Source organism: Xylocopa sonorina, chromosome 15 (genome assembly GCF_050948175.1).
Source record: "Xylocopa sonorina isolate GNS202 chromosome 15, iyXylSono1_principal, whole genome shotgun sequence".
NCBI classification, from domain to species: domain Eukaryota; kingdom Metazoa; phylum Arthropoda; class Insecta; order Hymenoptera; family Apidae; genus Xylocopa; species Xylocopa sonorina.
In genome coordinates, this window is record NC_135207.1 from 1,555,902 (window position 1) to 1,844,259 (window position 288,358).

The 288,358-nt window shown below is 34.2% G+C and overlaps 1 long non-coding RNA gene across 1 annotated transcript; it reads left to right on the forward strand.

Annotated features, from left to right (window-relative positions):
* The first annotated feature begins 45,094 nt into the window (after nucleotides 1-45,094).
* On the forward strand, nucleotides 45,095-242,337 carry LOC143430610 (uncharacterized). The gene is made up of 3 exons (XR_013102639.1): nucleotides 45,095-45,411; nucleotides 238,938-239,012; nucleotides 242,319-242,337. It is a non-coding gene; the product is annotated as an uncharacterized LOC143430610 (long non-coding RNA).
* Nucleotides 242,338-288,358: the final 46,021 nt, after the last annotated feature.

The following is a 288,358-nucleotide window of genomic DNA, read 5'->3' on the forward strand; positions in this document are numbered from 1 at the left end:
TTATGCTTAATTTAGTGTAAACTTTTAGCTTATAACTGCTGTTAATATTTAATGTCTTAAAAAATGTCAATGCCTTGTTCAATTTAAAATTGGCCAATAAAAGAAATTGCGTAACCACTGTTTATTAAAGTGGTGTAAGTCCAATTCCTATTACCTCATATACCTCCTGTGCATCATAAATATTTCAGAAACAGTGCCACGTGAAGAGCATAAATAATTAATAATACCAATATCTTTTGTTAAGTTTAACAATATATAAATATAATTAACGTTCATAATAAAAAACGCTAATACTATTTTATTTCTTGTTATTATTTATAAATATATTTTAAGTGATATTTGTTATTTCAGAATTGAAATTAAATGATATTTACAATTGACTAATTATGAAAGTGGTCTAAGTCCATTTGCAGCCTGGAAATTGTCAATTATTTTATTTAAATTCGCCTAAAAGAAATTTATGTAATCAAATTACATATTGATAAAGTAGTACAAACATTCCCAGACTTCACATAATTAGCCTATATTTTTTAATTGTCAAATCTGCTAACATTAAGTTTCCTCGAAGCAAAAGAAAATGGACTTGCACCACTTTCAAAATAAACGGTCCATATAAAAAACGAACGAGAATGTTTAATGGAAATCTGAAAACAGACACACGAAAGCCGTCTACATTATCCTCCGTCGAATGGTCCTAATGCTTAGTTACATAGCTCGACGAGACACGAAAATTGTGCCTGTCACGTTTCTCAGGAATCATCGTTCTTGCATAAGAGGATTCCCCGTGTTTCACTTTACGTCCCGTCGGCTACCTTCGCCGCTCTTTCACTTTTTGCGTATTTCCCGGGAATTACGCTGGGGACGGGAATTGTAAGAAAGGACCAGGTGGATTACACGGATTTCACCGTTGAACCGAGTACAGAGAAAATGGATTTGCTTATACCTCCGCGAGGCGTGACCGTGTAATCGTCTGGTCTTTTATTCGACGGCGTCGCGAGTCTCTCTGTGTGTTCAAAAAATATTGACCATTCGCGCGGCTCTTCCCGTCCTCGCCGACTGGAAGGAAGACAGACGCGCGAGAGCGTCGTCTGAGACGACGTCGGAGGAAATTGTCCGTGTGTTTCCTTAGTTTCCGTCGTGGTCGTCTCTTCTAAGTTTTTAGCGGTGAGTCGTGAGCTTGGTACGATACTTTTAGTGGGAAAATCGAGGCACATTCTTTTGTCTTTTGATGTTGATACAGTGCTATTGGAGACAGTCGATGAACTGTATTGATTTTTGTTTCTGACTTTATTCCAACATCTTTTAATTTAATATTACATTTACCAAGAGTAGTTAGGATATGACTTTATTTTTTAAATATTTTATTTTCTGAACTCGTTCTTTTCTAATTAATGGGAAATCGTTGAAGAGATGAGATAAAAATATTTATTTAATTTGAAGCTATGAAGCTTGAATAGTCTGAGATGATCGATACTGCGTGATATGAAATCAAATAAATTTTATTTTAACATTCATTTGACATCATAATACGATATTTTACAATTGATGATACTAATGAGTAAGTCACTAAATTAATCTCATCATTAGTAGATATTGGATATGTCAAATTTTTTAATGTTTCCATAGCTGTAAAAGAATTTCCTTTAACAAAATAAAATTCATTTACAATTATACGGGGATTAATTTTTCAGGGCCAAAGCATAGAACATATAAAACAGAATAGTAGAAATTTGTTCTAAATTATTTCCACATCGTTCGTACCAATTTAATTGCAAAATCACTGCTCCTGATAACCGAGATATGGTTTAAATGCGATCTCACGGTAAAATCACTGTGCAAAGTTCCATAAAAAAAAAAAAAACGGAAGAAGAAAAGCAGCTGCTCGATGCGAAAATCTATTTCGCGAAAAGGAGACGATAAACTTCCCCTTCGCTATTATTACCCAACACCGTTGTACACTATAGTCTGGAGACGTTTGCCAAATGCAGAAGCGCTTATCCGCGCGTCGCGGAGGGCCCGGAAATTCCGACGAACGAGTTGACAAAGAGCGACAGCCGGGACGAAAACGCGGAAAATCGTGTGTAAAGCGCAGAAGAGGAGAAAGGACGCGAACCAAGCGGCGAAATACATATTTTCTTTCCCGATATCACTCTTTTCCCCTTTTCGCGTGCCGCCATTCATCTCGCACCCCCCTTTGTCGCTCGTCCCGCGGCTGATTGAAAGACGGGCGAGGGAAATTTGTAAAGAGAAATCGGGCGTAGACCTTAAGTCGCGCGCGTCGCCAGCCTTTTCGACAAAACATTCGACGAGCTTGGCTTTCCGGTGGAACCCAAGTTCGATGTGTACCAGCGCATCCGAATCGATTCAAACCCAACCCCTGAGCACGATATGGCCGTTGTTCCGCTGCAAGGAACGACACACGGGACTCTCGTTTCATGTGTCCACGGAATAGAATATTTCTACTGGATAATCGATGAAATTTTGGAAAGTTTCCACATTCGATTTTCTTGATCTCGACACATGTTATCAAGGACACCCTCCTGAGTAGCATTCAACAGGTTTAAGTCGTAGATTATTGTTGCATTCAACCCTCTGCCAATATTGACAACACAATATAAACTCTTCCAACACATTACTTAACCAGTTAACTGTGGAATTTAGTTTCAATAGATCAGCACAGGGTGCGGAATTAAAAACAAGCAACGACGTGTATACACGTCGAACGCAGGGCAAGTGGTACTACTATACATTTTACGAAAAACGAGGAAGGATTACATTTTTATTCGTCGAAAAAACTAACAATTCGTTTCTGAATATGTTATTCTTACTAAAAGCTGGAAAATTGTCAAAAAATAATAAAATACATAAACAAGAAAAATTGAAGGTAGCAAGAATAAACAAGAAAAATGAGAAAATAGTTTACAAAATTTCAAGCTATGTATATAAAGGGAACATGTCATTAAATAATATTCTTATTACATTTTATTGAGATTTCGAGTTTTTATAGTGAATGGTAATTTTTTATTTTACACGACGAGCATACACGTCAAACGCACTTAACTGGTTAATCATAATTCCCAAATTCTCATCTTGTTCTCAGAGGTGTCCTGTTCTTCTTTAGAACAGCAGAATCATATTGAAAGATAAGAGAAAATGACGTAATTATTCAGGTTCTACTGTGACGTATAACATTTTAGCAAAATATTTGAAATAAACTGAACGTGATATAATACTTAAAAGATTTAGCAAACTTCCATTTAAGTTTTCATTTATATATTTTTTTCAGACACTATTTTACACATTTTGCAGACACTATTTATTGTGTCATTTAAATAAGTCTGAAATAGAGTTGAAAATTGTGCAAATATTTGTGCAAGAGGAATGTTAATTAAAGCACGTTTAGGTTTCGAGGCTTGACTCTTGTTAACCGAAGCAACATTTTCCTTTACCTTTCATCGATATGCACCGTACCGTGTTTCTTATTACGTGCTCTGATTATTTTTCAATTCTACGTCCCGAACTCGTTTCCTTTTCTCCTCCCGCGTCCCCAGCTCGCTGCTTTTCCACCCCTTAATGTTACCTCTGTTCACCGTTCTCCTTATTTTTGTCACGATCTCGGTACTTTTGTTCGAGCCGCATTCTTCCTCTGCCGCTTGATTCTTATCCCCTCGATTCTTTTTACATGCACTCTACGCTCGCCTCTATAACAGAGGATCGAGCGGGAATTGCGTGTTACCGTATCCATTTGCTGAAATAACCTACTACTTTCCAGTTTACTCGAAGACGCAGAGGGGCTGATACGATTATTTCACCTGCGGAAACGTGCTGCAACTATTTGCGTTCGAAGTTCTCGGAATTATGCTTTATCTCTGTACCTGAAACATCGACAAGCGACATTCTGTGACTGGTTCTGGAATTAAACGGCGAGCGTTTTTAAGAAAATTGGAAAACTCTTCATTGATTATTTAACAGCAGCAGGAAGCATTTGAATGAAGAATGTAGATAGTCCTATTTAGATCCATCTCTTCGTGAGACGGAAATGTTAAAAATTAACACTAATGGTTTTTCAATTTTCCATGTATTCATGACTATAATATTGATAATCTTTTACAGAGAACGACGAACTGCATCGATTGATATATTAGAATATGTATGGTTCCATTAAAAAGATAACGTATACATTACCAACTGGCAACGAATTGTAAAAGGAGCGTAAATACAGTAATTATGTCTGCAGTTTTCCAACGTTTACTCTTCTCGTCACGAACACAACATAAAATTAAACTGTAATCAGTAAGGCAGGCTCTCGACCACTCTGCATTTAAAACGAGATCGTGTAATGTACTAATCGTGCACAAATAGATGACCCACTAAAATCCAATCTTCGGTTGACAAAGTAATAGTCTTCCATATCGACGCGAAACAACGATCTAAAAATGAACTAAAATTACTACCAGAATTATTTCGAGGAAGAACCGTTGTCTACATTATCTCGCAGTAAGTTTGTCATAGCATATTAACCATGCAAACGAGCCCAGCAACTCCGTCCTCAGCCCTAAAAAATGCCAACGTAAAAACATGTCCCCCAAACCTGCCAAATCTCTCCTAGCACGAGTGCTGCGAGCAAAAAAACAAGATACGAAACTCGGCCATGCACCGTGACACGCTCTATCAGATTACACGGACTCTCTCTGGAGCACGCGCGACAAATTCGTTGGAAATTCAGATGCCTAAAGCCAGGTTTCCGCGTGCAAAAATTCTTCGATTGCATCGTTCGATTAATTCGATTAATCCTGTATGGAAATATTATTTAATGATCCAGTTAAATAAAGAATTATGTGACCCTTCTTATCAACTCGAATTGGTATGCAAGGGTGCACATGAAAGCTGGGCTTAAATTTAATACTACTCTATGTTATCTATCGTACAGCACTTTAATTTCATGCCACGCGCATTTAATAACGAATGCTTCTCAATCGCATAGTACTGTTAAACGTCTCATAAGCGAAGCATCGTTTTGCAGTGAAATTTTTATGTGCAACTTTATTACTAAGCTAAGTTTCGGCATGAAAGAATTGATACTGTTACTCGACTAGCTTTAAAATTGTGAATTCAACTCCCAATTCTTTATTAGAGTGGAGTGAACAGTTGCGCTTTTCCGCGTTAATACTTTTTATAAAGTCGATGTAAAATTGACATTGAGAATATGTCAATTTAAAGCTACATCTGCCTTTGTTTCGATGACATTTCTATCAATAGAACCAGTCGAAAATTGACTACATTTCCGTAAATAATAAAGTATTGTTAGTTAAATGGCAGCAATTGTGATAAAATTGTCATCGAGAATATATCAATTTAAAGCTGCATCTGCCTTTGTTTCAATGTCAATAATTTCAATTTCTATCAATAGAACCAGTCGAAAATTGACTACATTTCCGTAAATAATAAAGTGTCGTTAGTTAAATGGCAGCAATTGATGTAAAATTGACATCAAGAATGTGTTAATTTGAAATTGCATCTGCGTTTGTTTCGATATCGTTATTATTAATAGAACCAGTCGAACATTGACTACATTTCCGTAAATAACTAAAGTATCGTTAGTTAAATGGCAGCAATTGGTGTAAAATTGATATCAAGAATATGTTATTTTAAAATTACATCTGTTTTTGTTTCGATGATGTTACTATCGATAGAACCAGTCGAAAATTGACTACGTTTCCGTGAATAATTAAAGTGTCCTTAGTCAAATGGCAGTAATTGATCTAAAATTAATATTAAGAATATGGTAATTTAAAGCTGCATCTTCTTTTGTTTCGATGACATTGCTATCGATAGAATCAGTCGCAAAATTGACTACGTTTCCGTGAATAATTAAAGTGTCGTTAATCAAATGGCAGAAATTGGTGTGAAATTGGCATCAAGAAGTTTCGTCAGTTTCGATGACATTGCTATCGATAGAACTAGTCGAAAATAGACTACATTTCCGTAAATAATTAGTGTCGTCAGCCAAATCAAGGCAATTTTGGTAAAATTGACATCAAGAATATATAAATTTAAAGCTATATCTGCTTCTGTTTCGATGACATTGCTATCGATAGAACCAGTCGAAAATTCACTACATTTTCGTAAATAATTAAAGTGTTGTCAGTCAAATGGCAACAATTGGTGTACAATTGACATCAAGAATATGTTAATTTAAAACTACATCTGTTTTTGTTTCGATGACGTTATTATTAATAGAACCAGTCGAAAATAGACTACATTTCCGTAAATAATTAAAAAGTGTCCTCAGTCAAATAGCAGTAATTCTCGGTTGTACGAATCGGGCTTAATCCTCGCGTCCACGGCTCCGCAGGCAGAGCCCTCTGGGCGAAATGTCCGCTCGTAATATAGGGATACGCGAAGCGTGCAAAACGTCGGGAACCATCAATATGCATAACCCGGAGTACGAGCAGACACACACGAGGATATCGATGGTCCCGTCTGACTGGCTCCAAAGGGACCAAGGCGAAGGAAAGGGGTGAACAACGTCGTTCGTTGCGGAGGTAACGCGTTTTACATTCCCTTTGACCCCTAAAATTTGGCATCGCGCAACTTCGCGACGCGGTCGAAAGTGTTCCACGTGCCACTCGCTGCTTTCCTAGGGAATTCTGCTCGTTCCTCCGCGTCGAACCCTTTGGCTGCCGTTCCTTTGCCGGATCCTTCAGTTTTTTCCATCGAATAAAGGAGGAATTACGGGCTTCTGATCACCCTGAGCTGGCGTTCCTCGAACGAAGGCCTTGAGGAGCCTTTCTTCCGTGTTCGACTCGTGAAATTCGAATTTAAGGGTCCAGGAAGGCGGGTGCCGTTTTGAAGCAGAAAATCGGCCTTTGCTACGCGATTAGTTCGGATTCTGCGGAGGTTCGTTCAATTTTGTACGTGGAAATTGTTTCTCAAGTATATTCGCATTTTCTTATTTTACATTTCGTATAATTTTAAGTTTAGATTGACTAACGAGTTACTCTTTGGAAAATTACAAGAGGACTGTAATGGTAGTAAGTAGGAAGCAATTGTGTTTCAAAAATAGCAAAGGAAGGGTATAGTTAATTGATTACTTATTTTCCAATTTATTTGTTAGTATGAATTCTAAAATGTATTAAGTTCTTTACATTTTTTAATTAACAGAGGTAATAAGGTGGTTTTGATAGGTCACTGGAGGTTGGTAATAACGGTGGCAAAGTTTCTGCATTCATAGTTATTGGACATACTGGTAAAGTTCTTTGATTGTTCGATTAAGTGATTGGAAAGTTCGAACTGGTTTCTTAGAGTGCAACGAAAGACGAAACTTTCTATTTCTTAATTCTCAAATTGCAATGGATTCACACAACTTCATCGCACAATACTATCAAAATAAATGATCTCTAACTAAACCAAAACAATTACTTATTTAAATAATGCCTCTGGTAATAGAAACATGTCACTGTTTCAACAATAAAAGAGACCTACATCGACTTTATTCTCACTGACTAATTATCGAATTAAAAGTTGATTAAAGTATATAAATACGGGAGAAATGTAATTAGAAAATTGCGAACGCTCCCAAAGAGGAATTCAATAATTGATGAATTCAAATAACTGAAACGCGTGTAATGAATTCTCCCGTTGGTCGCGTACGAACGCGCGCAGCGTAAATTGTGCATAAATTACACGACTCTTAGGGCAACGATAACTCCAGAATGCATTTATTCGCGGATGACAGTCCAGCGTAATTGCATCGACGCCCTTAGGTGGATTTTAGCCGTGCTTTCCTCAAGGGTGCTTTTCATTAATCACGCCGTTCCCTTATCTTCGTTCCCGGTTCTGTATGTATGTTAAAAGCGTTCGCCCGATAATTTCATTCCGTCGCAATTACGTATCCACCGGTTCGTGTGGATAATATGTAACCGTGTTCGAACACGAAAAACCTCGACGCCGCCTTCGGCGTACCCATGGTTTTCATCATCCGAACACGTTCAACCCTTTTTGCTGGGCACCAGTGTAGATCAATTTCCAGTTTCCGCGCGAAACTAAATTCTACGGTTCCGAATAACGAATTTTAATGTTGTTAATGCAATCTTTGTTGGAGTTGGCTGTTTGCGATTTATTATTAATACTTTGTTATTCGAGTGTAAATCAATTTCCAGTTTTTGCGCGAAACTAAATTCCACGGTTCCGAATAAAGAATTTTAATTTTATCAATGCATATTTTTTGTTCGAGTTGGCGGTTTTCGATTTATTATTAATACTTTGGTATCCGAGCCAATACGAGTGTAGATCAATTTCCAGTTTCCGCGCGAAACTAAATTCCACGGTTCCGAATACCAAATTTTAATGTTGTTAATGCAATCTTTGTTGGAGTTGGCTGTTTGCGATTTATTATTAATACTTTGTTATTCGAGTGTAAATCAATTTCCAGTTTTCGCGCGAAACTAAATTCCACGGTTCCGAATACCGAATTTTAATATTATTTATGCAAGCATTTGTTGAAATTGGCTGTTTTCCATTTATTATTAATACTTTGGTATTCGAACCACTACAAGTGTAGATCAATTTCCAGTTTCCGCGCGAAACTAAATTCCACGGTTCCCAATACCAAATTTTAATGTTATCAATGCAATCTTTGTTGGAGTTGACTGTTTTCGATTTATTATTAATACTTTGTTAGTCGAGCCACTAAATCACCTGTCAAAGAGACAGGCTTGTATACATACTTGAAATTTTGAATTACTAGAATTTTTGTTATTTGAATTCTGGAATTTTGAATTACTAGGATTTTTGTTAGTTGAATTCTGAAATTTTGAAGTACTAGAATTTTTATTATTTGAATTCTGAAACTCTGAATTACTGGAATTTTTGCTAGTTGAATTCTGAAATTTTGAATTACTAGAATTTTTATTATTTGAATTCTGAAATTTTTAACGTGTGCAAGTTGTAAACATTTGGAATATTTGAATTCATATTTAAGTTATTCGATTTTGGAATATTTGTATTACGGGAGGATTGAATATCGGACTTTTTAGATTTGAATATTTCAGTTTATAAAATTTTGGATTTGAATATTTCAATTTGTAAAGTTTTGAATTAATATTTCACTTTTAGAAATTCTGGTATATTTGGCGATATTTTGGTAAATTTTCTTTTTTGGTCGATCTTTTTTTGTTCTACATATAAATAAAATTGAAAACATCGAAAATAACTCGTATTGAGATTAAAGACCGCTAACTTAAATATTTAGGGGGAAGCTTTGAACGTTTTTTAAATTTCTATTGCTTTTTTTCCACTTTTTACAATTTAAAACTCCTCAATATCCGATTAATAAAATTTCATATATTTCAGTTTTTGAATTTACAAATGACCAACACAAATCTTAATCTCAATTCATACTATTTTAATTGTTCCTTCTATATAATTAACATTTACATACTTTCTTCTTCTTCTGTTGGTAGTAATTTCAGGAAACACAGGCGAAATATAAAAGAATTTATTCTCTACTGCAAGACACGACTTTAAGTTTGTCCTAATTAAAGGAATTACTTCAATACAACAGTGGAAACGCGCAGAAGCACTCTCGGACCTTTTTCTATGCTTTTTCTCCTGCGATAAAAATTGGTGTCGACTCATTGGAATAAGTTAATTCCTTTACTCGTTACTGTTAAGTGAAAGGCTCTTTTCGTTTTTCAGTGGAAAAAATTCAATGAAGCACTTGAAAATTAATAGCCAATGTGTATATATAGCGCGTTATGCTTGTTATTAATGATTAAGTAGTTAACTACTTGCAAACTGATAATTAACATAAAAATTTGTCGTTTTATAAATACTCTTTGCTTTCTTGCTAGAATTTCTGTGGTAATATTATAATTTAAGGACTTTCTATCGCTTTTTACAAGGAAGCACAATTTCAAAATGCCTAGAATTTGATTAAAGAAGAATTTAATGAAAAAAGAAGCTTTTAAGAATTTTGTTATGCTTTTTGAAGTTAAAAGAAGCTAATATTTATTCTATTTTGGAATTAGGGAACGAATTATGAACTATGATTGTAATTGTTGTTTTCGACACTCGAATTCCATTCATTCCATCTCAAATGTTCTTAATATTCCAACGACTTTATTTCAAGCGACTGCTTACACGATATTTCAATCTAGCTTTCACAATTTTATTCTAATGATTTTATCGTCGTATATGAATGGAATCTTATCAAACATCAGTCAAATTATTAAGCGATGAAAATATTTTTTACTGATGTAGAAAATATTATAGAACCCTGTAATATCTATTTTTACATATATTTTGACCTAATTAAGTGATTTTGGTTCCAGTATTAATCGAAACCTATCCAAATCCACGATAATATTTAAATATTTAAAAACATTCACTTTCATATGATCATTCAGCATTAAATATTACACTTTAATTCAATCTTAATAATTTTCAATACATTTCTAATACGTTCCATGCCACGTGTGACATTATTGACACACAGTAAATTTCATTTTCCAAATAAATGATATTTCACTCATATGTTACATCAGTAACCACATAAAAATCCAAATAAAAACTTATTATTTCAAATCCACTACATTAGTTATTACACATGTATAATTTCATTGAACACTACTAAATACAAACTTAATCTATCAGTATTTATCATCATAATTTGATACGAAAATCATCGTTGATCAAAAAAAAAATAAAAAAAATCGAGAAAAATGTAGTTCCATAATTAGATATATCTTGTCCAAAAATCGGTTAACCGGTTTGCGAGCTCTACTGTACAGCCATGTAAGATGCTGTATGTAACTGAGAAATAAAGAAAAAGAGGATGAACTCGAGTTGGTTCGACAAACATTCATTTTCATATGATCATTCAGCATTAAATATTACACTTTAATTTAATCTTAATAATGTTCAATACATTTCTAATACGTTCCATGCCACGTGTGACATTTTTGACATATAGTAAATTTCATTTTCCAAATAAATATTTCACTCATATGTTACATCAGTAACTACATAACAATCCAAATAAAAACCTATTATTTCAAATTCACCACTGTACAACCATAATCTATCAGTATTTATCATCGTAATTTGCTACAGAAATTATCGCTGATAATGAAAATCTAGAAAAGTTGAATTCCATAGTTAGATATATCTTGTCCAAAAATCGGTTAACCGGTTTGCGAGCTCTACAGTGCAGCCATGTAAGATGCTGTATGTAACTGAGAAATAAAGAAAAAGAGGATGAACTCGAGTTGGTCCAGCAAACATTCACTTTCATATGATCATTCATATATTACACTTTAATTTAACCTTAATAATGTTCATTACATTTTTAATACCTTCCATGCCACGTGTAACATTATTTACACACAGTAAATTTCATTATCCAAATAAATAATATTTGACTCATATGTTACATCAGTAATCACATAAAAATCCAAATAAAAACTTATTATTTCAAATTCACCACTGTCATTATGCACGTATAATCTTATTGAACACTATTACAAACACTACTGAATACAAACTTAATCTATCAATAATTTATCATCGCCATTTGCTAAGGATATTATCATCGATCAAAAAAAAATGTAGAAAAGTCCTAATTCTATAGTTAGAATAGATATCTTGTCCAAAAATGCGTTTGCGAGAGGTTTGCGAGCTCTACAGTGCAGCCATGTAAGATGCTGTATGTAACTGAGAGATAAAGAAAAAAAAGACGTGAACTCGTGTTGGTCTAGCTTCGAGGAACAGCGTTATTCCCCGAGCAAATTCGCGAAACAACGAACGTCGTGGCGGCACCGTGCCCAATTCCCATCTCAGCGATCGAGAGACTCTTCCGGCTCGGTCTGGATGATTGAAAGATCGAGGGGGCCAGCGCGGATAGAGAGCCGGACGAGATCAATGGTCCACGGATAGGAAAATGGCGTGGCGGGAAGTAACGATCTCTCGAATCCATTCTCGTTACAGCGTGAAACGAGGCTGACGTGCCGTCGTCCGGGCGCGTTTCGCCCGGAAGAAGCGCCCCTTTGGGAGCAGCTATTTCGTCGAACCCAATCGGGCTGTCTCCTTGCGTGAAGCTTCACGATCCATAGCGCCATTTTTCTGGCAGCCAGCGCCCTCCCCGTTCGAGTACATCTCATTCGTCTTTGAATAATCGGCAAATTAAGTACTGCCCCCTGATGAACTCTTCGCGATTGAATAATTGAAGTGACAAGCGATAAATGGACTGTTTATTTTGGAAGTGGTGTAAGTCCTTTTTGAAAAAATGAGATGTGACGTAATTTATGCTTAATTTAGTGTGAACTTTTTGTTTGTAACTGGTTTGTATTTAATATCTTAAGAAATGCCAATGCTTTGTTTAATTTAAATGTTGTATTATGATGCCAAGCCTATCAAATTCGAAAAATATGAGGATATAAGGATATTCGTACGCCGTTAATCGATTAAAGCTTTGCAATGTGGCGACCACCGTAGTTGCCTTTGCAACCCATGGCACAGGTCGAACGAGAATACTTAATCCTCGAAGCAAAAAGACTGGAGACATTAAACATATGTTTGACTTCAAACTTTCTCTTCTTCTCCAAAGGTTAAGAAGGATGTTTTACGCGAATGTGCCCCCTCCTTGACACCAAAAGGAGGCGAGAATAGACGTAATGCGAGGGAAAGGAGCCTTCAACAAGTCAGTTAAGATTTAAGTGGTATAATGTCCAGACTTAGCCCTTTTAGTGCTGAATATATCGTCGATATATCGTTGTTTGGTACACTTGCGAAAAGTGCCAACGGCAATATATCGTTACGCATGCTTTGGCGTCTTATTATAGGCACCACGAGTGATATATACCTTAATGTAATTTTATAAAACGTTAAAATGGTTCAAATTCGATGCAATACAATTAAGAAGGATGTTTATTAGATTTAACTTTTTGTTATATCTTATGTTGATTAGTGCCAAGACGCTGTATATGTTAGAGCAATAAAGTAGAAACTAGACACGGGATTACTTGGGACCGTAATCGCAGTCTCTTTGTTTATGATAGTTATCAAACAGCACAAATGACGTCGTCGTACATCGACACGGTGGAACTAAAATCTTTCTTTCAGTCTTTCTTGATCCGTCTAATTACCTACATAAAATTGACCAAACGATGATTAGTGAAAATAGTGTTTGTAAAAGAAAAGCTTGTTTTTATGATTTTGATCATTCTTTATATTGTTGTGCAAATATTGTAATATAATTGGCATTACATTACTCTTGCATTCTTCTCCAATGAATTTTTTAATTATCATTCTTAGCTTAGTTTTTATGAGCTTTCTCCGAAACCATAGCAAATTCCACAAATTAATTCTGTTATCTTCGCATAGGCATCGGTTTTCGTTCAGCACTAAAAGAACTAGATCGAGCATAGAATTTAAATTTATTTGTTAAAATAAATTATTTGTTTTGTTATTCCATCATTCTTTATATTGTTATCATTCATATGATTTTCAATAAGTATTGTAATATAATTGGCGTTACATTAATCTCCCATTCTTCCCCAGTATGCTGCTATTTAAATTTTCTAATTATCATTCTTAGCTTAGTTTTTATGAGCTTTCTCCAAAACCATAGCAAATTCCACAAATTAATTCTGATATGTTCGCATAGGTATCGATTTTCATTCAGCACTAAAAGGACTATATCGAGCACAAAATTTAAGTTTGTTACCTGTTAAAATAAATGATTTATTTTGTTATTCCAAAACAATCATACTTCAACCTCACCCACGTAGGTTTCCTCAGAAAAGTAGTTCCTCAGAAAATTTCTTTACACTGCGAAGGAAGAGCAGATACGCAGGAATATTGAACAAAGTTGTTATCAATCGCAGAGAGTAAAAGTAGAACAAAAGAATGCTAGAAATTGTGTGGGGCGCGTGCACAAAGGGAAGGAGAGGGCGCGCGGATCGTCGAAGTGCGTGGTATGCTCGTATTTTATGGTGGGCGTAAACGCATTCCTCCGTCCGTTGCATCTACGACGTAATTCGAACGAGCCGGGAGATACACGCGGGAAATTGCTCGGTCGATGGTTTACGGGTGGCCACCCTGCCTGCGGATGACTATGGGGAATTAAATGGGCGACAGCTGCAGATGGAAAAGATCGCTGGACGAACGTACGCGGGACGATGGCGACCAGTTTCAGGAGTTTAAGATAATAGGAGTTTAGGTATGTCGGGTATCCTGCGCTGGAACGTTTTCAGAAATAACAGCGAATGAGAAATGTGGATTAACGTAACTGTACTGGATTGCTTTCGCTGTGTATACGTTACGTCGAACGGGGTCACGAATAATTTTCTTTCGATATCGTCGAATCTTCGAATTCTCAGATCTACGTCATTTTTATCTTTCAATTTCCATCCCCTATTTTACAAATTTTTTGATCTTCAATTTCTTTTAAGTTCTCAGATTTTCAAATCTTTTGATCGTTCAGATTTGTCGTGTCTGCAATCCTTTTAACTTCCAGGACTTTTCCTTCGAATCATCCAATTTTTTCAAATTTTCAACAATAGAAATCGCATTAATATTCAAGAATTACAAATTCTCAGAGTTTCACAATTTTGATCTTTCAATTTCCATCCCTCATTTTCTAAATTTTCAGATCTTCAACTTCTCTTACATACTCACATTTTCAAATCTTTTGATCATTCAAATCTGTCGTGTCTGCCATTTTTTTAACTTCCAGAACTTTTCCTTTGAATCATCCAATTTTTTCAAATTTTCAACAATAGAAATCGCATTAATATTCAAGAATCTCAAATTCTCAGAGTTTCATAATTTTTATCCTTCAATTTCTATCCCCTATTTTCTAAATTTTCAGATCCCCAACTTTTCTTAAATTCTCAGATTTTAAAATCTTTTGATCGTTCAAATCTGTCGTGTCTGCAATTCTTTTGACTTTCAGAACTTTTCCTTCGAATCATCCAATTTTCCCAAATTTTCAGCAATAGAAATCGGTATAAATATTCAAGAATCTCAATTTCTTGAACTTCAAATTTTCAGAATTTCACAATTTTTATCTTCTAATTTCCACCCTCTATTTTCTAAATTTTCAGATCTTCAACTTTTTCTCAAATTCTCAGATTTTGAAATCTTTTGATCGTTCAAATCTGTCGTGTTTGCGATTCTTTCCACTTCCAAAACTTTTCCTTCGAATCGTCCAATTCATCAAAATTTTCAACAATAGAAATCGCATAAATATTTAAGAATCTGAAATTCTCGAACATCAAATTCTCAGTTTCACGATTTTTATCTTTCAATTTCCATTTCCTATTTTTAAAATTTTCAGATCTTCAACATCTTTTAAGTTCTCAGGTTTTCAAATCTTTTGATCGTTTAAATCTATCGTGTTTGCAATTCTTTTGACTTTCAGAACTTTTCCTTCGAATCATCCAATTTTTCCAAATTTTCGACAATAGAAATCACACAAATATTCCAGAATCTCAAATTCTCGAACTTCAAATTTCACGATTTATAGATTATGGTTCTTTCTTCGATAAGCACATATCTCGCAGATTAATTCCACTTCACCAGCACTGTAAGTACCTCGTGTCACCCTTGGAAAAAGCATAATTGCTCGTAATATATTCATATTCGCAGACATGCACGTTCATCGTCTCCGCCATGATCGTTTTTCCTCGTAGACCAGATCGTGTAATTCGAGTAATTAGTGATGGAACAACCAATATCGACTGAAACGAATTGACTCGCTGACAATTTTACCCAGGAAGAATACTAAACTGCAGGATATCCTGCGTTAGCAAAAATGGAAGGGAAACTAGCAAAAGAAGAGGAAAAAGAAGTGGTGGACGTAAAGGCAGGGGAGGGAAGCTAAGTCGAAGTGTCATTAACTGGGTTGAAGTTGTTTCGGTTAATGAGGTACACCTGACACGGCCAAACGAACGTGTAAGCTGCTTCTTGTTTTCTTACGTTGCACGAATATGTGTGTGTACGTTGTCATTGGGTAGATCGAGTTTCTTTTCTCTAGTTTTGCGTGGAATTTTTCATTTAATTTAGTATGGCGATCTTTGTAAACTAAGAAAAGTTTAAAGTTTTTAGAAACTCAGGCAAAAATAAATTAACGTGTGAGTAATGTCTTGTTGCTTAAAAATATAAATTTATACTAAGAATATGGATAAAATTGTAGAATATTTTTAGAAAGTTTCAAGTCTACAACCTTCAGTCATTAAATTAGAACCATATTCTTGATTTTCAATAATTTTAGTGTATTTGATATATGGATTTGATATGGATAAAATTGTAGAATATTTCAAGCAAGTTTTAAAGTCTACAACCTTCAGTCATTAAATTAGAACCATATTCTTGATTTTCAATAATTTTAGTACATTTGATATATTTGCACATTTTGTAGAAATATATTAGTTAAAATGTAAATCAATTCATAATTTGATGTAACAGTGGATAATATTATAATTTAAACAGTACTATTCCTTTATCCTTACATAGTAATAAATAAATCTTCTTTTCTCTTGTTAAATCCTATTTTAAGATTTGATAATTAATGATATAAGATAATTAATATTTGCATCGCTCAAGTTGTTTTACGATCCATAACCGTAATAATTCAGGAGAATTTGTAATATAACCAATCGTGAACGAAGGGTAGTCCTAGCCTTTTATTACCCCAAATAGCGAGATCTTCTCGTTCTGTAACTGCTATCGAAGAGTGTTCAGAGGCGTTTCAAAATTTAGAATATTATATTTCTTATATAATTAGATTATCTCTTATATAATTTTGATATCTTCGATATCTAAATATATTCAAGATATTCAAAATATATCAAAGATATTCAAAAGATATTATCTTATCTTATATAATTAGATAATTATATATAGAACGTGTATCAAGGAACTTTGACCCAGACGTTCCAATCAAGAAATTATCCTGAAGAATTTTCAAATTTACTTTACATTAGTTGCATTGGAGAGAGTAATCTACAATAGTATTAATTCAGTTACTTTAACTTAATTAACTTTACTTTAACTTAATATATTTTATATAACGACTTAATTATACATTTTAACAGTTATTTTAACAGAATTAATCTTCTTCGTCCATTATTACGCGTAATTCACGTCTGAACAGAAGAACTGACACTTTTCTTGATCGGTAACCTAATTTGGCTTTTGATAAGGCGATCAAATCACGTTTGATATATACGAGATCCTGATACCCAGACCTCGAATGATGACATCGTTTAGATGCACGAAAACGTGTGGCTCTCATTCGGATGGTATTTGGTGGTCCATTAGTCGTTGGAATGCGGTGGATGCGTTCGTCAGTTTGAAGGGCATTCGTACAAATTGGAACAGAACTTGTCTGAATGGGTAACGGACTGACTCGCATTTCTATCGTTATTCGTAAGTAAACCTGGCCCACGTCCAACTTCGAAATATTACGCGCCATACGTGGATAGTTTAGAATTCGATTTAAATCAGACGATTTATAATTAATATTTCTCTCACAGCTACTGAGCCCAATAAGCATGGAACGCGACAAAGAAATTACTTCTAGTGAAAATGAGATCAATTTTTTGGCAATAACGAACAAAATTACATCTCTACGTAGACAAAATTATTTTAAGTTAACTGTAAGGAACTCATGAAATACAGTGGAGGACCTCGAGCGTAAAGGTTTAATCAGTTAAGTGCGTTCGACGTGTATACTCGTTGTGTAAAATAAACAATTACCATTCACTATAAAAATTTGAAATCTCAATAAAATGTAATAAGAACATTATTTGGTGATATGTTCCCTTCATATACGTAGCCTGAAATTTTATAAACTATTTTCTTATATTTCTTGTTTATTCTTGCTATTTTCAATTTTCCTTGTTTATGCATTTTATTATTTTTTGTAAGCTTTTAGTAAGAACAACGTATTCAGAAACGAATTGTTAGTTTTTTTGACGAATAAAAATGTAATCCTTTCTCGTTTTTCGTAAAATGTATAATAGTACCATTTGCCCTGCGTTCGACGTGTATACACGTCGTTGCATGTTTTTAATTCCGCACCCTGTGCTGATCTTTTCAAACTAAATGTCACAGTTAACTGGTTAATAGAGCCTTCAAAGCCTGTTGACGTTCCATTCAAGCCTTATAAATAAAGTTATATAAGTATAAACAACATTGGACAGTTTTTCATTTATTATTACCTATTTCCAATATTATCAATTTCAACTTAGACAATTCATAAAAGGTACAAGAATATTGGTACAAGGACACACTTTGGTGATCTTTTGAAACTAAATGTCACAGTTAACTGGTTAATAGAGCCTTCAAAGCGTGCGGACGTTCCATTCAAGCCTTACAAATAAAGTTATATAAGTATAAACAACATTAGACAGTTTTTCAATTATCATTACCCATTTTCAATATTATCAATTCCAACTTAGACAATTTATAAAAGGTACAAGGATATTGGTGGACGAGGAGTGATCTTGGGTGTGCGCGATGCGATGGTCTCCAATATTCGCTACCAGTGGGACAGCAATCTTAACTCTTTGACGCATAGTGGTCGTAAAAGTGTCCTATCTTCTTGATAAATGCATGACGGGATATTTTTTCTATTACCTTCAAATATTACCAGTATTACTTGCGCAAAGGTTTCACTCTACCTTAAATTATTTTCTTTCTCTGTTCATAAAAGAAAACCAACGTTGTTCAATTTGAAAGAAGTAAAATTTCTTCTTAACAGATCTTTTTATTCTTGAAAATCCTGTACTTCAGAGTGTTAACACAGATAATACAGTGAAGTACGTCGCTTCAGTAGCTATGGATACGCGAGAGAAGGGATAGGAATAAAAAAAGAGGGAAAAACGTTTCGTCGTAGGTCTGCTAGTGAACTCAGTAAGGCTACTAAAATGACAGTCGCGCCATAGTGCGGAGATATTAGGAACAGAGGTCGTTGATAAATTCTATTACATAGAAATGAAGATGAATTTTGGTGTCCAACTAATGGCGAGTGTTGAAGGGCCACCGTAACAATTTTCTGAAAATACTCATTTCCACTTCTCTTTTCAAGTAGTAGAATTTTTGACATAACCTTAACATACTCGTGTCCATAGTGCGACTTTATTATTTTAGTAGCCTTACTGATGAGTCCACTTGCAGGTCCAGGACGAAACATTCTTCCTTCTCTTTTTCTTCTCACCTTCTTTAAACGTACACTGTTCCACTTGAAGTAACAGACTTCAGTAGAATACTGAGTTGAATTTTGCTGTCCATCTAGTAGCAGGTATTGAAGAACCGTCATAATAGTTTTCTGAAAATACTCATTTCTATTTCTCTTTTCAAGTAATAGAATTTTCGACATAACCTTAACATACTCCTGTCCATAGTGTGACTTTATTATTTTAGTAGCTTTACTGATGTGTCCACTTGTAGCAGGCCCATAACGAAACGTTCTCTCCTCTATTTTCCTTCTCACCTTCCTTAAAATGTATACAGTTCCACTTGAAGTAACAGACTTCAGTGGAATACAATAGGATCAACTCGGTGGTAGCTAAGGATAATAGAGAATTTGGCTTTTATTATCCATTAATGGTTTTTATTATTTTGGTTTTATTAATTAATTTAACAATGTAGTGTGACGTCTCTGTTGTGAGAAGTTGTTAACCTCAAATAGTACAAGAGCAGCTTTCCATCAGAACGATGCGTACTGTTAAGAGAAAGGATATAAGCTCATGTGTGTGGTTAAGAATTGCAATTCTTAATTTCGTGGGTGTAAATCTTTTTCTGTAAAAATTGCATAACAATTTACTCAATTATTTATTCAACGAACAAATAATAAAGATGAACTATCGACGATTACAATGAATAAACGTTCTTACGATATTGGCATTTTAAGTTCAATCTTTTGAAAATCAAATTCATCTGCTTAGAAATCGAATTCAGCCTTTCGCTAATCGAATTCATTCTTTTGCAAATCGAATTCACCCCTTTGAAAAAATACATATTTAATTATTTTAATTACTCTACAAGTATACTAAGTTTCGATAAAATCGGTGAGTAACACAAAAGTAGATTTACTTGTCAGAGAAAGGTTTTCGATAACTGTAACTTCTGAATGTATTATCTTTATACGTAATAAATAAATAAAGAAAGAAAGCTCGCAGAAAATAATGCATTCAAGGATCATCAAAATTGGTTAGACGGGATCACTTTTATATAATTACCAACGATTCACTTTTATAATTGCAAATTATACGAAACAACCCATTAGTGTCGCAATGTTATAACAATTAATATTCGATATGCCATCGTTGGTACAAGTAATTACTTGTTAAATATAATTAATAATGATTCCATTAGATCGAGACATACGAGATGTCTGTCTCCTGCAATTTAAATAAATATCCATTGTCAATTGCTACGTCTTTGTCAATTAAAAAAAAATATATATATATCAAGATATTTTGGAAATGTGACGTGGTGTACAAAGGATACTGTCATCCAACAACGAATAATTTAAACAGTAGTGTTCCTTCATTCTTGCAAAGTAATAAATAAATCTTCCTTTCCATTCTTATATCCTATTTTAAGATTTGATAATTAATATTTGCATTTCCATTCTTCCCTATTTTAAAATTTGGTAATTCTTAATATAAAATAATTAATATTTGCATCACTCAGATTGTTTTACGATCCCCAACCGTCATGATTCGAGAGAAGTTGTAATGTAGCCAATCGTGAACGAATTGAAAGAGTCTAAGCCTTTTATTACTGCAAATAGCGGGATCTCCTCGCTCTGTAATGGCTATAAAAGAGTGTTCAGAGGCGTTTCACAATTTAGATTATTATATCTCGTATACAGAACGTGTACGATTATATGTACGATTTAATTACAGAAAGAAACACAATTAATAACAAGTATGTTACATTACCAAACACAAGCTACAGATTCTATCGTTGCTCGTTTCCAACTGTGTAAAAACTAACTCGTCTCGCTTCGCTCAAGCCCGCCTCCCCTTTTTCCTTTGTTCTTTTCGTTTGAAAACTTCCTCGTGTCGACTCCGTCCCCTTTGTCCAAGATTACAGATCTTTGTCATCCCCACGTGTAAATATATTTAATAAATAAAATGTAAAAACAAGACCAATGTAGATGTAACTGCAAAATGTAGATCTGTGAAAGTTGGATAAAAATTGTTCTTTTACCTATCACGGTGACGCTTTAAGCTCGATGATGAAAAGGAGGGGAAAATTAATTAAGTTTCGATAAAATCGTAAAGATTACAAGCGTCTGTTTTGAACCTCGAAGACGAAGAGAAAGTTCAGAGTACAAAACAGATGCTTATTGTCGTCTGACTCTTCGCTTTCAGGGTCAAATGCTTCAGATTATTGTCTGCGTCACGAAGTGTAACAAGTATGGCGATCATCATAGTATTAAAGGTCTACGTTTTACAAAAACGGTAAATATAAATTTCTGATGCTTCTAAGTAAACTTTTGATAGGATAATAAAAAGACAAGGCTAATCGTACTGTTCCAAGTCTTCACATTCTCAATAATCTCTCAATATTGCTTAAATATCAGATTACGACGAAAATATTTCGATATACACTTGCCAATTCTTTTATTCTCAAGCTATGACTTAGTTTCATTTCCTAAACGAAACAACAGAAAAGTTTTAATTGCATAAATCGAGATAGTTAAGGATTTGCGTTTGAATAAATTTAAAAATATTGGTTACTATTAAAATGTATAGTATAGTGATTTTGTGTTTCTAAGGGTGTACAATATATAAACCCAACTAACATTATTACCATTGTCAAAAAAGTAACATATTTTCGATGACTAAAAAAAACTTTTCCAGTTCTTAAAAAAGCACAAGTCTATGGAAAAAATAAACTTCTTGAAACGAAAAGAAATATATACAATTTTATGTTGCACAATTAAAAAACATTTAACTTTTATTCGCTATCAAAGAAATGTTACATTAAAATTAATAATATTTCACAACTAATTAATCATTCTTCCCCAAATTACGTATGCGGGAGAGATTTAAATTAATTATCGCGTGCAGAAGGTACGTAACGTATAATAGTAAATCGATCTACTGGTAGATATACTCATGTAGCATTAAATAAATAAATAAATATTAAACTAACTATCTTACTTTATTCGAAAAATGGACTTAAGTCACTATCAAAACAAACGTTTCGTATATAGAAATTGTTTGAATTTGAAGATACGCAAAGAAGCATGTACGGCCAGAGGAACTAGTTTTCTATAGTTTGGTATGTAGCGTAATAAATTGGTCTACTGGTAGGTATACTCATGTAGCATTAAATAAATAAATAAATATTAAACTAACTATCTTAATTTAATCGAAAAATGGACTTATGTCACTATTGAAACAAACGTTTCGTATATACAAATTGTTTGAATTTGAAGATACGCAAAGAAGCATGTAGGGCCAGAGGAACTAGTTTTCTATAGTTTGGTATGTAGCGTAATAAATTGGTCTACTGGTAGGTATACTCGTGTAGCATTAAATAAATAAATAAATATTAAAATAACTATTTTAATTTATTCGAAAAATGGACTTAAATCACTATCAAAACAAACGTTTCGTATACAGGAATTGTCTGAATTTGAAAATATATGCAAAGAAGCATATACGACCAGAGGAACTAGTTTTCTATAGTTTGGTATGTAGCGTAATAAATTGGTCGACTGGTAGGTATACTCATGTAGCATTAAATAAATAAATAAATATTAAACTAACTGTCTTAATTTAATCGAAAAATGGACTTATGTCACTATCAAACCAAACGTTTCGTATATAGAAATTGTTTGAATTTGAAGATACGCAAAGAAGCATGTACGGCCAGAGGAACTAGTTTTCTATAGTTTGGTATGTAGCGTAATAAATTGGTCTACTGGTAGGTATACTCGTGTAGCATTAAATAAATAAATAAATATTAAAATAACTATTTTAATTTATTCGAAAAATGGACTTAAATCACTATCAAAACAAACGTTTCGTATACAGGAATTGTCTGAATTTGAAAATATATGCAAAGAAGCATATACGACCAGAGGAACTAGTTTTCTAAATAAATATTAAACTATCTTAATTTATTCGAAAAATGGACTTAAGTCACTGTCAACATAAGAGTTTCGTATATACGAATTGTCTGAATTTGAAGATACGCAAAGAAGCATGTACGGCCAGAGGAACTAGTTTTCTATAGTTCGTCTGAGCGCAACAAGTGACCTTTTTCGCGGCGCCTCGCAAGATCGTTACCTACGAGCCCTGATCGTTATCCAGAGAATTAATCAACCACATCTGGCGTGCAGGGACGGGCTCGTGGTAACCCTAGAACCTAACGAGGCGAAACTTCGTTGGCCTTAAAGCGCGAGCCTCGAGATTCGCAATGTTCCTTCTGTCTCTTCCGAGCTGTGCTAACGACACCGCCTCGTTAAATCGCAGCTCGTGAACGGTCGATGAAACTGTTCCTATTCTGGATTTGCGACCGCCTGATACGATCGTTCGTTTCGTGCGAAAAGAGTGAACGGCGTATACAATATTCCATTTCGTATGGAATTGTAGACATTTGATTTTTTCATGTCGCATATTACGTCAATTGTGGAATGTTAATACCCATTATTGGTGGGTGACAAACGTGAGCTGAACTTGTACGTCTGAAGAGGCTGAAATTAATAGAATACGGAAAACAAATCATATCTTCGCAACTAATTATAGGATATTTAAAAAATATGGATCAAGTTTTTGAACTCGTATGTCTGGAGGGGAGGAAATTAATAAAATAAGAAAAACAAATCATATCTTCGCAACTAATTATAGGATTTCAATGAAATTTGGCAGATGGATGGTATATACTACTTAAAAAGTATGGATCAAGTTTTCAAAAAATGACACTTTTAATTTAATTTTCTATTACTTCATTTAATGTATAAGATGAAGCAAAAATAATTATTAATTTTCAAAAGTTTCAAGGGCTCAGCTAGTAAACGAAAAGCGTAATAAAGTTTAGAAATATTTCATTATCCAGTTTTTTACACAGCTATTTTGTCTACTCTAATATTTTTTAAACGTATGACATTTTTAATTTAGTTTTCTATTACTTCTTTTAATGTAATAGGATAGAGCAAAAAATAATTATGAATTTTTTAAAGTTACAAGAGTTCAGTTAGTAAAAAAAAAGCGTAATAAAGTATAGGAATATTTCATTATCCAGTTTTCTACGTAGCTATTTTGTCTACTCTAATATTTTTTAAACGTATGACATTATTGAAAACACTTAACCCAATGAAGGGAAATCTGACAAAACTTACACATATAAGAAATCAAACTTTCCTTTTTATTACTTACAAAGAGTGAGATAGAACAAAATATTAATTGAATAAGGAAAAAAGCATTGATAAGCGAGTTACTAACATTTAGAAACACGTTGCATAAGAGGTATTAATATCCAACCCGTCGGTCAGCGCCATTCTGCACAAAAGGTATTAATATCCGACCCACAGATCAGCGTCGTTCCGCATAAAAGGTATTTATACTCTACCCGCATATAGTGTGTTAAACTAAGGTTTAGATTATTTCTGGGTATAGATTATCGTGAGAGTAGACAGGACGAAGTCCTTTGACTGCAGAGTCGAAAGGAAGAGTCAATAGTCGAAGATCGGTTCGCGTTGGAGGAAGTTAGAGCCAGTCGCAGAGAGTACGTAATGCGAACGTTATTATATAATTCTTTTATCTTTGATAAATAACGTTTAGATTCCACATAATTATCGAAAGCTATAGATTTTCTACATTTTTCTGCTTCTTACATTTTTATTTTTGTATCAAGCTCTCTTACTACTTAGATAATTTCCTGAACTAGTTAGATAATTTCCGGAATAACGAGTTTTTTTGGAAAAGAATTTATTTTTTGTGAGCATCAAGAGCTTTGAATGTACAATTTTCAACTGATCGTTCGTTTGATTCAGATCTCAAATTAAAATCTAAGTTTAAGCAAATGTTTAATTATAATTGGCTGGCACTTTAAAAAAGATATCGTTCCTTTAGTTAAACAAAGAATTTACTGATAAATATAATTATATAGTATCGAAGTTTGAAATAAAAATAACGTATAACGTGTGATTGATTTTACTGAGTGTAACTTAGTATGCGTGAAAGTTTAAGATGTAATAGTAAAATTAGAAATATTCTCGAATAATCAGTATTCGGGACTATTCCTAAGAGTATGTGTGTACGTGTCTCAAATAATCAATATATCCAAGAATTTTCTTAAGAATATGTATGTGTGTAAATGTGAATATTTGAAAATAAGAAAATGCATAATTTCGAGAATATTCGATGAGTGAATTTATATAAATAATGTGTGTATGAAGAGAGGGTCAGTCTTTAAGAGAAAAGCAATGATGTATTAGATTATTAAAAATAAACTTATATCATTTTTACTATAATTGGAAATATGAATAAATGTATCTGCAACTCTGTAATAATTATAATACACTATTATTATAAATATGAATAAACGTATTTGTAACTGTCCAATAATTATAATATATTATAATTATAAATATAAATAAACGTATTTGTAACTGTATAATTATGAATAAGCGTATCTGTAACTGTATAATTATGAATAACTGTAACCGTTTTTGTAACTGTACAATAATTATAATATACTATAATTATAAATATGAATAAACATATCTGTAACTGTATAATTATGAATAAGCGTATCTGTAACTGTATGATTACGAATAAACGTATTTGTAACTGTGCAATAATTATAATATGCTATAATTATAAATATGGATAAACGTATCTATAACTGTTAAGTGAATCCAGTATTTAAATCGAAGTAAATATCTACTGTTTGTTTAATAACTAAGATCGCTGCGTGTAGTTGTGGAGATCGTGCGAGCTTCATCGAAGAAACACTGTATCGCTATGAAAATTTCTGTACATTTTATGTGTCAAGACTAAGGCTGTCATGAAACAACCGACATAATGAAAATTAATAAATACAAAGATAAGATAAGATAAGAGAATAGACAAAGATAAGATTTAGTTCTTTATGCTCTATTCCCTGTGATTCTATGTATGCATTTGTACCTAACTAAATAAACATTTTGTTTTATTGAAATTAATTACTTTGTTGTAATTTACAAATCTTGCATCGTGCTAAATTTCTCTTGCACATAGGCGTCTGTTTATGTATATTATGTTTATGCAACAGTTTGTTTCAATTAAAATTGATTCTATCGACCAATATTGAATTAATCTTAATAAAATAATATTTCTTATATGAAACAAATTTCTTTTGTTTTCTCTAATCCATAGTAGAGTTTGTACTGTACAAAACGGGATTGAAATACAAAACAGGGTATATAACAAGGGTAATACAAAGTTTTTCTTAAACCACTAAAAGAAATTGAAAAAGGGTGAGACAAATTGGAAGGATGACTACAATTTTAGACTTTAAAGATTAAAAACATTTATTTGAAATTTTTGTTGGAATCTTTGTTAAATCAAGTAAATGGATAAAGATAATTATCTATATATTTTTCTACAGAAAGTTTTAGATCTTAAAATATATTGAAATTTTACACGTTTACTGTAATGTTTTCTAGATTTCGTATTATGACTCTAATTTTCACCTAGACAAATTCAATATCATAGCGGTTTAATAATTCCATACGCTAGTTAGGAATTTATTTTTCTTCTGCTATCGATAATCACTGAACAGTTATTAATTTGATTACCACACGAAACCCGAGAGAGGGAAGACGAGATTGTTATTCCGCATTAATAGCAAAGGAAATTTAGACGGCGAGCCCGACTACAGGTTAATGAGAATACTTTGGAGTAATCAGATCTTCATAATCGATTCTACAGCGACGAGTTTAATCGATCGCGAACTGTGTAACTCATGATTGCGTGGCCTAATGAGCCGAAACTTCATTAACCTTGTTGCATCGAAGTCCACGTCTAAGGACCTGTAATTTCGCATAAACTGCTCGACGATAATGAACTTGCTCTTGAATTACGTAATGCCAGTAACGGTAAGGTATAAATCATTTGTATTCCATTTAAGCGGTGCTATTAAAAAATTGCTCAATTTCACTTTGAAGTCTTCGTACAATGATTGATGAATGCTAAAATAGAACATATGAGAATTAGAGAAAAACATAAGTTTCATAAATATAAATTACAACTAAGTTCGAGAGTTATATTTAAAATAATTAGTAAATAAAATTACTTACAAGAAACAGTCGAGGAACTATCCTTCGAAGTAAATTTCAAATGACACACTTTAAATAGCAAAGAATAGTTAGCAACAAAATTGAAAAATAATTCAGAGCATTCAAGAGGTTAAACAAACGCTGCATTTGCTGTAAGCGTAATATTTTGATAAAGATATCTACGATAATGAACTTGCTCTTGAATTACGTAATGCCAGTAACGGTAAGGTATAAATCATTCGTATTCCATTTAAGCATTACTATTAAAAAGTTGCTCGATCTGAGTTTGAAGTCTTCGTTTCTTGAAACAAATTTCGAAAATCGTACGATAAAAGACGAATGCTAAAATGGAACATATGAGAATTGGAGAAAAACACAAGTTTCATAAATATAAATTACAACAAAGTTCGAAGGTTTCATTTAAATAATTTAAGTTGCTCGATCTGACTTTGAAGTCTTTGTTTCGTGAAACAAATTTCGAAAATCGTACGATAAAAGACGAATGCTAAAATGGAACATATGAGAATTGGAGAAAAACACAAGTTTCATAAATATAAATTACAACAAAGTTCGAGGGTTACATTTAAAATAATTTAAGTTGCTCGATCTGACTTTGAAGTCTTTGTTTTGTGAAACAAATTTCGAAAATCGTACAATAAAAGACGAATGCTAAAATGGAACATATAAGAATTAGAGAAAAACATAAGTTTCATAAATATAAATCACAACAAAGTTCGAGGGTTGCATTTAAAATAATTTAAGTTGCTTGATCTGACTTTGAAGTCTTTGTTTCGTGAAACAAATTTCGAAAATCGTACAATAAAAGACGAATGCTAAAATGGAACATATAAGAATTAGAAAAAATCACAACAAAGTTCGAGATTTATATTTAAAATAATTAGTAAATAAAATTACTTACAAGCTACAGTCGAAGAACTATCCTTCGAAATGAAACACTTCAAAAAGCAAGGAATTGTTATCAACAAAAGTGAAAAATAATTCAGAGCGCAAGATGTTAAACAAACGTTGCATTTGTTATCTCTATCGAAACACGTAACTTTGCGGATAACAAGTATGTACACCGGAAATTTCGTCAAGCGTAATATTTCGATAAAGATATCTAGGATGAGCCTGTTAGACAGAATGTCGATCGAAGCAGAACGAGAAGATATTTTGATGAGATTCCTCTCAAAGCGTCGTATCTTTAACCCTTGCCGTTTTCAGGCCCGTCAAAGTGGAGTGTAATAATTCGCGTGCATAGAACAGCTGCATACAGGTTACACGCTTCGCGATATGCATGATGTATACTGCGAACGCCTGTGTATACGCGTATTACTGATGCGGACCACCGATGTACATTAACCCTTAAACGCACGATTAACCTCTTCGAGCGCGCCAGTAAAGTGCCCGGTGCCATTTTCTTTCGCGCGGAACTTAAATCGTCAGACGCGTTACACGTGAATGAATTAGTTAAGCTGCACAAGGGTGGTTTTATTTTAGTAAATATTTATTATTAACATAAATATTTATTATATTTATTATTAATAAATAATAAATATTTATTATTATCGTCTATTTGAGCCGTTTATTTTGAAAGTGACCTAACTCCATTTTTCAACTTTTTGACGGTTACCATGGTTACATGTACAACTTTATGTTATATATCAGTGAAGCATTTCAGGTTGCTTATATTCAAAGCAAATACAATAAATTTTTCACACATAAGTTTTCGGAGTTAATTAGATAACTGAGCCGTGTAGTTTGAAAGTGGCCCAACTCCATTTATACGTCTTACTTCAACATATTTACTATTGATAATGTCGGAAAGCAGGAAGATTTTGTATCAACAAAATTATTAGAAGACGCAATTTTTAAAAGGGTAAAGAATTCTGATGGAGAATCAGTAAACTGGCTAAGAATATGTTGGATGCGTTTTGTCAGAAATGAACCATAGAAAATTTTCTATAAGACATCAATGAATGAGAATGAAAATTTCAAAGTCCTGAATTTATTACCACGTCGGGGTAGACCAAGAAAGTTCGCAAATATTGTATTGACACCACTGTATAAAAATATTAGACAAATTACAACAGCAAAATTTAAGGACATAATTGACCTATTACGATACATATCACCAGAGCATCATGATTTCTTCAAATCCCTTTCACACGCACAAAATGTAGACGAATAGTAAATTGTTTTGTAATAAATTTATGTTTGTAATTTTCTGTGTTCTGTAATAAATTAAAAAATGTTTTGAATCGCATAAATTATGTTTCCGAAGTGTTTTCAACATATATAAAACAAATTCGGTATTGTCTTTTTTTCAATTTGAAACATCTTAAATTATGTTGAATGGACTTGGGCACCTTGAAATTTTATAATGAATCTGGCTGTTAATTTGAAAGTGGCCCAACTCCATTGTTGATAAGAAAACGCACGTTATTTACTTAATAATTGCCACTATTTTAACAGGAACTTTAAATTTAACATCTTTAGATACGCTTAAGCAGTATAAATCATTAGTATCCTATACGTATATTTTTAAATTCATTGAAACGCAAAACTTTAAATATCTCAATTTGAAGATAAATGGAGTTAGGCCACTTTCAAAATAAGCGGCTCATTTATCGAAACCTAACACTACATATAATGTTATATTATTTAAATTAAAAGTAGTACGAAATTTTGTTGCAAAATCAACTTGCCTTACGCTTCATATTTTCAGATAAATTTATCATTTAAAACAAAAATTCGAAAGTAAAATTTTAGATTTGGGTTCTATAACTTTTGCTCTCTTATCTTGTCAAATTTCATATCAGATATATGACAGATTCTATTATAAAGTTTACCAGTACCTTTTCGATAATTGTGCTAAATGGTAGCGATCTATTCTTTATTAAATAAGTTGCAATAACCTTCTTTACCCCTCTTTTCTATACGCACCTTTTCATTTACCTCGTTTTTCTTTTTCTTGTTGAAGCAGTTTTCTAATAATAATAACAACAATTCTCGTGCCCGGTCAGACGCGTTACACGTGAATGAATTAGTTAAGCTGCACAAGGGTGGTTTTATTTTAGTAATAAAGAGCGTTGATCGTGGAGCGAAAGGTTCATTGGGATCGAAGCGTTTATTTTTGTCTCTCGAAAGCATTCAGGGAAACGATGAAACGTATTGAAATTATTTAGACGAAATTTGCCAGGTTTGGGAAAGTTTTTCTTTCTTTAAGTCATGATAATAATAATAATAAATGTGTTTCTGTTTCTAATTGTGTCCTTATGTCTGTGTAAAATTATGTCATAATTGTATGCAATTTTCTTCGCATTGAAAGTGTATCATAATTGAAGGATAATGAAATTATACCTTTTAATCGTAATCCCAGTCGATCGCAACCCTTTAAAAAAAATAAACATCGTTAACCAGTATCTTAATTGTAAATAAAAAATTTTTCGATTTTCTTGAAGGAGTCTTAATTTAATTAATATCGTATATTTGTAGAATATTTTAATCCTAAATTCAGATTAAATCCTAAATTATTTGGACGAGATTTGCCAAATTTGGGAAAGTTTCTCTTCCTTTAAGTCATGATAATAATAATAATAAATGTGTTTCTGTTTCTAATTGTGTCCTTATGTCTGTGTAAAATTATGTCATAATTGTATGCAATTTTCTTCGCATTGAAAGTGTATCATAATTGAAGGATAATGAAATTATACCTTTTAATCGTAATCCCAGTCGATCGCAACCCTTTAAAAAAAATAAACATCGTTAACCAGTATCTTAATTGTAAATAAAAAATTTTTCGATTTTCTTGAAGGAGTCTTAATTTAATTAATATCGTATATTTGTCGAATATTTAAATTCTAAATTCAGATAAATGTTAGTAGAAAGTGGAGAAATTAATATAAACTTGAAGTTACTGAGTGAAAATTAATATTGAAGAACGCTGTATCATAAAATGGTCCTTTTCAGTGACATTGAAAAATTTAAAACCTTTTGTTGTACAAGTAATTAATCTCCTTTGTTGTACACAGCTTTCGAAACTACCCCAAGTCTTTCGTTATCGCATAAACAGTTATCGCGTGATGTTTAATAAAGTTCTTGTTTATTGCTTTCAATCTGTGACCACATCTTGTTACTTTATACTTAAAAAGAAAGTCTTTTTTTTCAGACATCGCACATTAAAGCTCACGCGTGAACACTTGAATAAAAAAGTGTTAAAACGAATGTTACCAGGTAAAATGAAAAGAATCTGTAGCAAGCTTATATATTACGGTACTAAAGATTAGGAACACTTGTCTGGAGCGCGTACACGTGCAGTAGGTAGCGACAAAGGGTGCAAAAAATAGATGGCGCTCTTATTGGGGTGTAAAACTACCAAACCGATGCAAATGCTGGCTGCGTATAATTCTGTCGGCGCGAACTAGCAACAAATCGCGAGCAAAGCTCACGTATTTTCTACGAAACGTGAAATTATTTGTGCTGGCCAGCGGAAGTTACACGTTTCGACCTCGATAGCGCGGTACCAGACATTACGACGATATTACGAACGCGACTTCCTGTAAATCTCCATGGGTCAGTAAATTAAAACGCAAGAACATAAATTTCTTATCACGTAAAATCGAAAAATATTAAAGAGGAATTCATTCGTTCAGGATATTGACATACAAATTGCTAAGAAAATTACAAATCGATTGTCGTTGTTTGAATAATTTCAATTTGAAGTACATACAATTACGATCAATTCGCGATAAGAAAAAGGAAATGAAAATTTGATAACCAGAAAATATTCTGAATAATCAATAATCAGTATCAATGTGACACTCATCATTAAATGGACAACTTCTCACAGTTTCTCGCGACTCTTCACTTCCGTTTCCGTCACGTTTAAGCCATGTGTCCGCTATGTAACCATCTCGATGCATTTAATAGGTCAATGCCAGTCCAGAACGAAACGTTCGTATATCCTTCTTACTTCACTTCCTCTTCCTACACAACAAACGTGCACTCTTCATCTTGACAAAGCCAACTGTAATGCTAACGAAACGTTGGGAATCTACAACTTTTATGGAACACAGTTAACATCCGGAAGTTTCAATCTCTCGCAAGAATCCAGTACGTGAAAGCTTGGAGAATCTTACATTTATTTTTTACTTATAAATTTCTGATACTTAAAAAAAATTTACTTTTTACTTACAAAATTTCGATTACTTATAAATGCAGCTGTAATATTTATGACTATTTTAAAAGACATTGCGAATATATGTACCTTGTGACAGAGTGGAAAGAAGGAAGTTAAAAATTGATTAGATTAACGAGTTAATAAAATAAAGCTTTCAACGAATATAAAGGTAAGTGATAACAGCTGAAGAAACACACGATAATATTATTTGATGAAACAATTGTGCGGATTGCTCTTTTTTTATGAATAATACGACAATGATTCATACGTGTAAGAACGTAAAATATTTTTCGACTTCGCAATAATCGTCTGCTGGCAGAAACTACTTGGCATTGGCCAGCAAACTCGAGTTTAAACAGTTTTTATAGAGTCACGATCGTGTAGGACCTACACTTGGTTCAATGCTCGCGCAAACACGAGCGGTAGAGCGTTTACACGGTCGCTGCCAATGCTCCTAGAGCTCCATCTATTCATTCTTAACTCGAGTTTAAATCATATCTATCTATACTAGCGTGGCAAGTGTAATATGTTGAAGCAGGGGTCGGCAAACTGCGGCTCGCGAGCCACATGCAGCTGTTTGGCCTTCTTGAGTGCGGTTCTGCCATCAATGACGATCGTCATCATTTCATTTTATGGATACCTTATTTACTATTTAACCAGCTAAGTGCGTTCGAGTCGTGTAAAATAAAAAATTACCATTCACTATAAAAACTCGAAATCTTAATAAAATGTAATAAGAATATTATTTGCTGGTATGTTCCCTTTATGTTACCAATACGACCGCTATTTTTAAATTTTCTAAACTATTTTCTTATTTTTCTTGTTCATTCTTGCTATCTTCAATTTTTCTTGTTTATGTATTTTAGTATTTTTTGACAATTTTCAAGCTTTTAGCAAGAACAACGTATTCAGAAACGAATTGCTAGTCTTTGTGACGAATAAAAACGTAATCCTTCCTCGTTTTTTGCAAAATGTATAATAGTACCATTTGCTCTGCGTTCGACGTGTATACACGTCGTTGCTTGTTTTTAATTCCGCACCCTGTGGTGATCTTTTCAAATTAAATTCCACAGTTAACTGGTTAATTTATACAACTAAATAATATCATTATTAAGCGTAAAGTTTTGTACGATTTTACTTATAATTCAATTAAGACTTAAAACAAAATCGATTAAGTTAAAAAAAATGTACCTTCCTATATAGTCTAAGTTTTAAAAATTTGGTTTTAAAAGTAAGTCTTAATCGTTGTACTGTTGATACTTGGTTCTGTTGACTAATAAGTTCGTCGAACACAGTATTAAAGACCCCCATTTTCTTACTTGCCACTTATCTTACTCTGTTTTTCGAAACCTATCAGATAAATCACGTGTACTTCGCTAAATCCTCGATATTTGTCGATCATTCGCACGTTTACTGTCACAAGCTGATAATTATTTAGAAAACAGACTTCATCTTTGATTTAAAATATTTTTGAATGTGTTATGGGAATCAACATTTTGAACTTTTTGCTATAGATGGCAGGATCGTGTAACATTAGAAATTCAAAGATCCATCTGGTAAATAGTAAAAAACGTTTAATAGAATAAATTTGAAACAAATTTAGAAAATATAAAGGAACAACGAGGTCGAAAAGGAAACAGACACGTTCTTTACGATTTTACTTTTTCAACTGCCTGTTCGTCCGATTCCTCCCTCCATTCTCCTTTGTCTCACGCACACATAAACTTCCATAGTACAATGCATTCATCTTTCATATAAATAATAATATGCTCTCGCATTTAACTTTTGAGATAAAAATTGTTAACGCTGCGATAAATTTTTCCTAACTTAAACTATCAAGCGTGTATTCATTTGCAAATTAATCAGTTTTTGTGTTAGTCACTTCTTAGTTGATGGATATTAAATAATTTAGCTTGTTCTATTTTTTCTTTCTGTTTGTTTTCGTATCATCTGCTTTAACGTTCTGTATATGTTTATTTGTGTATCTCGCTATTGAATATTTATTGTATTTATAAATAATTCTCTGCTTTTCAATTGTAATTTGTGATATTATTTTTTTGGGTTGGATTTAATTTGAATATATATAAGAATGTTTGTGATTTTACTTATCTCTAATAATTTAATTTTGTTAAATAAGCTTTCTATTAGGATTATATAGCGCGAATATTCTGACTAGCTGAACATTCGCGTCTCTTAAGAGGGCAACGAGCGTCGATGCGTTTTTATTGGGGATCTTCGTGGCGACAGTTTCGCAAAACAGAGGCAGACGAAAAGACGTAAACACGAGAGAGATAAGTTCTAGAGTTCATGTTCAGTTTTCCTTATATCGAGTCATAATTTATGTCTATATTTAGTTTTGTTCTTATTAGCATTAATAAATAGCATATAAGATCAGAAGATCTTACAACTATTCAATTAACAATTTCAAATATGATCTGAACAATAACAAAAATTAATTTTCTTGCGACAAAAATCCACATAAAAAAGTGCTTTAAAATAAAATCGAAATCCTTAAGAAATTTCTGTTCATATTTCCCCTAAAAACTTACTTTTCTGATACATCGCAAAAATATGCTCACCGCACAGTCTCTGTCTAACAAAGTTTCGCTGCTTCATCAATTGAGCCACTTTAACCCACTGTTTACTCCCAAGAAAAGAATCATTCGTCTAGAAATGTAGCGTACAAAGTGACAAAACGTACTTTCGTCAAGCCATCTCCTCTCGAAAAAAGAAGCTTCCGTCCATTTCGATGGTACGGTCTCCTCTCAGTTGCTCATCGTGTTCGTCGATTTGTGATCTCGCGGTAATTCGCATCGTGGGCCCTCGAGCGCCCTCGTCTTCCGGTTTGTTAACGCGTAAAGACACCCGACACATCGATGCATGCGTAAGAATTACGAGCACAATGGAAAGTTTGGAGTAATAACTCTGCTCGCGAAGTTCTTCCCCTGCGCAGCAGTCTGCAAGATGCGTCGACCATGCTCTTTAGAGCGAGATTACACGTGGTTGCTGGTAATTTTGCGTTAAGCTGGGATTTGTTGCATTCGTTGAACGCAAACCTTCGTTGCTTTCGATCAAACGTAGCGTTTGTGTACGAATGTGCGACTGGACACGTTTTATATACTAAATAATCTTGCAGGTTAGTTAGATGGACGTTCATGGCGACAGTTTTGCAAAACAAAGGCGAACAACAAGAGGTAAAGACGAAAGAGGCGATAAGTTTTAGAGTTTACGTTCAGTTTTCCTTATATCGAGTCATAGTTTATGTTTATACTTAGTCTTGTTCTCATTATCATTAATGAATAGCGTGTAAGATCAGAAGACTCGATTGAAAATATTCTTACGATTATTGTCACCTATCGAACGAGAAGTTTTTTGCACGAAGAGCCCAAAATTAGATTTGCAAATGTCAACAGACTTACTTTTTCTGTTATTGAGAGATATGTTAATGATGATAAGGACATTCAGTAATTATTTATAAAGCAGAGGACTTCACTCATTCTTATGACCTTGCAGTATTAAGATCAACGTTCTGAATAACTTCTAAAATCAATTGGCGAAAATAATTACGGTCGAGGGCTACGCTGTATATCGCGTACGCAGCTGTGCAGAGGGGTTTTATTCAAAGAATCCATTGTGTACCCGACCGACAACCAGTGCTGACGTATACACTCTCATGGACGCATACTTATAGGTAGACTACATTTATAGTGGCAACGATCATTTTTTGCAAATATCTCCAAAACTAATAAAAATCGTCTGTCCTCTATGTAGAGAAAATAATTATTCGGAATGTTCATTTCTTTGGCGTACTCAGAAATCATTGAAATCGGTACTGAGGATCTTTTTCACGATAATCATCAATAACTCTTTATGACTATAAAACTGGTAAACTTATTACGGTAATTATTATCGTTATTATTATAATTTTTTTAAATTGTAAACGAATCTTTATCGTAATTTAGGGGTTAGAGTCTCCGTGTGTTTACAGCTGAAAAGAAATTGCGACAAGAGTGAAGTCAGGAGGGACGCTGTGGATACGGGCAGAGGATCTTGGCTTGCTGATCGGACGAGCCTGAGTTCGATCCCCGCTGTTGGTGCTGGTTTCTCTTCGCTTTCTCTCGGTACAAAACGTGGTGGATCGTCGTCAGTGCTGAAAACCTCCTTCCTTTCACCCCTGTGACATATCCGGGGGGCTGGGAGTCGTCTAACCACGCCGCCTTTGTAGAGAAACTCCATGGGACGGAAAAGGAGAGGCCAACGAACGACGAAAAAAAGTTTAAACAATACTTTGAAGAAGAATCTCCTCCAGAAGAACACTTCATCCGCCGTGGCTGGCTGGAAGGTAGCGCGCCCCCAGATGGTGGGGGGGCTTATAAGTCGCTTGTTACGTTCAACGGAGAGAGAAAAATTGTTTAACAATCTCTGTTACCTTGAGAGAAAATGCTGAAGGTCCCACAACTCTCAATTGGAGATGATGGTGGGGTGGCGTCCGATTTGGCTTGTGGTTCGAGCTTGGCTTTTCCGGCTAGCAAGATCAAGATTTCCAATTCTCGGTAGTGCGTTTCCCTCTTAATTTTGTTCTCAGTTTTTATATCATTATCATATTCTTAGTAAAGCAAGGTAACATACGTTCTAAGCGGAGAAATAGTTGTTTTTTTCATTATTTGGAATGACTGTGACGAATGTCAAAATGAAGAGAACATTCGATTTTTTCTTCGAAAAGGATGATACTCAGAATATAAGGTATTACTTCATTCGTGTTATATATTAGTAACAAAGAATACAAACAACGATAATTCTACAGAAACATCAACAGATTCATAGAAATACGAACCAAGGCCTTACATAATTAATTCTTCAAAAAAGGACCATGATTTGCACTAATAAATGAAGAAAAATGGAATTATTGCATTATTTGATAGAAAGAAACACAGGAAGACAACAAAATTGGGAAAAATTAAAGCATAGCAATAAAAGAGTCGGACACGATTTATGATTTTAACAAGTATAACAATAGCGGTGAAAACGTTTAAGCCAAACTCGATGTGCCAAACATTCTTAACGAACTAGAAGTGAGACTGTGAAAGCGGAAATTAGAATCATTCTTACTGAACTACATTATTAGAAAATTTTTTGCACGAAGAAAGTTTATACAAAGAAGAAAAAGAACTTATATGGCGTAGTTCAGGTTACATGTCGGATCAGACGATGACCAACGCACAGAAAAGGCAAAGAATGATTGAAGACGCGATCAAACAAGATGGATGCAGTTGAGAAAGAAACGTCCAAGGTAAATCCCTTTTTTACATAACGAATTTGTGTTTCCCTACAATTATTCTAAACTTATATTATAATTGGTGGTTCCTAATTACTCAACTAAATATTTATTATTAATAAAATAGCGATCGTCTATTTATCGATACCTAACACTACATACAATGTTATATTATTTAAATTAAAAGTAGTACGAAATTTTGTTGCAAAATCAACTTGTCTTACGCTTCGTATTTTCAGATAAATTTATCATTTAAAAAAAAAATTCCCAAGTAAAATTTTACTCTTTTCTTCTGATTCTATTATAAAGTTTATCAGTACCTTTTCAATAATCGTGCTAAATGGTAGCAATCTATTCTTTATTAAATAAGTTGCAATAACCTTCTTTACTCCTCTTTTCTATACGCACCTTTTCATTTACCTCGTTTTCCTTTTTCTTGTTGAAGCAGTTTTCTAATAACAGTAACAACAATTCCCGCGTCATCTATTTTGAAACATTTCTTATTGGACGCAGTGGATTTCTTATTGGACAGCTTATTGGACGCACCAGTTGTCTCGCCTGCTAGACAACAATATAAACGGATACGTTTATCTGATATCGTACGTCGAATTGCACTTGTCCGAGGCTTATAGAAAATCCCATTCGCGTGACGAACGTTGCGCCTGGTTGGCAAGTGACACGGACAATGGTCACGTATAGGAAATTCTCCGTTCAAACAGATCGATCCGGCACAGTTAACGGGACAATCTCTGTTGCGATATCTCGGCTGCGGGTACGTCGGAACTTCCTCCCCAGCGTTCACGTAATCGAAACAATTGAAAGAGCATAAACATCCACGGAACTTTTCCGTCGCGCAAGACAATTCGCCTACATTATTTTGATTCAACGTAACGAGGTTAATAGCTGGTAGACTTTACGGGATACCAGGGGCTTCCTCCCGATATTATCTCGGTCTACCTGCTGCGGTCCCATTGTACAACTTCTGCTCTCATTAAACGCGAGTACTTTCCTCGTTCTATTTAAGAGACACGGGCTACTTCCTTTGTAGAATCCCAATTTGAAAAGTTTCCTCGTAAAACTTCCGGATTTTGATTTAATTCGCCGAGTTCCCGCGGACGGGACACCGAAATCGAGCAACTTCCGCCGTTATTCCGGCGATAATTTCTATATGAAACGTCGATACGACGACGCTCGACGACGCTCTCTTGTTTCGGTGATAAACAGACGGAGTAGCAGCGAGGAACGCTGGCAAGCTGGGCCAAGGACATTTTATAGGACGAGTGCAACGGACGGTGTCAACGGAAGTATGCGGGTGAAATCAGATCTTCTGTAGAAAGAGGCAGGTATGCGAGGCGCGCTTCTGCTTGGCAATATACGACGCGCGAAATATGGACGTTCTTTGAAACAGTATCATCAGTTATTTCGTAATTTCCAGGGTGGAAACGCAGGTTTTCTATCGAGAGGTCCTTTCACGCGAATATATTAGATACAGGTAGCCCTTATACAACACGGTTTCGCTGTAACACGATTCGTAAATTGCGAGAACCCTCCTACAACATGGCATCCGATTAAATTAAAGATTCTGAAAAAATGGCTCCGTTGGTACAGCGACACGATAATCACGTCGGTACCGTTTTTCATCTCGCATTGTCAGTGATTACGCTGGACTGATTTTATTCACTGCACGATGAAATTAAGTTATATAAAGAGAGTTTCTTATTAGAAATTTAATAGCGTGCCATAAAATTCGTTGACGAAAGTGTCAGAAAATATTGTATACTCTGTGTACCTATTCCATACGTAATAGTCACCTCTTGTTGGACCCATTTTATTCACTATACAGGTATATAAAATATGACAAGGTATTTTCTCTGAACATGGGTACTGTATACATAGAAGCATGAATTCTTATTTAATTAAATTGTACAAGAAGGCTAATAATTTAAGGCGTAACAAATTTGAAACAGAGTCTTTTGCTTAAAGAGAAGTCATCCATTTTTAATATTTTTAATTTTATTCATTATATAGGTACAGGTAGCCCTCATACAACACGGTTTCGCTATAACACGATAAGAAAACTGCAAAAACCTTTGTACAACACTGTGCTTCTACAGCCGCGGCAAGGCTTGTTGCCCTAAAGATTGTGCTGTTAATAATTTGGCATTAAAAAAATTGCAAGAAGGCCTAAGCTTAGCTGAAAATCTCGAGTCATTTTTCTCGAATACAAACCCTTCCACTGAAAGAAGTCGAAAATTCAAAAGGGAGCTGCAAAACTGTCTACCTCCATACCGAGAAATTTACAATTACCTGGTAAGAACCAGCAAGCAAAGTATAATTATAGATTTTTTTAAGAGAGGAGAAGATACAAAAACTTTAAATAAAGAAAAAAGTTCTGAAAGTGAAGGCGATATCATTCGAAGAAATTCATTAAATTGGAGTTGCATTAGATTAAAATAATATTTTTTGTTTCTTTTTCGCTTTGTGTTATACATACATTTATATTCTTGATAAAAATTAAGTTGTTTATGTAAAATTAGAGAAAGCTATTTATTTTTAATAAGTTTTTGAAACGTAACCCCCATTTGTATTAGCTCTGGGTCTCATACAACACGGTTTCACACAACACGGCATTTTCTAGGAACTTAACTACCGTGTTATAGGAAGGTTACCTGTAATTCGTGATGAAGACACGCTGATCGTGATTGTTCTAATAGTTTTTTACTATAAATTATAGAATAGAATGGAAATCTAATTTTTTTTGTTCTTTTTAAGGTCATCGAGGATAATAAAAGAGGTACGCGTCGTTAAAAAATGTATACGCGGAAGGTTAGATAGGTGGAGCTTTCAAGAGTATCAGCTTGCTTTGGAGAATTGTATGTTGCGATCAGGCGATCCGTGACGTAACTACGGTTATCGTAAATGGATGACGACCATAAAGCTTGGACCAGTATCGGTGTCATCCTTAGATCCCTGATCAAGCTCCCTGCGGTACTTGCATAGTATCCATTCCGTTAAAGGAGAACCGTTTAGTTTGAAACAGTGCCGCTACGTATTGATCTCTTGTTCAACTATTGAATATTTTAGATGCAGGATAGAATTGTTAGAATGACTTCAGTACCATTTACAAGTCTCGAATAAACGATGGAAAATTAATATGTTTATGCAGAGGCAGTTTGGATCACTTTTTCACCAAGGAGATTTTTTTGACAAGTTGGTGCTTCAAATTTAATGGAACGTTCTTTATCAAAGCATTAAGTATGTTCGTGCAAACAATTAATTTTGTATCTCATAAGTTTTCACATTATTCTCTCTCTACAATGTACAACTCTACAATAATGTAGAGTTTGTGCAACGAAAAAATTTCGCAAGGAGACTCGATATTACTGTCCGATTTGTCCTGATAAACATCCATTATGTATTGGACTTTGTTACAAATCCTATCATGAGGATAAATAATTATATGTGAGTATGTTGCTATAAAATTTTGTTATAAATACACGATGAAGTTGATTTTCGCTTAATTTAAATCTGTGAAAGATTATGCTCTTTAACTAATAATTGATCTATAATTTTTGTAATAAATTTTATTTGTAATATTTTTTTCAAGTTTTATACATTTGTATATTTATGTTTGTGGGCACAATAAATTTTTTAATTCAAAAGCCAGTATATTATAATATATTGAAAGTAGGACGAGTATACTCGTCTTTGCAACGAATGGGTTAATCTGACGTGTCTGAAACAATAGCGCTGTGAATAAGTCAATTACGATGTTTATTAATTAGACTCCAAAATGTGAAAGTTGGATTTTCGAATATCTTTTTAGTTATTTAATTGTAAAGTAAAAGATAGAAAGAAGGAGATAAAACATATGCAACACTGAAAAGGTACATTTATGGAATTTCTTATTACTAAAGCGTTGGCGAACTAAATTTTGCAGAAAATTGCCGTTCTCATAAATAATTAAGGCGGTTTTAAGATGTAACGTGTAAGAAAGAAAGTGGAAGCAGAATGAGACCATATACTTAATAAGAAACTGCATGTGAGAATGCTCGTGTGAGACTAAAGCTCGTTACACATACATGTATACGTATACACGTTCTGACCACTTTGATAAAGGTTAGGTCTAGCTTGAAAATGTAGGTCCCACTTTGGAAAATACGAGTCCTCCTTACGAAATATGTGAGCTTGTCTCGCACAATGCCGCGACTCACAGAAAATACGTGTCCACCATAGAAAATATGGATCCACCCTACAAAATATTTATTTGTCTTCCACCCGCGCAATCTGTCCCTTCTCTGAAAAGTTGTCAACGTTCAAAATTCTGCAACTTCGCTAACATTTATCTGAAATTGATGGAGAAAAATAAATCGAAGTCTGAATCTTCTACTTTTCAATTATCCTTCGCTGTCCAAGGCGTGAAATCTATCCTTATCGAGTAGACCATAGTTCACATTTGATAAACGTCGTAATAAATGAAGCAACGTTCCCCTAATTTCGATGCAGAAAGGACTTTTCAGTGCTCGTGACAATTAACATTTGATCAAAAGCCAAGTGTATTACGTGTGACAGAAGATTGCGCTATATTTTCGTGATGAGACATTTTTTTTATCTGCGCAGACAGTAGCGTGCAGACAGAAGAGGACGTCCGCAGCTTGACCTTAGGATTGCCAGTTCCCAGCAAGATTTGAACTCAGCTGGAAGATACCACCGGATTAGCGCGACTAGAACGCGTGCACGGTTCGCGTGTGCGCCTCTCCCGTATAGTCATGTGAAGTAGCTACGTGAATTTTGCAAGCTAGGGACTTAAAGTGGCACGTGCGAAACACGAGAATGCTCCGAAGTTCTTGAGTGGACTCGTCTTGGATTCACAGCAGGCTGCGTGACAAGTCAGCTGATTTGCCCGGGTAAGTGAAACTTGTTCACCCTGCTCGCAGCTTTCGCGTGATTCGAGTGACACTATTTTTTTTTAATGCGTGCGAGGGACGAAAAGGGTCGAAACATGACATAAAAAAATATTTGATCACTTCTGTTAATATATCAAGTGACTTATAGCGACTATAATTGTAGATGTCATTATCCCCCATTCGAACGTGGGAAGTTTGGTAATATATCGTCTGGCATCAGAGTGGAATCATAATTAACGTACTTAGCGAAGTACTTAGCGGGGATTGAAACTTTTTGACGTAACGCTTGAAACGTGTTAACATTTACGCTTCAGGGTGGTAACGGCAAGTATTTCCAGAAACAATGTCCGACAAACCTTTCGATCCAACTAAATCGTACCCGCTATTAATTAGAAAAAATAATAATCACAATCCTCCTTTGTACGATCGTATTCATAACTATGCAAAGAAGGCTTAAACGGTATGCAAATAAGATCGCACAAACGAAACCGCCATCGTCAGCCAAACAACCGTATCCCTGCCCCCCTCTCCATCCCCGTTTCAGCAGTACCTTCGCATCCGCCGAATAACCCATCCCTTTCCGACTTCTCCGCGCGTAACTCGCGAGCCAGGCTGCGTCGAAGCGCGTGTAAGCGCGAGCATAAGCCGCGTTGTCGGCGCGTGTACGAGCGAACCTACAGACGAACCTCGGATCGATCCGTAGGCAGAGGGGTAGCGACATGGGGGGTGGGTAGCTGGCGCGTTCAAGGGGTGTAGCGGGTGGCAAGAGGCGAGAGAGGGGCGAGAGGACGGTGAAGAAGGACGGAGATCCTTGGAGCCGGTGCGCCGTCGCAGCTGCAGGACCGTCGTCGTTGGGACCAGGGTGAAACCGTCTAAGTGGGGGCACCACTGGCTCCGTCTCGTTTCCCCTCCGCACCCTGGACGACTGTGTTCCCGTGTCGCGTAGAGCACAGTCAGTTCATTCTTCCCCGTGTTCTCACCCCTCCACGTGCACCTGTTCGCCGTTGTCTCTGTTCATCCTGGATCCTGGCCTCGACTCCCTCCTCGTTAGCCACCCCTACTCTCCCATTTCCCCTTTGGTCCCTTCAAACTCTCCGTCGTTCACCACCAGGTCGACTGTTTCTCGTTGCCTCTGTTCCTCGCTTACGTTCATCCCTGTTGCACTCTTGCGTACTCTGTCCTCTGTTCGTTTAGTTGTCTTTCTCTCTCTCTCTCTCTGTCTCTCCGCAAAATCGTCTCTCCCTACGTATCCTTGTTCCTCGCCGATAGTTACCTCCGTTCCACCCTCGAGCGTCGATCTCGGCTCGTTTCACGTGTCCCCTTGCCCTCTCTCTCCGTTTGCGATTCCCCCACCGACGAGGTCTCGCTCCCGCGCCGCTGACAGCCCTGCAAAAACAAGCATACGGCGATCCCCAGTAGCACCCTGGTACACGGACCAGGCCAGAACGTCACACCGGGTGGCCCTGCCAGCAGGTGTAACGTGGTCATTATCCAACGCGTCACACACGCGGCAACGCCGTGTCACGTGCTACGTCGAACGTCACACGCTACGTCATCGACCAGGACTTTTCGAGGTGACACTTCGCGGCTGTTCCAAGAAGATGACCGCGGCCAGTGTCCTTCTCGTTCAGGATCCGTTGGACGGACGTCTGCTCGCCTTGGTCTAACGTCTCCGTTTCGCTGATCCTTTCGTATTTCTCGTCTTAACGTCTATCTCGTGCGACGAGCTGTGTCGCAGCACGAACTGGGTGTAGTTCGTTGGTTTGCTGGGTTTTGTGTCATCGAGGTTTCCATGCAAGTGGTTGGTCCGTCGGGTTTTCTTTGGGACTGTAAATCGAGGTGTCAGTGGTGAGCGATCAGTTGAGAAGACTCGAAGAAACAGACGTTTTTCGATGACGCTGGAAAGTCTGCTTTTTACTATTCGTTGATTTTCGGTGGTAACCGGAAACGGGAACGATGCCTCCTGTTTTTGAGAGACAAGAACATTCTCTGTGCGTCAAAAGTGGAGACAGTCTGCGTTTGTCAGGCAGTAAAGTACCCTTTGCTGCTCAAAGGTAAAAGTACACTATGTTTAGCGAGAATGGTCTCTGTGCACCGGAAATGGAAACGTTCCGCGTTCATCAGAAGCAAACAATCACGATTAAACGTAGCTCACCGCCTGCAACGGCTGATGCGTCCAATCTCCAATAACAAACTCACTTAATCGCGTGATCCAAACAGCGGGACTTGTCGATCCACGTTGCCAACATTTATCAACTAAGACACGTTCCAACGAATCGTATCGTCTGCGATCAGGTGAAACTCGTCAGTGTTCCCAGTTTTAAGATACCACCTCGTTTTACCAATTCGCGTCGCGAGCTCGTGCACACGTGTTCTCGAAGCGGGTACGCGCGTGTGGATACTAACGGCGTCGTTTTCGAGTTGATCGACCCGATTGGGTGATATTTTCGCGAGGTACGCAGGTCAGGGAGAACTAAGTGGCGAACGAACGTGTCGGTGAGGTGTTCAGTTGGTCGGGGAACGTCGCGAGCCACGTTTCTCGCTGAAAGCCACGGGACACAGGGGCGAAAGAGAGAGGATAGTGTGTGTGCATGTGCGTGCTGGTGCGATTTGTTTACTCGGAGACCAGTGTCGACGGGAAGTGGCGGTGTTTGTCACGTATCTGGAAGTGAATGGGTACCAGCACCCGGTCTCGTTTTGGACGGCAGATTATTGCGTGCGTGAGGAACGGATACAGCGATACTCCAGATAGGTAAGTCTGCTCTTTCGATAATTAATTACTCATTTCGACGGGAGTCACGGAGAAGTGACTAACTTGTTGCTGTAAATAATCGAGAAACTTGATTTCCCCGTGTTTTTTCTTTTTATGAGAATTTTAGACTTGAATCGAGAGACGATCGTCATATGCGAGATTATTATTTATTGGTTTAGAGGATTTGTACAGAATGTACTCTTTCTTTGATATTTGAAGTGACGTTTGAATAATTTTAGAATTTGTGAATGTGGAATTTAACGAAAGGAGAAGGGACGCTCCGTTTTTCTTCACTTTTCAGATAGATTAATTCAGTAATTTTAAGATTGAATTTGTTGATGTATCAAGCAGCAGTCGGAGAATTGTAGCATTGGTGAATATAAAATTTAATTCAGCAGATGATGTTATAAAAGAGTAACTGGAATTTATTATTAAGGATACTGAATTTTAGTAATTTAAATACAATAGATTTTCGTATAACGCGAGTTCGTACAACACGAATTTTTATAACGCAGAAGAGATACTACTTATTTCCGTAACACAATTTCTCGTACAACATGGCAAATAATAAGAGAAGCAACATAATGTTAGATTAGAATAGATTTAAATTTTTATTATTTGTCACGTTCAATCATAATTGACTGCTTCTATTTCTTAATTGTTTTTTTCACACGATCACTGTTAACCTCTTGCGCTGGAAAGACGTGCCATCCACGTTGTTTATCTGCTTCCAAAATAGGAATTACGTGCCATGCACGTCTACTAAATTTGCCGTTTACAAACCTTGAAACCAGTAGCGTTGTTGCACGGAATTGCGTTCGTTATCGTGCAAAATTTCATTTGTTTTATCGGGGTACATCAAATTACAACCAAGTCAGAGTGATACCAGTGTTGGTTCCGAGTTGCTTTGGACGAATCACTCAAGGGTTTCGGAGCCAATTAATTTCCAGTGGAAAAGTGTTTATACGTGAGCTTTTTCCTGATAAACTCTCAGATAACGATAGGTAAATTTATAGGCAATAATATTAAAAATACTGTCCTCGAATTTGTTGAACAATCAGGAATATCATATTGGTCAATGTGCAAGCTTAATTTGCATTTTGTTTCTTATCGTAATGGACGAATTTGAAAACGAGATTTATAACGAATTATCCAATGTTTCAAGTGATTGTGAAAGTATAGAGGACATGATATTGTTTCGAGTAAAAGAGGGTGTAAACGTATATTTTATTTGAAACAGATAGCGACAATAATTCTGAATCAGAAATTGATATCGGATCAGAAAACAATATGTATGGAAATTCTGTGAAGTAACGTTACAAAGGAAGCTGTTTCACCAATTTTCATCTTAAACAACGATGCTAACACTACTGAACTGAAAATTTCAATAAAACATATTAATTAGAAAAATAATTATTGCAGTTTTGATACACATACGTTGAAATATCTTCAGATCACTGAAATATCATTATTTACATGAAAAGTTTGTGACAAATAGCCCAATGCGAATCTGTTAATGTAGTAGAACACAATTATCTATAATACGAATCCATATAATACTTGACATAGTTATTTATACTGTAATATGTTGCTTATCAATTGTTTTCACGGACTTTAAATACCACGAATGTTAAATAATTCCGTCCAATATAAGTAAGTAACGATTTCTTCGATTACTAAATTATTCGACGAATATTTATTACAAGAGCATGATTGTCCGAAACGTAATGAGTTTCCACGGATTGGAGTCCAATCAGGAGAAATTCCAGCGAAAACAAATGACCGTGTCCCGGTAAATATTAAAATCCTTTCATCTGCGCGCGGACGGGGACAGTTTTAATTAATTCTAAATTAACTGTTGCAAATAATTTACACTAATTTTACGTGCGCGAGACGCATTAACGGTCGTAATTAGTATTATTAAAATGATCACTGTTTCTATCCATCCCACGGGAATTAATCATTTAAAGGTTGCTCAGCGACACGACTTGTTTCGTTCACCTCAATTATTTAAAATTAGTCAGTATCAAAACTCCAGCGTGTTCGAACAACTCCTAGCTCCCAATTACATCGATATTCATGAACGCGCGTGTCGCAGAGGACACGCTGAGTTCCTGCGAATTTTACGGCTCGCAAACAGGTAAATACGTGTGCTTGATACACCTATGTCCTATTACACATGGTTTTAATTCAGAAGCATGAGAGCGAAATGGAGAATATATTCGTCTGCAAATTTTCTACAAGGTTTGCATCTATGATTTTGTCAATAATTTAATTAGAAATTAATGGATTTCTTTTTTATTTTATCGAACAGAGAAAGATTATGCATTTTGCATCTATGATTTTATCAAATAATTTATTTAGAAAGTAATGCATTTCTTTTTATTTTATCGAACAGAGAAAGATTATGCATTTTGCACCTATGATTTTATCAAATAATTTATTTAGAAATTAATGGATTTTTTTTAATTTTATCGAACAGAAAAAGATTATACATTTTGCATCTATGATTTTATCAAATAATTTATTTAGAAATTAATGGATTTCTTTTTTATTTTATTGAACAGAAAAAGACTATGCATTTTGTATCTATGATTTTATCAAATAATTTATTTAGAAATTAATAGATTTCTTTTTATTTTATCGAACAAAAAAAAATTTTGCATTTTGCATCTATGATTTTATCAAATAATTTATTTAGAAATTAATGGATTTCTTTTTTATTTTATTGATCAGAAAAAGATTATGCATTTTGTATCTATGATTTTATCAAATAATTTGATTAGAAACTAATGGATTTCTTTTTCATTTTGTCGAACAGAAAAAGATTATGCATTTGTGATAATTTTGAGTAAATTAAAAAGTTAAAAACGTTATTTAATGCTGTACGTTTCTCAACGCTTAACCGCCAGGCTCTTTCAGAGCAAAGTTAAAGTGTAAACACATTAGTTTTGAACAAAATGTTCAGGGATTGCGAAGAAACCATTAAACCTACAGAATGTATGGTATTCGTGAAGAAAAAAAATGATTTCGATACATTAATTATTGTACGAAATATAAATATATTCTTAAATTAATTTGTTATTTGAAAACTTTAGCGACACGAAGTTAATCAAATTTTTAATGTTTCTTAGTGTGATATAATTCGAAATAAGCTTCTTAATGGAGAGATACAGGACTTGAATATTCTGCAACAAATGAAGTGTATGTTTGCTATCGTTTTAAATGCATAACATTCCATTATTTCCTTGCCTATCTTGGATAAACGAACATTTCATTATATTTATTTACAATAAGAAAACATTGAATAGGATTAAGAAACCATTACGTTGTTTCTATTTACACAAATGTCGAAAAACACGTTAATACAATCGAGTATTAATTATAATATAAATTTCAATGTATCTTCATGACTTTCTTTAAAAATGAAAAGAAAGCTGGTATCTATTTAAATTTTTATAAAGAGATATTTTCATGATCGATCATTCCACTATCTTAATTTATCAATCCATAAAAATACATTTCTACAAATCATAATAATTTCCTTTAATAATGCAATTACAAAATGAATTCCATATAAACTGATTCATTCGCAAGACGAACGAAGAAATATTTATTCATACTCCCACAGAAATATAATGCACACCAAAAATCGAAATTTCTAACTAATCTTAATTACACCACAACACCAGCTTAGTTTACACCACTTGTTTTCGCAATCAAATAAGCGCAATTACATCTCTCCATTTCCCACGCGAACATTTAAATCCACCATAGATTCATACGCAATCCGGTGCGATTTTCATTTCACGCTGATAGAGTTGTCAAACAGAATCGTTATCGCAGGCCCAGTCGAGACGAAAGAGTTAATAACGAAATTCCCCGGAACCAACAACCACGTGGAAACTGGAAGCGGAAATAGAGATGGCAATCTTGTTTACCATCGAAGTCGTCTGCACGCGCCCTTTCCAATATCCTCGAATACTTTTCCACTGTCTTCAATTTTCCCCTCCATTTCCATTGCCTCCGTCCCGAAGTTCCACGGCCCCGCGATTGATCAGTGGGCTTCGAGTGCTTTTCACCGTAGCGACGTTAAAGGGAGCCCGCATTTCTCTATTATTCTTTCAACGTGGACGAGTGCCCAGCACCGTATCGACTAATCGAAGGAGAACGTCTTGCGAGATATCTGCGCGTATGGCACGCGTACCATATAATATAACGACAGATTCGACGAGAGTTTGCAATCGAGAGGATTGAATTGAATCTGAAAACTGGGCGACAATTTTTGCGTTGCGGAGTAGTTGTAGATCTTCTTATTCTTTCTGTGTTTGGTAATTCGTATATTCGTATTATGCTCTGCACTTGTTGCGTTATTGCAGGTTAGTTGGGTCGATGTCTCGTTATTGTAGGGTGAAGGTGTATCTTAGTACTGCTTGTGTTTTTAATGGCGTCATTGGTTACGTCTTGTGAAGTGAACATTGAAATTTGAAATTTCATTGAGATTGAGTAAAATTTAGAATTGGTTGCGAAACGAGTTAGGGTATCTAAGAAATGTTGTAAATTAATATTGCAAAAGTTTATTGAATTGTGACTATTTTTTGTTACTTTTGGAGATAAGAGTGTGAAAGTTTGGTGAATGTATGAGTAGCTACTAGAAGTATCTAATTGGCGATGTATGAAGAAATATCTGTATCTAAGGAAACATTTTTCTTTTTAGTAAAAATAACGGTGTTCTTTTGTCAATATTCGTGTTTCTAGTAAGTCGTCTGGCCTTAATCTTTCTAATCTTTCTAATTTCACCATGTTTGTTATAAATGCTATCGCGAACCGAAATTAACTTCATTTACACTACATGTACATTCGAATGTAAGAAATATATTTAAAATATTTTATGTTTAATGCAATGCTTAAAACATTTTGTTTTTCTAATAAGAAGAATTCTGAAATCCACTTCTAATGAAGTAGATTGGCGAATATGTACAAATTAATCAATATTTCATGAATAAGTGACATTAAATGGGGAAATCTGAGACTGAAAATTGTGATTTTTAGTTATTGACTGATTTGATATATTGAAATCAGTTTTCATAAAGTTTCATTTTTATTTGCAATTGCTTAGCCCATCGTGAAAGTAGTCATTACTATATTAGAGTAAGATTTTACTAAGAAATAGATACTGTTTTTCAGTCAGATACTTCTAAGCATAAAAATTTATAAGTAAATACTTCTAACTTATGCTACGTGAAATTCAAATGATTTCTCTTTGAGACAAATTCAATTCAAAAGTATCGGTTATTATTTTAATTAGTAATAATGTAACTTTTGTTGAATAGTATTATGGTATTTTGACTTTATGCGATATATGTCTCTGAAATAAATAAATTAGAGTGCTGACGAATTTTATGTTCTAAAGTAAGAAATAGTATCAGTATTATCAGTAAGAAATATTAACCAGTTAACTGAGGAATTTAGTTTGTAAAGATCAGCACAGGGTGCGGAATTAAAAACAAGCAACGACGTGTATACACGTCGAACGCAAGGCAAACGGTATTATTGTACATTTTACGAATGTATTTAGTTAGGTTACATGTGTAATTAGTTTTGATACGCGAATCTTTCTTCATATGAAATACGTAGCGGTCGTATTGGTAATACAAAGGAGCCATACCACCAAATAATATTCTTATTACATTTTATTGAGATTTTGAGTTTTTATAGTGAATGGTAATTTTTTATTTTACACGACGAGTATACACATCAAACGCACTTAACTGGTTAAATAGATTATTATCAGTAAGAAATATGTATTGGGTTGTAATTATTTTGAAAAATTTCTGTTAGTGTTAGGATTTTTCCCTTTTGACATTTAACATCAGACGCATTTAGGATTAGTCACATTCGATCAAATGCAATTGATTAAGGTTCATTCTTTTTATATAAAAAATCAGTTATACTCCACACAACAAAACCAAAAATACTTTCTTGGCAATCCAATACATTCTAATTAATGCACAAAATCGTATATCGAGTTATTAAAATGTATTCAACTGCTTTTTAAATAGCACCGAGGACAAAATCAACTATTTTGTAAAACATTTTGCAAAATCATTATGCATTTTGTACTACGCAAACTATTTACAAAAACAGGACGAATTTCAAAGTCAAAGTTAGTTAAACAAAACTCGGACATAAAAAGTTAGACGCAAGTCCGTTCGAAGCAAAAACTTGGTCGACTGCCTTTGTTTAAATCGATACGATCGGTCGATCGGAAAAACTGGCTGACCAGCTAAGTTCGTTGGTTCGTTCGCATCGGCTCTGAGAAATCGAGCGGCTCAATTTCCGTGGCTGCTTATCGATTACGCGTATTCACCCCCTTTTATTCCGCTTGGCGCGCGGACAGTAACAGTGCCTCTGTAGTTCCTCGTCGTGTATGCTCTTTGGAATTATCGCGGCTTAAAACAAGAGAGTTCTTAATGAATCTGCTTGAGATACGTTTACCATCGCACGTGTTAAGCGGATCGAGAATGTTGAGAAGGTCGAGCGTGAACCATTTTATATTCTGTAGCTACCTGTTTGTTTACTTTTTATTTATTTTTTTGTATAAATTACGCGATAGCCTCCATTGTATAGAAAAATGTAATTTTATCAGACTGAAACGTAAAGTAGCTGAAAATATTTTTTTATTATATTGGTCCTTTTCCAAAGAATTTTCTTTTGGTAATTTATTTTTTGCGAGCGTTTGGTTTTTGTGAAGTTTTACTTCAGTTCTATATATTGCAGAAACTTACGTGAGTTCTTATAATTAAAGTATTGCTCGAATAAGTTAGATTTAGAGTGATTTGAATACTTCAAGTAACGACGATTGTTATTCATTTTTTATGGCTGTGACCCCATTTACCACGCTCGAAACGCAATCTTTCAGTTTGTTCGAAATTCACGTTCTGTAGTACAGTTCAGAGTCTTCTAAATGCACTTCGAATCAAGCAAGAATTGGAAAAATCTCAACTAAGAATGGTCAACTTCTGAAGCGTTTTTAAATACATTTTTCAAACTTGTACAACTGAACTTTTCTTAAAAAGTAGTCTTGTACTCTCTCGCCATTCAATAACAGAGTAAGCGGTTACCATTGTTCCCGTGAAAGATTCTTAACTGATCAACTACTGGTACCATCATTATAATTGTAATTATTTTCAACTTTGAAAAAATCTGAATAAATTCTGAGACACTTAATATAAAAATCTTTTGACAATAAGAAATACAACTTTCTCCAAATCAAATAATATAAATTTCCAACTGTATAATGCAACTGTATATTCCAATTCCAATTTAATATTCCAATATCCAACTGTATAATTCCAGTTGTAATGCAACTGTATAACCCACAATCAGGGGTTTGATTTATCAAAATCGAAGCAACTTAACAAATAACCGTCAAAAATTAAACAATCCGTTTCCAACTCGAATAAATAATAATTACCTATTAATAAAGTTTCAAATTCCTTGAATCGAACAGACCTCAACCCACAATTCACCTACTTCGAGCAAAGTTGAACCCTCAAAGCAGACGATTCATCACCCTCGAATCACAAAAATGATTTACCATATCTCCCAGCGATAATTGCTCGCGCAGAGTCAAAACAGACTTCAACCCACAATTCACGTACTTCGAGCAAAGTTGAAGCCTCAAAGCAGACGATACATCACCCTCGAACCACAAAAATAATTTACCATATTTCCCAGCGATAATTCGCAATCATGCTCGCGCAGAATCACAACTCTGTCGATCAGAAACACGCGTGATTACGGTGGTTCCTTGGAACGTGTACGAGATTCTTGGCCTCGTCGAAAAGGCTCGCTCTCGAATAAATAATAATTACCTATTAACAAACTTCCAAATTCCTTGAATCGAACAGACTTCGACCCACAATTCACTTACTTCGAGCAAAATTGAAGCCTCAAAGCAGACGATACATCACCCTCGAACCACAAAAATAATTTACCATATTTCCCAGTGATAATTCGCAATCATGCTCGCGCAGAGTCACAACTCTGTCGATCAGAAACACCCGTGATTACGGTGGTTTCTTGGAACGTTTACAAGATACTTGGCCCCATCGAAAAGGCTCGCCTGGAATAAATAATAATTATCTATTAACAAACTTCCAAATTCCTTGAATCAAACAGACTTCGACCCACAATTCACTTACTTCGAGCAAAGTTGAAGCCTCAAAGCAAACAAAACATCACCCACAGAACTTCAAACCACAAAAATAATTTACCATATTTCCCAACGATAATTTGCAATTATGCTCGCGCAGATTATAACTGTCGATCAGAAACAAAAAATGCAACTTCTACCAAATCAAATAATACAAATTTTCCATGCAACTGTATAACCCCCAATATACCATCATCTACTTCGAGCAGGGTTGAGCCTCAAATCACAAAAATGATTTACCATATTTCTCAGCGATAATTCGCATTTATGCTCGCGCAGAGTCATAACTTTGTCGATCAGAAATACGCGTGATTACGGTGGTTCCTTGGAACGTGTACGAGATTCTTGGCCCCGTCGAAAAGGCTCGCCTCGAACGGGGTTAAACGGCGACGTTTGTTCAGGACGCTCGCAGCCACGTGGCAAGCTCGGTTGACGTCGAAGAAGGGGGCGCGCGCGCGGTATCAGGCTGGCTTAATTAGGGAACACTCGATCCCACGGTGAAGCGCTTGACGTCTGTGCGACGATAATGAAAAGCTGACTGGTTGCCAGCGTGTTATCAGGGCTATGTTCAAGCCTCGCTGAGATCGCAGCCCAGCTCTGCGAGGCGGCATGGATCGCCGGGAAATTGGCCACAAACTTCACGCTGGAGCTCGTTGAACTTTCCCTTTGTCGATCGATGACACCTGCCAGCCTCTACCTCTGCTTTGCGAGTCCCTGTTTCGCGGGATAGACCGGCATTTTTCTCGGAATATTCTTGTCGAGCGGAAGGTGTTGTCGCGTGTACGTCCAGACTGGATCTATTTTGTATACTTTCTAATATTGCAATCATTTTTTTTTATTTTCGTTGATTTACTTTATGCTTTATTGTATTTTCTAATATTTCAATTATTTTTGTATTTTCATTGCTTTACTTTATGCTTTATTGTATTTTCTAATATTGCAATCATTTTTTTATTTTCATTGCTTTATTTACTTTGTGCTTTATTGTATTTTCTAATATTGCAACCATTTTTTTAATTTCACTGCTTTACTTTATGCTTTATTATATTTTCTAATTGCAATCATTTTTGTATTTTCATTGCTTTACTTTATGCTTTACTCTTATTATATTTTCTAATTGCAATCATTTTTTTTAATTTCACTGCTTTACTTTATGCTTTATTATATTTTCTAATATTACAACCATTTTTTTAATTTCACTGCTTTACTTTATGCTTTATTATATTTTCTAATTGCAATCATTTTTGTATTTTCATTGCTTTACTTTATGCTTTACTCTTATTATATTTTCTAATTGCAATCATTTTTTTTAATTTCACTGCTTTACTTTATGCTTTATTATATTTTCTAATATTGCAATCATTTCTTTATTTTCATTGCTTTACTTTATGCTTTATTGTATTTTCTAATATTGCAATTATTTTTGTATTTTCATTGCTTTACTTTATGCTTTACTCTTATTATATTTTCTAATTCCAATCATTTTTTTAATTTCACTGCTTTACTTTATGCTTTATTATATTTTCTAATTGCAATCATTTTGTTATTTTCATTGATTTATTTACCTAATGCATTATTATATTTTCAGTTTGATTTTTCCCTGTTTTACTGTGGTATTTTAATATTGCATCTGTACAGTTTCGGCTACAGTAATTGTTAGAGCTGCAAATGGGTTCGAGAAATGAAAGCTCGATAGAATTGCTTAGAAACAAATAGTCTTTATTAATTAGGCTTAGAAGGACGTCTATAATTTATGGAAGCTATACGAACAGTGCGAACATTCGCATAAAGAAAATGACGATGCAAAGTCTACACTGTTTTTCTTTCAGACCCTTAGGTATGAATAGTTGGAAGTTTTTTAAATCAATTCTGACAATGTACGTTCTGTTAAGCCATCAACGCCATAAGAAAGTAAAATATGTTAAAATTGACTGTAAACTAACAGCTGTAAACAAAATTACACGGACTTCATTTCTATAATAATTTAAAAGTATTAACTACCAACTTTCGAAAGAAAAAAAATTATAACAGTGAGAGAAAAAGAATAAAACGAACATAACTCTTCACTTGTGCAACCTGAAATAATTACATTCTTGCCAACCCAATATATTGTAATAAATGTAAAATCAATTAATTACAATTGATTGCAGAATTTTTTTTATAGCTAACATTACGTTTTTCATATTGTATATCTAAAGAGAAATCATAACATAATTATTTACGTAAATCTTTAGCTACTTATAGGATCTTTCACATAAATAAAAATACAAATGTAACAATAATTTTATAATACAACTTAATGTATTAACTTGTTTCTTTCTCATTTGTTTTGCATGAAAGTTTACGAAACCAAAATTAAGCAAAAATATTTATTTAATAAAACAGTTAAATACTCAGTCGAATGTAATTGTTAGCATTGTTCAATAATACACAATGATATTTAAATGTTGCGTCCCTAGCTTCGCCTTGCTTAATGGTTGGTTAGAATACCAAGGACGACATTTTTGATTGGTTTTAATATTTCAGATAAGGATGATAAGTTGGGTGAATTAGTCATTCGTAGTGCTTGGTTGAGTTGGTCTATTTTACATATTTTACAACTCATATATGAACTGTGTTTTAGCGATCAGCCAATTAGCTTGCTACCTCTCCATTGCTATGTTATGTCACATCATTAGCTATTGAGTTAAGGCATTAAAGGTGCGAATCGTTAACAATTCCAAAGCAACCTTTAAGGCGCTAATCCTGCTACTTAGGAAAATTAAAGTAATAAAAAAAGATAAGAAATATTTGGAAATCCTCAAAAATAGCTAACTGATTGCGTCAGTACCATAAACTTGGTTTTAATTAAGAGTAAGTGCGTAAATTAAATTTACGTTCTAATCTTCGAACAAGGTTTAAGCTTTAAATGAACACCAATGGCGAAGAAGAGAAACATGTACTTATACGTGCGCTGTATTGTCCGTCAATGTATACGTTTATGCGGTTGAATCGCGCATACGTTATAACGATTTAACGGAGAATAATGAACCATAGGTACGTGATTTAAATTCCATGATTGCCAAACTGATTATACTGAATAAAGGTGTATTGTTTACGAATTAGTCCTTTTGTCCACGGATAATATAAATTAGCGAATAAATTATACAGAAACATGCGCTGTTATTGTTCTTCGCTGAAATGTATCAATTTTAATTTATATCCATTTGCGCCTTCGATCTCCTGTTCGTTTCATCGACATTCTCATCAGTTTGATTTGAGATTCTAACGAACGTCTTTTCATTTTGCGATCGATTATTTAAAGATGACAATCAGTGATTGTTTTGCACAAAATATTTTATCTCAAACGTTTACTTTTGTTATTAAAAATAGTCGTTTTGTATATTTTAAATGAATGCAGTGATATTAAGTTGAGATAACTATTATTTTCCATTTTATATTTATTTATATTTATATATAAATTTATATCTACTCTTTAATTATGTACTTATATCTATTTTTCTATCGATTTTTATAATTACTTTGATAATATATAAAAAAAAATCTTTTAAAGAAATATTTTTAAAAAATCTATAGTGAAGTTACTTGTACGAATATCTAAAAAATTATGACACATTTAAGTTGAAGATATATAACGCTATCGATAAATGAAAATTCTAAAATATTACACCTTAATAATATGCAAAACGTTCCATTCCAGTGATACATGGAGATTTAAATATTGAAGCACGGTAACTCATAAAAATTGCCAAAATAAATTCCAAGAAATATTTTACTTGACTAAAATCCTGAAATATTCTACTTGAATGTTGCAGAAATTTTCACTTTTCGACAAAAACCATTCAAAGATTAAAAATATTCCAGTCTAAAATAATTTATGAAATATTCGATTACAAATGAGCAGCGTACAAAAATTTCGAAATATTCCCAGCCAATGAATTACAAAAAAATACCATTCTGTATCTGACAGTTAAATAGAACTTAAACAAAGCATTGAACCGAATTTCAACTCTAATGTTATAAAAAATCCATTTCGATATTTTCTACCTCAATAATTTACAAAGATTCTAAACTATACTGTTCGATAATTTAATCCTAAATAATTTATCTCAATGATTAAGGGATTTCGAATATACGTACAAATTCCATCCCAGTACAATCTAAAAATATCGACGAATAATACGCAAAAGCTAGTCAAAAACTTTCGTTGCGATGTCGAATAAAAATTTCAGGAACCACGGGTCTATCCAGCACCTCGCGTTCTCTATATCCAATATCCCCCAAATCCCCAATCGCCATCAAGTTCTCCCCAAAAAGACCATAGAAACCTCCTGTTTGCCACGCACAGTCGCATAATCCTTTTTATAGAAGCAAATTATGGCTATAGACGATCAGCAATTTTTGGCAAACTTTGTTAGAAAAAAAAATAATTTTATTCTGTACTGTGCGAGGACTTAATACCTCAAATATCTTTGAAACTATAAGTTTCACAGAGATTTTTGCTGACATAAAATTGCACAGTACAAAGGGGCCCATCCGTTGACGAAAATACTTTGTTCGTAAGCGGAGGTATGTTGGACATTTGCAGGTGACCCTCATTTTTTTAAATAGAATGGTGTTTTTTCTTCCGTAATACGATAGACCATCTTAAAACGAGTTCAACGATCTGTAACATGAAGCCATTAAAGGTCATAGAAAGTAAAGAAAGGCGATAATACTTACGGTTTGGTAGTAAATGAAACATACGTATTGTAAACAATAAAAAAATGTGTAATGTTTACCGTTTACTTTAGTGTGAATAAACACTATTCGAAGGATAATAGTTAATAGTTTGCAGGATATTTTTGCAATAATTTTAATAGTTTGCAGGATAAGTTAAACATGATAAGATTAGTATCGTAATAAACGTGGAGTCTTCGAATTTGATTTGAATGGAAACGACCTCGAGTTCAAAGGGTTAACCTTTTTAAGGGGTCCAAATAATACCACGCGAAGAGCTTTCCTCGCAGCTCATAAATTTCGAGTTTAGCCACTGAGTCGAATTGAAAAATCGACAAATAATTATTTCCCTTTCACGAGGAGAAGAAATATAGAATTGCCCCAAAATGCACGAAAGAAGACAAAAAGTAGCTTCTCCAAAATTCTATTAGCATGAAATGTTCATGGAACTGCTCAAGAATCAACTAATTAAAAGAATTTGCCTTTGTCGTCTCGCATCGGAGTCAGAGCGAGCGTCGACGCGTTAGAAACTGCGAAACGAGTTCGTGGAATTCAGCGGATGTCGGTCAGGGAGCGAAAAAACTGATCCACCCGGTGTAGTCGAGCTTGTTCGTAGCGCGATCAAAATGGATCAAGACACGGATAAACGGCGGGGAAACGGTCGGCTGGAAAACATCAGGCGCGAAGTTTATGCGAGATAATTTCCACGGAGTGCGCATTCGTCAGTGTCAACCGGCGACAAAAGAAGCTTTGTAATAGGCGGAAAAAGGCGCTGGTCGCGCGAACGAGCGACGACCCCTGATCCTCGTCGGTTCGACGGAAACTCGTCGTTTCTCTGACGGGGGGGTGGGATTCCTGGGGACGTCATTTTTCATCCGACGTCGTTCTTCGAATTTTACGCGAATCTCGTTTATAGTTTATGAAATTTGGGATAATTCATTTTTTATCGAATCTGAAACGCTAATTTATATTGTAAAATTTGGTATTTTTTTTCTGTAAATTATTTATTTGTACTTGGTTCTATTATTACAAATCTGACATCAAGTTTTTGTAAGCATCAGGTATAAAAATATTCCATTGTCGAAATTAATATCAAACTTTTATGGTATTATATTATTATATACACTCATGAGAAACTATAATAAATCGACTTAATCATTAAGTACGCATATAAAGTAAATTTTTTAAAAAATGGTGCAGCCAATGGATGAAGAACATATTAGTTTTTAATGATTAGGTATTTAGCTTTAAATTCATACCAACATCACAAAAATTGGTCCGCTATTTTTTAAATTATGTAACCTGAAATCCATATGAACAAAAAAGCTAAAATATCTTTTAAGTTAGGGGGGCAATATCGAGTATTGAAATTGAATAAATTAAATAAATTATCAATGTTAAATAAAAATTTTTCGTTTTAATTTAATAAAGAACATCGTTTCCAAATAAAAACAGAATATTTTAACTTCCTTTGTCCATTAGAATTGAGGTTACATAATTTAAAAAATAGTTGACCAATTTTTACGATATTGGTATCAATTTAAAGCTAAATACCTAATAATTCAAAACTAATTATGTTTTTCACCCACAGACTACGACAATTCTTGAAAAAATTTACTTTGCGTGCGTATTTGAAAGTTGAGTCGACTTAGTCGCTCGCAAGTATATTATATTATTTATGGCATCATATTAATACAATCGTCTGGTCCTTTTTTCATTTAAATACCACCAGAGTTATCAGAATATCTAACGCGAGAAGTTTCGCTGCACTCGACGCCTAAAATATTCCATCGAACTCGTCGCCCAACTCCCGTAACATACGAATTCCATCGAACTTCCGTCGAGCCTCCGATCCTGGAATGGTCGAGCGATCCAATTTCCTTATCGTTCGAGCGCGAGAATCATTATTAAAACGCACAAAACCCGCGACAGGCCGATATCCACCCTGGTCGAGCGTTCCGCAACCTTTTTTCCACCGCGCGCTGCTTTCGGTCAGCGCTCGACGAGGGGGTGAGAAAAATGGGGATTACAAATTGCAGCGAACACTCGGACGATGGGCTTGCCGTATTCCCAGAGATAGAGGGGAAATTGATTTTTTATCGCTGAGCGAATAGCCGCGTTTTCCACGGGATTCTGGTGTTGTCGGTTTTGCGAAATAGAGAATAGGTATTGTTACCCTTTTTTCCATGGACCGTGTGGGGACGCCAGTTGCTCGGGTACGAAGGAAATTGCGTTAGGCGATATTTTCGAAACGCGCGCGGCTATTAAACCGGGATCTATCAGGTTATGGTGCACGGTGAAATATTTATAGTCTACTTCGCTGACTTAACTCGAATCTCCAGACGTGCCTTCTATTTTGCTTTTCTTGCCTTCTCTGCGTATCTATATTTTTATCACTGGTTTTTTTCGTTACGTGTGGATACGATCATTTTTGAAAACAGAAACGTGTATCCATTCAATTTAGTTTTTATTTTTTAGTATATTTTTGGTTGGTTGTAAGTTGAGGAATTGTATGGAATTGTTGAATAGAAGTTTTTCAAAAGCTTCATGCGCAGTTTGAAAGAGACTAGTTGCAATAATACTTTTGTAATAGGTATTTCTTATTATTTTGTCTGCTCTTTGGGAATCAGAGTATGTAAAAATGATAAAGATTTTAAAAAATGCATGGAATCTCTAGAATCTACTAATATTTAAATAACAGTGGAAGTTAACAGGCAATAGAAAGTTGTTACTTGAAAAAATTGTAATTTTTGTTACCAGAAATGAAATCTATTGTAAAGAATTTCTGAGCAACAATGTTCTGGCATGAGCAAGAATATTATTTAACGTTTAAAAGAAGCTTTCACTGTTTATGCTCCACTCGAATTAACGACCAGTGAATATTGTGCATAATAATTGCAAGTATATCTAATAATTTAATTTATTATAACAACAAGAGCAGCGAATGTATATGTGATGTAGAAAGTCTTGTATTATCGTGCAGCTGATGATTTCTGAAGGTTCTGTACGATTAGATATACATATAAGGAGCATCTGGGGTTGGTTGTTGCACAGAGAAGACCAAAAAATCATAAAACATTAAGCCACATATTAATGTGTCTATAATAATGGCTGAATAAATTGTAATACCTCAAGAACATCAGTATTTTTAATTTAATAATCATACGAGTGCAGTTCTTTATGTTATAGGGTATTAAAGGTACGACTTACATTAACAAGGGGTCATTTTAACCCCTCTGAGAAAACTTTTCGTTAATTGTGTTCAAAAGAATTATTGCTGTATTTTACAAAAATATTTTAGTTAATTTTTACTTACATCTATAAGACATATAATCGCAAATCTAATCTCTAATCTAATTAAAATATTCTCATAAAATACGGCAATAATTTTCTTGAAGAAAATTAACAAAAAGTTTTCTCAGAGGGATCAAAGTGACCCCTTCGTGAACTTAGTGTTAAAAGAAAAGATCACTTCAAAATAATCGAATGTAGCTACAAAACATGCAATTGTACACATCTGACAAACTGTGTTTTCCAAGAAGTGGTGCAATTTATCTTTAACTGTATTCACTTGCTTATCCTCTGTATTATACTGTTTTCTACAGACATACCACTATATAAAAATCAATTCGAGTATACATGAAAAGACGCGTTGAATCACACCGAGAGCACACAAAATTCCAATTATAACGTCGTGAAGAAAATATTTCCTCATCGTCAGAATAAACAAAACAGCCGCGTAAAATCCTCGCTTGAACGTACCCAACAGACAAAATCCTCGGCTTAATCCGCGCCATCCAGCAGGACTAAGTTTTGCTCGTAAATTGCACTTTGCAAACATCCCCGTCCCGGCGAGAGAATGAACGACAAAAAGCATTCGCAGGGCTTCAAATTAACGTGAATCCCCTCGTGACTATAAAAGACGAATTACAACGTATATTTCGAGGGTGCCTCGTCCACGAAGAAAATCCTGTCGGCCGCTAAACATCGCGTGGACGGCTCGAAATCGACGTTTCGACAGACGGGTCTTGCGCGCTCGTTAAACGAGATTTTTCCCGCGTTTTTCCTAGCTTTAATTAAGGTCACGGTTCCACGCGATGGCCAAAGCTCAGTCCCGTGTTCCATCCCTGAGGAAAGCAAGGGAGAAAGGCTTGGAACCTCTGGTCGTTGCTGAGAGAAATTTTTGGCTGTCTTTTTAGAAGCCAGAATGTGATATTCAGGAGAAATGAAATTACGTTTGAGATTTCTTTTCTGAAGAAAATTAGTTTAAGAATTCAGTGGTTTCAGTGATGATCGTGTTATGTGGGATTTTATCACGTGTCGTCTTGTTTTATAGGCTTTCTTTAATATTACAAGCGTATTTAACAAATTTTTAAAGTCGTCTTTTTCGAAATCGAAAATTTAAACTCGTCTTTATTATTATTGATTTTTATTTTATTTTAATCGTATGATCGCATGCATTCGTATTAATTGCTGTAATAATTAGTAACATTAATGGCCAAAGCTCAGTCCCGTGTTCCATCCCTGAGGAAAGCAAGGGAGAAAGGCTTGGAATCTCTGGTCGTTGCTGAGAGAAATTTTTGGCTGTCTTTTTAGAAGCCAGAATGTGATATTCAGGAGAAATGAAATTACGTTTGAGACTTCTTTTCTGAAGAAAATTAGTTTAAGAATTCAGTGGTTTCAGTGATGATCGTGTTATGGTGGATTTCATCACGTGACGTGTTGTTTTATATGTTTTCATTAATGTCACAGGCGAATTTAAGAAATTTTTAAAGTCGTCTTTTTATTAAATCGAAAATTTCAGCTCCTCTTTATTATTTATTTTAATCATATGATTGCATGCATAAAAAACAGAAATAAATAAAAGAAGAACGAAAGAGCCACGATTTTATTATGCATATTTGTATATTCTGATTTATTAATTTTATTTTTGTATTAATTGATTGCTGTAATAATTAGTAATATTAAATGTGCGTAATCAAAGACAACAAAAATGATCGCAAGTTCACATATTTTTAAATGAGACACAAAACTAATTTGTTACAATTATAAAAGACGTTGCAATTTTAATTGGACACAAAAACTAATTTGTTGCAATTACAAGAGACGTTGCAATTTAAATGAGACACAAAAACTAATTTGTTGCAATTATAAAAGACGTTGCAATTTAAATAAGACACAAAAACTAATTTGCAATTATAAAAGTCTATACATATGCATTTTAGTATAATCGTAAAAATGGTAAACCTTTTTACGTATTTAACAAAAAATTCATGAATGAACATTTTTAAAATTCTTCTGGGTTGTTTTTTACGCGACATGTATCAGCTGTAGTTACTGCAAGGACTCTAAATAAAAATTCAGCGATTACAGACGCGCAGGCTCACGAACGACTGCATAGAATTATACGTCGCGTTCATTCGTCGAAGTCTGCTACAAAAAGAAAGGTAACTTGGCACTGTCGAGAAATAGCTCACGAACGACTGAAAGTATTTTATAATGATAACTTGAGGTTGCGTGCTGCAATATTCAAGCAGCAATTCCTGTAAGAGCACCGGTACACGATATCGCGTTACTTCGTGATAGCGATCGCGTTCGCTCAGCCTGGCTGATGGTGTTTCATTATCAAGTTTCAGAGAGAGTTTCAGATATTTCAAGGATATTATGACCATAAATTAAGACTGCTCTTCTAGCGACCGGAAATTTTTCTGTCTCGTGGAATTAAAAAATATCCTTCCTATAAAACGCGTTCTCTGTATCAGTGTTTACGTTTTTCGCGTGGAAGAGGGCAGAGATCTCATTCATTTTGTACATAAATCTGAAAATGGGAGGACCTTCGTTTTCACAAACGAGTGGAACACAGTTGTTCTATACGTACAACAATTTTTAACAGTTCCCATCAATTTAATACTTAATCGAGCACGTTTTAATATTGTAGATCTTTTACACTTTTGTATATATTTATTTAATCAGTCTTTAGTGTCCATTAAAATCATACAAAAAGTGTCTAAAACTTTAGACAGTTTGTAACAGTCGAGAAAAATAAAGAATTTCAAACACAAGCACATTAAACACTACACACTGTCAATACACACGTGCTTATATAAATAATAGAACTAGTTAATCATCATAAAAAAAAAGAAGAAAGCAAAATGTCAAAGTCATGCTCTACAGAAGCATCACAAAGCATAAAAGCGAAGACCAAAAGAGAGAGATAGCAATCAATCCCTAACAAAAACAGTCCAATACCCAACAAACACATTAAACACCATACACTGTTAATACACACGTGCGACTAAATAACACAACTAATTAATCATCATAAAAAAAAAAGCAGAATGTCAAAGTCATATTCCACAGAAGCATCACAAAGCATAAAAGTGAAGATCAGAAGAGAGAGAGAGCAATTGGTCCCCAACAAAAATAATCCAACACATTGAACACCACACACTGTTAATACACACATGTGACCAAATTTTAATAATACAACTAATTAATCATCATAAAAAAAAAGAAGAACGCAAAATGTCAAAGTCATACTCCACAAAGGCATGAAAACGAAGACCAAAAGAGAGAGATAGCAATCAATCCCCAACAAAAACAGCCCAATACGGAACAAACACATTAAACACCACACACTGTTAATACAAACGTACGACTAAATTTTAATAATACAACTAATTAATCATCATAAAAAAAAGAAGAAAGCAAAATGTCAAAGTCATACTCCACAAAGGCATAAAAACGAAGACCAAAAGAAAGAGATAGCAATTAATCCCCAACAAAAACAGCCCAATACTGAACAAACACATTAAACACCACACACTGTTAGTACACACGTACGACTAAATTTTAATAATACAACTAATTAATCATCATAAAAAAAAAAGAAGAAAGCAAAATGTCAAAGTCATACTCCACAGAAGCATCACAAAGCATAAAAACGAAGATCAGAAGAGTTAGTACACACGTGCGACTAAATTTTAATAATACAACTAATTAATCATCATAAAAAAAAAGAAGAAAGCAAAATGTCAAAGTCATACTCCACAGAAGCATCCCAAAGCATAAAAGCGAAGATCAGAAGAGAGAGAGAGCAATCGATCCCCAACAAAAACATCCCAATACCGATAACGACTCTAAACTCGCGGGATCGTGAAAGATGCCTCCTCGGAGAGGTGTCTTTCGGGGCGCGTAAAACCCTCAGCAGCGAGTTACGAAGATAGCATCGGTGCGGGGAATATAATTGAACGCCAGCGCAAAGGGGTATCGCGTTTCCAAAGGGAAGACGACGATGGCGGAGAAAAGTAGAGAGAAGAGCCGTAGAGCGACAGAGAGCCGAAAGATGGCAGGGGCGGCGGTGGAATTCCTTTTTAAAACGGGCACGAAAACGATGTCTCGTTGCTCTCGAAAAAGCTTAGCGAGTGGCAACCTCGACGTCGACGATAATGATTTATTAATAAGGCTGAGATGGCCGGGACAAGTATAAGATCTCAAAGGGGATAAAAAGCCTGTCTACCCTCTCTCTCTCCCTCTCTGCGTCTCGTTGCATCCCTCCTCGAGGGGTAAAGTTGTCTTTGTACCAGGTCGCTGGCACGTTCCCTTCCTTTTTGCCAGAGCGGCGATGCACTAGGTCGATGGAACAGGATGGCGACGAGACGAAAGAGGACAAGGGACTTCTGCCGCCCTCAGGCTTCCGGGATCCCACAGACGTATGGTCGCGTCTTGCACGGCCACGACGCGACGCCGGTTCGCTTCATGTTTGTTGACGACACGGACGGATAATGCGAAGTCGTCTCTGCTGCGACCACCGATCCCACGGGAATGCTCGCTGGGATCAACGGGGTTTTTAGATTCCTGATTGTGTCGCTGAGACGGACTCCACTGGATCCGCTCGGTTTTGCTGCGTAGGGATTGGATCTTCGACTACCCCGCTTCAGGGGATTCTCTTCTCGTCTCACCCGACACTCCACTGAATTATTGTCGCGTGGGAGAAATTGATCGTTAGTGGAAAAAGATGGGCTATTCTGGATTGCTTTGTGGGAAGGCACTTTCGATTCTTTGCGTTCGACGCGGATTGGAAACGTTGTTTTGAGAGACTTTGGGAACTGTTTCTGAGGAAATCTTTCATTGTTTTTAAATATTATTAATATAGATACTAGAAAGTTGCGTTGATTATTGTGTGATTTTGTGGTATTAATAATTGCAGTTTTAAGAGTGGGAAAGAAGAAAAATGTCTAGCTAAATGTTACCTTTGTTAATGGTAGTATAATAGGTCATTGGAGACTTAAGAAAATGTTTTTCGATTTGTATCAGACATTACAAATGCAATATTTCAATACAAAACGCTCATATGGTGTTTAGAACTGAAAAAATAATTGGAAAATGTTATTTCGTAAGAAATACACTTTTATCTCTTCCTTTTTGAATTATTTATATTATTTGGGATCTTCCTGTTGGCTAAAATGCTAATTCGCTATTTTATGAACCATAGCTATCATTACTATTCTTTGTAAATACTAATTCATCTCAAATAGACATATACCTTAATTATTACTCATCCCTTGTATCATTTTGAACTTATCTTTGGCCTTTGACTACTCCCTCTAATTTATAAAACTATCTCTTTCCAAGTTATTTACTTAATTTCTTAAATGCCAAACCTGAAAAGCCAAAGCAGTTTTCGAATTAATAATTCAGAATTGAACATATCTTGTGAATAAAAAACATTTTTTTGGAATTTAGAAAGTATTGTACTCGATTCCTTTGACTCTGTTCAATCCAGAATTCAACATTTCTTCTAAGGCTACAATATAATTGTAAACCTTGAAGCATGGTGATTAGCTTTTATCAATGAAAAGATTTATTTATACTATTTTTCTTTCAATTCTTGCAATTTAGATTAGGTTACCTCTGCAAAGGAGTATTAATCATTAACAACGAGAACCAAACAGTACATTTTTGAACTCTACTAATGATAATGTAGCTATTAATAATAACCCTTGGACATTCTTGCGAGAACAATTCTGGAGGCAAAAACAGACGCTATTAAACCTGCTGCTGACTACCAGAACTTGAGTACCGCGTCTCTCTTGGGGTAGATGAATGTTATTTTTGAAAAGTAGAATAAGAGCACGTAGGCTGAGACACTCGTTGCACAAGAGAGACTAATTATTAACCAGATCGGTGCAGCTTTTAGTGACTCTTGACGCGGGAAGAGCTCAATTTTTAGGAATTGTTGACTCACTTTCTGGGATTCAGACACTCGGTTATTGTCCTCGAACGAGTGGGCCCCTCCAGATGTTACTGATCCATCAAAATTAAGCACCCTTCCGGTCGAGACGGCGAAATTCACATCTAGAACTTTACAACGCGAAAACAAATAAACACGCAGGTCTCCCTTTAAAAGTTCTCTCGAATATTCAGTTAAATAGAGAGGCATGAATTACAATTACTCTTCGAACATAATTTAGATGCCCCGTGTTACGTGTCTGGGGAGATATCGATCACTAAAAGCTGAATTTTCTGCTCCGTGGCGTGTCTAAATTTAGCTTTTTAAGCTCGAACAACGAACACAGAGGCCACGTTACCCCTGCACTCAGCTAACTAATTATTATATTTCACGAAATAAACATAATTAATTTATAATCGTTTTTAATCAATAGGCATTTCGTGTTGATCAACAGTGAATGTTTTCCAATAAATTTTGGACTAATGGAGAAACAAAAATTAATAAAAAATATATCAAGCATAAGAATTACTTTTGGTTATGCTTTCAACATTAATAATTATAATTTTTTACAGCTCGATGTTGGAATTAATAGGAATTTTATGTTCAATGATAAATTTCAAACTATTTTACTGATTAATTTTTTATAGATTTTATATACTTTAATGATTGTTAAAAATTAGACAAATTTTTGGAATATTATCAGTTGATTTAAATTTTCTATTTAATGTAAAAGAGAATAAGTTGTTGCAATTAGAAGATGCTTAGAAAAAGTGTAATATTTATATACTATATATTTCAGTTAAGTGTTAAATTTATACACTAATTATACTAACAAAAGCGACAGTAAAACACAAAGATGAGTAAAAAAATAGTTACAGATAACACGCGTCACGCGACCTTTGGTTTCCACGAATTAATTATATATTTTAGCTAAGTGTTAAATTTGTACACTAATTATACTAACAAAAGCGACAGTAAAGCACAAAGATGAGTAAAAAAAATAGTTACAGTTAACACGCGTCACACAATCTCGTGTTTCCACGAATTAATTATATATTTTAGTTAAGTGTTAAATTTATACACTAATTATATTAACAAAAGCGACAGTAAAACACAAAGATGAGTAAAAAAATAGCTACAGTTAATACGCGTCACGCGACCTTTCGTTTCCACGAATTAATTATATATTTTAGTTAAGTGTTAAATTTGTACACTAATTATACTAACAAAAGCGACAGTAAAGCAAAAGGATGAGTAAAAAAATAGCTACAGTTAATACGCGTCACGCGACCTTTCGTTTCCGCGAATTAATATTGTCATCTCAACATGTAGTTCACCACTCGCCATGCCCTTTCACCATTGCGTTTCAAAGAGAATGCAGGGGCGCAAAACAGCAAAAGACAAATTTCAATCAACGATCCCAGGAGAAAATCATTTTCTGCTACACTTTCGACAATCGTAATTATCATCCTATTCAAGGCTTTGTCGGTGCGCGTTGAACGCAGAAACGGCGTTTAATTCGAGAGGGGCTGGCTGCGCGGCGGTGTTTACGGCGAATAACGGGGACTGAATCGGGGTAATTAAAAGCAAAGTGGCGCGAGTCAATTAGTTGTGAAAAACGAGGCTGCCGTGACAAAAGAGAACACGGAGCCCACTTCTGACGTGTGCCGCTTTATTAAAACTCTTTGTTGGTCCAGACCTGAACTAAAAACTGAACAACCTGCCAGCCGTCCAATAAGTCCGCTGCCTCCATCGTTTTTAATGCACGTCCAACCATCGAACGCCAACAGTGCAAGATGGTGCGTATATTTTTTTATTAAAAAAAAACACGAAAACTATTGCAGTAGAGTCTGGAATATTAACAGTAATGCGTACTGATTTGTTTTAACTTCTTACTTTAACCACTACATCGGAAACAGCTGCAAATGTGTAGGAAATTTATTAATTAATGACAATTACAAGATTATTAGATAGTTCTTTTAAATTGAGATATTACTTGAAAGACTGCTAATGAACAACTAACTGATCGTTTTAAAATTCGCTCTCGCTCGCATTCTAGACTATTCCACGCGCATAACATTTGAAACTTGAATTATTGATTAATTTTTAGGTTAAGATAATTTCATTATCCTACAGATGTAAAATCTTTTGTTTAGAAGATCTTTCATTCCCTGTCATATCTTTTTAAAAAAGATGCTTGATCGTAAAAATATATTAAGAAGTATTAAGAAATATAGAATAATATTAGTAAGAAACAAATATTATAATATTAGTAAGAATAATATAATATATTTGTTGTGTCGTTAATTTCTCCTTGCTTGCTTGCTCGGGTGGAATATCTCGAACGACTTTTTGCTGGTAGATTTTTGACTACTGCTGGTTGATGAGTGCTAAAAAAAGGAAGAATTTTTAATAAATCCAACTCGATATGTTTAGTTGCCTTAGTTGACCTTTGTATAATTTGACACTGCTTTAATTTAGGAAATTTACATTTATATACAGTCTCAGAGTTCAGCAGTGAGCCAAACCGCAAGCTGCTTTGATTCCAAGATGGTGGTGGTTGCTACCTTTCGATAGGAGTAGAGACCCTTGATTGGATATTTTTTGGGTTTATGATACGTGAATAGCTATTGAAGTAAAACATTAAGAGGTAGACTAAGTTTTCTAGCAACCTTTTAATGCCTTAATCCCTTCTGGTTAAGAAGTTAATCAGAAAAAGTAATAAACCGAAATTGGGACTCTTCAAAAATAACTAATTATAAGCGACTGTAGCATAAACTTGGTTTGACGTAACAATATTATAATATTAATAAGAATAATATTAGTAAGGATATATTAAGAAATATAAAATAATATTAGTAAGAAACGTAAGAATATATTAAGATCGATATAGAGATTGTTGTTAGAAAAATACCATTGGTTTCCTCTGGAAATAAAAGTTCTATAACAACTGGCTCGAGGTGGTTCGTTACAACACTCTCGCCAGAAGGGATTCTTCCATGTCTTCTCCGCTGCGATCAGATTCCCCAGGGATGGTATCTTTATTTATTCGAAGAATGCAACGAATTGGACCGCTTGACATCTCTGAATTCTTTTACGACTTGTCAGAAGCAACTGTGGCAATTTTATTTTCTGCTTCAATTGAGATTTACTTTGATAATAAAGCTCTCTTCTCAACCCACCTGTACCTTGATAGTTTAAACTTCAGTTTACTTAAACCTTTAAGCAGCCCTGCTTTCTCATATTTCGCCAGTTTTTATCTCGTCACGCGCATCTCATAAGAGCTTTAAAAGGATAGAGTATTGTTTCCACGAAACGTTGGTCTCCAATTACCTTGATCCACGTGTTACCCTAAAACCAACAGTTGCATCTCTTTTAAAACAGCCTACAGTTTACATTCTCATGTTTACTTCTTTTACGACTAAAGTTTTCTAAAATTATGACACTATAAAGCATATAATGCTAGTAGTCATTGATTTGTCGCTAATAGCTATCCTTTTATGCACACTCGTTACACATCGAGTCATCAAATAAAATTCTCCGCCATTTGCAACGCTGTTTAATATTACAATGCGCCATCAAGTGGCTAAGAACGTGCTCGGAGAGTTAAACGTAGTATTTATACTTTAATGAGTATGGTTCTGCGGGTGTCCAACGTTTTTACGTAATGACTTCGACCATTCGAATCGTCGATAATCATTCTGTAATTATTGCCGGCTGGTTAAAACGTTCTCAGTGAATTCTTTAATATTATTTACATTGTTGGTGGGTTTGTGGAATGTTCATGATAATCTAAGAAATGATTCATCCAATTCGAGCATCTTTAGAAGATCATTGATAAATTATTTGGTGTACGAAAAACTAAAAATATAAAATACTACACTATAACTAAATATTTGCATTTAGAATGAAGTTTCACACATTTTGTAATTCGACAGAGAATTTAAAATATTTTTATCACAATGGTGGATGATTTTTTTGCTTGTTTAAACATAAAAAGTTCGTTGAGTCGGTTACAAAATTTTTAGAAAGCGCTTAGAAATATTTAATTTTTTTTTATGTCCAATTTGGTTTCAAAGTTATACAGAAAAATGAAGAAACATCTGTCTACCTTTAAGGTATTTCCTTTAAGGTATTTCCACCTTGAAGAATCGAATTTTGAGTGAATAAAGATTGTTCCATACTTCTCTTAGCAATTTTCCTTCAAACTCACAAAGTTTCAAAAGTTGGACGTTTTAGAACCATCGAAGAATCTTTATCACCAAAAATTATTATATATTAGTACAAGATATATATTCATAATTATCAGAAATAAGACATCTCTACATTCGAACACCGTTAAGAAAGAAAAATCAGTCATGTCATGTCAGAAGCGGAAGTGAGATCAACCGTATCATTGTCCAATACAATAAATTATTTAAAATCGTTTGTTTACACAAATAATTCAACAACAAAAAAATGAATCATTATCAAAGTTGGATCATTATTGTATCCAATAAACGACATTTACAAATTACTAATAAGATTCGACGAATAGATAAAATAAAGTAATATAACCAAGCATCTTCACTTCGATATTTCGAATTGACAAACAGATTCGCGGGACTCTAACGTTGCGAGCGTTCGTGGAATTCAGAGAAAGTTGTCGTTCACGAGATGACGCCATGTAGACATTGTTCTTTCAAAAGTCCTCCGCGGCTTCATCTTATTCCGCTTCCATTTCGTGCAACTTACACGTCGAGTCGATTTCTTCCGATTCTCACCGATCAAATTCCATCTGGGACGAGTATTGAGACACGATCAGGAAGTCGCAGACATTTTCTGCGATTTTTCGACTATGGAGAGATATGCTTCTGTTTGCAGCGCCATCGAACTTTTTGGAATGCAAGTAATTGGAAGCAGTTGCATGCAATGCAAAGTATTAGATTCGTAAATTTCTAACATTTTTTATGTTTCAGCTATTTGTTACAAAGTAACAAGAATTGTTAACCAACATTTATGCCAAACGAATTATATACGACGATAATAAAATTATCGAAACTAATTTTTATTGTATTTTATTAACAGCAAGCCAATGGTTACGAGTTTCATAAATGGAACACTTTATATTTTTTTTTTTATGATATAAATGCATTAATGCATTAATAGTTAAGAAAATAAAAAAATTACTATAAGTCATAAGTTATATACAGGGTGTCCTGAAAAAATGTATACACTGTTTGAACGACTATAACTTCAGTTTTCATCTACATATAATTAATATTTAAATTGAAAAGTATCTACATAAAATGTACAACTTTTGCATCTACTGCAAATATGCAAAATTATCATTGTTCTGGTCAATACACTGCTGATAAACGATGGGCTATTGATTGAAAAACTTTTAACAAACACTTCATTTGGTATTGTGGCGAACTCTTGCTCAATTACGGCTTTTAATTCTTCCAGTGTCGTTAGTTTTCAAACATAGATTTTAACTTTAAGGCAGAGACGACAAATAGGATTTTATTAAAGTGCCATAATTGAAGTAAATTGAAGTGAACATTTGTTCGAGTGCCAATACCTTATGTTTTTATACATAGTACCTGTATAACTCTTTTATTTCTAATATATAATAAATAAAACAGAGATAGAGTACAATATTTATTCATTATAAAAAAATGCCATAAAAAATGATTAAATAATGATTATAATTGAAACAAACTATTCTAGTGATTTGTTAGAAGTTTTTTGCTTTATGTTACTTACAAGATTTTTAATATCAGGTTGGTATATTGTCGACCGCAAAATAATACTTACTGTCGAGTCTTCCTCTGTCAAAAACGTCTTTCTAATTATTTTATTTATTTCTTACTTATTTTTATTGATACTTTCAATTTGTTAGGCTGGCCAGGAAAATTTTCTGACGTATTAAGTGTTTTTTTTACGTAATTGCCAGCCGTGGTTTAAGGTATCCCCATAAGAAAAAGTCCAATGATGTCAGATCTGGGGAACAGAAAGAGAACTGGGTGGATCTTCTACATTTTCATACTTCGAATAGCATCTTGAAATAGATTTTCTTTCTTCAGAAGTTAATTTTGGTCCACTTGTTGTCTTCAATTCATCACACTCTAAAAAGAAAGAGCAATTAGAAAGTTGTGGCTTGTTAAACATTTTTACTTTTTTTTTGGAACACTCTGTATATGTGTTATACGAATAATCACTGTATTGCAGATTAGTAGGTTTTTACTAACTTCACTCAGTGGCTAGCTATTTTTTATATTCCACTCTAAACGACAACAGCGAAAGTACGAGAATTCTCACGATTAAAAAAAGAAAACAAGCTCGAGAAAAAAGAAAGCACGAGGATTATTGTGATCCGTGTGTTAAATAAATATTTGAGACGCAATGAATCTGAAACGAACATTAATTAAGATATTTTCAACAAAGCTTTACTTTGAAAAGTTCCAATTATAGACCTTTACTACTGACTACAAAACGAGTATATTTAATCATTTCACAAGTAACATACGTATACACCTCTTCAATATTCTGACACCCGCAAAATCGCATCTTAAAAAATAAGAATAGCTTCAAGACGATAATCATCATATTTTTCAATATTCAAATTAACATTCTTTCTGCTTAAACATCAAAAAATATCGATTACAAAAAATTTAGAGGGTATCTGCCTTTTTCTAAAAATAAATAATAAATATTGCAATTCGTAGACGATTCAAAGAAATAACCTTTCTATTATTTGAAGCCGTTTAAAAATCATGAATATCGTTACGCGGTACGTATTGTAGATTCCGTGGAAGCATTACAGGTATACCTGGCAACAGAAGAAGGCACGTATTGCCTGAAGCCATAGTTCAGATAACAGAATGTATGGATATTGGAGTATTCGGGTAACGTGTGTACTGAATATCGAATTTATTTCCGAAAATTTTTTCGGTCTTCCGCTCCTAAACATCGTCGACTGCGATGAATGCACTCAGACGGGGGGGATAAAAGGAAGAAAATCGTGCGGTTGGAATAATGGAATGCTACTTTAATATGCGTTGCTGGGAGAAGGAAGGGGACGCAGTGAATAAAAGCACGGTGTTTTTAGAACAAACGAAAATTAATTAGCAAAAATACCGGGCGAGTGCGCTGTGGTTAGGGATAGGAAATGAACAGAGCTGCAGGACCACGATAACGACCTTCTGATTGATACGCCATCAAATCATGATGCACACAAATAAATTCATCGATCCATATTAGCAATGGTCCCTAATTAACTGTGCTAGCCAATGGAAAAATAGTCGACCTTGCATTTCTGAGGAATATAATTTTTTTCTTTAGTTTTAATTTTTTTCTTTAATTATAATTTTTTTCATTAATAAAATCGTTAAATAAAAATATAATTTTTGTTGGTGCTATTTAATACGAATGAATTACTTGTGTATAATTGATTTTTTCGTTTTACATTAATTATTTGGGGTTGTTAGGAAGTTTTAGTTGTTAGGATATAATGGCTGCAGAGTGGCGTAATGATTATAATAGTATAACAGTCAATAATCACCGATAGCGAGGTAGTCAACTAAGTTATAATGATTTAAGTTGTAGCTTAGAGTGTAGCAACGGTTACGTGAGATTATCATGAGAAAGATACAAGCTTTCTGTAATGTAGAGATCAAAATTTGTTTAACAAGGGAAATTCCTTCAATACAAAATCGCAGCGCTTTTATTAAAGATTCATAAGGCCTATTTCTTGTGCTGAAATTCGTATTTAAAAAATGACAATGTATGTATGTGACTCTAACATTCATGTTATACTTCTATCTATATATCTCATTTATATTAGCGAATAAAAATAATTCTTGATTATACACCTTTTGGGCGATACAATAAAAATGACCATCTGAAATAATAATTCATAAAATCTTAAATATTCTACATTCTGATTTGAATTATAATTAATAAAAGTTGCTTATTGATTTCATTAAAAGAAATTTTTATTCAGATTCATTGTATCTGTTCTATCCGTAATGGGACGCTTTAGGGGATCAGGACTCACTTTGTTCCTGGATCAGTTGGCACTGATCGACGATCTTCGCTTGGCCCCCCCTTTTTCTCTCTCTCTCTCTCTCTCTCTCTCTCTCGTTATGCTTTCATAATCTCACACAGTGCTGATCGCTCGCGTGGTCGCTAGCTATATCGCTCGCTAAATGATCGAAACCGTGGTCCTGCGGCTTCCTCGATTCTCCTGGGGGTTCTTGGCAAGGTGGATTGTGCGTTTCGATATTGTTCGAGGCATCGATCAGTGAATCTCGATTGTTTCCTCTCTGTGACGACTGATGGCACTCTAATCTTCCTAATTGTTCTTTTTCAACACGCTTTTCGCACTCTGTGCGCGTTCCACAGCTCTGCAGAACTGCTGGACTGCTGGACTGCTGGAGTCACTCTTCTTTAGGGATTTAGAGGGGATTTATGATCCTTCCGCACCCTATGGAATATATAAATACTCCTGACTACTGTCAAGAACGGTAGGGTAACGGTTGTGGTCACTGCATGACCTTTACTGATCATCAGTCGACCAGGGTTATGGTTGTCTTCCTTCTTTGATCGAACTTCACTGGACGAGGCTGTTATGAGACTAATCTCTCGAGGTTTTCGGGTGATAGGGATGATCTGGACTCCAAATCGCTGTTCCTCCACTTCTGTCCATCGTCGAGTCTCCTTTTACTGCTTTGACGCACAACCCTGACGAAGGTGGGTCTTCTTTCATCCTCTTCCAGTTGTCTTCTTGTGTCTTCTCACTTATATTAAGATAGGGAAAGGGAACAGAGAAGGGGACTCTTTATAGGGTTCCTAATGTTACAATACTATGGTTTAACCTATCATGGTTACCGCAGAGCCTGAGTGGCAGGAGCTTTGTGATGTTATTTCAATAATTGCCACATATTGTAACAATTAATCAAATTGATTAATACAACGATTATTAATGGATTATAGAGAACTAATCGGAGTTTATTGCTAATGTAACGTTGAATGATTGTAAATTTTGTATAATAGTAATTTTACTGAAGCAAATCATTCGAATTAGGGATTGATTTAAGCTGAACAGAACTGTTTCGAGCCTGCGTTGGAATCCTCAAAATTTGATTTAGTCATTTTTGTGTAATTGTTAATAAGATGCATCGATTGGTGCGTTAGAAAATATAGGATACTATTTGAAAGAAGTCAGATTGTCTTTAAAGTTACTTATGCGTCCACGTATAAAATATTACTCACATCACTATATATTGTGTCCATTTTGTCTAAAACAGTTTTACTATTATTAGTTTATTTACTTTTAAGTTCATTTTTTAACATTAGTAATTCTTATTTACAAAAATCTTGCTTTGTTTGATACAACAAACTTTGCTCGAATAAATATCTGTTAATTAAATGGGATATTTTAAAATTCGAATCAACGTTTTCAACTGAACAAAATTAATATCAATTTGAAGAATTATTTTCCTAATTCTAGTAAATTGTCCTTAACGGGACAAAATTTTTATTTCAAAAAATTAGTTAAAAAAAACAATTTATTTGAATTAAGGAAATAATTTTTCAAATTGACCGGACAAAGTTAAAATTAATTCAAGTAAATATAATCCAAATTATATATTAAGAATATATACTTTATATGTTCAAGTAATATAATCCAAATTAATTGAAACAAATTTTAAAAAATTATAACTTCGTTCAGTTAAAAGCAATTTATTTGAATGAAGAAAATAACTGTTGAAAATCTGCAAAAAATATATTTATCCGAGTAAATTAAATTTCCGTTCTTTAACCTTTGTTGGCGTTTAAAAAGAGAAAACTGTGAAATGAAGCCGCTTAGACATAGTGGAAAACCGGAGATACCTGCCGGTGATTTTGGTGGACGTGGGAGCCGGGTGAGGTTCGGATAAGTGAGATTAATTTATGGCTGGGATCGCGGGATTAAGCGGCGGAAATATCGACACGCGTTACCGGTGAAAAGCACGCGGGGGTATATCATGCAAGACACGACCCCCTATTATACGTCTACGCTGGCTTTGTGTGACACCCGGTAATTCGAGTGTCCATTCTCTGTGAAATCCCAGCCGCATTGTTCGGGACATCGAGCGGAAATGAGCTTATAATGCCGACTGATCACTTTTTCTCACCTCCACTAGTATTATAAATTCTCGTGTACAAACACAATTCATTGTTTGTCGCAATAGTTTGTATAGTATTTAAAATAATTAGTTTTTAGAAATTTGTTTCAGTTCTATTGTACTCTCACTGGTAATGTTTATTTTTTTGCTTATAATGCCGACTGATCACTTTTTCTCACCTCCACCAGTATAATAAATTCTCGTGTACAAACACAATTCATTGTTTGTCAGAGTAGGTTGTTTAATATTAAAAATATTTTGTTTTTACAAATCTGTTGAAAAATTTGTTTCAGTTCTATTGTACTCTCACTGGTAATGTTTATTTTTTTGTTTATAATGTCGACTGATCACTTTTTCTCACCTCCACTAGCATAATAAACGGTTGTTTAGTATTTAAACTGTTTAGTTTTTAGAAATTTGTTAAACAATTTGTTTCAGTTCTATTATACTCTCACTGGTAATATTTATTTTTTTGCTTATAATGCCGACTGATCACTTTTTCTCACCTCCACCAGTATAATAAATTCTCGTGTACAAACACAATTCATTGTTTGTCAGAGTAGGTTGTTTTTTAACAAATTTCTAAAAACTAAATATTTTGTACATTAAACAACCTACTCTCACAAACAATGAATTGTGTTTGTACACGAGAATTTATTATGCTAGTAGAGGTGAGAAAAAGTGATCAGTCGGCATTATAAGCAAAACAATAAACATTACCAGTGAGAGTACAATAGAACTGAAACAAATTTTTTAACAAATTTCTAACAAGTAAATATTTTGAATATTAAATTTGTTTCAGTTCTATTTTATTCCTATTGGTAATGTTTCTTTTTTTGCTTATAATGCCAACTGATCACTTTTTCTCACCTCTGCTAGTATAATAAATTCTCGTATACAAACACAATTCATTGTTTGTCAGAGTAGGTTGTTTAATATTCTAAATATTTAGTTTTTAGAAATTTGTTTCAGTTCTATTGTACTCTCACTGGTAATGTTTATTTTTTTGCAAAATGGATTTTACGTATTCGCATATACGTAGTCAGAGAGTCTGCCATTTTGTTTTTTAAGAATTAAATTAGAATAGAATTATTTATTAAATTTTTCATCGCAAGTTAGAGAAATATAATTACTTTTTATATTTAAAAAAATTTTATTATTGCAATTAATTTCTCACTTCTAACAACAAACTAACGCATAAAATATTCAATAATAATCGCAATAATACTATTTCTACAGTTAGTATCAAATATAAATACAAAATTGAAACGAAGCTTCGAAAGAAGACATTCTATTTCACCCGAACGGATCTCATCGCAATAAAAAAGCCTTCAAGTAGAAAAACGAATTTCATGGCCAACTCGGGAGCAGCTGATCCTCCGGTTAATTGCAATTAGCATAATAAACGACGCGTAGAATAAAAGTGAGCCATGGCCAACGACTGGTCCCGTGATTAGGACAACAAAGCTTGAAAGAGAGGACTTATCCAGCCTGCGAAACGTCAATTAACGCAGAGTCAGTGGAAAAATGGTTGGCTTCGTGGAGAGGGGGGAGGGTTTGAAGCGTCGAGCAACGAAGTAGCTGGTTTCCGTGCCAGGAAGCTTCGAACTCGCGCCACGTCCCGCTTTTTTACGAACGTTCGTTAGCCGCTGGCTGCCTCGACTCGCTTCGAGGGTCGAACCTCTCCTCTCTCCTCTCCCTCGAGTCTTTTTTTCCCGCAGCCCCTGTCGCTTTTTTCAAACCGCTCGAAATTAGCTTAACTTCGTTCGAGTCGGCAAGTTTGACGGACGGGAACGGCTAAGTTTATTTGAAGAACTGGGTCGCGTACTGCGGGGACGTCGCGACCGGAAATACTTGGCAGATTTTAAAAGGGGTTGCAAAGAAGGAGGGACTCTGGCGGTGGTATCCTGAAAGAGTGATAAATCGGATGGAGACGAAATTCTGGGGATTGCGGTAAACGCAATCTACCGGAATTAATGGAATGATTGTTGAGGCGTGTACGCGGGGGGGTGGTTAATGGTTATAACTAGGATTGTGTTTGCTTTTGTCCGCTTCGTAGAAGAAGAAAATTGCGGCTGGTTATCCGGATCTGGAAATTTAGAACGCGTATATGGCGCCACGGTATAATGTTACGATAGCGCTGTGATATCATAACAAATTATATTGTCTGCTATGTATATAGTAGCAGTATAATGTATATAGTAGATACATCGCTTTATGTGTTCATTTTAACGTATAAGTTCGTAGAAATTATATCTATGTATAGGAAATTTATTAATTAATGACAATTGCAAGATTATTAGATAGTTCTTTTAAATCGAGATATTACTTGAAAGACTGCTAATGAACAACTAACTGATCGTTTTAAAACATTTAGACGAAAAAATCATTTACTCCACGCATAAAATTTGAAACTTGAATTATAAATTAATTTTTTAAATTAAGATAATTTCATTATCCTATATATGCATATTTAATTTTTTTATCATTTAATACTATTTTCGTGTGCCAATATATGTATATATGTATGACTACTTCTTGCAGTGATATAATAATTATTCTTATCCGTCATAAAAAATAATAGAAAAATTTCATCAACACTTTCTAATAATAACATATTAATACAAATAAGTAAAATTAATTAAAAAACTCTTTGTAAACAATTTTGCTCAATCACGGTAAAATATTACATTTGTTTCTAAAAATTTCTGTCTTTGTATTGCAATTTTTATTCTAAGGACGTTAACCAACATTTTCTATTTTCTAAAATTTTAACGTTAATTCGAGAAAAGATGGACGAACGGTAATTGTTTAATGAAAAGTTTTAGGGCGTGCAAGTGTGGCACTCTAAATGGATTTAGCTTGACTTAAGGCAGCGATGTTCGAGTTAAGCTCCAGGAGATTAAGAGGATTACTCAGTCTTGTTTATCTTACCTTAATACATAAAGTTAACAATATTCGCGTTAAGAAATATGAGTTATTTCTCTGGGAACAATGGCAGGGATTTTCGCGCGAAATGAAGCCACGTTCAAAGGGCGATACACATAATTGATGCGCTTCATCAATTATAGTACTCATTTAGCTGAAACTGCGTGGACTGTACCTTTCACTCCATTGCCGCGTCTCCTTGATGTGGCGGCAGCCCTTCGAGTCACCACCAAAGGACTCCCATTTCAAATTCCTAGTATAGTTCACTGTCAGACTGAAGAGTAATTGATTCCTTTCTATGCAGAGAGTACTTCGTTTTATTCAATAAATTATTAAATCCTGCAATACGAATGGTAACAATATGAATGATAGAAAGATACGTAATGGCTCTCTTCAGCAATTCCATGAATCTTTATAAGTGAAATATTGCAAAAAAAAAACACACGTTATAATAGTATACAGGAAATTGCAAATAACAAATATTTCACTCCCAATTTTATCCAAAATATTCAAAACTTTGAGTCTTCATAAATAAAATATTGCAAAAAAAAACATTGTAATAGTATACAGGAAATTGCAAATAACAAATATTTCACCCTCAATTTTATCCAAAATATTCAAAACTTTGAGTCTTCATAAATAAAATATTGCAAAAAAACACACCTATTATAATAGTATACAGGAAATTGCCAACAAAAGATATTTCACTCCCAATTTTGTCCAAAATACTCAAAACTTTGAGTCTTCATAAATAAAATATTACAAAAGAAAAACACACTTATTATAATAGTATACAGGAAATTGCAAATAAAAAATATTTCACTCCCAATTTTGTCCAAAATACTCAAACCTTTGAATCTTCATAAATAAAATATTGCAAAAAAAACATATTACAATAGTACACAGGAAATTACAAATAAAAAATATTTAATTCTCAATTTTGTCCAAAATACTCAAAACTTTGAGTCTTCATAAATAAAATATTGCAAAAAAATGCACATTGTAATAGTATACAGGAAATTGCAAATAAAAAATATTTCACTCCCAATTTGGTCCAAAATACTCAAAACTTTGAGTCCTCATAAATAAAATATTGCAAAAAAACGCACGTATTATAATAGTATACAGGAAATTACAAATAAAAAATATTTCACTCCCAATTTTGCTCAAAATACTTGTCAAAACTTTGAGTCTTCATAAATAAAATATTGCAAAAAAAAGCACGATTATAATAGTACACAGGAAATAGCAAATAAAAAATATTTCACTCTCAATTTTGTCCAAAATACTCAAAACTTTCGCTAATATCGTGTTTAAAATTACCTGAAAATATTCTTAATCCTACCAAAAATCTTTCACACAGTCGGATTTTCCGTCATTTTGTTTCAGACTACTTTATACCGCGAATTCGTCCACTTCGCATATTGCTACAGCGATTACACGAACCCAACTCAACTTAAAATACTGGTTCTTGCATTTGCGATCGTGTTGCAAGTGAACCATTCACTATGCCAAGAGAAATGCTCCATGGCAAGAAAATTCAAATTAATTTCCTCGTTTCCTGGTAACAACGAGGTTAGCGGCGCGGCGTTCGCACAGTTCCCAGCGCAATAAAATTATTTCAATTGCAAATACGCGACGCGGACCCGTCGTATGATATTTAAATGGGACAATTAACCCACACGTTACGCTCTCCTTTTTCTTTACGGTACAGGAACGCTCCTTTTCGCTCTGGAGAACGCATTCCCGAACGAACACGCTGGCATTAATTATGCATATCAGTTACACAGCCGAGAATAACGCTCTTCCTTTTCCTTCAGCCCGTTCTTTTTTTTTTTGCCTTGTGTCTCCATTTTCCCTGACATATTCTTTAGTAGAGGTTGTTTCTCGAATGCAAGTTTTAATAACGATGATGGCTAGGCAAACGATCTTTGCGGTATCAAATTGGTAAATAAAAATCCTGCTGGATGCTGGAACTTTCTTTGTGAGAAAATTTATATTTTCAGTTCGTTGTTGTAAGTGTGTCTACCAAATAATATAAATAGCTTGAATAGTACCAAAATTTAGTGATAGAAAATCAAATTTAAATTACAAATAAAGGTAATGCTGGATGCTGGAATTTTCTTTGTGAGAAAATTTATATTTTCAGTTCGTTGTTGTAAGTGTGTCTACCAAATAATATAAATAGCTTGAATAGTACCAAAATTTAGTGATAGAAAATCAAATTTAAATTACAAATAAAGGTAATACTGGATGCTAGAATTTTCTTTGTGAAAAAATTTATATTTTCAATTCATTGTTGTAAATGTGTCTACCAAATAATATAAATAGCTTCTATAGTACCAAAATTTAATGATAGGAAATCAAATTTAAATTGTAAATAAAGTAAAATTAAATATACTAAATATAACTTCTAAGTCGTATAGTGTTGAACAGAGATAAAAAAATACGGTATTAATAAAAACAAAATTGTAAATAAAGTAAAATTAAATATACTAAATATAACTTCTAAGTCGTATAGTGTTGAACAGAGATAAAAAAATACGGTATTAATAAAAACCGTGAAAAATATACACACATGTGTACATATGGTTGGAGTTTAATAGCGAGATCTAGCGTTATTGGAATCCTAAAAATTTGCATTAAATTCGAGGAAAGTCGATGATATTAAGTTTGCAGAAGCTTCGCGGCAGAGTATACGGAACGATCGCTTGACGTGAAAAATATGAGACACGTTAAAGGCGAGTCCACGAACCACGCGAACGTCCATCGACTCCTAATTGCACGGTTCAAAGACTCTCCTTCTAATTTCGAGCTACTTACGTCTGGAAAACGCTCGGTATGGAAGCAATAAGGAGCTTACGGTTCCACAAGTCTGCGGCTACAGAAGCCGTATCGATCAAACGGAGGGAAAATGTCGAATGGTCCGTCTCGTTCTTGGAACTGATTCAATTCTGAACGGCCTCTATCCGTGTCCTTCATCTTGAAAGAAAATATGTAGTCGTCGATACGAGAAACGAACAAATTTCGTGAAAAACGTATAAATTGGAAATTGTCAAAAGTCATATTTCGTATAAAATGGAGAAATAGTGAAAAAAATGTTTGCTAAGGACCAATCTGATAAGTTATTTGATATTTTTTTAATAAAAAGGACTCTGATGGCGTTATTTTATTTACTGACGTTTAAAGCATTAAGAACTGACTAGATTAGAAAAATATTGATGGAGAAGAGATATTTTAGATTCGACTGTGCAGAATCATTACTAAACTTGACCTTGAACTTAAGATCGAGAGTCCTGTCGCCCAAACATGCACCCCTTTCTTCCTTAGTAGGGAAAAAGTAAAAGAGAACGATAACTTCAACGTTCTCCCTGCAACAACACACACACAGAAGCCAAACAAAACTTGGTTCGTAGCACAAATCACGGGAACTCAGCAGCGATAAATAAGAAACAAAAACAGAGACGGGTCCATTCATCGCCAAGAGCAGGTGTCCCGTTGAATTCCAGTTGAAAGTTGACCGTTTCGCCCCTTTAAGATGGAAAGGACTGCTTTGATCGCGAGAGCACCTCTGTTTCTTATCGTTTTTGCGTTTACCAGCTGCTGGAACTTTTCTCGAGGATCGTTTCTCAGCCGTTTCTTCGGCTACCCTCCTTTAAGGCGCTTTCGCCGCTGCGAAAGAAGACACCCTGCCCTCGCGCACCCTTACCAGCTTCCCAACCTGGGACAAAGTCATTTTTCTCTCTGTTGAAACGGCCCGCCCTAAAAACTAGCATCGCCCACGGCTGCCTTTCGCGGGCCACCCCCTCTAATTGACCCAGTTCGCTGGATAAGTATCTTGGTGTACAGTCGACACGAAAAGTTCACTTTTCGAGCTCCTCCTCCTGTTTTGGGATGACGAAACGGGGATTGAATGGTTTTTTTGGGGGGATGTGAGGGACGAGAGGAGCAGATTTCATTCGCAGCAGGGAAAGTGGATGAAGCTCTGGGAAATGAATGACTTTTAAGTTGACTTTTCGAGCTCCTCCTCTATTTTGGGATGACAAAACGCGTGGAGGACGAGAGGAGCAGATTTCATTCGCAGCAGGAAAAGTGGATGAAGTTCTGAGAAATAGATGACTTTTCGAGTTCCTCCTGTTTTGAGGATGACGAAACGGGGATTGAATTGTTTTTTTTGGAGATATGGGATGTGGGATGTGGAATGTGGGGAGACGAGAACTGGAGATTTTATTCGCAGCAGGGAAAGTGGATGAAGTTCTGGGAAATAGATGACTTTTAAGTTAACTTTTCGAGCTCCTCCTCTGTTTTGGGATGACGAAACGGGGATTGAATGGTTTTTTTGGGGGGATGTGGGAGACGAGAGGAGCAGATTTCATTCGCAGCAGGGAAAGTGGATGAAGCTCTGGGAAATGAATGACTTTTAAGTTGACTTTTTGTGCTCCTCCTCTGTTTTGGGATGACGAAACTCGGATTGTATTGTTTTTTGGGGGGGATGTGGGATGTGTAACACGTGGAGACGAGAGGAGGAGATTTCATTCGTAGCAGGGAAAGTGGATGAAGTTCTGGGAAATGAATGACTTTTAAGTTGACTTTTCGAGCTCCTCCTCTGTTTTGGGATGACGAAACTCGGATTGAATTGTTTTTTGGGGGGGGATGTGGGATGTGTAACACGTGGAGACGAGAGGAGGAGATTTCATTCGTAGCAGGGAAAGTGGATGAAGTTCTGGAAAATGGATGACTTTTCTTTTGGTTGGTTTTTGTGATTTTCGGGGACACTGGCGATAACAGGCTTGGTTTTTGCTCGTGTTATTTCTTGCGATATTTTTCTGGTCAAGATTACTGTTGGTTTCGTTGTTCTTTTAGCAGTTTTTTATGAAACCAATTACTTTTCATGTTTGTAATATTTTTTAGTGGACGCGAGGTGTAATTGTTTAGGTCTTGAAATGATTACTTTGTGTTGATTATTATTTAGTAATTCGGTTATAAATGTGTTTGCATAAGTTTTAAGTAATATGTGCATACATCTGAAATGTACATAGTTATTTGTTAGTTATTTATTCTGCAAACAGCAAAGATTCTCTGACAAGTTTCTAATTCTGTCTAATTAGAAATTGAAAGTGAAATTGAATGTTTTATTTTTCTAATTCCTGTTTAGAATATTTTTCTATTGAAATATCCAAGTAGTTTTTATATTTGTAATTATTTAAAACCTTCTGCTTGGTTCTCTAATTTATTGTTTATAATTTTCTGAGACATACTTTTTATCGTATTTGCAATTAGAATTCTTTATGAAATAATAGTAACAGAGAGGAATGTACCTATTCTTGTAATTTTGTGGAGAACATTTTATCCTATGATTTAAAATGAAATATTAAGAGCTTTTACAAACTAATGAAATTGAATTGCCTTTTGATCAAAATTCGCAACGATAATCTTCCACAGTTCAACAATTTTGTGGACTATCCTCAGCAGTTCGCGTCTTGGTACTTCCAAAATGGACGACTCAAAGAGCAACCTAACCAAATGTAAGCGGCCAAGCTGATAAATACACAGATTCACTCGCGCAAAATGTACATAACGACAGTCTGAGGTAGCCAGTTCAGTCTAGCCAAGTCAACTCTAGTTCCATCAGAGTCAACCATAGTTCAAGTTACTTTAGTTAGTCTCAGTTAATCGGGGTTATTCGACCCTCCTTTCCCACCCTTCGTCCCTCAATTTCAAATGATTAATTGTAGTAGACGAAATTCAATCATTTGCAAATATTAAGCTCGCCATATTCGAGCAATAAAGTGTGTTAGCGGAATAAAATTTGTTCATTTTGTATAAACAAAAAATATAACTTTTCATACAAATTATATATAAATACGAACTATTTTACACAGTAATTAACGTTATATTTTTATCATTTAAATTATCTATTTATTGGTCAACCATATAAATTTATATACAATAATCAACGTATTTCTGAAAAAAAAGAGAAAGAAGAGAGTAAAAAAATTAAGTTATAGAATAAAATACAAAATTTTACAATTCTGATCAAAACTTAACAAACATGTATATGTAATTACTATGTATATAATGTCAAATTCGCGCAGATTTACTGTTAAATCGTAAATCATTAAGAGGAAGGTCCATCGATGTCTGCTAATGTCACAGCAGGTAGACATCAACCGAGACTCTTCCTTTCCACGTTATTTTTGTCTAAATTCATTCACATTTGTCAGTCAGCTGTTCATAGCAGCAATAACATTCAAAAAGCTATCACTTAAAATCAAATCAACGTTTAGTTTATTCTTTCTAACATGTGCCCACTAAAGGTTTCCCATTTTATTTTCGTTTCATTTGTTTCGTCGTTTTATTGTTCAAATCAAGGTGCTTCTTTGGTTATCTGCAGTTGATTGAAACCTTAGCTATGGTCCACACTATTTTTATCTATCAATTTGCATCGATATCCACTTCCCTTACCAATTTTTGTAAAGTCACAGTAGACGAAAGCACTTGTTCTAACAAATATAGAGCACACCCAATAGACCTTTCCAAGTTGTAGCATCCAAGTTCATTCCAAGACAGTTCTTAGCAATCTCTAGCAATTAAACGCACAGTTTCACAAATAGTCGTCGAGAAGTGCAGTAGTTAGTTCGATAGAATAGAAACTTAGATATTATATGTAGAACAAATTTCACAATCCCAGATGAGCTCTCAAAATTGTAGGAAAATCTCAATCCGGGTGTTCAGAAGAAAAATGAATTTTTGCTGTTGTTAATAAATAAGTGTGCACTTTGTTAACCACAGTCTTAGTTACTAAATGCCTTGCACTCCTTAACTCTAATTCGATCACTACTCGCTCTAAATTCTCTGATCTCTATACTGTCGCTGCTCGTTAAACACTGACTCTTTTGTTCCTCAGGTTCACCCTGTTCCCCACCCATTCCTCATGCATCCATTCCTCAGACGCTCGTGGTCACGTCCACATCAGCCTTATCTTATTATTAGTTACACGATCCTGTCGCCAGCTGCCATTTCTCGGTTTCAAACACTTTTCTTTCGCATCTTAGCCTCTCGAACCCAATCGCACGCAATCATTTCACTTATTTCCTTCCAAGCACTCTTCTTTCGCGCCTCTGCCTTTCGAACCCAGCTGCACGCAGCCACTTTACTCATTTCCTTCTAAATATTTTGTCGTCCATGCATATCCATTTGCACACACTTTTCTCATGTAGAATGTGCCGTGTATTTTAAATTCTTGGTCATTCCTTTCAGAAAGAGAGGCGAAAATGTTACGTCACCCTTGTGGCGTTTTATATAAATCTCCAACATGTTCAACATTCACCATTAGTGCATGGTGAATGTCAACATATACCGGTATAAGTCAGAAATAAGGGTATTTAGCAAATATTTCGGACATACACCAAGCGACTATGTGAATGTTGAATGATTCACCGGTGAAAGTCGACATTCTCCAGATTTCGGTGTTTCACTGTACATATACACGCATAGAATCAGTGGCAGCCCTCCAACACTCACCACAAGAGGAACATCGACACTTACAGTTTCCCAAAAGTGCACATTTCCTTCTCCATTTCAATATATACCACTTCGTGACCTGTTCCTAACATCCCCACGTCTAAGGCTGCAACTAGGTTTTATATAAATTTTTAAAAAAACTTTTCCTAGACACCCACATAAACGCGAGCAAATAAGACCTAGAAAGTTTGAAGTAACAACGTAAGATATCTCCAGTTAGGGAACGCGAGACTAGCAATTAAACAACTCTGTAGCGATAAAAAATTGTATACTCTGTAAATATCCATGACAACAAATAAAGAAAATGTCAAATGTCAAATGCATCTGAGGCAGGACCTGCTAAGTAGCCTTACTGATGACTCAACTAGCAAATCCAGGACCAAACGTTCTTCCTTCTCCTTTTTTTCCATCTCTCCTCTTTCATTCGCAGCAAAACCAAAGCAACGCGTTTCAAATCAACAAAATACAGTCCACTAACTATCGCATTAGCATCGTGTCACTTATTCGTCACCAACTAAACGTTCGACGCCATGACACAATGGTCATTTGCAACAATGGCGAGGGTCTGATCATTGGAGGACGGTTAATTCGCTCGCTTTCGAAAGCTGCGCGGCTTTTCCTCGTGGCTCGATGTTAACGAAGGGTTAAGTAAAGTAATAACCGGGTAAGCGTTTAAACCGCGGCGGTGTGCGTGCGAGGAAGGGCGAGGGGGATTACTCCTCGTCACGTCTCAACTTCTATTTTATTCGCGGAGGAAACGCGAGTCTAACGAGGTGAATTGCGTTACGCAAATTAGGATGCGAATAAACGCGGACGTACGAGCGGGAATTTAAATCTACTTTTCTGGGACACCCTTTGTGGAGCATTATTGTTGGTATTCCGTGTAACGCAGTTACGAACCCGCTCTGGGAATGATTCAATTGAGGCGGTTGCCGCCACGCGGCGCGGATGAGGCAACGTTGCATTCCCAGATTTCCGAATATCGAGGACGTTTATTAGTCTCATTAGGTTAAATGGATTTATGATGATTGGACGAACTGCTTCGATCGTTTCCACGTATATCTTTAAACCTTGCATACGCGTTGCAACTGATTGAATCGCGATGATCAGAAATAATTAAGCGTACGTGAGAATTTTTTGGAAGTGTTGGTATACTGGTGAATCGTATTTTGTTACGTTTGTGTTTGCGTTTACGTAGATGACCAATGTATTACTTTATTAAACTTAATATTTTTAGTACTAGTGTTGCAGATGTGTACAGCAAAGACACATTAAAACATTTTTTTAAACGCATACTGCGCGTTGCAACTGATTGAATTGCGATGATCAGAAATAATTAAGCGTACGTGAGAATTTTTTGGAAGTGTTGGTATACTGGTGAATCGTATTTTGTTACGTTTGTGTTTGCGTTTACGTAGATGACCAATGTATTACTTTATTAAACTTCATATTTTTAGTACTAGTGTTGCAGATGTGTACAGCAAAGACACATTAAAACATTTTTTTAAACGCATACTGCGCGTTGCAACTGATTGAATTGCGATGATCAGAAATAATTAAGCGTACGTGAGAATTTTTTGGAAGTGCTGGTATACTGGTGAATCGTATTTTGTTACGTTTGTGTTTGCGTTTACGTAGATGACCAATGTATTACTTTATTAAACTTAATATTTTTAGTACTGGTGTTGCAGATGTGTACAGCAAAGATTAGTTTTGTTATCAATAGAATTAAATTTAATATATATATTTTTTTCAAATGCATACTCCCTAATTTTATTTGTTATATTATAAAACGTTAATAGATAAAGTTTTAGGACAGTTGGATTAGGTTAACTCGTACTGACTTGCATTGAAACTTGTTAGTGGTGCTCCCCTACAGCTATTTTTACTCTACCTTTTATTTAATTTCATTTCTTTGTTTCGTTTTTGTGGTATCGTACTTTTAGAGGACTCTAGTTGCGAGAGAAGAAGATATAGAACTGCAAATTGTACGTAGTTTTAAGAAGGCAATAAAAAGGAAAAGAATCGGCGACGGGCAAAAACGAGACGCAACTTGTGTGCTTCTCAACAGAGCGCTATTACTTTTCTCTTGCCGCCATCATATTTATGAGCTGGTTCTAAAAAGTGTCTTTGAAACAAAAATCCATCGAGTTACTAACAGTCCCGATATTTGGCTATTCAAAAAATTTCAAGACTCTTGAAAAAAAATAAATTCTACAAACATACACAAATTATACGAACGACTATTTAGATGATGCAGAGATATATTACTTATTAACTGTTTATATGATTGAACTACGTGAATCTATCGTAAGAAACGATTACTGTGGACTAATCGAGTTATGTTTTATAAAACGCGTTGCTAAGATTTTACTGTGAATGAAAGAGGAAAGATGGAAGGAAAGAGAGAGAAAAATGTTTCGTCCTAGGCTTGCTAGTGGACCCGTTAGTGCTTTTTTTTGTTTTATATATCATTATTTCATTTTGATACAAGATACAGAATATATGCAATAACAATAACAATAATAATAAAGAATGTAATGTTTGCTATGTACATATTTTGTACTGTGCTCATTCCATCTCTTGTAGTCCCTATCTACGATAACTATCTACTTTTTCAGTCCTTTTGGTGACCCTGATAAATATTGCTGGCTAGGTCAATATTATTCCTAGGTCTTATACATACTGTGGTAGTCTTCATTTACATAGGTACGATATTACTTATATTCTAATTTGTACTGTTTGTAGGAAAACATAGCTTAAAAAACCTACTTCTAGAAGTTGGACTCATCAGTGCAGCTATTTTTATTTTTTTTTTTAAATACATTTGTTGTTTATGCCAAGGATTACATTTTTATGAATTATATAAACGCTTAATCTAACTTTCTATGTTCTAATTGTCTAGGTCGTATGGCTATTAATAGCACTCGTCGACTTTTTTGGTTTGCGTGTGTTATTTGTTGCTTTGTTTTTTTTTTCTTAGATAGTATGATCTATTTTAATCCTTTGTGATTTATCTTAGGCGCCCAAAATTTAAATGTACGGCGAGGGGTGTAAAACAGCGCAATATCAGTGCAGCTATTTAGCAAACCTTGTCTTAGATGTTAGGGACAAATCAAGAAGTGGTATATATTGAAATAGATAGGAAACCGCGTGCCTTGGGGAAATTGTGGGTACTGTTGTCCCTCTAGTGGCGAGTGTCGAAGGACCGCCACAGTTATATAAATTCAGGCCTATTGGTCCAATGCTCCAAAGAAAGATAGATGGTTAAAGCTGTTTTACTCTTTGAAAATATGTTTGCTGCAGTCTCGATTCAAAATGAGCGATAAAGACAAATGAGCATTGGAACACATTCGCTTAATAATTGTGACAATCTATGTAAAGCTCTGGTGTGGTTGTGAAAAGTTGCTAACACTTGTGGTATTTATCTGAGAAAGAAACGAAATGACAACGACGATGATATCCAACTTCGAAGTATCAAGTACTTTGTATCGTGTTTGTAAATAGCAAACACTTATTTTCTTGATTGAAAAAAATTGAAACTAGTTTTTTCCAGAAAGTCTTTTTTCTTGGGAAGGAAATGTTACTTTTCTGAAAGCTAAAAAAAATATTCTTTGTTTAAAGGCGATAAACGATACTATTTAAAGAGTTCTCACACTAATGCAAAATTACCTTGGATTAATTACCGTAGATAAAGAACCAGAAACAGTTTGTCTTACGCTTTATCCAAAAACATAAAAAACTGCATACGAACTATAAAAAAAGGCCTTGAAAACAAAAATATTAAATATAATTTTCGTCTTTTTTATATTTTGGTAAATCTAAATATTATTCATAATCGCTATCCTTCATTTAATATTCTTATTATTTAATATTACACTGAGGAGGCCGCATCTTTGAAAATGATGTCATTCATTAGTTAATTTTGTATTTCAGAAAAGGTATAAATTGTACCATAAAAATCAATAAGTATAAATTAAATAAATTCATTGGTTCATGCTTTCACTAAAGTTGGAAATTTACACATTCACTGTTGCAAAGACAAAATTTTTCTGATTGTCTGCGAAACAATGCTCCAAACAAGAGAGTTGAACTCTGCTGACTTTGATATTGAGTGTGAGTAGTCGTTCATTGAGAGTTACGTCGCTCTGTTTAGTTCGAGAACAAGACTCCTTACAAAATTCTGATTCCAACTTTGGTGTAATCACAGTTTACTGATTAAATCGTGGTTTAGAACGTGAATAGACTTTAATTTAGATTGTGATTGGATCTTGGTTTAATCCAGGGATGGTAAGTAGAATCTGATCAGTGCAAAATTTAGTGTAATTCCTTTCTCGTGTCAGAGTTAATGCACAAATAACTGTACATGTACGTATATATATTATGTATACAATTGTGCAAAGTACAGATCATTAATTACACATGCAACCAAAAATTTAACGCATCGCTATAACCAATATTTATATTTGCAGCAAGTATTTACAATATCCAATTTAATATTTTCAATTTCTCCACCAAATTTTTCACATTTAAGTAGGCATTTATTTTCTTCGTATTCTCTTTTAGAGTTCCACAAATTTAATTTATACATAAATTCCCCATAACAACTCAAAACTTCTCAACTTCGTTAGTATCTAAACCAACCCATCGTAATCCACAAACGACCCATCAAACTCTCACTGAAACCCAAAATCTTCGCAAGAGCAAGTTTCACTCTTCTATCCTTCCACCATTAACAAAACCTTGACCGAATCTTCTTAACCTTAATAGCAAGATTTAGTCGCAAAACGAACCCACGAAACTCTCATCGTGGATCCCAAAATCTTGTGTAGAGTAGTTGTGTGGCAAGACCATAAACAAGCTTTCTTGGTCCTAAGTACAAAACACGATCGTAAAACAGGTTCACTAAATTCTCCGTAGATCTCTCCTCGTAACGTATCCTCCGTAAAAGTTCGATTCTCCTGACGGTAGAGATTAAAACACCCCAGAAATTCTACTCTCTCAGGCAACGATTGGGTCGACGAGACGTGTAGCTCGTCTTTAAGCTCGTTCACGCCGAATCCTCAGGACTTTTTTCTTTGGAAGACAAAAGGTGGACGAGGTCTCTTACTTACAGGGTGTCTCTTTTAGCTGGATACTGAAGGATAATGGAATCGGGTCAGAATAATATCTTGCACTGTGACTGAGCTTATTTTAACCATCTTGCAATTTTATCGTTGAAAATTATTCATTAATTTTTCTATAATAGATACATGTTTCACTGTTTCCATCAATTATCAAACTTTTATGAATTTTTTGTAATTGAAACTATTTTGACCTCAGTCATTGTACTATAATGATAGAAATGTTATTTAAGAAAGTGTTGGTCACATGAAAATTTAAAAAATACGATTTTTATAAAAATTGTTTGAATACCGTTTTTACTTATTCGAAGCAAGTAATAATTTTCTTTGGCTATTGTTTAATCTTCGATAAATATTTAAAATAAGAAGACTCTGTACAAAAGTTATAGGACTTATTAAAGAACTGTTCTCATACGATTCCTGTACCAAAATGAAATGCTTTAAAATAAATAATCTTCCTGTAGAAAAAACAAAATTATTCGATCATTCAATAATTAAATCATAACAAATATCATTGGTTCAGATACTGAAATTTGTATTGCCTTCCAAATATTTATTTATTTATTTATTAGCCATCATAATAGAATTGTATGAACCAATTTACTAACTCGAATACTATTTTCAGTACTTCTTATAGCGTGATAAGTATTATGCACTGACAAGTCTTCCTTAATCATCAATTACATTAAATCTACTAACCACGCAACAAAAATAACATTTCTATCTGTACTCCATCGCGTATTCTCACGTACAAATTACTATGAAACGAACAAACCCAACATCCTGAATTTACATCGTATCATTTGAACTTTTTACAAATTTCTTCGAAATTTAGAGCGCTTCTCGTGTCGAAACAAACACCCTGTACATCGATCGACAGAGAACTCCGACGTGGAAAATTCTAAGCTGACCCTGATCGATACGCGACCGTCTCTCTTCGTGAGTATATACGGCGTTTATTCCAGCGCCAGATTTATCCCACCCTCCCGCTTCATTCTCCGCTTCTGCGAGCAAACCAGCCAGCTTTCTTTTCCCCTTTTTTTTTTCTTTTCTCCTTCTTTTTTTTTCTCTTCGCAACGCGACAAAGCAGCCACCGTTGCCGTAGGATTACGCGTGATCCTTCGAGATTAGACCGTCGCGGATTTATTGAGATGTTTCGTAAGTTCGCCACCGGCTGCTTTGTTAGGGGAGTTAAATTGGATCCTTTTTTTGCCGGATGAACTTGTTCGTACTGATTGTGGACAGATTTTGTATGAAGTATTTAGTGAGCATGGTACGATTTAAAGAAGGATTACCTGCTGGCTCAGGTGACATCGGCTCGCGTGACGTGCACAGAGTTTCTGGAAGTTTAACGAGCGAATTTTTTTACGTAGCATTGCGTGCTTGTCATTGTCAGTATTTGGACCGTTTATTTTGAAAGTGGTGCAAGTCCATTTTCTTTTGTTTCGAGAGAATTGGATGTTAGCAGATCTGACAATTAAAATATATAGGCTAATTATGTGAAGTCTGGGAATGTTTGTACTAATTTATTAATATGTAATTTGATTATATAAATTTCTTTTAAATGAATTTAACTAAAATAATTGACTATTTCCAGGATGCAAATGAACTTACACCACTTTAATAATTAGTCAATTATCAAGTCAATTGTCAATTAAATATGAAGCATCATTTAATTTCAATTTTGAAATAACAAATATCACTGAAAATATATCTCATGTTAATCCAACTGTGTTTATAAATAATAAGAAATAAAATAGGATTAGCATTTTTTATTATAAACGTTAATTATATTTATATAGTGGTAAACTTAACACAAGATATTGGTATTATTAATTATTTATGCTCTTTATGTGGCAATGTTTTGAAATATTCATGATGCACAGGGGGGTATATAAGGTAATAGTTGCATATTCTTACATTTTTCGAATGTAATAGGCTTTGCAATCGTGATAGAACATTTAAATTGGACAAAGCATTGTCATCTTTTAAGATATTAAATACTATCTAGTTATAAACAAAAATTTTGCACTAAATTAAGCATAAATTACATAATATCTCATTTTTTTTTATAAAAGGACTTACATCACTTTCAAAATAAACGGTCCATTTAATATGTGAAATATTACTATATCAAGTTATTTCAGATTATGGATTATTAAATGCACTTTCAGCCTGTGTTTCATAAAGTTGTTCGCTACGATACTTAAGGTTTAATAAAATTGATTTTTATAGTATTTTTTACCAATCGTCGTTTGTATAATGTGCACTGAGTTTTTGGAAGTCTAACAAATGAATTTTTTTACGCGAAATTGCATGCTTGTTATTATCAATATTTAATAGATGAAATATTATTATATCAAGTTATTCCAGATTATGGATTATTAAATGCACTTTCAGCCTGTGCTTCTTGAAGTTGCTAGTTAAAATACTTTAGGTTTAATAAAATTGATTTGTACAGTATTTTTTACCAATCGTCGTTCGCGTAATGTGCACTGAGTTTTTTGAACTGTAACAAGTGTTTTTTTTACGTCGGATTGCATGCTTGTTATTATCAATATTTAATAGGTGATTTATTAATATTTTTTTACTTGAATATCACTATATCAAGTTATTTCAGATTATGTATTATTAAATGCATCTTAGTTATTTTTGTTTGTATCACTTTCAGCCTGTGCTTCTTGCAGTTGCTCGCTAAAATACTTAAGGTTTAATAAAATTGATTTGTACAGTATTTTTTACCAATCGTCGTTCGCGTAATGTGCACTGAGTTTTTTGAAGTGTAACAAGTGTTTTTTTTTACGTCGGATTGCATGCTTGTTATTATCAATATTTAATAGGTGATATATTAATATTTTTTACTTGAATATCACTATATCAAGTTATTCCAGATTATGTATTATTAAATGCATCTTAGTTATTTTTGTTTGTATCACTTTCAGCCTGTGCTTCTTGCAGTTGCTCCTTAAAATACTTAAAGTTTAATAAAATTAATATTAACAATATTTCTCACCAATCGTCGATTGCGTGCGAAAAATTCTCCAACAATCTCTTACCCCCCCAAGGAAATCGAAAAAGGGGACAGGATAAAAGCGGAATAAAAACAGGGCAGAGGGAATTCAGTTGTAAAGTAGATAAAATTCCCGGAGTCGCGATTGATTAATACGAATGGAAGTTTTATCAAACGCGAGGACATACATTGCCGCGTACCACCGCCATCCCTTCTAATTTAGCGAAATTAATAGCGTGCGCCGTTATCTAAACGGTGGCCCTCGGATAAAAGCTCGCGAAAACTGGTAGCAGCGCAGGGGTCGCGAGCGGCCACAATTCAGGTTCTTGGCCCAATAAAAGAAACGCTCGGAGGTACGTTCTTTATGTGCGCGTCAGATAAGTCGTGCTCGCGCGACGGAAGGTTAACAAAACAAAGCGCGATGGTACAGAGGGGGAGAGTGAAACTCTGGCGACGTTCACTCGTTTAGGAAATAGAGTAAGTTCGCTACGAGCATCGCGACATCTGATATATCTGTCGATTTTTCTCTTTCAACGTTGACCCCGCACAAATGACGGCCATCTTCTTGCGAACCCCTCCAAGATAAATTTATATCACGCTTGTTCTGCCTTTTGATTAAAAGACGTTCCATGAAATATCGTCTTCGATATCGATGTGCTTTGAATTACAACGTAATATCAATTCTAATCACGTTTGCTGTGACTTACTTTAATAGAGAACAATTGTGCCCATAATTATGAAAGTGGTCTAAGTCATACATTTCTTGTTTCGAGATATTTAGTGAATTGCATTTGAATAAATTACAAAATATTTTTGCATTATGCGACCTTTTCATTTAGAATTTTATTAGTCTTGATTAATGGAAATTTATTATGAATATGAAATTTTGCGTGAATTTCATACGAAAATGTTGTTTTCAAAGTTTGAATTGACTTAGGCCATTTTTAAAATTAACTGAATGTCCTATAAATGACTTAAAGCAATAAAAAACTATGAGCTTTATTATTTGAAACAATAATTTTAATGAAATAATTCATGAACATTTATTGATTATTTAAAAAAAGTAATTTTTATCATTTCGAGTTTTTAAGATTCTTAAAATGTTCCTGAAAATCTTGAGGGATGTATGGTAGTAAACACATAATACCTTCATGTTTTTCTTTCGTTATTGATCTAGTGGTGGTGTATAATGGAAGTAGCTCAATATTTCCGTATATTTTTGGTCTTCCTCTTTTAGGTGAAAGATCCAAAACGTGGAATTCAGAATCATCTAAAGAAGTTTTATAGAACATTTTGTAAGATTTATTTTTCAGCCAAGAGACAGATTCTACCGCGGTATTTTTTACTCTTCTAGTGATTTCGTTGAAATAAAATCCGGCTACAACATTCGTTTTATCAAAAATGTATCATTTATCGGTTTATTATGTAGTTCAGAAACGCGTCAAAGAGGGCCACGCGCCCTTTTCAAGTTATCTTTATGTAATGTCTTTAAATTTTTTACTTAGACCACTTTCATAATTATGGGCACAATTAGCATTGGAAATAACTCGATATTTATATGGCAGTCGTTGAGATTGGTTCAAATTTTTTGTTATACTCGTTTTTGTACATCAGAATTTTGAAATGGAATCCGTTTGGTGAAAAGAAGAGAACATTAGAACAGTTTTCGATGTTCGATTATATCGTATGATTGGTTGCTACGCGAGATATGAACATGTCTAAGGCTCGACTAAGGTGAACCACTTTAGAACCGCAACAGAACCACAAAATGGTGGTTGAACTGTACTTGTGGGGTGCGACACGCTGACCACTCATTGACTACACGTTGACTACTCGCGACCACCCTCGCAAGTTTGCATTGATACTGAACTCGTGTTCTCCACGTGGACTTCTCAGCGAACATTGAACAGTGTTCAACTATTTACAGTCCAACAATAAAACAATAGATGTGTTCCAGTAAACATAATTTACTGGACGTATTACTCTCCTTTTTTCGTATATATTAATAGAAGTATAGCAGGATATACATATACTTAAAATATTAATAAAAAATTGATATAACATTCTATTTGTAATAGTAAAAAAATTTTAAGTAAATATGCGTTCAATTTAATGCAGTCTTTTTTTTTATTCTGACTATTTTATTGGGGTTGTATTTTATAAATTCTTCATTTTATTGTTGAAACGAGAACTCAATTGGAGGAGGTCAAAAAATAATACGATTCTTGACACTAATAAACAAATAAAAACGTAATATTCTGTTAGCTCATATGGAAAGTTCAGCATCTAAACGTATGGACGGAGGTGCGACGAAGTCCTGCACCCACACCTCATAAAGCACAGCCTAACCCAATTACCTTACTGACGTAAGATGTAGGATAGTTAAGTTTAGGTGAGTTAACTTGTGCTGTGCAGATATATTAGGATAGTTAGGTTAGATTATACCCTATGGGATTTGGGGTGCGAAAGGTGGAGCAGAGCACCCTCCCCTGTTCACGTATTCCATTATTATTTACCATAATTTGTATCCGAATTGTACGTGGAATACTTAAAATATGTGAAATGCATGATATTTTGAGGAGATAAGAAAAATTCTATCTAATTTTACTTTATCTTCAAGAAACAACAAAAAGTATATTAATTTAACGAGGTCCTCCACTTCTTCGTGCGTCATTTTACAAAATGTGATGATCTTAATTTTTTAAGAATCAGACTAATCATAAACTTTTCTGTGTTCAAACATTGATTGAAACTGGCATAATCTATATCTATAATTCCCAGAGTGGAATTTCTTTCAAAGCTGTATTTTTTTGAAAATATTCGTGCGAGTGGAATTTCTTTCAAAGCTGTAGTTTTTTCAAAATATTCGTCTTTCACGTCTGTGGAAATAAAGATTCGTTAATTTCATCGAGGATTGCCGGAGTTGAAAATATTCGACACGATTTCAGATCGGTTTGATGTTACATCGTTGAAGTCATTAGAACTCGAAAACGGAGAGGATTTTTATACTTTGCATAATTCGCGGAGGATCTTTTGGATGTAATCCGTTTGAAATAATTTCCTAACGGTTTATTTTAATCCTGCTCGTTGACTTGGCGCGCAAGTTCAAAAAGGGAGCCGTTCGTTTGGATTATCCGGCGAATTAATCCTAAAAGTCAAAATGAATTCAACGAGAATATTACAACGTATCCCGTAATGGATAGATTTTCCGTTTAATTCGCGGATTTATTGCAACGGTCTTCCATTGGGCAATTTTTAAATCGTACCATTCGCTTTACGGGACAGACTGTAATATATAATATTTGTATTTCATGTAAATGCAGGGTTTCAATTCCCTGCTATTATTCTTCTTTATTGCTCAATTTCAGCCTCCATTTATAACCAGAAAAAACTGTCCATCGTAATGAAAAAATATGCATTCGTTATATAAAGGGTAATTAAAACGTTTCGTGCCAATTAAAAAGGTTTTCAGAAAGATTCTAGAAAAGTCGTTATACAATTTCGTTCGCCTGTATTTTCTTCATATCCTGCCACTATATTATTTATAGAATTTCAGACTTTTGAATTTTAAGGAATTTCGTTGTCGCTAATATCGTCGCACCAGCGACCACAACCTATAAACGATCGAAAACGAGGGAAGAATAATTTGCAGCACACCCTTTATATAGTTTTAATACGGAATAGCCAAGGTCCTAGCATATTCTGCTACTAGATTATTTATAGAATTTCAGAGTTTTGAATTTTAGAGAATTTCATTGTCGTTAATATGGTCGCATCAGCGACCATAACATATAAACGATCGAAAATGAGAAAAATAGAAACGAGAGAAGAATAATTTGCAGCATATCCTTTATGTAATTTTAATACGGAATAGCCAAGGTCCTAGCATATTCTGCTACTATATTATTTATAGAATTTCAGAGAATTTCACTGTTACACCAATGATCATAACCTATAAACGATCGAAGATATGAGAAATAGAAACGAGAGAAGAATAATTTGCAGTACACTAGTACTTGCAGTACTAGCATATCTTGCCACTATATTATTTATAGAATTTCAGAGAATTTCATTGACGCTAATATGGTCACACCAGCGACCACAACCTATAAACGATCGAAAACGAGGGAAGAATAATTTGCAGCACACCCTTTATATAGTTTTAATACGGAATAGCCAAGGTCCTAGCATATTCTGCTACTAGATTATTTATAGAATTTCAGAGAATTTCATTGTCGCTAATATGGTCGCACCAGTGACCATAACCGATCGAAAACGTGAGAAATAGAAACGATATAAGAATAATTTGCAGCACACCCTTTATATAGTTTTAATACGGGATAGCCAAGATCCTAGCATATTCTGCTACTAGATTATTTATAGAATTTCAGAGAATTTCATTGACGCTAATATGGTCACACCAGCGACCACAACCTATAAACGATCGAAAACGAGGGAAGAATAATTTGCAGCACACCCTTTATATAGTTTTAATACGGAATAGCCAAGGTCCTAGCATATCTTGCTACTAAATTATTTATAGAATTTCAGAGTTTTGAATTTCAGAGAATTTCATTGTCGCTAATATGGTCGCATCAACGACCATAACCTATAAACGATCGAAAATAAAAAAAATAAAAACGAGATAAGAATAATTTGCAGCATACCCTTTATGTAGTTTTAATACAGAATAGCCAAGGTACTAGCGTATTCTGCTACTTATTTATACAATTTCAGAGTTTTGAATTTTAGAGAATTTCATTGTCGTTAACATAGTCGCATCAACGACCATAATCTATAAACGATCGAAGTTGTGAGAAATTAGAAACGAGAAAAGAATAATTTCCAGCACACCCTTTATACAATTTTAATACGGAATAGCCAAGTTTCCTAGCTATCGATTATTCTGTTCGAACACGGACGAACCTTCAATTACATCGATCGAACGTAATTTCCTCTTTCCTTAGGTTCAACGAGTGAAAGTTTCAGGCGCATCTACTCACTTAATCAGACACAATTTCCTGCCTTCGTCTTTCCATCGCCGTTACCCTGGCCCGTTAGCTGCAATGTTCACCTCGTGATTGTCCATCGCCGCGCCATTCTCGGTTTTCGTGCGATTAGAATTGAAATTCCGGTTATACACTTGACGATCGCCGCGGTTTAGGGAATTGGCAATCGATCGACGGACAATGCCGCGTTCCCGGGACACTCCACAAATTACTCGACCGGGACGCCGCCATTGGCGAAAGGTTTAATGTCACGGGATACGCGCGACAATTTTATTGCGGCGCAGAGCTAATTGATAATTACTAGTTTCACGAGGGATGGAATAATAGAATTGATCGCGCGTGGGAAATGAGAATTTATGAACGAGTGTGTTTCTCTTTTGGGATTTGTTGCACTTGTTTTCGTGTGAACTTGAGCTTTCTAGCTGACTTAAGGTGCGCGACAATTTTATCGCGGCGCAGAGCTAATTGATAATTACTAGTTTCACGAGGGATGGAATAATAGAATTGATCGCGCGTGGGAAATGAGAATTTATGAACGAGTGTGTTTCTCTTTTGGGATTTGTTGCACTTGTTTTCGTGTGAACTTGAGCTTTCTAGCTGACTTAAGGTGCGCGACAATTTTATCGCGGCGCAGAGCTAATTGATAATTACTAGTTTCACGAGGAATGGAATAATAGAATTGATCGCGCGTGGGAAATGAGAATTTATGAACGAGTGTGTTTCTCTTTTGGGATTTGTTGCACTTGTTTTCGCGTGAACTTGAGCTTTCTAGCTGACTTAAGGTGCGCGACAATTTTATCGCGGCGCAGAGCTAATTGATAATTACTAGTTTCACGAGGGATGGAATAATAGAATTGATCGCGCGTGGGAAATGAGAATTTATGAACGAGTGTGTTTCTCTTTTGGGATTTGTTGCACTTGTTTTCGTGTGAACTTGAGCTTTCTAGCTGACTTAAGGTGCGCGACAATTTTATCGCGGCGCAGAGCTAATTGATAATTACTAGTTTCACGAGGGATGGAATAATAGAATTGATCGCGCGTGGGAAATGAGAATTTATGAACGAGTGTGTTTCTCTTTTGAGATTTGTTGCACTTGTTTTCTTGTGAACTTGAGCTTTCTAGCTGACTTAAGGTGCGCGACAATTTTATTGCGGCGCAGAGCTAATTGATAATTACTAGTTTCACGAGGGATGGAATAATAGAATTGATCGCGCGTGGGAAATGAGAATTTATGAACGAGTGTGTTTCTCTTTTGGGATTTGTTGCACTTGTTTTCGTGTGAACTTGAGCTTTCTAGCTGACTTAAGGTAAAGAAAGTTTATTCTTTTTGTTTTTGTAATTTTTCTATGAAGCTGCTGTATATGTTGTAAAGTGATAGCGGCTTGATTTATAATTTTGAGTGAAGTGACACTTCAGTTTTATATAATTTACATTTGGGTAATTTGTTATTACGATATCTTAATAATAATGCATTTAAAATAGAGAATATTTAGGTTCGTAAGATTTAAAGTATACAGAAGTGTTATAAATTATTTGTTCTGTATAATTTAATTAACCGTAATTTCAAAATATGCTTTTTGGTCTATTAAAATGTTAGAAATTTTATTTTTTGTTATAATAATTAAAGTATACAAAAGTATTATAAATTATTTGTTCTGAATAATTCAATTAACCGTAATTTCAAAATATACTTTTTGGTCTATTAAAATGTTAGAAATCTTGGTTTTTTTTGTTAGAATGGAAAATAATTGGAAGTAGTGAAGTTTGATATTACAGCATTAATTAATAATCTAGCAACATTTCTATATTTATTACTATTCTTCCAGAAATAATAAATTTGAGAATAATAATGATTTTCCTTATCTTGATAAATTTCTCAACTACTTGTAACTTTTTCCAATGTATCATAATTCCAAGTGCTTCATTTTAAGAATTCTTAAATTCCTTACAATATATAATTATACCAAATTTTCAGCTGATAATATAACAATATAATTATACTAAATAAATATGAATCTTATCTACCATTTTCTGTGCTTATCTTATTCTTCAAACAAAAATGCGCTCAGGTTACTTTTCTCATCTACTGAGGTTCTAAAACATTATCCTAGACACAATTCTAACAACAATTTAGACATAATCTTAACAAATTTTAAATATTATTTCATTACACTCAGAACAATTTAAATGCACGCTTGTAAATTTGTAGGAAGATAAAAAAACAACCTCAAAGACACCTCTAAGAGACATTCACGAATCATCGAAAACAAAAAAGAACGAAACTCGATATAAAAAAAGAAAAAAATAGAAACGCGTAAAACTCAAGGTATCTAGGAAGGAAAACAAGGTTTCCCCTGCAGAAAGGTAGACGGAATAAAAGCAAAGAGGATAGAAAGGTGGACAGTTTACGGTGGGCTCGCGGAACGATCGATCGCATATTCCTCTCTGGTGACGAGAAATACCTGAATTAATGTTCGAAGCCCCCGTCCTTTGGCTCGCACCGTCCCGTTTCATAGCCGGCCGTCGAGCTCTCACGTGTCGCGGTGACAAAGGCTCGTGGGTGGTGCCGTTCTTCTCTTGCAGTCGAGCTTTCAATTACCCGGCAATTCCCGACGACGTCCGTTTAATTTCTCCACTCTTCTGCTTTCTCCACGCTGCCCCCTCGCCCGTCGCCAGTTGTCTTCGTTCATCTCGAGGACCAGCCCCGTTTAGTTCCGCCGCGCTGCGCCGTGTACAATGTTGAACGATAAATTTTCAAACATCGGAGCCTCGAGCCTGTCCTCCTTGTCCTCAATGGAATTTCGCCCCCGAGTTTTTCACATTTTTCTAGGTGGAACCACGTATGCGATCGTTCTCTTCCATCGTTGCTGTTCGTAGAAAATATAAGCAGTTGCTGGGACTTTATATATTGATATTGTTATTATTTATTCGTAGAAAGTCTTCTGAAATTGAACGAGTTAATAACAGGAGCGAGTATAAGTCGAGAAAATTGGTTCCTTCATTTTTTGTAAGAGTTTTTAAACTTTACACAAGGTATTGGTATTATTAATTATTTATGTTATGTTATAGTCAAATAGCAGATAAATTTTCAAACATCGGAGCCTCGAACCTGTCCTCCTTGTCCTCAATGGAATTTCGCCCCCGAGTTTTTCACATTTTTCTAGGTGGAACCACGTACGCGATCGTTCTCTTCTATCGTCGCTGTTCGTTGAAAATATAAGCAGTTGCTGGGAGTTTGTTTATTGATATTGTTATTATTTATTCGTAGAAAGTCTTCTGAAATTGAACGAGTTAATAACAGGAGCGAGTATAAGTCGGGAAAATTAGTTCCTTCATTTTTCGTAAGGGTTGTCAAATTTAACACAAGATATTGGTATTATTAATTATTTATGTTATAGTCAATTGTAAATATCATTTAATTTCAATTTTGAATTAACAAATATCACTGAAAATATATCTCATATTAATCCAATTTTTTTTATAAATAATAACAAGAAATAAAATAGGATTGGCATTTTTTATTACAAACGTTAATTATATTTATATATTGTTAAACTTAACACAAGATATTGATGCATATCCTTATATTTTTCGAATGTAGTAGGCTTGACATCGTGATACAACATTTAAATTAAGATATTAAATACTAACTAGTTATAAACAAAAAGTTTGCACTAAATTAAGCATAAATTCGTCATATCTCATTTTTTTAAAAAAAGGACTTACACCACTTTCAAAATAAACGGTCCATTTAATAGTTGAAATATTACTTTATCAAGTTGTTTCAGATTATAGATTATTAAATGCACTTTCAGCCTGTGTTTCTTGAAGTTGTTCGCTAAGATACTTAAGGTTTAATAAAATTGATTTTTACAGTATTTCTTATCAATCGTCGTTTGCGTGATGTGCACTGAGTTTCTTTAAATCTAACAGGTCAATTTTTTTAACGATATATTTTCAAATATCGGAGCCTCGAGCCTGTCCCCCTTGTCCTCAATGGAATTTCGCCCCCGAGTTTTTCACATTTTTCTAGGTGGAACCACGTACGCGATCGTTCTCTTCTATCGTCGCTGTTCGTTGAAAATATAAGCAGTTGCTGGGACTTTATATATTGGTATTGTTATTATTTATTCGTAGAAAGTCTTCTGAAATTGAACGAGTTAATAACAGGAGCGAGTATAAGCCGAGAAAATTGGTCCCTTCATTTTTCGTAAGGGTTGTAGAATTTTAATCTGCGTAAAGGGTTATAAGATATATTTTTGGAAATTATAGGTAATGTTGACTAATACTAACTTTTCTGTGATGACTACAAAGGGGAGCAAAAGAACCAAACTAATTTGTTTTAGTTGGAATGTGATATTAATTTTTGTCTGTTAAAAATAAAAGATGAATAATATTTGCTTGAAGTGTTTTTCGTTATTGTATAAAATCAATGCAAAATAATTAATGCATATATTGCATTCGTAATAGTATTAAAATTCGTATTGTACAATGACAAAAATAGCAAAGCTTTGTAGTTGCATACAAGTATTGCCAAATGATAGGAAATTGAATATACCTTCATTTAACTAATTAATTAATAGACTACTTTGTAGTCAATATAGACATTGTATCATTTCATGTTTTCTGGATTTGTCATAACATTAATATTCTCTGAATTGTCCAACATCGATATTGAAAGACTGAAAACAAGCCTCAAAACTAAAAGTAATGAACATATTTGAATTAATCAACAACGAGTTCCTGCTATCATAAATAGAGTTACAATATTCAATAATTTAAATAAGCCACGTACCTTAAAAATTTACATCAAAATATTTTATTAAATTTTCTGATAAAAGAATTATTTTTATACAAAAATGTAGACAATACACTCAAACATAAAGCACAGAAAAAAGCAATATTATAATTTTCTACAAATAGATTGAAGGGTATTTTGAAATCTCTCTTGCTTTTCATAGATTCTACACTAAAAGTGTATCAATCGCAACTCAAGTAATATATTTTTAATATCTTTATAATAAATACTTTCACAGTAATTTACAAAAACGAATATCCTTTCATACGTTAAAATTATAACACCTTCGAGCTATTTAACATTAACGCTTCGAATGTCTATCCGTAAATTACGACGAGCCACCGCGAAAATGCTCACGGTGCACGATAATTACAAGCATACGTGACGTGCCAGGGTTCGCGGGGGGGACGCGAAAACATGAACGACAGTGAAACGAAGCCAACGGCGCAGTAGAAATGGATCCCGCATAGTCAGACGTGGAAGTTGCCAGGACCTTGGCCACATTGGTTATGTATGAAGCACACGGTGACCGTATAACGTCTACCAGCGAAATATCAATCTAAAGTTTGCCAATAAACGTCGGTTTACATCCCGGTGTTGCCTCGAATTTGTTGGAAAATAAATTTATCGGGAACGCGCGCCGCGAATTTATACCCTGCGTTTGTTGCGCCCGATGCGCGACTGCGAACGCCGTGACTGCTCAAAACAAACTATCGGCGCGCGGAATATCGATACGTTTTTCTATTTATACACTCACGGAAAGTGCAATTCTGATGTGTTTTTTATGGTTTATTACAATTTTTACGTTTATCGCGTGACTTATTAGTAGAACAGTTCGATATCAGTGCAGTTCAACGTCATCTGACACTTCTTAGCTGACATATCTTAGCTGGCAAGTTAGTATTACGTCATTGAAATTGTAATTGAATGTAACAAACACTTGCAATATCACAGAACTGTTTTTCCTAGCTAATGAGAGATTTTTTTAAAAGTGCAATACTGATGTATTTTTTATGGTTGATAACAATTTTTACATTTATCGCGTGAGTTATTAGTAGAACAGTTCGATATCAGTGCAGTTCAATGTCATTTGACACTTCTTAGCTGACATATCTTAGCTGGCAAGTTAGTATTACGTCATTGAAATTGTAATTGAATGTAACAAACACTTGCAATATCACAGAAATGTTTTTCCTAGCTAATGAGAGATTTTTTTAAAAGTGCAATACTGATGTATTTTTTATGGTTGATAACAATTTTTACATTTATCGCGTGACTTATTAGTAGAACAGTTCGATATCAGTGCAATTCAACGTTATTTGACATTTTTTAGCTGGCAAGTTAGTATTACGTCATTGAAATTGTAATTGAATGTAACAAAATGGTTGTATGGTATTATTTTCTTTATATACAGAGTAATCGATAAGTAATGGTACAATTGAAAGGGGAGTGATTCTACATGAAAAAATAAATCGAAGATGTAGAATGACAATTTTTCATTTGAGGCTTTGTTTTAGAGAATATCGATTTTGAATTTTTGTCGGGCATGGGTGACCTTGATTACGTTTCGATATAACGGATCTTATTGTACATCATTGTCTCGACTGAGGTTATGTTGATGAACACTTGCAATATCACAGAAATGTTTTTCCTAGCAATGAGAGATCTTTTTAAAAGTGCAATGATGATGTATTTTGTATGGTTTATTAAAATTTTTACATTTATCGCGTGACTTATTAATAGAAAAGTTCGATATCAGTATAGTCCAACGTCATTTGCGATTTTCTTAGTTGAATACTGGCAAGATAGTCCTACGTCATTGAAATTGTAATTGAATGTAACAAAATGGTTGCATGGTATTCTTTTCTTTATATACAGAGTAACTGATAGTACAATCGAAAGGGGAGTGATTCTACATGAAAAAATAAGTCAAAAATATAGAATAACAATTTTTCATTTGAAGCTTTGTTTTCGAGAAAATCGATTTTGAATTTTCATTAAGGTATGGATAACCTTCATCACGTCTCGATATAGTGGATCACATTACAAACCATTGTTTCGATTGAAGTTATGTTGATAAACATTTTCAATATCACAGAAATTTTTTTCTTAGCTGTGAGAGATTTCTGTAAACCAACATTACCAAGGCTGGCACCACGCTTTCCTAACTTAACTTCGCTTAACTTGTACTTATGAATTTACATCATTACAAGTGAAAATTGTTTTATTAAAAAAATCTTATTAAACGACTGATGGAAGAAACTTCGACAATACTTTTATAAGAAATTTGTAGAAAAGAAAATTAACATGCCTATGCATTTGAAGATAGAACAAATAATAATTTTAATTGCAATTTTAATTGCGATTTTACTTATGGAGTTATATTAAATCAATAGTGTATCCTGAAGAAATCACAAATAGTGAATAATTAAAAGAAACAATTATTGTAGTACATTAAAACAGCCAAATACCTTAGAAAGCGTTCATAGAAATTTAATTAAAAGAGCAGAATTATATTTTCGGCAGGATGGCCAACATTTTCAGCAATTTCTGTAATAATCAAATTTGTTACAAACTTCAAACTTTGTTTCAAACATTCCATATCATTATCTGTTCGTAATTTACGTGTCAAGTGCACTCAAATCCAAAGTCGATTTTCTCGAAAACAAAATCTCAAATGAAAAATTGTTATTCTACATTTTCAACTTATTTTTTCATGTAGAATCACTTCTCTTTCGTTTGTACCATCAGTTACCAATCACTCTGTATATATTCATATACATTTAAATAGCAAAATTATTCAACAACATATTCTCGTTCAACAATTGCTGGAGATAAATGGAAGCTAATATTGTCGAAATTAGCAGGTTTCGACCATAACTTAACTTGACAGAAGTTTTCGCTGGTTAATACCAAACCTTCAATAAACTGAACTCCGCGAAATATCAAGTTCTCTAGTCTCTAATCTTAAGTTTGCTTTCGAACAACAAACATGCAGGAAGCAATCAAACTGCAGCCACTTAGCCGACACTCTGTAAGCACGTAAGCTTCCAACACAGTCCTTAATCACCAGAACGTTATAGTTCGCAGGTGAAAACCACCAAGATTTCTTTGCCCCTTACGCTGTGCAACTTTACCGCTTATCTTAACTTTATTTTAAAAAACCAGATATCACAAAAATCGTTAAACGTAAATTGGCGTATGATAACCACTAAATTATATATATTTATAGTCATTTTATAATACTTTACTCAAATAATTGTATAACTCTCTATTCGGGTTAGATTATAGTAACAACCTGCTTGAATATCGCCCTTACGTGTTGATAACGGCTTCTATTTCCTTATTACCTTTTGCATTATGTGCTACTTTAGTTAATTAAAATATGTAAATCATTTTTCATACATTTATTTGAATAATGTTGAACCCTGTACTTGAGCTGCAACTGATAAGTCTGCACTTAAATGCTGATAACACGTTCAATTTCCTCGTTCTTTTACACTATTTTTTGAGCTAACAGTAAATAAGAACTTCTGCTATTTTTGGGACATTAAATTCTTCAAGTGAAAATTCCTTTACTAAAAAAATTGTATCAAACAACTGATTAAAGGAACTTAAAAAATACTTTTATAAGAAATTTGTAAAAAAGAAAATCAACGTGCCTATATATTTGGAGATAGAAAAAATAATAATTTTCATTGCATTTTGTGTAATTATTTTACCTCTCGATCTCTAAATATAATTCCAACCGCAATGGAAACGCAGAGAGAATTCAGGTGGCACGGTTTCTCATCTCGAAAACAGAGGACCCGGCTGGTATCGTAAACTCGGTTTAGTTTGGCGTGTCCTCGACAAAAAACGTCGTCTGCGAGAGTGTGACGTCGAGTAATAAAACAGCCCGTCTCCGAACGTACCCGCGTACCTAAAATAATTCAGAGATACGAGACGAAAGGTGGGGGAAAATATATATACATATATATATATTCCTCAAGCATGCGAGTATATATATAGAGAGAGATAGGGGTAATACATTCGTAAATAAGGGAGTAGCAGAGGTTTAACCGTACGTCCATAAATATTTTCTTTCGCGTGTGCCACCGTGTATACTAAAATTCGTAACTACCACCGTGCGAATGAAATATCCGCCATTTTTGCTTTTTCTTCGTCGTGGAACGTTTTACTTGGATAAAACGCGAGATTACGTTACTAATTGTGGATCCTTGCATAAAGGCCAGCTTTGGAAAGCTGTTTCAAGTAAAATAATTCAATTTGTTTATATAGAAAATACTTTCACTGATACGTACTTGCAAACATTTTTTACGTCCCTATTTTAATTAATTTTGCATATTCTTATGTGTGTATATATTAATGTGTATTATAAAGTATTGATATTAAATCTATATTTGATTGTTTAAAATTGCATTGAAAAAAAATTACAGAAATGTAATGTGTTTTAGAATATCGTAATTAACCCTTTGAATGCTATGAACGCAATTTGGAATATGATGCGTACACGGGTTTTCACACAACCATTCATCTACATGGATTCTTACAAAACTATTCAATCTCAAAACCTTAAAATGTGTTATCGATTTGAAAAATTCCTTTGCGATTATTTGTCACTGAATTATAATACGAACATCGATACATAAAATCTATTAACACTTCGCTGACCAGTGACGAGTTAACTCATCTTTTCATACTCAAACGTTGCTGGCCGATGACGAGTTAATTCGTCATTGCACTTGCATTATCTATTTCAATTTATGACACCCAGGGCGATATAAAATATTGCAAAAACTTGACGTATCGTGTTTAGTCGTGTCCGCTTTATAACAAAAAAATTACTTTTTTTGGTATTTAGGTTTTCATCAGAATTTTAGTATAAGTCCAAAATTTTCAACCATGACGAAACGTATCGACGAAGAACTTTTCAATGAATTAGACGCGGATTCAGTATAAATAAAATTTATTGGAGTTTATTTAGAACGTTTTACTTCCATATTCAATTACAAAATAATAGCCAGTGACATGACATAGTTTCTGCGTAAAATTCGCGGTCAACAAAGTGTTAAGTGTAAATGTAGCTAATTTTACAATTAGAAATTAGTTAATTTGAATGTAACATACGTCACTGTTCAAATGCTTTACTAAATTTTAGTTTTACCAAATTCTCTGACACACGCACACAGATAACACAATTTTTAAACGTTATACGCCATTTTGACCCTTATAGACCAATACTGAACGTTCTAAATTAGGTGGTTTCGATTTCTGGGGATCAACAATACCTTTGTGCAGAATTTCTGCTCGCCCAAATGGAAAGACAAACAAAAAGAGCTCCGCGTTTAACGCGTGAAATATATATGCTAAAATTAATTAAAAGCACGAATGTAAAAATCGTTACTAGTACGTAGAATGAAATGTATTTTCGTTAGTAACAACGAACTGCAGTATGCTAGACGAGAGATATCAGCGAGTTGCTCATAACCGTATAACAGTCACGCTCTTGCTGCTCATTTCCATTATCAAACCGCTGGCTCAGCCATTTCAATGAAATATTTATCCTGACATTCGGGAACTCCATTTCCCATTGAATTCTCGAAATTGCGTTAAACCTAAAACAAGAACAGAACGAGAATCGTTACACGTTTACTCGTTTCATTTGTTTCGAGTCATGAAAATTAAATCAACGAACTCTTATCCAATTATAATCGCATTTTTCCAACCAATTCGATCAATTCATGCGAAACGAAAATAGTTCATCTACAGTTACAACTCGCAGCTATGAAACAACCTGCAAAAGTCAAACACAAAATAACTAAAATCAAACCAATATGGCGTACAATTACGCACAAGCAAATCCAAACGAAAGAAACTCGTCGCAAATGAAAGTAGTAAAGTATTCGAAGTAAAATTACACGCATGAATCACTCACGAAAATAAAGCTGTCGCTAGAACAGCTCGAGAATTGACAAGTAAATTCAAGCGACCGCACAGTCGTTCCTCGATGGCTGTCGTCACGGTTGAAATTCGACGAGTTCGAGACGAAGCGTGGCGAAGAAGGAGAGAAGACATAAAAAGAGGATGGGCATTGGACGAACGGAACGCCACCATCCTCGCCTTTGGCACAGTTTCAGCGATTCCGGATGAGATAAACGGAACGGCGAAGTGAGAGCAAAAGTGCTGGGGGATAGAACGAGTGACGGGTCGTGAGATCGATAGTTTAGGGTGGTGCGTGCGGAGGGTCGAGCAGTCGTAAAAGCGAATTTATTTTGAATGTCCCTGTCTCGTTCGCTGCCACTTTCTGGCTGTTGTTTCCGGCTGATACGACCCCCCGTATTCCACTTATGTATATACGAACACATCGATGAAGTTGTGCTGGAGACTCGTGGAAGTATTATAGGATACTTTGGCGTGACGTGTAGCTCTCGTGCCCTCGAAGGAATTTTCGAAGTCAGCTCCTCCTCGTGTAGAAAATTGCATCACGTTGTACATTTTTTATCGTCGTTCTCTGGAATTGATTAAAAATTACGTCAGACGAGAGATTGTTCTTCGTTTTTTGTAACCTGAAAAAATCTACAGGTAATTCTGAATTTCGTTTTATTTTTGACTTTAAGCTCATTTCTTAAAATCATTTTGAATAATGATGGGACACCCTACTTAATTTTACATGTCAATTCGAGATCGTTTAAGGCTATTCTCTTTCAGTTGCATCTTATTTAGATAAAGTGGATTATTAAAATTTGTATATAATAATGTTTCTGAAATAATTGAAAATAGAGCTTCGATCAAATTTTCAGATGCGATTTTGTCCACAAAAAAAGTCTTACAGTGTTAAAAGTACAATGTAAAAAATTGTTGACTGTTAATTATCGTACATTTTATATTAGTTTCTTATTGAAAGAAGAAAAGTGGTCTTTTTTTTGAAACTTCCAGATGTTGTCCTGACGATGGTTTCGAAGCTTTGTTGCCTTGATCAGAGACTGTTTTCGTTTTATTTTTTACTGTAGATTTATCTCTTAAAATCATTTTGAATAAGATGGAACACCCTACATAACTTTATATGTCAATTCGAAATCGTTTAAGGCTATTCTCTTTCAGTTGCATCTTATTTAGATAAAGTGGATTATTAAAATTTGTATATAATAATGTTTCTGAACCAACTGAAAATAGAGCTTCGATCAAATTTTCAGATGCGATTTTGTCTACAAATAAATCTTACAATGTTAAAAGTACAATGTAAAAAATTGTTGGCTATCAATTCGAGATTGTTTAAGGCTATTCTCTCTTAGTTGCATCTTATTTAGATAAGATGGATTATTAAAAGTTGTATATAATAATATTTCTGAAACAACTGAAAGTAGAGATCAAAGAGTGAGAAAGTAATGCGATCAAATTTTCAGATGCGATCTTGTCTACAAAAAAAATCGTACAGTGTTAAAAGTACAGTATAAAAAATTGTTGTCTGTTAATTATCATACATTTTATGTTATTTTCTATTAGAAAGAAGAAAAGTGGTCGTTTTTTTTAAATTTCCAGATGTTTTCGCGACCGTAGTTTCGAAGCTTGAATTTTTAAATTAAGATAATTTCATTATCCTACAAATGTTTCTGGAACAACTGAAAATAGAGCTTCGATCAAATTTTCAGATGCGATCTTGTCTACAAAAAAAATCTTACAGTGTTAAAAGTACAGTATAAAAAATTGTTATCTATTAATTATCATACATTTTATATTATCTTTTATTTCAAACGAGAAAAGTGGTCTTTTTTTTAAACTTCCAGATGTTTTCGCGACTATAGTTTCGCAGCTTTGTTGCCTTGATCGGAGACTGTTCCGCACAACAGGGTCTTCTATACACATCGCGTTCAGAAATCTGTATCGCCGCGCAATTGTTGTGACGAGTCGTTATATAACGATCCGTCGAACAATCGAAACGTTGTTTACAGCGCGGAAACGACAGCCACGAATTTCCTTGAATAACGCCGGCCGTAGTCGTCGACGGCCCCCTCTTCCTTTCGCCATTGTCACACATGTGCCCATTGTTTCCGGTTATGGAAATGTCGTTCGACGATCGAGTCGCCGTTGGCGGTCGTAAAATCGCGCGAACAACGATCCTTTGTCCCGGCGACTTTTTTTCCCCGCTGTTTGTTTTATTCGTCGCCAACCCTCCGCGTTCCACGGTGAATTGCAAACTAAGGCGTCCATGCGAATCGACGGAATGTTTGGTATTAGTTTAGATTCCGCTGTGATGAATTTCGTACGCCCTGGCCCCGGGGAGCTGCACGAATTTTCGACTGGAATTTTGACCTCGCTGTTGTACAAAAATAGAACGAAAAAATTAGGACGAGAGAGAGAGAGAGAGAGAGAGAGAGAGAGAGTGGCGAGGCGGGAATTTAAGTCCCGACGAAACGGCGGTACGAAGTTAGAAAATTGAAATTAGCATGTTTGGACGTGTTGCTGCTACGGAGTATAACGAATTTGTATTCATTGGTAGCGAGTTTTTTCTTTTTTGCAAAGCGAAAGAGTCGATTCGTTTTTTTATAAAAGTTGCAAATTTTAATGGTACAATATTTAGAATGAAATCAAATTCTTGAGTACGTTAATAATTAATGTTAAGACAAGAAGCTTTAAATGGTGAACATTTTAAGTACTTCATAATTCGCTGGACTCTTGAGAAATTAGAAACTTAATGTAAAAGTATTGCATACAACGTGATTTGCAATTTTTAAAAATTTCATAATTGTTTGTTTGCAACTCAAGTATCTCAAATATTCCAGAAAATTTAGTCGTACGAGTTTGACGTAAAACAATTAAAAGATCGCGAATAATCGTATGAAAAGAAATATGGAAAGATAAAGCATTCATTGCACCTGTAATTGGAATAAACGAATTCACGTTGGATGGCCACTCCTTAAGCGATTTAAAATGCAATTACACGCCGTCCAAATCTAATTGAGGGTAGTTTCTGTCGGCGGTTTGGATCTCTACGTGGGTAAAGGAGATAATACGTCGTGGGACACGTTTGTGGTCAAAGCACGTGTTGCGTTCTGCTCTGTTTGAAAAATCACCCTTTGCGATTAAAGCGACAGAATCTTTGCGGTCTGCTCTGCAATTATACGATTGCAATTATCTTTCTCTCCAGAGACACAACAACTGTTACCATTTATGAACTTGCAATTTGTTACAATATGTCTCTGAATGTTGGATGCAATGTGTGGTAAAAAGATTTGTTGCGTTTGGCTGCTGTATCATTCTAATGATATTTACTAAATGCATCATCTTTACTATTCTTTTTACAGTACGAGACCTGTGTTAACTGACAGTGAATTATTCACTACTTAGATTGGATGTTCTTCTTTGGATTAAGTGGAATGTATGATAAAACAGTTTTAGTCAAAATTTTGTATAATTTGGATCTTTAATATGTAACTTACTTCTTTCTAGTATCCTAATTGATAAGAAAATTCAAATAATATAAGTTATATTGCGTTTCTTGTAATATTAACCTGAGAAATTTTTGTTCACAGACAAATCATTCGATTCACTTTAATTACACTTCTACAATTTTACATTCGAACGTGTAACTTGCAAATTATTTATTCACACAGTTTCTCGCAGAGCATTCATCGAGGAAAGTAAGAAGCTTGAATTTTTTGGATTTGAAGTTTCAATGTTCACATCTGAATATATGTAAATTCTTGAATACTCTGAGTTTTGGATATACTTGGCAAGTTTGCAGTGTTTAAATGCGAGTATTTGTATTTTGGTGTTTGAATTTAAATATTTGAATTTAACGGCGCCAAAGGTTCGCGATGTCCGTGTATCTCTACAAAGACAGTCCGACATGTATCAACAGCTTAAATGAAATTGGACGGTTCCATTTTCTGATTAATCCAACCTGCTTCCACCCCATGTGCTCGACAATAAAGATTTACAATGTACAAGCATAAATGTAATCAAGTTGCTTCATCCGTGTAAAATAATTTCCTAAAAGAGCCATTCAGCTACCGATTTACTAGATTGGAAACAAATTCGAATCCCCTCCTTTCAATTTCGATACATTGTAAAATCAACGATGCCTAAAATATATTATTTATGGTTATAATTTTATCAAACATGAAAGTTAGTTCGTCTGAATATCTCTTTCGATTGCGACGACTTGGCAAATATTTTTTATGCCATTTTTAAAATTATTAAAAAGCAAATAACGTTCCAAAGAATATTTTTGTACCAACGTCATTTTTTTTCTTCAAATTTCTTTACCACTGATTACAGATTTTGAAAGTAAAGCAATTTTAAAAGTATCAAAAGCCCTCCTTTCAATTTCGATACATTATAAAATCAACGATGCTAAAAATATATTATTTATGGTTATAATTTTATCAAACATGAAAGTTAGTTTAGCTGAATATCTCTTTCGATTGCGACGACTTGGCAAATATTTTTTATGCAATTTTAAAAGTATCAAAGAACAAATAACGTTCCAAAAAATATTTTTGTATCAACGTTATTTTTTTTCTTCAAATTTCTTTACCACTGATTACAGATTTTGAAAGTAAAGCAATTTTAAAAGCATCAAAAAGCAAATAACGTTCCAAAGAATATTTTTATATCAACGTAATTTTTTTTCTTCAAATTTCTTTACCACTGATTACAGATTTTAAAAGTAAAGCAATTTTAAAAGCATCAAAAAGCAAATAACGTTCCAAAGAATATTTTTATATCAACGTAATTTTTTTTCTTCAAATTTCTTTACCACTGATTACAGATTTTTTTAATCTATTAATGATATTATAAATTGCCTTAAAAAATTGATATAGAAAAATTGTTTCTTATGACACAGTGAAATTTAATAAACAGAACTGTCCTGATTCATAGCAAACTTAATGTTAATTATGCGATCAGAAAATGGAGTTTATTTCTTCACTTGATAAGAGCCAAGTTTTCAACTTGTAAATCTCGCGTAAAAGCTTCGATGGGACATTCGATAATATATCATTCGATGGAATGAAAATTGTCAACGCGAGGCTGACGATCGATTGAATTATTTCTCGCTCTCCGATGACGTCCTTCGCATTCGGTCAGAATTAAATCCAATCAAATATAAAATAGCTCATAAATCAACGGGACGCGTTGCTCTCGTTAAAGTCGATTTATAATATATTCCATCCTGCAACTGTATATATGCGCGCATTAAAAATAAACAAAGAAGGGGAACAAACGTGGCACGGATAGAAAGGAAAATGAAAATGAAAAAAAAAGAGAACAATCCTTCATCATTATATGTGTCGATTACTGTTTCAATATCGATCGTGTTGCATACGTCAGGGTACAATTAGACAAATAACGGATTGATAGAACGATTATTGCGATTGCCTTGCTTCGCCTTCGCGCTGCATAAACCCCACGATTATGGTTGCCATTGTTGGAAACGGTAATATTACAATCCATCGTAATCCATAATCTGTACGAACATTTCGTGGATTATACTGCAATACTCTCAGGATACCAATGAACTGCGAATACAAAAATAGACAAGATTACTAACAATATCCACTTGAGCTTCGAGTTTATATACAGCACGTGAAACTGTGGACGCAATAATAACGCGGAAATAAAATTCAGCGGAAAGTTCAACGAAAATCGACGAAATCCTGAAGAACAAGTATTCGAGACTTAAATCGATCGCAGATGCAAGAATTGAGAAGGACGCGCGACGATCTCCCACCGTCGTTCGCATTCTCGTATAAAGTAATTTTCATTCGCGTATTTTTCCAACTGAAGAGCCTCTTCCCCGTTTACTATTATCCATTCATCCGGTTCGAATTCTCCTTTGACCGAAATAACGAGAATCATCCCCGCGCCGCGGAACAAATACCCGGGAAAGCTTGCTCGAAGATGAAAATTATGCATCCCGAATATTTCCAGCGAACGCGACGGACAATAACGAGATAGGGATACAAGGTTTCCCCAGGCGGAACGAAAATGTAATTCTGGGTTAATGAGAGAGAGAAGGAGAGAGAGAAAGAGTGTGTGTGTGTGTGTGAAAGAAAGAAAGAAAGAGTGAGTGAGTGAGTGAGTGAGTGAGAGAGAGAGAGAGACAGAGAGTGAAAGAGAGAAAGTGAGAGAGAGAGAATGAGAGAGAGAATAAGAGAGAGAGAGTGAGAGAGAGAATGAGAGAGAGAGAGAGAGAATGAGAGAGAAAGTGAGAGAGAGAGAGTGGAAGTGAGAAAGTGAGAGAGAGAGAGTGGGAGAGAGAGTGAGAGAGAGAGTGAAAGAGAGAGAGAATGAGAGAGAGAGAGAATGAGAGAGAGAGTGAGAGAGAGAATGAGAGAGAGAGTGAGAGAGAGAGTGAGAGAGAGAATGAGAGAGAGAGAGAGAATGAGAGAGAAAGTGAGAGAGAGAATGAGAGAGAGAGAGTGAGAGAGAGAATGAGAGAGAGAGTGAGAGAGAGAATAAGAGAGAGAGTGAAAGAGAGAGAGTGAGAGAGTGAAAGAGAGAGAGTGAGAGAGAGAATGAGAGAGAGAGAGTGAAAGAGAGAGTGAGAGAGAGAGAGAATGAGAGAGAGAATGAGAGAGAGAGTGAGAGAGAGAGAATGAGAGAGAGAGTGAGAGAGAGAGAATGAGAGAGAGAGTGAGAGAGAGGGAAAGAGAGAGAGAGAGGGAGAGAGAGAGTTGTGAGTGTAAAATGGCGTTAATGGGCAGAAGTCGCGGGGATCGACGAGTAGGCAGCGAATCGAAGGGAAGATTACGTTCAGACTACGCGCGAATCCGGCCTCGATATTTGTCGGCGCGATAATCGATAGTTGAAACGCGGCGAATAAACGCCGGCAAAGGGAAGTAGGTCGCGGGCGTATCAATAACCCCCCCGCAGCCACTTTAATTTCTGCAATTTGCGTATCGATGATGAACGCGGGACAATTTCGCATTCTCTTTCGGCCCGGAAACCGTACCGGATCGTCGGAAATGGCATCAACTCTCGTACGCCGATGGATCCCCGCTCGCCACCATTTTCTCCACCTTTTTTAGCACCCCTCGATGCTCTAACCGTGTGGGTTCGTTTACTGATTCCGAGACCGTACTAATTTCGGCGCACACCTGACCCTCTTTCCGTGCGTTTATTTTTGTTTCAGGACTTTTTTCAACGTATTAAAAATATACATTGGGGATATTTAATATAAATGTTAAATAACTTCCACGTCTACTGATATGTGAGTGTATACTTTTTTTACTAACAGTGGATATTAATTACTAATCGCTTTTTACTGTCTAACTGCTCGTTCTATCGCTGCTCACTCCTAACTGACTCTATTTGTTTCTAAGATTCATTTTGTTTCCCATGCATTCCTCATGCGTCGATTCCTCAAACGCTCGCGGTCACGTTCACGTCACCCTTATCATTCTTAGTTCTGTTGCCAGGTCCAAACACTCTTCTTTCGCCCTCGACCTCTCGAATCTAATCGCACGCAGTCACTCCACTTATTCGCTTCTAAACTTCCTGTCATCCTAAGTTTTCACACATATCCAGTCGCACGCGAGTAGAATCATTCACGCTCTACATATTTTCGATACAGTTTGAATGTAAATTAGAATGTAGAGCTATGCAGAATGAGTTTTTTAATTGTAATGGCAAAATTTACTGGTAAACTGTTTGTTTGAAAGATATTTGAACCAAAAGCTAAAACGAAATTCGAAAAATAAAGGAGGAAGTGGAAATCCTTGAGGTTACGACGTCTGCTAACCTGATGGTATTATAACCGTATTTCTGCAACGAAAACTAAAGAAATTCTAAGTACAAATAGGGTGTCCAAAACCCTAAAAAATTAAACACCATACAATTTTTATTTCCTGATTCGCTTAAGTTTTACATAAACAATCACTATTATTGAAACCTTGTGTTAGCAATCTATTTTAGTTTCGAATAATCCATATTAAACATTCTTTTAATCTGAATCATTTATAATTTGTACATTGAATTTGAAAAACCAAGGAGTAATGGAAGAACATTTACTATGAAATATCTGATCTAGTAGGAATATCTATGTGAATGCTGTATATACATAATGTGAAACAGTTATTGGATATCGAATATATGGTAAAAGCATTATGTGAGAGGTTGCAAGCTGCAGATCAGACAAAGAAAACTATTACAGGTGATAATATCGAGAGTTAGTCAGACAACACGAAGGAACCGTTTAATTGCTTTTAGTATTGCACACTAAGTTTTATTATTAAAATTATATCGTTATGGTTATCGTTTAAATCGCAGCTACTCTCGAAGAAGGCAAAACTCGAAGTATTCAAGAAGGTTATCTATGCTGTCATCACTGCGGGACCTGGTAGCGAAGGGGAAGGTGTCATAACTCTGCCCCTTCTTGGTACCGCGGTATGAGAAAGGGGAGTTTCACTATTTCAGCACTCCGTTGCGACAATAGGGCATTCTTTGTCACATTTTCGAAGCGAGTGAACGTCTCGACACACGCAAAGTTGGTATTTTTAGTTCACTTGGCAAGTAAAAATGTTTGCTACTAATTTTTTGAATTAAATACTTTGCTTTTGTATGCATAAAAAGTAAAGTATTTATTGAAAACTTGAAGTAAACAGTTTAGTAATATAAAATATTGGTTAAATATTTTGTGAGATGAAAAAAATATTTAATTTAAGTATAATATATATAAAAAATTTAAAATAAATATCCATTTTTGAAGCGAGTGAATGTCTCGATAGACGCAAACTTTAGACTTAGTATTTTTAGTTCACTGGGCAAGTAAAAATGTTTGCTACTAATTTTTTGAATTAAATACTTTGCTTTTGTATGCATAAAAAGTGAAGTATTTATCAAAAACTTGAAGTAAATATTTTAGTAATATAAAATAGTGGTTAAATACTTTGTGATATGAAAACGATATTTAATTTAAGTATAATATATATAAAAAATTTAAAATAAATATCCAAATAATATTAAATATACACGAGGCAATGATATGCTGTTGCTATTTTATGGCGTTACAATTTCGCGGCTTCAAAGTTCACAGAAATCGAGGAAACCATAGTATCTGAGAATGCAGTGTATTGGAATTCACATGGAATACAAAGAATAAATTGAACTTTGATTGTAGTTCTGAAAAACTTTCTTCAATACAGAAAAATACAAATTAACGTACAAATCGATATTTAAAGTCGACTTAGAAAAATAAGAAACGCAACTATCAGAGTACTATCCATCAAATTTCAGGCAACGTACAATAGTTTCAAAATATAAAAAACTGGAGATATCTTTCATAGATAGCAATCACTTATGTTACATACATTACAGAACGTGAAAAATGAACCTCGATAAAAAAGAAAAAATTGGTAAAAAATCGAATATTAAACTGAACTACAATAAAAGATTCGACTTGAATGAAATTTATTATGCTTCTTGATTATCATTGACAGAAATTTGAAACGTGAAGCAAGGCAAATACTTGAACCACCAGGTAAATACTAATGGCATTAATTTACTCAAGATTTTCCATCGTTCACTACTTAGTATCAACAGAAAATTAGTCAACGAATTGTCCCGTTAAAACTGTACCCCTGGACTATATTTCACCTTGATGATTGACGCTCATCGTGGGCCGTGCAATTAATGAATCGCGTTACGCAACGCGGAGCGTCACGAGCCGTTCGTTCATCACAGGGAATAGGCGGTTTAATCACGAGCGATAATGCGAATGGACACGGTTGTTTTTCACGTTCGACGCCAAAGGGATGCGCCAGGACAAATGCTGCCATAACTTATCGAGGCGGACGTTGGGGGGGACTGGTCGTCTTTTTCATATATCCGCAAAATCCGTCGCGCGATAAATAACGTTCTTCTTTCGCATCGTGCCGCGTGGTTGCGAAATATGAGCCCTGATAATACATTAGAAGCGGCGTAAAAAAGATATATTTTGCCAGGCCGCGTCTGCGGAACGAGCGTAATCGCCGTGCCCGTTACGGAAGCATAACCAATCGTTTTCCCACCATTATTACCGCTGCAGCTGATATTGCCTTCCATTTAACGGTGAATTATTCCAAAAAATGCGTACACTGTTTCAGAGTAGAGAAATTCGAGCCTGTTAGCATTTTTAAGGGAACGGAAACGAGTTTCGACTCGTAATTGAGAAACACAGATGCGATCTGCTCTTCGTTCTTAAGGAATGCAGATAAAACAGTGATGTAACGCTTTGGCGTGAGGAACGTGTAAAGGAATTAATGGCTGTAGTTTCGAAGGGTTCTGGACTGAATTTACCACCGACTGACTTGAACGGTGCTAGATTCCAATTTGCTCCTGCGATACTGACACCATTACACATCGTTACATAAAACTTCCTCAATTTTTATCTAGAAAATTGTGTTCGTTTGCGATCTATGGTTTCGTGGAAATTTTTTCTTCCAGCGGATCACGTTGGTTATGAAAAGCAAGAAGGATGTAACACTGGTGTGTATTGTTCTAAACAATCTCACGATAACGTTTCTTCAACTTCTCAAGATGGCTAATCATTGACATATTTAGACTTATCTGTTAAAGCTGCGAGTATTGACTTTTGTACACTTTGAAGAAGGAAGAGAAGAAGAAAGTTATGAGACAAAGGAATTAGAAAAAAAAGGGACTTATTGCAGTTGTTTAAAAATATTTAAAGGCCTCTCCGTCATCTTTGAAAATAGTTATTAATTCATTTGATTTTACACTGTTTCTTAATATTTTCAAAGAGATATTCGATGAAGAACTAAAATCACAGGATTAGTAGAATTTTTACTTCTCTTATTTTCACCTTAATGGAAAAGTGAATTTTTCTTCAGGTACATGATCTGGCGTGAGCAAAAATTTTATTTAACGTTTGAAAGAAACTTTTATTATATGTGGATGTTTAAATAATGCAAGTATAACTGATAACCTCATTTATTATAACAGTAATAACAGTGAATGTATATGAAATGTTTTGTTTGAGCGAGTGATTGACGAATTTTTATTATTATTAGTAGGTTATTTAATTATTTAGAAGTTGCTGGGCTATGGATAATGTTGTGATTGGATTGGTAGATTGTAATATTGCGTGTGGTCCGTTTACAAACCTTTAATAGTCAAAGATTGACATTGACATCTGAATTTCACGTGAAGCACCGTCTATTCAAGTAAACACAAAGACCTTCTTCCAATGGAGTAATAAACAATAATTTATTAGAGAAATTTAAAACACATTCTGTACGTTTGCTTTTTCTACAAAGAGCATCTAGGATTGGTCGTAGATTGGCTAAACAGTATATAATACACACGTACGTATATTATATGAATTTCAAAAAAAATTGCACTGAAGCTCGAGAAACTTCACTCGATCGAGAAGAATTATAAGATCGCACAGAACTTACCATGGATCGTCACGAACCCTCGAGTCAAACAGTGCCATCGAGAACTCGAATAGAACTTTTATACTCGACTAAACAGAACGTCCGATAGAATCTCACAACGCCACGATCCAATTGAAAATCTAAGAATCTGATGGACCGCGCAGAATTCACACGAGCTCGCGTTACATAATTGAGAGCGTATCGCCATACGTACCAACCTGAAGCAGCGATAACTTAAGAGGAACAGTTGGCTGCGTTCGATAACCAGGTCAGATACCTGGGAACGTGATATATGTGCCATGAAAAATCGTAGCACAGAGAATCCCACTTAAATTCAATCGAACGTATCCCCAAGGGGTCGAGAAAAGAATAATACTTCCGAGGGAAAGTACATTTGTATTCCGCGCCGGCACGCGGGGCTTTAAAAGCGAGCTGCAGGAGAAATGGCGCCGATATCGATCGGTCGAGAAACTTTCGTCGCAAGATTTCGACTTAATTTGTAAACAACTGGTCGAGTGCGGCTCTGTAACGAGACCAACGACGAAAGAAGAGCAGATCGAGGAGAAAAGCTACGAGAGAAGGATAAAAATTGTTTCGCGGGGTTCTTTGTTTTGTTGTTCGCTGCGACTTCGTTCCATTTTCTGATTTCAACTTAGATTTCTTCTTATTGCCAAGACTCAGTTTCGCGTAACGATCCTCTGGATACGCTGGAGCTGTTCTGGGCCAATTTTCTTTGAAATTCATGTGAAAGATAACTAAGACAATTTCATTTATGATAAGCGAGCTGGGTTTTTTTGGTAAACAAATTAGTTCCAAGTAATTGTTTGACCAGATGAACGCTTTTCATTACAATAATACTCGATCATCAAAATAGACTCGATAGAAATTTTGTTTAAATTATTTGGGAATTTGTTTGGCAAATGTTTATTCAAATATTGGCTAGGATATAAAAAATATAAATATGTCTAATTTTATAAGAAAGTAATCAGTAATAGTTCTTCGTTTCTCTTCTTTTAACTTGTAATTAAAAAAATTTTTTCATTTATCCTTGCTTCGATCGTTCCATTGAAAACTGGTAATATTTCATAATAACATTCAAAAATAATATTTATTATACTGGTTTAAAAATTCAAAAATTTAAAGGGAAAGATATACATTTGCATAAATAAATTGACACATATCCATTTCGAGTGAATTCAGTAAATTTTTTCAATTACTAATTTGAAAATTAATCATAATTACTTTCTAAAATACTTAACTCACGAATCTAATAATCAAATAGTTCAAAAGATAATTATTTCTTTGCCGAAATACAATATAAAAAATCATTACTTCAGAATAAATTCGATTCAAATAACATTTTTTAACTAATCACATAAAAAAATGCTTCACTTACACAGTATTAAAGTTTGATTTAAACTTTAACTCTTAACTGTAACTTCTTTCTCATATTAGAATATTATTCCAAATCATAGCTGTATCAGAAATAAATCGAGATAAAAAAGAAAATAGAATTCTTTACATGTCTACTACGCATATAAATACACATCTTGCAATAATATTTTGCAATAATAATTATAAACACATATCTACAAGTATATTTCCAACTTCTAAAACCAAAAATACAAACACACCCGCCGCAACATTTTATTTACCTCCTTCTTCCAAATTTCTATCTAATTTTCCCCTCTTCCTATACACATCTACTACGCACATATATACATATCTAGCAATAATATCTTGCAATAATAATTATAAACACATATCTATAACTATATTTTCAACTTTTAAAACCAAAAATGCAAACATACCAGCCGCAACATTTTATTTACCTGCTTTTTCCAAATTTCTATCTAATTCCCCCCCTCTTCCCATACATACCTACTACGCACATAAATACATATCTCGCAATAATATCTTGCAATAATAATTAGAAACATATATCTAGCAATAATATCTTGCAATAATAATTATAAATACACATCTACAAGTATATTTCCAATTTCTAAAACCAAAAATACAAACACACTCGCCGCAACATTTTATTTACCTGCTTCTTCCAAATTTCTATCTAATTCCCACCCCTCTTCCCATACACATCTACTACGCACATAAATACATATCTAGCAATAATATCTTGCAATAATAATTAGAAACACATATCTAGCAATAATATGTTGCAATAATGAATATTCCCAACTTCTAAAACCAAAAATACAAACACACCCACCGCAACATTTTATTTACCTGCCTCTTCCAAATTTCTATCTAATTCCCCCCCTCTTCCCATACACATTTACTACGCCTACAAATGCACATCTAGCAATAATATCTTGCAATAATAATGATAAACACATATCTATAACTATATTTTCAACTTCTAAAACCAAAAATGCAAACACACCCGCCGCAACATTTTATTTACCTGCTCCTTCCAAATTTCTATCTAACTCCCCCCTCTTCGCCCTTGTTTCCGGCGTCACTAATTAGCCTCGCACTTCGCCAGTAACTGGGACGAAATAAGTAGCATTATGCAGTAACTATAACGAAACAAAGGTGGCGTAATGATTCGACGCGAGCCAGCAGTCGCGACTTGTCGGGACCGGCACCGCGGGAGGATTAATTAAACGGACCACTTAGAGGAAATTAGCGATCGCAATTATGAAAGTTTTGCAATGCAAATAGACACAGGGATCGGAGAAGGATCGCGCGACGCAACGTCGAGTTCACGGTTAAACTCAATCGAAACGGAAACACTCCCGCGGGACGAGGAGGAGGGGCGGGTGTGCGCCTCCCTCGACGCTGTTATTTCCTCAGCCCTGCGAACCTCCGAACCGAAGATTTACTCGAACTGCTGCTTAGTGAATGAATTGCATTAATTGCTTATCGATTAGGCAACCAGCGACGCGACGCGACGCTGGCTCTGCTCGATGCTACCAATCGCTTGCTTTGGCAGAAGAAATTTATCTGAGAATTTATTTTATTTTCAATCCACTCTAGTAGTTTTATTGGTCTTTTGTGTTAGATTGTTGGCTTTCGTTGGAAACCAAATACAAAAAATACAAAATTACGAACAACCTCCACGAAGACCAGATCGTATAATTCAATAATTCAATGCAGGTAACCCTCCTATAACACGGTAGTTAGGTTCCTACAAAATGCAGTGTTGTGTGAAACCGTGTTGTATGAGACCCAGAGCTAGTACAAAAAGGGTGGTTACGTTCCAAAAACTTATTAAAAACAGTAAATAGTTTTTTTAATTCTACATGAACAACTTAATTTTTATTAAAAATATTTTCTCGAAAGCAAATAAGGTCTTTTCGAGACTCTTGCGAAAAATAAAATAATATTGAAGATGGAAGAAAACTTGGAACAAAAAGTTGATAACGATATGATACAAGGTGTATGTTTTGTTAATCGACATTTTCTGTCCTTTCAACGAAAGAAATGGAGAATTATTCACAATTAATTAATACCACATTCCTAAAAAATAACAATCAATGAAAGTAATTAGATATAAATAATAATAATAATAAATTTAATAAAACCTTTAATAATTGAACATTCTAACAGAAACGAGAACAAAAAGAATATTACACAATAATAATTTATACCACACATATTAACTAACATTATCCTCGTAAGGACGAGTATACTCATTTTTGGCAGGGTGTTAGGCGTTGCCAAGACGAGTATACTCGTCCTACTTTCAATATATTATAATATACTGGGTTTTGAGTTTAAAAATTTGTTGTGCCCACAAACATAAATATACAAATGTAAAAAACTTGAAAAAAATACTACAAACAAAATTTACTACAAAAATTATAGATCAATTATTAGTTAAAGAGAAGAATCTTTCACAGATTTAAATTAAGCAAAAATCAACTTCATCGTGTATTTATAACAAAATTTTATACCAACATAATCACATATAATTATTTATCTTTATAATAGGATTTGTAACAAAGTCCAATACATAATGGAGGTTTATCAGAACAAATCGGACAGTAATATCGAGTCTCCTTGCGAATTTTTTTCGTTGCACAAACTCTACATTCGCGAGTTGGGTTTTCCTTTTTTGGTGTAGAAGGAATAGCCTCGTCTTTGATTTTATGCATGCAAATGATTATGTATGATAATATATGTACTTTTACCAAGAAATGACAGAACTTTGGTAAACAATACCACTCCAAATATAAATGCCAATGGAAATAGCTTCATATAATCTAGGCTTGGCAGCGAGTGGGTTAAGTCAATATTAGAAATTAAAAACAAAAAAAACCTCCTCAACCAAAAAAAACAATCAAAGCCAACAGTAAGAAAATCCCCCCAGTCGAAGCAAAGAAAAATTACGCGAAAGTGAATAACAAGCCAAAAAACCGTCACAAATAACCGAATCACGCAGTCGCCTGAAAAGACTATCAAAAATCGAAACGTTGCAAGAAAAATACCAGCGTGAACGTGTTCAAGCAGACGTTCGAAGAAAAGCAAGAGAAGCGGCTGGGTGAGAATAGGGAAAACGCGCAGAAAATGAAGCAAGCAAACGGAGTAAAAAGCCGTATAGAAACGAGGGAGGGGAGAGGAGGAGAGGGAAAGAAAAGTCCGCATGGAAACCGTTGGAGAGCGAGGATGGAATAACATAGAGGTAGAGAAGCGTGAAGGGGGGTGGCAGATGTCGTGTTCCAACGATTCCCTCCGCTTGACACTTTCAGCTCGCGTCTGAAAGAGCTAGTTCGGTGTAGCGGTGCAAGGCGCTGCCACGGAGAGGCTTCGCCGTTGGCAACGTAGCGAGAAATTACGTTTCCGCAGCTGGCACCGCAGACATTCCTCCGACTCGTTTCTCGCCCCGTCTTTTACCGTCGCCACCGACCGTGCGCTGCCCACAGGAATCCGACGGCGATGCGCCTCGAGCGTCGTCCCATTTTCGAATCTTTCGCCGCGTTCTGAAAGAATGTTGCGGTGCGAGAACCCACCCACCGTCACGCGCCTTTTTCCACGGATTTACTTCGCGAACCCCGCTTAATTTTCTCGATCCTGGCTAACACTGGTTCTCTGATACACGTGGCGTGTGTATCGCGTACGATTTTAACCTTGATACGTGGAGGATGCCACTGTGTTACTGTTTGGTATTGCCCACGGGTTTTTGGAATGAATACTGAAGATTCGAGCTTGGTTGTTTTTGCACAACGGTGTGTCGATTAAGAAACACTTCTTGATGGTGGAAGGAACAAAATTAAGATTCCCACCCACCGTCACGCGCCTTTTTCCACGGATTTACTTCGCGAACCCCGCTTAATTTTCTCGATCCTGGCTAACGCTGATTCTTTGGTACATGTGGCGCGTGTACGCAAGTCATACGCGTACCTTTTTAACCTTGACACACTTTTGCACAATGGTGTGTCGATTAAGAAACTATGTTTTAATGATCGAAGGACTACCTTCTTGATGGTGGAAGGAACAAAACTAAGATTCCCACCCACCGTCACGCGCTTCTTTCCACGGATTTGCCCACGGGTTTTTGGAATAAATACTGAAGATTCAAGCTTGGCCATTTTTGCACAACGGTGTATCGACTAAGAAACTGTTTTAATGATCGAAGGACTACCTTCTTGATGGTGGAAGGAACAAAACTAAGATTACCACCCACCGTCATGCGCTTCTTTCCACGGATTTACTTCGCGAACCCCGCTTAATTTTCTCGATCCTGGCTAACACTGATTCTCTGCTACACGTGGCGCGTTTATCGCGTACAATTTTTAACCTTGACACGTGGAGGTTGCCACTGTGTTACTGTTTGGTATTGCTCACGTGTTTTCGCAATGAATATCGAAGGTTCGTGTTGCGTCCTTAATTTCTCCTCGCTTACTTGCTCGAGTAGAACATGTCGTACGACTTTCTGCTGGTAGATTTTTGACTACTACTGCTGGTTGATGAGTGCCAAGAAAAGGAAGAGTTTTCAATAAAACCAATTCGATATGTTTAGTTGCCTTAGTTGGCCTTGGTATAATTTGACACTGCTTTTAATTTACGAAATGTACACTTATACACAGTCAGAGTTCAGCAGTGAGCCAATCCGCGAGCTGCTTGATTCTAAGATGGTGGTGGTCGCTACCTTCCGGTAGGGGTAGGGCCACGGAACACAACCGTTAGGGTAACCTATTCGAGGCTATTTGACCTAACGAAACCCGTGATTGGGATTTTTGGCTTTATGATACGTCAATAGCTATTGAAGAAAAACATTAAGAGGTAAACTTAGTTTTCTAGCAACCTTTTAATGCCTTAATCCCGGTTAAGAAGTTGATCAGAAAAAGTAATAAACAGAAAGTGGGACTCTTCAAAAATAACTAATTATATGCGACTGTAGCATAAACTTGGTTCGACCATATGTTTCGAGGACGGAACAGATTCTCTGGTACACGTGGCGCGTGTATCGTATACCTTTTTAACCTTGACACGTGGAGGGTGCCACTGTGTTACTCTCACCCATGAGATGGGTCATCTAGTTGAATAGTGTTCCATCAAATGAAAGTTGAATAAATGTGGGAAAAACAATGCAGGAAAAGAAATAATGATCGGACAAAGACTGACTGATTAATTTACTGATGATTAAGTTACTTTAAACGTGCGAATTAAGCATCGACTCCCGACTTCCTCTTTTTTCGACAACCTCCCGATGCTCATTTCACGTCACACCTCGTTTACTGACTCGCGCATTCACTCACTCACTGACCATGCCAACTGTCTCGATACTACATAAATTTCCAAATACCTTGATTTTTCGATATGATACCAACAGACACGGTACTTTTTACTATTGATATAATAGATCGTTGAATTTATGTTTTAAGTATTAATTGTATTAATTTAAGTATTCTGAATTTAAGTATTAATTGAAGTTAAAAGTATTGTATCATTTAATAATATCAAGCTGGCCGTGTTATCGCATCACGCTGTCTACTTTTTTAATGTTCATTAGAAAGGAAAATACTGATTAACTATTATACGAAACATTTCTTTGTTGGTACGTCAGAAGTGCTTAAAAAATAGTGACTGCTGTTAGGTGGTGTACTCTTAACATATGTTACAAGTACTATCTTCTTTCCTAAATTGGTGCATTATCTAGCGTCACATGTGCAAAAAAGCTTAATAAAGTGGCGCAAACTAACTACGGAAAAATATATTTAAATATAATAAAATAGTGGACACTCTTGCAAGATTAATTTAATTTACTTTCTTATTACATATTATCCACCTTTATACCTTGACCTTACGTCGCAATCGTGGCATTTTTGTCCCTATAAAACAGATCTGAAGTACATGGCTACAACATAGCCTTATTTTGTCATCGATTTTGCTAAGCTGCCTCTTCAAACTCTGCTACAACCGCACCATCTTTATACAATAATACATACACGCAATGCATACACGTATTACACGACGATATACAGCGTTGTTAATTGTTTGTCTAGTAGAGCACGCCATCTTTTAAAAATTGTATAATACAGAGTGGAGCAGTAACTATTAACACCTCAGATATCTTCGAAACTATAAGTTTCACAGAAATTTTTGCTGATATAAAATTGCACAGTACAAAGGTGCCCATCCGTTGGCGAAAATAGTTTTTTTTAAGTGGAGGTATGTCGGACATTTGAAGGTCACCTTCATTTTTTTAAATGTATCGCTATGTTTTTTTTCCGTAATACGATAGAACATCTTAAAACAAGTTCAACGACCTGTAACACGATGCCATTGAAGGTTATAGAAAGTAGAAAATGGCGATAATATTTTTTCTTGTGAACTATGAGAAATCGTCGATTAAGTCATTAGGAAATGTTCTTAACAATTATGTGAAATCGAACATAATCAGAGCTGCATCTTCAAGAGTGAACAATTACCAAGTATTTTAGTGCACGTTTAATTCTCTCTCTGTTTCTGCGACAATGATATTTAGAAATAAAGAATGCAAGGGGAGCGAGTGAATTTTTAGAATGGAATTTCTGCAGGGACAAATACATTTGATTTTCATCTGCGGTAGCGGAGGGACGTGGCAATTTCCGTTCAGTCTTTACGAAGTACAAGATTCCATCGTACGAAATGCACGAGGAACGCATGATTCTTCCAAGGCGATGGTTCTCAGAACGGCACGCGAGGAATGTTGAAAAATTCAGACTCATGGCTCGTGAAAACGTCGGGTCATCGTAAAGAGAATGTCGTCAGCGGATGCAATGTCGGCGGAGGGCCGTGTCTTCTTCGAGTGTCGTAAATACGTAGACGCTCTAAAAAGCATTCCGCGTTTCTTCTTCTCCTTAGATAGAATTCCCCATAAATTCGACAGAATCCTACACTTTGGTCGTCTGCCTGAAACTTTCGAATAAATAATTGCAAACGATTTCGTTAAAGACACTACAAAGGTTAAAATTAAACTATTTCCTAGAATTTATACGATTTACACTTTGGAATAAATAATTGCAAACGATTTCGTTAGAGACACTACAAAGGTTAAAATTAAGTTTTTTCCTAGAATTTATACGATTTATACTTTGGAATAAATAATTGCAAACGATTTCGTTAAAGACACTGCAAAGGTTAAAATTAAATTATTTACAAGAATTTATACGATTTATACTTTGGAATAAATAATTGCAAACGATTTCGTTAAAGACACTGCAAAGGTTAAAATTATGTTTTTTCCTAGAATTTATACGATTTACACTTTGGAATAAATAATTGCAAACGATTTCGTTAAAGACACTGCAAAGGTTAAAATTAAGTTTTTTCCTAGAATTTATACGATTTATACTTTGGAATAAATAATTGCAAGCGATTTCGTTAAAGACACTACAAAGGTTAAAATTAAATTATTTTCTAGAATTTATACGATTTACACTTTGGAATAAATAATTGCAAACGATTTCGTTAAAGACACTGCAAAGGTTAAAATTAAACTATTTCCTAGAATTTATACGATTTACACTTTGGAATAAATAATTGCAAACGATTTCGTTAAAGACACTACAAAGGTTAAAATTAAACTATTTCCTAGAATTTATACGATTTACACTTTGGAATAAATAATTGCAAACGATTTCGTTAAAGACACTGCAAAGGTTAAAATTAAGTTTTTTTCTAGAATTTATACGATTTATACTTTGGAATAAATAATTGCAAGCGATTTCGTTAAAGACACTACAAAGGTTAAAATTAAACTATTTCCTAGAATTTATACGATTTACACTTTGGCATAAATAATTGCAAGCGATTTCGTTGAAGACACTACAAAGGTTAAAATTTAATTATTTCCTAGAATTTATACGATTTACACTTTGGAATAAATAATTGCAAACGATTTCGTTAAAGACACTGCAAAGGTTAAAATTAAGTTTTTTCCTAGAATTTATACGATTTACACTTTGGAATAAATAATTGTATACGATTTCGTTAAAGACACTGCAAAGGTTAAAATTAAGTTTTTTCCTAGAATTTATACGATTTATACTTTGGAATAAATAATTGCAAGCGATTTCGTTAAAGACACTACAAAGGTTAAAATTAAATTATTTTCTAGAATTTATACGATTTACACTTTGGAATAAATAATTGCAAACGATTTCGTTAAACACACTACAAAGGTTAAAATTAAATTATTTACAAGAATTTATACGATTTATACTTTGGAATAAATAATTGCAGCTAATTATTAGCTAAAGACACTGCAAAAGTTAGAATTAAATTATTTCATAGGATTTATACGAATTTGACAGCAAATTTCGATAATCCAGAAATTCAAATAATGCTACGTTAATTTCAATGGTCAAAATTACTATATTCTAATTGATCAGTTTGGCAGAAGAAGGATAACGTTTCGTGTACAGGAAGTAAATCGATAGTTGCACGAAATGGAGGTTGAGAATGTGTGCGTTTATCGAGGTTCGCAATTATCGAGATAACATTGAGCTAGGCTGCACATTTCTCATTTTCTTTTCCACTTTTTATTCATTGCTAAGCAACCATAACTCTCAGAGTGTAACCAATGAATTTCGCTTGCAAATTACCAAAATTACAGTTAACGAGTTTCTACTGCACCCTATTTGAACTGTTGTAAGCAATTATTATGTAATACTATTAGTGATAATAATAATATTAATAGTGTACATTGTTATGCTCCAGAAAATAGCTGATTAATTAATCAATGAATTATTATTGATTAACTCCTTCAGATTTAAGTGGGCTAAAAACTGTCTCACTCTTTGCTTACATTTTTTGCGTGAAAATTGGAAAATTTCTTTTTACTTGAAATGTTCAATACTCGTAATATATTACTCATAAAATTACTCATAATATACCTTACACATAATATACTACTTCTAATTACTCATAATATATTCTATTACTACTAATTACTCATAATATACCTTACACATAATATACTACTTCTAATTACACATAATATACTACTTCTAATATACTCATAATATACTCACAAAATTACTCATAATATACTCATAAAATTACTCATAATATATTTTAATATGTTATTATAAGTTTCTAATCCCTGAACTAACGTTAAAATTTCTGTACAACTCTATCGTTCCTTTCCTTCAAAATCCCATGCCTTAAAGATTTAAAGATATCCAACGTTTGTCCAGTATGCAACAATTTTGTAGTATCATCAATTATAATTTTTCCATTTGTTCCTTCAATTTTCAATTTTAAGCAACATTTAAGTAAAAACATAATTAACTCCAGCGAACGATGCTCTACTCTTGTAACTCTGTTCTGTATTTCGTGGAAGTGCAACAACTTGGAACTAAGTCGTCCCCCACCATCGTCGATTCAACGGATAGGCGTGATTCACGCTCTGAAAACCGTTGACGAATTTCGCGCTTACGAAAGGCTTTCCGCCGATTGATAGATACCCCCGTTAGATCCTGCCTTGCAGTTTCGAGGTAATGGATACATCGGTTTGTCAGCGAGGCACCGATTAATCAGCAGAAACGTGGCTTGGGAACACTTCTGGGCTGCTTGGAAAAATTGCTCGTTGTAAATTGTCTCGTTTCATCGGTCCACGTGTTTCTGTAGATATACCAGATGTCTTTGGTTGGTTGCGTTTATTCCGTGAGGAGCTGCGAACATTAACCAGTTAACACTAAACGCACCAAGCGGGGTCATTTGACAATTTACTTTAAATTCACACTTGTATTCTTATTTCTGTCGGTCAGTTGACTTTCAGTAAATTCTTATATCATCCGGTTATACAATTGCTCGCTTCCTGTTAGCTTATTTTTTATCGACAAAAATTTTTTACCTAACGTACCAACGGGGGTCATTTGACCCCATATGAAGTTTAGTATTTTTCAGCAATTATCCAACTGGAACCTTAGTTCTAAATTCAGATACGCTTCTCAAATGACTCTTTTATTTGTCGAAACCTGATATATGTGTTTGGTTTCGGCGTAAGCACTTGGACGACCCAAATGATCTAACGTAAACAGAACGGACTCTTATCGGAGATTCACAAGCAACGCTCCCTCCAATGAGTTTTCTGTAGCTGAACGAAACAGAAATGCAGTCGTATATTGAGATTCGCAGAGCAGAGATCAGTTTTAGTCACATTCTGACAATTTCTGTTACATTCAATTGGACTTACGTTTCACTGCAACCCTGAACATGTCTGCACGGTCAAGGAGAGAGTTGGAAAGAATTCGACAAATAAATGAAGTGAATTCGAGTGAAGAAGATTCAATACTAGAGGATGATCAAAGTGAGAGTCAAAGTGATTTTACAGACAATGAGAAACACAGGATGATAATGTGGTTGACGATGAAACTGGGTATTTTTTGAATCTCTGTAGACGACAGAGGCGCCAAGGATTTCTGTCGAATTAAGAAAAATCAAAGTCTATTTCATAAAGGGTCAAATGACCTCCTATGGTAAGATTAGGTATAAAAAAATGCACCTTTGACGTGTGTACATCCATTCTCATTTTTTTTATTCCTACGTGTTTCGTCGTCAAATGTTGTTTATAGATCGACGAATTTTTCTACGATATTTTATTTTGAATGATACAATTTTTCTCGCGAGAAAAACTGACCAAAGACGCGGTGGCAACTCCCTGCCTAAGTATTTATAATAGTAATCTTTCTTACAAATGTAGAAAAAGTGCGCGACGAGAATCTGTAAAAACTAATTTAAGTAATCTATCATTACTGCCAAATAAGTTTAGTTAAGTGGAAGTATAAATAATTGACGGTCTGACCGACAGTTATTTTTAAATTTAAACATTTGTAGAGTGTGAACGATTCTGAGTGTGTGCGAATGAATATGCGTGGACGACGGTGTTTAGTGTTAACTGCGTTATTTTTGCGTGTTCAGGAGGTTCGAGACAGCATGCAAAGTTAATCCTCTATGGGCCCGTGTAACTTTCGGATCACACTTTAATTTATCGATAATTTACAAAATAATTTAAACTTTATAGGTTGGTGTGACTTGAAAGTCACAAAGTGAATATATCGCAATAAAATTGTTTAAACGCAAAAATTTGTTTTCATTTATATATATGTAGGTTTATAATTTCTGATTTTTCGTTCCTACAATTTTTTTAGATTTAAAACAAAAATTCAGCCTACAGAGGGTTAAGAAGTCGCTTTTAGAGCTTTTTATTTGCTATACTGAGGGATTCTGGAAGGAGACTGATGTCCTGTCGACCATCTCTTAACCAGTTAACTGTGGAATTTAGTTTCAAAAGATCACCACAGGGTGCAGAATTAAAAAGAAGCAACGACGTGTATACACGTCGAACGCAGGGCAAATGATACTATTATACATTTTACGAAAAACGAGGAAGAATTACATTTTTATTCGTCAAAAAAATTAACAATTCGTTTCTGAATACGTTGTTCTTACTAAAAGCTTGAGAATGGTCAAAATATAATAAAATACATAAACGAGAAAAATTGAAGATAGCAAGAATAAACAAGAAAAATAAGAAAATAGTTTACAAAATTTCAAGCTATGTATATAAAGGGAACATACCACCAAATAATATTCTTATTACATTTTATTGAGATTTCGAGTTTTTATAGTGAATGGTAATTTTTTATTTTACACGACGAGTATACACATCGACCGTCTCTTAAGTTCAATGTACCTTCGGATCTACATTTTGTGTATGAAGTTTAGTACGCGTAAAATTGACGGCAAATGCAATAATTTGCGATTGGAACGCAGAATAATCCTAAATTTCCTGATTTAAGACTCGATAGTGAAGTAAATCGAAGATTAACTGTAATTTACAGTTAAGAAATGTAATCGAAATGTATTATTGCAAGAACGATCTGTGTTGGTTCAAGTCTATTGAATACTTTTTTTTACAGTAAATTAATGTAATTTATAATCATTTTAAAAGTGACTGTACAGTACATGTGTAATTTAAAGGATTATTAATATAAAAAATAGTATTATTATTTACAACAGGGATTACAGAAATTATATCACTTTTATGTAATTATATGTAATATTATATAGAAAATATTAGGAAAAAGATAGTGATTATGTTAAAATAATTTGATTTAGTTATGAAGTTTGCAATGTATATTAGACAATTTCTTTTTTAACAAAATATATCTAAGAAATTACATTCTGAATTGTTTCAAGTACAGTTTTTAGATAAACTGCGTTTTCGTAACTCAGTTTATCGAAAAATCTGAAAAATTCGTGGATATTGATTGTGTAAGAAAAGAATATCCACCCACCACGAAAATATATACACAGTTTGAAAATTTTAATAAGAAACCTATATATTTCACGGTTTTTCATTCTTTGCTACCAAGATTGGTACAGACAAAAAATTTGCCAAGATTCTTGACCATATGGTTGCATATTCTACACATTCCACATTTATTTCGTACGATCTGATAAGTAAAATAGAGCAAAGACTGGAAATCAGAATTTTCTGTGCAACTAGCCCCTGGTCTAGATAAAGGGGTGCAATTTGGCGTGCTATATTTATTTTCGATATCCTGAGGAATAATTATGGAAAAGTAGAATTTCCAAAGCATAATAGAAGCTCGAAATTTTCCAAATTTAAATTTCATATATAAAATATTTTCAATAAATAAAGATTTCTAACGATACTATTATTTAGTAAACTATCACACTTTTAATTTCATTATTGATTATGCAATATTCGAAGTCACTTACGTAGTTAAGATTAAGTAATAAAATAACAAATGCTGCAATAAAAACAGTCAAATATCCTTCTTAAACTATAGATGTTTAATTCCTAATTGAATATTAAAAAACACTTAAGCAATGACACATATTTAAGGATCAAAGCAACCCTCTATTTTCTCGATTATAATTATAACCGTCATAGCCTAATTATTACCAGTCTAAATCAGCTTCCAGGACCCTCGTGGCTTGCAACAATAACCAGATCGTGGCTAGCGAAATTATCCAGCCGATGCGCAGAAATCGCAAAGCGGAAACGCAGGATGAGCGACGCGCCAAAATTCAATTAAAACTGCCGACTGAATGCGATTTTTAATCGCGCTCGAGCAGCGCGCGCATTATTTCCTTTGCACCCCTGAATCGATACCGGAAACCGACGGACGAATTCGTCTCGTCTCCGAAGAAATATCGCGGTGGCAATTTAGAAAGCGTCGCGCGAGACGCCACGGAGACGAATAGCCACGGTGGCCATTTTTCTATAGCGCGTGGCCTTCTGGGGTTGCTCTCGAGGAGCATTGATTAATTTCAGCGGAAGGCTCGTTGTTTATCGAAGGAGATGTTACCGTATGTATTAAATTCGCCGCCCTGGTCCGTTTGCTTCGTGATTAAATAGCTTTGCCCTCGCTCCTCGAGTCGATTCGACCTTCGAACTGGGATGATTTGTGAAATGGAACTTTTATGCGCGCAGTATTATTCCAATTGATTGGATGAATAAATAACGATGATTAAATCCAGTCAGAGAGGATGTTTCTCGACGCAGTGAATAAAAGATCCCCCTCGACGTTTCTGAAATTAAGACGACTTTAGTATTTAACATTTCGAAATGAGCATCGAAAGAAAATAGTTCATACGTGAAACAGTTGCAAACTGCTCTGCTGCGACTGTTGATTTCATAAACAGAATTTCGAGGATCCATCGAACTTTTCCACTGCTGGACGCAACAGCACCCACGGCTACCGCACGACTCCTTTGCATTGGGTGCACGCGGAGCCCAGAGAGGGGAGCTGAAAACGATCGCATTTAAATGACAAAGGAACTATTCATTTTTGCTGGACGGCCTACTTTTTGGCCGTGTACGCAAACGGAAAGTACACGAGGACTTCTAGCATCGCTATTGTCTCGCGATGCAAATTTCTCCAACCGTCCCCGCGCCATCCGCCCCGCCCGCGTCGCAGATTACAAGAAGAGTCGCAATACTCGTTTTCAGTTCTCTTTTCTGGCTGCTGTCCCTGTGTCCGTGTCTACGCGTTCCGACACGGCTGCACTTTCCACTGTGTGCGTCGAGTTGTATTATGCACGGTAACCGTGTCCGCGTTCGCTCTTTTTCAAGCAAACCAACCAAAATATACCCGTTCCAGTCCCACTACAGGAATATCTTAATTAGTGGCTCGCTTTTAAATGTAACCTGGACCACGAACGCGAATCGTACGATTTATTGAGGTCTGTGAAGGACTTGCGACACTTGCCACTAGAGGGACATCGACACTTACCGTTTTCAAAGTATATGTTGCCTTCTTGGTTTTAATATATATAACTTCTGATCTGTCCATGATGTTTCCGCGTCTAAGGCAGGGGTAAGATGAACTCCACCTCTTATGTGTATAGGTTTTGCTGCAATCTTTTGCTACCTACCTCAAACCACACCAATAAAAATAAGTATCGAAAGTTCACTCACGCTTATTGCTACGCGTCAGATGTCCCCGGATGAGAAATGCAATTGTAAACACTAGATACATTGTAAAGTACAGTAAAACCTGTTTTTGTGCGATTTTGTTTTTCTGCGATTTGTTTTGTGCGACTTTTTTCGCGCGATTTATTTTTATGCGGTATATGAATCTCAGCGGCGTTGGCACCAGTTTAATGTTTCCATATCAATGTACATATACATGTTGTGGACGAATTCTGATTACGTGGTCTCCTTGACGACGATATATCTGGACTTCGCGATGCTTTGTTCATTATGGTACCAAAAAACAAATCAATTGATCAATCCTATCTTCAAGCGACGAAAGCGATTTTGGACCAATTCGTCAGAAGAAGATGCGCGTTTTGGATTACGACGAGTAGCAGTGAACTATTTAATATAATTTGAAAACTTCTTCATGTATATATACAATGAAGAATTAAATGTTTCTACTATTTTTCCAGGTATAATTTAATTATTTCATTTAATTGAAAGCATTTTCTCATCTATTTCGTAAATAATTCATGTGTTTTCTAAGTGCAACTTCTTTTATGCGGTCCCTGCCTGCCGCATAAAAAAAATTTTAGGTAGTATGTCGTACAAAGTTGTTTATTATATGCAAATATTAGTAAAATTTTCAAATACTTTTTGTACGATTTCTTTTATGCGGTCCCTATCCACCGCACAAAAACAGGTTTTACTGTATAGGTAGTCCTCATACAACACGGCATCTCATAACACGATAAAAAAACTGCAAAAACCTTTGTACAACACTGCACTTCTACAGTCGCGACGAGGCTTGCTGTCCTAAAGATTGTGCGGTTAATAATTTAACATTAAAAAAATTACAAAAAGGCCTAAGCTTAGCTGAAAATCTCGAGTCATTTTTCTTGAATAGAGATACCCTTCCACTGAAAGAAGTCGAAAATTGAAAAGGGAGCTGCAAAACTGTCTAGCTCCATACCGAGAAATTTACAATTACCTGGTAAGAACCAGCAAGCAGAGTACAATTACAGATCTTTTTAAGAGGGGAGAAGATACAAAAACTTCAAATAAAGAAAAAAGTTCTAAAATTGAAGGCGATATCATTCCACCGAAAAAACGTTCTCGATTGAGATTATACTAAGCAGTGACAACAAAGAAATTCATTAAATTAGAGTTGCGTTAGATTATAATAATATTTTTTGTTTCTTTTTTGCTTTATGTTATACGTACATTTATATTTTTAATAAAAATTAAGTTGCTTATGTAGAATTAAAAAAAACTATTTACTGTTTTTAATAAGTTTTTGGAACGTAACCCCCCTTTTTGTACTAGCTCTGGGTCTCATACAACATGGTTTCACATAACACGGCATTTTCGAGGAACCTAACCTACCGTGTTATAGGAGGGTTACCTGTATTTTCAACAAAGTATTACTTTGAAAATTTCCAGTTATAGACCTTTGCTACTGACTACAAAACGAGTATACTTAATCATTTCACAAGTAACATACGTATACACCTCTTTAATACTCTGACATCTGCAAAATCGCATCTTGAAAAATAAAAATAGTTTCAAGACGATAATTATCATATTTTTCAATATTCAAATTAACATTCTTTCGGCTTAAACATTGAAAAATATCCATTTAAAAAAATTCAGAGGGTATCTGCCTTTTTTTAAAAATAAATAATAAATATTGCAATTCATAGACGATTCGAAGTTATAACTTTTCTACACTTAATCTTTCTATAACCTAACCTAACCTAACTACCGTGTTATAGGAAGGTTACCTGTACTGTATATTATATGTAACGCTATCCAGGTCGATAAAGATATTTAAATGATAAAAATAGCCTTACTGATGAGTCCAATAGCTGGTCCAGGACAAAACGTTCTTCCCTCTCTTTTCCTTCCTTCTCTCCTTCTTCATTCACTGCAAAACAGAAGCAACGCGCTTTAATTCATTTTATTCGATCCCCACGTCCGCGTGTACGATTCGTACACGCGTGACTGTGCATACAGAGTTGAATAGAGATAATTTCGATTTACCTCACCGTCAAGTTTGTTTCTTATTATTCAGGTCTGCTCTTTTAAAGGCAGCGTTTCAAAGAATCGTCGCACTCCGCAGCCACTGAAACGAGATACGGCTGACGCAATAAAAGTGAAAATAATCGCCGCGCGGTGTTTTTAACCGCGACGTGCTCGACATACTTTCGCGTCCGCGGCTTCGCGCGGAAGGGAGAAGCTTACCGGGAAATTTGTATCATTGAAGAGGATTTCTGTTGTGCCGTAATTTTGTTCGCGTCCAACGGGAACTCTCCCCGCAAGGATTTCTCTTTTCTTCGCGATCACATGTTTTTGTTTAACACTTTGACGCAAATGACGTCTACAGCCGTCAGATCTTTGGCGATGTGTACGCAAATGACGGTTATAGCCGTCGTGCATATTTTAATTAATCAATAAAAAAAGAACAGCGTTAGTACGAAATGTACTAACGCATACACTTGTTAAATTATCGAGTAACGCATCTAGAAAAAAAGTGATAGCATGCCAGACAGTAATCGTAAAGTCAAAAATGTGCGTCAACGTGTTAAGAAAAAACCTGTCGAAATGGATTTTTCAGAAAATGAGACCTCAACAGATCGATCTGCCAGCTCAAAACTATCGAACGATTTATAAAATCTTGTAATTATCCTTAACACTTTGACGTAAATGACGTTTATAGCCGTCAGATCCTTGGCGATATGTACGCAAATGACGGTTATAGCCGTCGTGCACATTTTAATCAATAAAAAAAGAACAGCGTTAGTACGAAGTGTACTAACGCATACAGTTGTTAAATTATTGAGTAACACATCTAGAAAAAAAGTGATAGCATGCCAGACAGCATATTAGTTGTTTTTTTTGCTTTGGAACATTTGAGTATCTTAGAGACAAATGACTGCTATAACAGTCGAAAGATGATTCTACGAAGACGAACCATTTATTCTGTATTTTTTCAGGAATTAAGTAAATACAATGAATTAGTAAAGCAAATGCTGTATAGTCGACACGACGGTTATAGCCGTCATTTGCTTTGGGAGTAGAAAAATGACATGTTGAGCAAATGACGATTATAGCGGTCGTAAGTTTTTTGGGAAAAACTGTGGTAAAATGTGATAATTTCCACTTCCAAACTCACTTTGAAAAAAAGAAATGTGTTTCTGAGAGCGATCGCATGGCCAGAAATGTGCGTCAAAGTGTTAATCGTTATTGCTGCTCGCAATTGGAGACGCGACGCGGATGGACAATGGTCGCGATCGTGGCAAGATTCAATGATCAAAAGTCTTGTTAATCATTCAGGAATGTTTAGGCGAATAGGTTCGAGAAATGGTTGATTGTTTTCGTAAATCGAAGTTTGCTAGTCGATGGCGATTAGTACGATAGGCGATAGTACGCTTGGCGATTGGTGCTCAGTAATGTCGCAATCGCGGTGATCCTGCATGGTATTTAGTAGATTCGGTTTCGAACACTCTGTAGAAAATCGAGTAGCGGCATTTTACGGTTGATCAGCTTCCAATTACGAGATCGTTTATGCCGTGATTGTTCAGTGATAATAGCATTCGATATTGCAGTTTCCATCTATTTCAGTGAGTCGATGGCTGCTATTGATTCTTGCCGTGGGAACGGAGGAGAAAATGGGAACCTGGTGGAGTTTCTTGTGTAACGAATTTGGTATTACTCACTGTGGATTTAAAAAAATTATATTAACAGCTGAAACTGTCTATTTGTCTACTTTCGAACGTTTTATTAATTTTTTATATATATTTGACATATAAAAGTTCTTAGTTTTATGACTACCAAAGATAACGTTTAATATGTGTAACTGCATTTTTTTAGAGAGATAACATACTTAATGTCTCTTAAATAAGGATTATCAAGGAGGTAATTCGTATATTACAGAATGTTGTAATAACTTTTTGGAGATTGTTTCAGAAGTTGCAAGACGATAATTATATTTTTTTAGTATTAAATGTATATAAATTTTTTTCTGAACATTGTCAAAAATTGAGAAATTAATATTAGAGTTTGATAACAAACTCTACAGGCTATTTAAAAACAGATAATGTACAAACTTCTGGAATCTATACTTTACATAAAGCAAATTTCACAAAAAAAAAGAAGAAGGGTGTCTCTAAATATAATAGTAATTAGAGACCTTAGCCTCTAAATATAATAGTAATCGAACTACTCTCAAGTTCGAATCTCGTATTTCTTTGAGTAACGAGAGGAAACATTGTAGGTTAAAATATCTTTTCTATCCGATTTCATTACATGGAAAATTAAAATCAGATGACGTATGGAACGTTCGAGGGTATTCGCGCTGACTCATCCTGTATGTTAGTTAAATATAATTATTCATGTTCAGTGAACTGTTTCGTTCAGTGGGTTAGCCAATTTATTCGAGCCAGTCGGTCATGAAATTTATGCGTCTGCGTTTGCGCGCGCGCGCGCGCGCTGGAACCAGCGAATCCTGAATTATTCTCTTATTCCATGAAAACTCTTCCCCTTGCCCTCGATCCTCGTTCTTCCCCCCACGGGGATGATTAAATTTATTCACAAACACCGGCGAATGGAGTGCTCAATGATTAACGACACTTCGTCCCGCGTCGCGTCGTTGCGCTTTTATCAATCAGACGCGACAAAATTAATAACCGCCATCGCGTAATATTCTTTAAGATATTTCCCGTCTGCTATCGCAAAATGAGAGAACCACCGCGTGGTCGCGTTTAAAAATAGTTCGCAGCTTATTAATAAATAATTCAAACCACCGTGACTTTCCAACTGGGCGAACTTTACTCCCGCGTCCGCAAAATTCCGATCTCAAAGGACCTCGCAAATACCTGACCCGTTTGGTCCGCCAATAAAGTACAACGTCGTAACCTGCTCTGGACAAAGGTGTCGCGTCCCTTGTGTCGTCGCGTACCTGCCTCAGTTAGAGTATAGATGATAACTATATTAGGTGATTCAAGTTTAGTTAACCCATTCGCTGCCAAGGACGAGTATACTCGTCTTTGGCAGGGTGTTAGGCGTTGCCAAGACGAGTATACTCGTCCTACTTTCAATATATTATAATATACTGCCTTTTGAATTAAAAAATGTTGCTTTCCTATTACCAAGGACGAGTATACTCGTCTTTGGCAGGGTGTTAGGCGTTGCCAAGACGAGTATACTCGTCCTACTTTCAATATTTTATAATATACTGGGTTTTGAATCAAAAAATTTTTTGTGCCCACAAACATAAATATACAAATGTAAAAAAACTTGAAAAAATACTACAAATAAAATTTATAGATCAATTATTAGTTAAAGAGAATAATCTTTCACAGATTTAAATTAAGCAAAAATCAACTTCATCGTGTATTTATAACAAAATTTTATAGCAACATAATCATCTGGTTTTTGAATTAAAAGATTTGTTGTGCCCGCAAACATAAATATACAAATGTAAAAAACTTGAAAGAAATACTACAAATAAAATTTATTACAAAAATTATAGATCAATTATTTGTTAAAGAGAATAATCTTTCACAGATTTAAATTAAGCAAAAATCAACTTCATCGTGTATTTATAACAAAATTTTATAGCAACATAATCACATATAATTATTTATCTATATGATAGAATTTGTAACAAAGTCCAGTACATAATGGAGGTTTATCAGGACAAATCGGACAGTAATATCGAGTCTCTTTGCGAATTTTTTCCGTTGCACAAACTCTACATTTGCGAGTTGGGTTTTTCTTTTTTTGTGTAGGAGGAATGGCCTCGTCTTTAATTTTATGCATGCAAATGATTATGTATGATAATATATGTACTTTTACCAAGAAATGACAGAACTTTGGTAAACAAGACCACTCCAAATATAAATGGCAATGGAAATAGCTTCATATAATCTGGGCTTGGCAACGAATGGGTTAAGCGTTGAAGTATAAATAATTGATGGTTTGATCGACAGTTATTTTTAAATTTAAACATTTGTGGAGTGTGAACGATTCTGAGTGTGTGCGAATGGATATGCGTGGACGACAGTGTTTAGAAGGCAATAAATAAAGTGACTGCGTGTAAACTGGTTTCGAGAGAATGAAAAGGATGGCGTGGATGTGACCGCAAGCGTCTGAGAAATGGGTGCATGAGAAATGCATGGCGAACAGGGTGAATTTACGAAGCGAAAGTAGTGTTAGGGAGCAGCGATAGGGTAAAAATCGAAGTTTTGAGCGAGCAGCGATAGTGTAAAGATCGAAGTTTTGAACGAGCAGCGATAGCGTAAAGATCGAGGAATATTTAGTGATAAGCGAGCGAGTTAGAGTTAGAGTTAGGGAGTGCAAAGCGTTTAATAACTTAGATTGTAGTTAATAAAGTATACACTTGTTTATTAACGACAGCGAAGGTTTATTTCTCCTTCTAACACCACTGAGAGATTTTCCTACAAATTTTGAAAGCTCGTCCACGATTGTGAAATTTGTTCTAGACATTTATATGACCACAGAAGAACTCCATCTGGTGGCAAACGTAATTAAGTATTCTATATTTATGATACATCAATAGCTATTAAGTTAAGATATTAGAAGTGCGAATCTTTGTAAATCCTGAGGTAAACCTTAGGAGTTCAATCTGTGTGCCTGTAATTATGAAAATAATCGTGTAGAAGGTAAATAATAATGCAGTACTCAAACATGGTTAATTAATTCTAAGGGTATGGGACACAAGGTAAACGACTGAAAGAAATTATCATTGAATATAATCACTTTATACGAACAATTGAAACTCGTGTCGACTCCTAAATAATAATAATAATAGCGATAAACATTCATTATTCGAAATTAGTATTCATTATGAACATCAATAATACAAATCCTATATACTTAATTTTTAATAGAGCCAATATACAGGATAGAGCAGTAACTATTAGCACCTCAGATATCTTCGAAACTATAAGTGTCACAGAAATATTCGCTGATATAAAATTGTACAGTACGAAGGGGACCATTTGTTGGCGAAAATAATTTTTTTGTAAGTGGATGTATGTCGCACATTTGCAGATCACCTTAATTTTTTTAAATAGATCAGAATGTTTTCATATGTACTGTGCAATTTTATATCTGTGAAACTGTTGAAATAGTTTCGAAAATATCTGAGATGCTAATAGTTACTGCCCACCCTGTATATAACAAATTCGTAATAAAGATAATAATAATATATATAAAAATATCCTAAATACTAGACTAAAAGACAAATATCTATGACACTGTATTGATACTGTGCATGTAAACTTAAATCAATTCACCGTGACATTACTGTTATGTTTAATCAATTATACACCACCTTGACAATTTCCCTGGAGTTCGAACACGTGACGTGAATAAGGGGTCTGTGCGACGAGGTCCACGACTGACCCAGCTCTTGTTGCGCCGTGTAGATGCTAAAGGAGGGAGCCACTTCGAGAATCTGGACTTCATCGCCTCGACGTCGTTCTCTAAACGTCTTTACCATAAATTACAAAATTACACGATAATAATAACAACAAACTCACAAATAAAACTTGAAATAGAAGATACAGTTTCCAAAGCGATCGAAAAACCATATGAAACTGATTCTCAGGCTGACAGAATCGAAAAATACTGCAAAAGTCGATCTCGCAGGCATCACGCATCGTTTAACTGTCCTATGATCGACAGGCACCGTGGAGGGGGGGGGACGAAGGGTCTGAAAGCACGAACGAATTAAAGAAGCGGCCTTTATCATAACGTCTTTACCATAAATTACAAAATTACACGATAATAATAACAACAAATTCACAAATAAAACTTCAAATAGAAAATACAGTTTCCAAAGTCATCGAAAAACCATATGAAACTGATTCTCAGGCTGACAGAATCGAAACATACTGCAAAAGTCGATCTCGCAGGCATCACGCATCGTTTAACTGTCCCATGATCGGCAGGCACCGTGGAGGGGGTGACGAAGGGTCTGAAAGCACGAACGAATTAAAGAAGCGGCGACGTGGCGCGAGTCAATTAGGAAAAATTAGCATACGCTCGGCGTGAATCGCGTTATCGCGGGGGCAATGGTACGGAAGCGGGAATTATTTTCTCTAATCCAATTAGAGAGGGGGGCCCAGGCGATAAAAGCTCACGCCCTAGTTGCCATCCGGGCCGGGCAATCGGTCTTCATTAGCCGGACCAACTTTTCCTCGAGCTTAGCTGAAATTAAGCTCGCGTGCTCCGCGCTAATCGCGCGATAACGAATCGCTCTGGGAACGGGATCCGCGGTACGATCCATCGAGAATCGTTTTTGTTGCCGGCGTTGCCGTGCCCGTTAATCCTCGGGACGATTGGCCGAACTTCGGATCGGGGTGCACCCGGATTTTCGGGCTGACGCGTCCCGAAGCTCCTCGAATTGATGCACTGTTCGTAGACGGGGCTCGCGATTTAATGGGAACGGTGGTTCAATCCTGGCGTACCTACAATAAGAAACGAACAAGCGAATCCGTGTTCCTCTGGTTCATTTAGTAATGGCATCCGGACGCGTTTGAGAATAGTTGCGGTTTTTGTTGTAAACACTAAACGTACCTGCATTTTTTTGTAGCTAATCTTACCATAGAGGGTCATTTGGCTCCTTATGAAATAAACTTTGATAATTCTTAATCCGACATAAATCTTTGGCGCCTCTGTCGTTTATGGAGATTCAAAAATACCCAGTTTCATCGACAACCACATTATCATCCAGAGTTTCCTCCGCGATTTAATGGGAACGATGGTTCAATCCTGGCGTACCTACAATAAGAAACGAACAAGCGAATCCGTGTTCCTCTGGTTCATTTAGTAATGGCATCCGGACGCGTTTGGAAATAGTTGCGGTTTTTGTTGTAAACACTAAACGTACCTGCATTTTTTTGTACCTAATCTTACCATAGAGGGTCATTTGGCTCCTTATGAAATAAACTTTGATTTTTCTTAATCCGACAAGAATGTTTGGCGCCTCTGTCGTTTATGGAGATTCAAAAAATACCCAGTTTCATTGGCAACCACATTATCATCCTGTGTTCCTCATTGTCTGGAAAATCACTTTGACTCTCACTTTGATCATCCCCTGGTATTGAATCTTCTTCACCTGATGCAGTGAAACGTAGGTCCAATTGAATGTAACAGAAATCGTCAGAATGTGACTAAAACTGATCTTTGCTCTGCGAATCTCAATACACGACTGCATTTCTGTTTCGTTCAGCTACAAAAAACTCATTGGAGGGAGCGTTGCTTGTGAATCGTCGATAAGAGTCCGTTCTGTTTACGTTAGATCATTTGGGTCGTCTAAGCGCTTACGCTGAAACCAAACACATATATCAGGTTTCGACAAATGAAAGAGTCATTTGAGAAGCGTATCTGAATTTAGAACTAAGGTTCCAGTTGGATAATTGCTGAAAAATACTAAACTTCATATGACCCCAATTTTCGTCGATAAAAAATAAGCAACGAGGAAAACAGAAAGCGAGCAATTGTATAACCGGATGATATAAGAATTTACAGAAAGTCAGCTGACCAACAGAAATAAGAATACAAGTGTGAATTTAAAGTAAATTTTCAAAAGGGGTCATTTGACCCCGCTTGGTGCGTTTAATGTTAAGCTTGTGGTAATTGGTCTGTTGTTTTGGTTCGCGATAGGGATATTCGACGGTGCCATTTTTTTGGAGATCTTGTTAGCTTAGTGCGTATTGTTTTTTAATCATTTTTAGATAGTTGGATACTTTGTTGGATAAGAATGGTGTAACTACTTGCAATCTATGTAGATGTCTGTGCTCTCGTTTCTCTGTTCAATGATAATTAATTTGTTACGCAACTAAAATATTGAAGTGGAAATATGTGGATGCATCACTACTTGTTACTTGATCTGCAACGCTACTTCTTTATTTTTCAAGGCGTCAGTAGAGATTATTCAGAATGTACACTACAATAGAAACTTAAAGGGACGAATGAATAATATTATTTATTACTAAAATTATTGAATAAAATAATGCAATCTTTTCAAGGGATATTAGACAATTTCTTGACTATATTTTCATATTTTTTTTTATTTCTTGAAATTACAAAATGGCCAAGTTGTGCTGCCATTTCAAGTAGAACTTTGATAGCTGGCATCCGTTATCAAAAGTGACTGAAACATAACAACTAAAAAATTCGTGTTTCAACTTTTATAAGAATAGATGTTGAATGTAGTCTGAGTGTAGTCTATGACTTTTTAAGAACTCGAAAACACTCGTATCTTTTCAGACATTAGTGTGGTTCTTCTTGTATTGAACATAGTTGGTACACAACTTCTAGCAATCCAAAGATCTTAAACATAATTAACATTAATTTAACTTTGATACGTGAAAATATAAATATGTATAGACAAAGGGTAACTTAAATTGTGGCGCTGTTACTCTCGCGTCACAACAGTTTCTCGCAAGTTCTTGTCTAACCTCCCAATTACTATGTACAGTAAGTAGTGCTCGCTTTAATTTACCCAACTTCGAAGCTTGGTAGTTAAACTCTCGCGGGCAAGCTAGCGTTTCTTTCCCAAGAAATTGTCTCGAGCACAACGACGGTTAAGATACACGACACTTCGAAGGAATAAAGGTGAGCTCGAAGCACCGAGTCGCGAGAGAAAAGTAGGGATGGATCGTGTAAATTTCACGGTTCAGATATTAGCTAAATTAAAACCAGCATTATTATAATAATTTTCTGATCTCACTTTATCATTGCCACGTTTAAACCATGGATGTGTTAAGTAGCCTTTTCATTAGTCCATCGACGGATCAAGAACAAATTAATGTTTTCTGAACTTGAACTTAATGTGTTCTTTATAAATTCTTCTGTGTGAGAACCAATTATATCAAATTATTCCCCAGAAAATTATGAAATTCTTCTTAGCAAGATTTTGGTGTTTGGTTCAAATTTGTCTTTAAAGTACTACATAAAATATAAATGCGGGGGTGGCGAATACATGGCTTCGTACAAAGGTAGACCACATTTTTCTCCCAAAACGAGGTGATTTTAGTTAGAAAGATTGAGTGGTGAAAAAGACGGAAGCAGATTCGAGCGAGGCGAGTAGTCAGCAGTCATCAGTTTAGGATCAGCAGTTGTAAGAAACTATGGTGTGTCTTTTCGTATCATTCAGTCCTTTGTAACAGTATCTATTATTACTTATAAGTAATTACTAATATTACTATTATTACTTTTTTACGATTACTATTATTTTTTTTAGATTGGCAATGCACAATCAGATCTATTATAAAAAAAGCCCAAGAAATACGTGACAAGATCTCGAAAAGAACGTTTGCTATTAAACGAGCTACACAATCCTCCAACTCTCGAGTTCGTCGAATCAAAGAAGAACCATCGAACCCCCCAACCGACTCTTAAAAACGTACACGACAAATTCCACGAAACGTCGATTTCGATAATCCCACTACCCCTGGGCGCGATTTTTCGCAAGCACGCACCGTCGAAACGAGCAGCGAAGAAGGAACGAAACGGCCTCGTCTGCATTCTAATCGCGGATTTCAATTATAACAGCCGCTTCGTGACATAATCTTTGCGGAGAGGACGCGACGAAGCCATGAGGGAGGAAGGAGGAGGGTGGATGGATAAAAAGAACGCAGCATCGCTTACCGTCGCGCTCCCACGACGATCCCGCATCCTGAATACTTAAAAGGAGCCGCGAACCCTGTTTGAATTGTAAAACGAACCAAAGCGATGGCCCCAAAATGCTGCACCCTAGGTCTGGTTGCTCTGGTGGGTTCTGCTCGTGAACAAAATCTCTGCTTGGATTTTAATGACATCCTCGCGGAGACCACGATACAAGCATCACCTGGCGGCGGATACGAGGAATATTTTGTTAGTTCTGAATAGGGGCTCAGCGAAGAAGTTCCGAGAAGCTCGAGTTGCGGATGTTTCCTCGTGTCGAATTGTGCTCGGTTGCGCAGGAGCGCGAAACAAGCAGGTTTGTTAAGGAATCTTGGCTGATTTTGAATGCGTGGATGTAATCGAGGCTGGGATCTTGGTTAAAGAAGTTTCAAGTAGAGATAGTTTGTTAAGGTGTACGAGGCTGTACACGCCAAGTGTTCGGTCACAGTTGAGTGGAATAAGGGGCTGGTTTGAGAGGTATGATGCGACGAGGATCAAAGGTCTACGAGACTTGTGCGCAGGCATTCCAGTTGTTTGAGTTTGTAAATTGTTATCATCAGTATGCGTGTACGCGATGAAACTGGTATTTGTTATTTTGATTTTTATTGTATTAACCCTTTGCGCTCGACGACTTTCTAGGTTGGACGACGCTGCAACTCAAGACAATTTCGCGTGTAAATGAATTTATAGAATTAACATTCTGAAAAAGATAATTATTAAAGTTCAAGTTCTGCAGTGGTGTTTGGTGCGATGTTATACAAAACACTTACCAGGACATTTTGAGTTGTCAGGATTTTGTGGGTCATTGTTGCTACTTCCGGATTGTGCGCAGGCATTCCAGTTGTTTGAGTTTGTAAATTGTTATCATCAGTATGCGTGTACGCGATGAAACTAGTATTTGTTATTTTGATTTTCATTGTATTAACCCTTTGCGCAAGACGACTTTCTAGGTTGGACGACGCTGCAACTCAAGACAATTTCGCGCGTAAATGAATTTATAGAAGAATTAACATTCTGAAAAAGATAATTATTAAAGTTCAAGTTCTTTAGTGGTGTTTGGTGCGATGTTATACAAAACACTTACCAGGACATTTTGAGTTGTCAGGATTTTGTGGGTCATCGCTGCTACTTCCGGATTTACTGTCTATTACTCGAATTTTTCTACTTCTCACACTCGATACGTCATCACTGTTTACACTTGTTCTATCACATAAGTTTCTGATCAATTCAAAATCAAACTCGCGTTAACCAATTGACTGTGGAATTTAGTTTGAAAAGATCACCACAGGGTGCAGAATTAAAAAGAAGCAACGACGTGTATACACGTCGAACGCAGGGCAAATGATACTATTATACATTTTACGAAAAACGAGGAAGAATTACATTTTTATTCGTTAAAGAAATTAACAATTCGTTTCTGAATACGTTATTCTTACTAAAAGCTTGAAAATTGTCAAAAAATAATAAAATACATAAGCAAGAAAAATTGAAGATAGCAAGAATAAACAAGATAAATAAGAAAATAGTTTACAAAATTTCAAGCTATGTATATAAAGGGAACATATTACCAAATAATGTTCTTATTACATTTTATTGAGATTTCGAGTTTTTGTAGTGAATGGTAATTTTTTATTTTACACAACGAGTATACACGTCGAACGCACCGCAGTAGAGATTTGGTTCGACGAGTATACACGTCAAACGCACTTAACTGGTTACAATTTTAAAACGAATGGTGCAAAATTTCGCGACAAATGTGCTCGCTACGAGCGTCGAAACTGTACTAACGCTAAAGACATCGTATTCAGGACTACAATCGTAGAGGAATTTTACGTCACAATGTCACTTTCCAACCAAAAACATAAACAGCCTAAGGCCACGAACCAATACTTCGCATCTATCAACTGGAGATAACGAAATTCAGCGTAAATACAGCCGCTCGAGTTGTCACGCGAAACATCGTGGCGAATGAGAGTCGCAGTTCGAGTGCAAAGGGTTAAGGAATCATATTTGTGGTACTTCTACTAGAAAAGCAGAAGAGTAATTGATAAACGCTGAAATATGGATTGGCACGTGACTATATCTATGCAATTAAATATACGTCTAATTATTATTTTTAAAAAGATAGTTACAATCTTTGAATATTTAAAAGTTTCATTTAGATTTTTTCATGTTCCTTATTTGGTTCATTTTTTTATAAAACAAAATTTCAGAAACATGTAAATTATTTTGTACTTCCTCTTTATGGGGATTTTTGTTCATATGAAACCAATGCCAGCTTGCTTTACTACATCTTAATCATGTAACGTGATATAAGTATAATAATATTCCCAATTGAAATGTTTTAAATAAATGTGTTTGTCCAAACATATTCATTCCAAATATGGCACCAGCCTTCCAATAACGCAAAATTAATTTTTTAATGCATCTATATTACTAACATTTTCTTGAATTTACTTTCATATTTCTTTTATTTCTTAATATTAAGAATAACGAGTACTTTATAAATTTCACATACACGCAAAGAAATCCTTAAGATTCAATTTTACCAAGATAAGAAAAATTCACTACATTCTCGAAATGCACAAAAATGCACTCTACATCCCCAATAAGACACTATTGATATTACACCAAATACAACATAATACCCATATTCACAACACTAAAAACAAGCATAAATTAAAAAACAAAAATACTATAAATACGTACAATATTCACCTACCAATTACTAAAAACCTGCTGTCACATAAAATGAATAAATTTCCTTTCTCAAAAAATTATTTGAGCCGCTTATTTTGAAAGTGGCCTAACTCCATTTATCTTCAAATCGAGATATTTAAAGTTTCGCGTTTCAATGAATTTAAAAATATACGTATAGGATACTAATGATTTATACTGCTTAAGCGTATCTAAAGATGTTAAATTTAAAGTTCCTGTTAAAATAGTGCCAATTATTAAGTAAATAACGTGCGTTTTCTTATCAACAATGGAATTGGGCCACTTTCAAATTAACAGCCAGATTCATTATAAAATTTGAAGATGACCAAGTCCATTCAACATAATTTAAGATGTTTCAAATTGAAAAAAAAACATTACTGAATTTATTTTATATATGTTGAAAACACTTTGTATATGTTGGAAACATAATTTATGCGATTCAAAACATTTTTTAATTTATTACAGAACATAGAAAATTACAAATATAAATTTATTACAAAACAATTTACTATTCGTCTACAGTTTGTGCGTGTGAAAGGGATTTGAAGAAATCATGATGTTCTGGTGGTATGTATCGTAATAGGTCAATTATGTCCTTAAATTTTGCTGTTGTAATTTGTCTAATATTTTTATACAATGGTGTCAATACAATATTTGCGAACTTTCTTGGTCTACCCCGACGTGGTAATAAATTCAGGACTTTGAAATTTTCATTCTCATTCATTGATGTCTTATAGAAAATTTTCTATGGTTCATTTCTGACAAAACGCATCCAACATATTCTTAGCCAGTTTACTGATTCTCCATCAGAATTCTTTACCCTTTTAACAATTGCGTCTTCTAATAATTTTGTTGATACAAAATCTTCCTGTCTCATTTCATTTACAATAAAATTATTAATTGGAATTACCTTCATCACTGCTTTCCGACATTATTAATAGTAAATATGTTGAAGTAAGACATATAAATGGAGTTGGGCCACTTTCAAACTACACGGCTCAGTTATCTAATTAACTCCGAAAACTTATGTGTGAAAAATTTATTGTATTTGCTCTGAATATAAGCAACCTGAAATGCTTCACTGATATATAACATAAAGTTGTACATGTAACCATGGTAACCGTCAAAAAGTTGAAAAATGGAGTTAGGTCACTTTCAAAATAAACGGCTCATTTATTTTATGTGAAAGTAGGTTTTTAGTAATTGGTAGGCGAATGTTGGTGCTTTGCTCAGAAACTCGTTCTATACTATATTTTTAATTTTTTTTTATTTCCTTTCTTTAAAAAAAAAATACAGATATAGTATAGAACGAATTACTGAGCAAAGCAGCAAAACACCAACTAATCTCTTCCTTTGCGCCAACAATAGACTCGATTATATACGATTCCACGAAACGAAGAGAACGTATTTTGGTGCAGCGTCGCTGGGAGGCGTATCGAATTTCTCGCAGGACGTCTGCTCGCTGGGTTCCTCGAGGTTGACAAGTTCCGCGGACGAACGGTTCCATTTTATGGCAGCAGCCAGCTTTTTATTGTACGCGTCGAGGCGATGGGAACACCTCGGACGGTCCATTCGATTCCTCGAGAAGGGAAGATCGATCGAGCGGGACGGGTGCCTCGTCGCATGCGTGTCGCGATCAACGAAACTTGATAAACTATGCGAAGTCCCGTCACGTTTACGGGACGCCCGGCTCGATCGAAGGAGTTGCAGACTCGCAATAACCGCAACGTGGCCCGCAAAACGGTTAGGATCCGCGAAACTCGGGCGAGGGCATGTCTGAATTTTCAGACGGTTTCCAGCGGACTTGTCGCGGGCTGCGCGGCTATCTCGGCTGCATTCGAAATTCTTCTATTAGGAAGTTTCTGATATTTCGTTTCTTCGAACGGTGCGGAGACATTTCTTCTTTCTTTCTTTTATTTAATACGCGCGACACCATATACGGTGACAAAGTGAATGTTCGTGGAATAATAGGTGGGTTTATTAGAAAATTGCAAATGGCACCTAACGCTTGGACTTATGTATGTAACATTTGTGGTGTGAAATGTAGGTTGGAGTATTTAGAGAATTAAATAAGATAAATAGTATTTGCTAAATAAAAAGTATTTGCTATTTGGCAAAGAAAACTAATAATTAAATGAATAATGAAATAATAGATGAGTTTACTAGAAAATTACAAAGGGCACCTAACGCTTGGATGTATGTATGCAACATTTAAGGTCTGAAATGTAGGTTAGAGCATTTAGAGAATTAAATAAAATAAATTATTCTTAGCTATGTTCTTAGTTGTGTCTATCTAAATGTTAATTCGAATAAATGTATATAGTTTAATAGGGTGTTGAATAAATAACAAGTATTTGATATTAGGCTGAGAAAACTAATAACTAAATGAATAATGGAATAATAGATGGGTTTATTAGAAAATTACAAAGGACACCTAACGCTTGGGTATATGTATGTAATATTTAAGGTGTGAAATGTAGGTTAGAGCATTTACAGAATTAAATAAAATTAATCTTTCTCAGTTATACTCTTAGTTGTGTTTAGCAACATGTGGATTCAAATAAACGTATATGGTTTAATAGGGTATTTTTTAATAAGTAGCAAATATTTGCTATTAGGCAAAGAAAATTAATAACTAAATAAAGGTACTGTCGATTGCAATTTACTTAAATTTAAGGTCCTTCTAAAAATTATCTGTACATGTAATATAAGTTATACAATTATGTACATACTACACACTACCAGTGTTATTACAATTTATAGGAGGACTAATATTGAAATTTGTATAGATAATCATAAACATTTATACACATTAATATTACGCAATTTACGTACATAAATTTAAGATCCTTCTAAAAATTGTTTGTACATGTAATATAAGTTATACAATTATATACATACTACACACTACCAGTGTTACTACAATTTATAGGAGGACTAGTATTGAAATTTATACTACTTACACTAATATTACGTAATGAAACCCATTTGCATAATAAATAATAGAAAATTCAATATACTATTCTATTAGTTATGTACCTTGAATACATAGCTTAATTAGTAGACGATGTTTCTTAAGTTTATACACAGTTGTGACGTACAAATACTTGTTCTAGCCACAGTGTACATCGGGCATATTCTTCAACTCATAAGTCATCCGTTGTCACGAGGTTGGATTTATGGAGAAGGACTTGCACTAACGGAAATTCCAATTTAATACACCTCCCCATCCTGACCGCGGTTACCGGAGTAATTTCAATTTAACTTTTTAATTACAAGTCGACACTCGGAAGATAGGTCGTCCCTGGCTTGTACATTTCGTTGCCCACGGCCGCCGCGACGTTCTCTAATTTACCACGAGCCAAATTTAATACTGAAAAGCCATCTGTTCGTGATTTCACCGTCCTTTGGCCAAGAAGAAGGGGCTTGGGAGAGGGACGAGTCGTTTCATTCCAGTTATTAGCCAGCAACCTCGGGGAACTTGAAAAATTCTCATCTTCCAGCCTAGCACATCGCGTTACAGAGAAATATTTATAAAAAGGGAATGCTTCTGAATTTATTTCAACCCCGTACGACCTTCAGTCGTGCTGCAGCCATTTTTATAGGGTGGTGATCGAATTTTTTGATGGTGTAAAAATTACAGAAACTCTATCGCATAAATTGCTTACGTTCAAATTGCTGTAATTTAAATAACGTAATTTGAAACTTATATTTATACAAGTTCAAACACTTTCAGCAAAATATATGTAAAATGGCGTCTATTTTTATTGGTATTTTGAGCCTTTTACTTGTAATTCGCAATGCACTGTACAATTTACACTGATGAAATCTGACAAGATGTTTTCATATCAACTAAAACAACAAACTCATGTCGATAAAGTGATTTGAAGTAAATCGAGCACCAAACCAGATAAAGTTAAGTAATTCAAAACATAGAAACTACGTAGGACGGACAATGTAAATTAAATAAAAAATAGATTCGCGTTAATAAAACCCTATCGAACTCATTTACATTCAATTAACCAGAATTCCATTAACTTTAAACTAATACTTAATAATAAATTCACGAAAACAGAGTGAAATCATAAATATATCAGTATGCTTCTCATCACATTCTGTCAGCTTAAGTTTAGTGTATCACATAACAAATCAAATGTTATTTCTCTTATAATAATCAAATGTCGAGGAAGTGTATATTTGGATCATACGTATATATGTATAAAGAGATACAATTAGACTAATAGTATGGGATAATAGAATCTAAAGGTTATTTAGACCGTTTATTTTGAAAGTGGTGTAAGTCCTTTTTTTAAAAAAATGAGATATGACGTAATTTATGCTTAATTTAATGTAAATTTTTTTAATGGGTAGTGGGTTAGTTATAATTAGGTTCAAGCCTAATACATTCGAACAATATAAGGATATGCAACAATATCTTGTGTTAAGTTTAACAATATATAAATATAATTAACGTTCATAATAAAAAATGCTGATCCTAGTTTATTTCTTGTTATTATTTATAAAGAAAATTGGATTAATATGAGATATATTTTAAGTGATATTTGTTATTTCAAAATTGAAATTAAATGATATTTACAATTAAATAATAATTAAAATTAATAATAATTAAAATTGTAAATTAGTTTAGTTAAATTCACCAGCAGTTCGTCAGATCTGCTAACATTCAATTTTCTCGAAACAAAAGAAAATGAACTTGCACTACTTTCAAAATAAATGGTCCATTTTTTAAAGGTAAAAATGCACTCTCTACGACTCCTAGCTCTAACTTCTCTCAACGCATACCGATCTTCGACTATCTGCTTTTTCTTTTTGTTCTTTGGCCAAAAGACTTCGTCCCTTCTTTTCTCATCTTCACGATTATTAATACTAAAATAAAACGAGGAGACACCAAGTCTAAATGTATACCTGGACCAGTAGTTCTCAAAGTGTGCGTCCCATGGTATTCCAGAGAGAAATGTTGTACGACTTCCTAAGTTTCAACTCTTATGGCCTCCTGTCTCCACTTACCCATTTTGCACTCTGCCCTTCGTCTGTTCGCTAATCTTTGTACCTCAGCTTAATCACCCTCCACCGTGCAAATACTAAATAGTTTTCGCCATAAGTCCAGATTACTGTAGTCACTACTAACGTGTGGAACCTGTGCTAAAATAAAAACTTCTAAACTTTCTTAATACATGTTATACTTGATTTCTTCGACTCTGTTGAATCTGCAATCCAACAAAAATATCTGTCCAAATATAAAAATAAATATACTCTAAAAATATACTCTAAAAATAAAAATAAATATACTCTAAAAATAAAAATAAATATACTCTAAAAATATACTCTAAAAATAAAAATAAATATACTCTAAAAATATACTCTAAAAATAAAAATAAATATACTCTAAACATATACTTTAAAAATAAATACTCTACCATTTCATTACAGAAATTCTGCTCTTTTTTGTTAATATATTATTATATTAATTAAAAGTGTTTTTTTTTACAAATATTATATATAATTGCACTATAGTCGCTTTTTAACTATAAAAAAGCTTTGAATCGATTATAAATATATTTAATATACTTTTTTCTATAATATTTGACTTAATTATTATAACATATTTCTCAGAAATTTGTGTATAGCGCGGCTAAAATTATTTATAGCATCTTAAATGCGCTTCGACTTCGAAAAGTTTGTACTCAGAAATAATCTAATCCTTAGTTCAGTACTCCATAATAGTATTGATCGTACAACAATCCAATGTTCAGATTATTCATTAATTTACGACATTCATTAACACACCCCATTCCTACTTCCAAATCTCACAAATTTCTACGCGGAACAATTTACTCCTTCACCAAGGTGCTCTGAGACTTATCAAGTAATTACTTCAGAGTAGATGTTACGGAAGTTCGAAAATAAGAAATTATGGTTAAGTAGTGGATACAGGGTATCTGAAAAGTAATCATCTAATTTAAGTGATACCACGAAACAAAAAAAGAATGCTGTAAAATTAACAATTAAACAGCAATACAATAATAATTTAATTTGTTTAACAAGAGATTCACTCTGCGTCAGCAAACGTATTTTACAATTTTTATTAACGCATTTAGAGAATTAAATAAAATAAATTATTCTTAGCTATGTTCTTAGTTGTGTCTATCTAAATGTTAATTCGAATAAATGTATATAGTTTAATAGGGTGTTGAATAAATAACAAGTATTTGCTATTAGGCAAAGAAAACTAATAACTAAATGTATAATGGAATAATAGATGGGTTTATTAGAAAATTACAAAGGGAACCTAACGCTTGGATATATGTATGTAACATTTAAGGCGTGAAATGTAGGTTGAAGCATTTAGAGAATTAAATAAAATAAATCTCGCTTAGCTATATTCTTAGTTGTGTTTAGCAAAATGTGAATTCGAATAAATGTATGTAGTTTAATAAGGTGTTTTTTAATAAATAGCAAATATTTGGTATTGGGCAATGAAAACTAATAACTAAATAAAGGTACTGTCAGTTGCAATTTACTTAAATTTAAGGTCCTTCTAAAAATTAACTGTACTAGTGTTACTACAATTTGTAGGAGGACTTATATTGACATTTATGGAGATAATCATAAACATTTACACACACTAATATTACAGAATAAAACAATTTTTGATCAAGTTCTAAATCTCATTTGCATAGTAAATAATAGAAGATTTAATATGCTTTTCTATTAGCTGTGTACCTTGAACACATAGCCTAATTAGTAGACGATGTTTCTTAAATTTACACACATCTGTGACGTACAAATACTTATTCTAGCCGCAGTGTACATCGAGCATATTCTTCAACTCATAATTATTCAGTCTATTGTTTGCCAAAGTGGAAGGTTAATTTTACAATATTCTATATATAATATTATATAAAGTTTGCACAGAGAATGTTTAAAAAATGTTACCTTCTTCCGGAAACGTAATATCTTTCTCTATGCCCTCTAAAAAATGTTCAAACACTGCGTCGAGCGAAACCCAGGAAGAACTAAGCCACGAGTAGAAAAGTCCAGTAATGGTCAGACTCGTGGCGCACTCCATTCCGCCGGAATTATTATATTTCTTTTCCCCAGCTTAATGATGTAAAAAGTAAAACGCGCGTACATATTTCTCGTGCGGCAAACCCGAAAACCAGCACGAGAGAAATTTTAAAATCTAGACACTATCTCTCCTCGAGTACGAGAACTGTGCGTTCGAAAAATCCCAGAAAGTGACCAAGAAGAGCGCGGTAAAATATTATTCCACGCGACAGACGGATGACAGCATTCAAGTGAATGCAGATTGAATAGTGGAAAAATTAGTTTGAACGCTTTAACGCGTCGTCGCGCGAACGAAAGGGGTTGGAGAGGAAGTGGCGGAGGTCGTTGTTGGGGAAAAGAGTGCGCTTTGAGAAGACACGGTGTAACACGTTCGCAAAGGGCAATATTTTTCCACGCGACGCTGGCTGTCAGGGCGTACACATAACATTATTCCAAGAGCGTTGTTTTATGCGTGTCTCCGCGTTGGTACAAAAGCGTCGCAATTATGAAATCGCCCCGCCCTTTGTGACCAGAAATAGTTTTCTGTTTTTAGTTCCTTTCTTCTGCAATTCTAACTTTCTTCTCGCAGTGATCGATGAACAAGGTGATTCGTCAATTGAATTGATAAGCTATCATTTGACGATTTACATTTCACAGAGCAACTCTACAGTTGAACAGAGAAAATTTATGACTCAAAAATCTTTTTTATATTTCAGGTAGAGTAATTTTTCTTGAATCTCGATTTATCACAATTTATATTGGAATTCGTGTTGGCGACACGTATTAAATGTGGAAGTTACACTCTGCTTAATGTCACATTAATTTTCATCACTCTAAGTTAGTTCGTCGTGTGCATTTACAAGTAGGGCACGACAAACAAGTTTATTAATAAATTAATTTAAACAAATAAACAACTCGTTTACACGTGTGACAACAATGAGGTTTAATATATTAACCCTTTACACTCGAGGACTTTTCCGCTCGTGCGAACTGACAATTAAATATTACACTCTTACAAAATTAAATATAACACTCTGCACTTGGTTTTTGCGTAATATTTTGCAAAACAATATTCAAGACGCATTTTCGATTTGTTTTAGAACACGTATCACAGTAATTTGAGATTTCACATCTACTGTCAGGCTTATTTCGGTCAGAGCAAACCTTGCAACTCTTTTTTAACCCTTTCAGAACAGTATGGAGGTTCCTATTTAGTTGGCGGTCAACATTGCTCAATAACGAAAACTCGGATTTGCCTTTACTTAAACTATTATAATTTAATCGCTGTCCATATTTATAGGGCTCAACAGTTTTGAAAATAATATTCTCACTGTTATCACTGTTTTGAAAATAATATTCTCACTGTTATCACTGCAAAGTTCAGACTAACGCTAAGAACGCAAGTCGAGTTGGGTTGATGAAAAAATTTGAAATGAAAATTTCTTATCGTTAATGCAAAAAATACAATGATACACTATCTGGAAAGAAATATATGAGCCGTTTATTTTGAAAGTACCATAAATCACTTTCTTTTTAAATCAAGATATTTAAGAGTTTACTTGCATTTGTTATCTTAGGATATTTATATTTTTCTCAGTATAAATAAATTCGCACAGCCATTGAAAAATCACCACTTTTCATTACGGTAAAGTGACTTATGCTACTTTCAAAATAAACATCTTTATTATACCGTTAATTAGCAAAACTTCTCTCAAACAAAATCTCAGTAGTTCTCAAAATTTGATTGCAAATTTTTTTAAAATTAAGAGATACCATTAAATTTTAATCAATGTCATCATTAACTTGACTTTTTTGAAAAAGTGACTTACGTCACTTTCAAAATAAACATCTTTATTATACCGTTAATTAGCAAAACTTTTCTCAAACAAAATCTCAGTAGTTCCTAAAATTTGATTGCAAATTTTTTTTAAATTAAGAGATTCCTTTAAATTGTAATAAATGTTATCATTAACTTGATTTTTGTGAAAAAGTAACATAAGCTGTTTTATTAGAATTAAGAATTAAGCTGAATTAAGAGATACCTTTAAATTGTAATAAATGTTATCATTAACTTGATTTTTGTGAAAAAGTAGCATAAGCTGCTTTCAAAATAAACGGTTCGTATAGAGACCCACTTTGCTGACTCAGCCACCATCCAGAGTTGCCACATAAAACATGATGGCACTATAGAAGCGCCTTTCTAGCACAAGGTGTTAAATAATTGTAATCGTGAAAGAAACGAAAGATTAATTCCTGCGATTCATCTAAAGACACCAAGAAACAGCCACACAGGTTCACCATTCGATGAATCTGTATTTACCTTCGAATCTTGCGTGTTCACCACTGCGAAGCCTTAGTCGCGATAAGATGTGAAGACGATCCCCTCGTTCGCTCAGGATTCGCTGAAATGGCCACCGTTTCAATATTTGACGGCGGCAAACTGTTGTTGAATAAATAAGGGACTGCACAGCTGCTAAGTGCACTCGTGTTTTATCTACATCTCGTATCGCGCTGGCTAAACGATTCGTAACAAAGGAAACACGGCGAGCCAGTGAAGATGTGTATAGTTAATCTGTGTATCCGTGCGCGTTTGCGTGCACGCTGAATCGTATGCGATCAGAATCGAGTCTGAGGGAGTAATGTATCGTAACGTCATGCTGTTGACAAGGTTAATTGCGTAGCTTGCGCGTAAACGTTTATATACGTACAGTAGTTGGATGCGATGGCCATTTCGACAAACTGGATGGTTTAAATGTTTCACTTTGCTGTCTGTGATAAGAGATCTGAAATAGATAAATGGTATTTCGAAAATAATTTGGAACGACTAAAGGTTAGTGCAGTATATAAAAAAAGGTAAAAATGGTTATAATAGAATTGATGACTAAGCGACAAGCAGGCGTGCTAGAATACTTTACTTGATTTGTGCTAATCCCAAGGGTTCGTACAATAGTGCCTAGGCTGTTCGTAAATAATGCTTAGGCCGTTTGTAGTAACTTCGAGAACACCTCCAATGTTATGGCCCATTCGAATGTTTAGGCAAGGCTCCCATAGAGGGCCAGCGCCATAAGGAAATGCACATAGTCTTCTTTGGACGCTCATGCAATCAGCTATTTGATATTTCTTACAAATATGAAATTCTAAGTTTTTATTTTTAAAATTGTCTTTGTAACGATGCGTTTATTAGATATGTGGCAGCTCTTGGACATACGCCATTAGAGGGACATGGACATTTACAGTTCCTCGAAAGCACTCATGCTACCTGCTACATATTTGATGTTTCTTACAAATACGAAATTCTAAGTTTTTTATTTTTAAAATTGTCTTTGTAACGATACATTTATTAGATATGTGGTGGTCCTTTAACGCACGTCACTAGAGGGACATAGACATTTACAGTTTCTCGAAAGCACTCGTGCTACCTGTTATTCGATATTTCTTACAAATACAAATTTTTAAAATTGTCTTTGTAACGATACATTTATTAAATATGTGGCGGTCCTGCAACACACGCCACTATCACACGGACATAGCCATTCACAGTTCCTCGAAAGCACACGATTTACCATCTGTTCGTATATACAGTGCTGGACAAAAGTATTGGCACAGCATGATTGTTATGATAAAAATGCTTATAACTATGAAACAAATTGTTAAAAAGGAAAAATTTGTTTACACGTTTATTTATTTATTATTCTAGATTATTATTTAACAGAAACAGTAATATAAATAAAGTGATATGCGAAATAATAACAAAAACATATTTATTGAGCGTTTTAAGCATGGACAAAAGTATTGGCACAAATGATTGAAAGTACTTAGAAATTAAAAATTAATATTTGGTTGGCCCTCCATTCCTCATGATAACTTCCTTCAATCGTTTTGGCATTGAAGTTACCAATTTTTTTGTAAAATCCGGCTCTATATTGTTCCATTCTTGTAAAATAATAGCTTTTAATTGGTTTTTGTTTGTTATATTATATTTTCTAATTTTTTTTTCTAATTCATTCCAAACATGTTCGATGGGATTCATGTCTGGACTCTGGGGTGGGGTATTTAATGTATGTGCGGTATTGTAAACGATCCATTGTCGTACAATATAGGCAGTATGTTTTGGATCATGGTCTTGTTGAAAATAAAAATCACGCGGGAGATTTAATTTATTAGCACTTTTAAATAAATTTTCCTTTAATATATTTAAATATACATATTTGTCCATAATCTCATCTATGAATACTAATTCGCCAACCCCAGACGCTGCAATGGAACCCCATACCATGACTCCACCTCCTCCATGTTTCACAGTGGCTTGTAAATGTTGTGGATCCATTTCCGTATTTGGCTTTCTCCAAACTAATACTCTGCCATCTGATTTAAATATATTAAATTTAGTTTCATCTGAAAATAATACGTTATTCCAGAATGTGGGATCCTTTTTTATAAATTCTTTTGCAAATTCTTTTCTCATCTTCCGATTCTTCTTGGATATGTATGGTTTCCTTCTTGCGACACACGCAGAATATCCCGCATCTTTTAACACTCTCCGTATAGTTTTCGAACTTACTTCTTTTTTATTTTCTTCATTTAACTTTGCTCTAAGTTGTGATGAGTTTAATTTACAATTTATTTTCACTTCCTTTACAATTTTCCGTTTTTCTCTAACTGTTAACTTTGAGGGACGTCCACTTCGATTCCTACTTTTGAAATCTGATTGATTCTCAAATCGTTTTACGACACTTCTAATAGTGAATCGACTTCTATTAACACTTTTTGCTATTTCACTATAAGATTTTCGCATTTTGTGCAAATTTAATATTATTTTTCTCTCTTCACTTGTAGTTTCTTTCCCTCTTCTTGACATTGTTGCTTGTTATATTTCCTATGTTGCTAATCGACTGAACTTAAGGATGACTGTTAGAAAAAATGACTATCAGGGAATCCCCTACCTATACCATCAAGTGACAATCGGATTTTTTTCGGAGAGATACAACTACACTAAATTTTGTATAATGTGCCAATACTTTTGTCCATGCTTAAAACGCTCAATAAATATGTTTTTGTTATTATTTCGCATATCACTTTATTTATATTACTGTTTCTGTTAAATAATAATCTAGAATAATAAATAAATAAACGTGTAAACAAATTTTTCCTTTTTAACAATTTGTTTCATAGTTATAAGCATTTTTATCATAACAATCATGCTGTGCCAATACTTTTGTCCAGCACTGTATACAACTTCCTAACCTGTCTCTAACATCCTCGCGTCTAAGGCAGGGCCTGCTAAGTAGCCGCACTGACGAGTCTTCTAGCAGAACAAGTTGAAATATTATTCCCTCTATTTTTCTTCCATCTTTTCTGTCTCATTCCATAGATAATCGAAGCAAAGCGTTTCAGATATATCTATTAACTAAAAACTATAAAAATGAAAAAAGAAACGATGCGTTTGCTCTCCACGATCGTTATGCATCAACTGTCACTGTCTATTCCTGTCGATTGTCAGATCTTATGAAAAACAATCGAATGTTATTCGATCTCGTGAATATTTGAACGCAGTCACAAATACGTTAATCTACAAAAACTCTTGTGTTCTTCTCTTGCAGAAAATTTCTATTATCCATCATAAATCAGAGACTAATAATGAGCATGAGTTATTTATGTAAATCATCGAATTTTAATTGTAATTATTTTCACTTCGACAAGTTCTAATTTTTTTACGAAGTGAAGCAATACTTTTTTAACAACAAGAGGAATCCTTTTAATCGAAAATTTATATTTTTGTTTGACCTTTAAAATTAAATTATATGTGACTAAACTCTTGCTTTGGATATTAATTGGACGAAAACCGTGACTGACTCGTTCAGATCAACTCCAAACCAATGTTGTTACTATACTGATTTGGTTGTAATTTAATGTACCATAATAAAGCAAATTAAATTTGATAAAAAAACGCAATTCTGTGCAACTCTGCTACTGATTTCATGCTACAATATGCCCGCACTTTCATGTCGTGCCGTACACGCAAACTCACACGTCAACTTAACTTTGCCTGTAGAGTGTTCGCGAAATATGAAACTTTTCAATTATTTGGAATTTTTGAAATTTTATTAACTGCGTCGTCAAAATTATGTTCGTTCTTTCTGTAAATTTGTTAAATTTTATTTTAAGAAATTGGTAAAAGATAGTTGGATCGTTCAGAAAAATGATCTGTCCATAATTAAGAAGCATACTCTGTGGTGGCACAGTGATGGCTCGCATGTAGGCAGTGCAGAACTGCAGCACTCCCTATTTCTACTTAATAATATCAATAACATTTATTATAACAAGTCGTTTTTTTTTTCAATTATTTCTTTATACTTGTACAACATATAATCTTTGAACTTAATGTCAGTAGCCATCCTCCAGCTAATGAAAAATAATAAAAAATAAAATAACATATAAATTAAATTAACCTTTGTGCAGAACTGCAGCACTCCTTATTTCTACTTAATAATGTAAGAAATATCGGGTAACAGGGTGCACGGACGGTCAACGAGGGCCGTGTGCATTTCCCTGTGGCATCGCCCCACTCCGGGGCCTTGTCTAAACATACGAATGGGCCATGACGTTAGGGTGTCCTCGAGGCTAGTACGAATGGCCTAAGAAGGCATTCTTGTATGAACCTTCGGGTGAATCAGAAATAAATACGCCCAGTAAGCGTTGAGCAATCGAGTTTTTACTTTATTCTCATCTACATCCTACAATAATATCAATAACATTTAATATAACGAACGGTTTTTCTTTATAGTTGTACAACATAATCTTTAAACTTAATGTCAGTAGCTATCACCCAGCTAATGAAAAATAATTAAAAATAAAATAAATAAATTAAAATCAACCTTTATACATAATTGTACAGCACCTCTATTAATTTTAACCACGAACCATCATTACTCTGTACCAACCACTCACAACGAACTAATTCAAAACTGTTTCTCGTGCTCCAATCGAACTACATATCAGTACAACAGACATATTAGCCACAACAACACTGATACAGCACGTCTCGACACTAGATCATCGCAGCACTGATAAAACTAAATTCCATAACGAAGAAGAACAGACGATAACAGACAGAAAATTGCAAACCTATGGGTTCCTATGACAAATTTGATTTTCATCGTGCTGGACAATACTCCGCGAAACGATCGAGATAAAAATCGAAATCGCGCGACATCGCTCGTATATTCGAAAATTGTTATAACCAATACGGGCGCAGTTTCTTGATGGCGGCCATAAAACTGTTCGCGGGACGAACGACAGGGACGCTGAGCGCGGCGACATCCAGGGAATTGTTTAATTAAACGAAACGCGGACCATTACCGGCGGAAAGTGCGGGCCTCGTTGATTCGAAGCCTGCAGCTTGAAATTCTGCGTTGTCTACTTTATCGCGCAGGCATTCTGGGAATTATTAGAGGGAGATTTAGCGAGATCTTGATGAAAGTTTAATTGTTCGGATTGTACGAGTCGGTTTCAAAGGGGTGTTCCATGGTTCGCGCGATTGTGAGAAGGAAGAAGCTGTAGAGTGATTTGTTCTGACCAATGGCTAGAAATTTTTTAAGCTTCGAAGGGCAAGCTTAAATTATTGTTTAAATTTGAATCATAATTCACTAAATAATGACTCAATTCACTGAATAAAATTCTGTTAAAAAGATTTACAATCTTCAGGTGATATTGAATATTTTATGTCAAAGTTCAGTTAAAATTTATTAGAAATTTTGTAAGCTTTGAAGAACAAATTTGAATTATTGTTTAAATTTGAATCATAATTTACTAAATAACGACTCAATTCACTGAATAAAGTTCTGTTAAAAAGATTTACAATCTTCAGATGATATTGAATATTTAATGTCAAAGTTCAGTTAAAATTTATTAGAAATTTTGTAAGCTTCCAAGGGCAAGTTTGAATTATTGTTTAAATTTGAATCATAATTCACTAAATAATGGCTCAATTCACTAAATAAAATTCTGTTAAAAAGATTTACAATCTTCAGGTGATATTGAATATTTTATGTCAAAGTTCAGTTAAAATTTATTAGAAATTTTTTAAGCTTCCAAGGGCAAGTTTGAATTATTGCTTAAATTTGAATCATAATTTACTAAATAACCACTCAATTCACTGAATAAAATTCTGTTAAAAAGATTTACAATCTTCAGGTGATATTGAATATTTTATGTCAAAGTTCAGTTAAAATTTATTAGAAATTTTGTAAGCTTTCAAGGGCAAGTTTGAATTATTGTTTAAATTTGAATCATAATTCATTAAATAATGACTCAATTCACTAAATAAAATTCTGTTAAAAAAATGTATAATCTCCAGATGATATTGAATATTTTATACTAAAGTTCAGTTAAAATTTATTTTATAAGATACGATATTTATTATTTATTCATACGAGACAAAGTGTCGTTTCATTTAATGGTAAGAATTATACGCGTGCATAAATTCTGTAGTTTTTCTTTTAAATCGTAAGTTAAAAATGTTTCTGTGATTTTCGTACGGTCGTAAAAACAGGAAAAATGTTGGGTTTAATTGATTCAAAACGGCCAGGCGAACAACTTTTGATGGCGGCTGGCAGGCTGCTCATCATTGACGGCGAAGCCATTAAGGATCAACGTTGCGTAACGGTACATTTCATTTGCATCATTTTCAGTCGATTTGCGTTATTCAATTAAATCGACTGAATAAAAATTGCAAATGAAACGTCGCGTTAATGGGACGTTGCTCGTTATTGGATTAAATTGTTACTTAGAACCTTTGGAGGCTCTCGGAGGTGAAATAACCTCGGAATTAATATTCCAATTCTTTAAAACTCCATTTCTAACCAATTAGCTCTTACAATTGCGTAATTCCAAAATAATTCCGTACTCAGGCGTAAATCTCTCTGTTACAATTATTTTTCTTCTGAAACACGTGTATTGTCCGCATCTGCGTATTTATTCTTAATATTTCAGAATAACATTCCATTTAATACAAAAACTAAAATGAACGAATACAATATATACAAAAACATTCGCCTGTTTAATACAAAAATTGACGTAGTTCAATCAGAACTAAAACGCATGAAAACCTCCAGCAGTAACCAATTACAATCGAACTAATTCCAACCCTAAAAAAGCACACATAAAAAACCAACACCCTTAAACAACCTCTAAAACAAGTCACTGGTAACATCGAATACGTACCTCCCAGAAGACACTTCCATTCAAGTCCCAACCACGATACAGTGTTCTCGAATCGAGTTCAATGGCCGTCCAAAAATTGCCGCCATTAGCAAACCACTGGTTCGTTGGTAAATTCGAAACGTTCGTAAGAGGCGACCATCCACCGTGACGCGTGAATTAAGTACGGTGAACCCTGGGAGAAGAGAGTCCCCACCATGTTCTATTTTCAACGGTCGACGTTGGTCGCGTTCGATGCGCCACCTTTGGGAGCTCGTGGCCAGCACGGAAACGCGAAAGTCAAATTCAGAGGAGATCGAAACGAGCAGCTGCGGCGCGCTGCGACCGATGCAAAGGGCAGCTGGTTGGCCAGCCCGCAAACGCCGGTTAAACATGCAAAATTCATCCGGGCACGTGAGTCGCGTACGAACGTGCACTGGCGACCGGAAACGGGTGCCCCTCGCGCGCGCCCCGCCGCTGGTAACGAGCCACGAGCCGCAAGGATCGCGTGCAACAGCGGACCGGAAGTTCTGCTTGTCTTCCACGGGATTGCTCGCAGGATTTGGCTGTTGGGACCGTTGGTCCAGGGTTACTCTTTGGTTTCAACTGCGTAATCTCTGCTAAACATTTGGCTTCTTCAGCTACCACCTGGTGCTATGGGTTCAGAAGATCGTAGAGAAGAGTTTTTTGGTTTTGAAGAAGGTTTTTTTTAGGGAGAATTTAGAGGTATGCGTTTATGTGTGTGTGTATTGGTTTTGTTTAACGATTGGAAGTTTATAGATACTACGGGTTCAGAAGATCGTAGAGAAGAGTTTTTTAGTTTTGAAGAAGGTTTTTTTTAGGGAGAATTTAGAGGTATGCGTTTATGTGTATGTGTATTGGTTTTGTTTAACGATTGGAAGTTTATAGATACTACGGGTTCAGAAGATCGTAGAGAAGAGTTTTTTGGTTTTGAAGAAGGTTTTTTTTTAGGGAGAATTTAGAGGTATGCGTTTATGTGAATGCGTATTGGTTTTGTTTAACGATTGGAAGTTTATAGATACTACGGGTTCAGAAGATCGTAGAGAAGAGTTTTTTGGTTTTGAAGAAGGTTTTTTTTGGAGAGAATTTAGAGGTATGCGTTTATGTGTATGTGTATTGGTTTTGTTTAACTATTGGAAGTTTGTAGATACAAAAATGGTGTTTTATAGCAATTTTCAGAATATTTAAGAGGCTGAAATTGTATTCCTTAGATTAGAGTGCTCTTATTTAAGAGCAGAACTGATAGGGTTTAAAACTTAGGCTGAAGAACTTTCGAATAAGATAGTAGATTAGAAATGTAAGTTTCATTTCAGTAACCTAATTCCAATAATGTGTTGCTTAATTTTTTATAATTGTTATTAGAGTAATATTGCTTGCAATTGGTAATCGGTTGTCGTTAATTAAGGGTTATGGGAGGCCATATTTTAAACTTTGAACTAAACTTTTATTAAGAAGAATATACATATATAACTAGAACTTTTATGAAGGATTTTGTTAATTTTTGTTAATTTTTTTTTATGAGAAGTTGAAAGAAATAAGTTTATTATGTAAATACTCTACTTTCACCTTGCCCGACCTTCTGTCATAAATCTATACTTGTTTTAAGAGCTGCTATCAAGGATCAATTAATTTAAAAATATGCCACCTCTTCAGAAAAAAAAAGTATGACCTCCATATTTTCTAAACATTTCTACCATAAAACTGTCAACACAGTAAAACAATTTTTTCTACTAAACAACTTCTACTCGACAAATTTTTCTCCAGCTTTTATAATCCCAAAAAATATTCAAGTGCATCATATATGTACGATCATACAATATTGATTTTCTAATAATTCTTTTCGACCATTTAAGAAAAGAAACGATAACTCAGAATTTTATTAATCTGCAGTGTCCAAATAAAAGAAAGAAAAGAAGAAACTTTGGTCGAAAGCCCTTTGGCAGAAATGCCAAAACGCGGCGAGAGCCAATCGTGAAGCAGCGTTGATGAGATAAGTCCAAGTGAATACCTCAGACGGAAGTTTATCGCGTTTATCGTTCGAAATTAGACCAAGTTAATTAGTTAACAAAGTTAATGCTGTTGTCTCGTTATATTCCACGACTCGCCTGTTCTTTTAGAAAACAAAACCAGCAGCACCCACGGACATTCCCCACCACGCCTTTGATTTTCTACATTAAGGTGTCAGATCGACATTCACGATAATATTATTTGATGAATAATTAGTATAATTAACGTGAATAATTACGGAAAGTAACTTTTCAAACTTCTTATCGGATCTGAATTTAAATAAAAAAAATAGAGCTGTGAAAGTTTATATAAATAATATAAATATATATATAATAATATAAAAATAAAAATAGAATTCTCGTTAATTTACCAATTATTATTATCAATTAAAATATATCAGCACTTATTTATTTATTGTTGGATTTACTTTCTGGTTATTTTGAGGTGATTATTAAACCGTAGTTAGATATTCTAATCACGTATTAATCTCAGTAGCAGTGTAACATATTTTCATATTCAACAGAAGGTCCACGCTGTAATTAATCTCTGTTACACGGTATTATTACATGTTGTCCGTGGAGTCTCGATCCATTTTAGTGAAAGTCGTTGGTAATTTCGAAGCAAGTTTTATTAAAGTAATCAATCCTCAGCTGGCACGAGATACAACGAGTTTATGTTGAATTGTATTAATAATTCATAACTAACTCCTCGCGCGGAGCGTGTTCATTACTTTTAAAACGAAATTTATTCAAAAATTACGAACAACCTCCACGAAGACCAGAGCGTATAATTCAATAATTCAATACAGGTAACCCTCCTATAACACGGTTATAGGTCCAGTTATACAGATCCAGTATATACAGTTAGGGTCCTAGAAAACCGTGTTGTATGAGACCCAAAGCTAATACAAAAAGGGGGGTTATGTTCCAAAAACTTATTAAAAACAAATAGTTTTTTTAATTCTACATAAACAACTTAATTTTTATTAAAAATATAAATGTATGTATAACAAAAAGCAAAAAAAAAAACAAAAAATATTATTGTGGGTGGATATCGCCCTCACTTTCAGAACTTTTTTCTTTATTTAAAGTTTTTGTATCTTCTCCCCTCTTAAAAAAATCTGTAATTGCACTTTGCTTGTTAGTTCTTACCAGGTAATTGTAAATTTCTCAGTATGGAGCTAAACAATTTTGCAGCTCCCTTTTCAATTTTCGACTTCTTTCAGTGAAAGGGTCTGTATTCAAGAAAAATGACTCGAGATTTTCAGCTAAGCTTAGGCCTTCTTGTAATTTTTTTAATGTTAAATTATTAACCGCACAATCTTTAGGAAAGCAAGCTTCGTTGAGACTGTAGAAGTACAGTGTTGTACAAAGGTTTTTGCAGTTTTCTTATCGTGTTATAGGGAAACCGTGTTATAGGATGCCGTGTTGTAGGAGGGTTCCTGCAATTTACGAATTGTGTTATAGCGAAACCGTGTTGCATGAGGGCTACCTGTAAATAATTAATTATAGCGATGAAGGGAATAGGTGTGGATCGAGTATTGGTTTGGAGAGTCTTTGAGACGACTATTCTGGGTCCATTTTGAGGTCATTAGTCAGCTAGAACGGTCTAATAAGTTTAGTTGAAAAAGTTGGACTTTGAAAAATTAGTTTACCTGTACTTTACAGTATATCTGGTGTTTACAATTGCGTTTCCCGTCCAGGAACATCTGACGCGTAGCTATAACCATGAGTAAACTTTCGATACTTATTTTTATTGGTGTGGTTTGAGGTAGGTGTTTAGCAAAAAATTGTAGCAAAACCTACACATATGAGAGGTGAGGTTCATCTTAGAAGCTGCATATATTGAAACCAAGAAGGCAATGTATACTTTGAAAACTGTAAGTGTCGACACAGTATACAGTAGCGAAACTCTCTGTCGGCACCTTTGATGTCGGTGTACCATAAAATTGAGTGCGCATGCGCGACAGAAGCATCCAAATCGCAGTGCCACCTGGATTTCAATCTTACTTGCATTTTTTTACTCTCTATCTGCCCAACTTATTTTTACGTTTAGTTAATCAAAATTTAATAAAAATAATAAATGTATTATTTCTAATACACTGAAAAACAAGGAAAGAAGGCAAAAATCGAAAAAATATAAAATACACATGTTACTATGACTATAAAAATGTAAGAACATAAATATTATACAAGATGAACAAGAGAAAATATAATGAGAAATTCTTCAATTCTTATAGCCCCTTCTGCATATGTAATACTACAACAAAAAATATGTATTATAGAAAATTACAAAACAATATAAAATATTTATATAAATTAACAATTCCCTTAAATTATTTATCAAAATACTTTTAGAAATTAACAATTATTTTAAATTGATTCTTTCTCGCTTTCTTTCCTATTTCTCCTAAAATCTTCGAAATAGCTCGAACGTGCTTCAACGCTTTCAAGCAGCTTTCAACAGATATTGAATTCCCTCGAAATTCAGCTTCAGGTTTGGTTAGATATTCAATCGTCTTTTTGTTTGCTAAGAAAGAGAGAGAAAGAAAAAATAAAGAACAAGTGAGGCAGAAGTTCAAATGGCACTGCGATTCGGAGCCTTGTTTCGCGCATGCCCATTAAATTTTATAACAAAATCGTGCCAGTTGCGCTACTGTATACTGTGGTGTCGATGTCCCTCTAGTGGCGAGTGTCGCAAGTCCTTCACAGAACGAATAAATCGTACGATTTACGTTCGTAGTCCAGGTTACATTTAAAAGTGTTGTACAAAGGTTTTTGCAGTTTTCTTATTGTGTTATAGCAAAACCGTGTCATAAGAGGGTTCCTGCAATTTACGAATCGTGTTATAGCGAAACAAAACCAGTATGAGATGCTGTGTTGTATGAGAGCTATCCATAATTAAATTAACGTTTGTATTAATCGAATTACCGTAGGTGGCGAAGTCTGTGAAATAACAGCGTCGTAATCCTTCGCAAAATAGATTGTGGCGCGAAATAAACAGCCGTAAGACTCATCAATTATAAACGCCGCGTTTCTGGATGCAAAGTGAAACGTTCCCCCAGGAAGTAGCGTCTTGCGGAGTGAATTAGCATGCTAATTAATTTTCCACCGTCCCATTGAAATGATATGGATTTTAACGTCACCGAACCATGCGCCGCGAGATTACCGTGATAGCGTAATCAATATTAGAAATCGAACTATTAGACCTTCGAAATGGCCAAAGTTCCCAGAGTCCATCGATAATCGCGGCACGGCGAAAACTTCCGGAAGCTACGATCCAATTCGAATTTGCCTGCGTTCGAACGTTCACTATATAAAAACTAATGTGACTACCTAAAAAAGGTACTAGATTAATAGCTGAATTAGGTCAGTAAGCGTTCAGAAGTTAACGCTATAAGAACTTAATGTGGCCATCAGAGCCAACTGCTGTTTGAGAGGTACTATTAGCGAACTTTTGAGAATTATTATTGCTGGAATTGGAATGTAAATGTTGTTTATTAAAGATAAATAGATTATACAATGAAATAAATGCACTTTTGCTTTAATTGCTCTCGACGTACACTGACTTTTGAGTATTCGCTATTTCTTTTGGCTCTGTGGACAAACAACTTCGTCACCTCTTCTTTCACGATTATTAAAATTGAAACAAAACGACACGAAATCTTAAATGTAAATTTAACCTAGAGTGGACAAAGAAATTCATACTGGTCGACACGAAATGTAAATTTCGAAATAATTTCGAATCCTAAATGTAAATTTAACTTAGAAATGTTTAAGAATTTAGAAATAATACCAATTGAAATTTAACAGTTCACATTATCTAATCTGAAGCTTTGCTTTGAAAAATTTACGTTCTGGGCAGTAACGTATATGGCTCTATGGACAAAGAACTTCGCCCCCTCTTCTTTCATAATTATTAAAATTGAGACAAAACTCTCCTGCTGATCAACACGAAATCCTAAATGTAAATTTAACTTAGAAATGTTTAAGAATTTAGAAATAATTTCTACTACAATTTAACAGTTCGCATTATCTAATCTGAAGCTTTACTTTGAAAAATTTACGTTCTAGGCAGTAACGTATATGGCTCTGTGAACAAAGAACTTCGCCCCCCCTTCTTTCACAATTATTAAAATTGAGACAAAAAGAATCGCCATATCCTGCTGGTTAACACGAAATTCTAAATGTAAATTTAACCTAGAAACTTAAAAAAAATAACTTAGAAAATTAACAAAAATTGATAATACTTTTTATAAAAGTTCTAGTTATACATGTATATTATTCTTAATAAAAGTTTAGTTCAAGAATTTAGAAATAATTTCAACTGAAATTTAACAGTTCGCATTATCTGATCTGAAGCTTTACTTTGAAAAATTGACACTCTAGGCAGTAACGTATACAAAACTGGTAGCCACGTATAATTCGCGATTCTCCATTTTCCAGCGTAAACGCGTAACAATAAGCACCCGGTAAATTTGTCACGGGAAAAAATGGAACCGTAGACTGTTCTCCCGTGAATTTCCAATTCTCTGTCCTTTTCCTCTATTTTTTTTTTTTTTTTTTTTTTTCGTTCACGGTGATAGTCGCGATACAGGAATTTCATCGGCGTCAAAAAAGCGAACGCTGGAAAACGAACTATTCACCGTTCGCGCATTCGGTTTGCTCCATTTCATTCTATTGTTCCATACGCGAGCCATAAGATATTAGAAAAAAGGGGAAAAAAGAAATTGGAAAGGCGGTGGAACTGGTGAAATTAGTCCGCTTCCGTATTCACTGCGAATTTAATCTGGCAACGCGAGTTACACGTAAATTGAATAATTGGACGAGGCGACAGTGTTAGGGGAAATAAAAGGTGTTTTCAGATTAGTTTTCTTTTTAATAGATTATAGAAGGCAACAGAATTAATTATTTGCCTTCAATTTGAAATACTTTTGCAATTTTTTAATGCTATAGCGAATCCTTAGCAATTCTTTTTCAAAGATATGGGATGAACTGCAAAAATTACTATAAAAAGCAAGTCACGAGACCAAATTTAATATCATGAAAAAGGGGCACTTCAATACCTTTCAGATTATTTTTTCTTTCATACATTATAGAAGGCAGCAGAATTAATTTTGTTTAAGAGTTTCGACAATTATAGTTAAAAAGTTCTTCATTTGCTTTGAATATGAAATACTTTTGCAATTTTTTAATGCTATAGCTTTTAATCCTTAACAATTCTTTTCCAAAGATAAGGGAGGAACAGGTTAAAAAAATTACTATAAAAAGCAAGCCACGAGGCCAAATATCATGAGAAGGGGGCACTTCAATACCTTTCAGATTATTTTTTTTTCATACATTATAGAAGGCAATAGAATTAATTTTGTCTAAGAGTTTCAACAGTTATTGTAGGAAAGTTCTTCATTTGCCTTTAATTTGAAATACTTTTGAAATTTTCTAATGCTATAGCGAATCCTTAAAAATTCTCTTTCAAAGATATGGAAGGAACAGATTGGAAAAATTACTATAAAAAGCAAGTCACAAGACCAAATTTAATATCATGAGAAAAGGGCACTTCAATACCTTTCAGATTATTTTTTTTTTCATAGATTATAGAAGGCAACGGAATTCATTTTGTTTAAGGGTTTCAATAGTTATTGTTGAAAAGTTCTTTATTTGCCTTCAATTTGAAATACTTTTGCAATTTTTTAATGCTATAGCGAATCCTTAGCAATTCTTTTTCTAAAATATAGGAGGAACTCTTTAAAAAAATTGCTATAAAAGCAAGTCACGAGATCAAATTTAATATCATGAAAAAGGAACACTTCAATACTTTTCAGATTATTTTTTTTGCATAAATTATAGAAAGCAACGGAATTAATTTTGTTTAAGAATTTCAACAGTTATTGTAGAAAAGTTCTTTATTTGCCTTCAATTTTTTACTTATTTTGCCTTCAAAAAAAATACTTTTGCAATTTTTTAATGCTATAGCGAAACCCTAGTAATTTTTTTTCAAAGATATGAGAGGAACAGATTGGAAAAATTACTTTAAGAAGCAAGTCACGAGACTACATTCAATATCATGAGAAAGGGGCATTTCAATACTTTCATTTAAAACAAATGTTTTGGAACAATAAATTTAAAAAATATCAAAAAGAACTCTGTACACTATTAACCACTTCCATTTAAAACTATAACAGATAGCGAAACCGCGAACAGAAAATATTCCACTAAACTAATTCGACGAACGATTGAGAGGATACTCTGAACCAACAGTTGTCTCTATTTAGAGCCATAAAAAAAGCGTATATTTCGACAACCAATTCGAAAGGTAGGCACAATCCAAAGAACGTTCGATAACAACAGTTATCTCCATTTAGAACCATAAAAAGCAATAGCGATAAAACCAGTTTGAAAAACAATTCGCAGAATCCCCTGCAGCAAAGTTCATTTCTCTCTGCATCGAAAATCACGGCTGAAAATTTCGAGAGCAATAAAAAAACAAGCGAATAAAAATTAACAAAGTTACGGCGAAACAATTACGATTTAACAACGGTCGTAGACGCGAGTGGGCGAAAGAACGTTTCCACTTCCGGTATGGAAGATGACCCACAGTCCCTCGCGGTGTGGGGACGAGCTTTCGAGGCAAAACGAACGCAGTGCCTCTCCAGTTTCTCCTTTGAATTCGCTCGATTGCGCGCGGATTAACGCTGGCCGTGGGTGGCGAAAAAAAAAGAAACGCGTTGCCGCGGGGAAATGTCAATATCGACGGGCAGGGGCGAGAAGGTGTGCAGGAAGGGTGGAAAAACGGGACGAGAAACGAGGGTGAATAATTCTCGCGTTTTACGCGGCGCCTCGTAGGAGGGCGGACGGTTTTCGCCAGAGTTCGCTGCTCTGAAGGAGCGGAGGCGTTTAAGCGGCTTAATTCCCAATAAGCTGCAAAGCTGATCTTGCGTTGAATTCGCGACATCCGTCGCCCAGGTGTCACTTCGAGTTAGGCGACTTATTGTTTGTTCTGATTATGTTTCGATGAGAGTTTGACAGTTATTGTATGGTCAAAATAATTAAATGGTTTGCCTCTTTGTTATTAGTGGAAATTATTATGATTTTGTTTGTTGGCTCAAATATTTACTAACAGGAATTAATTAAACATTTTTTTATTATAATTTAAATTCTTATTTTTACTAAGAATTGTATCTAATTTTAAATATAGTATTTTTTATGTAGTTTTAGTAATTTTAAGTATATATAGTATTTTAATTATCTTTCTTTTTTGTAAAGGATTATTTTGCAAAATTAAAACATTGTACAATAAAGGGTACAATATTTAGAAGTGGCAGAAGAACAAAAAGGAATGTGTCCGCCGCCCAGGTGTCACTTCGAGTTAAGCGACTTATTGTTTGTTCTGATTATGTTTCGACGAGAGTTTGACAGTTATTGTATGGTCAAAATAATTAAATGGTTTGCCTCTTTGTTATTAGTGGAAATAATTATGATTTTGTTTGTTGGCTCAAACATTTGCACACAGGAATGAATTATACATTGGTTATTATTATTTTCGTTTGTTGGCTCAAATATTTACACACAGGAATGAATTATATATTTTCTTATTGTAGTTTAAATTCTCATTTTTAGTAAGACCAGTATCTAATTTTAAGTATAGTATTTTTTATGTAGTTTTAGTAATTTTAAGTTTATGTAGTATTTTAATTATCTTCCTTTTTCGTAAAGAATTATTTTGCAAAATTAAAAAATAGTACAAAAAAGGGAGTTTGACGGTTATTGTATGGTCAAAATAATTAAATGGTTTGTCTCTTTGTTATTAGTGGAAATTATTATGATTTTGTTTGTTGGCTCAAATATTTACTATCAGGAATTAATTAAACATTTTTTTATTATAATTTAAATTCTCATTTTCAGTAAGACTTGTATCTAATTTTAAGTGTATGTAGTATTTTAATTATCTTCCTTTTTCATGAAGGATTATTTTGCTAAATTAAAAAATCGCATAATAAAGGGTACAGTATTTAGAAGTGACAGAAGAACAAAAAAGAATGTGTCCGCCGGCCAGGTGTCACTTCGAGTTAGGCGACTTATTGTTTGTTCTGATTATGTTTCGACGAGAGTTTGACAGTTATTGTATGGTCAAAATAATTAAATGGTTTGCCTCTTTGTTATTAGTGGAAATTATTATGATTTTGTTTGTTGGCTCAAATATTTACACACAGGAATGAATTATATATTTTTTTATTGTAGTTTAAATTCTCATTTTTAGTAAGACTAGTATCTAATTTTAAGTATAGTATTTTTTATGTAGTTTTAGCAATTTTAAGTTTATGTAGTATTTTAATTATCTTCCTTTCTCGTAAAGAATTATTTTGCAAAATTAAAAAATAGTACAAAAAAGGGAGTTTGACGGTTATTGTATGGTCAAAATAGTTAAATGATTTGTTTCTTTGTTATTAGTGGAAATTATTATGATTTGATTTATTCAAACTCAACAACCTTTGCTCAAACATTTACCAACAGGAGCGAATTATACATTTTTTTATTATAATTTAAATTCTCATTTTTAGTAAGACTTGTATCTAATTTTAAATGTAATATCTTTTATGTAGTCGTTTTAGTAATTTTAAGCGTATGTAGTATTTTAATTATCTTCCTTTTTCGTAAAAAATTATTTTGCAAAATTAAAAAATCTTATAATAAAGGGTACAGTATTTAGAAGTGGTAGAACAACAAACAGGAATATTTAAACGAAAAACTTGAGTGAAACGTTGAATACATGATAGTTAATTAAAGTTCTAATACTTTATGATCGGTGTTTAGCTTGTCTATTAATAAAAGCCATAACCACAACAACAACAACAACAACAATTTTTTATTGAATGAATTGAAACAGTATTTTATGTAGTCGTTTTAGTAATTTTAACTGTAAAATTAAAAATCGTATAATGAAGGATACAGTTTTTAGAAGTGGCAGAAAAACAAAAAGAAATGTTTAAACGAGAAACTTGAGTGAAACGTTGAATAAATAATAATTAATTAAAGCTCTAACACTTTATAATCGGGGTTTAGTTTGTCTATTAACAAAAGCCTGCGATTATCTTCAATCTTTTATTAGATGGACTGAAACAGTAATAAATATTGATCAATTGTGTAATATTAATACCAACGATACAGTCATTATGACATAAACTGTAAATACATGAATAATTATATTTCTATCCAACCCTTACATTTATTTCGAATTTTAAAAAAGCACAATTAAACCATTACAACTGTCAATAACTACATTTAAGCAGTTTCCTTGAAGAAAGCAGGACAGGATCGAAAATTAGAAAAACATCGAGTGCAGCATGATAAACTGGCGAGAGAATGAATCGTAATTCGTACTCCTTGTTCGACGCCAAAGAACCGCCTCGACTGGCGGGTAGAACAAAAAATAGCAAGAGTCTACCGTGTTTTTCAGACGGGCCTCGAGGGTAATTGACTTACGAAGAAGTCGAAACCTCGTCGGAAGTTCCGCCAAGTTCCTTTCTACCCGCGCGACCGGTAATTCTTAAACAGTTTGAAGTATTATAACGCTGTTCGAGATAAGAGTTATGAAGTTCGCTGTGTATCCGACCAGTCGGTATTCCGGAAGTTTACAATCCTCCCAAACACAGCGATGGGGGTGACGTTGAGGCACGCGAATGAAGATGGAAAGAGAGGAGGAGAGGAAGCAACAAAGATTGATTGGGTCACTAAAAATGTTGAAGGGGAGAAAAAGAGAGAGGAGAAGATGAAAATCGGGGTGGGTGTGTTAGCATGAAAAACAGAGAGGAAAGTGAGTGAGTAAGTGTGTGAGTGAATGAGCAAATGGATAATTTAGTAAGTGAGTCAGTAAGTAAGTGAGCGAGTAAATAAGTATGTGATTGAGTGAATAAATAAGTAAGTAAGTGGGCAAAAAAATGAATGAGTAAATTAATAAATAATAAGTAAGTAAGTGAGCGAGTAAATAAGTATGTGATTGAGTGAGTAAAGAAGTAAGCAAGTGGGCAAAAAAGTGAATTAGTAACTGAATAAATAATAAGTAAGTAAGTGAGTGAAAAAGTGCGTGAGTGAGTAAATAGATAAATAAATACGTAAATGAGTGAGTAAATGAATATCTTAAATGTGTAAGGGAATGGATAAGTGAATAAATGTGTAAGTTAGTAAGGGAATAAGTAAATATGTGAATAATTGAGCAATTGAGTAAAAGAGTGGGCGAGAAAGTGAGTAAATCGAGGAGTAATTAAATGAATAAATGAGTAATTTGGTGAGTAAATGAATAAGTGGTTGAGTCAGTCAATTAGTTACTGCGTGAGTAACTAGCTAAATAAAAGCGAGAGAGAATAAATGAGTAAATGAATGAGTTAGTAAGTCAGTGAGTAGATGAGTGAGTGGATGCGTGAGGGAGGCAATAAGTTAGTGCAAGAGTAAATAACTGAGTGACTGAAAGGAGTACAGAGATAGATAGAGAGGGAGAAAGAGAAAATACGACGCTGGATAATTCTTTCAAAACCCATTAGAACCAGAAACCACACGAAGGTAAAATAACAGTGAAAAGTTGCTTAGAAACGTAGCTAAATAGATTAACAGAATGCAATTCCAGGATTATTCCGATAGTACAGTACGATCCGTTTAAGTAAATGATCGCATTCCGTGTTACGGAAGAATAATTAATGTCATCTGTCACTTTTTAAAACCATTTTCTGGGGATTTATGAACTCAGAGAGAGACAACTTCAGGCAAACTGAAATCCCAGCTTTACTCTTCACAGCCACTAAAAATTTAATAATTAATAAAATATAATACGAAGAAAATTGTCTAAAGTTCCTCCACTCTAAACAAACATAAAACAATTTTTAACTTTTAATCACAAAAATGCCATAATATTACCATTGTTACTACATTTTATTAAAAAACTTATACTAAAAAATCCATATTGTAGAAAGCTATGTTTGTACGTACAAAAAGAAATAGTAATTAAAGAACCACTGACGACGACACGAAGAATGAAGATGGCCAAAGGTGACTCGAACTCGAAGATAAGTTACATTTTATCAAAAAACTTATACTAAAAAATTCATATTGTAGAAAACCATGCTTGAACAAACAAAAAAAAATAGTAATTAAAGAACCACTGACGACAACACAAAGAATGAAGATGGCCAAAGGTGACTCGAACTCGAAGATAAGTTACATTTTATCAAAAACCATGTACTGAAAAATCCATATGGTAGAAGAAAACTATACTTAAACGTATGCAAAAATATAATAATTAAAGAACCACTGGCGACGACACGAAGAATGAAGATGGCCAAAGGTGACTCGAACTCCAAGATCAGTTCCACTTTATCAAATATCCATACGGTAGAAAACTATGCTTGAACGTACGAAAAATAAAATAGTAATTAAAGAACCACTGACGACGCCACGAAAAATGAAGATGGCCAAAGGTGCCTCGAACTCGAAGATAAGTCCAGTCAAACTGCCACCTGCATCGAACACCGATCGCGGCAGTGTTCAAGCAAGATAACTGCGGCGCAGCGGAAAATAATATCAATCCGTGGAAGTATGTATTATTCATAAGACGATATGGGCAACGTGGAGATAGCCTGTCGGTCTATCTCCAACGTGTAGCGACGGGCGAAGCAGCGTTTCCGCTTCGCGGGCGGAAGAGGGCGCGCGGGAACGAGAACAGAAGGAGGAGGAGGAGGGGCGAAAAGGGTGTTCCTCGTCACGTAACGGAGTTTCGAGAGTTTTAACTCGATCGTGCCCACTGCTGATGGATCGGATAAGTTGGCAGGGCTGGCGATTTATTTCCCTCCGAGGAGAAAGAGGCCGAATTAGGTATTCGACGAGGGTGACTCGCGGAACGAGCTGGCTATTCATTCTTACCGGTGCACACGAAAAACTCGCCGATCCTCGCGAGCTACGTCGCCCCGTCGAGATTTATTATATAAGGAAACCGTCGTCTAACCTATTTTATTTCGTTATTACGCATGCACAGTTAACTGTGTAAGGTCGAGTCGGTGAGAGTTCATGCTTGGCTGTTCCACCACTTCCACCAGTTCAACGTTGGAATTGTGATTCATTACACGTATATTGTTTTAAGAATACTACGTGGATGGGGTTAGAGAATGATCGTCCAGTATAACGAGATAAGTAATTTATTTTAACTGTTGGAAATGGGTTTTATAAATAACTAATTGCGATTTATTTTTCTATAGTGTTCTTTGTTTCCATGTATTGGAAGTGATCTTTGGCTTGCATTCTGTCTAGAGAACTGAATAAAGTTAAAACATATAGAGTCGATGACCTAAAGCGTTACTAATCATGTGTGTGCGTGAGGCTCTATCGCTTTTTATATAAACACACTTTAGAAATATATATCTGTAAGGGAATGCTCTCTTTTCTCACTTGAGGGCGAGAGATTAATTTTTGTATTTGGTTTTCAGCGAAAACCAACATTAACAAATAACTTTAAACCTCTACCGCTCGAAACTTAACTGCTATGCGGAGGGCTTCTTTCTCTCACATTGTATCAATTCTTTTCCTCTCATTTTGGTGTCGAAAAGAAGAGGGCACGTTCGAGAAAAACGTCCTTCTTACCATCGAAGACGAAGAGAAAGTTTGAAGTAAAATAGTAAAATATTTAATGTCTCCAGTTTCTTCATTTCAAGGGTCAAGTACTCCTTTCCATCTTACGTCACGAGATGCAACGCGATTACGGTGGTCGCCACATTATCACTAACATTCTATTTTTAAACATTCATCGATCGATGGTCATACGTAAATCTTCAAACACTAAATAACTATACGCAAAAGTATGTTATAATTCTTGGATCGAGATTTCGTTAAAGAACGTACAATTCTAAGAAATAACTCTATATTTCACTTATTTCTATAACGTATTGATATTATTTCTAAATAAATAGAATTACTATCTTTGTATAATAAGAAACAGTAAAAACTGCTGTATGTATAAAGAGTAAGGATTAGAAGTATGTTATTGTCGTAGAAGCCACTGTTTGTTTCAATATGAGGTTTATAACAAAATAATTAAAGTGATGTTCTGTACTCAAAGGATTAAATCTCGTTTAGGTCAGTGAAGTAAACTTTGAAAGGCTTTTACTTTACTTGAGACACTGTTAAGAAACTTGAAACGATATTTCGAATCTACTAAATAACTAGTTCGCCCAACTTTACTAATCTAGTCCTTTCTGACTCGTCCATCTAATCGATCAACACGTTTCGTCCATTAAAAGCGGACAGAGTTGGACTAATCTAATTTTTTAAATCCTAGATTTATTTGCAAACTAAAACAAAAAAGCAATAGTTCTCGACGAAAGGATGAATATCAGGACCTCTATCTTGATTAGCCTGTGTTTATCTCTTTCGACGAGTCTTGCAACTTTTTCAATATCCTAAAAAAATTATTCAAACTCAAAAGTTATTTAGATCATTTATTTTAAAAGTGGTACAAGTCCATTTTCTTTTATTTCGAGAAAATTGAATGTTAGCAGATCTGACAATTAAAAAATATAGGTTAATTATGTGAAGTCTGGGAATGTTTGTACTAATTTATCAATATGTAATTTGATTATATAAATTTCTTTTAGGCAAATTTAACTGAAATAAATAGTAATAATTAGTCAATTGTAAATATCATTTAATTTCAATTTTGAAATAACAAATATTACTTAAAATATGTCTCAGAGTAATCCAATTTTGTTTATAAATAATAACAAGAAATAAAATAGGATTAGCATTTTTTATTACGAACGCTAATTATATTTATATATTGTTAAACTTAACACAAGATATTGGTATTATTAATTATTTATGCTCTTCATGTGACAGTGTTTTGAAATATTCATGATGCACAGGAGGTATAGAAGATAATAGCGCTGCATATCCTTATATTTTTCGTATGTAACAGTCTTGGCATCGTGATGAAACATTTAAATTGAACAAACATTAACATTTTTTGAAATATTAAATACTAACTAGTTGTAAACAAAAAGTTTGCACTAAATTAAGCATAAATAACGTCATATCTCATTTCTTTTAAAAAAGGACTTGCACCACTTTCAAAATAAACGGTCCATTCAATAGGTGAAATATTACTATATCAAGTTGTTTCTGATTATGGATTATTAAATCCACTTTCAGCCTGTATTTCTTGAAGTTGTTCGTTAAGATACTTAAGGTTTAATAAAATTGATTTTTACAGTATTTCTTAGCAATCGTCGTTTGCGTGATGTGCACTGAGTTTCTGGAAGTCTAACAAGTGAATTTTTTTAACGATAAATTTTCAAACATTCGAGCCAAACGGTTCACTTGTTAAAGCATTTACTCGAATAATCTCTGTACGTGACGTAATGCAGAGACTATTGCTTATGCAGGCACTTCACGTGTAAGGAGATTCGTCCATGCTTGGACAGACCATGCGTCGATTCTTATTGACTCGACCAAAGTTGATCGAATGGGGTTTCACGCCAGGCAAAAAATTCCACGACGAGCGTAAGAAATGACGTTGAGTTCTGTGGTAAAGGTGAAAGGTGCCGGAAGGAGTGGCTCGCATTAATCGTCGTTGTAATTAAGCCACGCTACCCGTCGACCTTTAATATTCCGCCTTTGAGTGCTCGATTGAGGGACCCGTGCCTGGTTTTGTTCGTGCGGGTTGATTAAGTCTGCAGCCTCTGTTCCATGTTTCAGAGGGTAAATTTTGAAGTTCAGAAAGGGGCTCGTAAACGTGCAATTTTAATAGAAACGGGAAATTTGATGAGCACGCAAGTTTCTAGGCTGAATATTTCAAAGTTTTAGAATCCAAGGACACTCACAGGTGTTAAGGTACAATTTAGAGTTTAATTATTTAGCGTTTTAGCGAAAGTATTTTTACTACACCTTTGCATCTAGTTTATAATTTTCTTCCTAATTAAACATTACGCGTACATAGAAAAACTAATATTAATTATATAATGAATTTATAATTTATACAGTTTTCTAAGGTGTTAAATTGGCAATTTGTGGACGTGCAACTGTAAAAATCTGTACTTTATAAGCAAAGTTATTAAACTAATAATTCTTATTACAATGAGACTTTGTAGAGAACAACTTTTACAAAAAAATTTCTCTATAAGTGGATGAAAACAGCCCTCAATTTTTTGTGTTCTTTCATTTTTGACTTTCCTCCTTACTTTTATAAAATAAAATTATGTTCACGTAAATGCTATATTAAAAAATAAAAATAAATCATTTCGACCAAGAAACAGTAACGAATGAAAATCACATGCTATAAAAAATTCGTACTCTCTTCACTTATATTTAATTTTACTGATTTAATATATTTTCTATTTACAAAATTCGACGATAAAATACCAAATACCCACGGAATAAAAAAAAGTCGCTGAATATAAATGCTTCAAAGTTCGCAGACCTGCTTCTCCCCCACCCTAACCAACGATACGCACTCCAACGTCCAATCCTTCTGCGAATAATCGTTGCTTGAAATTCGACGGGCAAGCCGAACACAGTCGACAGACAGGAGAAATTTTCCAGCGACATACTTCATCGTGAGAACGGAAAATCTGGGAAATGCGAGCCGCCTGACAAGAGGCGACGCGGTTGGCAAATTCGATAAGAGGAGCTTCAGCACACGAACGTGGTCGGAATAATTTTTCAGGATACCACGAGACACCTCGTGCCGTCAAGAAACAAAAAGAATAAAAAGTATAGGGGAAATGAAAATAGAGGAGAATGCAAGGAAACGTTGCGCAAGATATCTGCTCCTCCTATGATACGTTTCAAACTCCTCTATCGAAAACAAGGTAGAAACCGTGGATCAGGAGTCCTGACTAGCGTGTTGCAGAAGAAATAACTTGAAACAACTGAAATTTATTTAATTTATTAGCCAGATTCATGGCTATGGGATCAAGGAAACAATCAAATAAACTTGAAGAACGTTACTTCATAACAACATAAGGTATTATAATTATATTAGAAGCAAATTTATTATACGAAAGCGTATAATTAGCTATTATTGAGAACAATTACCTGATACTTTCTTTTTACCTTATTCCTTTAATTTTTCTAAATATAGAGACTAGAATTCTAAAAGTTACTTTAAAATTTGTAAAGATTCGCAACCTTAATGGCTTAACTTAATAGCTATTAATGTATCATAAACGTAAAGCACTTAAAAAATAGATTATAATAAAGATGATAAAAAAATATATTCAAACATATTATACAATACCTTGTCGAATTAGTTAAAAAATATGAATCAATTCAATTCATCATCGATTCAACCGTCGAACTATATTTTCACATTATACTTGGACTAAAATAGATTATTGAAATCACTAAAATAGGTTAACTGCGCCACATCATTGCATCAACTCTAAATATTCAGATGCTCATAATACCACTTGAAGCTCGCATCCAATCATAAGCATAATCAGCGTTGCATGAAAAACAACCATCCCCTAATTCTACAATCTCCCATCAACAGTGTGCCTCGTATTTCACTTCGAGCAGCGATTAACGATCACAGGTTACAAGAAGAGAACGATTAAGAATCTTTCAGAAGGCGCCACTTGTATACGTGTTCACGTTTGGCTGTAAGAAGAGCACCAAACTGTGCTCGCGCACGTTTACAGCCTTGGCTGATGTAGCCACGAGCGAGCATATTGTAATCTTCACAGATATTTCCGTGTTCACTTCGAGCAGCAATTAACGATCACTCATTATAAGAAAAGAACGATTAAGAATCACGAGGGTGCCACTTGTATACGTGTTCACGTTTGGCTGTAAGAAGAGCACCAAACTGTGCTCGCGCACGTTTACAGCCTTGGCTGATGTAGCCATGAGCGAGCATATTGTAATCTCCGAGTTTTTCCTTAGTTTTTTCCTTAGTTTTTCCGTGTTCACTTCGAGCAGCGATTAACGATCACTCGTTACAAGAAAAAAACGATTAAGAATCACGAGGGAGCCACTTGTATACGTGTTCACGTTTGCTGTAAGAAGAGCGCCCAAACTGTGCTCGCGCACGCCTACAGAGTTGGCTGATGTAGTCACGAGCGAGCATATTCTAATCTTCGAGTTTTTCCTTAGTTTTTTCTTTAGTTTTTCCGTGTTCACTTCGAGCAGCGATTAACGATCACTCGTTACAAGAAAAAAACGATTAAGAATCACGAGGGAGCCACTTGTGTTCACGTTTGCTGTAAGAAGAGCGCCCAAACTGTGCTCGCGCACGCCTACAGAGTTGGCTGATGTAGCCACGAGCGAGCATATTGTAATCTTCGGAGATTTTCAGTGTTTACATCGAAAAACGATTAAGGAACACTCGTTACAAGAAGAGAACGATCAAGAATCTGCGAGCATATTGTAATCTTCACAGATATTTCCGTGTTCACTTCGAGCAGCGATTAACGATCACTTGTTATAAAAAAAGAACGATTAAGAATCTCTCAGGGGGCACCACTTGTGTACGTGTTCACATTTGGCTGTAAGAAGAGCACCAAACTGTGCTCGCGCACGTTTCCAGCCTTGGCTGATGTAGCCATGAGCGAGCATATTGTAATCTCCGAGTTTTTCCTTAGTTTTTTCCTTAGTTTTTCCGTGTTCACTTCGAGCAGCGATTAACGATCACTCGTTACAAGAAAAAAACGATTAAGAATCACGAGGGAGCCACTTGTATACGTGTTCACGTTTGCTGTAAGAAGAGCGCCCAAACTGTGCTCGCGCACGCCTACAGAGTTGGCTGATGTAGTCACGAGCGAGCATATTCTAATCTTCGAGTTTTTCCTTAGTTTTTTCTTTAGTTTTTCCGTGTTCACTTCGAGCAGCGATTAACGATCACTCGTTACAAGAAAAAAACGATTAAGAATCACGAGGGAGCCACTTGTGTTCACGTTTGCTGTAAGAAGAGCGCCCAAACTGTGCTCGCGCACGCCTACAGAGTTGGCTGATGTAGCCACGAGCGAGCATATTGTAATCTTCGGAGATTTTCAGTGTTTACATCGAAAAACGATTAAGGAACACTCGTTACAAGAAGAGAACGATCAAGAATCTGCGAGCATATTGTAATCTTCACAGATATTTCCGTGTTCACTTCGAGCAGCGATTAACGATCACTTGTTATAAAAAAAGAACGATTAAGAATCTCTCAGGGGGCACCACTTGTGTACGTGTTCACATTTGGCTGTAAGAAGAGCACCAAACTGTGCTCGCGCACGTTTCCAGCCTTGGCTGATGTAGCCATGAGCGAGCATATTGTAATCTTCGAGTTTTTCCTTAGTTTTTTCCTTAGTTTTTCCGTGTTCGCTTCGAGCAGCGATTAACGATCACTCGTTATAAAAAAAGAACAATTAAGAATCTCTCAGGGGGCACCACTTGTGTACGTGTTCACGTTTGGCTGTAAGAAGGACGCCAAAACTGTGCTCGCGCACGTTTACAGCCTTGGCTGATGTAGCCACGAGCGAGCATATTGTAATCTTCGGAGATTTTCCGTGGCAGCGACCACGTAAGCAGGATGTAGGTACACGCGCTTGTTATGCATGTCTCCGGATATGCAGACGGTGGCCGGAGGATGCATATGTAATCTCGCGGTGAATATGCAGCGCGACACGATTACAGCCGGCTCTGAGGGCCAGAATACGTCCGACAATAATGGATTTTTGCGATAATCCAGCCAACGCCGATTGCGATATTAAATTTCGCTTGGATCGGTTTCCGCTGTCAGCTGGCGGCGGCTCTCTACGTAAATTTCCGCGCGAAATCAATTTCGTTCGAAGAAATTTTTCAGGCCACGCTCCCACGTTGCAGCCCAGCCGCTTCTTACGGCTCATCTTCTGGATGGATGGCAGCGGATGTATCATTTCGCGATCCCAGCGATCGATAACTACCGGGTTACGACCGTTCCTCGTCGAAATTGTTCGTTACCTCGAGTGGCGAGCAGCTTCTCGGCTGGATCGCGTTATTAGTTCTTCGACCATTCGGGGATTTTTCACTTGGATTGTTTTTAGTGATTCGAACGGAAGGTAATTTCAGAGGGTTTGTGATTTATTAACTACCATTGCGCCCTATGAGATTTCTCATTTTCGACAGGTCTCTTCTTGAAATAGTTGTTGGAAATCGATCTATTTGAACGGTTCTGTGGATGTTCATTGAAATTAACTAGAATGCAAGCAGGTAATTGTACGTATATTGTTCGTTATTATAATATTGTAATAATGTCTCTGTTATTATTATAATTGGACAGCAACTGGAACTACTCAAAATATAAACTAATTGCTCTGAGATTACGGCTCTAGGATTCAACTAAAGACTGAACTAAAAACTAAACGTTGGCTGGCTCTACCACTAGTTAGACTCTCCAGCACCCCTTTTTCTCCTTCCATACACGCGTGCTTTACATAGTTTTACAGCAGCGCTCTAGCCTTTCACCTTTTTTGCTCGTTTCCGGCTTTTAAACGTACACGTGTGCGTGTATGCGTTCTCATAAAACTGCCATACTGTAATGAATGTACGATAACAGGAGTATAAATTAAAGTAAAATTCATTTTCAATTCGTTTCACGTAAAATTATTGCAGTGGCGTGGAATGGAATTAGTATTGGTCGTATAAAATTTTAATTTACGTAGAAAGAGAAGAGAAGATTTAATTACCGCGATTACACTGCAAGTGCGTTATATCGTTGATGCAATTCCTAAGGGTGTTGATAAACCAAGCACCCCTGCCATTGTTATTTAGCGTTGAATATTATTAAATGGACGAGGCATTTTACGATAAATAATAATTATACAGTAAAACCTGTTTTTGTGCGATTTTATTTTTGTCAATGTACATATACATGATGATATCAATGTACATATACATATTGTGGAACAACTCTGATTACGTGGTCTCCTTGACGACGATATATCTGAACTCTGCGATGCTTTGTTCATTATGGTACCAAAAAACAAGTTAATTGAAATACTTTCTTCAAGCGACGAAAGCGATTTTGGACCAATTCGTCAGAAGAAGACGCGCGTTTTGGATTACGACGAGTAGCAGCGAACTATTTAACTATTATAATACCAAAAAACAAATCAATTGAAATCCTATCTTCAAGCAGCGAAAGCGATTTTGGACCAATTCGTCACAAGAAGACGCGCGTTTTGGATTACGACGAGTAGCAGTGAAATATATAATGTAATTTGAAAACTTCTCCATGATTATAATTAGGTATAATAATCAGGTATAATTTAATTATTTAATTTAATTGAAAGCATTCTCTCATCTATTTCGTAAATAATTCATATGTTTTCTAATTTCGACTTTTTTTATACGATCTCTGTCTGCTGCATAAAAAAAATTTCAGGTAGTATATCGTACAAAGTTGTTTATTATATGCAAGTATTAGTAAAATTTTCCTTTATGCGGTCACTATCCACCGCATAAAAACAGGTTTTACTGTACAACATTTTTCTTATCGCAGCAACAGAAGAAAATATCTTTGAACTTAAAAAAAAAAACATTCTCCAAATATTCCTACTGCAGAATATTCCATTAATCAATTCTCCGCGTTCATGAAGCTCCCAGATCCATAGTGGAGGTAACAAAGCCCACGCACCCTTCATTCGACTTTACATGCCGCTCCTCGGATGCGGAAAAAGTTGGGAATCTGAAAGCGGAGGCGAAAGGGTAGAGGCCGTCCGATCGCAGAGCGGCGAGTGACAACTTTATTGAATTCCAGATCGGCTCGTTAATTGATCGCGCAGGCGTGCGCGCAATTTTAACACGCGCGCGAGATGCCTTCGGCAGCCGGGGAATTTCCCGGGATTTACGAGGCTCTTTTATGGCGCCATACTTGCGCCGTACAGCTGCAACCGTACGCCATCTCCCTCCGAAATTACGTCAAAGGGACGACGCGTGACCCCTCCAGTGGCCTCCGTGTTCGAGGTTCGACGAAGACCCGCAACAGTCCGTGAAACTTCACGATCGCCCTGCGATCCTTTCTGTCAGCCATTTTGCGCCATCGAGTTTCCTTGCTTTATTGTATTTTTTTTTTTTTTGGTCAAATTTTGCTTCGCACCACCACTTTTGTCGCGTGCTATTTGGTCTGTGGCCTCCGTGTTCGAGGTTCGACGAAGACCCGCAACAGTTCGTGAAACTTCACGATCGCCCTGCGATCCTTTCTGTCAGCCATTTTGCGCCATCGAGTTTCCTTGCTTTATTGTATTTTTTTTTTTTTTTGGTCAAATTTTGCTTCGCACTGCCACTTTTGTCGCGTGCTATTTGGTCTTAATCCTTTGACTATGATAGAAAACATTGTTAATAAATTTACAGTAAATAACGTTTAATTAACGAACCGTGTAACAACGAAATTAGTGGTCACTTTCCTCTAACTGAAATGAGATGCTATTTGGTCTTAATCCTTTGACTATGGCGGAAAACTTTGTTAGTAAATTTACAGTAAATAACGTTTAATTAACGAACCGTGTAACAGCGAAATTGGTGGTCACTTTAGTCTAATTGAAGTGAGATCTATTGGAATAATTATGGATGAAATATTCAGAGCGTTTGTGTGCGCCCTCTGTGTCAGAAAACCAAACTGTGTTCAGCAATTACATGCGCTCTCTGTGTCGCAGAAGCGAAACTGCGAGCATAAGAAATGGAAGCATAAAATAGTGACTTTTTACAGAGCACGGTTTGGTTTTGTTCGAACCAACTCCATTATCAGTTTTTTCATTTAATTAAGCACGTTGTGACTGTACGCTTAAATGGAGCAGTAATAATATACAAGAAGCTGAAAACATTTTCTTGCCAATTCAATGCATTGTACACGATCAAGTAAATATTATAACAACAGTAGAATGGTCGCCAGAAATGTTCAGATATTCGATATGCATCATCAAGCAGAACTTTTCTCTCTTTCATTCATTTTATTGCACCTTAAAATCCATGCATTATTTAACTCTATGATTACAATCGAATTTCTTTTTATTTTCTACAATTTTGAAGCCGTGAGACGCAATTGTAGACAGCATTACTATGAAAACTCACGTATCTCTCGATAATAACGATTTTACCACAGCATGCGGAGACGTGACACTACTATATAGTGTGTCGAACCAAAATTTGGCAGTTGCACGGCTCCTCTTTCGATTCGACGCCATCAGTCACGTATTACTCAAAAGAATACTTCATCGCGAAAAAACAACAAAATAAAACACACCCGTCAGTCGAAAATTCGCAGACTCCGCGAGAATTACGACGAAGACAATAAATTATCCGCTCAATTAACGAACTTGAAGTTACAAGGTTCTTAGGGGTCGGTTCATTAACACTAAACGGCATTTTTTAATACCTAATCTTACCATGAGGGGTCATTTGACCCTTTATGAAATAAACTTTGATCTTTCTTAATTCGACAAAAATCTTTAGCGCCTCTGTCGTCTATGAAGATTCAAAAAATACCTAGTTTCATCAGCAACTACATTATCATCCAAAGTTTCCTCTGCACGAGCTTTCAAAATTTGTAGGAAAATCTCTCAGTGGTGTTAGAATGAGAAAGAAACCTTCGCTGTCGTTAATAAACAAGTGTGTACTTTATTAACTACAATCTTAGTTACTAAATGCTTTGCACTCTTTAACTCTAACTCTCTCGCTGTTCGCTAAATATTCCTCGATCTTTATCGCTGCTCGCTCAAAACTTTGATTTTTATCCTACTGCTGCTCCCTGACACTACTTTCGCTTCTTAAATTCACCCTGTTCTCCATGCATTCCTCATGCATCCATTCCCCAGACACTCACAGTCACGTCCACGCCATTATTATTATTCTCTTGAACCCAGTCGCACGCAGTCACTTTATTTATTGGCCTCTAAACACTGTCGTCCACGTATATCCATTCGTATACACTCAGAATCGTTCGCACTCTACAAATGTTTAAATTTAAAAATAACTGTCGATCAGACCGTCAATTATTTATACTTCGACTTAACTAAACTTATTTGGCGGCAATGATAGATTATTTAAATTAGTTTTTACAGATTCTCTTCGCGCACTGTTTTTACATTTGTAAGAAAATTTACTATTATAAATACCTAGGCAGCGAGTTGCCACCGCGTCTTTGGTCCGTTTTTCTTGCGAGAAAAATTGTATCGTAGGAATAAAAAAATGAGAATGCATGTACACACGTCAAAGGTGCATTTTTTGATATCTAATCTTACCATAGGGGGTTATTTGACCCTTTATGAAATAAACTTTGATCTTTCTTAATCCGACAGAAATGTTTGACGCTTCTGTCGCCTACAGAGATTCAAAAAATACCCAGTTTCATTGGCAACCACATTATCATCCTGTGTTCCTCATTGTTTGGAAAATCACTTTGACTCTCAGTTTGATCAAGTCAAAGTTCTAATTCAATTTAAACAACATTTCGTTTCTATGAATTCAATTCTGTAATTTATACAAAATTAATAAATCAGAAAATGAGAGGAAGACAGCTAAACAGACTTGAATCTAAAATTCAGAACATTCTCCTAAAAAACATTTTTCCAAGTATACCTTGAACAATGGCCCAAATTATCGATTAGAAAATTGCGTTTATATCTTAACCCTAAACGTACTGGCATTTTTTTATACCTAATCTTACCATAGGGGGTTGTTTGACCCCTTATGAAATAAACTTTGATTTTTCTTAAAAAATTATTATCCTGTGTTTCCTCATTGCCTGTAAAATCTTCTTTCTTTAACTGAATTCACTTAATTTATTTGTCGAATTCTTTCCAACTCTCCCCTTGACCGTGCGAACATGTTGCAGGTTTGCAGTGAAACGTAAGTCCAATTGAATGTAACAGAAATTATCAGAATGTGACTAAAACTGACCTTTGCTCTGCGAATCTCAATATACGACTGCATTTCTGTTTCGTTCAGCTACAGAAAACTCATTGGAGGGAGCGTTGCTTGTGAATCTCCGATAAGAGTCCGTTCTGTTTACGTTAGATCATTTGGGTCGTCCAAGTGCTTACGCTGAAACCAAACACATATATCAGGTTTCGACAAATGAAAGAGTCATTTGAGAAGCGTATCTGAATTTAGAACTAAGGTTCCAGTTGGATAATTGCTGAAAAATACTAAACTTCATATGGTAAAAAATTTTTGTCGATAAAAAATAAGCAACGAGGAAAACAAGAAACGAGCAATTGTATAACCTGATGATATAAGAATTCACAGAAAGTCAACTGACCCACAAAAATAAGAATAAATGTATGAATCTAAAGCAAATTTTCAAAAGGAGTCATTTGATGCTTGGTGCGTTTAATGTTAAGCTTGTGGTCTGCCGTTTTGGTTCACGATAGGGGTATTCGACAGTGGCATTTTTTTGGAAATCTTGTTAGCTTAGTGCGTATTGTTTTTTAATCATTTTTAGATAACGCTTGGTGCGTTTAGTGTTAAACTTGTGGTAATTGGTCTGTTGTTTTGGTTCGCAATGGGGATATTCGACGGTGCCATATTTTTGGAAATCTTGTTAGCTTAGTGCGTATTGTTTTCTAATCATTTGTAGATAACGCTTGGTGCGTTTAGTGTTAAACTTGTGGTAATTGTTCTGTTATTTTGGTTCGCGATAGGAATATTCGACGGTGTCATTTTTTTGGAGATCTTGTTAGCTTAGTGCGTATTGTTCTTTAATCATTTTTAGATAACGCTTGGTGCGTTTAGTGTTAAAAATTTCAACAACCACTACGGCGTGTTCTTTTTTATCTTCAATTTCCTTTCCTTCCAACACACCCCTCTTCACTGTCCTCGAGAAATCTACGTGGTTCCGCGTCTAGTTACGCGAATGCTCCGCGCTTAGGTCACGCGAGCACGCAACACGCTCCCACGGGGCATGATTAATGCGAAAGAATATTAAACGTAATAACGTAACCGGCGTTGCGTGCAGAAATTATTCATTAGGATCAAAGGGAACGGTCGTCCGTTAGAGACGTACGTTCCTCCTTGATACGCGTTCCCTGGAATGAGTCACGCGAAATCGGATGACAAAGTGCCCTTGCTGCTCGTCGACGACAAGTCGAATAAATGAAGCATTCCATGTGTGTAGTTGGGGGCGGCTACTTTTTCTTTGCAGCGTTTGACTCTCTGTTGTGCGATCATTATTTTGTTCTGCTTTGTTTAACATTTTTTTTTTTTACTATGTACTTGTGTTATTTTCCAAGTATTAGCTGCTGACTCGTATATAATAAAATTTAAAGTTCAATTTAGGGGTGCAGTTAGATTTACACTGCTGCTTGTTTTTCAATTATTTAAAATGCTAAAAAAAAAATTTCTCTCAATTGTATCTCCTTACATTTAAAGTAAAAAAAATAATAAGAATAAAATCTCTCAATTGTATCTCCTTACAATTGAGAGATTTTTTTTAATCGGTTTAAATAATTGAAAAACAAGCAGCAGTGTAAATCTAACTTTACCCCTAAATTTAACTTTGAATTTTATTATATACGAATCAACAACAAATACTTTGAAAATAACGCAAATACATAGTAAAACAAAAAAATGTTAAACAAAACAGAACAAAATAATGAGCACACAACAGAGAATCAAAGAAAAAGTAGCCACCCCCACAACAAACGATTAAAAAAAATCTCTCAATTGTAAAGAGATACAATTGAGAGATTTTTCTTTTATTGTTTTAAATAATTGAAAAACAAGCAGCAGTGTAATTGTAAGCAGATACAATTAAGAGATTTTTTTTATCGTTTTAAATAATTGAAAACCAAGCAGCAGTGTAATTGTAAGGAGATACAATTGAGATTTTTTTTATGATTTTACATAACTTAAAAATAAGCAGCAGTGTAAATTAAAGAAATGATTTAAAACAGGTAGAACAATTAAATTATTGTTTCTAGAACTTTGTATATGACACGTTAACATACTTTAGAAGGTGTATGATATGTGTGTGTACGCGTGAAGAGCTTGATATGTTTCAAATTACTTTAAAAAGTAAACTATAGTCGCATACAAAATGCATCATGTAAGAAAACATCGATAATTACAATGTATTTACTATAAAATGTGTGTAGTATACTCATTTTTCTCAGTGGCACGAGTCTTTGCTTACTTTTTGTAGAAAATTGTGGATAAATCACTACAAATGTATTATACTGCATTATTATAAATGACGTCAAACTGAACTATTAATCTTAATAATGTCATATTTACCTAGAGTTGTGAATATCATTTCCAGCTTAGAAATTTGATCAAAAAAGTTCTCATTGTTATTTCCATAGAAAACTGACAAATCACTTCAATTTACCAATTAATTCATCACAGCTGTATATTTGACAACGTATCAACTTTATTACATACAGTAATTAATGAAAACACCCAAACAATAACATAACTTATATATATTCCATTTATTTTGCTTCTATTTCATTTTATCTAAACTTATGCAGATATTTACTTAACGAACAGTAAAATATAGTAGAATTTTCACGTGTTCAACTGCTTTCATCCCTAATTGCACTTTAGAAGCTCCTGTTTCATTTTATCTAAATTTATACAGATAGTTACTCAACGAATAGTAAAATATAGTAGAATTTTTACACATTCAACTGCTTTCATCTCTAATTGCACTTTAGAAACACACTGTTTACCAACGCGGTTCGACAACTAACACGAACCGTCGACATCAAACTATTGACAGAAGTTGTTGACAACAAACTGTTGCCTGTAAACGTACCGACTAAATTTACTGGCACAAACCGCTGTTTCCATGAATGGTCGTGTATAATAGCAATTTGACGCTCGAAATTAATTTCGTTATCCGTTGCAGACCCAATTTGTCCCTGCATCAACCCTTATGCGATATCAAAAAAGCTTTTCTTCTCGCGAAACCCACGATAAACACGGATCACCCGTTATTTTCAGCCAAGTGTACACAAGATTTAGCAATTTGACGCTCGAAATTAATTTCGTTATCCGTTGCAAACCCAATTCGTCCCTGCATCAACCGTTATGCGATATCAAAAAAGCTTTTCTTGTCGCGAAACCCTCGATAAACGCGGATCACCCGTTATTTTCAGCCAAGTGTGCACAAGATTTAGCAATTTGACGCTCGAAATTAATTTCGTTATCCGTTGCAAACCTAATTCGTCCCTGCATCAACCGTTATGCGATATCAAAAAAGCTTTTCTTCCCGCGAAACCCTCGATAAACGCGGATCACCCGTTACTTTCAGCCAAGTGTACACAAGATTTAGCAATTTGACGCTCGAAATTAATTTTGTTATCCGTTGCAAACCCAATTCCTCCCTGCATTAACCGTTATGCGATATCAAAAAAGCTTTTCTTCCGGCGAAACCCTCGATAAACGCGAATCACCCGTTACTTTCAGCCAAGTGTACACAAGATTTAGCAATTTGACGCTCGAAATTAATTTTGCTATCCGTTGCAAACCCAATTCGTCCCTGCATCAACCGTTATGCGATATCAAAAAAGCTTTTTTTCTCGCGAAACCCTCGATAAACGCGGATCACCCGTTACTTTCAGCCAAGTGTACACAAGATTTAGCAATTTGACGCCCGAAATTAATTTCGTTATCCGTTGCAAACCCAATTCGTCCCTGCATCAACCGTTATGCGATATCAAAAAAGTTTTTTTTCTCGCGAAACCCTCGATAAACGCGGATCACCCGTTACTTTCAGCCAAGTGTACACAAGATTTAGCAATTTGACGCTCGAAATTAATTTTGTTATCCGTTGCAAACCCAATTCGTCCCTGCATTAACCGTTATGCGATATCAAAAAAGCTTTTCTTCCGGCGAAACCCTCGATAAACGCGAATCACCCGTTACTTTCAGCCAAGTGTACACAAGATTTAGCAATTTGACGCTCGAAATTAATTTTGCTATCCGTTGCAAACCCAATTCGTCCCTGCATCAACCGTTATGCGATATCAAAAAAGCTTTTTTTCTCGCGAAACCCTCGATAAACGCGGATCACCCGTTACTTTCAGCCAAGTGTACACAAGATTTAGCAATTTGACGCTCGAAATTAATTTTGTTATCCGTTGCAAACCCAATCCGTCCCTGCATTAACCGTTATGCGATATCAAAAAAGCTTTTCTTCCGGCGAAACCCTCGATAAACGCGAATCACCCGTTACTTTCAGCCAAGTGTACACAAGATTTAGCAATTTGACGCTCGAAATTAATTTTGCTATCCGTTGCAAACCCAATTCGTCCCTGCATCAACCGTTATGCGATATCAAAAAAGCTTTTTTTCTCGCGAAACCCTCGATAAACGCGGATCACCCGTTACTTTCAGCCAAGTGTACACAAGATTTAGCAATTTGACGCCCGAAATTAATTTTGTTATCCGTTGCAAACCCAATTCGTCCCTGCATTAACCGTTATGCGATATCAAAAAAGCTTTTCTTCCCGCGAAACCCTCGATAAACGCGGATCACCCGTTATTTTCAGCCAAGTGTACACAAGATTTAGCTGTACGCCAACCCCATTGGCCACTTGTTCGTTTAGGCTAACTCGCGGCTCGCGTGCAACGTGGATGCAAATCGTCGCGTTATCGCCGCGTATTTCGAAGCGCGCTAACAAGCCACAGGTCCGATAGAACGGCCGTTTGATAACGCGTTTGTATCGACTAATTGAACGATAACAGAGAGGGGACGGGGAGTATTACAACATTTTAGCGACGTGCACCAGCCCGCTAATCGGCCGCTTTGAGAGATGTTACGGGCTATTTCGCCGGGAATCGCAGTAATTGAGTCGAATATAACGATTAAGGCCGATCGAGCCTGCGGTTTAACCGTTCAAGATGCCCTAATCAACCGTGCCTTTTGGGATCAGTCACCAAACCCGCGTGTTAAACAATTTTTGTCGTTTCTGGTTTTTTAGTGGCTGAAATGTGATGGCATTAGTAGTAAAATGTAAGTCTATGAATTTAGAATTTTTAATTTAACATGTCAAAGTAATGTTTGGTATTCAGATTAAATATTGATTAGTTTTTCGTATTTCTCGTATTTTTCGAGCCTGCAGTTTATCCATTCAAGATGCTGTAATCAATCATGCCCATTGGGATCAGTCACCAAGCCCGTATGTTAAACAATTTTTATCGTTTCTGGTATTTTAGTGACTGAAATGTGATGGCATTAGTAGTAAAATGTAAGTCTATGAATTTAGAATTTTTAATTTAACATGTCAAAGTAATGTTTGGTATTCAGATTAAATATTGATTAGTTTTACGCATTTCTCGTATTTTTCTAGCCTGCAGTTTATCCGTTCAAGATGCCCTAATCAACCATGCCTTTTGGGATCAGTCACCAAACCCGCGTGTTAAACAATTTTTGTCGTTTCTGGTTTTTCAGTAGCTGAAATGTGAAGGTATTAGTAGTAAAATATAATTCTATGAATTTAGAATTTTTAGTTTAACGTGTCAATGTAATTTTTTGTATTCAGATAGTTTGAAATATTATTTTCTAGCTGTTTGAGTATAAATATTGACTAATTTTTTTTTAATGAAATAATGTCCACACAAACTGTTAAATAAGTTTGAAAAATATTGATTAATCAATTAAACTCTTCCTGTTCTAATCAATAACAAAATTTTCACAGATACGTATTTATACTATTTAACTATGTACATTACACCATTGAGTATAATTTTCATTAAAATAATTTTATACTAATCCACATTTTTTTAAACAAATTTTATTGATAGCAAATTCATTGCCACGATCATTTACAGTCCATTAATTCTCTTACATTCACTTACGTAATATAATTAACTAAAAATGGCACATTTTACAAAAATATTTATATCCTTCATACTTCCAAGTAAGCAATAAAAAAAAATAAAGTAGATTAATAGAAAATATTAATGATTTAAATTATACAGGCAAGTGACACACCTGAACACGAACTCCAAACCGTCGAATACAACTTTTCCACGTTTTCTGAAACCAGTTGGTAATAACAGAATTTCCTTTCAGCGCATTAGGTCGAGGAACTAGGTCGAAGAGATCGGCTAAGAATGTAATTTCCACATCTCTCGATCCGCGAAATTGTCGGGACGATTACGAACGGAACCGTGCCGTTGACACGGGGCGATGTTAAATTTACAGGATGTTCGACGTCACCGTTATAACAGGTCAGATTTACGTCATTCGAGCGCGTACATTTACGTACGGAATAAAATGTGACCCGGAAAGCGTAACTCGTCCAACACGACACCGTAACCGTGCGAACATTCTCTTTCTCCCCTTTGTTCACTGTACACTGTTTTACGTTTCGCCTGGCATTTTTTTTCCTTTTTCCTTTTTGCTTTACATTTATCAACGCGAGACTTTTTAAACATTCTGTCGAACCAGTGACAATTTATTTCGATGCAGCGAAACCTGCGACTAATAATTATAAATTAGCAGGGGTAAAACCTAGTTTGTGTGGACATTATTCCATTGAAAACAATTAATCAATATTTATACTCAAACAATTAGCAAATAATATTTCAAATTATCTGAATACAAAAAATTACATTGACACGTTAAACTAAAAATCTCCTAATTGTAAATTAGCAGGAGTGGAATCTACGATTACTAATTGTAAATTAGCAAGGGTGAAACCTACGATTCCTAATTGTAAATTAACAGACGTGATACCTACGATTACTAATTGTAAATTAGCAGAGGTGAAACCTACGATTACTAATTGTAAATTAGCAGGGCTGAAACTTAGTTTGTGTGGACATTATTCCATTAAAAAAAAATTAATCAATATTTATACTCAAACAATCAGCAAATAATATTTCAAATTATCTGAATACAAAAAATTACATTGACACGTTAAACTAAAAATCTACTAATTGTAAATTAGCAGGAGTGGAATCTACGATTACTAATTGTAAATTAGCAAGGGTGAAACCCTACGATTCCTAATTGTAAATTAATAGAGATGATACCTACGATTACTAATTATAAATTAGAGGGAGTGAAACCTAGTTTGTGTGGACATTATTCCATTAAGAAAAAATTAATCAATATTTATCCTCAAACAATCAACAAATAATATTTCAAATGACCTAAATACAAAAAATTACATTGACACGTTAAACAAAAGATGTACTAATTGTAAATTAGCAGGGGTGAAATTTTAAACATTCTGTCGAATGAGTGACAATTTATTTCGATGCAGTGAAATCTACGATTTCTAATTATAAATTAGCAAGGATGAAACCTATGATTACTAATTGTAAATTAGCAGGGGTGAAACCTATGATTACTAATTGTAAATTAGCGAGGGTGAAACCTACGATTACTAGTTATAAATTAGCAGGGGTGAAACCTAGTTTGTGTGGACATTATTCCATTAAAAACAATTAATCAATATTTATAGTCAAACAATCAGCAAATATTATTTTAAATTATCTGAATACAAAAAATTACATTGACACGTTAAACTAAAAATCTACTAATTGTAAATTAGCAGAGGTGAAACCTACGATTACTAATTGTAAATTAGCAGGGCTGAAACTTAGTTTGTGTGGACATTATTCCATTAAAAAAAAATTAATCAATATTTATACTCAAACAATCAGCAAATAATATTTCAAATAATCTGAATACAAAAAATTACATTGATACGTTAAACTAAAAATTTACTAATTGCAAATAATTAGCAGAGGTGAAACCTACGATTATTAATTGTAAATTATTAACCGCTAAATAAAAGCGTCACTGGGATCTTTGAACGTGGAAAACGTTCCGAGGTATTGTTCAGTGAAATATAACTGACACAGAAAATGCATTACACCGCGATATTTAATACATGCCCTTGCACATTGTACTTTGTTGCGCCAATACGAGTCAGGTCACTAGTGTTTTTAACTCTCTGCTTATTTTTTAATTGCTCACTTTGTAGGAGATAAATAATTTTGTAATATTTTTAGAATGTTTCATTCATTTCATCAAAACTTTTAGAACTTTTCACTGTAAAGGATTGGACATAGTGTTTATAAGTTATTTAAGGGGATTTATGTAATTGTAATAAATTTTAAGGAAATATTTTTGCATCTGTTTATCTGAGACAAGAAGGAAGATTGAAATACTGAATTTAAATTTTACTGGTACATTTATGGCTGAAATTTAACTTCTAGTAATTAAAGGTAATTAGCTCTGAGCGGTAATCAAGTTTTAAGTCCAAACATAAAATTATTCGGCTTTCAAACTCCCAACTTAATTACAAGGAACTATCAGAAGTCTATCTATTAACTATATACGTACTAATTACATATTAGAAAGCATGTTTACCCTGCGCAAATAAATCCAGCGAGTTCTAACCAAACTCCCCGCAAACTAATAATTTTGTTTGTTTTGCACCACTGTTTATTTTAACCCTCACGCACACAGCTTTCCACAAACCTATGTCTTAAAATACTGTAGCAAAATAAGTCATAAGATCGATTTCACTCTTAATTATTTGTATAATAAAAGAAATGATTGCAACATGTATACATAAAAAATTACTTTTAACCATTAACATTACAACTTTCTATTTACGTACATCATCAAGTAATTACGCTGTGCAGATAAAAACTAATTTATCGATTTCAATTTTAATACGCCAAAAAGAAATCACTCTCGTCTAAAATTAACCATGCGCTTTTCTATCAAAAAACTAGTAAAGAAATTACTTTTAACCATATTCAAACTTTCTATTTACGTACATAATCAAATAATTACGCTGTGCAGATAAAAACTAATTTGTCGATTTTAATTTTAATATACTAAAAAAAAATCACTCTCGTCTAAAATTAACCATGTGCTTTTCTATCGAAAAACCAATAAAAAAATTACTTTTAATCACTGTACAAATTTCTATTTACATAGATCATCAAATAATTACGCTGTACCAGATAAAAACTAATTTGTTCATTTCAATTTTAATATACCAAAAAAAAATTACTGTCGCCTAAAATTAATCACGTGCTTCTCTATCAAAAAATCAGTAAATAAATTACTTTTAACCACATTACAATTTTCTATTTTATTACAATTTTCTAATTTTAGTGTGCCAAAAAAAAATCACCCTCGTCTAAAATTAACCACATGCTTCTCAATCAAAAAACCATTAAAGAACGTACAAACAAACATTACACGCAAATAAAATTCATAAGACATACTGACAGCAGATCCACTCCAAGTAAGAACCAATCCACGAAAACAAGACCAACGAGACCGTAGAAAAACGTATTTCCATTCGAACATCCCGTTTCGAGCTCGAAATCGACGCTTGAAAATAGCAGGAAATCCACAGGCGGTTGTTCTAGGCGAAAAAAAAGTATTAAATGGAAAACGATGGAACGTGGAATTTATCCGCAGGAAGTTTCATTCCCGCTCGCATAGTCGACGCTTATTTCCCCGTTCGACGGTGGCCATAATTAATTTTCTTCGCCGCACGTTGCGTATTACCAGTCGTAAACTCACGAGCCATCCAAGTTCCCCTCGCCACCGCTGCGGGACCGCATCCCATCCCCTCTTCGCGGGAGATTCGTTAATCATCCGGCGGATCTTCCGTGTCTGGCGAACACGTCCAGCTGGGATCGATAGCTCGCGGTGTACGGGGCGTTCCGTGACGATCCTTCAAAAGTTTCGCGCACGAAATTGAGAAATTACCTCGACAGGATCCGTTTTGTTTACGTTAGATCATTTGGGTTGTCCAAGTGCTTACGCCGTAATTATAATTTGTCGATAGAAAATAAGCTACGAGAAAAACAGAAAGCGAGGAATTGTATAATCGGATGATAGAAGAATTTACAGAAAGTCAACTGACCGACAGAAATTAGAATATCTGGATCTTCCGTGTCCAGCTGAGATCGATAGCTCGCGGTGTACGGGGCGTTCCGTGACGATCCTTCAAAAGTTTCGCGCACCAAATTGAGAAATTACCTCGACAGGATCCGTTCCGTTTACGTTAGATCATTTGGGTTGTCCAAGTGCTTACGCCGTAACCAAACACGTGTATCAGGTTTCGACAAATGAAAGAGTCATTTGAGAAGCGTTTCTGAATTTCGAACTAAGGTTCCAGGTGAATAATTGCTGAAAAACACTAAACTTCAGGTAAATGAAAAACTACGTAAGGTAGATAAAGAATTTTTGTCGATAGAAAATAAGCTACGAGAAAAACGGAAAGCGAGGAATTGTATAATCGAATGATAGAAGAATTTACAGAAAGTCAACTGACCGACAGAAATTAGAATATCTGGATCTTCCGTGTCCAGCTGAGATCGATAGCTCGCGGTGTACGGGGCGTTCCGTAACGATCCTTCAAAAGTTTCGCGCACGAAATTGAGAAATTAACTCGACAGGATCCCCCACGGGGATTGGAGGGTGGTTTGTCCGCGCGTCAGGGGGTAGACGCTGCGGTAGCGTTGGAGCTGTGATAGTTTCAGATGCGACGCAGGTAATTTATCGCGTATCGCGTCGATTTGAATCGCAAATTGTCCGAGATTATGCCCACGGTTGGATGCAGACGCGTAAACGGAGACGTTTTCGAGCCTGCAATCGACGCGCTGAGCGCGCGGGACGGTTGCCCTGGTGAGAAAATTAGGTTTGCGTTCGATTTACAGAGTTTGCTTACGTGATGTCGAATAACGATTCTTTAACAGTTATTTTTTGTGGTATTTTTTATTATTCTTTCGACTTGATTACCTTTTCTAAGTGGATTGTCGAAAAACTTCTACACTCGATTTTCTTCACTTTGATATGGACTGTTTATTTTGAAAGTGATGTGTAAGTCCTTTTTTAAAAAAATGAGATATGATGTAATTTATGGTTAATTTAGTGTAAACTTTTTATTTGTAACTAATTAGTATTTAATAGTTTAAAAAATGCTAATGCTTTGTTCAATTTAAATGTTGTATCACGATGCAAAGCCTATTATATTAAAAAAATATAAGGATATGCAGCAGCTATATATAATATTTCAAAACACTGTCACATGAACAGCATAAATAATTAATAATACCAATATCTTGTGTTAAGTTTAACAATATATAAATATAATTAACGTTCATAATAAAAAATACTAATTCTATTTTATTTCTTGTTATTATTTATAAAGAAAATTGGATTGATATGAGATATATTTTAAGTGACATTTGTTATTTCAAAATTGAAATTAAATGATATTTACAATTGACAAATTATGAAAGTGGTGTAAGTCCATTTGCAGCCTGCAAATTGTCAATTATTTTAGTTAAATTCCCCTAAAATAAATTTATATAATCAAAAATTACATATTGATAAATTAGTACAAACATTCTCAGACTTCACATAATTAGCCTATATTTTTTAATTGTCAGATCTGCTAACATTCAATTTTCTCGAGACAAAAGAAAACGGATTTGCACCACTTTCAAAATAAACGGTCCATATACGTATATATATCGTATATAATATCGTTTAAGGACACTTATTTTCGCAACATTTGTTATTGTTCTTTTGACTTGATTACCTTTTCTAAGTGAACTTTCGAAGAACTTCTACACACGATTTTCTTCACCTTTATATACTTATATAATCAAGAACTCTCTTCTGAGTAACATTTTATGGAATTATTGTTTATTTAAAAGTTATTAATGAAGAAAGGTTGAAAATTGTGCTATAATTATTATCACATGAAACTTTTGGTACTAAAAGTTTATGTGTTTTCACGATGACGCGGTCATTTATTTATATTTTATATCTATTAACATGCTGGTGTTTCATTACATGTTGATGTTAATTATATAAGTCGATCTGAAGGTGCTATTCCCCAGCATAGTTCTTATTAATTCTATATACATTACTTATTCAGAAATCGTGCAAACTTCCCACGAATTTGAAACTGCAAAGAATGCGAGAAAATAAATTTGTTTTTGTTAAGTGGAAAGTTAAAATATGCAGCATCAATGTTATAGTAGACTAAAGTATTACAATTTACTTACTAGATTATTTATTTATTTCTCTCTCCCCATTTTCTTCTGCATAGTTGAAACAGAAAATATACTTGATTGACATACTCACTTGACAAACACACTTGATTGAGAGTTAAGTTAAGTTAGGGTACTATTTCGGATAGGTATGCTTTACAAAACAAATAATAGAAATAAACATTATATTCACAGAAAAATATTCAGATTTCCAAGAAAACTGCAACGCATACATTAACAATCTTTCTTTGTTAATAACTTTTGAATGAACAATAATAAGCGGTTAGAACCTATTTAATATTACTCAGGGAGGTATCCTTAATAACACACATATTTCAAAGTCAAGAAAATCGGATCCAGAAGCTTCTCGAAATGTTATCTCCATTTTTAAACTAAAATTTTTTCTTAATATTATAATAATAATCTAATTCAGAGAATAATAATTCAGAAATAATATAATTCAGAATATATAATAATAAAATAATTAAAATAGAATAATTATATATAATAATTAAAGTAGAATAATTCAGAAAAAATATAAGTGCATATGTAAAACACAAATGATGTTTATTATATCACTAAGAACTTAAGAATACCTACACTATGCATTAAATTAATGGCGTCGAAACAATTGTTCTCGTTCCTACTAGAAAATATAAATTATAGAGCGGTGGTCGCGGACAAATTTTGACTATCGTCGTAAAGTTAAGGCGAGAGATGCAATCTGGTGTGTCAGCGTTGGGTGAAAGTCGAACGATGCTAAGGGTGAGAAAGATGCAATCCCTTTGCATCTGTTAGCGCGTAGCGAGGGCTTGACGAACACCCAGGATAGCCTCCCTTGGGGTAGCCTTCCTTAACACGTTTAGTTTGAAGAGCCTCGTAGTCGACTACTGTGCTTCTGGCGTGAAGCCCAACTGCCGGAGGAACTATCTCCCCCCCCCCCCCCCCTTTCTAAGTCACCCTGAGAAAGTACCCAGGTCCAATAGCTTTCTTCTGCTAAGTACCTGGCGAAAGAGCCTGTAAAAACGAAAACAAAGTTTGAAAGCGAGAATGTATTTGTGAAAACGCTGTATGCGATAATATGCAGGGTGGGGCAGTAACTGTCAGCACCTCAGATATCTTCGAAACTATAAGTTTCACAGAAATTGTTGTTTATACAAAATTGCACAGTACATGCGATAATATGCAGGGTGGGACAGTAACTGTCAGCACCTCAGATATCTTCGGAACTGTAAGTTTCACAGAAATTGTTGCTTATACAAAATTGCACAGTACATGCGATAATATGCAGGGTGGGGCAGTAACTGTCAGCACCTCAGATATCTTCGAAACTATAAGCCTCACAGAAATTTTTGCTGATACAAAATTGCACAATATAAAAGGGCCCATCCTTTGGCGACAATAGTTTTTTTGTAACTGGAGGTATGTTGGACATTTAAAGGTTGTCTTCATTTTTTTAAGTGGATTGGTATGTTTTTTCTTCTGTAATACGATAGGCCATCTTAGAACGAAGTTAATGACCTGTAATATGAAGCCATTGAGGGTCATAGAAAGTAAAGAAAGACGATATTACTTACGGTTTGGTAGTAAATGAAACATGCGTATCGTAAACAGTCGAAAAATGCGTTATGTTTACAGTTTACTTCAGTGTGAATAAACACTGCTCGAAGGGCATTTTGATAGTTTGCAGGATAAGTTAAACATGATAAGATTAGTATCGATAAAGCAGTAAATGTGGGGTCCTCGAAAACTGAATTTCTGACGCGTTCATGACATCAATGCCAATTTTATATTGGGTCTTTTGCTAGAAGAATTACGTTTACTTATACGACAATGCATATTATTCATTGATTGCACGAACAGAAGTGGATAACAAATTTCGAAATTATTAAATTGGACATGGCGGTCCAATTTCGTGGCCAGCTGGTTTACCAAACATAACACCTCTAAATTTCTTTCTGTGGAGAACACTGATAGAGAAACTGTGCAAAAAAGTATCAACTACACCTTACGACATGCAACAGCGAATTATTACAGCAATTATTGTGCGTCAATAAGTTCTGACAACGATGGTCATCATTTCGAACACCTACTATAAACATATGCGTCATTTACTATCAAACCATAAGTATTATCGCCCTTTTTTACTTTCTATGACCTTCAGTGGTTTCATGTTACAGGTAGTTGAATTAAAATAGTTTTAAGATGCTCTATCGTATTACAGAAGAAAAAAACATACTGATCCATTTAAAGAAATGAGGGTAACCTTCAAATGTTCGATGAAACCTCCACTTACAAAAAAACTATTCTCGCCAAAGGATGGGCACCTTCGTACTGTGCAATTTTGTACCAGCAAAAATTTCTGTGAAACTTATAGTTTCGAAGATATCTGAGGTGCTAATAGTTACTGCCCCACCATGCGTAATAAAATTATTAATACGTTGATGCACATTTTTAACATTACAATCGCCCTCAGAAACACTTTTTTTTAACGATTTTTTATGACTGCCAGATGAAGTCGGGTGTAAGTTGTATGTTTGGAAGTGAAAATTATCACATTTGGCCACAGTTTCTTTCAAAAAACTTTCGAATGACGGCTACAATCGTCATTTGCTCAGTATGTCATTTCTCTATTCCCCAAGCAAATGACGGCTATAACCGTCATGACGACTATACAGCATTTGCTTTACTAATTCATTGTATTTACTTAATTCATGAAAAAATACAGAATAAATGGTTCGTCTTCCCAGAATCATCTTTCGACTGTTATAGCAGTCATTTGTCTCTAAACACTCAAATATTTCAAAGCGAAAAAAAACAACTAATGTGCTGTCTGGCATGCTATCACTTTTTTCCTAGATGTGTTACTCAATAATTTAACAAGTGTATGTGTTAGTACACTTCGTACTAACGCTGTTCTTTTTTTTATTGATTAAAATATGCACGACGGCTATAACCGTCATTTGCGTAAATATCGTCAAGGATCTGACGACTATAGACGTCATTTACGTCAAAGTGTTAAAATTAAACAGTAAATTAATCAGTCAGTCTTTGTCCGGTCCTTATTTCTTTTCCTACATTGTCTTTCCCACATTTATTCAACTTTCATTTGATGGAACATTGTTCCACTCGATGACCCATCTCGTGGGCTAGAGTTTCCGCCAGAACGGCTATGTCATCCATCTTGGCGTTAGTTATTAAGCGATAAATGTAAGTAGCGTTCTTCAGTTTACGATTAACACGTTGACGCACATTTTTGACTTTACGATCGCCCTCAGAAACACTTTCTTTCGATTGTTTATGACTGCCAGATGAAATCAGGTCTTAGTTGTACGTTTGGAAATGAAAATTACCACATTTGGCCACAGTTTTGTCATGTCTTTCACAATCGTCATTTGCTCAAAAAACCAGCTAATGTGCTGTCTGGCATGCTATTACTTTTTTTCTAGATGTGTTACTCAATAATTAACAAGTGTATGGTAATATAATATACTTAATTACACTTCGTACTAACGTTGTTCTTTTTTTATTGATTAAAATATGCATGACGGCTATAATCGTCATTTGCTCAAAAAACCAGTTAATATGCTGTCTGGCATGCTATTACTTTTTTTCTAGATGTGTTACTCAATAATTAACAAGTGTATGGTAATATAATATACTTAATTACACTTCGTACTAACGCTGTTTTTTTTTTATTGATTAAAATATGCACGACGGCTATAACCGTCCTTTGCGTACATATCGCCAAGGATCTGACGGCTATAGACGGCATTTGCGTCAATGTGTTAAACAGAAATCGAACGAAAAATGGTCGAAATATTGAAATTTCGAATATTTCGTGATATTAATTCCAATAGGAAGATTAAAGTTTCGAGTAGCAGTGTTGCAACGCCGCTACAGTATTAATTTGAAAATTGTGCTATAATTATCACATAAAACTTTGGGTACTAGAAACGGATTATATGATTGATACCGTTTATGTGTTTTCACGATGACGCGGTCATTTATTTATATTTTGTATCTATTAACATGCTGTTGTTTTATTACATGTTGATGCTAATTATATAAGACGTTGCGAAGTAGCTATTCCTAGCAGAGTTCTTATTAATTCTATATACATCACTTATCCACAAATGTGCAGACTTCCTACGAATTTGAAACTGTAAAATAATGTACAAATAAATGTACAAATAATGTAAAAATAATGTTCACCGGTTCATTAAAATATGCGGGAAAATAAACTTGTTTTTATTAAGTGGAAAGTTAAAAGATGCAGCATCAACGTTACAGTAGATGAAGGAATTAGCATTTACACTACAATTTTTTAGCTTAGGGTATTATTTCGGATGGGAGTGCTTTACAAAACAAATAATAGAAACAAACATTATATCCACCAAAAAATGTTCAGATTTCCAGAAAAACTGCGACGCATACATTAACAATTTTCCTTTGTTAATAACTTTTTAATTAACAATAATCAATAATTTAACAAGTGTATGTGTTAGTACACTTCGTACTAACGCTGTTCTTTTTTTATTGATTAAAATATGCACAACGGCTATAACCGTCATTTGCGTAAATATCGTCAAGGATCTGACGGCTATAGACGTTATTTACGTCAAAGTGTTAACAAATGTATGTTAGTATAATATAATTAGTTACACTTCGTACTAACGCTGTTCCTTTTTTTATTCATTAAAATATGCACGACGACTATAACCGTCATTTGCCTACATATCGTCATTTGCGTCAACGTGTTAAATAGAAATCGAACGAAAAATGGTCGAAATATTGAAATTTCGAATATATCGTGATATTAATTCCAATAGGAAGATTAAAGTTTCGAGCAGCAGTGTTGCAACGCCGCTACAGTATTAATTTCCGCTTCCTCCAGTAATTCTAGAAGTGGCCGTAATCGCCGTTACGTGAGAAACAATTCAGCCGTGAATATAATATCGCGGCGGCGTTGCAGAAGCTCTAGGAATGCGAGTAATTGTTCGGACGGTGATTCAAAAAATTATTTACGCGGCCAGCCAGGCAATTAACCCTGATTAATGCCCCGAAAGTAATGCGAATCGGTGGGAATTTATCGTTACTGTTTCACGCAGCCGTGTAATCCCCGCGATAATTACATTATAATTGCGATGGCGGCTCGGTCGTGAGTTCCGTTAAAAAATAAACCGTTCAACTTCCACTCCATGAATCCGTTTTCGACCATTTCGAGCACGCCCGCGTAATGAAATTTTGTTTATCCCGCATCGTTCTATTCTTCCCTGGAATTCATCCGGGCATCCACCATAGGCGCAATACCTCGTGCGTCGCATCGTAATTCAGGACGTTTTACACACGTTTTCTACGTAATTGTTTGTCGTAATTGCTTGTCTCGAAATATTTTTCGAGAAAAATCATTCTTAACGTTATTTAAATATTAATTGGAGGTAATGTGTACGAATATTCCAGCTATTCAGCTGTTTTCATTTGGCGCTAAGTTTGCTATCTTTTTTACAAATTTTATTTCTTCAACGTATTTTGCAAACTGCACTTGCAATTTTTAACACTTACTATTATATTTTCTAGTTAATGTCAGTAAATTTTGAGGGATACAGGAAAGCTCAGAATCATCATCTTTTTCACTCTAGCTGCAATACTTTCTCCTTCAGCCACAATACTTTATTAAAATGGTTTTGTATGTAATTGTTTGAAACCCTTGTCTCGAAATATTTTTCAAGAAAAATCATTTTTAATGTTATTCGAGTATTAATTATAGATAATGTGTACGAATATTCCAGCTGTTCAGCTGTTTTCACTTGGCGCTGAGCTTGCAATATTTTTTAAAAATTTTATTCCTTCAATATTTAAATTGCTGATACTATCTTTTTCTCATATTTTGCAAATTATAATTGCAATTTTTAACACTTACTATTATATTTTCTAGTTAATATCAGTAAATTTTGAGGGATACAGGAAAGCGCAGAATCTTCATCTTTTTAACCCCAGCTACAATACTTTCCCCTTCAGCCACAATACTTCATTAAAATGGTTTTGTATGTAATTGTTTGAAACGCTTGTCTCGAAATATTTTTCAGGAAAAATCATTTTTAACGTTATTTAAGTATTAATTAGAGGTAATGTGTACATTCTGCGAAAAGCTTGCGAATATTCCAGCTGTTCAGCTGTTTTCATTTGGCGCTAAGCTTGCAATCTTTTTTAAAAATTTTATTTCTTCAAGTTTCAAGTTTTATTTCTCTTCTTTTAAATTGCTGATGCTATCTTTTTTTCATATTTTGCAAATTATAATTGCAATTTTTAACACTTACTATTATATTTTCTAGTTAATATCAGTAAATTTTGAGGGATACAGGAAAGCTCCACTCGCAAAGCACAGAATCACCATCTTTTTCACCTCAGCTACAATATTTTCCCCTTCATCCACAGTACTTTATTAAAATGATTTACACACTCCTCTTTCTTTTTAATAAAAAATTCTTTACACCTCAATTTTTAACCCTACTACAGTATTTTAAAAAGCATAAAAAAATTGTTACTACTCTGCACAATATAACATCATAATTCATAGCATTTATACACTGATATTTCATTTCTCTGGAAATCAAGAAACTTTTTGTGAAAAACATAAACGCACTTTGAGATCAAAAGAATGTTCAAGATTCGAGCAGTGTTAAAAAAGCGAAATCGCTAATTCTCAAAATTGCAACACAACATCCCTAATTACAAAGTCAAATCAGTGCTAGAAAAAAAAAAAGAAAGAAAACATGCGAGCCAACGCTTTTCCGCCACAACTTTTCGAACCACTTTGCGCGAAAAACGTTCACGGTTTTCCGGTGTTTTCCAGCGCCTCGTTTAATTGTCTGAAAAGAGAAAACGGGGAATGATTCGTGCATACCGAAGGACGTTGAAACATTTAACGAAACATCGCGCCCGAAAGTGGCGAAACGCAAACGTTCCGAGATTGAAGGGCGGCTGTGAATTGCCAGGGAAAAGAGACTGCCCCTCGCGAGGGTGTGCACATGCACGACGCGTAATTCCGCTCGGTTTGAAAAGGCGGAAACCGTCGCGCGTCAGTCGAAATCGCGCGGAACACCGCGATACAACGGACGAGCGTATCTCGACGCATTCGCCACGGTTAACGTTCATTTGCCAGCTTTCACGCGTCCAACACTCTCGCTGTTTATCGATAATTGGTGTACTTAACTGCTGATAAATATTTTAGGGACTAATTGGACAAACCTGCTTGGAGGAGTCATCGATTTGACCACGAGAAAAAAGTGGAAAGTTGAATACAGTAAACCCTGTATTGCCAACTTTCACGCGTTCAACACTCTTGCTGAGCATCGATAATCGGTGTACTTAACTGCTGATAAATATTTTAGGGACCAATTGGGCAAACGTGCTTGGAGGAGTCATCGATTTTGCCATCTTTCACGCGTCCAACACTCTCGCTGTTTATCGATAATCGGTGTATTTAACTGCTGATAAATATTTTAGGGACTAATTGGGCAAACCTGCTTGGAAGAGTCATCGATTTGACCACCAGAAAAAAGTCGAAAGTTGAATACAGTAAACCCTGTATTGCCAGCTTTCACGCGTCCAACACTCTCGCTGTGTATCGATAATCGGTGTATTTAACTGCTGATAAATATTTTAGGGACAAATTGGGCAAACATGCTTGGAGGAGTCATCAATTTGACTACCAGAAAAAAAGTCGAAAGTTGAATACAGTAAATCATAGTGTTTTTGTGCGGTCCTTTTTTATGCGATTTTGCTTTTTTATTTTTATACGGTATATGAATCTCAGTGGCATTGGCAGCAATTTAACCAGTTAAGTGCGTTCGACGTATATACTCGTCGTGTAAAATAAAAACTTACCATTCACTACAAAAACTCGAAATCTCAATAAAACGTAATAAGAATATTATTTGTTGATATGTTCTCTTTATATACATAGCTTGAAATTTTGTAAACTATTTTCTTATTTGTCTTGTTTATCCAGTTAACCGTGGAATTTAGTTTCAAAAGATCAGCACAGGGCGCGGAATTAAAAACAGGCAACGACGTGTATACACGTCGAACGTAGGGCAAATGGTACTATCATACATTTTACGAAAAACGAGGATGAATTACATTTTTATTCGTCACAAAGCCAACAATTCGTTTCTGAATACGTTATTCTTACTAAAAGCTTGAGAATTGTCAAAAAATAATAAAACACATAAACAAGAAAAATCGAGGATAGAAAATATTTATTAAATATTTATTAATATTTTAATATTTTTTTAGACAGAAACGATAATTCAGAAGATTATCAAAAGTTCAGCATAAACAAGATAAATCTCGAATTAAGCAGATTAAATAACGAATTCACATTTGGCGATAAATTTCAATGATGAGTATTAAATTATAATTAATATACTTGATGGCTGACGATTGACGTCAATCTCACGATTCTCTGCTAGATAAAATTGTGCGAAACTCTGGCGTGAAAACACTGGCTTCAGTTCCAATCTGCTTTATGACTGGAAGGACTCAACGACCGATATGCAGCCAATAATGGCGGCAACGGCGTCGTTTAAAGTCGTCTGTGCATTCAACTATGATATCTTGCCATTAAAAGTAAAATTAAACGCAAGATGAAGGTTTTCGTGAATATTTCAAGAGTGAAATTTGCTCTTCTTTCGTTTCTGCTCGCGTGACGTTGTGTTTTTCGTTTCCATGTGATTGCGAAGCGGTTTAGCAACCGCATTGACAAATTTTCCATCGAAAATAAATCGAAATTGTCGACAGAATATTTGCGTGTTTTGTGGTTCGAGAAAATCATTTTGAAAATTGATTCTGTAAATTCATTCAATTTATTTAAAATTCTCCAAAAAACTCCAATGTTAAATACAACATCGTAAATATTTTAGTATGAAATGAATTCATAATAATATGAAAAGTAAAAAATGATAAATTATATATATATATTAATAATAATATTTATAATTAATAATAATAAATTTAATTAATAATATATATATTCATTAAATAAAATTTTAATATTTTATTTTATTTAAAATAAAAAATGGTAAAAAATTGCATTTTTCATGTATAAATTCTGTTTAAAAAAAAAACAGAAATTGTTCTCCAAACTCAAGTTTGACGTTGACAGCAAGCACGAAAAGTAGAAAAAATAAGAAATTAAGCGTAGCAAGGAGCTCAAACACTGACGAAAATATCGTTTCGATGCATCAAACGGGACTGAAATCTTGTCGACGAAAAAGACACGCGAACGAGTGTATTTGCCTGAGCAAACGCTCGAATCGACAGAGCGGGAAGGGAATTTGATTTGAATCTGGGCAAGTTCGAATTCGTCTAGCCTAACCAGCGATAACGCGGTCGTTCGATGTAAAAAGCACGAAAAATACGTCGACCGGGTTACACTTTCGATGGAAAATCGATACACTCGTGAAACAGTAAAAATGCCAGTAAAAATGAACTCTTGAGTTTATAATACAGCCCGTTTTAACCACTTCAACAGATTTAGATTAACGTCCTACTTGCCTTTTATTTTATTTTATCTGCTTTTTTCTCCTTTTTCGTTAGAAAGAACCGTAAGATTACTTTTAAGATTTTTTAAGAACTTTTTATAATATAAAATAAAAGTTTTAAGAAAATTTGTTATAATACAAAATAAAAGTTTTTAAAGAATTTTTTATAACACAAAATAAAAGTTTTTAAAGAATTTTTTATAATACAAAATAAAACAAATATGTGTAATGTAAGAGGATTATACTTCGTCGAAGTGGATTTTTGTTTAATTTTATAGAAAGAAAAAAAGACATATATTTTGAGCGTTTTAGTTATAAAGTATTTTTTTTTAAACATTTGCTATTCACACTTAACGCAGTGAGAAATACAAACTCGTCCTCTATCGAATATCGTTTAAAAATACAGTATTGGAATGAAAGTTAAACTGGAATTTCTCACCCAAGGGCGCTTGATTATGTTACGATTACTAAGTTCTCTGGAAAGTTATTATTAAATTCCGCGAAAAGTTCCCTCGTAATTTCCACGAGTTGCAAAAATTGCCAACTTCCCCAGGAAGTTAGTGGGTTTCTACTGATTTTTCCATTACAACTCGCAGCATTGTTTTGTTTCAAACGAAGTCAGTCGATCGTGTCTAATCATCTACAACAGATAAATTAGTGACAAATTAGGAATATTTATTTTTTTAAATTCAAATAGAGATCTTATCAGTGTATTGTTTGCTTCCTGATGGAAGCTATTAAAAAACTCGAAATATTATAGAATATTTTATTCTACAAATTTATAATACATATTTGCAAATTTTTGCAATGATAACAAAACTACTGTTGGTTACTTATATAAAATATAATTTATGAGGAACTTAAATATGAATTTTTAAATCCATTCTCTTATTTTAACGTGTTCATGTGGGAACTCAATATTTAAAATTATTTTTAAAAAATTCATTCAGTATGTTTACATTATGTTTATCGTTAAAGAAATATATCCTTAAATAACATATATTTGTTTGAAAAAGATCAAACCAGACAAAAGCACAAAATTATGCAAAAAACATTTCATGGAACTTAATAATAATTTTCCATAAAACTTATTAGTAAAAACCAACAAAATTATCAGTGAATATATTACATCAATTTAAGCAATTTATTATTGAAAATAGCTAAAATACTAATACTTAGTAAAATACAAGGGAGTTTTTATAATTTTTATCATTTTTATCATTTTTCAATATCTTTAAATAAATTCACATAATCACGTTTATCGTTGGAGAAATATTTCCTTAAATAACATATATTTATTTGTAAACGAAAAAAGACAGACAAAAGCATAAAGTTATACAAGAAACATTTCGTGGAATTTAATAATAATTTTCCGTAAAACTTATTAGTAAAAACTAACAAAATTAACAGCGAATTTATTACATCAATTTAAGCAATTTATTATTGAAAATATCTATATTAGAATACAAAGGAAATTTTATCATTTTTATCATTTTTCAGTATATTTAAATAAATTCATATAATCATATTTATCGTTAAAGAAATACCTCCTTAAATAACATATTTATTTGAAAAAGATAAAACCACAAAAGACAAAAGCACAAAATTATACAAGAAACTTTTTATGGAACTTAATAATAATTGTCCATAAAACATTAGTAAAAACCAACAAAATGATCAGCTAATATATTAGATCAATTTAAGCAATTTATTATTGAAAATAGCTAAAATATTGATACTAAAATACAAGGAAATTTTTATAATTTTTATCATTTTTCAATATATCTAAATAAAGTTGCATAATCATATTTATCGTTAAAGAAGTATCACCTTAAACAACATATATTTGTTTGAAAAATATAAAATCAAACAAAAGTGCAAAATTATGCAAGAAACATTTTATGGAACTTAATAATAATTGTCCATAAAACATTAGTAAAAACCAACAAAATGATCAGCAAATATATTAGATCAATTTAAGCAATTTATTATTGAAAATAGCTAAAATACTAATACTTAGTAAAATACGAGGGAGTTTTTATCATTTTTATCATTTTTATCATTTTTCAATATCTTTAAATAAATTCACATAATCACGTTTATCGTTGGAGAAACTTTTTATAGAACTTAATAATAATTGTCCATAAAACTTATTAGTAAAAACCAACAAAATGATCAGCGAATATATTACATCAATTTAAGCAATCTATCATTGAAAATAGCTAAAATACTAATACTAAAATACAAGGAAATTTTTATCATTTTTATCATTTTTCAATATATTTAAATAAATTCACATAATCACGTTTATCGTTAAAGAAACTTTTTATAGAACTTAATAATAATTTTTCATAAACTTTATTAATAAAAACCAACAAAATGATCAGCGAATATATTACATCAATTTAAGCAATCTATCATTGAAAATAGCTAAGATACTAATACTAAAATACAAGGAAATTTTTATAATTTTTATCATTTTCCCAACGTTCCAAACTCCCTCTATCTCACGCTGCATATTATTATTATTATCGTTCTAGCGTTATCCGAGGGCAAAGCGATGATTTCCATGATAAAACGTCTCTGCCCATAACTTGGCCCTCGTTTAGGCAACACCCATAACGTCCGAGCAAAACGGCGGCGAGGAATGCGCGTCCCTTTTCAGAAGGGACTCCTTCGTCAGGATCATGGCGTCTCCCAACGGAGCGGAAAAAAGAAGGAGCCGACTGTAAGAATTCCAGTGGCCTTTCTATAGTTGAACAAGATCCGCAAAAGGAACCGCATTCATCAAAATTCTTTTCTCCGTTGGTTACGCGAAGACCACCGCACAAAAGGCAAGAATTATTAATTTCATGCTAGGACGAAAATTATGCACGGTGGTAAATCAGCACCCGCCTCGCGTTCTTTTGTCCCGAGGGATACGCTCCAGGACGCGCGAGCTCTCTCGTGGCTTGCCAGTCGATGGAATTCCTAATCGCCTTTCGAGTACAGGTAACCCTCCTATAACACAGTAATTAGGTTCCTAGAGAATGTTGTGTTGCGTGAAACCGTGTCGTACGAGAACCAGTGCTGGTACAAAAAGGGGGGTTACGTTCCAAAAACTTATTAAAAACAGTAAATAGTTTTTTTTTAATTCTACATAAACAACTTAAGTTTTATTAAAAATATAAATGTACGTATAACACGAAGCAAAAAAGAAGCAAAAAATATTATTTTAATCTAACGCAATCCTAATTTCATGAATTTCTTCGATGGAATGATATCGCCCTCACTTTCAAAACTTTTTCCTTTATTTACAGTTTTTGTATCTCCTCCCCTCTTAAAAAAATCTGTAATTGTACTCTGCTTGCTGGTTCTTACCAGGTAATTGTAAATTTCTCAGTATAAAGCTAAACAGTTTTGCAGCTCCCTTTTGAATTTTCGACTTCTTTCAGTGGAAGGGACTGTATTCAAGAAAAATCACTCGAGATTTCCAGCTAAGCTTAGGCCTTCTTGTAATTTGTTTAATGTTAAATTATTAACCGCACAATCTTTAGGACAGCAAGCCTCGCCACAGCTGTAGAAGTGCAGTGTTGTACAAAGGTTTTTGCAGTTTTCTTATCGTGTTATAGCGAAACCGTGTTATAGGAGGGTTCCCTCAATATACGAATTGTGTTATAGCGAAACCGTATTATGAGATGCCGTGTTGTATGAGGGCTACCTGCAATTAATTAACTATAGCGATGAAGGGAATAGGTGTGGGTCGAGTATTGGTTTGGAGAACAGTCTTTCAGACGACTATTCTGTGTCCATTTTGGGGTCATTAGTCAGCTATAACGTTCTAATTAGTTTAGTTGGAAAATTTGGACTTTGAAAAATTAGTTTTATGCTTGGTACAGTCAATATCAACATTGTTGGTATTTTAGTGTATTGTTTATCTATATTTTTAAATATCAAAAGATGTAATTCTTATGCTAGATCACTATTATGTTGTTGGAGTCAGTTTTGGTGTGAATATTCTTACGTCTCCAGTAAATTTGAATATTGAAGATGATAATCATTAGCCATTAGTCAGCTATAACGTTGTAATTAGTTCAGTTGAAAAAGTTGAACTTTGAAAAATTAGTTTATGCTTGGTTTAGTCAATATCGAGATTGTTGGTATTTCAGTGTATTGTTCATTTATATTTTGAAGTATCAAATAGTGTAATTTTTATGCTAACCCATTATTATGTTGTTGGTGTCAGTTTTGGTGTGAATATTCTTACGTCTCCAGTAAATTTGAATATTGAAGATGATAATCATTAGTCATTAATCATTAGTCAGCTATAACGTTCTAATTAGTTTAGTTGGAAAATTTGGACTTTGAAAAATTAGTTTTATGCTTGGTACAGTCAATATCGACATTGTTGGTATTTTAGTGTATTGTTTATCTATATTTGTAAATATCAAAAGATGTAATTCTTATGCCAGATCACTATTATGTTGTTGGTGTCAGTTTTGGTGCGAATATTTTTCCGTCTCGAGTAAATTTGAATATTGAAGATGATAATCATTAGTCAGCTATAACGTTGTAATTAGTTCAGTTGAAAAAGTTGAACTTTGAAAAATTAGTTTTAGACTTGGTACAGTCAATATCGAGATTATTGGTATTTCAGTGTATTGTTTATTTATATTTTTAAGTATCAAGGAATGTAATTTTTATGCTAACCCGCCATTATGTTGTTGAATATTCTTACATTTCAAGTAGATTTGAATATTGAAGATGATAAGTTAAAATTGGCAGATACCATTAATAATCTTGAGAACAATAATTCTCTTGTTGTTAGTTATATAATACAAAGAATAGTTCTTTAATCGCTGTGCACGATCTGAGTAACAGCATTTTCATCATGGAAAGTCTCAGACGCTAATGTTAAATACTAATTGATTCAACGAGAAATAACCAATGACGTAAGTGGCAACGACCGCGCGAGAATCGTCGACGAAACTTCCGCCGCTTCGAAATTCGCGAGTTCTTAAGAACGCGTCAGTGGAAGGAAAATTTTCACTTACCGATTTTTCAGATCGAAACTAGTCGAAACTTCGTTGCTCGAAACTTCGTTCGATCGCTAAGAAAGCGAGATCGCTACTAAAATTCGCTACCGTCGACATACCTGCGCACTTCCTGGCAAACTCGAACAATTAACTTGTTATGAAACCATCTCAGATTTGGGGACCTCGTGATCTGAGAAATTTTTTATCTTTTATTATAAAAATAATATCCAGAACAAATGTAAATAAGTATATTTAAAGAGACTCTTGATATATTATTTAATTACAAATATTTATTCCACGTAATTATCACGTAAGTAATTTGTAATTAGTAAAAATGCATCGAGTACAGTTTGCTATGCTTCGAGAAAAATGTAGTTTCATGCGAGTAATTTTTTAATGAATGAAGAAATAAGTAATAGATCAAATTTGTATTTCTTTTGTTAATTTTTTTTAGTACAAATTATTTTTTAATTATCAGATATGTTAGTTTCAGAGGTAATTTCATGTGGATTGATTAAAATAAAATACTACTTATATTTAATAACTAAATAGAGTCTAAAACAGTATTACGTGCTTTTTGCATATTTAAATTCTTCATAAGTGCATAACAATCCTAAGATTACATATTACCATGTTAAATATAAAATAACAATAAAATTTGCAACACTACGTATTCGAAAGAAAACAATAATTAAACAAAAAAAGAAACCTCTATTTATTTAGAATTTTATTACGTTACATGACTCTCCAATCGCAAATCTACAAAAATATTAAAAATCCTTCTCACACCAACAGAATGAATTTCAAATCCATGAGAAACTGAAAATCCAAATCAACACGAATAAAAACATTAAAAACACCCTAATCTACTAATAAAAAGCATATACCATAAACTAAACACGTAATCCCAAAGCGACGAGTCAATCCCTAAGTAATCTGAAGCAAAAATTCCCTCCGCAATCGCTTCGTCTCGCGAGAAACCGTTCAGGAAGCACATTGGCGAACGACAGTGAAAAATCAAATCGAGTTCCAGTAAGAATGCTCGCGTCTGACGAGGAAATAACACCGAGGAACGAGGCTAACGATCGCCTCAGCCTATCCTCTGGCCCTCTTCAGCAGCCCGTTACGCACGAGCTCCACGATTTTCGCCTTGGCTCTCGACTATCCGCGCCAGATCGCGTTAAGCGTCGCGTTTAACTACCCGCGTGCCAGGCTTCCTCGAGAATGGCTGCTCGTTCTTTTGTCGACTGGCTCGAAACACGAATCGCTCGAGGAATCGGGCCACGGGTTGCGCGCGGCTGGGAGAAAGAACTACAGCTTGAGAAGTTGGAAGGGCGGCGAAGGAGACGAGAGAACGTTCGAGTGTGAATATTCAATTCGAGGCGGGAGATAGCGAACTGAATTTCAATTCTTTAACACTTTCACGTGAATGACGTCTATAGCCGTCAGATTCTTGGCGATATCTACGCGAATGACGGTTATAGTCGTCAGTAAAAAAAGAACAGCGTTAGTACGAAGTGCACTAACGCGTACACTTGTTAAATTATCGAGTAACACATCTAGAAAAGCAGTGAATTAAGTGAATACAATGAATTATATTAAAGCAAATGACTTATATACGGCACGACGGTTATTGCCGTCATTTGCTTTGGGAATAGAAAAATGACGGTTATAGCCGTTGTGCATATTTTAATCTATAAAAACGGAACAGCGTTAGTACGAAGTGTACTAACGCGTACACTTGTTAAATTATCGAGTAACACATTTAGAAAAGCAGTGAATTAAGTGAATACAATGAATTGTTAAAGCAAATGCCTTATATACGGCACGACGGTTATAGCCGTCATTTGCGTTGAGAATAGAAAAATGACATGCTGAGCAAATGACGACTATAGCCGTCGTGCATATTTTAATTAATAAAAAAAAAACAGCGTCAGTACGAAGTGTACTAACGCGTACACTTGCTAAATTATCGAGTAACACATCTAGAAAAAAAGTGATAGCATGCCAGACAGCAATCGTAAAGTCAAAAATGTGTGTCAACGTATTAAGAAAAAACCTATCGAAATGGATTTTCCAGAAAACGAAACCTCGACAGATCGATTTGCCAGCTCAAAACTATCCAACGATTAATAAAATCTTAACACTTTGACGTGAATGACGTCTATAGCCGTCAGATCTTTGATGATATGTACGCAAATGACGGTTATAGCCGTCGTGCATATTTTAATCAATAAAAAAAAGAATAGCATTAGTACGAAGTGTAGTAACACATACACTTGTTAAATTATTGAGTAACACGTCTAGAAAAAAAGTGAATTAAGTGAATACAATGAATTATTAAAGCAAATATTATTAAATTACCTTATTATTAAAGCACCTTATATACGGCACGACGGTTATTGCCGTCATTTGCTTTGAAAATAAAAAAATGACATGCTGAGCAAATGACGGTTATAGCCGTCGTGCATATTTTAATTAATAAAAAAAACAGCGTCAGTACGAAGTGTACTAACGCGTACACTTGTTAAATTATCGAATAACACATCTAGAAAAGCAGTGAATTAAATGAATACAATGAATTATTAAAGCAAATGACTTATGTACAGCACGACGGTTATAGCCGTCATTTGCGTTGAGAATAGAAAAATGACATGCTGAGCAAATGACGACTATAGCCGTCGTGCATATTTTAATTAATAAAAAAAACAGCGTCAGTACGAAGTGTACTAACGCGTACACTTGTTAAATTATTGAGTAACACATCTAGAAAAAATTGAATTAAATGAATACAATTAATTATTAAAGCAAATGCCTTATATTATAGCCATCATTTGCTTTGGGAATAGAAAAATGACATGCTGAGCAAATACAATTGTAGTTGACGCAAGTTTTTTGGGAAAAACTGTGGCAAAATGTGCTAATTTTCACTTCCAAATGTACAACTTACTATAATTGGCAATCATAAACAATCGAAAAAAAAATGTTTCTGAGAGCAATCGTATGGTCAGAAATGTACGTCAAAGTGTTAATGGATAGCACTGTCTTCATAATGCGACGTATCATTTTTTAATGATATGGCACATGATGCAGTTTGACAAATGAATATGAATTATTTTGTGATTGAAAACTCGTATCGATGCACATTTGGTAAATCAACGGGGATAAAGTAAAATTATATTTTTCTCGAAACATAGCAATCTGTACTCGATGCATTTTTGTTAATTACAAATTACATACGTGATAATTACGTGGAATTAATATTTCTAATTAAATAATATATCAAGAGTTTCTTTAAATATACTTATCTACATTTGGTAAAGTAACTGCGACTGTTTTTTCATTAGACGTGACGGTTGCAGCAGAATAGTGGCAATTTTAATGCATGGCGATACATATTGTCCCTTTTTTCATTTTCGTATTTTATTGTTAATGAATATATTATTACAACATCGAGTTCTTTAAAAATGTGGCTATGCTGGAAAGACCAACCCACGACAGTGGAAATGAATAAACTTAACGTTCTGACTGTAACTAGAAAAGTATTTATTTGTAATTATTATTTGGTTTGTGGAGCAGAATTTGCAATTTTACTATGAAATAAAATTAAATCAGAGACAAACATAAAATTCGTGCAATTAAAAACTGTTGTACAAAAAAAATACGTTATCTACAATTATATAAAGTACAAACGAGGGATTCATAATAAATACAAATTTTACAGGGCACTTTACTACAATTTTGCAATTTCGTAACTTCAACTCAACGTTCTAACTGTGACTAGAAAACTATTTATTTGTAATAACTATTTGGTCTGTAGAGCAGAATTTGCAATTTTACTATGAAATAAAATTAAATCAGAGACAAACATAAAATTCGTGCAATTAAAAACTGTTGTACAAAAAAAAATACGTTATCTACAATTATATAAAGTACAAACGAGGAATTCATAATAAATACAAATTTTACAGGGCACTTTACTAGAATTTTGCAATTTCGTAACTTCAACTCAACGTTCTGACTGTGACTAGAAAACTATTTATTTGTAATAACTATTTAGTCTATGGAGCAGAATTTGCAATTTTACTATAAAATAAAATTAAATCAGAGACAAACGTAAAATTCGTGCAATTAAAAACTATTCTACCAAAGAAATACGTTATCTACAATTACATAAAGTACAAACGAGGAATTTATAATAAATATAAAATTCTCAGGGCACTTTACTAGAATTTTGCAATTTTGTAACCTCAACTCAACGTTCTAACTGTGACTAGAAAACTATTTATTTGTAACAACTATTTGGTCTATGGAGCAGAATTTGCAATTTTAGTGTGAAATAAAATTAAATCAGAGACAAATGCAAAATTCGTGCAATTAAAAACTATTCTACCAAAGAAATACGTTATCTACAATTACATAAAGTACAAACGAGGAATTTATAATAAATATAAAATTCTCAGGGCACTTTACTAGAATTTTGCAATTTTGTAACCTCAACTCAACGTTCTAACTGTGACTAGAAAACTATTTATTTGTAACAACTATTTGGTCTATGGAGCAGAATTTGCAATTTTAGTGTGAAATAAAATTAAATCAGAGACAAATGCAAAATTCGTGCAATTAAAAACTGTTCTACAAAAGATATACGTTATCTACAACAAGGAATTTATAATAAATACAAAATTCACAGAGCACTTTACTAAAATTTTGCAATTTCGTAACCTGTCTACGTTGTTCCAGCGTAATCTCGCGTTATATTCCTCGTGTTATCCCGCAATTTACTCTAAATTAGCAATCACACTGTGCGTTTCTGCATAAAAGATTACGCTTAAAGAGCGGGCGAACGAAAATTCTAATTAAGTCCCTGCAAACTAGGTTAAGGTGTTCCTTTTTTTTTTCTCCCCCACCCTTCCTCGCCATTTTTCCTGGACTGCAACTGCACGCAAACTTTCCTGGTCCCCCCGTATCTTGTAAGTTTAATTACAAAATAGATCCCGGCAACTGGCTGCCGTCGTACTACCCCGTAAACTTATAAACTCCCCTAACTCGATAATTGCATAAGTTTCAACATTCATTACGCTACTTTTGGCGCGCGCCATTGTGCTTCATTATGTTATCACACTTGACGCGGGTAATTTAATTGCGCGACGATATCCGCGCTGCAGTTTTGTGGTCTGCTAACGCGCGTCGAGGTTGTTTAAATAACGACATTCGAAAATATATATATATGTATATATCCATCCGGTTACGAAATGAGTCGTGGTGCGTGTGCAGAAAAAAAGTTAAATATACCCGTGTCACGTTTTACCGGCGGTTTTAATTCGAATCAATTAAGAACCACGAATAACGTCACCTGTGTTTTCAAATTACAGTTAAATACTAAAAATCGCCAGGGTTTTATAAATACCACGTTTAGTTCATTTCGATTGAACCTGTTACGTTTGGGTAAATTATTTTGGGTACGTTTATGCATATTTATGTGTCCTGCGAAATTTGCAGCCATGAAAAATGGTAAAATCGAAATTATTTGCTGAAATTGGTTTGATTACTATATGCAATAATAAATAGTGTAAAAATTGCGAGAAACTGGAATTATATAGTAATATCTATATGTGATTACTACACGTAATAATAAATAGTGTAAAAATTGCGAAAAACTGGAATTATATAGTAATATCTATAGTAACTATATAATAAAATATTAAATACAATAATATCAGTAAATTGAAAATTTTAATGTTTGATATACATATACTAGGTGAGCCAATAAGAAATTTATTATCTAAAGTAACTCATTACTTATTGTTTACATAAGAAAATATTTTAACAATTTAATCTTTCTATATCCTATATTTTTCCAAACATCAAAGGGTTTTCATAATGAATTTCCTTTTATAAATAATGTACCTTTTGATCCTGCATTATAATTAGTAAAAAAAGGTATTTAACGAGCTATATAATAAATTTTTGTACAACAAAACACAAGTTATTTTGTTATTATTGTATTATATATTATATATTATATAATTATATTGTATATTTATATTATATATTATATATATTGTTTATTAACAACCAACAAGTTATTTTAGATAGTAATGATAGTTTTAGACTAGATTAGGTTACTTTAGCTGTTTAGTATTGCCCGTGATTATCAGTTGGAAGGTCGATGGTTCGTCTACAAACTTTCAGGTACCAAATTTTTACCTTTGAGTGACGCACGCGAAAAATTCTTAAGTTTCTCTAACAAAACGCGTGTGGCAACGAAATATAAAACAACCAAAGGGTCTGCTTGCACAACGAAACAAAGGAAGTTAAATTTGGAGAACTGGAAACTACAAATGGCATTGTTGGTTTCCATTGGAAACCAAATACAAAAATTAGTTTTTCATCCTCGAGTGAGAAGAGATGGCATCTTTTTCAGATATATGTTTCTATATGTTTTAACTTCAGTTCAGTTCTCTGCAGAGAAGTTAGGGAAAGGTCACTTCCAGTGCGTAGAAATAAAAGAATAATTATTATACAAAAGTGAATCGTTGTTGATCATTCATGAAACCCATTTTCTAACAGGCATGATCTCAAAATATTATTACTGCTCTGAACTGAACTATAATAAAACTAATGGTTATTTACTAATTGGACAAGAACCTTTTAATAAATGACGCCAATGCGGGTGACATGCCCATTTTGACACGAACACAAGTAGTAGTTTTATTGAATAAAACTGAGATTTTATCTAATAATAGATTATAATGTGTGAAAATAACTAAAATAACGATATCTATAAATCCTAATCACCTGTTTTCAATGTTAATGTCATCACAAAAATATCGCGTGTTTTATAATTAAAATTTACCTTCAAAGAAACGTATTTAATTTTCCTTGTCGCAGTTTTAATAAATATTTCATCAAACTAAACGAAATAAATCACGTTCGTGCAGATTGTAACAGAGTTTCAGCTGAAAAATACATCATGGCGCATGAAACACATCCTGGCAGTAAGTTCAAAGTAGTATGAGTCCACTGTGACACAGGCAAACGCAATAAGGGAACAAAACAGTTCGTAAAAAAATTCTTAATTAGTTCCAGCCAGTATTAATTAGTTATTAACTTGTATGCACGTGTTGCAATATTCATTACCAAGTTTTATGCATTGATAATGAACCAGAAGCCCTTCAGAGGGAAATAAACTTGAACGAGCTGAAGTCGTTGGAATAAAATTAATTATTCTGGTGAAAATCTTCGATTTTTGTTTGGTTTTAATAACTAATAATGGCGAAGGCGATCAAAGAAGTATAACAAATGAACTTTTCACCAGTATGACGTCACGCACAAATCACATCAAATTGTGCACATTGATACACTTAACTCTTTCACTGCCAGACAAATTAGAGAGTTTTGATTTGGGCGCTAAGATTTTATTTATTAAGTTTGTAATTATTCTGTGACGAATCGCAAGCAAGCTAAACTTGTAACGCAAAGTTTGAGATATCTCGTAGTTGGCGTAATTTTTATGAAAATCCTTAAAGGAATCAATAGAAATGCTAAATGTATTTGATAGAGCATTTTGCTTTGGGCACTAAAATTTTATTTATTAAGTTTATAATTATTATTAATTAACTTGTAATGCAAAGTTTGAGATATCTTGTAGTTGGCAATTTTGGTACACAGACACTTACTACGAGATATCTAAGCGTAATTTAGCGTAATTTAGCTAATTAGCGTAATTTTTATAAAAATCCTTAAAGGAATAAATAGAAATGCTAAATATATTTGATAGAGCATTTTACTCTGAGTACCAAGATTTCATTTATTAAGTTTATAATTATTCCTTGACGAATCGCAATCAATCTAAACTTGTAACATAAAATTTAAAATATCTCGTAATTGTCAATTTTGGAACACAGATGCTTACTATGAGATACCTCATAGGTGGCGTAATTTTTATGAATATCCTTAAAGGAATCAATAGAAAAAATATATTTGATAGGGCATTTTGCTCTGGGCACCAAGATTGTATTTCTTAAGTTTATAATTATTCCTTGACGAATCGCAACCAATCTAAACTTGTAACGCAAAGTTCAAAATATCTCTTAGTTGACAATTTTGGTACACAGACGCTTACTACGAGATATCTCATAGTTGGCGCAATTTTTATAAAAATCCTTAAAGCCAAATCCTTGGAGCCATTTTGCTCTGGGCACTAAGATTGTATTTATTAAGCTTATAATTATTCTGTGTCGAATCGCAACAAATTTAAACTTGTAACGTAAAATACAAAATATCTCGTAATTGTCAATTTTGGTACACAGACGCTTACTAAGAAATATCTCGTAGCTGACGTAATTTTTATGAATATCCTTAAAGGAATCAATAGAAAAAATATATTTGATAGAGCACTTTGCTCTGGGCACCAAGATTGTATTTATTAAGTTTATAATTATTCCGTGACAAATTGCAACCAATCTAAACTTATAATGCTAAGTTCGAGATATCTCATAATTGCCAATTTTGATACACAGACGCTTACTAAGAAATATCTCGTAGCTGACGTAATTTTTATGAATATCCTTAAAGGATTCGATAGAAAAAACATATTTGATAGAATATATTGCAAGAATATTTCGATATACCAGCAGTGTTGGTTTTCCACAGGGAGAGAAAGCATCGCATCCGGCGCGAATCGCATTTTCATAATGGCCACGGTGACAAGCCGTGGCCAGACGAACGAACGATTAATCATATCACGCAGTTGGAAAACGTCGGATAAGTTTGATCCCCTTTGAGTACGCTTGATTTACCGCGGCCGTGATACGTGTCGATACATCCAGCGCACGTGCTATCAGTCAGCGCGATTTATGATGGTAAATGCGGCAAAAAGGTTGGAAACTGGAGAACGTGGCGGTGGAGCGTTTCTTGAGTGAGTTTCCGCGTTCGAAAAAAAAAAAAAGACCACGGAGAACGTTGCTTGAGATAATTCTAATGGACTTGCGAAACGGTGGGCAATGTTATCAGAAATAATACTAATGAAACACAGCAAAGAGATGGATAATATTATCCAGAACAATCGCTGCAGCGTAGAAACAGTCGTAAAATCGTAGCTAAAATAATATTGGCAGTAGCTGGACGTAGAATACGATAATATTATTCAGAATCGTACTAATGATACGCTAAAATAAATAAAAGAGAATCATAGAAACAGAATAGTAACAATAATATAGTGTAATAAAATTGTAAAAAATGTTATTTGAAGTTTAATTATCAGAAGTGTTAAAAAAGATGGTATTATTGTGTATTCGTAAGTTATTTCATTAACTCTGGACGTAGAATACGATAATATTATTCAGAATCATACTAATGATACTTTAAAATAAATAAAAGAGAATCATAGAAACAGAATAGTAACAATAATATAGTGTAATAAAATTGTAAAAAATGTTATTTGAAGTTTAATTATCAGAAATGTTAAAGAAGATGGTATTATTGTGTATTCGTAAGTTATTTCATTAACTCTGGACGTAGAATACGATAATATTATTCAGAATCATACTAATGATATTTTAAAATAAATAAAAGAGAATCATAGAAACAGAATAGTAACAATAATATAGTGTAATAAAATTGTAAAAAATGTTATTTGAAAATTAACTATCAGAAATGTTAAAAAAGATGGAATTATTATGTATTCACGAGTGATTTTATTAAATTTGTAACTGCATCAGGATTTATCAACACATCGCCTATTATACTTCTCCAATTATACACCCCTCTGTTTCACTCGCGCGTCAGTGTTATTTTCTTCGTCTGACAATCTGCAGGCCCTGCTCCACAAGATACCGCCATTATTCGCTCTGTCTGACTATACAGGATCACGATGCTATTTGTCCGACTACGCCACCCTATTCTACTTGTCACGCTATATAACGTCTGTATTCTACTCGTTTGGCTTCGCCTATCTCCTCTACAGTCTGGTCAAACGCAGTATATAATCCAGCTGCTCTACCACCAACTGCTTCTAATATCGTAATCTGAATCGCACACTAATTACGTGTAATCTGTTTTATAACCTATTTGTTTAACCTTGACGATCGCTCTTTAGAATCCATCCTGTTTAACCGTGATCGTACGCTGATCGATGAAATTCCATGCGTTTCTGTTACTCGTCTGGGCATGTATGCACCTATTTCACTTCAGTCGTCAACTGACATACAGTAAAACCTGTTTTGGTGCGGTGGACAGGGACTTCAATCTTATTCCTTGGGAATCAGAGTGCCAGTATGGTAATAATTCTAATGTTATTGATTGGAAATAAAGTGTTCAATCTTATTTCTTGGAAATAAAGTATCAACGGTTGCGTGACAGTAAGGTGATGACTCTAATCTTATTGATTGGGAATATTTCTTAGGAATAAAGTATCAACAGGATGAGTGCCAGTAAGGTGACGCTAGTCTACTTATTGATACCTGTAATTGAGAATGTATTTGACATCACACGTACACGTCCGGAATTAAACGTCCCTTTCACTATCTGCTCGACGCAGCTCGTGTCACGTAAAATGTTATAAGGTGATTTAAAAAAAAATGCGAGTGAGCAATTGCTCATTCGACTCTTTATTTAATATTTGAAACACAAAGTATAATGTCGCGACGACTCTTATGCAGAGTTTTAACAGTATAGACTAAAGACTGGACAATTCCCAGGTCTTCTTATACTATGTAGTTTTAGGATGGTGGGGCAAGGAGTTCAATCTTATTTCTTGGGAATCAGAGTGCCAGTAGGATGATAATTCTAATCTTATTGATTGGAAATAAAGTCTTCAATCTTATTTGTTGGGAATAAAGTATCAACAGGTTGCGTGCGAGTAAGGTGATGACTCTAATCTTATTGATTGGGAATATTTCTTGGGAATAAAGTATCAACAGGATGAGTGCCAGGAAGCTAACTTTGGTTTAATTATTGATACCTCTGGTTGAAAATGTATTTGACATCACAATGACTTCAGTTCAAACTGGTATAAGATCGTCACTTATCAGGATAGCAGTTCAAGTGGAATTTTATAACTTCTTTCGTGGTACCATTGAGTACAGTAAAACCTGTTTTTATGCGGTGGATAGGAACCGCATAAAAGAAATCGTACAAAGAAATATTTGAAAATTTTACTAATACTTGCATATAATAAACAACTTTGTACGATATACTACCTAAAATTTTTTTTATGCAGCAGACAGGGACCGCATAAAAAAAGTCAAACTTAGAAAACACATCAATTATTTACGAAATGGATGAGAGAATGCTTTCAATTAAATGAAATAATTAAATTATACCTGGAGAAATTGTAAAAACATTTCATTCTTCATTGTACATATACATGGAGAAGTTTTCAAATTCCATTAAATGGTTCGCTGCTACTCGTCGTAATCCAAAACGCGCATCTTCTTCTGACGAATTGGTCCAAAATCGCTTTCGTCGCTTGAAGATAGGATTTCAATTGATTTGTTTTTTGGTACCATAACGAACAAAGCATCGCGAAGTCCAGATATATCGTCGTCAAGGAGACCACGTAATCAGAAATCGCATAAAAACAGATTTTACTGTACTGTGATCGTACGCAGATCGATTCAAAATTTCAGGCGATTCTGTTACTCGTCTGAGCATGCACGCACCTATTCCACTTCAATCGTCAACTGACATAAACTATATCTACGCATGTACTAATTTCACTTGTTACCAATTAACACGTTGACGCAAATGACGTCTATAACCGTCCAATCCTTAGCAATATGTAGGCAAATGACGGCTATAGCCGTCGTGCATATTGTAATCCATAAAAAAAGAATAGCGTTAGTACGAAGTGTAATTAATTATATTCTATTAACATACACTTGTTAATTATTGAGTCATATATCTAGAAAAAAGTGATAGCATGCCAGACAACATATTAGCTGGTTTTTTGAACAAATGACGATTACAACGATTATTTTGAAGTTTTTTGTGAAAGCTGTGGCCAAATGTGGCAATTTTCACTTCGAAACATACAACTTACATCCGATCTCATCTGGCAGTCATAAACAATCGAAAAAAAAGTGTTTCTGAGGGCAATCGTAGAGTCACAAATGTGCGTCAACGTGTTAATCGTAAACTGAAGAACGTTCCTTGCATTTATCGCTTCCCCCATCAGACGTACATCCACATATTTAATTTCTCATGAATTTACTCGTAAACTGGGATACTCGATACCTTTAAAAATTCCATCTCTGTTACTCTGATATTCGATCATCTGCTTATTTACATTTAATCAGAAGATAAATACACTGAGATGGGCTGCTTGTCCCAAAATCCAGGTCACCTTTGTTAGCGCACTGACAATAACGTACATTTGTTCCATTGTACTTATTACTATTCTAAATAGTAATAAACTGGAACAATGATGCTCCTTTGTGGCGCCATAAAGGTGGTCCTCTCTATACGTTACACCGTAACCTCGTCTCACGTGTCTGATCGTGAATACGGTCCCCTACGTGCCTGCCTGCACATCACTCTACTCTACTCAGCGATAACTCACACTCGTGCGTCAACCGTCTGACTGCATACATTCCCGTGCCACTAAGCGAGAGCAAGGTAATTTACTACTGGTTATTTCAAAGGATAAAATCTAAATCTATTACTCCAGCAAATATGGAACCTCAGCCGAAAATTTCTACCTGTTTCGTCTGTCCTAGTAACCTTTGTCGAAGTGAACTACATTAAGGTTACGAGTGTAAATCGATTATTTTTCTGAACGAACCAGAAACCATTCATAAATCTCTTTTCTTAGGGTATAAAATTTCATTTTTTCTAAATAGGATTTAAGTGGGGCAATAATGATAGTTAAAGAGATTATTCTGGTTGAAATTTCTGTGTGAACGATAGTTTATAACTTCACTGTTGGAAATGGGTTTTATAAATAATTAATAGTGATTTATTTTTCTGTAATGTTTGCACGCACTGGAATTTTTCTGGACCTTTGTCTTGCACTTCCTCTAGAGAACTGGACTAAAGTTAAAACATATAGAGTCGATAACCTAAAGCATTCTTATGTCTTTTATATAAACAAATTTTAGAAATATTTATCTATTAAGAAATGCCATCTCTTCTCACTCGTGGACAAGAGATTAATTTTTGTATTTGGCTTCCAACGAAAACCAACATTCACTTTTTGATCCTTCGATTTTTGATTGTTAAAGTCGAGGCGCTGCGCTCAGTTTGGGATACGTGGAATTCTTATGCGCGTTATACGAAGGCGTCAAAGAATTATCTGCAATACACCCTTCGTTGTCAAACTTTCCACAAACCAATGTGTATGTCTCATTCTCTACTACAGGTCCTGCTTTGTTATAAAATTTCTAAAATTGGAATTTAAAAAATTATCAAAAAACTTAGAAGTCCACAGCAGTCCAAAAGCATCATATTTTCACTACCAAAGTAAAATCGATACTGCAATGTTCACTGCAAAGTTCACTGCAAAGTAAAATCGACATTGCAAAGTTCACTGCAAAGTAAAATCGACACTGCAAAGTTCACTGAAAAGTAAAATCGACATTGCAAAGTTCACTGCAAAGTAAAATCGACACTGCAAACTTCACTGAAAAGTAAAATCGACATTGCAAAGTTCACTGCAAAGTAAAATCGACAGTGCAAAGTTCACTGCAAAGCAAAATCGACACTGCAAAGTTCACTGCAAAGTAAAATCGACACTGCAAAGTTCACTACAAAGTTCACTGCAAAGTAAAATCAACACTACAAAGTTCACTGCAAAGTAAAATCGACACTGCAAAATTCACTGCAAAATAAAATCGACACTGCAAACTTCACTGCAAAGTAAAATCGACACTGCAAAATTCACTGCAAAATTCACTGCAAAATAAAATCGACACTGCAAACTTCACTGCAAAATAAAATCGACACTGCAAAGTTCACTGCAAAGCAAAAACCTACGTATAACAACAGCAGAACATTAAAATACAAACAAACCTAGAACAATCTTTTCCAATTAATTTCTTGGTCACTCGCACAAGTTTTAATATTTGTTACACAAAGATGTAAAAGGGGTGTCCACGAAATAACGGGCGCAAAAATGATTGTACGCGTACGTCCAACGCGAAACGTATTGTCGCTGGGCTGTGTTTCCGAAAATTACAAATTCCTTCTCGTATTTTATTGTGCGACGGATGAAAAGTTGCGCGGACTCATCTGGCGCGAACGGTTGGGTCCGCCGCGGTGAAAGGCGTAATTTGTCGGACGTCGGAGGGCGCCGCGCGCTGGGTCGCTGAAATTTTTAATTCCTTGCGAGGAAACGCGGAGAAAAGCCCGGGCTCATTTGTTTCGAGGCAATTACGCCTGTACAATACACGGAGCGAAGGTCGCGCGTACACCTACGAAAAACCGAGCCGACAGAGAAACGGTGAAACAAATATCGTTAGGCGGCGAGTCCAAATATTTTCGTCGAGTTAAAAGAGAAAAGTAATTAGAAAATAACAGGCGAACGTTGCGACAAAACGGAAGATTGTGTTATTTAAAAACCTGAGGACTACCGTTTGAATGTATTCTTTGGCATGAGAAATTGTTGGATCGTGTAGGTCATTCTTTGATTAATTTTGCAAAATTAAATTAATACAAGTAGTAACGAAATTGTGCGAGTTGCAATGTTTATTTAAAAGAGAAAAGTAATTAGAAAATAACAGGCGAACGTTGCGACAAAACGGAAGATTGTGTTATTTAAAAACCTAAAGAGTAAGACTGTTTGAATGTATTCTTTGGAATGAGAAATTGTTGGATCGTGTAGGTCATTCTTTGACTAATTTTGCAAAATTAAGTTAATACAAGTAGTAACGAAATTGTGCGAGTTGCAATGTTTATTTAAAAGGGAAAAGTAATTAGAAAATAAGAGACGAACATTGCGATAAAACGAAAAATCGTGTTATTTAAAAACCTGAGGAGAACTGCTTGAATGTATTCTTTGGAATGAGAAATTTTTGGATCGTGTAGATCATTCTTTGACTAATTTTACACAATTAAGTTAATGCAAATAGTAACGTAATTTAATTATTAATGAAATTATGCGATAAAACGGAAGATTGTGTTATTTAAACACCTAAGGAGAACTGTTTGAATCTATTCTTTGAAATGAGAAATTATTGGATCATGTAGGTCATTCTTTGACTAATTTTGGAAAATTAAGTTAATACAAATAGTAACGAAATTGTGCGTTAAAACGGAAGATTGTGTTATTTAAAAAGCTGAGGAGAACCGTTTAAATCTATTCTTTGGAATGAGAAATTGTTGGATCATGTAGGTCATTCTTTGACTAATTTTGCAAAATTAAGTTACTACAAGTAGTAACGAAATTGTGCGAGTTGCAATGTTTAGGGTGAAACAAATATCGTTAGGCGGCGAGTCCAAATATTTTCGTCGAGTTAAAAGGGAAAATTAATTAGAAAATAAGAGACGAACGTTGCGACAAAACGGAAGATTGTGTTATTTAAAAACCTGAGGAGAACCGTTTGAATGTATTCTTTGGAATGAGAAATTGTTGGATCATGTAAGTCATTCTTTGACTTTTTTTGCAAAATTAAGTTAATACAAATAATATCGAAATTTAATTATTAATGAAATATATAAAACAAATATCGTTAGGCGACGAGACCAAATATTTTCGTCGAGTTAAAAGAGAAAAGTAATTAGAAAATAACAGACGAACAAACCTGAGGAGAACCGTTTAAATGTATTCTTTGGAATGAGAAATTGTTGGATCATGTAAGTCATTCTCTGACTTTTTTTGCAAAATTAAGTTAATACAAATAATTACGAAATTTAATTATTAATGAAATTGTGCGAGTTGCAATGTTTAGACGGTTAAACTTAGAAATGACTTCTTTCGTTCTTTATTGATATAAAATTCTCTTGCTCGCACTTTCCAAAATTCTATTTTAATATTTAACTTGTCAGCGCGAGGGAAGCTTTCACGTTTGCGGCGTTCCAGGTATGCGCCCCTCTGTAATTATTCCAAGCAATATATTTTCATTTAGCGGAACAGTAGCGACAAATTGGGCGTCTGATTTGTCTCAGCGGTTTTAATAAAAAAATATTCCGCATATTTCTAAAATCTACGGTTTCAAACATTTAAATCGCGAATGCTCGAAACAAAAAATAACAAACAAAATTTCTGCTGTCGATCATGCGTTAATAAATATTAGAAAATAATGTTTCTGTATTTTCATTTCAGGACTGATTGGTGCACGCAGGAAGAATAAAGACAGACAACAGATATGCAGACATTTCACCGTGCTTTTTCAATTCGGTGAGTTTTAATATTACAACGTTCCGCTACTAACAAATTAATGAAGGGAACACTGTTTTCCCTGAAATCCTGCTATTTTTTACAAGCTCTGCCTTTCGCCCAGAACATTTCTCTTCAGTCCTCAAAAAGCAAGCAAAATTTATGAAATTCCTCAAAAATTGCTAAAAAAACTTTGCAATTTTTCTTCATTTACCAAACGAAAAAATTCATATTTAAAAAATTGCTTAAATTTTATATATTTAATTTATTATATAAAATTGTTATAATCTGAATATGGAAAATAAAGATTCGATGGTGGAACGTATAGTACAGTAAGAGCACTAAAAGGATACAATACGACTTATCAAATGTGGATATGCATATACGAAAAATTCCAAGTCATGTGACATTATCGAAGGTTAAACGCCATTCACGGGTTTGTATCATCGCGTTCGTTCTATTGTTTCGTCGACAAAAGTTTTCGTACGGAAATCTCGAGCGCACACTGGCGCCCGCGATTCCATTACATTTCCCTTGAACCGTATCTACCATGAAAAAGGAACGAGTACGCATGACGTATGACGTGGATATTCCGATCTCGAGAGGTACGCAATCGAGAGAACGTGGCTCTCGATTCGCCAGCTGCGGCCCTTGAAATTCCCCGAAATTCTCCGGTTACGTCCGCCTCGAAACTGGTAATTGGTAAAATGCATTTCGACCGTACGCGCTGCTGGCGGACGAAAATTGTTTTAGAAAAGGATTTTCGAATTTCGAATATTCGATAATTGTAACGCAAAAATTTAATGGCGTATACGTGAATGAAAGACAATATTTGGAAAATGTTTCTTGGCGAACATGAGAAAGCATCTTTAGGAAATAAAAAAATGGATAAGTTGGCTTACTTCAAGATCTAACAAGAAAGACTTTTTAGGAAATAAAAAAATAGATAAATTGACTTACTTCAAGATCTAACAAGGAAGCATCTTTAGGAAATAAAAAAATAGATGAATTGACTTACTTCAAGATCTAACAAGAAAGCATCTTTAGGAAATAAAGAAATAGATAAATTAACTTACTTCAAGATCTAACAAGAAAGACTTTTTAGGAAATAAAAAAATAGATAAATTGGCTTACTTCAAGATCTAACAAGAAAGCATCTTTAGGAAATAAAAAAATAGATAAATTTTCAACTTACTTCAAGATCTAACAAGAAAGAATTTTTAAGAAATAAAAAAATGGATAAATTGGCTTACTTCAAGATCTAACAAGAAAGCATCTATAGGAAATAAAAAAATGGATAAATTGACTTACTTCAAGATCTAACAAGAAAGCATCTATAGGAAATAAAAAGATGGATAAACTGGCTTACTTCAAGATCTAACATTGCTTTTCTTCTTTTGTAAGAGTAAATCTTTATATGTACCATCTTTCCTTTTTATATATGTGCTTCTCTATTTTTATAATCTCATATTGAGTCAACTCTAACAATTCTTCGTTTCAAAAATATCTGAAGAAATGAAAAGTATATATTTTTACATTCATTTTCAAAAAACGTCGTACATGGACAACAAAATATAAATAAATTAGAAGAAAAATATAAATAAAGAACATTTATTCTACAGCGTATACACAAAACAGTGTTACTTGATAGACAACTTACTTTATACATATTTTATATAATATTCGTGGTTACTCTTCTAGCATATGAAACATCCTTCACGTTTCTGAAGTATCGATATCGCAGGAGCTACGTTTCCCTTACAGATTCTATACATACGTCATCTACCTACCAAAGGAAGCATTGAGTCAATACAGACTCGTCAGAATCATGAATTATTCTCAGAAAATGAACCTTTTTTTTACTGTTAAGTTTTAATACGCAAAAATGTATTTAATATAATCGATGACACATGTCATGTAATGTTGATGGCGAACAAAAGACTGATTAGTAAAAACGAAACCTAAAAAAAAGAAGATCTGATCACGACGATCATACACACACACCAAACAAACCGTGCACATCGATATCCTTAAATGCAGATTGGTCAAAAGCTCAGCCTTTGACTGAATTCTTTTTATTGCACTTAAATGTGTCTATGTCGAAGGACCACCCGCAGCTTGTGGGATTGAATAACTCGATAGATTTGCTGTTAATTAAAACTTTTAATTTCAATTAGTTGTCTGCTTCTTGTTTACTACTTGACTAATTCCAACACTGGTTTTGTACTTTCTGCTTTTAAATTCTAATACTTCTCTAGAAGCCACTTCGTTATCCCTTCCAGTACTGTTGGTACATTTGTAGAGAAGGGATAACAAAGCTGTTGGTTCCAATGGTGGTGGCAACTGTCTGCTCACCATTATGCAGGCGATCACTTACTGGTCCCAAACATTTCACGACCAGAAATTCACTGAACACCTCTTTTTACGACAGGATAATTGCTATTGAGAATTAAAGCATGACTAAACCTACTAAATTAAAGAACGTAAAGTCACATACCATCTATGATTGAAAAATATGATGATGAAAAATAGTCTTTACCTGGGATTCTATCATAAAATTAGCTGTCGCACTCTCTAACACAGACAAAAATAAAAGTATTATTTAGTTAAAAAGAAAACGGAAACAATTTCCAACAATAAAGTCACGTACCATCTAAGATTACTATACAGATAGTACAACTAAAATTCTTCTCAAAAATAGTTTTTACCTGGGACTCTGTCATAAAATTAACTGTCATCCTCTCTAACACAAACAAAAATAAAAATATTATTTAGTTAAAAATAAAACGGAAACAATTTCCAACAATGAAGTCACGTACCATCTAAGACTACTATACAGATAGTACAACTAAAATTCTCCTCAAAAATAGTTTTTACCTGGGACTCTGTCATAAAATTAACTGTCATTCTCTCTAACACAAACAAAAATAAAAATATTATTTAGTTGAAAATAAAACGGAAACAATTTCCAACAATGAAGTCACGTACCATCTAAGACTACTATACAGATAGTACAACTAAAATTCTCCTCAAAAATAGTTTTTACCTGGGACTCTGTCATAAAATTAACTGTCACCCTCTCTAACACAAACAAAAATAAAAATATTATTTAGTTAAAAAGAAAAAAGGAACAATTTCCACCAAAACACGAATAATCTCGAAATACACTCACCCATCGTTGCCCCCAACGACGTTTGTCGATCGTTCAGCGCCGTACATAACTCGATTACGACGCGATAAAACTGCCAGACCGACGAAAATCCACGCAGTCACGACTGAATTAGGGAACTGTCGAATCTAACGGTGGTAATCCGTTTCCTGCTATAGTCAGTTCACCGCTTCCGCCGTCGACTCGGTTCACGGGCTCCTCCTTTGAATTCGAGACGCCGCGGCGGCTACCTGGGCCGCTGCTGTTACTCTTCGAGACGTCTGCCAGCGCATTTGCCTTCTCCACTGGCCGCGTGCACTAACTACTACACACGCAGCGTCGAAATAGCGTCGAAACAGCGTCGTTCGATACGTCTGCGTCAAGTTTCATGGTAGTTGCCGGGCGAACTCGACTGGATAATCTTGTTAACGACTGAGCACGGTTAATCGTTCGATGGTTAAGGAAAGCATCAGGTTACGGGACGACTACGACGATGTCACGTAAGATGTTATAAGGTGATTTTTTAAAATAAAATGCGAGCGAGCGATCGCTCACTCGATTCTTTATTATTATATTTGAAATACAAAGTATAATGTCGCGACAACTTTTATCAAGAGTTTTAACAGTATAGATCGGCAGATTAATTGAGACTAAAGACTGGACAATTCCCAGGTCTTCTTATGGTACGTAGTTTTAGGGTGGTGGAGCAAGGACTTCAATATTATTTCTTGGGAATCAGAGTGCCAGTATGGTGATAATTCTAATCTTATTGATTGGAAATAAAGTGTTCAATCTTATTTCTTGGGAATAAAGTATCAACACGATACGTGCGAGTAAGGTGATGACTCTAATCTTATTGATTGGGAATATTTCTTAGGAATAAAGTATCAACAGGATGAGTGCCAGTAAGGTGACGCTAGTCTACTTACTGATACCTGTAATTGAGAATGCATTTGACATCACACGTACACGTCCGGAATTAAACGTCCCTTTCACTATCTACTCGACGCAGCTCGTGTCACGTAAAATGTTATAAGGTGATTTAAAAAAAAATGCGAGTGAGCAATTGCTCATTCGACTCTTTATTTAATATTTGAAACACAAAGTATAATGTCGCGACGACTCTTATGCAGAGTTTTAACAGTATAGACTAAAGACTGGACAATTCCCAGGTCTTCTTATACTATGTAGTTTTAGGATGGTGGGGCAAGGACTTCAATCTTATTTCTTGGGAATCAGGGTGCCAGTAGGGTGATAATTCTAATCTTATTGATTGGAAATAAAGTCTTCAGACTTATTTCTTGGGAATAAAGTATCAACAGGATGAGTGCCAGGAAGCTAACTTTGGTTTAATTATTGATACCTCTGGTTGAAAATGTATTTGACATCACAATGACTTTAGTTCGAACTGGTATAAGTCCGTCACTTATCATGATAGCAGTTCAAGTGGAATTTTGTAATTTTTAAACTTACTTCGTGGTTCAAAACTTTTTTCGTGGTACCATTGAGTACAGTAAAACCTGTTTTTATGCGGTGGATAGGGATCGCATAAAAGAAATCGTACAAAGAGATATTTGGAAATTTTACTAATACTTGCATATAATAAAGAACTTTGTACGATATACTACCTAAAATTTTTTTTATAAGGCGGACAGGGACCGCATAAAAAAAGTCGCACTTAGAAAACACATCAATTATTTACGAAATAGACGAGAGAATGCTTTCAATTAAATGAAATAATTAAATTATACCTGGAAAAATTGCAAAAACATTTCATTCTTCATTGTACATATACATGGAGAAGTTTTCAAATTACATTAAATAGTTCGCTGCTACTCGTCGTAATCCAAAACGCGCATCTTCTTCTGACGAATTGGTCCAAAATCGCTTTCGTCGCTCGAAGATAGGATTTCAATTGATTTGTTTTTTGGTACCATAACGAACAAAGCATCGCGAAGTCCAGATATATCGTCGTCAAGGAGACCACGTAATCAGAGTTCGTTAAATTATCGTCGCACATTAAACTGGTGCCAACGTTGCTGAGATTCATATACCGCATAAAAATAAATCGCACGAAAAAAGTTGCACAAAAACAAAATCTCATAAAAAAGGACCGCACAAAAGCTAGTTTTACTGTAATTTAGATAAACAGTGATCAACTGTGTTACTTGTAAGATGGTCGTAGCGGCATTCACTCATGTTTTATCGTTCGTACAATGTGTTGAAGGTTCAATTATGTTGTGATTGACTGGCTATTAGATAATATGAAATGAAGATGGAAATTGGTAATGGCAGCTATTCTTAGCGTTGAAATAGTGGAAAATTATTGATGGACATTAAGAAATATTTCTGAAAGCATTCACGAATAAAAGTCATAAACTGGTTTAACCAATAGGATGTTTTAATCCATCGCTATTTACAGTCGTCTCTCAACATGTAATAAAATATCAAAACACACAGATACAGGACTAAACATCTACAAAGAGTAGAAAAATAGAGAATTTGCAGTTACAAATCGTACATAGAATTGTGTGCTTAAAATAGAGATAATAATTATTGTTGTTAATCTCAATTAGGCAAACTTTTTGAGTAAAAATACAACAAGAAAGCAGAAAATATAAGATTATATAAAATGCACAGAGAGAGAAAAGAAAAATAGAGCGTTTGTGGTTTACGTATTACAGATTGAACCATATGGTTTATCCTTTAAACACGGCGGAAGTAGGAGTTTGCGAACGCGAGATCTGCTGCAAAACGGCCGCGATCGGTACTTTAGCTGGTTCCAGATGCGCTACATTTGCTTTTCCGTTTATAGTGGTGGAAAGTAACATCCGATGGAAAGTAATATCATATCTGAAAGTAATATGAAATGAACGGAAATAAGGTGAAACGGCTTCCACAGTAGATGTGTTTCAACTGTGCTCGCGTATCGTCGATGATACTCGGAAGCTTTCAATAGTAGGAAGTATAAACAATATCTACTAAGTTACAATTTTTTTAGTACACACGTGTAACACACTTATTTATTTATTTCTACAAACAATTTACAATCATTTGAACCAAAAATAACGTAGATAGAAATTAATCAACAATTTAAGAAGGTAACTTTAACATCCAATAAAAAATGTATAATAAACAGAATAATAAAATATTATTGTAAAAAAATTTCGTTCACTTTAAAATTAATGTTGAGTCTCTAACTTCGCCTTGCTTATTGGTTGGTTAGAATACCAAGCACATCTTTTTTGATTGTTTTTAATATTTTAGATTAGGATACGTTGGGTGAATTACTTGTTCATAGTACTTAGCTATGACCTGATTGTAACTTAGTTTAATACTAATTCTATTTTACACTTTTTAAATAAATAAAACTTACATGCGAACTATATTTTAGCGATCAGCCAATCAGCTTGCTACCCCTCCTTTGGTATGGAAGTGGTAGCCACCTGGTAGTAGGGGTAAGACCCCAGAAGGAACTGCTTGGTCTACGCGGTCAGGTGACATGTTGGTTAGGCTTTTTCGAGGTTATGACACGTCATTAGCTATCAAGTTAAGGCATTAATAGTGAGAATCGTTAAAAATTCCAAAGCAACCTTTAAGGCCCTAATCCTGACACTTGGGAAAATTAAAGAAATAAAAAAAGGTAAGAAACATTTGAAAATTCTTAAAAATAGCTAGTTGATCGCGTTCGTACCATAAATTTATTTTTAATGAAAAAGGCGACCATTGCCGTGATGCGATAATTAAGGTAGACATACAAGTAGAAATAATCAATCATAAAACGTGAAATATAATTTACGATAAGTAAGCAATAGAAATGGATCGCGAAGTAAATTTTCGAGGGCATTAAAACTTGTTTTCAATGAAGACGGCGACCATAGCCGTGACGCAAAAATTAAAGTAATCATATCAGTAAAAATAGTCATTCATAAAACATGAAATACAATTTACGATGAAAGAGCAATGAAAATAGATCGCGAAGTAAATTTTCGGGGGCATTGAAACTTGTTTTCAATGAAGAAGGCGACCTCTGTCGTGATGCGACAATTACTGTAAACACACAAGTATAAATAATCATTCATAAAATAATGAAATATAATTTACGATAAATGAGCAATAAAAATAATAACATAAACATACCAGTAAAAATAGTCATTCATAAAACATGAAATACAATTTACGATGAATGAGCAATGAAAATAGATCGCGAAGTAAATTTTCGGGGGCGTTGAAACTTGTTTTCAATGAAGAAGGCGACCATAGCCGTGACGCAAAAATTAAAGTGAACATATCAGTAAAAATAGTCATTCATAAAACATGAAATATAATTTACGGTAAAAGAGCAATGAAAATAGATCGCGAAGTAAATTTTCGGGGGCATTGAAACTTGTTTTCAATGAAGAAGGCGACCACTGTCGCGACGCGACTATTACAGTAAACACACAGGTATAAATAGTCATTCATAAAACATGAAATACAATTTACGATGAATGAGCAATGAAAATAGATCGCGAAGTAAATTTTCGGGGGCATTGAAACTTGTTTTCAATGAAGAAAGCGACCACTGTCGTGATGCGACAATTACTGTAAACATAATAAGTAGAAATAGTCATTCGTAAAACATGAAATGCAATTTACGACAAATGAACAATGAAAATAGATCGCGAAGTAAATTTTCGAGGACATCGAAACTTGTTTTCAATAAAGAAGGCAACCATAGCCATGATGCAACAATTAAAGTAAACATACCAGTAAAAATAGTCATTCATAAAACATGAAATACAATTTACGATAAATAAGCAATAGAAATAGATCGCGAAGTAAATCTTCGAGGACATTGAAAATTGTTTTTAATGAAGAAGGCGACATACAAGTAAACGTACAAGTAGAAATAGACGTTCATAGAACATGAAATACAATTTACGATAAAAGATCAATGAAAATAGATCGGGAGGTAAATTTTCGAGGACAATGAAAATAGATCGCGAGGTAAATTCTCGAGGACACTGAAAATTGTTTCGTCAACGGAATGAAATTTTACGGCTGGCGAAACGATTCGTTGCTCGCGAACTTGGAACAATTTCACCGTGATCCGGCGATTAATTCGGCCGTTTGTAGATTTCCGAGATTCCCAAGGAGCGAAGGGGGTGGCGGTGGGTGGGTGTTTGTAATTGAACGGAGTCCAATGCATGCTGGGGAGGGGAATTTTCAGCTGGCCACCTAATTCAAGGCGAATCGATGTCTCGAGTCGCATCCGATGCCAGGAAGCCGGCGCAATCCAGGAAACAGGTTTCCCTGCGTTTCAGACACTCCCACGTGCTTCCCGCTAACGGATTGCCTCTGTTCCAGGGATCGACGCGTTCAGCTTAGGATTATTTAGATTTGGGATTCAACGGCTGATTCGGAACAACGGTATTGGCCCGCGTTCTGGTCACCAGAAACGTTTTACGTATTAGGAAATCGTGCGACCAGTTTTATTGGCCAATGGAAGGAGGATTATTGACAGAGTTCGAAATACCATGAAAATTGTAAAATATGCTCACTCTAATGGTGGAAAACGTCCCAACAGTTTATTATAATAGAATAAAGTTGGATGATCGGTTAATTACCCTAGAGACTGCAGTTTTCGAGCATTAAATATTCAAGTGACTCTGAAAAATTATGTGGGCGGTTAAAGTGAATGGAATTAATGGTAACAGAAGAAACTATGGTAGTGTATATTTAATTTTAATCAATTAAAAGTGTTACAAAGAAATATTCATTCCTTACTAAAATTCAACTAATGATTTTATTAAATTTTGTATAGTATAAATTATATGTGACATATTTTATAATATAAATATTTATACTATATAAATAGTAATATTATAAAATAGTAGAAGTTAACTATAAAATTTAAGCGCAATCTGATTTCTTTTTTTAATTTTTCCAGGAAAAATTGAATTTAGTAAAATTAAACACTGGAATGCAATTAAAAATGAAATATTATTTGCTGATATTTTATTTTCCAAGACTTTTAAACGAATTATATTCCACATCGAAGTAGCAATCAATACTAAGAAAATTTATCAGCACTAAAGGAAGCGAATAAATATGTTATTTTAAATCGGAAAAAAAACCGGTTTCATTCAATTGTGAAAATTTAAACGTCTGAATGGCAGAAACGATCGCCTTTAACGGTACCAGTGGGAATTTGCATGTGTGTTTCCATCGAAAATTTCAGTGCGCAGCAAAGTATGGTAAAACGAGCCCGTTAAAATGGACGTTCTCGTTTCGCATAAATCCAACCGACATTTTCCGGGATCACGAGCGCAATAAACATTGATCAGCCTCGTTATTTAGACCGTGACGGTATAAAATGGCTACGAAACGGAGCCGAAAGTCGATCGTTAAATCGATCACCTTTGCTATCCTCCGTTCAATTCTCGGAAGATTATGCTTTAAGTCGCGAACGTGCTATGAAAACACATTCCAGCAAAAACTTTCGCCAAATAAAATAACTACAACTCGTTCTATTAACAAAACTTTTTTTCTATTAATTCTCTTACATTCAAAAGCTTTACTGCCATCATTTTCAGAATAATTCTAATTTACTTCAATTTTTATTAATACTTCCTATGCCTTCCAAAATCATTAACAAAAATAAGGAATATTCTGTCAACTCTGCAGAGAAACATGTGACTCTTTTCAAAGACCTCAAATAATTTATTTCCATCGTTAAAAACACATACAAAAATTTCAAAATATTATTTAACAAGAAATGTTTCGATACCAAATTGTTCACACAATATTTCCCCGGTTACAGGTACCAAAAGGCACTTGTTAGCGACGAATAGAAAAGTTAAAAACACATACAAAAATCTCAAAATGTTATTTAACGAAAAATATTTCGATACCAAATTATTCGCGTACTATTTCATCAGTTACAGGTTTCCATTATGATAAGCAATTTATCTCACGAGTACTGCTTATTTACCAAAACGTAGAGTCGAGGATATATATCGTAAATACCAAAAGGCACTTGTCAGCGACATACAAAAATCTCAAAATGTTATTTAACGAGAAATGTTTGGATACCAAATTGTTCACACAATATTTTCCCAGTTACAGGTTTCCATTATGATAATCAATTTATCTCAGGAGTATTACTTATTTACCAAAATGTAGAGTCGAGGATATACATCGTAAATACTAAAAGGCACTTGTCAGCGTCGAATAGGAAAGTTAAAAACATATACAAAAATCTCAAAATGTTTCGATACCAAATTGTTCACGCAATATTTCCTCAGTTACAAGTTTCCATTATGATAATCAATTTATCTCACGAGTACTGCTTATTTACCAAAATGTAGAGTCAAGGATATATATTGTAAATACTAAAAGGCACTTGTCAGCGACGAATAGAAAAGTTAAAAACACATACAAAAATCTCAAAATGTTTCGATACCAAATTGATCACGCAATATTTCTTCAGTTACAGGTTTCCATTATGATAATCAATTTATCTCACGAGTACTACTTATTTACCAAAATGTAGAGTCGAAGATATATATCGTAAATACCAAAAGGCACTTGTTAGCGACGAATAGAAAAGTTAAAAACACATACAAAAATCTCAAAATGTTATTTAACGAAAAATGTTTCGATACCAAATTGTTTACACAATATTTCCTCAGTTACAGGTTTCCATTATGATAATCCATTTATCTCACGAGTACTACTTATTTACCAAAATGTAGAGTCGAGGATATACATCGCCAAAAGGCATTTGTCAGCGACGAATAGAAAAGTTCGAAAGAGCACGGTTTAAGTCTGCTGTTGTAGAAACGTCCGAGCGGAACGGACGCGACTCGCGTAGGTTATTCGAAAGTTTATACGTCTCGATGGCATTGTGTCCATGGGCCATTATTTCCCCGCGGGAACGATAGGCCGTGCCAAAGTGGTTTGGCTGACGCTCGAATTATGCAGTCCTTACGGCTGACCCATGCAGAGTTGCGCTACTGGCTGAACCGCGAGGCCAACTTTGGTTTTCTCTGGTTCACGATCGGCTCCGCCTTCGGACAGAACTACCCACAATCCTCGACGACGAACAGCGCCACGCATACAAAGGGGGACCGCTACTTTATGCGGAATTCTGGGTTCACCAGGAAATTGCATTTAGAGTGAAGTACTGATGCCGTACGTGCGCCTCTGCAGAAGGGCAGTTATTGTAATTATTTGATCTATATGAAAATCGGAACCGATACTACTCGACCTGCTTTCAGTCTGACGTATAATAATAATCTGGCTTGTACGTTGATTCCACTTAAGGAGATTTAATGGATATATTTGATTTTTTCTAGTTTATGAATTTCATTATTGAATATGAAACTTAAAGGATATTTTAGTTTAATTATTAATTATTTAATTAATTATTCTTTCTTAGAAATTTTGAAATTTTTATTACCCGAGATTTCTATCCTGCATCATGTTGCATAATAATAGTTGCATAATAATTAGAAAAATTGTTAAAATTTATGTAATCGTAATTTCTTTGATTTCGACGATTAAGTATAATTTTTAATTGATTAGCGAAAAGATCCTGCTTTCAGTCTGGCGTACAGTAATAATCTGGCTTGTAAGTTGATTCCACTTAAGGAGATTTAATGGATATATTTGATTTTTTCTAGTTTATGAATTTGATTATTGAATATGAAACTTAAAGGATATTTTAGTTTAATTATTAATTATTTAATTAATTATTCTTTCTTAGAAATTTTGAAATTTTTATTACCCGAGATTTCTATCCTGCATCATGTTGCATAATAATAGTTGCATAATAATTAGAAAAATTGTTAAAATTTATGTCATCGTAATTTCTTTCATTTCTACGATTAAGTATAATTTTTTATTGACCAGAAAAAAGATCCTGCTTTCAGTCTGACGTATAATAATAATCTGGCTTGTACGTTGATTCCACTTAAAGAGATTTAATGGATATATTTGATTTGTTCTAGTTTATGGACTCGATTGTTGAGTACGATGCTTAAAGGATATTTTAGTTTAATTCTTAATTTATTATTTAATTAATTATTCTTTTTTAGAAATTTCGAACTTTTCATAACCTGAGATTTGTATTATGTTTCTAAGCATTATTGGAGAAATAGATGAATAGTTAGTTGTACAGTAATTAGAAAATATGTCAGAATTTATGTAATCGTAATTTCTTTCATTTCTACGATTAAGTATAATTTTTTATTGACCAGATAAAAGATCCTGCTTTCAGTTTGACATACAATAATAATCTAGCTTGCTGTACGTTGATTCCACTTAAGGAGATTTAATGGATATATTTGATTTGTTATAGTCTATGGATTTAATTATTGAATATGGAACTTAAAGGATATTTTAGTTTCATTATTGATTTATTAATTAATTATTCCTTCCTAGAAATTTCGAACTTTTTATAACCTGAGATTTCTATCATATTTCTAAGGATTATTGGAGAAATAGTTGAATGGTTAGTTGTACAATAATTAGAAAAAAATATTAAAATTTATATAATCGTAATTTCTTTCATTTTTACGATTAAGTATGATTCTTAATTATATCTGAAAAATATATTATATATTTGATTTGTTCTAATTTATGGACCCGATTATTATTAGTACAATATTACTTATTAGTACAATATTACTATTATTTAGTACAATACTTAAAGGATATTTTAGTTTAATTTTTAATTTATTATTTAATTAATTATTAATTCTTAGAAATATTGAACTTTTTATAACTCGAGATTTCTATCCTGCATCATGTTTGTAAGGATTATTGGAGAAATAGTTGAATGGTTAGTTTTATAATAATTAGAAAAAATGTTAGAATTTATGTAATCATAATTTCTTTCATTTCTACGATTAAGTATAATTTTTGATTGACCAGAAAAAAGATTCGAATACTCGTTAACTTTTGGGAATAAATCTATTCTATTCTAAAATTTTGTAATACGCAAAGAAAATATGTAATTTTCTATAAATCTTTAACATTATCTACTAAAGTTTTAAATTCGTATACATCTCGATAATTTGTTTTTAAACTGTTCCCAATATTTTATAAAAATTATTTCCATCTTCTCTTCCATCGATCACAGATAATACTGCTAGATATTAATTTTATTTATTGAAAAATGTTTCGTTATAACTCTTTTCAGACAATATACCCAATCATTTATTTACAGAAAAGACAAAATATTCTCAAGATTAATAAAAAAATTATCAAAATTCCGTTACAACCACGAATCGATAGTAACTGTTCAACTGTTCAGCTGTTCGACTTTCCTGTTTGACTCGAAGAAATCTGATTCGAACTAAACGCGAGTCCCAAGCCATCAAATCATAGCGTAGAAACGTAGAACAGAGTGCAATTACATGAAGCTTTACCGATGCGATCCGTGACTGGTCGGACGATTGGAAATCCTGACCAGGTACGTGCTGGCGACCACCTATTAGCTGCTCACCTAGCTGGATCGTACACACGCGATTTACTCGGACGTTGTAGATAAATTTCTGCAGACGCCGCGGCCAATTCCCCTGGAACGTAATCCCCCGATTACTCGATCAAATCGCCGACAGCGTACAATCTAAGGGCCTCGTCTACGTCTTTTAATGAGTTATCACCACTGAACGATCCCTTTTCGATTTCTTTCTCATTTTATACCATCGACGCTATTTCTAGTAAAAAGTAATCATATTTTCCAATTAGCGAGATTTTGTCTTTTAGAGATTTATGCGTGTTGCTAGCTGAATGTCCAATGAGATTAAATGTGATTAATTAATTTGTTGTGGTATGTATAATGTATTGAACTATATGGTTTGTTAAATCATTTTTTTTTATATATAGATTTAGTTTTAGTTTTTCTCATTTTATATAGTTTTAGTTTAACTATTTTTTCATTATATATAGTTTTAGTTTAACTTTTTCTCATTTTATATAGTTTTAGTTTAACTATTTTTTCATTATATATTGTACATTTTTAGTTTAACTTTTTCTCATTTTATATAGTTCTAGTTTAACTTCTTCTCATTTTATATAGTTTTAGTTTAACTAATTTTTCATTATATACATTTTTAGTTTAACTATTTCTTCATTATATACATTTTTAGTTTAATTTTTTCTCATTTTAAATAGTTTTAGTTTAACTATTTTTTCTTTATATACATTTTTAGTTGAACTATTTCTTCATTATATACATTTTTAGTTTAACTTTTTCTCATTTTAAATAGTTTTAGTTTAACTATTTTTTCATTATATACATTTTTGGTTTAACTTTTTCTCATTTTATATAGTTTTAGTTTAACTATTTTTTCATTTTATACATTTTTAGTTTAACTTTTTCTCATTTTATATAGTTTTAGTTTAACTATTTTTTCGTTATATACATTTTCACTTTTCTTTTTTTTTTTACTATGTACATTTTTAGAGAATAATGCGATTTCTGTCGTAGCCACGTACCAACTAGCTCCTTCTCTACTGCGATCGTTAAGTCTGATAGAAAACAATCAAACGCCACTCGAGCTCGTAACAATCCAGTCACAAATGCAAGTTGATCTAACGTAAAGTTTTACAAATTGGAAAATTGCCTTTTTAATTGGAAAATTGGTAAGATTTTTAGAGCCATCAAATTGAAGCTGTTTGGTGACAGTTGTGTTTATCTGAATAACTAGTAGAAAGATGGCATGTATTTTGAATAAAGTAGGACTTTAAATTTAGTCAGTTGTTTAATTTAGTAAATTGTGTGAAATTTTTGTCAAATTTATTCAATTAATTGAAAAGTGTGTTCGTGAAAATTAGATAAATTTATTCATAGAATTAAACAGTACTTAGTAACATTTTTTATGTCAGGCACAAAATTATTAATAAAGTGAACGATTTAAATTGTTACAAGCATCAGTTTTCTTACCAATTTTTTATACTGTGAATGTTTATTTAACTGAAAAATTGCATTGAAACAAAAGTGTGTCAAATCAATATCTGCAGTGATTTTCGCAAAAACACTTTACAACGCTTCACTTGGTACACTCTGTAGATGCGCATTAATTCATGTTCCGCTGAAATAATGTACTTTAGGTTAAGAAGCTTCAACACTTAACTTAAGCCTGCAGCGCAAGAAGGTAATGCTTGCAATTAATCTTCTTACAGAAGATTCTCGTACTAAAATACTAAGCAAATTTACGTAAATATTAAATAATATCGATTTGTCTACAGATTCAAGTACATATATATTTATGTAACATATTGAGAAGAGAAAGATATTGCAAACAAAGTTATGTACGTGTAACAGATATATAAAAAGGTAAATTTCTCTTCAGTTTTGTACATAAATCATTTTAGAAAATTATGAATTTGAGTAATTGTGCTAAATTTGTTGTTAAACCTATAATCACTAGTTGTAGTCTGGATTTACGACACAAATATTCGACAGTGTTATTTTTAAGAAATCTTGTAACATTTAGTACATCTTTTAATTCTCTAATTCTCTAATTTAATTCTTTAAATTCATTATCTTTTAATTCTCTTAATGAGTTAGAAGTCAAGGCATAGAAATTAGCTTATTGAACATAGATCTATTCGTATCTGTAGATCATACGATTACCAAGGGGACAATATTTGTTGTCTTCAATAAACAGGTTATCCAAGATTAAACACTCAGAATGATGTTCACAATAACTTCAGTTTCGCGTGTCTTATTAGGTGTACAGTTGGATCCATTAATTCTGTCGCCCTACAAAAAAGATCTCGAAATCGCTCGATTCAAAACCCAGTTATCGAGAAACTTAAATCTATAGAGTGAAATGAATTCAATGATTCTCTTTTCTTTGGCATTCACGACCAACATTGAGACCAACAAGAGTTGCCTGCAAGGTCAGATATTGGATGCAACAAATTCTTTTGCCGTTTCCTGTATATTTAATAAAATTCGAGTAAATTCGCTCACTATTTGGTAACCAGATATTCACAGCAGCAATGACACTCGAGAAGCCGTCGATTTAAGTGAAGGTTTAGTTTGTTCTTTATAAGACGCACCTACTAGAGATTTCTCATTTTATCTTAGTTTCCTTTGATTCGTTGTTACATTGTTCGAAATGAGGTGTTTCTTTGGTTTATTGGTTATTACTAAATAAGGTTATTCTTTCGTATTGAGCAATTGATTTGCTTACATCTGAACAAATTGGCTTTAAAATTCGAATAGCATAATATTCGTGTCATTCTGCATGAAAATGAATGTTATAGCATTAACATCAGGAAGTGTGTTAATATTAAATACTTTCAGTACATCTATTTTCTTAACGAAAATTTCCCCGCTTCTCATAGTTAACTCTACTAAATCTAAAAAATTGAAACTGTCTACTAAATCATGCATCAACGCGTCAGATAACAACATTTATCAAGTTCACTTAACAATGAAACTACAATGTAATTAAATTGTCTTAAGCTAATCTCCATGCCACGAAATTGTAAATTCCATTATTCATTTTCATCACTGTTAAATACCTTAATCTGAGATATCACAATCCAATTAATTTATCGTTACGATACTACGTTAATTCCTTAATACCAACCAATATTGCAAAACTAAAAATTACTGTTCACTCACTCAAGAAGGCAGATATATATATAAAAAAAAAATTAGCTTGTCCAGAGAAATATCTTAATCTAAGATATTACAGTCCAATGAATTTAACGTTACGATAATACGTTAATTCCTTAACAATCAATATCAGAAAACTAAAAATTACTGTTACTATAACTAATCTCCATGCCACGAAATTGTAAATTCCATTATTCATTTTCATCACTGTTAAATACCTTAATCTGAGATATCACAATCCAATTAATTTATCGTTACGATACTACGTTAATTCCTTAATACCAACCAATATTGCAAAACTAAAAATTACTGTTCACTCACTCAAAAAGGCAGATATATGTAAAAAAAAATCAACTCGACAAATCTAACGTTACGATACTATGTTAATACCTTAACAAGCAATATTGCAAAACCAAAAATTACAGTTCACTCTCTGAAAAAAACAGATATATATATAAAAAAAAAAATCAGCTTGGCCAGAGAAATATCAGCGACCCGTCAAACGTTATGGAAGGCAAAAAGGACTTTATCTGCTTGCGAGCGTGTACACAGCGGGCAATCGCGCAGTGCAGAGGACAACCGGTTTCCGGGTTGCGGGCGTCGACAATGGGTACGCGTGCGACGGAATAAAAACGTGATTAAAACGGGGCCATTCGTGTAATCGTGGCTCGTAAATAAAACTGCGTCGCGCGCAATATCTGCGCGTACAGATCGCTGTCCGTGACTAACGCGTCGCCCCGTTAGATGTAACGCATTTCGACGATTGAGCGTCTTCCACGCTGGCGACGACGTCGCGAACGGGTGGGGAAAAAAGGTTGGAACACAGAAGAGGGCACTCTGTTAAGCCAAGTCCACATCCTTCAACGCGGCAATAAAGACGGCTGCGTGCATTACTGTCGAGGGTTCTTCGAGTTAGTCTGGCCAATGTTTGATGGCTGTCGCGATGATCCTTGGAATGCGTACAGATTGCTGAAGAGAGAGAAAAACAGGGGGTTATTTTATGCGAATAACTTGGAACTGCTCTGTGCTGAATACAATGAATATTGCAATAGTGATCTGTCTTCATAACTAAAGTGCAAACTTGGGATTTTTCAAATTACACATCACAATTTAGATAAGACAGAATGAAGCTTATTGTTACCATCTTTCATCTGTCGAATATATGGTGATAATACTTAAAAGGAGCAGTTACATTATCTTTCTTTATTTCGAGATTTCCGACAAGCATTTTATAACGATTCATTCGATTCAACGATTCATTTTACTACGATTCGAGTCATTCTTTAGTATGCTATTGGCCAAAATTGAGATACTTCTCGAATTTATTGGCTACTATGGTCTTATTGGGAGAGTTAGAGGTGCAATTAGAAATCAATCACCGTTCCTTTATTGTTAAATACACGTTGGCTGAATATGCGCACTTATTGAATATTGCACCAGGTGTCGTTTGATAACTCGAAAGACTACTTAATAATATGAGACTGACTGAATTATGTAGTTGGTTGATTTTAGACTGATATAGTGATTGAATATTGCACTATAGTTTTAACTTAATTTATTTTACTGGACATTCAGTCTTTTTACTGAAGTTCTGATTAATACTTCCCTCATAAAATTTGCAAATAGCAGATCCGCATGTCTCAAGAAAATACACGCTCACACGGAGACGATATATGTCTACACTTAAGCGAAGCAGAACTCATTCGAAAGTCATAAAAATCACATTGGGAGCAAGAAGAGCATTATATACAGAGAATTATATACACAACATACATCATGTTCAGTTCACTTTACATCTCTGTTTCATTTTTAATTTAACGAACGAGATAGCGGTTAATAACTGCTGCTATTATATCGAAATCAAGCGACGATGATGGACCCAACAAATAATTGTTTCACCATTTAAAAATTGCATAATCCTAATGACTGTGGGGGTACATTTATAAATTTCATTCGTACAATTGTCAACTTCAATTGACAATTAATAAAATTCGTGTTTGATGACATCAAGACACAGTAGATCAGAATTCAACGAACAACACAAGTAGACACATTGATTCGACTAACACACATGTAGTGTAGCCACTAGTATTTACACAACATTCATAAATTAAAGTTCGCGATTATTGCAAGAACGAACATATAAAATTTCAAAAAACAACTAAATACACACGTACATTCCACTTAATACAAACTCAACTCTCTCCAAACTAAATTAACGAAAGAATCAGTCTGATAAACTGACTGATAAACATCTCATTAAATTAAAGACTTACGATTGAACACAAGAATTGTAGATTTTTTTACTTTTTTAGGTTATTTTAGGGATTTAACATTTTTTTAGATGGAGACATTGATACGTAAGATTCTTGGTTAGAAATTAAATTGATTCGTTATACCACGGTTTTGGACTCTCAGACTCGGTTATTACAATCAGAACATTTGCACTTTGAATATTTATTAAGCATTAGTAATATACGAACTTACTGAATTAGTTTATTAACATATAAACATTGATTGTGAGTGCAAAGTTACACTCGCTAAATGAATCGTATGTAACGAAAAAACTCGGATTTGGGTTTCTAAATAGACTTATATTTTGAATGAGCTTTAGTACCGTAAATTGCAATTTATGCCATATATATGGAGTGTTGAAATAAACGCAACGTAGAATTAACGAAAGAATCAGTCATCGTCGTTCACAACCATCGTTATCAAGCAGCACAACGACACATAACATCACAGTTCCCCCCCAAAATCCAAAATTTTACATTCATAACATAAAACACCCTAGCTAAGAACTCTGAAGCTTCCTCTAATCGAGTTCCTAGGAGAACGAGATAATCAGCGTTTACAGCCGTCAACAAGCAGCACGATGACACATATCGTCACAATTACCCCCTAAATCTCAATTTTACATTCATAACATAAAACACCCTAGCTAAGAACTCTGAAGCTTCCTCTAATCGAGTTCCTAGGACAACGAGATAATCAGCGTTTACAGCCATCAACAAGCAGCACGACGACACATATCGTCACAATTACCCCCTAAATCTCAATTTTACATTCATAACATAAAACACCCTAGCTAAGAACCCTGAAGCTTCCTCTAATCGAGTTCCTAGAACAACGAGCAGGAACTCGGCAGTTCGTCAAACGCTCTACGAACGGAACGATAACAATTAACCGACAGTTCCCCCCAAAATCTCAATTTTACATTCATAACATAAAACACCCTAGCTAAGAACCCTGAAGCTTCCTCTAATCGAGTTCCTAGGACAACTAGATAATCAGCGTTTACAGCCATCAACAAGCAGCACGACGACACATATCATCACAATTACCCCCTAAATCTCAATTTTACATTCATACCATAAAACACCCTAGCTAAGAACCCTGAAGCTTCCTCTAATCGAGTTCCTAGGACAACGAGCAGGAACTCGGCAGTTCGTCAAACGCTCTACGAACGGAACGATAACAATTAACCGACAGTTCTCCCCAAAATCCCAATTTTACATTCATACCATAAAACACCCTAGCTAAGAACTCTGAAGCTTCCTCTAATCGAGTTCCTAGGACAACGAGATAATCAGCGTTTACAGCCATCAACAAGCAGCACGACGACACATATCGTCACAATTACCCTCTAAATCTCAATTTTACATTCATAACATAAAACACCCTAGCTAAGAACTCTGAAGCTTCCTCTAATCGAGTTCCTAGGACAACGAGCAGGAACTCGGCAGTTCTTCAAACGTTCTACGAACGGAACGATAACAATTAACCGACAGTTCTCCCCAAAATCCCAATTTTACATTTATAACATAACACACCCTAGCTAAGAACCCTGAAGCTTCCTCTAATCGAGTTCCTAGGACAACGAGCAGAAACTCGGCAGTTCTTCAAACGCTCTACGAACGGAACGATAACAATTAACCGACAGTTCTCCCCAAAATCCCAATTTTACATTTATAACATAACACACCCTAGCTAAGAACCCTGAAGCTTCCTCTAATCGAGTTCCTAGGACAACGAGCAGAAACTCGGCAGTTCTTCAAACGCTCTACGAACGGAACGATAACAATTAACCGACAGTTCTCCCCAAAATCCCAATTTTACATTCATAACATAAAACACCCTAGCTAAGAACCTGAAGCTTCCTCTAATCGAGTTCCTAGGACAACGAGCAGGAACTCGGCAGTTCGTCAAACGCTCTACGAACGGAACGATAACAATTAACCGACAGTTCCCCCCCAAAATCCCAATTTTACATTCATAACATAAAACACCCTAGCTAAGAACTCTGAAGCTTCCTCTAATCGAGTTCCTAGGACAACGAGGTAATCAGCGTTTACAGCCATCAACAAGCAGCACGACGACACATATCGTCACAATTACCCCCTAAATCTCAATTTTACATTCATACCATAAAACACCCTAGCTAAGAACCCTGAAGCTTCCTCTAATCGAGTTCCTAGGACAACGAGCAGGAACTCGGCAGTTCGTCAAACGCTCTACGAACGGAACGATAACAATTAACCGTCGCTAATTCTCCCCTAACAAGCGACAATACCTAGCGAACAGACTAGCGGAAGTTCGTCCAGGCACAGTGTACAGTAGCGCAACTGGCACGATTTTATGTGTTACAAAATTTAAGGCGCATGCGCGAAACAAGGCTCCGAATCGCAGTGCCATCTGAACTTCTGCCTCACTTGCTCTTTAGTTTTTCTTTCTCTCTCTTTCTTAGCAAACAAAAAGACGATTGAATATCTAACCAAACCTGAAGCTGAATTTCGAGGGAATTCAATATCTGTTGAAAGCTGCTTGAAAGCGTTGAAGCACGAGCTATTTCGAAGATTTTAGGAGAAAAAGGAAAGACAGCGAGAAAGAATCAATTTAAAATAATTGTTAATTTCTAAAAGTATTTTGATAAATAATTTAAGGGAATTGTCAATTTATATAAATATTTTATATTGTTTTGTACTTTTCTATAATACATATTTTTTGTTGTAGTATTACATATGCAGAAGGGGCTATAAGAATTGAAAAATTTTTCATTATATTTTCTCTTGTTTATCTTGTATAATATTTATGTTCTTACATTTTTATAGTCATAGTAACATGTGTATTTTATATTTTTTCGATTTTTGCTTTCTTTCCTTGTTTTTCAGTGTATTAGAAATAATACATTTATTATTTTTATTAAATTTTGATTAACTAAACGTAAAAATAAGTTGGCCAGATAGAGAGTAAAAAAATGCAAGTGAGATTGAAATCCAGGTGGCACTGCGATTTGGATTTTTCTGTCGCGCATGCGCACTCAATTTTATTGTACACCGACATCAAAGGTGCCGACAGAGAGTTTCGCTACTGTATACTGTGCTTATATTTTGAATGAGCTTTAGTACCGTAAATTGCAATTTATGCCATATATATGGAGTGTTGAAATAAACGCAACGTAGAATTAACGAAAGAGTCAGTCATCGTCGTTCACAACCATCGTCAGCAAGCAGCACAACGACACATAACATCACAGTTCCCCCCCAAAATCCAAAATTTTACATTCATAGCATAAAACACCCTACCTAAGAACCCTGAAGCTTCCTCTAATCGAGTTCCTAGGACAACGAGCAGGAACTCGGCAGTTCGTCAAACGCTCTACGAACGGAACGATAACAATTAACCGTCGCTAATTCTCCCCTAACAAGCGACAATACCCAGCGAACAGACTAGCGGAAATTCGTCCAGGTTCGATCCAATTAGTCACCGTCGCGGCTCTGTCTTCGACGCACCGCGGCGCTGGCCTCGGGCGTCGAGGCCACCGGCACGGCATAAATTCGAGGCACTCGCCCGGATATCGCCCGCGGCCGGATAGTTCGCCCTGTTTCCCGTCCGCGAAGACGTTGGACCAGGTTCAGCCGAGCCTCTGAACTTCCGTTTGGCAGCCAAAAGGGGAATTGGACGGACGCCGTGGACTCAGAATTCTGCCTTTAGTCACGTAACCCGATCTAGTGGTTTGGGGCCTCGTTGCTTTGTTAACCAGCCTGTCCTTGAAATGGTGGAACTGCGGGACGAGGTTTCGTTTCCATTGCTGGGCGATTGTTTACTGGTAGGTGTGGGTAACTTTAGGGCGAATTCGTAACTGTGGAAATGTAAGATGTAATCGCAAATATTCGAGAATATTGAGTATTAGAAAGTATTGCAACATTTATACCTAAGTGTGTGCGTTTGCGTGTATGCGAGTGCCTGATGAGTGAATGTACGAAGGGATGTGTGTGTGTGGAATGCGAGTTAGTATGAATTTGAGTCTAAGGAACGTAACGAAGCAGTGTGTTTAATAGAAATAACTTAACAATTCTTGCGACTTCGTATCTGTGGAAACGTAAGATGTAATCGCAAATATTCGAGAATATTGAACATTAGAAAGTATTGCAACATTTATGACTAAGTGTGTGCGTTTGCGTGTATGCGAGTGCCTGATGAGTGAATGTAGAAAGGGATGTGTGTGTGGAATGCGAGTTAGTATGAATTTGTGTTTATGGAAAGTAACGAAACAGCGTGTTTAATAGAAATAACTTAACAATTCTTGCGACTTCGTATTTGTGGAAACGTAAGATGTAATCACAAATATTCGAGAATATTGAATATTAGAAAGTATTGCAACATTTATACCTAAGTGTGTGCGTTTGCGTGTATGCGAGTGCCTGATGAGTGAATGTACAAAGGGATGTGTGTGTGGAATGCGAGTTAGTATGAATTTGAGTCTAAGGAACGTAACGAAGCAGTGTGTTTAATAGAAATAACTTAACAATTCTTGCGACTTCGTATCTGTGGAAACGTAAGATGTAATCACAAATATTCGAAAATATTGAGTATTAGAAAGTATTGCAACATTTATACCTAAGTGTGTGCGTTTGCGTGTATGCGAGTGCCTGATGAGTGAATGTAGAAAGGGATGTGTGTGTGGAATGCGAGTTAGTATGAATTTGTTTATGGAGAGTAACGAAGCAGTGTATTTAATAGAAATAACTTAACAATTCTTGCGACTTCGTATCTGTGGAAACGTAAGATGTAATCGCAAATATTCGAGAATATTGAGTATTAGAAAGTATTGCAACATTTATATCTAAGTGTGTGCGTTTGCGTGTATGCGAGTGCCTGATGAGTGAATGTACAAAGGGATGTGTGTGTGTGGAATGCGAGTTAGTATGAATTTGAGTCTAAGGAACGTAACGAAGCAGTGTGTTTAATAGAAATAACTTAACAATTCTTGCGACTTCGTATCTGCGGAAACGTAAGATGTAATCGCAAATATTCGAGAATATTGAACGTTAGAAAGTATTGCAACATTTATACCTAAGTGTGTGCGTTTGCGTGTATGCGTGTGCCTGATGAGTGAATGTAGAAAGGGATGTGTGTGTGGAATGCGAGTTAGTATGAATTTGTGTTTATGGAAAGTAACGAAGCAGTATATTTAATAGAAATAACTTAACAATTCTTGCGACTTCGTATCTGTGGAAACGTAAGATGTTATCACAAATATTCGAGAATGTTGAATGTGAACATTCAGATGAGTGTGCGTGTGCGTGTATGCGAGTGCTTGGAAAAATAAGGGAATGCATGGAAATCTAGGTGAAAGAATCGAGAATGGATGAGTGAATGTACGAAGGATTTGTGGAATGCGAGTCAGTGTGAGTTCGAGTTTAACCAGTTAAATGCGTTCGACGTGTATGCTCGTCGTGTAAAATAAAAAATTACTATTCGCTATAAAAATTCGAAATCTCAGTTTTGGTGGTATGTTACCTTTATATTACCAATACGACCGCTATTTTTAAATTTTCTAAACCATTTTGTTATTTTTCTTGCTTATTCTTGCTATCTTCAATATTTCCTGTTTATGTATTTTATTATTTTTTGACAATTTTCAAGCTTTTAGTAAGAATAACGTATTCAGAAACGAATTGTTAGTTTCTTTGACGAATAAAAATGTAATTCTTCCTCGTTTTTCGTAAAGTGTATAATAGTACCATTTGCCTTGCGTTGGACGTGTATACACGTCGTTGCTTGCTTTTAATTCCGCACCCTGTGCTGATCTTCTGAAACTAAATTCCACAGTTATCTGGTTAAGGAAAGTAACGAAGCAGTGTACTTAATAGAAGTAACTTAACAATTCTTGCGACTTCGTATCTGTGGAAACGTAAGATGTAATCAAGAATATTCGAGAATGTTGAATATGAACATTCAGATGAGTGTGCGAGTGCGTGTATGCGAGTGTTTGGAAAAATAAGGGAATGCATGGAAATCCAGATGAAAGAATTGAAAATGGTGGATGAGTAAATATATAAAGCACAGATGTGTGTATGGAACGCGAGTCTGTGTGAATTTGAGTCTAAGGAACGTAACGAAGCAGTGTGTTTAACATAAATAACTTAACAATTCTTTGCACTTAATTACAATTACGCTTATTTTTGTTAAAAACGTATAATCCCACATTACTATCACTCCTTTGTAGAAGTTGTTCGATTTGGTTTGCGATAATGCGTTACAGCAGCGTTAATTTATCGATTTTCTACAATTTTATATTTGTATTTTGTTAAAAACATACAATCCCACATTATTATCGCTCAATTGTAGAAGCTGTTCGATTTGGTTGGCGATAATGCGTTACAGCAGCGTTAATTTATGATAACGATTTTCTACAATTTTATATTTGTGCGTATAATTAGATGCAAAATGTGTTGGGACATCATAGTATCTCAGGTTTGTAATACACACATAAAACATCTGTTATTTTCGAGAATGTAAAGTAGTTTTTTATCACAGCATGTTATTAGATTTATTACCAATGGTAGCGTCAAATCTTAATGGACAATTTATGCATTTGACTGCTTCTGCTTAATAAAAATTGTAGGAAATTTATTAATTAAAGACAATTAGAAGATCATTAGAGATAGTTCTTTTAAACTGGGATATTACTTGAAAGGCTGCTGATAAACAACTGCTTCATCGTTTTAAAACATTCACACGAAGAACTCATTTACTTCGCACATTCGCTCTCGATAGCATTCTAGAATATTCCACGCACATAACATTTGAAACTTGAATTATTGATTAACTGTTAAATTTAGATAATTTTATTATCCTTCACAGTTAACATATCGTGAACTTAGTTTCTTAGTAACAGATTTAGTAACTTTAGTTTCTTTTTAGTTTCATTTAGTTACTTTTCTTTAGTAACAGATTTCTGACTTCGCATTAACTGATGTATGAACACCAGAAGGGACACTTAAACCTGGACGTAAGAACAGTCTAAGGACTGATAAACTTCTCACTAAATTAAAGACTTACGATTTTGCACAAGAATTTTAGGTTTTTTTTACCTTTTTAGGTTACTCTAGGAATTTAGAATTTTTTTGGGTGGAGAAATTTATATGTAAGATTCTTACACGAACCTGGAAATCAAATTGAAATTAGATTGATTCGTTATACCATGGATTTGGACTCTCAGACTCAGTCATTGCAATCAGAACTTTTGCACTTCGAATACTTATTAAGTATTAGTAATATACGAACTTGCTAAATTATTAACATATAAACATTGATTGTGAGTGCAAAGTTACACTCGCTAAATGAATCATATGTAACGAAAAATATCTGATTTGGGTTTCTAAATAGACTTATATTTTGAATGAGCTTTAGTACCGGAAATAGCAATTTATACCATATATATATGGAGTGTTGAAATAAACGCAACGTAGAATTAACGAAAGAGTCAGTCATCGTCGTTCACAACCATCGTCAGCAAGCAGCACAACGACACATAACATCACAGTTCCCCCAAAATCCAAAATGTTACATTCATAACATAAAACACCCTAGCTAAGAACTCTGAAGCTTCCTCTAATCGAGGAATGTCCTAAAGTGTAAAAATCCTAAGTGTAGGATTTAAGATTTCTCTTTGACCAAATGAGTCGCTGATCTGTTTAATTTCGAAGACCAAAGCAAAGAGATGCCAAAGCTCTTTGATCGAAGAGTCAGAAGGGAAAGGCAGTCGTGAAAGATAAATACCTCAGACGAAGGATTTATTGGAATCGCGATCGTCCTAAATTAGACTAAGATAATTAGATGATAAATTTAATGTTGTTATCGTATTACACTTCATAACTTGCTTATTATTTTAGAAAACAAAAATAGCACTGCAGATACTTCAATCTCGTGTCTGATTTTCTACATACAGGGTGGGACAGTAACTATTAGCACCTCAGATATCTTCTCGAGAGAACTCATTTAAAAATGCTCTATCGTATTACACTTCATAGCTTGCTTATTCTTTTAGAAAACAAATTTAATAGCACTGCAGATACTTCAATCTCGTCTCTGATTTCCTACATACAGGGTGGGACAGTAACTATTAGCACCTCAGATATCTTCTCGAGAGAATTCATTTAAAAATGCTCTATCGTATTACACTTCACAGCTTGCTTATTCTTTTAGAAAACAAATTTAATAGCACTGCAGATACTTCAATCTCGTCTCTGATTTCCTACATACAGGGTGGGACAGTAACTATTAGCACCTCAGATATCTTCTCGAGAGGACTCATTTAAAAATGCTCTATCGTATTACACTTCACAGCTTGCTTATTCTTTTAGAAAACAAAAATAGCACTGCAGATACTTCAATCTCGTCTCTGATTTCCTACATACAGGGTGGGTCAGTAACTATTAGCACCTCAGATATCTTCTCGAGAGAATTCATTTAAAAATGCTCTATCGTATTACGGAAGAAAAAACATAGCAATCCATTTAAAAAAAATGAAGGTGAGCTCCAAAAATTTGACATACCTCCGCTTACAAAAAAACTATTTTCGCCAATAGATGAGGTACTTTGCACTGTGCAATTTTATATCAGCAAAAATGTCTGTGAAACTTGTAGTTTCGAAGGTATCTGAGGTGCTAATAGTTACAGTCTCACCCTGTATATTTACATGGAAAACGCATATCCTACATACATGTACATATATATCTTTTTGAATATTTAGTTTCATTCATTTCCTTTTTCAACGAATTATACGGAATTGTCACAATTTAGATGGGCACGCTTAAGTTAATTGTAAACTCATCGCTGACTGGCGTGACAGTACGTGCAACATGTTAAGCAGAAACCGTCTGAGCGAACTTAGTCTTATACTGCAATATTAGATAAGTGGAATCTCGGTAAGTAACGTTTGGTTTGAAGCGCCGTGTGTCTCAGAGCGTATATTCAATTTCAACTCGTTATGGAGTCATTAGGAGGCAAGAAAATGCAATTAGAAGAATTACTGGAATAGTCTGCAAGCATTTTCGGATAATTATTGAAGGGGAAGGAAATCTACACACGTGTGGAATCCCCTTTATTCGTAAGTCCTTCGAAAGGATATCTCAGTTGCAGGAATTCTGATGAAATAATTAAGATACAGAAAAATGCAATAAATACAATCTATTTTAATAATCATATTATCATGTTTTATATACTATTTATATTATAATCTATTTTAATAATATAAATAGTAAACAATGTAAATAACTATTTTAATAGTAAATAATATAAATAATTATTTTAATAATAATATTGTCATATTTTGTTACTATTTATATTATAATCTATCTAATAATATAAATAGTAAACAATGTAAATAACTATTTTAATGGTAAATAATATAAATAACGGTTTTGTTAATAATATTATCATATTTTATATACTATTTATATTCTAATCTATTTTAATAATATAAATAGTAAACAATGTAAATAACTATTTTAATAGTAAATAATATAAATAACGATTTTGTTAATAATATTATCATATTTTATATACTATTTATATTATAATCTATTTTAATAATATAAATAGTAAACAATGTAAATAACTATTTTAATAGTAAATAATATAAATAACGGTTTTGTTAATAATATTATCATATTTTATATACTATTTATATTCTAATCTATTTTAATAATATAAATAGTAAACAATGTAAATAACTATTTTAATAGTAAATAATATAAATAACGATTTTGTTAATAATATTATCATATTTTATATACTATTTATATTATAATCTATTTTAATAATATAAATAGTAAACAAGGTAAATAACCATTTTAATAGTAAATAATATAAATAACTATTTTAATAATAATATTATCATATTTGGTATACTATTTATCATATATATTATTTTAATAATAATATTATACTATCTTTTAATGTTAGACGCAAGCTGCTCTGCCATCTACATTTCTTTGCATTTGTTACTCACATAGGTATCTGAAACGTTAGAAAAATAATGTGCTGAATGTAGTGTCGATGCAGGTTATATTAAGGTATGTGTGTGCGTTTGTCTATCGCTCGAAAACTTCCGAACGAGAAACTTCGGGATCATAATCCGGCTAATCGAGATAAATGTGATTATTTTCAACTCCCTGCGTCCTTTCCCTCTCGAGTTAGGAGTTAAAATAGAGAAGACAACATCAAACTCTGACAATATAAAATTATTATCTCGAGAAACACAATATAAAACAATAATTAAAAAAAAATATATTTATCATTTTAAGAATAGATAATAATTGAAATAAAAAATTAGTAACATTCTTCTTTTAATTTTGTCAAAGCAGGAAACATATGTTACAGATATAAAACAATAATTTAAAAAAATATATTTATTATTTTAAAAATAGATAATAATTGAAATAAAAAATTAAGAACATCCTGCTTTCAATTTTAACAAAGCAGGAAACATATGTTACAGGCGTAACACAATAATTTTATAAAAAATATATTTATCATTTTGAAAATAAATAATAATTGAAATAAAAAATTAGTAACATCTTTTTTTTTAATTTTGACAAAGCAGGAAACATATGTTACAGACATAACACAATAATTTTATAGAAAATATGTTTATCACTTTAAAAATACATAATAATTGAAATAAAAAATTAGTAACATCTTTCTTTTAATTTTGACAAAGCAGAAAACATATGTTACGGACATAAGACAATAATTTTATAACAAATATATTTATCATTTTAAGAATAGATAATAATTGAAATAAAAAATTAGTAACATTCTTCTTTTAATTTTGTCAAAGCAGGAAACATATGTTACAGATATAAAACAATAATTTAAAAAAATATATTTATTATTTTAAAAATAGATAATAATTGAAATAAAAAATTAAGAACATCCTGCTTTCAATTTTAACAAAGCAGGAAACATATGTTACAGGCGTAACACAATAATTTTATAAAAAATATATTTATCATTTTGAAAATAAATAATAATTGAAATAAAAAATTAGTAACATCTTTTTTTTTAATTTTGACAAAGCAGGAAACATATGTTACAGACATAACACAATAATTTTATAGAAAATATGTTTATCACTTTAAAAATACATAATAATTGAAATAAAAAATTAGTAACATTCTTCTTTTAATTTTGACAAAGCAGAAGAAACATGTTACAGACATAAGACAATAATTTTTAAAAAATATATTTATCATTTTAAGAATACATAATAATTGAAATAAAAAATTAGTAACATCTTTCTTTTAATTTTGACAAAGCAGGAAATATATGTTACAGATATAAAACAATAATTTAAAAAAATATATTTATCATTTTAAAAATAGATAATAATTGAAATAAAAAATTAATAACATCCTTCTTTTAATTTTGTCAAAGAAGGAAACATATGTTACAGACGTAACACAATAATTTTATAAAAATATTTATCATTTTAAAAATAAATAATAATTGAAATAAAAAATTAGTAACATCTTTCTTTTAATTTTGACAAAGCAGGAAACATGCTAAATATTTACGAACACAAATGTTATGGCCTGATATTCTGAGGATGAGTAAATGAAGCAAAAATCTAGGTGAAAAAAAGAGAGAAGCACCTTTTGCATAACTGAATGCAGAAAAACGAGCCGGTTGTGGTATCCGTCGGATCTTCCGATGGAACAGTTGATCGACGAGGGAAGTCACTTCTAAACGATGAATTTTCTAGGATGCATTTCAATCTATCCGCCTTTTCCAACTGTCCATTATTCCGGATGGAAGGAAACGTTCAACGGTAAATGGATGGTACGAGTCTTGGTCGAAGGGAAACTCCGCCGATAAAAGCGACTAGACGACTAAAAACTGGCTGGCTGTGTGTACGGTATCGAAAAAAAGTTTCCGATAATTTTGCTACTTCTCTTTCGCTCTCTCCTTCGCGAAAATTATTTTTATAATACGTTCCGTCTTTTTTCGTCCAACTCGAAAATGATTCAACTTACAATACGAGTTCGACAAAGATAGATAGCGTAAATTTTAAAGTCGAAACTTTTAACTTACATATATATTTCTTACTTCACGTTCATTATTTTGGCTTGACTGAATCAATTGCTGAAATAAATGGTTTATAATAAAGTTTTCTTTTAATATTGATCTTAAAAAGATGGATACACGTAAATGAACCTTTGCCAAGTAGAATGTTCCATGTTAGTCAGACACTTACCAGATTAACTTGGTAATTACACGTTAATTAAAAGTTGCACAATTATACTTGTTAATACATGTAGTTTAACCATTTGAATCATTGTTATTATCAACTTCTATCCACTACTAAATAAAATATATATATATATATATCAATTTTTTTTTAAAGAAAGGATATTAAAAAGGAATGTATAATTCTGTCAAATGGAATATTATGTTAGTTCCAGATTGCATTTGTGAGAGTAACTAAAAATTATCGTACAAAATAAAAACGCTAACGCGACTGTACTTTTTAAATTTACGAGTTTCTGCTACAATCGTTACAATCAATCCTTATCTACAGTTAATATTTAAATCATTTCCTTTTCAAGTATAAAAAATTGTTAACGCAATGCCTTTAATAGTAAAAAATTACATCGTATTGAGAATAGCTATTTTAAAAATTGTATAAAATAAAAACACTAACGTGACTGTATTTTTAAATTTACGAGTTTCCACTACAGTCATTACAATCAATCATTATCTACAGTTAATTATTAACAGTTAATACAGTTATTAATTATTAATATAACAGTTCTTAATTAGTAACAGTTAATATAACAGTTAATAATTAACAGTACATAAGGATTGATTGTAATGATTGTAGTAGAAACTCGTAAATTTAAAAAATACAATCCCATTAGTGTTTTTATTTTATACGACAATTTTTAAAATAGCTATTCCCAATATAATGTAATTTTTCACTATTAAAGGCATTACGTTAACAATTTTTTATACTTGAAAAAGGAACGACTTAAATATTCGTCAAGAAGAGCAATAATTTTTTTTTTAATTATTATATAAACGTATCTAAAAAGATTGAATGCAAAAAGGGGTTCGTTCACAGCGGATGATCCACACGACTCACGTGGTTACATAGATGAACGACTGTACATTGCATCAGCTCGAGCTATGTGCAATATTAATCGCCAGCCTCCGATAAATTCGTACCAGCGCGCATTATTAACGTCATTACACCGTGGATGAGCAACGAAGACAGGATCAAAAGAGATATCGGGCATAGACCTCGATCCCAGCAAAAGATTCTACCGATGCACAGCAAACTCGTGCACGCGATTATGTAACACAGAGCCCACGATGCCCCATTTTCGTCCATAAATAAACGTGGGTATACGCCATCGCTGGAATCCAAGCTGTAAAGGATGAAAAATAGCTATCAAGGGGTTAGAAAGGGGATGAAATGAAATCAAGAATTGCTGAAAGTGTAGAGAGGAATTAAAAGAATAAATACACGATTGGATATTTGAGGTATGTAATAATAAATTAATTAACCATAAATAAACGTGGGTATACGCCATCACTGGAATCCAAGCTGTAAAGGATGAAAAATAGCTATTAAGGGGTTAGAAAGGGGATGAAATGAAACCAAGAATTGCCAATAGTGCAGAAAGAAATTAAAAGAATAAATACACGTTTGGATACTTTGAGGTATGTAATAATAAATTAATTATTTACGTTGTTGCCATTTTCGTCCATAAATAAACATGTATATACCATCACTGAAATTCAAGCTGTAAAGGATAGAAAATTGCTACTAAAGGGGTTAGAAAGGGGATGAAATGAAACCAAGAATTGCCAATAGTGAAATTAAAAGAATAAATACTCGTTTGGTTATTTGAGGTCTGTAATAATAAATTAATTATTTATGTTGCTGGGTAATATATAGTAATTATATTGTAGCAAATACTTGGTAGTACTGATAAGAGGTGATATTTTGAGAGAAAAATATAATATTATATAATATATATATATAATATAATATATAATATTATATAATATTATATAATATATAATATTATATAATATTATATAATATTATAATATTATATTATAATATTATATAATATTATATAATATTATATAATATTATAATATTATAATATAATATAATATAATATAATATAACTGTTTGGGAATAACCAATATTCTATATTATCATAAACTTCTATATAATAATTATTTTAATGCATTAAATTTTGTTTCGTATATAATTTGTTAATATTTAACATTTATTTTTTCTAATGTATGCAACACTCTTACACATACACATACGTTTATCTATTGAATGGAAGGTTTTTTAAAGTATTCAATAAAAACGCAACTCTTTCATCCGAACCGAATTTACTAACAATTCGTCAAATTGAAATCTGAAACAGTTGTTTTAATGCATCAAATTTTGTTTCCAATATTTCTTGTTTTTTCTAATATATGCGATACGTTTACACATACACATACGTTTATCTATTGAATGGAAGTTTTTTAAAGTATTCGATAAAAACGCAACTCTTTCATCCGCACCGAATTTACTAGAAATTCGTCAAATTGAAATCTGAAACAGTGATACCTTTTCGTTCGACCGTGACAATCCCCGTTTCTCCATACGTTCACAAACGAAACGGTGCGCCCGTTTAATGCATAACGCTGTACCCGGCTGATACAAAAGCTGCACGGCGGTGGCGAACAATGCGCCGCCAAATTGGACGTCGAAAAGGAATTTTATGGGTGGAAGTGCGCGTTTCCGTAAATTGTTCCGCCGTTACCATTATTATGCGGCAAGTTTCGATAAATTGATACACTCGCGCGATCGGAATTGGGTCGCGGGTTCGCGAGCCGACGGCGAACGGATCCGTTCGCATAATCGAGCCGCCATTACTCGAAATGGAAACAGAGCCGCGTGCAACTTTGCAAAATATATAATTAATATAATAAAATTTTGTAGAAAAAATAGAAAAATCTAATATTATGACACGAATTTAAAAAATTCAAACTCATTTTGCAATTGATATTTTTCTTTGCTGATCTTTGCTTTTAATATTTCCTTTGCTAATGAAAATAAATGTTATTGTTATTTCCGTTCGCATAATCGAGATGGAAATAAAACCGCGTGCAACTTTGCGCGCGACACAACGAAAATATAATAAATTTTTTAATGCAGATAAACAAGAAAAATTTAATATTATGACACAAATTTTAAAAATTCAAACTCATTTTGCAATTGATGTTTTTCTTTGCTGATCTTTGCTTTTAATATTTCCTTTGCTAATGAAAATAAATGTTATTGTTATTTCCGTTCGCATAATCGAGATGGAAATAAAACCGCGTGCAACTTTGCGCGCGACACAACGAAAATATAATAAATTTTTTAATGCAGATAAACAAGAAAAATTTAATATTATGACACAAATTTTAAAAATTCAAACTCATTTTGCAATTGATGTTTTTCTTTGCTGATCTTTGCTTTTAATATTTCCTTTGGTAATGAAAATAAATATTATTGTTATTTCCGTTCGCATAATCGAGATGGAAATAAAACCGCGTGCAACTTTGCGCGCGACACAACGAAAATATAATAAATTTTTTAATGCAGATAAACAAGAAAAATTTAATATTATGACACAAATTTTAAAAATTCAAACTCATTTTGCAATTGATATTTTTCTTTGCTGATCTTTGCTTTTAATATTTCCTTTGCTAATGAAAATAAATGTTATTGTTATTTCCGTTCGCATAATCGAGATGGAAACAGAGCTGCGTGCAACTTTACATGCGACACAACAAAAATATAATAAATTTTTTTATGCAGATAAACAGGAAAAATCTAATATTATGACACAAATTTAAAAAATTCAAACTCATTTTGCAATTGATGTTTTTCTTTGCTGATCTTTGCTTTTAATATTTCCTTTGGTAATGAAAATAAATATTATTGTTATTACAGTATGATAGCAATATATGTAATAAATACATGATAAATATAAATTATATCAACGTTATTAATTACAAAGAGAAGAAAGAATAACTGTTTTCATTATAGATAAAGTAACACAGATAAAACTTCTATAAAAATACTCTTATATTTAATTAAAAATCAACCAAACGTTCGATTGCTAAATTGATATATTTTTTACTTGAAAGAGTTGAATTCTTATCTATCAAAAAATATTCTTGAAAATGAAAATAATATATTTATTATATGTTGTGGTTGATTAAATAAATCGATCTATACCATGGTTGAATAAGTATTATTGTTATTATAGTATGATAACAATATACACGATAAATATTAATTATATCAATGGTATTAATTACAAAGAGAAAAAAGAATAACTGTTTTCATTATTAATAAAATAACACAAATAAAACTTCTATAAGAATATTCTCATATTTAATTAAAAATCAAGCAAACATTCGACCACTGAATTGCTATACTTTTTACTTTAAAAAATTAGATTCTTATCCACAAAAATATTGTACAAAAATCATGAAGAAACAGATATCATAAAAAAGAAAAGAACATTTCGTTTTCTGTATCTTAAAGCAGAAAATCGAACGCGAGACAAATGCTTTGCGATGCAAAATTCGAAGTGAAATCGAGGCATAATGCACGGCAGACTACCCTCGAGCCCTATTCAAGCACTCACCGAGCAGCGTTCATTCAAAACTCTAACAAGTCTCGTGCAGGCTGTGCACGTAACGCGTAATTCACTGTACTTTTCTCCAGGAGTTTCCACGGAACTTGCCATGCTCGCGACCAGTTGCCATTGTCTTCCGCCATCGTCGATGATCTTCAACCCCCCCACAGTCATCCCCTCCCCAGTTTCCTTTATCTTTTAACGGGAAAACTTCTTCGCGCGTTTATCAGCCCCACAATGACGACGATATTGGCTAGTGCATGCGTTTTCATAAGCTGCCCAGGGGCGATATTAAGCGGAGGCTTCCGGTGAATTTATACCCGATCGCTTAACACTCTCGACCTGGGTTTCTTTATTTTTTTTTTCTTCGTCTCACCCCAGTTTCGCTTTATCACGAATTTTTTACGAAGAAAATTTAGTTTCAAATGTCTTTTTTTTCAATATTCAAAGTATATGTGTGCCCATAATCATGAAAGTGGTCTAAGTCATCTATTTCTTGTTTCGAGATATTTAATGAATTGCATTTGAATGAATGGAAAAATATTTTTATTTAGAATTTTATTAATCTTGATTGATGGAAATTTATTATGAATATGAAATTTTAAAATTTGAATTGCCTTGCCTGAATGTCCTATAAATGACTTAAAGCAATAAGAAACTATGAGTTTTATTATTTGAAACAATAACTTTAATGAAATAATTCATGAATATTTATTAATTATTTTAAAAAAGTTTTCCATTTTTATCATTTCGAGTTTTTAAGATTCTTAAAATGTTCCTGAAAAATTGGAGAAATATCTTTATGTTTTTCTTTCGTTACTGGTCTAGTGGAGGTGTATAATGGAAGTAGCTTAATATTTCCGTATATTTTTGGTCTTCCTCTTTTAGGTGAAAGATCCAAAACGTGGAATTCAGAATCATCTAAAGAAGTTTTATAGAACATTTTATGAGGTTCACTTTTCAAGAATCTTATCCATCGTATTTGCAGCCAAAAGACAGATTCGTCCGCGGTATTTTTTACTCTTCTTGTTGTTGACTCTTCTAGTGATTTCGTTGAAATGAAATCCGGCTGCAACATTCGTTTTATCAAAAATGTATCATTTATCGGTTTATTATGTAGTTCAGAAACACGTGAAATAGAGCCACGCGCCATTTTCAAGTTATCTTTATATAATGTCTTGAAATTTATGACTTAGACCACTTTCATAATTAACCCTAAATGAATTCCATATAATGTTGAAACTACAACCATTTAATGGTTCATTTTTGACGATATCGTAAAAATTACATTGATTAAATTTAGTTTCAAATAGTGTGCTGTGAAATAACTGATAAACTCATTTTTTTTTTATTTTGACTTAGACCACTTTCATAATTATGGGCAAATGTAAATATTCATATAAAATTATTATAAGTTTCTATAGCGTAAATCTGCACGAAGAAGCAAAAGGAACACGTGGTTTGAAAATTTTTGCATTCAATTATTCTACAATATATAGATTAACTTGTTAAAGTCAACTGTATAATTTTTTAACTTACTTCTTCAATTTGAATGCTTTACAAAGAAAATTCAGCTTCAAATGTTTTTTGCAATATTCAAAGAATATGTAAATGTTCATGTAAAATTATTATAGGATTCCATTTGTATGAAGTATAAGATAGCGTAAATCTGCACAAAGAAGCAAAAGGAACATGTGGTTTGGATTTTGATTAGAATTTAAGGAAGTGGACAATAATTGTCTCTTCAAAAATTGCAATCGTGCATTTCAAAAATTTTTGCGTTCAATTATTCTGTATAGTTTAACTTACTTGATAAAGTCAACTGTATAGTTCTTTAATTTACTTGATAAAGTCAACTGTATAGTTCTTTAACTTACTTAATAAAGTCAACTGTATAGTTCTTTAATTTACTTGATAAAGTCAACTGTATAGTTCTTTAACTTACTTGTTAGATTTATATCGTACAAAAAAGGAAAAATGCAAATCCTCAAAAGTACAGGTAACTCTCCTATAATACGGTAGTTAGGTTCCTAGAAAATGCCGTGTTGTATGAAACCGTGTTGTATGAGACCCAGAGCTAGTACAAAAAGGGGGGTTACGTTCCAAAAACTTATTAAAAACAGTAAATAGTTTTTTTTAATTCTAGATAAACAACTTAATTTTTATTAAAAATATAATTGTACCTATAACATAAAGCAAAAAAAAGAGAACAAAAAATATTATTTTAATCTAACGCAACTCTAATTTAATAGAAAACGTTTTTTCGGTGGAATAATATCACCCTCACTTTCAGAACTTTTTTCTTTATTTAAAGTTCTTGTATCTTCTCTCCTCTTAAAAAAATCTGTAATTGTACTTTCCTTGCTGGTTCTTACCAGGTAATTGTAAATTTCTCGGTATGGAGCTAGACAGTTTTGCAGCTCCCTTTTGAATTTTCGACTTCTTTCAGTGGAAAGGTCTGTATTCGAGAAAAATGACTCGAGATTTTCAGCTGAGCTTAGGTCTTCTTGTAATTTTTTAAATGTTAAATTATTAACCGCACAATTTTTAGGACAGCAAGCCTCATAGCGGCTGTAGAAGTGCAGTGTTGTACAAAGGTTTTTGCAGTTTTCTTATCGTGTTATAGGAGGGTTCCCCCAATTTACGAATCGTGTTATAGCGAAATTGTGTTATGAGATGTCGTGTTGTATGAGGGCTACCTGTATCGCAGAATTGACAGAATCTTATATTGTAAACGCGTGGAACAAATCGATTGAATGTGCGATGGATGCTTCAGATATTATGTAGTACACCCCTTTTTGTACTAGCTGTGGGTCTCATACAACACGGTTTCACACAACACCCCATTTTCTTACCTGTACTTTTGAGAATTTGCATTTTTCCTTTTTTGTACGATATAAATTTAACAAGTAAGTTAAGAAACTACACAGTTGACTTTATCAAGTAAGTTAAACTATACAGAATAATTGAACGCAAACATTTTCGAAACGCACCACGACATTTAACCATCTCTACAATTGAAAAGAGACAATTGTCCACTTCCTGGAAATCCTAATCGAAGTTCAAATCAAGTGTTCCCTTTGCTTCTTCGTGCAGATCTACGCTATTTTATACTTCATACAAATAGAAACCTATAATAATTTTATATGAACATTTACATATCCTTTGAATATTGCAAAACACATTTGAAGCTGAATTTTCTTCGTAAAGAATTCAAATTGAAGAAGTAAGTTAAAAAATTATACAGTTGACTTTAACAAGTTAATCTATATATTGTAGAATAATTGAATGCAAAAATTTTCGAAACGCATCACATTTGACCATCTCTGCAATTGAACAGAGACAATTGTCCACTTCCTGGAAATCCTAATCGAAGTTCAAATCACGTGTTCCCTTTGCTTCTTCGTGCAGATCTACGCTATTTTATACTTCATACAAATAGAAACCTATAATAATTTTATATGAACATTTACATATCCTTTGAATATTGCAAAACACATTTGAAGCTGAATTTTCTTCGTAAAGAATTCAAATTTAAGAAGTAAGTTAAAAAATTACGAAGAATCGTGGTAAAAATTCTTGGTCACGAACGTGAACGAGCTATTAAACAACCGTTGAAAACATTTTAAACGAACCACTCAGGAATCGCAATTTTACCGATCATTGAATACCACAGTTAATTATGAGCAGTTGGGTTGTTTCTAAAGAGAGCTTCAGCCAGGAAAAAAGGGGCGAACGTTCAAGGAATCGATGACTGTTGCGAAACACCCCCTCTCCACTCGTGTCGTGTCGTGGTTGAAACAGTTTCGATTTTTAATTTCAATTTCGCGCCGAGTTTCAACGATGTACTTCCGCAACGGAACTGTATTATGCGGCTTGAATGTTGCTTTGAATAATACTCGTATTTCCGTCACGGACCAATTACGTAGCGAAATTAATGTCGCTGCGTCTCGTAAATAAAGTCGAATAAAACGAACGATCGTACCAGCGTTCTTCTCATTTTAAAGTGACGAAGCAATCCTTGAAGTGGTTTCAAAACTTCATTATTTCATTTACAAAATACACATTTATTAGTTATTATTCTTTTTTACAAATGACAGAGCAAAAGAACAATAACTTGTAAAAAAGAATAATAACTAATAAATATGTATTTTGTAAATGAAATAATTAAAACGAACGATCGTACTAGCGTTCTTCTCATTTTAAAGTGACGAAGCAATCCTTCAAGTGGTTTCAAAACTTCATTATTTCATTTACAAAATACACGTTTATTAGTTATTATTCTTTTTTACAAATGACAGAGCAAAATAATAATAACTTGTAAAAAAGAATAATAACTAATAAATATGTATTTTGTAACTGAAATAATCAAAACGAACGATCGTACTAGCGTTTTTCTCATTTTAAAGTGACGAAGCAATCCTTCAAGTGGTCTCAAAACTTCATTATTTCATTTACAAAATACACGTTTATTAGTTATTTTTCTTTTTTACTAGTGACAGAGCAAAAGAATAATAACTTGTAAAAAGGAATAATAACTAATAAATATGTATTTTGTAACTGAAATAATCAAAACGAACGATCGTACTAGCGTTTTTCTCATTTTAAAGTGACGAAGCAATCCTTCAAGTGGTCTCAAAACTTCATTATTTCATTTACAAAATACACGTTTATTAGTTATTTTTCTTTTTTACTAGTAACAGAGCAAAAGAATAATAACTTGTAAAAAGGAATAATAACTAATAAATATGTATTTTGTAACTGAAATAATCAAAACGAACGATCGTACCAGCGTTCTTCTCATTTTAAAGTGACGAAGCAATCCTTGAAGTGGTTTCAAAACTTCATTATTTCATTTACAAAATACACATTTATTAGTTATTATTCTTTTTTACAAGTAACAGAGGAAAAAAATAAAAACTAAAAAAGAATAATAACTAATAAATGTAAATGAAATTGTAAATGAAATATTCAAGTTGTAAATATAATATTCCTTTTTCAGAAGCATTTTATGGATAAAACACCTACATATACTTTTAAAAATGATGGCAGTAAATATTTGTCGTATTAACGTTAGTACAATTTTTCATTTGTTTCGCAAAACACGCGTTTTTTAATATTATGTTCAGAGAATATTTATTACCTCCGCCACAAATTCTAGTTACATTAAATATTATGTGTGTAATACACATGTACATAACTTACTTGCTTCCATTGCATACGATGTTTACTTCAGTGCTTCTAAATCGCTCTCTGGATGACCTCGTTCAAGTGTCGATATTAGGTTTCACATGGAATCGGTTGTGTATTGACGACTGTGGATCAATTACGAAGTATCTGTCGAAGAAATGGCAGATTTAAGAAGTGCTTTAGCTGCACGACGTCTTTACGTGAAAAAGTTTTTTAATCGAAGCGTTCCCTCATGGATGCAGCCAAGTTAATCATAATGCTAGCAAATAAAAGTGTTTATACCTCGGAAGTTTACTAAGATATCTTTGGGTTATTCCAGATATAAAAGAATCTTATTATTGTCTTCACTTTTTCAAGCTACTTCAATCGTCTGCCTGCTTAATCTCATTTTCAATATTTGGGATTGTGAAATCAATATATATCTTTGGGTTATCTCTGAAATAAAAGAATCTTATTATTGTCTTCACTTTTTCGAACTACTTCAGTCGTCTGCCTGCTTAATCTCATTTTCAATCTTTGAAATTGTGAAATCAATATATATCTTTGGGTTATCTCTGAAATAAAAGAATCTTATTATTGTCTTCACTTTTTCAAGCTACTTCAATCGTCTGCCTGCTTAATCTTATTTCCAATATTTGGGATTGTGAAATCAATATATATCTTTGGGTTATCTCTGAAATAAAAGAATCTTATTATTGTCTTCACTTTTTCAAGCTACTTCAATCGCCTGCCTGCTTAATCTCATCTTCAATCTTTGGAATTGTGACATGGTAAATTAAATAAGTGATGTTATGGTCTAACAATACAACAAGATAACTTACTTTAATAGCAAAATATAACGAGGAAAAGTGGTAGCAAACACGTGAAACGTTAGTGCAATAAGCTTAAATTCTCTAGAAACATAGTTTCTCTCACTTTCGTTTTCAATGTTACCCCATAAATTCAGTAACAAAAAGGAGAAGAAAATTCCTAAAAAAAAAAATGTCTTTCTTGACCCTCGAAGACACTTTTATTTGAAATTTTAATATCATATTTCCGCTTTGCGCCACGAGGTGCAACGCAACTCGAATGGTCGTCGCAGATCCACTTTTGCCTTCACCTGCACATCAAATTTTCATAGCTGCAGACACTTCCATCCGTTCAACCTAAACAGGAGGCAACGTAACAGTATTTTCTGCAGCGCTGGTAATTAACCAGACGCGTTAAACATAAGCAAACGTGGTGTAATCGCAGACAGCGGCGCGTATCAACCGTGATCAGCGTCGAATACGAAATTCGAAGTAGAGTTGTTCGTTTCGGTTCAATTATTGCGCGCGACACCTCATCCCAAACCGTGGAAACGCGAGGCACTGGAAACTGGATGAAGATCGTACGAGCCAGCGATGCTTTCGTAAATTGCTTCCCCTTATGGGGTATTAGACGGGAGCTTCCGTCGAATTTCACGGAATCCTGATGAACTGAATCTTGATTACGCCCACAATTTCGATTATATTCCATCGTCGTAGCCGCGGAATATTTCGAATGGGCTCGTTACTCGAGGAATCACGATACCAACGATACTCGAAATATCACGGAGACGTTCCTACGGAATTCCTTTAGAACCGTGCGAATTTGTTTAGCCAAGAGACTTGAACTTACTCCAAAATTGCAAACACATTTTCGCTAGCAACACAATTTTCTAAATTCATTTCATTGATTTTTTAAAACCATTAAACGTCGAAAAAACTCCAACAGAATAGCAACGCGGCTCTTATCAATCGTGACGCGGTATATTTTTCGACGACAGACTTAAAATTCAAAACAATTTTCTACATTCAGTTTATTGTTTTTTTAAAGTCATTAAAAATTGAAAAAGCTCCAACAAAATAGTAACGCGTCTCTTATCAATCGTGACTCGGTATATTTTTCTACGACAGACTTAAAATGGTTCGCGCAAACATTTTCTTCGTTATTTATAAAAAACGCCATGATTAATTCGATTAAAAATATTTTTTAAAGTCATTAAGCAAGATTTGAACTTACTCCAAAATTGCAAACCTATTTTCGTGAGCAAGACAATTTTCTAAATTCAGTTTATTGATTTTTTAAAGTCATTAAGTATCGAAAAATCTCCAACAGAAAAGTAATGCGTCTCCTATCAATCGTGACGCGACATATTTTCCGACGACAGACTTAAAATGGTTCGCACAAATATTTTTTTCGTTATTTGTAACAAACGCCACGATTAATTTCATTAAAAATATTTTTCAAAGTCATTAAGCAAGACGTGAACTTACCCCAAAATTGCAAACCTATTTTCGCGAGCAGCACAATTTTCTACATTCAGTTTATAATTTGTTTAAAGTCATTAAGTATCGAAAAAGCTCTAACAGAAAAGTAATGCGTCTCTTATTAATCGTGACGCGGTATATTTTTCGACGACAGTCTTAAAATGGTTCGCATAAACATTTTCTTTGTTATTTATAAAAAACGCCACGATTAATTCGATTAAAAATATTTTTTAAAGTCATTAAGCATCGAAAAATCTCCAACAGAAAAGCAACGCGTGTCTTAAATATTTTTTAAAGTCATTAAGTATTGAAAAATGTCCAACAGAATAGCAACGCGACTTTTACCAATTATAATGCGGTATATTTTTCGACGACAGACTTAAAATGGTTCGTGCAAACATTTTCTTCGTTATTTATAAAAAACGCCAGGATTAATTCGATTAAAAATACTTTTTAAAGTCATTAAGCATCGAAAAATCTCCAACAGAGAAACAACGCTTGTCTTAAATATTTTTTGAAGTCATTAAGCATCGAAAAATCTCCAACAGAGAAGCAACGCGTGTCTTAAATATTTTTTAAAGTCATTAAGCATCGAAAAATCTCCAACAGAGAAGCAACGCGTCTCTTATCAATCGTAACGCGGTATATTTTTCGACGACAGACTTAAAATTCAAAACAATTTTCTAAATACAGTTTATTGTTTTTTTAAAGTCATTAAGCATCGAAAAATCTCCAACAGAGAAACAACGCTTGTCTTAAATATTTTTTGAAGTCATTAAGCATCGAAAAATCTCCAACAGAGAAGCAACGCGTGTCTTAAATATTTTTTAAAGTCATTAAGCATCGAAAAATCTCCAACAGAATAGCAACGCGACTTTTACCAATCATAACGCGGTATATTTTTTGACGACGGACTTAAAATGGTTGACGCAAACATTTTCTTCGTTATTGATAAAAAACGGCACGATTAATTCGATATCGCTTTCGACGAGCACGAGTGAAAAAAAAGGCTCGCGCAAATTTTGCATATCTATAACGATGTTACTCTTCCCGACACGGATTTCAAATATTTTCCTCGGGACGGTGTCCAATAAATTTAATCGAACAAAGAGCAGTTTACGAGCATATTACCGGGCCAGTTAATCAACCCGTCATACAAGCGACGACGGAACGCGAAATTGACGGTGGAAGCTGTATTTTATAGGAGCCTCGAGCTCGACGCTGATCACGAAAATTGTTTACCTTTCGAGCTCGCGATTTCCATGAAAATCGTCGGATTAATTTTACCAGACGCCCGAAGCGTTGCGTCGCTGCTGGCAGGGACGAATAGAGGGAGTTTCGAAGGGGCGCAAATTTCACGATTCCCGCTGAAATTCTCCCCGGTTCGAGGATGTTTCTCGCGTTACTACAAACGAACGTGTCTCCTTATTCCGTGGCAGTCGACAGAGAACGGTATTTCCCGTGGCAATCGACCCCAGACATTTTTTTCCTCGCACGTGCAACCCTTTCGAAAATTCTATCCAGGACCTGAGCTCTCAGCGGCTACGAGATGCTTTGACAAACTATCCCCAGGTAGAAAACTGGATCGAAAAATTGCGCGAGCAACGAGTTCAACCTTCAATCGAGGCGAAAGAATAGCATCGAAACGGTCCCCAGTGGTCTATCGTGCGTTGTTCGACGGATTAAATTGTTTCTGACTTTATACGCTTTTATTCGATTCTGCTCGAAAAATGATAACAACGAGGACGTTTTTATTTCGGGGATTTGCGTGGAGGAAGAATCGAGATAAAGCGTTCGCGAAATTAAAAAAGAAACGCGCGAGGAAATGTCGTGTCGTTGCAGTGCTTTAACTCTTTGGTTGTGCTCTGTTTCTTCATATTTGAAAGTTCACAACGGATCCATTCTGTCGAGCAAAAAAGAAAGGAATTTTACAGATGAGAAACGATACAGCAGTTTCTCGCCAGTTTTATTGTAAAAAAAAAAAGTTGAACTCATGAAACCCATTGGGCACCGCACGATTGCCTCTACAATGGCGGCTCGAATGCATCTGGTCGTGCGGAAAATTCCGTCCTTTTTTTCGAAACGCTTTTTTTTATAGCATTATACGTCGCGACTGAATGCATTCGACAATCAAACGCAGTATATGAATACAATTCGTATTTGTTCGCCATTATACTGAGCTGCATTATTTGAATTATTTGAATTGTTGATTTGAGAAAACAGAAAACCAATGTTCACAATAAATTGCACGCGTTATGATACAAATTTTGTAGAACGATTTTCTTGATTTTCAATTTGTATCGTGTGACTGTTAAAAAAGTAACAGAAATCTCCGTTTCTGTTTTATAAACATTTAAATACGAAATTTGTAATTAATTCAAGTTCCATACTATTGTATTTTAATTATAAAGCGTCATTCTGGTTGCTCAAATTTCACGAAGTCAAGAATTTTGAATAAACTTACTTATTTTCAAGTTTGTTTGCGCAAATTCAAGTTATCTCAAGTACCTAAAACAATCATCTTTGTATGCATTGATTGACTGCTGTAATTTAACTCCATCGATTTTTTATGAGGAGCTTCAAAGGAAAGAACAAGAATCTTCTTCACTGCAGAGTTCTTAATAATTTTCTGAATTAGTTTCAAGTTATTTAAAAACAAAATAAGTCCATTAATCTGAACAATTAATTAATGTAATCAATTTAAAATCAACTCGAAATCGAATGTCATCTGGAATAAGAAAAGAGATCAGTAGTAATCTGAATAAAATGCAAAAATTAGAACAATATTTGAAAACAAATAGCAAATACTTGAATTCAACTAATTTCATCCTTGAGGGACTTCAATGAAAGAACAAAAATCTTCTTCATTGCAGAGTTCTTAATAATTTTCTGAATTAGTTTGGAGTTACTTAAAAACGAGTTACTTAAAAACAAGTAAGTTCATTAATCTGAATAATTAATTAATGTAATAAATTTGAAATCAACTCGAAATCGAATGTCATCTGGAATAAGAAAAGAGATCAGTAGTAATCTGAATAAAATGCAAAAATTAGAACAATATTTGAAAACAAATAGCAAATACTTGAATTCAACTAATTTCATCCTTGAGGGGCTTCAATGAAAGAACAAAAATCTTCTTCATTGCAGAGTTCTTAATAATTTTCTGAATTAGTTTGGAGTTACTTAAAAACGAGTTACTTAAAAACAAGTAAGTTCATTAATCTGAATAATTAATTAATGTAATAAATTTGAAATCAATTCGAAATCGAATGTCATCTGGAATAAGAAAAGAGATCAGTAGTAATCTGAATAAAATGCAAAAATTAAAGCAATATTTCAAAACAAATAGCAAATCTCAATTTCATTGGTATGACTGCTGTAAGCTGTTTCAATTCAACTAATTTCATCCTTATGAGCTTCAAAGGAAAGAACAAGAATCTTCTTCATTGCAGAGTTCTTAATAATTTTCTGAATTAGTTTCTGAATTAGTTACTTAAAACAAGTAAGTTCATTAATCTGAACAATTAATTAACATAATAAATTTAAAATCAACTCGAAGTCGAGTGTCATCTGGAATAAGAAAAAAAATCAGAGATAATTTCAATAAAATGCAAGAATTAAAGTAATATTTGAAAACAAACAGCAAACCTCAATTTCATCCGTATGACAACTGTAAGCTGCTTGAATTCAACTAATTTCAAGTAAAAGAACGCGATTAAACGCGAACAAGCTTCAGATCTTTGGATTACACGCCGCCGCAAAGCAGCTCGAGCGTTCTGGCGATGTAAACCCGATATAAACGAAGAACACCTGATTCCAGCGACATTAAACGGAAACTTTGCTGGCCGATTTATGCTGGCGCGCTTAACGCTTCCTGCATCGCGCTGCAACAACAAAGACGCGACAAACGTTCGCGATATTTCGCGTTCCGCGTAATACACTGTTTCCACCGGTGTTTAATCGCAAAGTAACGCGGCGTTCGCACATTTACGCTTTTGTTTTCGCAAACCTGTGTCAGATCTGTCGACCCCTTCTTGCCAGAACAGAAAACGAATAAATATGGCGGTGGAGGGACTGAGAATTAGCGTTGCAACCACAGTATACAGTAGCGAAACTCTCTGTCGGCACCTTTGATGTCGGTGTACCTTAAAAGTGAGTGCGCATGCGCGACAGAAGAATCCAAATCGCAGTGCCACCTGGATTTCAATCTCACATGCGTTTTTTTACTCTCTATTTGCCCAACTTATTTTTACGTTTAGTTAATCAAAATTTAATAAAAATAATGAATGTATTATTTCTAATACACTGAAAAACAAGGAAAGAAAGCAAAAATCGAAAAAATATAAAGTACACATGTTACTATGACTATAAAAATGTAAGAACATAAATATTATACAAGATAAACAAGGGAAAATATAATGAAAAATTCTTCAATTCTTATAGCCCCTTCTGCATATGTAATACTACAACAAAAAATATGTATTATAGAAAAGTACAAAACAATATAAAATATTTATATAAATTGACAATTCCCTTAAATTATTAATCAAAATACTTTTAGAAATTAACAATTATTTTAAATTGATTCTTTCTCGCTTCCTTTCCTTTTTCTCCTAAAATCTTCGAAATAGCTCGAACGTGCTTCAACGCTTTCAAGCAGCTTTCAACAGATATTGAATTCCCTCCAAATTCAGCTTCAGGTTTGGTTAGATCACAGTATACAGTAGCGAAACTCTCTGTCGGCACCTTTGATGTCGGTGTACCACAAAATTGAGTGCGCATGCGCGACAGAAGCAACCAAATCGCAGTGCCACCTAGATTTCAATCTCACTTGCATTTTTTTACTCTCTATCTGCCCAACTTATTTTTACATTTGGTTAATCAAAATTTAATAAAAATAATAAATGTATTATTTCTAATACACTGAAAAATAAGGAAAGAAAGCAATAGTCGAAAAATATAAAATACACATGTTACTATAAAAGAAACATGGCATCAAAAAATCATAAGGCACATTGTAAGGCACGTTATACCTATCTTGTTCCTTTGGAAATTAAAAATAATGTCGCTTCACGTTGAATTGTTTTAAGCATCCCAGTATTGCACAATTTGACTTCTTTCTTATGTCCATTTTTTAATTATAAAATTAATGCAGCAACATCTAAAACAAAGCTAAGATCAAAGTGCTTCCAAAGAGAATATATAATTTAAAATATTTATATAAATTAACAATTCCCTTAAATTATTAATCAAAATACTTTTAGAAATTAACAATTATTTTAAATTGATTCTTTCTCGCTTCCTTTCCTTTTTCTCCTAAAATCTTCGAAATAGCTCGAACGTGCTTCAACGCTTTCAAGCAGCTTTCAACAGATACTGAATTCCCTCGAAATTTAGCTTCAGGTTTGGTTAGATATTCAATCGTCTTTTTGTTTGCTAAGAAAGAGAGAGAAAGAAAAACTAAAGAGCAAGCGAGGCAGAAGTTCAGATGGCACTGCGATTCGGAGCCTTTTGTTTTCGCAAACCTGTGTCAGATCTGTCGACCCCTTCTTGCCAGACCAGAAAACGAATAAATATGGCGGTGGAGGGGCTGAGAGTTAGTGTTGCAACACCAGAAGGCGCTGCTGTTGGTAAGAAACGAAACGTAAGGGACGAAGGGCTGCATAAATAACAGGATTAGCTTCGCAGAAGCGTATAATATATTTGATGAAGATTTTCTCCGTTGTATTTCTGTTTCGAAGGTTACTGAATGCAAAGCTGGATGGATCTCGATGGGTTTCATTATTCGTGGCACGTTCATCTGGCTTTGAACGCGAATGTACATATTTCTGTGTATTAGTCGACGCGCATGTATTTGTTGCTGGAAAAAAAGGGATTGAAAAATGTAGCCTGAAACGTGATAATTTGAAAAATATTTCTCTTTTTTATTTGCAGAACGCGCGACGTAGAATGAAAATATAAAATAACAGATATGAAATTTCGAAATCGACGAGTATCGTTATAAATATACAGCTTGATTACGCGTAAAAATGTTTCGATCCCGCTATCGAATTTGCCAGGGACGATTTGTAACGGTAAATAAATCGTTGTTAACGAGTTAGATATTCCAATGGAATCGTGTAAGTCGTCGC